The sequence below is a fragment of the Rhinoderma darwinii genome, chromosome 5 (assembly GCF_050947455.1).
Source record: "Rhinoderma darwinii isolate aRhiDar2 chromosome 5, aRhiDar2.hap1, whole genome shotgun sequence".
In the NCBI taxonomy this organism is placed as follows: domain Eukaryota; kingdom Metazoa; phylum Chordata; class Amphibia; order Anura; family Rhinodermatidae; genus Rhinoderma; species Rhinoderma darwinii.
This window is the reverse complement of record NC_134691.1, coordinates 187,034,525-187,322,882: the sequence shown is the minus strand read 5'-3', so window position 1 is coordinate 187,322,882 and position 288,358 is coordinate 187,034,525. Positions and strand designations below refer to the sequence as shown.

General features: G+C 41.1%; 3 protein-coding genes and 1 long non-coding RNA gene across 5 annotated transcripts in view; 2 read left to right on the top strand and 2 right to left on the bottom strand.

The window, feature by feature from the left end:
- LOC142651748 (dynein axonemal heavy chain 5-like) overlaps nucleotides 1-46,234 on the top strand; it is a 298,958-nt gene extending 252,724 nt beyond the window's left edge. Inside the window, exons 67-77 of the mRNA XM_075826792.1 lie at nucleotides 1-130; nucleotides 998-1,269; nucleotides 2,774-2,938; nucleotides 4,900-5,167; nucleotides 8,076-8,197; nucleotides 9,945-10,292; nucleotides 10,605-10,793; nucleotides 19,550-19,682; nucleotides 37,505-37,713; nucleotides 38,730-38,951; nucleotides 45,603-46,234. The exon at nucleotides 1-130 is cut by the window's left edge and continues 249 nt beyond it. Of these exons, the coding sequence (XP_075682907.1) occupies nucleotides 1-130; nucleotides 998-1,269; nucleotides 2,774-2,938; nucleotides 4,900-5,167; nucleotides 8,076-8,197; nucleotides 9,945-10,292; nucleotides 10,605-10,793; nucleotides 19,550-19,682; nucleotides 37,505-37,713; nucleotides 38,730-38,951; nucleotides 45,603-45,821 (2,277 nt within the window). The 3' untranslated portion in view covers nucleotides 45,822-46,234. The remainder of the gene's footprint in view (nucleotides 131-997; nucleotides 1,270-2,773; nucleotides 2,939-4,899; nucleotides 5,168-8,075; nucleotides 8,198-9,944; nucleotides 10,293-10,604; nucleotides 10,794-19,549; nucleotides 19,683-37,504; nucleotides 37,714-38,729; nucleotides 38,952-45,602) is intronic.
- Nucleotides 46,235-59,286: 13,052 nt separating this feature from the next.
- CAVIN4 (caveolae associated protein 4) lies at nucleotides 59,287-67,955 on the bottom strand. Its single transcript, XM_075826791.1, has 2 exons — nucleotides 67,042-67,955; nucleotides 59,287-60,086 (listed from the first exon to the last, which is right to left on the bottom strand). The coding sequence occupies exons 1-2, from the start codon at nucleotides 67,612-67,614 to the stop codon at nucleotides 59,433-59,435; spliced, it is 1,227 nt and encodes a 408-aa protein (XP_075682906.1). The 5' UTR covers nucleotides 67,615-67,955; the 3' UTR covers nucleotides 59,287-59,432.
- Nucleotides 67,956-68,035: 80 nt separating this feature from the next.
- On the bottom strand, nucleotides 68,036-285,220 carry TMEFF1 (transmembrane protein with EGF like and two follistatin like domains 1). The gene is made up of 10 exons (XM_075826790.1): nucleotides 284,598-285,220; nucleotides 185,898-186,010; nucleotides 173,122-173,251; nucleotides 144,084-144,110; nucleotides 130,054-130,150; nucleotides 81,309-81,457; nucleotides 79,554-79,619; nucleotides 77,711-77,834; nucleotides 71,133-71,291; nucleotides 68,036-69,301 (listed from the first exon to the last, which is right to left on the bottom strand). Exons 1-10 carry the CDS (start codon nucleotides 284,749-284,751, stop codon nucleotides 69,217-69,219), a joined length of 1,104 nt encoding a protein of 367 aa, XP_075682905.1. The 5' UTR covers nucleotides 284,752-285,220; the 3' UTR covers nucleotides 68,036-69,216.
- On the top strand, nucleotides 178,518-196,830 carry LOC142651747 (uncharacterized). Of its 2 annotated transcripts, none has more exons than XR_012847707.1 (3): nucleotides 178,518-178,606; nucleotides 192,324-192,522; nucleotides 196,685-196,830. It is a non-coding gene; the product is annotated as an uncharacterized LOC142651747 (long non-coding RNA). The 2 variants fall into 2 exon arrangements; XR_012847708.1 differs by lacking the exon at nucleotides 178,518-178,606 and adding an exon at nucleotides 180,829-180,894.
- Nucleotides 285,221-288,358: the final 3,138 nt, after the last annotated feature.

The window sequence follows — 288,358 nt, the reverse complement described above, 5'->3', positions numbered from 1 at the left end:
GAGGTGTTTAAGTACACTGCTCGAGGCCTGTATGAAGACCACAAGTTTCTATTCACTTTGCTTATGGCATTAAAAATAGACCTGCAAGCTAAGAAAATCTCTCATAATGAATTTCAGACTTTCATTAAAGGTACAATATGAATAAGATTTTTTTGTCACTGCTTGCTGCCGGAATTTATTGTTTTTTAGGCAATAGTTAATCCCAAAGCAGTTAAATAAAAGTCTAACATTGCTACTAAATAACATTTTATATCAATATTTAACTGATTTAACTTCTAACTATCCACTGATTTAACAATTTTTTGCCATGTCTAGTAATATGGTCTTGACTTAAGTTACCCATACACATTAGATAATTTTCAGCTGAATCCGCCGATGTCTAATGTGTATGCGGATGTCCCGACTACAGATTGACTGCTGCCAAGAAAGACAAGATCTGCCAGCCAAAGAACTTTGGTCAGCAGTAATGTTATGTCTATAGCAGCTCAGGTCACCTGTTAACTATCTGTTCACTCTTCTGCCGTGTTGCTGACAGACTCTGATAACCGGTGGGAGGTATCACTCCTTTAGTGCACTTTTATTATTAAATGATACCATAGATATAATGTAAGCAGGATGTGATGTAATCATTTTCCCCTTTAGGCCTAGTCCACACAGAGTTTTTGGGTGCTGTTTTTGACGCGCCGGAAACTGCACCAAAAAAACGTCCAAAATCGCCTCCCATTGATTTCAATGAGAGGCGGAGGTGAGCAGAAAAAACACTTGTTGGAAAAAGATAATAAGCTTCATACTGAAGTTACATAGGCCTCTTTCTACTACTGCAACCTACAAATACAACATTAATCATAAGTGTAATTTAAACTTGGAAGCATCTGGTCTCAATAGCTCACACAAATAAGCCATGTAGGATAATCTTAGTGTGATGGTAAATAATGTTTTCTAGATTGTTATATGCACAATAACTTCAAAATAAGAAACTGATATTCTCTCCTAACAGGTGGTGCAACATTAGATCTAAATTCGGTGGAGCCAAAGCCCAAAAAATGGATACTTGATATGACCTGGCTCAATCTAGTACAGTTATCCAATCTACCACCTTTCAATAACCTCCTTGGACAGGTGGCAAGAAATGAGAAAGCATGGAAGATCTGGTTTGACGAGGAAGCACCTGAAGAGTCAACGTTACCTGATGGATATGATAGTCTATTGGATACGTTTAGAAAACTACTTCTTATTCGAAGCTGGTGTCCTGATCGCACCATTGCACAGGTACAATTGAATCTTTAAGGATTTTACAGAGTACTTGGCCAGGTTTTGATATTCATCATTTTAAGATGTTTTATTCAGAGCCAACGTTCTCATAAGCAATAAACATTTACAACTAACTAGTCATGTTGTGGCAAAGCAATATTTGAAGAGTTGATACAAAGAATTTCTATTATGGAACCATAAATGTATTATCATTGTAAAATGATTTAGTCTGTTTTATACAGTTGTATCTTCAAATGATAGTGTTCTCATTGTACAGTAAACTTGTTCAGCACCTACTTAGATAAACAACAGATGGTTTTATTTATTTGCTTAATTTTCAGTATTTGGTTTTGTTGAAGTCTTAAGTTATCTTCTAAATACAGAGTTTGCCTACCAAATTTGACAGGCAAGTGGATTGTCAAACTCCAGCCTTGCTTCCTTTTGCTGTCTTTCAAAATAATATACTGCAGGGTCCATGGCAGTCCTACAGGCAATGCTGGATCTAGCTAAAGGGAAGCTAGCGATCTACACAAAACTTTAACACATTTTTATAACATTAAAGTAGCACTCCAGGAAAAAACATATGTAATTTGTTTATTCTCAGCTTAGTAGTATCTATACATTTTGTACCTTTTCATTATGGGCAGCTGTGTCATGAGATCTCAATCTGACCACGAGTTCAGATCTTGCTCTCCTGTATAGTCAGTTTCCCCGGTGTGGAAGATTTCCTGTGAACTACAGGATTACATCATCCCCTATCAAATCCCTCCTGGCATCTCTAAATTGCCTCCCCTTACCACCCAGCTCCACTCTCTTTGTTCCTCTATATGCCTCCCCCAATGCAAATAGTTAGCTGAAGAGATCATGTGTGCCCTATCTATGGGACCAGAAGTGCAGTGATATAATAGTTGTGTCCCTATCATGATTAGTTGAAGAGTTATTAAACTCCCTGATTCACACTGCCTTAAGGAACGCACATAATATTAATGCATGTGTTTCTCATGGACACCCCCGACAAATAACACATTATTACTTTCTTATCATCCTTGGTTTCTGCATCCTTCTTCTTTCTTCCTGTCAGCTTTTACAAGCAGGAGACAAGGGAGAGTAGTGTGAAGCAGCATCTCATAGGAATACACTGGAGGCCCTCCAGTTTGAGTTAGGGGAGCTTTGTTACTGGAGGAAAACAAATTGTTAATGAAGGACTCAGAGCAGGGCAAGTACAGAGAAGTGCAGTGTGAGAAGTTTCCGCTACCTCTGCCTCTGAAGAGCCAGAGGCATAATGAAAAATGTAGACTGCAGGGCTGCAAATGAGACTGCGTTAGGGAAGCCATACCAAAGGTGGAAAAAGGAGCCAATATGGTTGATGATCCATATATGGCTAATAAAATAAAACCGCTATATTCGAACACCACATTACTGACAAAAATAATGCTCGAGTGCTTCTTTAACTTTTCCTTATCAAAGTTAAAAATAACTTCCAAACTATATTCTAATCAGCATGTGTATGATTATTTTGTAGGCTAGACATTACATAGCTGAATCTCTTGGTGTAAAATATGCTGAAGGTTTTATTCTTGATATGGAGTCCATGTTGGCTGAAAGTGATTGCAGAACCCCTCTGATCTGCTTCCTGTCCATGGGCTCAGATCCCACAGAAAACATTGAGCGCCTGGCTAAATCCAAGGTATTGTATAATATTGACACAAGATCCATTTGTATACATCTAAAGCCTACATTGTATACTGACCAACAATAAAGAAATAAAGAGATACTTTTGCAGTATATATATATATGCTATGTTTGGCACACTTGATAATCAAACTACTTTTAATATTAGACAAGGATAACCCAAGTAAATACAAAATTATGTTTTTAAAGGATAATTTCCTTTATTGAAGGAGAAATGCTGTTCAGCCCTACCTGGCCCTATGTGAAAAAGTATATGCCTGCTTAGCTACTAAATCAAAAAGTTAACCAACTTCAATTGACAATTGGGTTCAATTTCACTAGCCGCACCCAGGCATTATTACTGCCAGAACTGTTGAATCTAAACATCACCTAAATAGAACCTGTGTAGAAATGTGAAGCTGGCTAGAAGGTCTCAAAAAGAAGATGCCACGCACTAAAGAGATTCAAATATACATGCCAAACAAAGTCATTGAAATCTACCCATCCGGAAAGAGTTGCAAAACCGTTGCTAAGGCTCTGGGATACATTTACTTGGAAAATCTGTGAACCTTCCCAGGACTGGCCAGCCTACCAAAATTCTAACAGTCAAACGTGGTGGTGGTGGTAGTGTGATGGTCTGGACCTGCTTTGCTACTCCAGGACCTAGACGACTTCTCATAATTAATGGAACCATGAATTCTGTTCTCGATCAGAAAATCCTGAAGATGAATGTCCGCCCATCAGTTTGTGACCTAAAGCTCAAGTGCAATTGCGTTATGCATCAGGACAATGATCCAAAGCACACAAGCAAGTCCACCTCTAAATGGCCAAAAAAATAAATAAAATTAAGACTTTGTAGTGGCCGAGTCAAAGTCCAGATTTGAATCCCATTGAGATGCTGTGGCAAGACCTTAAATGGACACTTCATGCTCAAAGCCCCTTCAATGAAGCCAAAATAAAACAATTTTGCAAAGAAGATTGAGCCAAAGTTCTTCCACAGCAATGTGAAAGACTCATTGGAACTTATTGCTAACATTTGATTGCAGCTGTAACGGCCAAGGGTGGCACAACCAGTTATTAGGTTTAGGGGGTTATTACTTTTTCACATTGGTGATATAGGTTTTGAATAAATGGAATGATCATTTAAAAGCTGCATTTTTTGTTTACTTGTGTTGTCTTTATCTTATATTAAAATTAGTTGGATGATTTAAATAGGACAAATTAGCAAAAATAGTAAAATCAGGTGAGGGGCAAATATTTTTTCACAGCAATGTGTGTGTGTGTGTGTGTGTGTATATATATATATATATATATATGTACATATATATATATATATATATATATATATATGCTCCAAATACGAATGAACACAGCACTCCAAAATGCTATAAATTAGGCCATGTGCACGTTACCTAGAGGATGAATCACTTCCCCAGCTAGAAGTATATAGAAAGGTTGAGAAAGGTTCTGTTTTGAACCGAAACCTCGCTGCTCACTTGAGGTGAATAAATCCACCCTTTTTTCATCAATCTTGAAGTCCTGGTGCCGTTACTTGATCCTATGGTTTATATATATATATATATATATATATATATATATATATATATTCCACATATTTTCTCCATACTAACATAGTACTTTTGGTACTATTCTTCTGCTCTGAGTTATGAATTTACTCTCTAGACATAAAAATAACTGCTTTCTTTGAAGTAACTATATCCCACATTTTTTGACTTTCCAGTTAGAAAGACATATTTTAAGTGTCAAATCAGAAGTTGATGGGTTTACCAAATTATTCTATTACCCTGAGAAAAGCTAATTAGCAACCCATATTGATAACTTATTTGGTACTACTTACCAGACCTACATTCATTTGGTGATCAGGCTGGTGAGGACCAATGTCTAATTTCTTGAGCCGTTTTCCATAGTCTAGGACGAGTGAAATAATTTGTTGAATATTCTTTTCTTGGTTCACAGAATGCTCCTTGTCGTGCCATTTCAATGGGCCAGGGGCAAGAAGTTCATGCAAGACGTCTTCTAAGTCAATCCATGCAAGATGGTGGGTGGTTACTCCTTCAGAACTGTCATTTAGGACTGGACTTCTTGGATGAGTTACTGGATACAATTACTGTCACAGAAAACGTGCATGAAGGTTTCAGGACATGGATTACCACAGAAGTCCACCCCAAGTTCCCTATAAATTTGCTACAGTCCTCTATAAAATTTACCAATGAACCACCTCAAGGTATATTTCTTATCTTTGTCTAAAACTATGTTCTAAAACAATGGAATGCTTGCATTCAGACTACTGGGTATTTCGAGCTAATAATAGGATCAGAACCTAAAAAGCCTTTCCTAAATTATTTGGGGAAGGTTTTTCCGATTACACAAGATGGGATCTGATCCCATTGTCTTGAAATATCCAACTCCTCCTGAGAGCCGTATTATGGAGGTGTGAATGCGGTCTAATTGCAGAGTTCCATATATCTTGTGTTGTAATTCTTGGTATAAAGTTGGTCCGTACTTTTAAGATTTGTCTAAATTGTAGTTCTTCAGCATTTCATCATCCAAGTTCAATCTCTTCTGTTTTTCATTGATCTTACTAGGAATCTCATATATAAAGAATGTCAAACTGTTAAATTACTTGACATCCTGTGTAAAAATAGTAGCAACTTCATTACAAAGTGCCACATTCTATATTTCTGTAAAAAGACAATAATCTTGTAACTAGCCAATTTTTTGTTTTCTGAGAAGTGTTCCATAAGTTTACAGGCTATATAAGAATTATTTCTGACTGCTGAGCACCAGGTATTTCTTTTCTCTAAATATGTTTCCATTAAGGGTTACATGTGATTGTTGTTAAATGGACATTGTATAATAGTAACTCAAAAGAAAATATTGGAATTTTCTTGATGCTTACCTATTAGAGTTATTAAAGAGATCAACTGACATGACTGTTGTATTAAATAATTCCATTCTTTGTAACAATTCTGTAGCATACTAGGCGTTGTGCCGTTCCTCTGTTTTACCTACTGGAAATGTAAACTAACAACTGGGTGTTAACATTCCCCATGTCAATGGGGCATGTCCTTATAAATTCTGACATTCTCCAATCAGTGCTGACAGTATCAGACAGTGGCGGATTAAGTAGACCATAGGCCCTGGGCTGTTACCCAAACTTGGGCCCCCCTTCCACACCGCCGCCCTGCCGCGCCGTAACTATTTTTAACGCTACTTTTTTGGGCAAGCATTAACAAATGGGTGTTACGATTCCCCTTGTCACAGGGCTGTGTCACTACATACTGACAGTATCACACTGTGCTCGGACACATCCTTCTGACAAGGGGAATTGTCTATCAGTCCTGGACTGCAGAAAGACTTTTTGCGAAATACAAGGATTTCCTATAATAAACATGTCAGGAGAGGTGACAGAATCTCTATAAATCTAGTGACTCACAGGTGACGATGTCTCAGATTCTAGTAGTTTTTTCCTCTTTTCTTCTCCATTCGGTCCGGATCTCATGACGACTTCTCCCAGCAATGACCCATTTCTGCAGAATTTGCCACTCAGATGTCTTCGGTTCCTCACTTTTCCAACATTTCCACACCTATAAACGAAAATAAAGTTATCATGGTGCCACATACTGTGCCCCTAAATATAATAGCACCAAACACTGCGTGCCAGAATATAATAATATCATACATTGTTAAACACCACAAACACACAGCCCCCTGTACATAGTGCCACACACAGCCCCTGTAGATATTACACACCCCCATAGATAGCGCCACACACAGCCCCCTGTAGATATCACACATCCCCCTATAGCTAGCACCACACACATCCCCCCCCGTAGAGCGCGTTACACACAGCCCCTATAGATAGCGCCATACGGCCCCCCTGTAGAGAGCGCCACACAGCCCTCCCCCTCTTGTAAATAGTGCCACAGAGCCCCCTGTAAAGAGTGCCACACACATACCGCTGTTGATAGCGCTACACAGCCCCCCTTGTATATAGTGCTACACAGCCCTCCCCCTTTGTACATAGTGTCACACAGCACTCCCCCTTTGTATATAGAGCCACACAGCACTCCCCGCTTGCATAGAAGTCCACATCGCACTCCCCCCTTGTATATAGTGCACACAGCGCTCCCCCCTTTGTATATAGGGTCACACGGCACTCCCCCCTTGTATATAGGCCCATACAGCGCTACCGTCCCCCTTGTATATAGGCCCACACAGCGCTCCTCCTTGTATATAGGCCCATACAGCGCTACCCCCCTTGTATATAGGGCCACCCAGCACCCCCCCTTGTATATAGTGTAACGGAGAACTCCCCCCCTTGTATATAGTGTCACGGAGCACTCCCCCCCCTCCTTGAATATATACACAGCACTACCCCCCACCTAAAAAAATATATATATATTTGACTTACCTTGCCCCGTTCCCGCAGCGGACGCTCCAGCTGGACGCATGTGAATCCTCCGGACTAGACTCATGCGCAGACAGGCGTGATACAGTACCTGATCACGCCGGCCGGCGCAGGGAGTCTTCCCAGCGCCTTATAGGCTGGAGGCCTGCAGCCTATAATATTCATTTGATCTGAGTCCTGAGGTGCTAGCGACGCCACCGGGCATGTGGGGGCCCGTGCAGTCATGTGCGGTTTGGACGGCTGCCCGAACTGCCCTAATGATGATCCGCCACTGGTATCAGACTATGTAGGAACTCGCCCAATTGACAAAGGGAATGGTAACAACATTTTCTGGAAGAATAACAGAGGAATGGCATGAAGCAGTGTCCTATAAAAAGATGCTCTGGAACTGTTGCTTTTTGGGGAATACAAGTATTTACTAAAACAGATATGTCAGGAAAGTTAACAGGTCCTGTTTGACCCCCTCAGGTCGCAGCTCATTGGGCCTAGCACTGTAATGCCTCTAGAACAGATCTACTAAGACTGCATGATATCCAATACATCTCTAGAATTTTTCAGAATTAGGATGCCTTGTATTGTCCAATACATCCACGCCTGTTGGAGATTAAGGTGTATTTTCCTTGAAACCCACAAATTGTACTTAGTATTCTTCAGATTCACAAAGCCGTGGCATTTGATGGGAATGCAGCCGAAGATTTATTGTTTTTTTTTATGTCAATAGGTGTGAAAGCCGGATTGAAGAGGACATATTCTGGGATTTCTCAGGAACTACTGGATGTAACCAATGTGCCACAATGGAAACCACTGCTCTATGCAGTTGCTTTCCTCCATACAACAGTGCAGGTAACAGCAGCATAATGTGCTTAACAATATTAAGGCATTCCATTTTCCAGTCTTAAACTATTCATTCTTGGGTCTATTGCTTCCTCCCTATAGCTTAGTAGTTGACACACAGCGCGCTTATGATTTTTTAAATTTTCTGTGCCGTGGCCCCAGCACTTCCTGGTTACGTGCCGGGCTCCATAGACGTCACAGACACATGACAAACTCAGTGTACCATGTGACCGTGATGTCACGTGAGGGGCATTCCAGCCAGCATGGAAGAGCAGGTGCGGAAGATCCTGGAAGACTCCAGGTGAGCGGCAGAGGGAGCCTGTAATGTACTGCATTGGGCTGTCTGTGTTTGCGGTGGAGAGAGGAGAGGGGGGCCATTAAATTACGGCCCCCCCTCCTCTCTCCACCGCAAACTGCACAATACAATACATTACAAACTGTGGGTCGTGACCTCCTGGGGAGTCATGTGATGACCTCCGGGGGGTCGCGAGTCACTCACCGAGGTCCCGGTTCCATTCAATGCTGGAACAAGGAGCTGACGCCTCCTTGCTCCAGCATTCACTGTGCCCTGAGCCATGAGCAGCTCGACGCAGGCAGACGCGACGTAGTGACGTCATAGCGCTAGTCTAAGCCGAGTCACTCATAGCACAGACCCGGCGTGGGAACGGGGATAGGTAAGTCATTTTATTATTTTTCTATTATGCACATATGGGGGCATTATACTGTATGGGGGGGCCGATATTGCGGGGTTGGGGCATTATATTGTATGGGGGGGGCTGATATGGAAGTTGCATTATACTGTATGGGGGCTGATATAGTGGTTAAATGATACTGTATGGGGGGCTGATATGGTGGGGGCATTATACTGTATGCGGTGCTGATATGGTGGGGTGGCATTATACTACATGGGGGGCCGATATTGCGGGGCATTATACTGTATGGGGAGCTCACATGGCGGTTGCATTATACTGTATTGGGGGCTGATATGGCGGTTGCATTATACTGTATGGGGGGTTGATATGGTGGGAGGCATTATAATGCATGGGGGGCCTATATTGCGGGGTTGGGGCATTATACTCTATGGGGAGCAGATATGGGGGGCATTATGCTGTGTGGGGCAGCTATGGGGAGAATTATACTTTATGGGGGCATTATACTGTAGGGGGCATTATACTGTGTGGGGGCAGCTATGGGGGACATTATACTGTATGGGGGCATTATACTGTCAGGGCAGCAATGGGGGGCATTATACTGTATGGGGAGCATTATACTGTATGGGGCAGCTATGGGGAGCATTACACTGTGTGGGGCAGCTTTGGGAGCATTATACTATGTGGGGGCAGCTATGGGAGCATTGTACTGTGGGGGGCAGCTATGGGGGGCATTATACTGTGGTGACATCCATGGGGGCTGTTGGGCAAGGCGGCTGGGCATAGGCGCACACAGGTGTCTGGTGGTGTTGGGGAGGGGTAGGGGGGCCCAAGCTGAGTTCTTGCACCAGGGCCCATGAGCCTTTAGCTACACCACTGATCCCACTATTCTGTCTATGTACATTTTGTTTATGAGCCAGGAGGTAAAAAAAATTATTGAAATGTTAAGTTGTACTGTATATATTTTATTAAATAAAATTCAGATATTGGAATAGGTATTTAAATGATTACAATTAAGTGTTTTTGTAGAAAAGGAATGATTCTTTATATAACATGTGTATTTAGCGCTCACATTTCATATCCTTTGTTTTTTTTTTCTTCTGTAGGAGAGAAGAAAGTTTGGACCTCTAGGATGGAACATCCCCTATGAATTTAATCAAGCAGACTTTGCTGCCAGCGTGCAGTTTGTCCAGAATCATCTGGATGACGTAGGCACTAAACGTCCAGTGAACTGGAGCTGTCTGCGCTACATGCTGGGAGAAGTGCAGTACGGTGGCCGTGTCACCGATGATCTAGATAAGACATTGCTCAACACGTTTGCTCGAGTCTGGTTTGGAGAGTACATGTTTTCTGACAAATTTTGTTTCTATAAAGGCTATGGCATCCCTAAGGGTAAAACAGTTGATGAGTATCTCCACCATATAGAACAGCTGCCAATGGTGGACACACCACAGGTAATAACCTCATATTTCTATATAATACATCATGAAGATTTGCCACAGGCCACAATTTATGTTTCTTTAATCATTCTAACCTGGAAATACGTCTGAAATGACATTATCAAATCAGATAAAAAATCATATAAATTACATTCAGACGCATTGTCTACCTAAGAGGGGCATTTACTTCAGTTTAAAGCCCACGTTTTATCACTTTAGGTATCTACTGTACCGTTCTTCTGCACGCAGTTTTGTTTGTAGCCTTTTTTTGTTGTGTTTGCTTTAGCATTAGGCCCATAATGAATATTTAATATGTTTTTGTTAAAGGTGTTTGGATTGCATCCCAATGCAGACATAACCTACCAGACAAACATGGCAAATGAGACTCTAAGCACAATAGTCAATATTCAGCCGAAGGACAGTGGGGGAGGAGCGGGAGAGACCAGAGAGACTATTGTCCAACGTCTTGCAGATGAGATGTTGGAGAAATTGCCAGAGGACTACATTCCACATGAGGTACCAGCTTGTTCATCTCATTGGGCTTCCATGGGTGGACACATATTCTGTATATCATTCAGTCCTCATGAGTGAATCTCATCCAGCTATGCTTAGCTTTGGGTTTAACAATTCACACTAAATAAGGCGCAGCACTGTATAATACCAGCTGTGTATGATTGTCCACGTGTCCGAGATGATTGAATTACCACTAGCTGCTGACATCAATCTACTTATTGATCTTTTATGTTAGTAGCATTACAACATATTGCTTAGGTACTGTAAGCCTAGACGACTTGACGTTGCTGCATCTTACAGTACAGCCAAGCCTGGAATTGAAGCAAAAGCCTTGAGACATCCAATCATATGGAACTATTGATTTGGATTAATAGAAAGAACTTCAGAAATGATTGTTTGTGTATATTTTTCATATTGATCACTTCACAGGTCCCCAATGTAATACACAAATAAAAAAAATCCTACCCAACATTACTAAACGGTTCATTTTCAAGATTTTAGCTGAATGTGACTTCAAAAGATATGAGAGTAAATTATTGTAGATTAGTGGAGGCACAGTATATTCTAAAGTATATTCTAAAGGTTGAGGTACAGTATATTATACAATTCTAGGGAATTTATAGTCGTTATGTCACCCGCCCCTAACCTACAAAAGTAGCACAGTGGTCAGTAATGTCACTGCCATTACGTGATATACGCGCGCTATTGCGCACTTGTCTACTGTTTTTGTCAACATAGCTCCCAGCTTTCACAGATGGGACAGAGATGGTAAATAGATATGCCAACATAACAGTTCCAGCCACAGACTTTACCTACAAGAGCCAGTCACAGTGTTCCCATAACAGTTCCCATAACGGTTTTAGCCACAGCGTTTCATAACTGTTCCGTCCACAGTGTTCCCATAATGGTTCCTGCCACAGTGTCCCCATAATGGTTCCAGCAACAGTGTCCCAATAATGGTTCCAGCCACAGTGTCTCCATAACAGTTTCATCCACAGTGTCCCCGTAACGGTTTCATCCACAGTGTCCTCATAACGGTTTCATCCACAGTGTCCCTGTAACAGTTCCAGCCACAATGTCCACATTACAGTTTTAGCCACAGTATTCTCATAACAGTTCAGGCAAAGTGTCCTCATACCAGTTCCAGCTACAGTGTCCCCATAACTGTTGCAGCCACAGTGTCCCCATAAGTTCCATAGTTGCCAACAGTCCCGAATTTGCCAGGACTAACTCGAATTTACAGAAACAATACTGGCAAATTACTGTCCCGGCAACTTGAACTGGCGACTGCCGTATTCAATTGTATTGTATTGACGCAGATACAATTTATTACTATGGCAGGGAAGGGAGCCTGCTCCCTGCTCTACCATTCACTAGACTACAGGCCACATTAGGCCTGCTGCCTACAAAACACTGGGACAGGATCCCTGCGCATTCCGGCGCGATGATGTAACTGGATAGCGCCGGCCTACGCAAGGATCCTATCTCGGCTCCTCATAGACTGCAAGACTGAGGAGACTGTGAAGCGCCGTTCTTTTTGGGAACGGGGCTAGGTGAGTACAAGTTTTTTTTACTTGTTTTGGGGGCACCCGGGCACAATCTACAGGGGGCTGTGTGACATTCTGTATAAAGGGGGGAGTGTGGCACTATCTATAAAGGGGGAAGTGTGTGGCATTATGTATAAAGGGGGGTGTGTGGCACTATCTACAATGGGGGTATGTGGAACTATCTTCATGAGGGGTGTTGCACTATCTACAGGGGGGTTATGTGGCTATAGCTACTGCGGGCACTGTGGCATTATCTACAGGAAGCAGTGTGTGGCACTATCGACTGGGGGCAGTATGGGGCACCATCTACAAGGGGCACTGAGTGTGGCACTATCTATGCTAGTTTTTATCTACCAGTAGTGGTCAGCACATATCACCTAGCCCTAGTGATGAAGTGAGACATCACCTGCCTTTATACAACCAGATAACCAGAGAGTTATACTGGCCACCATATTAGTTGTCAGCCAAACGAGTGCAGAATTTTTTGTTTGTTTATTTGTATGCAGAAATTCTGTGAAGAAAGCCACGCTCCATTAGCCACACCCACCAAATAAACCATGCCCCATAAGACAAACCCATCAGATAAGCCACACCCTAAGTGTCCCTGGAAAAAATGTGGTAACTATGCTGTTCCTCTTGCTCGACCGTATTAAGAAGGACATTGAATGGAGCAGGGGTCGAGCATGACACCACTCCATTCAAGATCCTCCTCACTGTGGGGGGTGCAGTGAGGAGGAACGGGGGATTCGTGACCCCCCTGCTCGCGATCTGTGGGGGTACCAGCAGTGGGGCCTTAGCGAACAGACAATAATCACCTATCGAGTGGATAGGGGATTACATTTTTATTCTGAGAATACTCCCTTACGAGGAATAGTGCGTTTTCTAATTCTAAAATATAGTCTGTTTTTATTATTTCTTTCTCAATGACGGTGTACCTTTACTTTATAGGAAAAGTAGGCAATATCTGTGAATGATTGTGACAGGATAAGCTGTTCGGCTAATTATTGCTGGCAATTAGAGTATTCTGTTTATTTTGCTTTTAAGACGCCAAGCTAAATATTATCTTTATATTCTTATATAGCAAACGCGTTATTCATGCATGCGAGGAGAGACAAATTGTCTGTCTTTATCTCCTTTGGGCCGCATTTCAGCACATTTTAACAGTACGAATGTATTAGAGTGAAGAAAAAGTCTGTTGTCTGTCATATTTAAATGCAGAGGAGAATTAGGTGCTGAAAATGTAGATGAGCAAATTGTATGAAGGTGGGTTGAAAAGAATATATTAAAATCAAGTTTCATTATGAATCCTGGAAAAACCTGTTCATCATTGACGGGAATATTTAGGCTCTTATAAAGCAACACTTAGAGTGGGAATTTCATTACATATTGGCAGAGCTATAAACACAACATATTGGACTTCATCCAGTTGCACATAAACTGCCTTGAATTAACATGTAAGAATTTAAAATATAGCTTTTTAAGCACACTTACTTTTCGATATTGATAGATAACTTATAAGGACCAGCGTAGTCGTTCCCCAGTCATATTAATCGACCCTTAAGACAGATTTAGTAATACTCCTCTGATGAAAGAGGCTAAATGGATTGGATTTGATCACTTTGCATTTACGATAAATTCTCACTGGTGACGGTTGTACAGATGTAGCAAATCTGTATTTCTAATTTATTCTAAAATGTTATTACTTTGCATTATTAATATATCCTGATATAGTAGCTCTCTGCAATAAGAAAGGGCATATCAATGTGAATGGAACTACAATGCAAAAGTGATATGACAGAGAGCTAATTGACAAACTCTACTCTGCTACATCTACTAGTGGCACTGAAAATTAGTGTAAAAAGATACCCAATTTTCATAAAAATTGTGTTTTCTCATCTTTACTTTATTATTTCCCATAAGACCTATATTTATCGTATACCTAGTCTGTCATGGTATATGACAAAGTTAGGTTTTCAAAAAGCTTGGACAACTATTTGGTTGAGCACCATTTACTTTTATGACATAACACAGGGATCAGGCATAAGAAAGGAAGGGGTACAGAGGTTGCTATTGTATGAGCTACCCTATGTCTTTGAGGTCTATGGGCCTTGTGATATAAATTAAATTGCAGTGGTAATAATAATGTGCCAACATATTCCACAGGATTTTGGTAAAGTATCAAAAAAGTGAAATGACATGTAATCAAAATACATGAACAATGAGACAAAAGGAGAAAGGTTCCTGTCCATTAGACCTTACAATCGAAATGAGATAGTGCTAATTTTGTTCTGCATGAGTTAGTCACTGAGCCAGTATCTAAACCAACACGGAGTGAAAGTGCAGAGTGAGTAGGTAGCAAGCGGAGGAGATCGCAGAGTAGAGTGGAGATAACTGCGAACAGCTCAGGTTGTGTATGGGCCGTAGACTGAGGTTGGAGTCCAAATAAAGTTATATGACATAGACCTCGTTGAAAAATGTTTTCAAGGCCTGCTTAAAACTGTGTTTGTTAGGAGAAAGCCTAAGGGTATGTCCACATGTAGCGTAATCCCTGTGGATTTTCCACAACGGATTTCATTGCGGAAAAGCTGCAGCATAATACAGTAGCAGTAAAAAATAGACAGAAAAAAACATTCATAAATCCATAAATTGCTGCTTTTCTGTTGCGAGTTTTCCCTATTGAATTCAATGGGAGGTAAAACCCGCAACAAATAGCAGATGTTGCGATTTTTGGGGTGGAACTCACAACTAAGAAAAAAAAAGATTATTCTTACCCACATGTCTGAGCTTCTGCCTCTAGCCCGACCTCCAGGGATGACATTTCATCCCATGTGACTGCTGTAGCCAATCACAGTCTGTAGCGGTCACATGGGAGGAAACGTCATCCCAGGAGGATGGGCTAAAGGATATCAGAGGGACGGGTCGGCATGACTACGGGTAAGTATAGACTTTTTTTTTACTTGCTGTTTTCCACAGCGGACATTCCGGCCGAAAAGCTGCACCACAATTTGGTGTGTTTTTTTTGTCCGGAATTCTGTGTAAGGACCAGGGCGGATACGCTGTTTAATTTTACACAGCATATCCTCCCTGTGTGAACATAGCCTAAAGCTCCAAGGCAGTGAGTTCCACAGAATGGGTTCAGCACTGGAGATGTCCTGCAGGCAGGAGTGATTGGATAATAAGGGAATAGGGTAGCCGTATGTCATTGGTTTCACAAAGCTCACACGTCGGTGGATGAGAATATGAGAGTGGAAATGTGTAATGTGCAATAATAACATGCTAATAGCATAATGATACAATTGCCATCGATTCTTTTTTTATAGTGTTTATAGATTCTGTCCAGTATGATGTCATCATATGTCACTGGCAGTTACATAGATTTTGTCTTAGAGCATAAGAGCCGCTAATCCTAACATATTAGGATTTATTGCCTACTAGCAGAGTAACCCATGTTTGCACGGGTCTCAATAAAGTAAACCTTTTACTACAAAATACATACATTTTCATTCTAAAAGGTTGGCGCTGATGCATTTTGTCAGCCTAGAAGGCTTGGGTTTGCTGGAGAGTCTCGCTGAGACCGTATCTTGTCAGCCCGGCTTAGGCCTGTTGAGAGGTTTCAGCACCTCGGGCAGCAGCCATGCGCTTTGCTGCAGGAGTCTTTCGTCCAAGTGCAGAGTTTCATTTTGGAGACATGACTGGCCTGAAAGGGGTTTATTTTATGAGAATGCTAAAATCCAGTATAGGTGCAGTGTAGTATAGGTACTTTTCACGGCGAGTAAAGAACGATGGCCGGATTGTCATGGAAACCCGGTGTAAAACAAAAATGCCTGGTTGTTATGGGAACCTGGTGTTAAACTTTGTGTATGTCAGTGAGGCTAAGAATGAATAACATGCGAGTGTCTATTGGCTAATACGGGTCATCTGATGTGATATGGTGGAGGACCCTTAATGTGGAAGCCAGTGGAAGCCAGTGGCGCCATATTTGCTTTTGTATTACAATTTTTTGTAAATACGTTGAGAACGGTAAGCCCTAGAGTTCTGAAACCCGGTCTAAAACCTTCAAAAGCGCCTGATTTACTTATGTGCCAAATAGGGTTGCATGATGGATAGAAATATAGATGCTATTTCGATGCCGTGCCCCCTGAAATGGTTCAATACCGTTAATTCTTGTTTTTCGAAACTAAGCTATCTGGCCACACATCTTATTATTGTAATCAGTAGCGTTGCTAGCGGGGGCCCAATGAGATGGTGGGGCCCAGGACCAGTCCCTTACTAGTGGCATGTCCCAGTTTCAACTGTATCTGCGTCCTCACGACGCAGACACAGTTGAATACAATGCTGGAGCAGGGAACTGATGACTCATTGCTCCAGCATTCACTTTGTACTGCCAGTTCTAGCTGTGAGTGGCTCGACGTAGATGTAGTGATGTCATCGCGCCTGTCTGCGCAGAACCACACACTACACAGAGCGGAGAAGCAGAGGAATCTCCTCCGCTCGTTGTAGGACCGGGGATAGGTAAATAGAATTGTATTATTTTTTATTAGGCAATATGGGGCATTATACTGTGTGGTGTCAGCAAAGGGGGCATTATACTAGGTATGGGGCAGCTATTGGGGCATTATACTGTATGAGGGCAGCTATTGGGGTATTATACTGTATGATGGCAGATATGGGGGCATTATACTGTATAAAGGGCAGCTATGGGGGCATTATATTGTATGGGGCAGCTATGGGGGCATTATACTGGGTATGGAGCAGCTATAGGGGCATTATAATAGATATGGGGTATCTATGGTGGCATTATACTGTATTGGGGAATCTATGGGGGAATTTTACTGTGTGGGAGCAGCTATGGGGGGCATTATACTGTATGGGAGCAGTTATGGGGCATTATACTGTGTCGAAAGCACTATAGGGGCATTATACTGTATGGGAGCAGCTATGGGGGCATTATACTGTATGTAGGCAGCTATAAGGCGCTCTACTGTATGGGAGCAGCTATGGAGAATTATACTGTGTGGGCAGCTATAGGGGCATTATACTGTATGGGGCAGCTATGGGGGTATTCTACTGGTTATAGGGGGCCGCTGTGGGGCATTGTACTGCGTGGGAAGAACTATAGGGACATTATACTGTGTGGGAGGCACTATGGGGGCATTATAATGTGAGGGGATAGCTATTTGGGCATTACACTGTGTGGGGGCACTAATGGGTCATTATACTGTGTGGAAGGCAGTTATGGGGGATTATTCTGTGTGGGGTGGCACTATGGTGGCATTATACTGTGTGGGGCAGCTATGAGGGCATTATATAGCGTGGTGGCCACTAAGGGGTCATTATACTATGTGGTGGGCACAAAGGGGTTATTATACTGTGTGGGGGCAGCTATAGGAGCATTATCATGGGTAAGGGCAGCTATAAGGGCACTATATTATGTGGGGGCCACTAAGGGGTCAGTATACTCTGTGCGGGGCCCACACAGTACATTGTATGTTGATGTGTCGTCCGTCCCCCCGTGTTAAACCCCCTAGCTACACCTCTGTTTGTAACACATAAATGTAGTCAGAGCGGGGCTTGCGGCTGTGTAATATAGCCATTGCCCTGCTCCTGACAAGTGTGCGTGAGCGGTCAGCATGATGTGATGCGGCCGGCGCTGCAGTAATGAGTGCTGCCACTGAAAATAGTACATATAGGGTGCACCGCAAAACACCCCCATGTTCTGTCTTCAGTTCCGGCGCCGCCGCTCATTAGTGCAGCAGCGGCCGCATCACCTCATGCTGACCGCGTGCCCACTTGTTGTCAGGAGCGGAGCAATGACTGTATTACACAGCCGCAGTCCCGCTCTAACGGCGGAGATCAGAGAAACCTCTGATCTCCGCTGCTATTCTCTTGAATGCTGCGATCAATGCTGAGCTTAGCATTCAAGGGGAATATGAGAAGGGGGATGCCCCTTGGATCGCGTCACAGGGAATCGATTGAGGGACATACCATATATAGGCAGACAGCCCAGGGTCCATTGAAGGGTCTATTTCCTGTTGTTAGGGCATCAGTACTATCAGTACACAGGCTAATGTGCCTTAGCATATAGATATATGCCAGTACATTAAAGTTTAAAAATAAGTAAAAAAAATAAAGTAATATTAAATTTAAAAAAAATAAGAAAAAAATCCACACACATTTTTGCCATTAAACATGATTCCAAAAATCATTGCGATCGTAATAACCTGCACAACAAATTTTTAGCGTAATTTATGATATGTACACTGTAAAAAATAAATTTAAAAATTCTTTCACTTATTAATTTGAGGCACGAAGTGGTATGAATGAGGTACCTCCATGTGCCTTACATTGATAGTAATTAACTCCAACATGTTGTCCATTATGACTGTAGGAAACGTGATGGGGTTAATTACTATTAATGTGAGGCACATGGAGGTTCAAAATTCATCACACCACATGCCTCACATCAGGGAATGGAACAACATTTTTTTATAATTATTGTTGGCAAAGTATCGTTTTGGTATCGAGAATTGCAATACTACACAAAGTATTGGTATTGAAGTCCAAATTCTGGTATCGTGGCAACCCTAGTGTCACAAATTTGGTGCAGATTGGTCCAGTCGTTTGGCTGTGCATACACAACAGAAATTCATATATATATATATATATATATGTAAAGATTATTAATTTAGGAGCAACATATTATATAGCACTGTACACAAGTTCCACTAATTCTCATCAGTCCCTGTGCTTATTGGAGCTTACAATCTAATGTTGACCCTCAGGCATATGCTCACGTGTACAGTACATGCGAAGTCCTAACTATAACTTAATAAATGTTAATTTTTCAGACATATTTGATAATTAGCACAGGTTACTTGATGATCATTTTACTCTTAGGCTGGATTCATATTGTGCGTTTTTAGCATGCGTTTTTTTGTTTTGGTAGATAAACTCTTATGTCTCTCAATGGGAGTTCCTCAACCATAGCAAATAAAAACGCAACAAAAATGCATAATATGAATCCAGCCTCAAGTTGTTGCTCTTGCTCCAGATGTCCTAAAAGTAGGATTGTATGAAAATATATGGTTACCTAGGCCATCACTCCACTGTTTCTATTGTATATTGCCTCCTTGAAACATTTTGCATGTAGAAAAGTTTGCACATTTTTATTTTTTTTAAGAGAAATTCTCCTCCAATATCTTTGTGTTGTAGGTTAAAGCTCGACTTCAGAAGATGGGCTCTATTCAACCAATGAATATATTCTTGCGGCAAGAGATTGATCGTATGCAGCGTGTGATTGCGAGAGTTAGGAGCACGCTTACTGACCTTAAACTGGCAATTGATGGTAAGATTTCCATTTACACAATTGGTCTGATTTGCTTTTTGTCTCAAAAATCTTTTTGAAAGGGTCATTTATACGAAGATAATTTATGCGTTACTGGGATTATGATCTTGGCAGTAAATTATGGGGTTAGTATACATGGAAATGCTTAGCTTCCAGCCGGGCAAGGTATGCCAAGCATTAAAATCCGCAACCATGACCGGTTGGCCCTCATGATAATATGTATACAGTTATAATTAGGCTTAGAAAAAGCTGTAATTATTTTTTTCTGCATATGTGTTCCAACCACAACATCTATATGCCATTGTCTATGTAACATTTACCCCGCTTGGATGTAAGGGACGAAATAATGGTCTGACAGACAACAGACCTGGTTCTTGTATGAAAATAACTGATGTCCTTTTAGAAGTTACCTCTATTAGTTCAGTGCTTCTTGGGAATTCTGCACAGCTTCCTTGCAGTGCGACAGCAGAGTAGAGTTTATTAGTCGGTAGGAGAAAGGTTATTTGTGACAGTACCAAACCCCTTCTTACTCTGGTCTTCACTATCTGTGTAATGGCTTCACAGAACCACATAGCAAGTAATAAGTCAGATAGATGAACATGGTCCTCCATATGGTTAGATGATGACTGCACAGATCTGCAATTGACCTATTGCAGCCGATTGGCTTTCATGTAAACGGTTGGACAATTCACCCGCTTATACAGTTGAGTGGCAGAATGAGACTTTGACCCATGAATTCTCTGTTCAGGTATACTTAGTAGATCTGCAGCAAATTTTCAGTAAAAACTCCTTAATGAAAAAAAATCTACTTTTTGTAGAGGTCAAAAACTGTTACAAATGTTATCCATTAAAGATTCAAAATAATCTCCATTCTTTCCGGTATCTCTTGAATTGCTCGTTTTGCAAATGTCACCGGGCTATGAAATATCATTCTTCCGGGTAACCTTTTCAGTAATATGCTCTGTAAGCAACAAAACCTGAACTTAAGCTTTTACTACTTTTGACAGAAAAGGTTTGTACACTCTCTCTGCATCCATGGCCATAAATAAATTCTAGGTTGGAGAAATCACACTAAATGTTACTATACTTTCCTCTAAGATTATTTATTTCAAGTAACTCTTTGCAGTCTTACTAATATTATGTTTGTTTTCAGACAGACATAAAAGAGATGATTTATATCTAACTCCTCGAAGGTGGGAAACTGTAGCACAGAACCCAATAAACCTGTATAGCCCAACCCAATAAACCTGTATAGCCCTACCTGATAATATAAAGATACCACGTTATTGTAAGGTTGTGCCATATTGTTAAAAGTGATGTTCAGCCAATTCATAGTTACATCATTTTCTGGAAAGATAGGTGACAACCAATATGGCTGCCATCACAGGTCTCACAGGGTTGTCCCCTAGCTTGCCTGAGTGATAAGTTATTGTATGCCTTGTTACGTAGTGATAAATCACTTGACATGTATGATTGCATAATCAGGCATATTGCCATCCAGTAGTCTAAATAAAAAGGGTGACAATCCTATAGGAGATGTAAAGGCGGATGTCCTGCTTACAAAAACAGCAAAAGTAAAACATTAAGGCTACATTCAGACAACAGTAAAAAACGTCCGTGTGACGGCCGTTCTTTGAATGGCCGTCACACGGCCATTTTCAGAACAATGATGTTCTATAGGTGTATTCACACGGCCGTTTTTTTAACGGCCTGTGAATATTGGCCGTCAAAAAATAGGACATGTCAAGGCGGCCTCCATAAAAGTCAATGGATCCGTTTTAAACGCTGTCAATACATGTAGCAACCGTTAAAAACGGATCTGTGACATGGGGATTCCAGAGGCAAGGGAAATATTGGTTCCCTTGCTGGCTATAGGCGGCGCGACGATACTTACTCACCGATGCAGAGCCGTCTACTTCACATGTGGTCTCTAGTCTCACAGGTTCTGCGAAGGGGACGAGATTAAGTCATCGCGCCGCCTTCGCAGAACCCATGAGACTAGAAACCACACGGGAAGTAGACGGCGCTTCATCAGTTAGTATGTAGGGCATTCAGGCGGAATAAATGTTGGGTATTGTTGCACTCACTACAAAGGTAGTGTGGCGCTAGTACAGGGGGCATTGTTGTCAACTGTAGTGAATTATTCGGGACTGTCCTGAATTTACAGAGACAGTCCCGGAATATTACTACAGGGAGGGGGGGGGGGGTGTGGTGCTTTCTCCGGAGAGGTGTGTGTGGCATCATCTACAGGGGGGCTGTGTGCCATCATATACAGGGGGTCTGTGTGCCATCATATACAGGGGGTCTGTGTGACATCATCTACAGGGAGTCTGTGTGCCATCATATACAGGGGGGCTGTGAAACAATCATGACAATGACCTTCCTTTGGGTGTTTTCAGGGGGTTGGGACAAGAAAAGCCTGACAAATGAAATTCATCATTTTTTTTAAAACCATTAAAAATGGACAGGCGGACTGGAAATGGATGAAAATTTGGAGACACACTGATGCAAAACGGCCATGAAAAACTGACAGTTGATCAGTTTTTAATGGCCATTTTTTTCACTGTCGTGTGAACATAGCCTTATTCTACATGGTACATGGCCCATAATATATAGGCCTTTTATCTGTGGTGAGTCTGTTATTCCTTTTCATGTACAAATGTTTTACAGAAAACAGTTGTATGCAGTCTATATATTTTTTTCTATGTTTTTTTCCTCAGTACAGGTATAGGCAAGAGACAGGTAAAATTTTTATCATTCCACTGTTATTATCTTATAAAGTGTTATATTAATGTGACATTCTGTTAGCTTTGTAAAAATGGGGGAAGGGATGCTGTCAAAGATCAACAACAGTGTCCATGTCTTTATGATGTTACACATTATTTCAAGATGAAACTGCAGTTTGGAGTCACTATAAATGAATAGCAATACCCAAATGTGATGTGATTATTGGGATATCTTCTTCACAAGTGGGAGTGATCTTACAATAAACTATGGAGCTGTGGAATAGAAGCATCATTCACTGCGCACTGTGTATTTTCAGTGCTCTGCAGATATATTGGGGGATCGATTTAATTAAATTGGTGCAAATGACTCCAAATTTATCAAGGTGCACAATATTTTAGTCTCTGTTCACACCACGTTAATGCATTCTGTAGAAAGATTATAAAAACAGGACACCTAGCCGGTTTTAGCCTTTTGCCATTGACTTCTATTATATAAAAAAAAACAGGATTGATCTGGATCCTGTTCATAAACAGGACAGAAAAGAGGAGACTGCATCATTTTTGCATCCACTTGCATCCTGTTTTAATGGTAAATTTGCTCAACAAGAAAAATAAAAAATAGGACCATAAAACAGAATGCAAAAAGTGATGTGAACCTAGCTTTATACATTTGGTGTTACTCACAGAATACCAGACACGTTTCCCCTAAATAGCCATCCCCTAAATACCTTGTTTTGTACTGATGAGGCGCAAGAAGAATTTATTTTCCTTTTTGCAAAGCCTGTGGTTTGGCTGATAGGAGCTAATTTGCATAATTCCTTGCCATGGGGCATTGCTTATAGACACATTTCCATACACCCGCTTGGTTTCTTCAATGAGAGCCAGTACCCCTCTGAGATGCATCTTATTTAAAGTCCGTTGTACTGGCTGTAGAACAAGACTATAGATTTATAGATATGTCACATGTCACTTTTGCAACTATGTACAGCATAATTCAGCCACATTTCACTTAATAAATTGCCCTAGTCTGTCTTGATCTGTAGACATGCTTTAAAGGGGTTGTCCAACCTTCGAAATTGCTGAATATAATTAATTGTAATTATATTCACCTTTTAACCACTTACCAACATTTGACGTTACTGTACGTTATAGTTTGTAGAGGGGAGTATGGAGAGGGCTAACGGACTGAGCCCACTCCAAATATTGTGGGTGTCCGCTGTGTAAAATAGTGGACACCCATCTCTAACGGCTGGGATCGGAGATAACTCCGATCCGGACATTTAACCACCTTTTAACCGCCGTTTAACCGAGATCGCGGGGAGCCCATAATTGGCACAGCAGTCCGGGGGCCTAATGAAGGCTTTGAGGCCTGCCATCTTTGTGCTTTTGTTAAACCCTGCCAGAGGCGGGGTTTAATAGGAGCAGATAAAGATTGCAATATAGTGTATTTTACAAGCGATTGCTCGTTCAAGTCCCCAAGAGGGATTCAAAAAGATTTAAAACTAGTTCAAGTTTTTACAAATTTACAATAAAAAAATTAAAACTTTAAAAAAAACCTCCTTTTCCCCTTTTTCCCCTAAAGTAATGTCAAAATAAAAAATAAACATAATTGGTATCGCTGTATCCGTAAGAGTCTCAACTATTCTGATATAGCATTATTTAACCCATAGGGTGAGCGGCGTAAAAAATTTTTAAGAAAAAACACCAGAATTGCTGTTTTTGTCACCATAGTTCTTATAAAAATGAAATAAAAAGTTATCAAAAAGTCATATGTACCCCAAAATGTTACCAATAAAAACTACAGCTTACTACTAGGCATCAAAGGGAAAAAAAATTATGGCTCTCAGAATACGGTGACAAGAAACAAACCGTTTTTTCTTTGCAAAAGTAGTAAAACATAAAAAAAAAACTATATAAATTTGGAATCTCTGTAATTTTATTGATCCGCCGAATAAAGTTAACATGTCATTTTTACTGCATGGTGAACACAGTAATAACAAAACCCAAAAACAATGGAGGAATCAATGTTTTTTCTCTATTCCACAATTAAACTATTACGTTTTTTCAATTTCTCAGTACATTATATGGTACACTAAATGGGTCTGTTAAAAACTACAACTCGCTGTGCCCGAAGCCGAGGCGGACGTGGCTCCGGAGCAAGAATTTAAGTATAAGAATACGGTCTCCTGGGGCCTTGTATTTAAGCCTGTGGTTTGGCTGATAGGATCTAATTTGCTTAATTCCTTGCCATGAGACATTGCCTATAGACACGTTTCCATACACCCGCTTGTGATACTGTCTGCTGGGCCCAGTATCCAAGCCTATCATGTGTGATACTGTCCACTGGGCCCTGAATCTAAGCCTATCATGAGTGATACTGTCGCATAGGCACTGTATCTGAGCCTATGTTGAGTGATACTGTCTGCTGGGCTCTGTATCTAAGCCCATGATGTGAAATACATCTGCTGGACTGCTATATCTAATCCTATCATGTGTGATTCTGTCTGCTGAGTCGCTGTATCTAATCCTATCCAGTGGCAGAGCTATAGGGGGTCTTAGTTTTATAGTTCTGCTGCCTCCAATATATATAAATTTTTGGGGGGAACAAAACATGTTTTGGGGTTTGTGCCTCTGCTGTTTTAAGACTTTAGTAACCGCCTGGCTGCTAGTGCTGAAAGCTGTGGGTCGTCGGCCATAGGGAGAAGTTGAAGGGGGCCTAAACAGAACTTTTACGCCGGGGATCTTGAGCATATAGTTATGCCCCTGGCCTTGTTCTAATATATTCTGATAGTGGCCCCTAGCTAGAGCTTCCCTATACCTTGGTGCAGAATACAGTGCGTTACTTATTATTATGTGTGCTGCTAGCTAGAGCTGGGGCATAGACTACAGTATAAATTGAGGCATTAAGTTTATGTTTCCTAAATGGATTTGTGCTAGGAAAGACACCAACATAATCTGTCTAGTAATGAAATGTAGAAATGATGCTCAGATTGATGTTCTTTAGTGTAAGAAATCTAATTGTGGCAATTTTAATGGAAGTAAATGATAGCAATAACAGTTTGACAAATGTGTGTGCTTTGGTGATCGGTGTATTGTGGATGAACCTGTCAAACTCAGTACCATCAATAAATCCTTTGTTCTAATATAGAGAAACGAATCGCTGTGTTGAATATAATTGATTGTTTGCTAACTTACATACTTGTCTTCTGGCCATAGAAGAAGCCTGCATTCTATAGACTCCTCTAATGTTCTGAATGTAATGGGATTTTAGACTGGAACATACTGTACATTCCTTATTTTTAATTGATGATAATAAATGGCATTGTAATTGATATCAATCTGATAAGTGCAAATTGTATTGTGATACAGGCCAAAGTGCGTGCGTGCGTGTGCGTGCGTGCGTGTGCGTGCGTGCGTGTGCGTGCACGTGTGTGTGTGTGTGTGTGTGTGTGTGTGTGCGCGCGTGTGTGTGTCCTTTCCTGTCATCGGCATAAGAATGACTCGCCTCCCAATATCAGACTTCAATTATTCTTATACAGAAAACATTTACATCCTCTCAAACAATGGCCACATGTCAACTCTATGTACAATAGGCACAATTTAAATATGACAAGTACTATCATATACACTTTGTCCTTATGTTTAAATACCTATAGTTCCTGCCATAGATTGACAATAATGCTTTACTTAACAGGGTGCATCTTTATTCCAAGAAGACCCAAGTATTTTGCCTCAATAGACATAGTTTATTCAGGGAGTGGCTGGCTTATTGCAGTTTTCATATTTACATGTGAGGTTCCTACACTATAGGAATTCAGAATATGCTACTGGGGAAAAATCAATACCTCAGGATTTATCATCTGACTCTTGGATGAACTCTGGACTGTAGCCTGTAAGTTGGGTCCAGGCTGTTGTAAATGTGAATTTTTTATATCTATTGGACGGGATCCACAAGTAACCCAGTCTTCACAAAGTACTTAAAGTGCAGACAGACATCATTGTAGTTTATTCAGGTATATCCATATAACAGCCCAATGTATAAGGACATGAAACATACATTGAGTACTGTATGTACACCATCAACTTAAACTGCTATGTGAACATGTATCACGTTTGGTACGTGGTCCCACTGGGCCGTATCGCCTTAACGGTATTTCAGCTGGCCAACAGGACACAGTTCAAAGTCTATAGTTCGTATAGGTGTACCTGTGGCAGCTTCAGACAGTAGCGAGGCAGGCTCGGAAGGGACTTTGGCAGCAGGCGGACACCAGGCGTGGTGTAACAGAACAGGCGTGGTACACAGCACAGCACGACTTCAACTCAATACGGCACTTGACCAGGATAGCACAGGATACAGGTAGCAGGAATGGGAAACACTGGGAACTGGAAGACACTAGGAGACCATTTGCAGAGACAAACTAGAGTAACGACATCAAAACTCAGGCAAGGCAGGAAGGGGCTGGGCCCCTCTTATAGTCCAGGGTACTCATGGGCTAATTTTGGGGATTAAAGCAAAAAGCATGGCGCCACATAGTGCAAATAAACAGATGGATAAAAGTATATCGGACATATACAATAGTGCTCTCACCTGGGAGCGATCAAAACCAGGATTAAAGGAGTAATTTCCAATGTGTGCTGCTAATAGACAAGATTGATCCGGAGTGTATTAAAAAATAACTTTTACTTAAATTTCTTAAAACATAAGCGTTTGCGATATGAGCGCATATATTCAAATCATATGTCACAGTCGTGTACAATTATTCTGTTTTTATCAGTATGCATATACAGCGATATTGGAGACAGCAAAAATAGTCCACCTTTTATGGTTTCCTAATACTTGTGGTTCAAATAATTCGTAAGTTTCAGAGGTTTTCTCATAAGCACTCAGATGCTTTGTTAATCATGTAGGATATACAGAAGATATGTGAGAATTATTTCGGGCAGTTGCCCTCCTACCCCTTTATTTATGGGATGATGGCGTTCCTTTCAGGCGTCTTCTGTGAAATCCTAGATTTAGTTGGACCTCTGAAATAAGGTAATTCTTCTCCCAATTTCTCTCCCAACGCGTTTCCTCTGACCCATTGATTCATCAGGGGAGATAGGTCATGAATGCTGCTTCGTCCTGTTCCTTGGGGAGCTGTCACAGCAGGCGTCAGGACCAGACGCCGATACTCTGCCTCCGAACTGAGAGGCCATTCTCTTGCCACTGCAAGCATGTCTTGCTGACAGCAAACTACATTTTTTTCAAGACAGCTATATCTAAATTTTCATGCAGCTCCCCAAGGAACAGGACGAAGCAGCATTCATGACCTATCTCCCCTGATGAATCAATGGGTCAGAGGAAACGCGTTGGGAGAGAAATTGGGAGAAGAATTACCTTATTTCAGAGGTCCAACTAAATCTAGGATTTCACAGAAGACGCCTGAAAGGAACGCCATCATCCCATAAATAAAGGGGTAGGAGGGCAACTGCCCGAAATAATTCTCACATATCTTCTGTATATCCTACATGATTAACAAAGCATCTGAGTGCTTATGAGAAAACCTCTGAAACTTACGAATTATTTGAACCACAAGTATTAGGAAACCATAAAAGGTGGACTATTTTTGCTGTCTCCAATATCGCTGTACATGCATACTGATAAAAACAGAATAATTGTACACGACTGTGACATATGATTTGAATATATGCGCTCATATCGCAAACGCTTATGTTTTAAGAAATTTAAGTAAAAGTTATTTTTTAATACACTCCGGATCAATCTTGTCTATTTGTTATAATTTACGGAGAATACTTGACAAACCAACATTGTCTAGGTGGTAGACGATACACAAGACCACGAATATATAATGTGTGCTGCTGCCAAGACCTAAGGGCGGTGAGCCATCTGGTCACCGCAAGGATAGTGGAGTGGGAGGGAATGAAAAACAGATCTTGTTTCGGCGCTGCTACACGTCAAAGCAAATAAGACAGTGGAATAGATAGTCACGTAACAAAGGAATGATTTATTAATAAAAGTGGCTACGCGTTTCAGTGCAGAATTAGCATCTTGGCCTTCTTGCATGCCGCACACGTCACCTGCGTAGACACCAGATACAAAATAAATTCAAACCCCTGACCAAACCCTTAAACTAATTCAGACACCCAGCCAGATTCCTAAATTGATTCAGACCCCTAAATTAATTTACACACCCAATCAAATCCCCATATTAATTCAGACCCCCGACCAGACCCCTAAATTAATTTAGACCCCCAACTAGAGACCTAAATTAATTCAGATCCCTGACCAGACCCCTAAATTAATTCAGACCCCTATGTACTTATTGTTCCCGGGGCCTTTTTCCTCTACTTCCATCTCTGGGTTCCTCCTCTCTTCTTCGGGTACTTTTTTTGCCTGTTCCCTTCTCCTAACTAACGCTGGCCTCCTAACTGACTCTGGGTAGCATCACAATGTTATGTTCTACGGGCCGCATTATATAGACCTGATGGCGGCCCTGTTTACAGCCCTGCAGGAAAAAAAAAAGAGAATGTCATATTGCTCGAGAATCCACAAATGTAATATGTGAAGTCAATATGTGAAGTCATTTTTTCCCTCCAGATATGTCAATGTCTGTTTATTCCCAAATATATAGTGTGCGTCCAACTTGATTATTCATGAGGCTACATTCTCGGTCTCCCGGTCTACTGTCTAAAATGAAAATACCTATATGATAGAATTAAAATGCCTTTGGCCTTTCCACCACTGTCAGTCAGTGTGAGGGCCTTCCCATTCTCATTGAGACAAGCAGCGCCTACACTGTAGAATGGCCATGCTCTTGCGCCATGAAATGGAGGGAAATGTGGTTATATAGGGATTTCCTGGTAGTACACTATATAGATATTTTTCTGTTACAATGTCTACACAATATATATATATATATATATATACCATGTAATACACACAGTGGAGGAGATATATCAAAACTGGTGCTAAGGAAAAGTGGAGTAGTTGCCCATGGCAACCAATCAGATTCCACCTCTCATTTTTCAGAGGACTTTAAAAAAAATGAAAGCAGCAACCGGATCGGTTGTCATGGACATCTACTCCACTTTTCCTTTGCACCAAGTTTCATATTTCTTCCCCCTTGTTTTTTTTGTTGTTGCTATTACTGGAAGTCTGCTTCATAACACAAACACATTTCATAAGCATTTGTGATAAAGAATAAATATACCACTATAACCTTAAAACCTAGTGTATAAAATGTATTATCTTGTTACAATGGCGCCTGTCGAGGGGTGGGATATATTAGGCAGCAAGTGAACAGTCAGTTCTTGAAGTTGATGTGTTGGAAGCAAGAAAAATGGGCAAGCGTATGGATCTGATGACTAAGTCAGAGAATCTCTAAAACGGCAGGTCCTTACCGGTGTTTCTGGCATGCAGGGGTTAGTACCTACCAAAAGTGGTCCAAGGAAAGAAAACACTGATTGGCGTCCAAGGCTAATTGATGCACTTAGGAAGCTAAGGCTAGGCCAACTGGTCCAATCCCACAGAAGAGCTGGAGTAGCACAAATTGCTGAAAAAGTTAATGCTTGGTTTGATGAATCTTGCTCTCTTTTATGTCATGTTAATATCCTGGTGCATGTGTGTCGCTTATCTTTATAACAGAGATGGCACCACAATGTAAAATGGGAAGAAGGCAAGCTGGCGGAGGCAGTGTGATCCTCTGGGCAATGTTCTTTTTGGGAACCTTGGCTTCTGGCATTCATGTGGATGTTACTTTGACATGTACCACCTACTTTACCTAAACATTGTTGCACACGAAGTAAACCCCTTAATGCAATGGTATTACCTAATGACAGTGGTCTCTTTCAGCAATTGTTCAGGTATTATATGAGGAACGTGCCAAAGAGTTCAAGGTTTTAGAAAATAACCGGCTCTCTAGGCACCCATACATTGTATAGGACAATGTTTATTATCATAAATATCAAATATAGATGGTTTGAAATGTAAATGATATATACCATTATTGATATCTTTATAGGATATAGCTTACTTTCTAAATTATCTAAAAAATATAAGACACATCAAAATACATCACTATGTTGGTTGTACTAATACTTACGGATATAACGTTAAAATCAAAAGTGAATAATATTAAAAGTAAGAAATTAAAATATGCTAAAAATAAGGTAGTATTGTGTAGAAGTTTGTGAAAACTGGAAAATACTGTGTAGAAACGGGAAAATAAAATACAATAATATCAATGGCTAGAAATAAATACAATAATGATTCTTCATTTAAAAGTTCCTTGCAGACATCATTCAAACATTGTATATCACAAATCCATCCACTATATCAGATATTTCCTTGTAATTTATGGATAAAAAAAAAAATAAGACAACTGCGGGGCCCCTTGTGGTGTCCTAAGAACAATTTATTTTTGCCACTAGTAGATGTTGTTTTATCAAATATTATCTTGCTTCATAAAGTGCTGTATTACATGCAGTATTGTATTGCTTAGTACGGAGATAATATGGGATCATCAGCTGTTCTGTATATGTATACTGACTGACACTTGCAATTTATCTTTTGCATAGCAGATTGAATGTATCATGCGTATGCTGTTACCATCAAATGCGTTTGTTCACTACTCTAGCCTAAACCACATTGCTCATGGTAAGTAGTCTCTCGGTCAGTTGCCTGTAGCGATATCTCTGAAGTCCCATATTCTGTGGTGTGCTGTGGTAGGCTATAGGTGCCATTGGCCGCAGTTGAGCTAAAAAAAAAAAATCTTCAGTTTGTTTACACTCTTTGCGTATACGTCGAGCCAAGCTTTTCTTGACTGGAACTTGTAGTACAAACAATGACGGCACTTAATGGGCTTGTTGTAGAGACTTGGAACTTATTTTGAAGACTGTGCAAACAGTATGCTCTTGCCGTAGCCCCCCAGTTGTAGGGATCGGGGGCAATTGGATGATAGTTTCTCCATTATAATTAGATGGTAACTTCTCTGTTGCAATGTAATTGAAGCAGATACTGTAGTAGTATATACCTCCTAGTGGCAACCATTGGCTAGACACGTTTCGGAGCATTCTTTGCTCCTTAATTATAAAAACATTAAGGTTTAATCTTTGCTACTGAAGAATGAGCTAAGAATGCTCCGAAACGCATGTATCCAACGGTTGCCACTAGGAGGTATATACAACTACAGTATCTGCTTCAATTACATTACAACAGGGAAGTTACCATCTAATTGGAACATAATCAGTACAGCTAACATTGTGATATAAGGGATATAAGTTATTAGTACAGTGAACATTGTGATGTATTATGATGTGTCTTATCCTTGTTATATAATTTAGAACGTAAGCTTTATGCCATAAAAATATCAATAAGGGTATATATAATTAACAATTCATTCATCTTTATTTGATATTTATAATAATAAACATTGCCCTGTATATTATATGGTAAGCTAGAAAGCCGGTTATTTTTTTTATAACTCAGTATTTTGCAGATTTTTTGGTGTGCATATCATATCAAACCAGTGCACTCGGTTTACTATTGCATCATACAGTAGAGAAGCCACTTTTAGCCATTTATTTTTTTGCTACAAAGTGTTCATGGTTTTGACTTGGCCTCCAAATTCCCCAGTTCTCAATCCGATTGAGCATTTGTGGGATGCGCTGTCACGATCTGTGGGTTTGTGGACCCACTGGGCCGTACCGCCGTAGAGGGATAGCAGCTGGCCAAACAGGGTACCACGACAAAGCCTATAGTCCGAGCACAAGGGTACCTGGGGTAATTCAGACAGTAGTAAGGCCTATGCTCAGATGGGACCTTGGCAGCAGACACCAGGCGTGGTGTAACATAGCAGGCGTGGTCGCAAGCAGCTCACGACTCCAACTCTTCAAGGACACGAAATGAGGTATAGCACAGGATACAGGTAGCAGGTCACAGGAACACTGGGAACAGGAAAACACTAAGGGACCATTTGCAAGACTAACATCGGTAAACACAACAATGCTCAGGCAATGAGTTTAAGGGCAGAGCCATTTTTATAGTCCAAGGGAATAATGAGTTAATTACTGATTTCTGACGTGTGTGTACTAGCCCTTTAAGGCCGGGCGCGAGCGTGCGCACGCACTCTACGGGAGCCAGTATAGTGATGCGGAAGTGAGTGCCGGTGACTCTCGGGAGGGAGATGCCACCCAGCACTCACTGTTCCATGGCCACAACTGTCGCGGGGGTAAGTTAGAACGTGGCTGTGGATGTTACACGCTGGAAATACAAACCATCCAACCTCTCAATTTGCAGAACTTGAAGGATCTGCTGCTATTGTCTTGGTGCAGATTCCACAGGACATCTTCAGAGGTCTTGTGGAGTCCATGCATTGACGGTTTAGAGCTGTTTTGCAGAAGAGCGGTACCTACACAATATTAGGCAGGTGGTTTTAATGTTATGGTTGATCGGTGTATATCTATCATCATGATTTTTAAGTCCACTCTTTTGTGTTTAGACAGACTAAAGATATTATTTTCCAGCACACACTTAGTTTATATATTTAGGTACAGTAATAATTGGCGTTTAAAGCTTTGTTGAAATGAAATACATCCTGATCCTCTGAGCATAATTTCATCCTCAGGACAGCTGATTTGTAGCCACTTGACAGATGCAAGAGTCAAAGGTGTTCTTATGTCAGTGCACACTGCCACTTCATTCACAGTAAAGCAGTATCATCCTATACATGAAATTGAGCCCCTGTCACTGTTTTACTGACAGGACCGGTTATGCTGGTTCATCTGTCAATGTTCTGCCTTATTCCTTGTCAGATTGCCTGTTATGGAATCACCAGTTGAGCAATTCCCAGGATGGAAGTTTATGGAATTGCTAGGTGGGCGATTCCCCAAAGGCTGCTGGAGACTGTCAGGAATGAGCGTGCAAATAAATCCGCTCTGTCGATCAACTCTGATCAACAGAATCTAAGGCTACTCTATGGTTTTCCCCAGAGTCCACTGCAAGTCAGGTTTGACTTTGCATCATATTTTAACAGAGTCCAGTGTTAGATAAGAGAGCAATGCAGGCAATACCAGAGTAGATAACAAGACAGCCCGTAAACAGAAAGTCCAAATCACAAAGCTAGAGGATATCAGGAATTGTAGAGGTCAAAACCAGCCGGGAGCAGAATGTCAAAATCAGTAACCAAAGGGTAAATCCAGAGTCAAACCAAGGTACAGGGTATAGTCACTAGCTTGATCAATCACATGGAAACAAGGAGAATCACAAGCAAAGAAGACAGAGCTTACCCAGACTTAAATACTCCACCCTTCAATCTGAGAGGAAGAAAGAGAAGTGAGATAGGTTCTGCAGCTAAAACCAGAGCCGTCCAGTAGCTAGACTAGTAGTCATGGCAATCTTAAAGGGATAGACGTTTCCTATTCCTAACATTGCCTGCCCCTCCCCCACACCTAATCAAATAAACAAAATTGCTTGATGGATACAAACATCTTCACAAAATAACTGTGACATCAATTTACAGCCCAGCTTTTATGTTAAAACCTGGATGAAATAACCTTACAAACACTGTCACCTCCCACAATGCACCCCTGTAGAATATCCTGAATATACTGTATGATGTTTCTTCCCTGCCTCTCTCAAAGACATATACATTAGTTCAGCATTATCATATATTGAGAATTGCATGGGGATAATTATTTCAATTCTCTGGTTTATTTTGTATGGACATGAAACTTTTCGATACTTTTTTAATTATATAAATTGTCAGGAAATGGAAAGTTCTTCAAGTTGGCAAGAAAATGCTAAGGCTCAGAATAAAAGCTGCTGGCCCCTGAATGAAGGATGGCCGATGGCTGATGGATCTGACACTCTCGAACATGGAAATAAAAGCGCTCTCTTGGAGAGGATCTGTTCATTCCTCTGCCTCCTACGCTGAAAGCTTAGAAGGATTAGTTGAAGCTGGGTAGGGAAATTGTGACTAGAGGACAGCTGGAGCATATGGTAATCTGTTGATTTTCTTAGTAATCTAAAAGCTGCCAGTATACCAGGCAACTAGCCTGCTAGTAGGCAGATGGCAACTTTCTCTAGCAAATCTTACAAAGATTACAGCAAAGAAAAGTCTACCTAGAGACTGCAGGAAAACTAAGTGATAGCGCAAGTGTGTGACACATCTAGGGTTCATATTAACCCAAAATGCACCAGAATTCTGTCTCACATTGGTGTACATGCTGTGCGCCAAATTTATTATGTGCTTTAGACACCTTTTTACCCCAGGGGACACACAATGTTTAGCCAAAGCCAATATCTGCAGGAACTGGTCAATGTCATCCCTCTTCACATATGTAGTGAGATCTTCTGTAGGCTCCTATTTTATACAGAGACACATCATTGTCCGTGTTGGTTAATGTTCCCACCATGTATATGCCATTGAGACATTTCCCGGTTATCTCAACCATGTTGGTTCTGCAGCATCTCACATACTTTTATTTTTGCCTGTCTTAGTGTGGAGATTTCTTGTCCGCTCTTTCTTTAGATTTTTTCAATTGCATTGAGCTGTTCCATTCCAGAGCCCTGAGTCAGGCTGCAGGCATTGACAGATAGCAGTAGTGACAGAATCCTCAGTTGCTCCAAACGTGGCTCAGCAGCTAACAGATGTACCTTTATGCAGAAAGCTCTAATTCTATGGACGCTCATGAAGGTCACACTATAAAGGAGGCTTTAAAATAAATCTGCATTACTGTTATTGAGTCACATTCACTCTTATCCTTTCACACAGTTATTTTTGCCCGCTGTTACCATGTTGTGGAAAATACACTAATATCTGTGGTCAGGACTTTCTCTTACTATACACTTTTATTCCCCAAATGACATGTAGAAATGAGCTGTTTATCATTGCCATTGAATGCTGTTGGTGGGATTTATCATTGCTGATTCACAGATTTCCCATTATTCTTCAGCAGGCCTCAGCTCAAGCCTGTGACCCAAGAGGCACCCTGGAGTGTGTATAGAAAATAGCTCCCTCTGCTGGTTAATGTCACCATTAATGCAATATCACTTTTATCTGTATAGGAAAATATACTAATGCTCATAGTCCGGGCCGGCTCCAGGTTTATGTAGGCCCTTTGTCGACACAGACTTAGAGGGCTCTTTGTGGGGGAACTCACGACAGCAGTAACACGGCAGAAATTGTCAGTTTATGCCCCCATATAGAAGTTAGGCCCCCAGTTTGTGCCCCCATATAGAAGTTAGGCCCTGTTTATGCTCCTAAAAAGAAGTTAAGCCCCAAGTGTGTGCCCCCATATAAAAGTTAGGCTTCTTTTATGTCCCCATATAGAAGTTAGACCCCCAGTTTGTTCCCCCATATATATAGTGCCCTATGTAGAAAATGCCACCGTGCGCTCTATAGATAGTGCCACACAGATCCCCTGTAGATAGTGCCACACATGCCTCCTGTAGATAGTGCCACACGCACCCACTGTAGATAGTGTCACACACGCCCCCTGTAGACAGTGGCACACACACGCCCCCTGTAGATGGTGCCACACATGCCCCCAAATAGATAGTGACACACACACTTCTTGTTGATAGTGCCACATACCCTCCTGTAGATAGTGACACACACACACACACACACACACCCCTATAATAGTGCCACATCCCCTCTCCCTATAGATAGTGCCATTGGGGCTCTCTCTAGGAGTGGAATCCCCAGCCAGAGTGTCGCCGACGTTCTGGCCAGTGATTCCCGTCCCAGAGGAGCCTCTGACATCACTGTACGGGGACATTAGGGAATCCCTCTAGGAGCGGAATCTCCGACAAGAGCATTGGCAACGCTCTGGGGGAACCTCGCTCCTATACAGGGGCTCCCTTTAGGAGTGAAATCCCCGGCAAGAGCGTCGGCAACGCTCCAGCCATGCATTAATCTCCTGGAGGAGCCCCTGACGTCACTGTCCATATATGGACAGGGGCTCCACTAGACAGGGACTCCCTCTAGGAGCGGAACCCCCGGCAAGAGCGTCAGCAGTGACGTGTGGAGCTCCCTCTGGGAGTGGGATCCCCGGCAATGCTCATGCTGGGGGATCCCCTGATAAATGGAAACCCTTCAGAATTAGGCTAGGGCTGCACGGCGACTTTAGCCGTGACAGTATGCGCTTCCAAAGATCGCTGTCTGGCGCTGCATACAGTGCAGTAATGTAAGTAAATGTGGTCACTTTGCTACCTGCAAGTTGCCACGAAACCACAGTCGCAAGAAGTCCAGTGGGTTTGGAAACCTTGCAACTGTGCAGTAACTTGCGGATCGCAAAATTACCACATTGACTTTCATTAGGCAGGGTGACACAGCAATCTTTGGACCCGCCACCTGTGTCGTGGCAAAAGTCACCGTGTAGCCATAGCCTTATAGGAACCTTGCTGTAGTGTGCATAGGCTGCCTTAAAAATCCCCACAGAACATAACCCCTTCCCATTCTGGAAGTGCCATTAGGTCTGGTATACTGGAATGAACAAGTTGTGTTTTATGTGCTAGAACACTGTTATTTTCAGGTGGCTAAGAGTCTCTCTGCTGCTTAATTTAAGCAATCCTTAACTATAATTCACAGTGGTCACGCTAGGCTATTTGTCATTGGACGTCAGCCCAAATAGTCATATCTTCTCTATTTATTTTTATCAAAGTATTTCTTCTCGTAAGACACATCTCAACACCCAAAGATGATATGTGATCTTTAAAGATGTTGAAAGTCACTTATGGACTTGTCCTAAATATCTTTTCCCATAACAGAAATAGGTTGTGTTTATTTTGTTTGAAAATATGTATCTGAATAGTATACAGTATGGTCTAATTTTTTCTGTACATTTACCCTTCTTTAGAATGGTGGCCATGGTTTATTTAGTTATTTGGGTTTGGAATTGGTCATTTTGGCACTCATATGGAATTCAACAGAAAAAAAACCTCCTGTTTGGATCTGTATGAAATCAGACACAAAGCCGTAATACGGCAATGTGCATGGACCAAAATTCTATAATAATTAGTCATGCTGCTTTTTCTTTTTTTTTTGACAGAATGTAAATAAAAATTACATTTTTATATTTTTTTTCCTTCAGGAACTATAATTATGTCAGAAGATTTGCGAGATGCTTTAGACAACATGTATGATGCCAGGATTCCTAAACTCTGGTACAAAATTTCCTGGGATTCTGCCACCTTAGGTTTTTGGTTTACAGAACTGTTGGAAAGAAATCAGCAGTTTCGAAGCTGGTTATTCGATGGCCGCCCAAATCAATTCTGGATGACAGGATTTTTTAATCCACAGGTAAAAGCCTTCAAAAGCAACTGTTTCCCGATAACAATTGTGTTACTTAAAGAGAACCTTTCACCTGCCCATACATGTGCAGCTGAGTGCAGCATGTAATAGGCAAGGCTGTACAAACGCTGGGGCACTTTAAATTTTTTCCTATCTTCCTGTGTTATTTAGATATCGGGGCCATTATATTTGGTGCCAGATATTTAAATAACCCCCAGCCCTGCCCATTACATGCTGCACTCAGCTGCACATGTATGGGCAGGTGAAAGGTTCTCTTTAAAGGAGTTTTCTGGATTTATGTAAATTAAGCTTATTAATTGTAATGAAAAGTCCTGCAACTTTGTAATATAGCATATTTCATGTCCAAATGACATGTGCGTAGCTGATTACAAAAGAGAGCTTTGATACACTTAATGAGCCTAGTGACCTCATCGCTTATACATGATCAGAACTGCTGTCCATTGACAGCAAGCAGAGATCATGAAATAGTGAGTGAGTATACAGTGATTAAGCTTTATTTCCATAAAACCAGAAGCTGGATTTTTCTGTGACTTGCCACATGCATTTTAGTATTTTGTCAGTTGTTTTTAGCAGTCACCTTAGCAACAGACTACAAACTATCAGTTGTCAGCAAGTACTGTAATATAAAGAAATATACAGTTTGTAGTTTTATATGTCATACAATTTGTATATATTTTCTCCCCATAATGTAACAATGTAAGATTTGTATTAGTCTTGTAATGACAAAAATCTTTAGCATTCCAAGGCGGCAAAATTCTCTTCGGTTTACTTATATAGATGTGTTGGACAGGTGCAATGTCATAAAATGTGGGCAGCAATAGAGGCAAGATAGACAATAAAAAGGAATACACTAATACTCTATACTCTGGTCTCTAACCACATAGAGCAATACTTTGACGAATCATATTTCCAAATTACAGTATTTAGTATGTTATGATTGCAAAAAGATCTGAACCTTATATATAATGATTTCTCTTATCTCATCAAAACCATTTTTCCAATAGGGTTTTCTGACTGCTATGAGACAAGAAACAACTCGAATGAATTTGTCAAAAGGCTGGGCTTTAGACAGTGTAATTTTGCATAATGATGTCACCAAACTGATGAAAGAAGATGTCAATGCTCCTCCTGCAGCTGACATTGGAGGCGTCTACATTTATGGCCTGTTTCTTGATGGTGCTGGCTGGGACCGCAGAAACACAAAGCTTGTGGAAGCTCAACCAAAGGTACAGTACATGAAGAAAATGGTGGTGCAATATATTCCAGTAATAGTGATAAGAACCAACCAAAAAAGCAGGGTAGCTGATACAATTATAATCAACGCTCTATATCAGTGGTCTCCAACCTGTGACTTGCTTTCCAGTGTTTTTCAAAACTACTACTCCCAGCATTCCCTGACATCCTTTGACTGTCAGGGCTTGCTGGGTATTGGAGCTTTGCGGCAGCTTGAGTTTCACAGGTTGAAGAACACAACCACTACCCTAAATAATAAGATGGATATGTTCATTATAATATAACGTTATACAAGGATACAAGCATCTATCAGTACTAAGATTTGCTGATGGTAGAAGGTAAAGAAATAATACAGAAATTGTAATTGTACGGGACTGGTAAAAATAAATTTCTTTACGGATCACGAATGTATCTTCAGCCAGCCATTGATCTATGGGAAGTAAACTATTGTACGGTCACTGTATAATGTGCCTGGACTAGCGTCCGTCACACACAGTCACTAATGTCCTCTTAGACTTATTTGTCATTTCCATATTGATTTTCTTTCAGACATTGATACTGAATCCTGCTGTTAATAACATTTTCACAAGTTATGTTTCTAACATGAGCATTAAAGCCAGTTCAGTACCTGCGAAATGTAGTTTTTGCTTCTGATGTTTTAAGAATCAATGGAGGGTGTATTAGTAAAATGTCATAGTGTACAGATTTTGGGATAAAAGCCAGCACAGATCTGCTCGCAACAAGTGTTAATGTTAGAATTGGCTGTAACTTCTGTGCTGTGATTGATATTTTAAGTCTGTCCTTATACAAAGAATTAGGTATTGGTGAGGTGCCCGGTACAGCATACGATATGCCCAGAAATGAAGGCACAATGGCCATTGCTCTATCAAACAGCATGAACCTGTTTTCCTGTCTCTTGTGAAAGGTGGGCCTATGCACCAACAGAGCAAAGGTCATCTATGGATGACCATTCGCTGGATCAATCTCTTCTATCATCTGATGTTTAGTCGCATAGTGGGCCTTTTCATTGACCTCTATGCCTGATTCTTTTGGAAGTGCACTGAAACATCTACATGAAATACTAATTTTTGGAGTGCATCCGATGGACGAAGTATAGATTTATTGTTGGGTATTTTACATTTTACATATTGTTATTATCTACGGAGAAGTAGAATAACTTTCCAATACATTCTTTTACTTCTCTTGTGCTTAGTCATCTTCTTGAGTCACATATGATCTTATAGCCATTCAATATTCAATAAAATCGATAGAATTCTATTGGTTTCTCCTTAGAATCAGTAAACACTCTTATGACCGCTACTCCATTGCTTCAAAATATATTAGGGGGAATATTTGGAGTCTTATAACCCTTCATTAATAAAATATTCAGGGCAGAACGATGGAGATCAGGTATACTATGTCGGTCCAGTCCCAGGGGGTGCAAGGCTTTTGCCAGCACAGGAACACAGCGGTAGCAATTGCACGCTATGCCATGTCAAGGCACTACTGGTGATGATTATTAGTAGTATTTACTCGCTGAGCCCAGCAAAGCGCCCTGTATAGGTGTATTGCAGCGGATTCAAAGATTTTACAAATAGTGCGAAGTGAATTAATATAGTTTACTTACGTGACAAAGACTAATAAGATATACAATGAAACAAATAAGCAATACACTTAGCTTTTCGCGGTTTACCAATTTTTTATAGTTGTCCGTAGTTTCACTTTAGTAATCTATGCGTGTATTTTGGACTGTAGGATGTTAAACTCATGGTGTTACTCCTGTATATACAGCTTTTGTTACATTTCTGTAACCAAAAAATAAGATTTGTGTGACGGCTCTGACTTCACTTGACAGTGCTGTCAATGGAGTAGCACGCTGTTTTCTGAGCATAGTGTATTCGGTACAATTTGGGACATGTAACTCTTATCACTAAAGCTGGCAATGAAAAGCATTTTTTCTTTTTAGCATTATGAGCTACCAGTCTTACTGATTAAACTCTGTCATTTTAGTTTTTTTTTCATTTGCAGCTGTCACAGTCAGTATGATATGACATGTTCAAACAGGAGTTGGAGTGAGATTTCATTTAGTGCTAATCTTCTTTTAACAGGCCTAGTGCTCTGACACCTATAGGTTCTGAGAATTACACAGGCGACTTGCAGCTCTTTGTTTTCAAGTACATATTGTTCTGAGGGAAGACACGCTACAATCTTAAAAAATATTATACTTTATTTTACTTTTAATATCCTGCCCTTGACTTGATTCAATTTCAAAATATATAGAAAAGAAAAAATAGTGCAGCATATTACTTTAATTTACACCTTCATATACTCATCAACATTGAAATCGGAACACCAAGAAGACAAGCCGTAGGGTTATGCAAATCGAGACGTAACCGGTGTCACTAAGACCTGGAAATAATAAAATTTTCGAGCACTTACCTCCAATCTGTGGCATGTAGAAGGGGCATAAAAGCCAGATTGAAAACAATGTTTTTTAGCCATATAAAACCTCAAAATTCAGATCAAATGTTGTGGGATAATTGTGCGATGCCTCCTGTTCGTCAACGTGCCAGTTATTGCCGCTTGTCGCAAACTGAAAGGGGCAGAATCCTTGAACTCAGAGACCTTGGTTTATCACCCTGGCAGATCACTATGCGCCTAGGCTGAGATGTCAGCACTGTTCAATGTTGCATGTCCAGGAGGTTGGGAGAACAACAACGAACCGGAATAACAACAAGAGGTACGCGGAGCCAAACCTCCGCTCATCCTCTTCAGTGATGAGCCCTGCTTTTGTCTCGGACACTATTATAGCCGGAGATTGGTCTGGAGACCATGTAGGCAACGCAATAAAAGAGGCCTTCACAATTATGGTGTGGGGTGGCATAATGTACGGTAGTCTACTCTTCTCTTCATTTCAGGTACACTTACAGCTTGGCATTATAGTGATTTGGTCGTGGAACCAGTGGTACGGCCATTTCTCCAAAGTGTCCCAGAAGCCGATTTTCATAAGCATGTTGCTCATGCTTCTGTGAGCAGCCTGTGTGGCCTAAACGTGCTACCATGGCCTGCAGCATCTCCAGACTTGTCTCCCATCGAGAGCATCTGGGACGTCATTGGTTGGCAATTGCAAAGAGAGCTGCCAGAAGCCAATCTTGATGCTCTGCGTGCCCAAGTGCATTCAGCGTGGCATAACATTCCTCAGACAACCATTAATAACCTCATTGATAGCATTCCAAGGTGTGTAACTGAGTTTATTTCTGCGCGTGGCGGTCCTACTCAATACTGAATAAATCAAGATGTTTGCAATATTTTGTTTCCATTTTTTTTATCATTTCCGTATCTTTAACATGTCTACCGATCCTCTGATTTCCACAATTCCAAAACTTTTCCTTTTTGGTGTAGCAATTTCAATGTTGAGGAGTGTATGACATCATCTTCTGGCGGCCAGTTGTGCGATTGTGGGCACGGACGGCCGCGCTCCACATTTTCGAGCGTCAATAGAACCGGGTGCGTCCGTAATTGTGGACCGTATTACAGTCCGCAATTAGGGAGATTTTTTACGGTCATGTGCATCGGGTCTTAGGGATAGATTGTGTGTAAGAGGCACACCCTTTATAGATATAATTTTTATAATGTTTTAACAGAAAAGGAAAACTCACACAATGATTAGTTTAACAATGACCATGACTTGTCATGACGATATTCGAGTAAACTGCAATCTTCACATAAATACTAAGCAGGTGGTAGGTCTTTGAGACAAAAGTTCTGTGTCAGGGATTTTAGATTTTAAGGGCCCTGAGTAAAACCAGTGTTCTAGTTTATATTAGCGTTACCTTTCTAAAAGTCTTCTATGTTAGACCGTGTTTTGTAAAGCAGGCCATGCTTCCTAATCTGTTTACTCCGGAAACTGATTCATCCAAAGTGATAGAGCTGATGAATCCATCGATTTATGTTCTTATTCACATTTCTCATTACTGCTGCTAGAACGCAGTCCCGCAGTCCTTTAAGGAGCACTGTCCACTTTCCAGAGATACAAAGATATCTTAAGCTGTAGAGGCGTTGTGATAAATAAAGTAAATTATGTTGTAATTACAGCTGTCCCGCGATACACAAACAGCCAGAGTACTTGAAAATTCAGCAGCTTGTGCCATAAAGTTCTGGTTCTTCTTAAATATTTAGCATTGCAGGTCGTATAATTAGCAGCATGGTGGCTCATATGTATTACCATAAATAACATATAAAGTACAGCATAAGCAACACACCAGCCGGTTAACCTAAAATTCCAGTCTCCCTACCTATTAGGCCGAATTCAGACGACCGTAGTAGAACAACGGTCGTCACACGGATGCATGTATTTTTAATGGGGCCGTTCACAACGTACTGTGTGGAGGGTCAGTTGAAAAATAGAACATGTACTATTTTCTTCCATTTTCACGGCTTCCTCGATAGCCTCAAGTCTATGGGGATCCAAGAAAACGGGACCCCCATGGGTGCAACTCGGACATGTAAATCTGGCCTTATACACATCAATGGACTATTTCATTTGATGTGTGTGTGTGTCTGTGTATATATTTATATATATATATTTTTTATACATTACAGATAGAATACCAGCTGCCTGCTTCTTCCCTAAATAGTTCTTGCATAATTTGGAGGTGTGCTTTGGGTCATTGTCCTGTTGTAGGATGAAATTGGCTCCAATCAAGCGCTGTCCACAGGGTATGGCATGGCGTTGCAAAATGGAGTGATAGCCTTCCTTATTCAAAATCCTTTTTACCTTGTACACATCTCCCACTTTACCAGCACCAAAGCAACCCCAGACAATCACATTACCTCCACCATGCTTGACAGATGGCGTCAGGCACTCTTCCAGCATCTTTTCAGTTGTTCTGCGTCTCACAAATGTTCTTCTGTGTGATCCCAACACCTCAAACTTCGATTCGTCTGTCCATAACACTTTTTTCCAATCTTCCTCTGTCCAACGTCTGTGTGCTTTTGCCCACATTAATCTATTCCTTTTATTAGCCAGTCTCAGATATGGCTTTTTCTTTGCCACTCTGCCCTGAAGGCCAGCATCCCGGAGTCGCCTCTTCACTGTAGACGTTGACACTGGCGTTTTGCTGGTACTATTTAATGAAGCTGCCAGTTGAGGACCTGTGAGGCGTCTATTTCTAAAACTAGAGACTCTAATGTACTTGTCTTGTTGCTCAGTTGTGCAGCGGGGCCTCCCACTTCTCTTTCTACTCTGGTTAGAGCCTGTTTGTGCTGTCCTCTGAAGGGAGTAGTACACACCGTTATAGGAAATCTTCAGTTTCTTGGCAATTTCTCGCATGGAATAGCCTTCATTTCTAAGAACAAGAATAGACTCTCGAGTTTCACATGAAAGCTCTCTTTTTCTAGCCATTTTGAGAGTTTAATCGAACCCACAAATGTAATGCTCCAGATTCTCAACTAGCTCAAAGGAAGGTCAGTTTTATAGCTCCTCTAAACAGCAAAACTGTTTACAGCGGTGCTAACATAATTGCACAAGGGTTTTCAAGTGTTTTCTAATCATCCATTAGCCTTCTAACACAGTTAGCAAACACAATGTACCATTAGAACACTGGAGTGATGGTTGCTGGAAATGGGCCTCTATACACCTATGTAGATATTGCATTAAAAACCAGACGTTTGCAGCTAGAATAGTCATTTAGCACATTAACAATGTATAGAGTGTATTTCTGATTAATGTTATCTTCATTGAAAAAAACTGTGCTTTTCTTTAAAAAATAAGGAAATTTCTAAGTGACCCTAAACTTTTGAACGGTAGTGTGTGTGTGTGTGTGTGTGTGTGTGTGTGTGTGTATATATATATATATATATATATATATATATATATATATATATATATATATAAATACCTAAGTGCATTTTAACATTCAATATGCATATAAATGAAATTGCCTGCTGCTGAATGATCTGGCCTGAGCTGTTGATGACTACCATAGCTCCCTCGATTTACATTTTAAATAGGTTGTCCAGGATTACGAAAACATGGAAGCTTTCTTTTGAATACAGCACCACACCTGTCCACAGGTTGTGTTTGGTATTGCAGCCCCATTCACTTCAATAGAGCTAAACTGATATATCAGACACAACCCATGGATAGGTATTGCACTGTTTTTGGAAGAAACAGACATGTTTCTTTAGTCATGGACAACCCCTTTAACTTCTTTTCATATTACTTAACCCAACTGCTGCGGATTCTCTTTTAGAAGAGTGTGCACTTCCATGTCCTATACTTTTTGTATGACCTCAGAATTCTTATTGTTTGAATAGGGTACATGGGTGTCATGTATTGAAACAAATGCAGAAAAAACATAATATACAATTTATAATTCTTTTTAAATAATTAGAAATCTATATCTTAATGGAGTACATTTTTGCGTAGTACATAAGGAATGGAACTAGTAAGATTTCATGTGTAAATGTTGCCAATGCTATTCAGTATGTAATAAAATGAACACATAGAGTAAATAAATGCAGTAAATGAACACATAGAGTAAATAAATGCAGTAAATGAACACATAGAGTGAAAACAATAATATTGCTTGATCTAAGCAGAATATGCAGAGGGATTTACAATGCTTTTCTCTTATTTACAGGTCCTGTTTACCAATCTGCCTGTAGTTCATGTCTATGCAGTGAGCACCACAGGTCCAACAGACCCCAAGAAGCAGCTGAGTAGCCTGTACTCATGCCCAGTGTACAAGAAGCCACGGAGGACTGACCTCACATATGTTTTCTCTCTGTTCTTGAGAACAGTGTTTGTGCCTGACCATTGGACAATGAGAGGAGTTGCTCTTCTTTGTGACAATAAATAAGCATAAATTCCCCCAAAAACTGGAATTATAAGTCAAATAGCAACACTGTTATAATTAGAATGAATAATACTGTACAATTCGACAGGCGGATCCCATTCAATATTGCTCAGATCGGATCTGATCTGCAGTCATATAACTATGACATGGTTTATGTCACCGCACTATAGCACATCTCACTATATTATCATCATCACTGTCGCCTGTCTAGCTTCATATTATAGGGAAGAACAGAGTGCTAACCTTACACCAAATTAACCAGATTTATTCTGCATGTATCCACTTGGTATTTTCTGCAGTTCTTAATAAGTGCCTTCTAAAACTTTGTTGAAAACCTTGTGGAATGGATTTTATCATTGTTTATAGCATGTTTTTGACATTAGATTAACATTGTTAATTCTTTTCACAAAATGTTATCCGTAATTATACACTTGTGTTCAATTCAATGTAAACATTTTATGTGATATTCAATAAATATTGATTACATAGAACAAAGTTTCTCAGATCTTTTTTTATATAGTGGGCACACACACAATGAAAGACCTAGTGTATTGGTCTTGTAGTATGTGGAGATACAATGAAACAGTATAATGGGAAATCATTAGAAATACTATTTGGGAGGATGCAATGAGCATTGCCGGTAGATCTAGTTAGAAGGACTGTAATTACATTTATTTTCGTAAACCTAAAACTATATTATCGAGATTCTCCCTGCAGAACTATTATTGATTATTGTGCAAAGTACAGATAATGCCACAAGGTAATACAATAATCTTTATATAGCGCCAACGTATTCCGCAGCACTTTACAGTTCAGAGGAAACATGTACAAACAAAATTAGACGTTACATAGTGATAAACGACTTAATTCAAACAAAAGCAACGAGGACCCTGCTCGCAAGAGTTTGCAATGTACTGACCATAGAGTGTCTACTATCGCACAATTTTTTTCGTTTTGACAAAGTCTTCTACTTAGAAATAAAGGGAGCCCTGATGGGGTCAAGATTTTCGCCATCTTTGGGAAATTTATGTATGAGGCTGTGGGAGGAGATATTTATTTTCTCATTTAAAGGGAACCTTTTACCTCCCCATACATGTGCAGCATTTAATGGGCAGGGCCGCACAAACCCTGGGGCACTTTAAAAAACTATTCTACCCTCCTTCGTTATTTAGATATCGGCGCCGTTATATTTGGCGCCCGATATTTAAATAACCCCCTGAACTGTCAATGGGACGTGTCATGGCAAGAGGGAGGGTAACATGGCTGTGACACTGTCCAATCAGCTACAGACAGCTCCACAGCAAGTGCTGGAGAGAGGAGAGCGTGTGCGCGCACGCTCCCACACTTCAGCTCTCGGCAGACAAGGACAAGACTGATCTCCCGCGAGAGATCACACAGTCTTGTACTTGTCTGCCAAACTGGCAAGGGGGCGTGTTTATGGCAAGTGGGCGTGTCACTGCTGCAGACAGTGCAAGAGCTGGAGAGAGGAGAGCACGCTGGTGCTCTCGGCTCCAGCTCTTGCACAGTCCTAGCAGTGACACGCCCCCTTGCCATTACACGCCCCCTTGCCAGTTCGGCAGACAAGTACATGACTCTGTGATCTCTGGCGAGAGATGAGTCTTGTCTTTGTCTTGTCTTTGTCTGCCTTCCCTATGTCACCTATCGGCGGCCCACAAATGTGATTGCGGGTTGCCAATGCACCTTGGGGACTAACAAAGGCCCCCAGGCCTGCCATGGCTTTATGTCTATTAGTCTGTGCCAGAGGCATGTCCTTATAGGTCAGTTTTACACAATAATGCAATAATGCTTTGGTATACCAAGTTTACTAAAGCATTATATGAGCAATCAAAAGATCGCATAGTGAAGTCCCCTTGTGAGACTGCAAATTTATTAAGTAATGTAAAATAAAAAACTGATCAGTAAAAAAAATCTTTCCATAAAAAGTGATTTTATTTCATAAAAATGTAAAAAATACACATATGGTATCGCTGCGATTGTAATGACCCCGAACAACACAGCTAACATGTTATTCAAACCACAAGGTGAACAGCTTTAAAAAAAAAATGCAAAAAAACAATGGCGGAATAGATATTCTTTCCATTACCTCCCCCAAAAAAATAATAATAAAAGTTAATAAGTCCCATGTGCCTCAAAAGGGTAGCAATGAAAACTACATCTTGTCTTACAAAAAACAAGCCCTCATATGGCTACATCAATGGAAAAATTCAAAAGTTATGGCTCTCTGAATGCAACCATGCAAAAACTAAATATTTTAGGTCAAAATAAAGAGATGCTATTCTCGAGTATCTCAATGCAAATAAATTGTTAACGCAGCATTAGCAGGGGTTTATGAGGGATCGGTCCTGTCAAACCAATCTGATTATCTTCTATGAGTAGGTAAGTACTAGACTGGACCTGGGTAAGGCTTTGGATGTGATGTATCTAGACTTTTCTAAGTCTTTTGATACTGTGCCGCATAAAAGGTTGGTATATAAAATGAAAATGTTGGGACTGGGGGAAAATATGTGTAATTGGTTAACAACTGGCTCAGTGATAGAAAACAGAGGGTGGTTGTTAATGGTACATCCTCAGAGTGGGTCACAGTCAGTGTTCCCTATAAGGTTCCACGATCCACCCGTTCACTAAACTTTAAAGCCCGCGCACTGTCATGGGCGGATGCAGTGGCGTCGCTAGCACTGGAGGGGGCTCCGGTGCTAGCGACAGCCACATTCACTTGTATGTGCTGTCATGCCCATGGCCGCGGGCCGTCAGGCTCACTCACCTCCTGACGCCCGCAGCCATGGATCTGCAAGTGCTGGCCCCAGTCTCCTCCTCAGGAGACGCCAACGCTCACTTACGCTCACCTCGGCCGGGTCCCATGGGGTGCTATTTTTAATTAGCCCATAGCACCCTGGACTATAAGAAGGGCTCAGCCCCTTCCTCCCACGCCTGAGCGTTGTTGTCATACCCTAAGTTTGTCTATACAAATAGTCTCCTAGTGTTTCCTAGTTCTCGGTATTCCCTGTTCCTGTATCCCGTGCTATCCTGGTCAAGTGTCGTGCTGAGCTGAAGTCGTGCTGTGCTGTATACCACGCCTGTCCTGCTACACCATGCCAGATGTCTACCTGCTGCCTAGTACCAGCCGACCCTGCCTTGCTACTATCCGAGCTGCCACAGGTACCCTATACGAACTATAGACTGTAACCTGCGCCCTGTTGGCCAGCTGCCATCCCGCCAAGACGGTACGGCCCAGTGGGTCCACGAACCCAACGTGACATGTGCATCCTCAGGACGCACATACAAATGAATACTATAGGCTGCAGGTCACGTTAGGCCTGTAGCCTATAAGGCACTGTGAGTCGCGCAGGCTGGCATGATGAGGTCACATCATCATGCCGGTCTGCGCATGCGTCCCGCCGGAGAGGCAGTGTAGCACTCCGTCTGTCGCGGGTACAGGGCAAGGTAAGTACAATCTTATTTTTATTTTTTTAGGAGCTGTGTGGCAGTATATACAGGGGAAGGGAGGCTGTGTAGCACTATATACAAGGGGAGGAGGGAGGCTGTGTAGCGCTATATACAAGGGTAGGAGGGGGGCTGTGTAACTATATACAAGGGGAGATGGGGGCTGTGTAGCACTATATACAAGGGGAGGAGGGGGGCTGTGTAGTGCTATATACAAGGGAAGAGGGGGCTGTGTAGCGCTATATACAGGGGGAGGAGGGGGCTGTGTAGCGCTATATACAAGGCGAGAGGGGGGCTGTGTAGCGCTATATACAAGGGGAGGAGGGGGCTGTGTAGCACTATATACAAGGGGAGATGGGGGCTGTGTAGCGCTATATATAAGGAGATGGGGGGCTGTATAGCACTATATACAGGGGGTGAGTGGCTGTGTAGCGCTATATACAGGGGGAGGAGGGGGCTGTGTAGCGCTATATACAAGGCGAGAGGGGGGCTGTGTAGCGCTATATACAAGGGGAGGAGGGGGCTGTGTAGCACTATATACAAGGGGAGATGGGGGCTGTGTAGCGCTATATATAAGGAGATGGGGGGCTGTATAGCACTATATACAGGGGGTGAGTGGCTGTGTAGCGCTATATACAGGGGGAGGAGGGGGCTGTGTAGTGCTATATACAAGGGGAGGAGGGGGGCTGTGTAGCACTGTATACAAGGGGAGAGGGGGGTTGTGTAGCGCTATATACAAGGGGAGGAGGGGGGCTTAGTAGTGCTATATACAGGGGAAATTGCTGTGTAGCGCTATATACAAGGGGAGGGGGGGGGGCTGTGTAGCACTATATACAGGGGAAATGTCTGTGTAGCACTATATACAAGGGGAGGGGGGCTGTGTAGCACTATATACACAAGGGGAAGAGGGGGGCTGTGTAGCACTATATACAAGGGGAGGGGGGCTGTGTAGCACTATATACAAGGGGAGGGGCTGTGCAGCACTATATACAAGGGGAGAGGGGGGCTGTGTAGCACTATATAGAAGGGGAGAGGGAGCTGTGTAGCACTATATACAAGGGGAGGGGGCTGTGTAGCGCTATATACAAGGGGAGAGGGGGCTGTGTAGCACTATATACAGGGTGGAATTGCTCTGTAGCACTATATACAGGGGTCTCTGTGGCAGTATCTACAGGGGGAGTCTGTGTGGAACTATCTACAGGGGGGTCTGTGTGGCACTATTTACAGGGGGGTCTGTGTGGCACTATCTACAGGGGGTCTGTGTGGCACTATCTACAGGGGGTCTGTGTGGTACTATCTACAGGGCGGTCTGTGTGCCACCATCTACAGGCGGGTCTGTGTGGCACTTTCTACAGGGGGATGTGTGTGACGCTATTTACAGGGGGCTGTGTGTCGCTATCTACAGGGGGGATGCAGCTGTCTACAGAGGGATGTGTGTGGCGCGATCTACAGGGACTATGTGGCGCTCTCTACAGGGGGTCAGTGGCACTATCTACAGGGTGTGTGCGTGCGTCGCTATCCACAGGCGATTTGTGTGGCGCTATCTATAGGGGCAGCGGTGTAATGAAGGATTCTTTCATTGATGCCTATAATTGGTGTTTCTAACTGTCTATTTTACTGCTGTACTTGTAATACTATAGTATTTAAAAAAGTAATTTAAAACTAATTAAAAATAGGTTTTCTTATTTGGTCGCTATATTAGCGTTTACTGGGCATATTACGTTTGGTAATCAGATCGCCCACCATTGATTCAGACTTGCCCTGCTCTCTAACTGCCCCACTCGGGAGCTGCCAAGACTTAGAGGGAGCATTGGTCACAGTTACCAGTGGGGCTCTACAGGGGTCAGTATTGGGCCCTCTTCTTTTTAATATGTTTATTAATGACCTTCTAGAGGGTTTACAGAGTATAATTTCAGTATTTGCAGATGATACTGATCTCTGTAAAATATTTAACACAGAGGAGGAGAATGTAATACTACAGAGGGATTTGGGGAAGCTGAAGGTTTGGACAGAGAAATGGCAAATTAAGTTTAATGTGGATAAATGTAAGGTTATGCACTTGGGCCGAAGAAACACATTTTACAATTATGCATTAAATGATAAAACACTGGGTAAAGCTACTACTGAAAAATATTTGGGGATATTGGTGGACAGTACATTTACCTTTAGCAACCAGTGCCAGGCAGCTGCTGCCAAGATAAAAATCATGGGATGCATCAAAAGAGGCATAGATGCTCATGACAAGAACATAGTTTTACCTCTGTACAAATCTCTAGTCAGATCACACATGGAATATTGTGTACAATTTTGGGCACCTATGTATAATAAGGGCATGGCTGAACTAGAACAGGTGAAAAGAAGGGCGACCAAGGTAATTAAGGGAATGGCCGGATTGCAGTACCAAGAAAGGTTATCAAACTTGGTTCTAAACAGTTTAGAAAAAAGACGGCCTAGTGGTGATCTAATTACAATGTACAAATATATATTTGGACAGTACAGAGATCTTTCTAATAATCTTTTTACACCTAGGCCTGTAACAAGGACAAGGGGGCATTCTCTACGTCTAGAGGAAAAAAGTTTTCCCCACCATCACAGACTTTGGATTCCTTACTGTGAGAACAGTGAGACTATGGAACTCTCTGCCACATGATGTTGTGATGGTTGATTCTTTGAACACGTTCAAGAACGGCCTTGATGCCTAACTTGAAAAATATCATATTACAAGTTATCATTACTAGATTCTGGAGATAGGACGTTGATCCAGGGATTTATTCTGGTTGCCATGTTTGGAGTCGGGGAGGAATTTTTCCCCTAATGAGGCAATTGGCATCAACCTGGATTAACACGTTAGAAATATAGGTTGGACTTGATGGACCTGTGTCTTTTTTCAACCTTATCAACTATGTAACTGTAAGGGTATGTTCACACGCTTATCAAAAAACGGCTGAAAATATGGAGCTGTTTTCAAGAGAAAACAGCTCCTGATTTTCAGAAGTTTTTTTTAGCAACTCGCGCTTTACAGCCGTTTTTGGAGCTGTTTTTCTATAGAGTCAATGAAAAACGGCTCCAAAGACGTCCCAAGAAGTGACATGCACTTCTTTTTCGCGAGCGTCTTTTTACATGCCGTTTTTTTAAAACGAGGCGTAACACAACGCCCCGTCGGAACAGAATGCCGTAATTCCCATTGAAATCAATACGCAGACGTTTGTAGGTGTTCTGCTTCTGATTTTCATCCGTTTTTCGGGACGTTTACGGCCTGAAAAACATCCGAAAATAGCCTGTGTGAACATACCCTAAAAGTGTCTTTATTGTGCAAAAGTAGTAAAACACAAAAAACCTATACATATGTGGTATCGCTGTAATGATATCGACCCATAAAATAAAGGTAACATATTATTTACAATGCATGGTAAATGGCGTAAATTTTAAACGCAAAGAACAACGGCAGAATTGCTGTTTTTTTTCGATTACACCCTTCAAAATAGTTACAAATTAATTAAAAAATAATATTTGTACCCCAAAATGGTGCCACTAAAAAATACAGCTCATTCCGCAAAAAACAAGTCCTCATACAGCTATGTCGACGATAAAAAAAAAAAATGTATAGCTCTATGAATGCAACTATGGGAGGCCTAAAATAGGCTGGTCACTAAGGGGGGGTTGGTGATAAAGGAAGAACTTATACTTCTCCTTCCTCCTGGATCAACTTCTGGCTATGGCTCAAAAATCGGCATCAAAATCTGCGACAAATATGCAATGTGTGATTTCAGCCTTAGGAGAAATTCTCAAACGGGTGCCGTTGTTTTGTCGAAAGAGGAAGGACTCTGGGTAACATTCTGTCCTCACTCCTCAAGTGTATACCAAAGTAGATACAATGCTAAAATGTGGCTGTCTCAGAAGGCATTTTTAAAATGTGATTGCAGCATCCTCCACATGTGTCACTTTGATAAAAAAAAAAACATAATCTCTTAAATCAAGTAATAATAAGATGTATAAATTCAACACATTTATAAATAAATTGCGACCCGCACCATGTTGTATATGCAATGGAAGGCGAGATATGTAGCTTGATTTATATAGGTTGCACAAAAAAGGGGACATATCGGAGCATGTCTAAGATATAAATAAAAAAGCAAGCAATGTATCTGGAGAAGTGAAACACTTTTTGGAAACCCATAATGGGAATCTCTCCAGGATGTGTTTCTATGGTAAAGAATAGGTGAAAAAAAACCAAAGGGGAGGGGATTGAAGTAGACAACTCCAGAACAGAGAAGTATTTTGGATCCCTCACGTGAAAAATAGGTTTCCAAAGGGCTTAAATGAGAAAAGTGATCTCGTTGTATTAAAATATGCAAGAGTGTAAGCTGTATCTCAAAAAGTAAAATGTTTTCATAAAAAGTTGCTTAAAACGCCATGATACATTATTTAAAAAAATAAAAATAAAAAAAAAAGTCTTCAAAGGTTTACATAGCCGTTTAAGTATGGACTGTAGTTATAGGCCAGCACTAATAATTCCCTCAATATAAGCAGTGTGAAGTTTGTCTACGCTGTCCCTACCCTACTTTTGGTAGATAGGTGTGAGTGAATATTTAGGCTGGGTTGACACGACCTATTTTCAGACGTAAACGAGGCATAGTATGATTCGTTTTACGTCTGAAAATACGGCTCCAATACGTCGGCAAACATCTGCCCATTCATTTGAATGGGTTTGCCGACGTACTGTGCCGACGACCTGTCAAACGACGACACGTAAATTGACTGCCTCGGCAAAGAAGTGCAGGACACTTCTTTCAGACGTAATTTGAGCCGTTCTTCATTGAAGTCAATGAAGAGCAGCTCAAGATTACGGGCGTCAAAGACGCCTCGCATAATGCGAGGAGGAGCTTTTACGTCTGAAACGACGCAGCTGTTTTCTCCTGAAAACAGTCTGTCTTTTCAGACGTAAAAGCCAGTTCTTGTGTGCACATACCCTAAGGGTTTTCTACCTGAAAATACCGGCGAGGCTCAGGATATATTTACACATGAGAATTTTGGGAGATTTATTTTATGTAATTTTGTGTAAATTAAGACCAAAACCCCACCTGAAAACCGGCAAATGTAAATATACCCCAACATGAATTAAATGTGGGGGTGGTTTTGGCGCTGTGACTTCCCAGTGTAACTTGTCACTTAGGTCCAGGAGCCTCAGACAGACAATGGCTCAGTCAGTATCCTTCTCCAACTTCCCCTCTTGACGTTTAAGTCTACGGAGGCAGGCAGAGTGACCATGCCCGGCTGGTAAATGTGAATGTATGGCTCTCTGCTGCCTTGCCTGCTGCAATCTCCCACCTGACCTAGTCCTGAAGCTGCTAACGTTCCTAGGGCTGGGAGAGAAGTATCCAATCAAAATAAGATAGTAATCTGACCGCAAGCATTTACTATCCAAAAATACCAGCTCTTGCGATTGACATTTAAAATGTTTTACTTTTACTGGAGTCCCAGTGTAAATACCGGCTAAGCCTATTGGAAATGCTGCTCATATAATATTGTGGCTTGCCTGCATCCTGTTGGGATCTGGTGCGTTATCTGTATGTAATTAGAATACTAAGGGTGTACTTACACGAGTAATTTTTGTTGTGTTTTTGACAAGTTGTTTTTTTTCATTTTCATAATTAAAGCAAAACGTTGCAATTTTTGTAAGACCTGCTGCAAGTTGGATGCAATAACGAAAATCCCAGCAAAAGCGGCGATAAGATACAACTCACGTAAATGTATCCTAAGCAGCCGGCCTCCTTCCAACACCATGAATGGTAGGTGTGAGAGTGGATGTTCATTAGTATTTTGCACCTGAGCAATCTCCCTCTGTAGCATTGTGGTCTGTCTGCATCCTGCTGGGAACTGGTGTTTTAACTGCCCTTGTATTAGTACAGTTAGCATGGCTTTTTTTTGTGATATAAAGTCAATTTGATCCCATTTTCTGTGATGTTAGACTCTTTTGTAGCCATTGTTTTCCATTTATCTCTCTTTTCTATCCTGGTAATATATATGTAGAATTTAATGACTGTCATCAGGACACTTTGTTCCGTTGGACTAATTATTACCACGATGATAAAAGAAATCATTCATGGGATTGTACATTCAACAAGTGTATGTCTCATTGAATGAAATGCGTTAATTTATGATATAGAGGCAACATTGAAATAATTCATTTCAAAAGACGTGAATTTATTAATAGTGTATGTTACAAATTATCAGATTCTGTCATATAATATTATTGTTTAGCAATTCAAATAAAGTCGTTTTCATTCGCATGCTGTAAAATTACAAATTGTTTATGGTCTTATCAAAATAATCACATTACAGGTTGAAATGCAGACATATCTCTTCTTCATGTCCAAATCCAAAGTATCTATAAATCAATGATGGTATGAAGGGTTTACTCTACTCAAATTTAGGGTTAGGATTCCCCTAATGTCAAGAATACAATACAGATGTAGCAGTGCTATGTTGGTCATTTCAGTAGAGCTGATATTGTAATTTCTAAAAGACAATTTGTGAATTGGCAAAAAGTCAGTCGCTCTCGCCCTTTTTCTAAGAAGCAGGTGGTGCTTAGTGAAGGTGGGATGGGGCCACCAGTGGCCTAATGAATTTACTATAATTTACACCAGAAACTGGCGTAATTATAGCAGAATTGTACGCTAGATCCTGGCTAGCGTAGATTTCACACAGTGGTGCACCAACAACCGAGGATGCGCCAAATGTATTAAAAGGCATGCCCCTGTTAATAAACTTGTCGCCTCTTACTCCAGCTTGTTTTCTATTAAGACTGGCATATAAAACACCAGTCTTAATAAATCCCCCCCATTGCTTTAAAAATAAACAATATGTGTCTTATTGAAGTATTCCAGCACATAAACAAATGGGAGCATACAACTCTCTCCCAGGTCATAGACTATATAAGTATTTGATGTTTGCTTGATATTGTAATTTGGCACATTGTGATACGATGATGCATTATCTGTAGTTTTCCATAACAGAACTACAAACAACCACATTAAGGGGGAGCTCAAACTGAGTTCTTTGACAAGTTTTTGGACGCGGAGACCGCGTCGGAAAACGTGCCAAAAAAACGGCCAAAATGCCTCCCATTGATTTCAATGGGAGGCGGAGGCATTTTTTTTCTGCGTGCGGGTAAAAGAAGGGACATGCCCTATCTTCGGGCGTTTACGCCTCTGACCTCATATTGGCATATTTCGCTGCGTTTTTTGCCCACAGTGCTCAATGGCCGTGGGCAAAAAACACAGCAAAAATCGGAAACTGAATTTTGAGGCAGATTTTCCACCTGCAAAAACTCTGTGTGAACCCAGCTTAAGAGAGTTATCACTTTGCGACTGATGCACAATAGAACCATTTGAATGACAAATTCAGCTCTGCTGCATCTGAATGTCTTATGTTATATCTTTTGTACGCTTATAAAATGTAAAACTAATACTTGGCGCCTGAGAAAAATTATACACTCTGGGGGTTGCAGGAAAAAAAATTAAACCTTTATCTGACCATTATTTAGATTAGTGGTAAATAAATATAATGGGGCAGATTTACTACTGTGTTTGGGTCTAGAATGTGTAAAAAAAAATGTGCCAACTTTGGTTCAAATTGGCACAATTTTGATGTTTGCACCTCATTAGACTCCTTTTAAAAGTGTCTCAAAAAGGGTGCGTGGCTTAGCTGGAAAGGGGAGTGGCCTAAATGCCCCATAATTGCACAAAAGTCTGTTGCAAAATAAGCCAAATTAAAGATTGTATAAGGAAGAGACAAATGTCTTAACATGTCTAGCAAGATTCACCAACATGATCATGTAGCGTGCACCACTTTGATCAATTTGGCGCATTTTGTGCCTTCCTTGTCTAAGTTTACACTGTCTAACTATAAGACAGCATTAGTAAATGTGGGCCAATAAGGGAGATTTATCAAACTGGTGCAAGGCAAAAGACAAACAATTCCCTATAGAAACCAGTCAGATCACTGCTTTTATTTTGCATAGGGCCCCTGAATAATTAGGCTAGATATCTGATTGGTTGCTATGGTTAATTGCTCCAATTTTCGCATGCACTCGTTTTGGTAAATCTTCTAAATCGAGTATTGCAAACATAACATAATATTCATATTGACAGTAATAACAAAACTATTCAGTGTACAGTCATATAAGCGAGATTGAATATACCAATGATCCGATACCATTCTATATAACATAGCTGCCAAGGTCATCCTTATAAGTAGATATTTATTGATATGTAGATAATGTATATACAGAGGCCAATATATGCTAAAAGCACAGCTGTAGACACAACAACCTTTTCTATCAGCAGCTAACGTATTTGCGGCCTCCATTCCTGTCCAAGCAATATATTGTTATTACATAGGCATCACATTCAATTACAGTCGTTTGGCATGCAAGGCCATTATCTGACCCTAGAAAACTCTACATGCTGGAAACACATGAACCCATATCCTAAAAAAGCCCATTCCACACACTTCTCCGTCATCAAACACTCCTTACGCTTTACTTTATGGCATATTTTTTATTCTGTTCCTACCAGTATACAAGTAGTATTTGACCTTGAAGGATTTCAAGAATTTATTTTATGATTTGACCTGCCCCTGCATTTCACTATCTACTTTATAATGACAACTTTGATAATAATATGACGTTAAATTATTACTATTCTAGTAACAAATACATGTACTTTGTTGTGAAACAGAAACAGGGAAAACAGGGAAAAAAGGATGCGGGGCGGGATGAGGTCAAACATTTTCCCCATTCGTATATATGAACTTAAAGGGGTTTATGAGACTATAAAAACAAAGCTAATTTCTTCCGAAAACAGCACCTTTCCCGTCCATGGGTGTCAGGCATTGCAGCTCAGGCATATTCACTTGAATAAGGTTGAGTTCACACGTCGCAGATTTTCATTGCGGATTTTAGCCTTTGTAATGCAGGACAGGTCCTCAAGAGTGAGAGATGTTCTTTGTAGCCAATGTTCTATTCCCTATTAGGGTATCAGACTTCACAAATAGGGAATATGAAAATGGGTTTTTGAAACTGGACAACCCCTTTAAGACTGTTCACATTTGCATTTTTAGCTTTCTGTCAGAGGTTCCGGTATTTTTGATCATAAGAGTAGTGTAGTCCTATTCTTGCCGTCCAAAATACTGGAACCCCCTGACAGAACCCATAATAAGTCAATGGGATTTATTACGATTCATAGGGATCTCAAAACAGATCTGTCATACTGGTCATGGCTGAATTACGAAGTGAAGCCATGAAACTAGTGTGAACAGAACCTAATACTATGACAGTAAAACACTGCGAATGATGCTTCATTTTCATTTAATATGACTTATAACCAAATGTCTATTTATCCCAAAAAGTCTAAGAAAGTTACAATTGACAAACTGAATCCACTCTTCATCATTCTGATCCACCAGATAACTTACTTCAGATAGCAGTCCCACATCTATTATATGTATTTTCTATTAACATTTGTTTTGTGGTTTTTTTTTTAAAAGGAATATATTGAGCTCACTTTATTTTATTATTACGCAACCACACATCTGTATGTATATAATTCACACATATAATAAAATAACATTTCATTCTTAAAAAAATCCCGGTATCCAAAACATTAACATGCTATGAAAAGAGGAAATGGTTCCTTTCTGATATCCTATACCCACCACACATATAGCACCATAGCCAATATCATTTCATATCTTCATTCCTATTATTATCTAGCTAATAATAACTAATAACGAACTAATAACTAATCACATTCAGACTTTTTCTGCTGTAATGTCATATTTAATTTCCTTACATAAATTGTAGATGGAATTATAGAATTATATTATTTACTAGATATTCATTTCTAATTTAAATTAATTTAGTGCCCTCAAATTGGCTAAATTGTTTAAGCCTTGCTAAAAACATCATTAGTTAAAAATATCACAATATTCAAATTTATCCGTGTATATATAATGTATAGTATAAAGGGGAGCAATATTTGGGCAGGATTAACATTTATAAAGCACCACTGTCCTTTAAGTGCGTGAGGGCACACACCTAGTGGGACATGTTACAAATGTAACGTGAACTCTTCCTACTAAGTTCTCAGTCTATGACAGCTTGATGTCTACAAGTGGGGTCTCTTCCGCATCTAATTTTGTTTCCAGTTTCAGCAAAGGTTTTTCTGAGACAGGGCTAGGCTTCTCCTCTTCTTGGTCTGGCAAAAGTTCAACCTTATCTTCATTTTTTTTCTTCTTCTTCTTTACAGTTACGACTTCAGTATAGGTGACTTCTGAGATGGGCTCAACCAATGGACCCTCTGAGACAGAGTCATCATCTTCGTTCTCACCTTCTTGGCCTTCGGCTGTGGTGCGATGTTTTTCCTTCTTCTTTATTTTAAATGTTTCTTTATTAGGTGCTGCTTTTACTATGGACTGCTTGAATCTCTCTCCAGACTGTTTAAGTCTCTCACTAGACTGCCTTATTCTCTCTCTTCTTTCAGGAGTAACTATTCGTGTGCGCATCCTGTTTACTTTCTTTCCAAAATTTTGTTTTGTTTTCTGCATATTTTCCTTAGAAAATGCTTTTTTGATATTATCAATGCGCTGCTTGCCAGACTTTTTTAGTCGTGAGGTCCTGGTTTCTTGAACTTCATATTCCTCATCAGAAGAGAGGTCATTTGGTGGGTACATTTTATCTCTTAAGAGCCCGTCCAATGCGGATTCTTTAGCAACACTCACTTTTGTTGGGCACTCCATATCTTCCTGCAATAAAATAAGAATGTAAATGTTTAGTCAATTCCATAAGTTAATTGAACATAACAAAATAAACCATAGGAAGCATATTTTTTTTGTGTCATTTACGATCTTTGGTTGCTGCCTTTTTCTCTACCTTTTACAAAGCAATTTAACTTCACAGTGTGTGTGATTTATCCAAGATTTCCAAAATCCTTTTTTTTTTTGTAGTGCTAAATTTTATCTTAAAAAGCTCAGCTTTAAATATACTGCACAAAGCACTTTGGTGGAACTACAATTTAAACGTATGTAATTTCACACCTTAGAAGTGTTCTATAACTCCAATATATCAATTATGATTCTAAAAGGATGCAACATCCACCGAAGGCGGCACACCATATTAAATAAAATGGGTGATCCCACCTAACTCGTTTTGAAAATACATGATACAAAATGTATTTACATATCTGATAGAATGTTTTAAGCTGCACTAGGATATATACATGTGGCCCAAAAAATTATCCAATAGATACTAAGGAGACCAAAAATCCCACAGAATAGAAGCAAATATATAGAGGATGTAATTGTAATCTTGTATTAAGATAACCTGATAGTGTAAGAGTAGTGCAAAAAGGGGATAAAGTTAGAAATACACATTAAAATAAACTCAAGGGGTTTTCCGACGAGAGGCATTTATATTATATCAGTTTGAGACCGCCATACAGTATTTCAGGAGTACAGGGTTCCCATTAGCCCTTTTGTGCAGTAGTAGCCGGGGAGGTGAAGCAGGAGAGCTGGCCACGGGTCTCTTCAATATAGTCTACGAAAGTTATGGAAGCAGCCCAGGGCTGGCAGCTCTGCTGTGTCTCCTCCTAGCAGTCTGTTGCCACCAAGCCGGTCTCCCATTCTCCCTGACCCCACCCCTATCAAAAATGTATGTTTTATCCTATGGATATGCCATAAATGTCTATTGTTGGAATACCCCTTTAGCCACAACCAGAAGTGTCTAATGGTGGCTTATTCCCCTCTCCCCATTGATGAAGTCAGGAGAGGACAAGCATTCAATGGACAGTTATGTAGGTTTTAGGGCTGCCTTAAGTTTATTGTAGTTGTAATCAGGGGTGGACACAGGCAGTAGAGGGCCCTGTGCAAGAACTGTGCATGCACCCATTGCTCTTCAGTCCTTATCATTCCCTCGTGGTCCCTCTAGGAGTGGAGCAACATTATTGAAAAATAGTTCCTGCAAAGTTTGAAAAAAAGTTTACAAATTATAAGGAATAGAATAATGGAGAAGTGTCTGGAAATTGCTATATAATGGCAAAAAAAGGGAAGAATAAGGCAATCATTTTGATTAATAGTACCATCCTGATATAATAACACCCACCAGAGCAAAGTGACCTGACGGTTATTATCTCACCAACTTTAAGGTGGGCAAATAATATACAGTCCGCAAGAATAGATGCATGGCTCTGAATTAAGATGTATCAGCAGATATGGCATATTACAAGGCTTTGTGATTGAAAGAACTTTGTAAAGGAAGATTGTCATTTTCACATTGCTTGATTGTTAATATATTTTTGTTTGATTTTTATTGCAGCATGGTGCAGTGGATTGATGGTAACTTGAGCTGGGAGGCAAATGGAAGACAGTGTACAGTGGGACTAAGTATTAGATTAGTCAATAAAGTCCATCTGTCATCTGAAATATGTCCTCAATGAGTTTTAGCAATGGGTGCTAATTATGCCCATGAAACATCCTACCAATCACATATTAGCCTGTATTCAGACGAGTTGAATCCGTACTGTGTCAGACTGCATTCCATGTGTCCGTTTTTAATGTCAGTGTAGCATCAGTGATCATTAGTTTGTCACGTCTGTCAAAAAAAAAACTGACAGCTTTTTTTTCAGCGTCTCCTTGTAAACCATCAGTGAAAATCGGGCCACACTCGGATGGCGTTAGTGTGCTGATTTTTTCCCGGACTTATTAACTTGATTGGGCGAGTAGGGCATGCTGCCATTTTCTCTGCACTAACCAATGGTCCGTGTGGAAAAACGGAAATGTGAATGAGCCAATTGACTTTAACGGGTTAGTGTTAAGTCAGTGTCTACACTCCGCCAGCACATGGACATAAACAGTGCTACGCCCTTGCATCCTGCCTATCTCCCTGATCTTGGTGAGCCAGCAACTCTATCTGCTCATGGCGAGCCCTCTTGGCACAGCTGATAATGGTTCTTTGATCTCTAGTAATCTGGTAAATTTTGTTCAAGTGGAGTGCTGACATGCAAGTAAATATCGCACATTGCAATCTTGATCCCATTTTAGCTGTAAATAAAATGTATCTCTCCTGTAGCAATAAGTCAACATTTGTTTTCCAAAAACACACTGCTAGGTTAATTGGCTTTCTATAAAATTGGTTATGCAAGTACTAGGAAATATATAAAGATTTGTGCGTATTTTAACATCAGTTGTGTTTTTTGCAGAAATGCAATAAGGGGATTTTTTTTATTTTACAAATATTTAGCAATATTTAATATCTTGACCTTTTCGATATTGTGTAGCTGCCCATTAAAAGTGGTGATATTCTGTTTGGGGTATCCATGTGATATGCAGTAATATGTTCTTTTTTGTGCAGATACAATGTTAATGTCTGAAATAACAGAAACATAATCACCGACTCGATTGGTAAGGTTCGTCTTACATTGTCCGTCATGGGTCGTGTAAACGAGTGCCGATCAACGAGACAGCTTTTACAAGGAGCAATGCATGTGGACAAGCGATCGTCACTACCATCGCTTGTCCCCATACATTTCTATCATGTCGGCAGCATGTCTCCCTGTTTACATAGGGAGATGTGGTGCCGACAATGATAATATTTCTTGCAGCATAAACAATACAATCAGCTGATGAACGAGTATTTGCTCGTTCATCTGCTGATCGCTGCCCTGTTTACACAGAGCAATGATTGGGAACGAGAGTTCTGTGAACGATCATTTGCCCGGTAATTGGCCCGTGTAAAAGGCCTTTAGTTGAATCTGATGTATTATGAATACAATGGACTCACATAGGAGTCATTAGCAATTATACAGTGTATCAGATCATGTGCACAGATTTCCAGCCACTGCAGAAGTGAAGCAAAGTACCTGAATTTTTCTCTCTTCTAAATATCCATTCCCTTTCCATCGTATTGAGTAACTGAAATTGTGCTTCAATCAAAGTTTGCTCTTAGGATAAACATAAAACATAATGCAGCAGTACAGTGGCATCCAGCACTCATAGGCTATAAGGGTATCTGTTAAATGGAAACGTCATGAACTCTCATGACTTTTTTCATGACCTATCCCTAAAACAGATACCATTATAGCCTATGGTGACAGATGCCATATTTGGGCATCTATCACAGGCTCCATTTAACGTGTATGTTAGGAAGCTCCAGTGATGTAACGGTCCATATATGGACATTTATCACTGGAACTTCCTCATGCAGCAGAGGGAGTCTGGATGGCCTCCCTGCTCACACAGCACCTCTGGGATCAAGATGTACTGTGTTGCTAGTACCCTCAGTCACATATACCCACCCACATGGCGGCCCGACGGCAAGAACTTCAGACTAGCCAAAGTCATCGTCTGATTTCAAAACAGCCAGAGTGTCCGGTTGCTTTTGATCTCCACCTGGGGAAGTTACGTCACTGGAGCTTCCCTGGGGCAGCCCCAGCGATGTAACTGTTAATGTTATTTATTTTATGTCACACCAGAACTGACAAAATAGCTATCCCACTTTGGAAGGGCTGATCATGGAGGTCAAAGCAGTATTACTGCAACACGACTGTGGTTGGAGGCCTGTGACCGAAACAATGAATGAATGATACAATGCATTTGGGCTGTCTGACATGGAGGTGTTAACTCTGAGCGCTGGAAGGATTGCTGTCACAATAATCAATCTGGTGGACGGAGGCAAGGTCTTCTGGGGTCAAAGCATGTACATCAGCAATATAAAGTTCATAAAACCTAAAACTTACTGAAAATAAGCAATGTTGCAATCTATAGAGAAATGCTAATCTAATGTTTAATACATGGAACAGTTATTTTAATTGTAAGATATTTCTATTAGCTTCTACTCAGTTCCACTATATGACTTTGGTTTTAGAGTGGTTTGTCATGGGTACAGGAGAATGTACAGCTCTGGACCTCTAAAAATGTACAGTTATTACATATTAAACTAGGGCAGTATTTGCTTGGCTTAGGATACCATGGGTTCTCATCATTAGCTGATATATTTAGGTTAGTTCAGTAGAGTCTGGGGTAAAGTGGACATTTGTGATTGTTCGCCATTATAAAACCAATTTATGTAGTATGTTAAACTTGAAAAGTATCAATTGTTGGACAGCCAAGCGAATCCTATTTTTAATGTATGCTACCTAAATAATATAGACACATAGAACACACCCTGAACTTCTGTAATCTACCGGACAGGCCGGGATTTATGTCCAACCAAACTCTATTGTTCTATTATCAAGTATTCATAAGCCACAATGAAGCCTGGACTCCCACATTGAAGGGGATTTGTCACCAGACTATGCTGCCTTATATGGGGCAGCATAGTATAGGGACAGGTCCATTCTTCTATCAGTCAAAATGGCACAAATATTGTTTTGTTTCGCTAATAGGAGAAATCAAATAATAATAATTCACGAGGGGCGCCCTCTCTTCATAAATGGACTCATAACTATTATTTGCTAGCTCCTATTAGGCATATAGCACAGCATTTTTTGTGCTGTTTTGGCTAATAGGAGAGCGGACGTGTTCCCATATTATGCTGTCCTTATGTAAAGCAGCATAGCGTGATGACAGATCCACTTTAAATCCTACAATGTAAAAATTGTCATGTGTAGTATCTGATGAAGGGGCAAGTTCAGCCCTGTTTGTTACACTACAAGAAATCTAAGCGAAAACGAAACATTCTTTCTCCTGTACCTACTTTACTACTAGTATCCTTGTAGTACTTGCCCAAAGTCCTCAACCAGTGCTACATACTAGGTAGGACAGAGGAGAGATGCAGCCAAGGTTGAAGTCACACCTTTGCTAGTGCCACCATTCTATATGACCAACACTGGCAAGGTCAAAAGTAGATGGCTACATGCATGGGGCCTTATTGTTTGTGTAAGCTGGCACACTGATCACAATATAATTTCTATTTACTGTAAACCAAGTGCTAAAGTGTTTGCATCAAATTGTGTCCTGGTATTACTGCCACATTGTATATATTTTCTTTGTGGAGCAACTAGTATTTGGCATTAGTATTGCAAAAATGCGTTGCCTCAAAGTCGCATACATTTGTGCTGTCAGTGCAATTCGATACACAGTTGAATTCATGCCACATTGTTAAAGTTGTGCAATGTTGTACTTTCTCTGTAACCTCTTCTCTACCCTAAATGTTCCTATTCAAGCAGCAGGGCTACATCTGCATGGAGTTTGTATATTCTACCTGTGTATACGGGGTTTTCTCCTACACTCTAAAAACGCACAGATAAGGAATTTAGATTGTGAGCGTCCCCCCCCTTCCGAGGGACAGTAAGCAATGACAACTTCTGCACCATGTTGTGGAATATGTTGTTGCTTTATAGATTAAAAAAAAAGCCCATGAAATTATGTATGTCAGAAATGCTTTCCCATTGCTTCTAGAGAACAGCTCTGCACATACAGCATCGGATGGGGCATGCCACAAATTTTGGTACGGAATCCAACAGAAGAAAAAATGGTATGTTTCTGTATGAAATTAGAGGCATACGCAGGTACAGTAAGGCCCCTACCATTAATATGGGTACTCTATGCATGTGCAAGAGGCGGCATAAGCAAGGTTTTAGGAAGAAGAGAACTTTAATATGAGTATAAATCCATGTGACAATTCACACACAATGAATTCTGAGTCATATATAATAATAAAAAGCAAGACTTCGTTTTTTTTTTGTGGATAAAACAACACTAGGGAACTTTTGCTAACGCTTAACTTTTGAATGCTTCCTTCAGATTTTTACAGTCACTAGAACTCACACAATCTTTGTTTGTTCTATGTAAAAGAGCTCAATGTAGAAAATTGTAACAAGTCGTGGATAATTTCTAAGGTCCACATAATGTAGAGAAGAGACACACCTTCAAGTTAAATATAAGTTATATATAATCTATCACAGCCCAAAGAAGGCCATCTTCAGGACATTCTTAATTTGTGAAGTTACTATAAGCAGGTAGATCATATATTAAAATCTAAGCTAAGTCAGCCAGTTCTTACAAATTTATGTAAAAACATGTTCCGTTCAACACAAACACCAAACGACTTTACTAAAAATATATTTATTCTTTTGTTAGTACAGTGATTGCTACATCTGAATGAGAATTTCCTCTATGAGAAGTGGATTTGTACTGCACGGGCCCCTTCCAAATATGGTGAAGAATAACTGTGCAGTTTTCGTTGTCTGATCTATGTAAAGTCTCAATTGCCTCATGTTACCATTCATAGAGGCAACAAAAAAGGCAACCCGATCAGCACTGTATTCTACTCTGCCTGGTGACAAAAATGAACACACAGAATTCATGATCAGAACCTTTACCCCTACACAATGACCACAAAAACAGTCACAAGCCATTGGTGCCCAGTCATAGCAGGATGAGTGAATTCTGCAGTTATTACCTTTTTTGGGAAAGTTGCTTATAGTTCTAGATTTTATATATTTATATTTTTTACTGAGACCTAAAATATATTTTGTCATTTATGGTGAAAATGTTAAAAAAGATGCAAGACTGTAAAAAACATGTGTGGAAAATGCTCTAAAGTAAAAATATCAAGGTATGAAGTATTAATAATACACAGAAAAAGAATTAATAAACAATAAGGGAGAACCACTCTAAAATGAACACTTTTCTTTGGAAGACCAATTATAATACCCATGAAATATTAAACTTCAAACACTGGCAATTGATTTTGTTTCATTACCTGGAAAATGACAACTCTGAATTTGTTCTTCCTCAGCATCTCCTCTTGCTTGGATTCTACTTTTTGGACCTGATCACTCTGTTTATCTACCCGAGATCTTACATCTTTCACATTGGAGCTTACTTTACGGGTCTTTTCAAGTAATTTGTTAACTGTATAAGTGGTATTGCTGTGAGCCTGTGCAAGTTTTAGTAGCTCAATCTGAATTGTCTTCATGCCATTCTCCATTTCTCTGTGACGTTCCTCGATCCTTTTCTGGCTGGCTTGCACAGTCTCCACAATGGTGGCAACTTTGTCAAGAACTGTAACAATAGTTAAAGCAGATTCATGGTCTTCTTCATCTTCAGATACAACCGACAATCGGTTGAGGTTAATGCTATCAGGCGTCGATTCACGATGATCCATTTTCTCCACTTGGATGTTTGCTGGAGCTAAAGTCCACTGGTTACAGTTTAGGACTAAAGGAGCAATTCTGGCATCAGAGCAAAGGGACAGCTGCTTCAGTAGACCTTCAACATAAAATGGAAAGCTCCACCCCAGGAGGATGGGAAGAAGACATTTATAACTACTCATCGTTCAAGCACTGTGGTGAACATGCCTTATGAAATACCAAGCCACTAAAATTAGGAAGCATGCTCTGAGTAATAAATCTGTGAAAGAAAATACTGTGGGCTACTTAACTGAAATATCCAAACCATCTGTTGATGGTGAATGAACAAGATACTAGAACTGGTTAGCGTAGTGTACAAAAACACTATATTACTGCAACCTTTACACCAAGTATAGTTGTAATGTCACCCAGTAAACATATAAACACCTTAAGAATATCCAGGTCAGTGCCGAAACATATTCCTTGTTATAAAGCTGCCCAGTTATTTTAGGTAGTGCACAGACACTAAAAACATTTTGCATTCAGGGGGGAAACATTTTTTTTTTTTATTAAAGCAGCCTTTTATTTTGTAATGGTGTTCAAATAAACATATGTATGCTGATCAACAGTTTCAAATTTTATTTTACATGAATTTTAACATTTATCTAAATGTAACAAAAGTATTGTGCGGACCTTAATGTAAGAGCCAAGGATTTTTCTCCCAGTAGTATTAAATGCTATATTTGTATTAAAAAAGGAAGGAGTTCTTTTTCAAGGGTCCGTGGTGGCATGGGAGCAATGGAGATTGTTTGTGTGGTGCCTATTTTTTGGTGCCCAATTAACGTGTTTTATTTCAATGGTGTAGAAAATACAGATAGTCACAGACACAATCAACTAAAACATAAATCAAAGGTAATACAAAACATTTAGAGATAAGGACACCACAGAACAATGCACCTACTGCAATCCCTAGCCCCTGAAGACAGACCCCCACGGGTAATAAATGTCAGGATTAGAAACCATAGAACATATTTAACGTGTTACCACTACTCACAAAATACAATTCACATATCATGCGATAGCCAGTGTTAAAAAAAAAACAAAACATAACTAATTCTATAAAACATTGAAATATCTATTAAACACAGTGTCTTCTATGAAGCTTGGTAAAAAAAACAAAAAAACCTGTAAACATTGTAACCTTTAGCTCATGCCTGGTTTGTAGGGTATTTCTTACATTTTCATGTTTGTTCATTATCTACAACCACAGGAGGCCTGAGCCTGTGTTCCATAGGAGCAACCAATCGTGGGGATGTAGTGAACATTTCATCCGCCATTTTGTTTTAGACATTGGAGGTTCACGCTGAAGAATCACATATCAGTCTACGAAGTGTAGCCTGAAATAATTTTAATTATACTTATCAAACTTTGACCTGCCCTCAGATCTTTGCTCAATTTGTGGCTGGACCCCAATGCTGTCAAAATTGAGATGCTTTAAGAACAAAATATGAATAATTAACAACCATGCGAAAGCACACACAGAAAAATATTGAACTGTGTTTCCAGGAAAGGAATATAAAAAGAACAAGAAAAATAATGAAAGCTGGATCAGTCCATTGCTGCCAGAGCTGATGTTTTGCAAGTACAATAGACAACCAACAAAGCTAAACTATAAAATGTCCAAAAATAAGGCCTCTGAAATAAATATTTCCATTCTTTAAAAAAAGATATAATAAAAATGTACAGCACATGGTCAATGTAAGTATAAAAAATAAGCAAGAAAAATAATGAAAAAAACACTGAGGCTACACCATCCGGGATGAAGCATCTGAAGTGAAGTGACCAAGATTTTGCTTCTGTCGACGTCCTCTGTTGTTCTTCGGACATTTCCTGCAAGCAAAACCAGACCAGTATTTTAAATCATTTTATTGTATCAAATACTGTCTTCAGGAGTAGTATCTACAGCAACCACAAGGCAAGTGGCCTGTGCATCTGTCCTAGGTTCAAGGGCACAAAGGGTAGTTGGACTAAGGCCTCATGCACACAAACTTATTTTTTCCCTCCCGTAAATACTGGCCTAAATACGGGTCCTTGGTCACACGTATTCGACCCGTATTGCACCAGTATTTACGGACCTGTGCCCGTAAATAAGGGTCCGGTGTCACCAGTATTCCACCCGTATTTACGGGCACGTTTTCTCTGCAAAATTGCACTGCAGTAATCGGCAGCCCTTCTCTCTATCAGTGCAGGATAGAGAGAAGGGACAGCCCTTTCCGTAGTAAAAGTAAAAGAAATTCATACTTCACCCGGCCGTTGTCTTGGTGACGCGTCCCTCTTTCGACATCCAGCCCGACCTCCCTGGAAGACGCGGCAGGCCATGTGATCGCTGCAGCATGTGATTGCCAGCAGCAGTCACATGGGCTAAAACGTCATCCCAGGAGGCCGGACTGGAGGAAGAAGCAGGGAGTTCTGGGTAAGTATGAACGTCTTTTTTTTTTTACAGGTTGATCTATATTGTGATCGGTAGTTTCTGTCCAGGGTGCTGAAAGAGTTACTGCCGATCGTTTAACTCTTTCAGCACCCTGGACAGTGACTATTTACTGACGTCGCCTAGCAACGCCCCCTTAATTACGGGTGCACACACGTAGTCACCCGTAATTACGGGAGCACGATAGACTTCTATGGGCCTGCCCGTGCCATAATTACGGCCTGAAATAGGACATGTTCTATATTTTTCAACGGCACGGGCACCTTCCCGTAAGCATACGGGGAGGTACCCGTGGCCAATAGAAGTCCATGGGCCCATAAAAACGTGCCATAATTACGGGCGTTTTTACGTTCGTGTGCATGGGGCCTAAGGAATGAATTACCTTACTACACAGAGCTCTAGAGCTTCTCTACCAGTATACTGTTTACTTTATTCTGGACCAACCATAATTGCCGTTCGGGAGACACAAACAGAGGAGATGAGGGTATAAAGTTTGCAGGAGAGGTACTCCATCATCTAAGCATAAGTGAATTTTTTCACGGTTTTTATTACGGTTTGTCCAAAGATTTATTATATACAGGTTTGTTCGATATTTGTACAGGGTTAGAAAGCACGACTGCTTTCTTCTAGAAACAGCGCCACATCTGTGCATGGGTTGTGTCTGGTATTGCAGCTCAGTTTGATTGAATAAATGTGGCTGAGCTGTAATAGCACACACAACCTGTGAACAGGTGTGGCACTGTCTTTGGAATAAGGCAGCCATGACAGTACTGAATACTAATACTAAACTGTACAATGCTTTCATGTCCAAAATGTATCTTGGAGCTCCATTTCAAAAGGAAAATGTATTCCTAGCATTTTCCTTCAGATATACAATATGATAATCCTATGCTAATAATAATGACTATTGGAAATGTTATAGTGCTCCTACTCTAGAGAGTTGCCACCTCTTTCTTGGGAATGGGGATTGAGACCTTGTCCCAGCAGTCAGACCCTCAATGATGAGACCTTATGACAAGTAATAAAAGTGTTTGAGGAGAAAACTCTGATATTTCTATTTCATGTCTGGCATGTTTTATAGCTCAGTATATGAATTGTAAGCCTAGAAGTTTAATGAACAATCATAAACAGTGCTGAATACACAATCTATATAAAGGGTGTAGAAATCTTCATTTAGACTAAACACACAGTAATACAGAAAAAGTAGTTAAAAAAAAACCCTGAATTATGTACCTTGTTATGCACATGACAATCGCAACTATAATGGCGATCTGTACGGCTCCAATGATGGCTGCAATGAGGACATGAGTGAGCTTTTGTCTGCTTGGAACCACATAAAGTATGTTGAAATCTGTCTTGTCGCAGTATTGGCCTGTATATCCTGATTCACACCTGAGGAGAAACGAAGCATAATGATCATGACTTTAGTGAGTGAAACTATTTACCTAAGTTTTGTACACATTTTTCTATGGTCAAATGTCTTAAAGACATGCAAGAAGATAGGCTATACGGCCAAAAGTAGGACACCTGACCATCACACCTATATGAACGTGTTGGATATCCCATTCCAAAACCATAGGCGTTACCCATGGCCTTTTTATGTCCGTAACAGCGTTCACTTTCCAGGGAAGGCTCTCCACAAGATTTCCAAGTCTGTGGGAATTTGTGCCCATTCAGCATTAAAAGCATTTGTGAGTTCAGGTACTGATGTTGGACGAGAAGGTCTGGCCCGCTATCGGCTTTCCATTTCATCCCACAGGCGTTCGTTGGGGTTGAGCCACGAGTTTTTTCACACCAAATATGTCACTCCATGTCTTTAGAGACCTTGCTTGTGGACTGGGGCACAGTCATACTGGAACACGAAAGGGTCTTCCCCAAACTGCTGCCACAAAGATTGAAGTATGTATACAATTGTCCAAAATGCTTTTATATACTGTAACATTAACATTATCCCGCACTGTACAAAAAGTGCCTCGTCCAAACCCTAAAAAATAATCTAAGACCAATATTTATCCTATACCAAATTGTACAGTAGACAAATCCGGTAGGTAGCATTCTTTTAGAATCCGTCAAGCCCAGATTATTGTGAATGTTGATCTCAGACTAGCGTGCAGCTGCTTGACAATGAAAACCCATTTCATGAAACTCCTGATGCACAGGTCTTGTACTGATGTCACTTCCAGAGGCATTTTGGAACTCTGTAGTGAGTGATGCAACAGGGGAGAGGCGATATTTACTTTCCACGCTCCCCAGCATTTGATGGCCTCACCTTTAAGTTTGGTCTGCTGCTTCATAACTGAGTGGTTGATACTCTAAATATATAATCAAAGGCGTAGCTAGAGTTTTAGTACAGGGGGGGCAAACATATCTGAGTGGGCCCCAACCCAGTGCCCCCCCAACGCATGTAACACGCAGGATCGAGCTGTTACTGATTACATCTAAGGCTTGGTTCATATCTGCGTCGGGGTTCCAGGCATGGGTTCCGTCAGACCTTTCCGTCAGGGGAACCCATGAACGGAAACCAAACTAAAACCAAATAGAAACCATAACTTTCAGTTTGCATTACCATTGATTTCAAAGGTAATGCTTCCTTTGCTAATGGTTTCCGTTTGTCTCGGTTCCGTAAGGTTTCCAGTTTTTTGTTGGAATCAATAGCGTAGCTGAAATCAATGGTAATGCAAACGGAAAGCTATGGTTTCCTTTCATGGGTTCCCCTGATGGAAAGGTCTGACGGAACCCATGAACGGAACCCCGACGCAGATGTGAACGAAGCCTAAATTCATAACTTAGATGTGATCGATGGGATGATGGGTAGTCCAGCCATCATCCCTGTATTAACCCCCATGATCCCTGTATATACAAGCCATTATACCTGTATATAAACCCTAACTATATAACTTTATCCATCAGGGAGGGGTGCTTACTCATGCTATCCTCACACGCAGGCTTCTTCTGCTCCTGACGGGCAGCGTCAGAGGCATGCTCTAGCAGACGTGCCTAGCGTGCGGCACGTCCGCTAGATTGAATAAAACTGTACCGTGGCTGTGCCGGTCATGGTGGGGGCGTCAGAGCGGCGGGTCCCACTTTCACCTCCTTCAATCACTAATCATTGGTGTCCTTACTTCGATGTCCTTAATGTTCCCGGTGCGTAAATACCCAACACAAAAATAAGCCCGAATTATGATGAAAGCCTTACACCATTTATTGATGTAGTACATGCTTACATGTAGTACATGCTGTACTATCCATGGAAGTATATGTCCCAAGATCTCATGATGATAAAGGCCCATTATCAAGTACATGGTTCCTAAAGTAAACCCAAACTTTAGGGAATGTCCCAGCTAAATCCCATAATGTTCCACTGCATGTCAATTCATTCATACATGAAATCTGGTGGCAGACTTACTATAATTTACGCCAGAAACTGGAGGAAATCTACTCCAGTTCATGGCTGGCATAGATTTCACATTGTGGCGCCCGGACAGTCAAGATGCGCCAAATTTATTAAGAGGCGGGCATTTTATAATAAATTTGCTGCATCTTACTCCAGCAGTCTTCAGTGTAAAACTGGCATATGAAACGCCAGTCTTAGTACATATGTCCCTTTATGTTTCCACTGACAAAGACTGAACATTTAGAGACTGGGCGGACCTGCTCTACTGTATAGAAAAGTCCTCAACCAAGTAGACCTGGGTTCATGTGTCATTATAAGCCAAATCTAGACTGTGGGCACCTTTATAGCATCTTTGCGTTTCATCAGTGGTCGCTCATCTTGTATCTATCTAATCTCTCTCTCTCTCTCTCTCTCTCTCTATCTATCTATTTCAAGCAGAACGCTGAATTATTAAGCTCCTCTAAAGAAAAAAACAAAACATTATAATAGTAGTATATTTCATGTTAGAATTTGATGTATATTATTTAACCGAGGATGGAAGGATTCTTGGGTAAACCAATAGACCAAAAAGAAATACGAAAACCATGATTGAACCAAGCTCATATTTATTTCAAGTGTATGTTTATTGGAAACAGTATACACTGAATTATTGATGCCCACTGCCAGTGTTATTACTGTTTATTTATTTGGATATTTCATCTGTGTATTAAATGTAGCTTTTCTACATCTTAATCATAAACGCCCCAGTAGAAATAAAATGTAAGGCTTAGCAGGTCTGAGATATTTTGCCCAGCAGGCATCTCTTCTGCTAACGGCATTTGAATGCATCTATTTTAGAGACTTATATTGAAATGACAATATCATACAGTGCTAGTTTCCCCCCGATAAGATTAAGAGATTAAACAAGATGCAAAATGGAAATGTGTCAGCAGCTTTATTGCTAGAAAATATTTTACAATTTCCAACTTAAAGGGGAATGTATAAAGAGCTTTTAATAACTAAGCCTCTAATGTTCTAATATACAGTAAATTCAGTTTGAACATTTTTACTTTTACTCCAATCTCCACTTAGTGGCCAAAAACAGTGAGAAGGGACCACATTTTAAGTCAAAGGATTAGATTTTTAGAACATGTCATTGTAAGTCATTACAATATTGTCTAACTAAACACATTGCAGTATGTTTGTAGAAGAGAAGGGGGATGGATCCAGCACTATGGTGGTTAAAAAGAATCTTTTTCTAAGTTTTAATTATCTTCGTTAAAAATAGGATCGGTAGCATGATAATGATGATGTCCTGAAATGCTGAGAGAGTGGAGTGAAGGTAGATAGCCTACGCGTTTCGAACGCTGCCTGCATTCTTATTCATGGCTTGAGGTGTGACTAAACACATTGCAGTATATTAACTAATAAAGGTGTGCCGCCAAATAGTGCATCAGTATTCATTTTCTATGCAGCATGTGCTGATACGGAGCTGCAATAGGTTTCCTCGTACTATAACTATAATAGAATCTTTTCTGTCGTAACTTACCAAGGTTTTTTTAAAAATTTGTTGCACTATGTGTGCACTATAATACCTGAAAAATACTAAAACGCTGCAGCTCCTTCCTGGGAGTCAGAAAAGTGGTGCCTTATCCTAGCCATAGGCCATCACTTTCTGTGTGAGGAAAACCCAGGTTTTCATTCATTTCATGAAAGGGCTAAAGAAATTAGCAAATAAATTTTACATGAATTGAGTTTGGTTCTAATTTTCCAAAAGATTCGGCAAATACCAAAACTTTTGGGGTTCGTTGATGCATGCATCGCCTCAAAATGAAGGCTGTCGGCATTTTACAGATTAGATAAAGGATCGCATGACCTCAGGAGGACTTCCTCAGGCCATGTTCAAAGTGGCAGAATTTTTCCGCTGCAAATGTTGGTGCAGATTTGGGGCAATTACGCAACGAATCTACATCAACATTTGTATATTTGACAGGTAATTCAGACGTTGCAGATATCACAGCGGACTTGCCACAGATTTCAGTTTTTGCATTGCAAAGGCTGAAATCCGCAGTGAAATTCCACTTCTTCTCCGCAACATAATGAGCATGCTGCGGAGGGAAAATTCTGCACTGTAGCCTAGATTCCGCACAGTTATTTTCCGCAACGTTTGAACTAAGTTTCCTAAAAAATTTATACAGCAATTCAACAGCAATTGCGCCACGTCTGAATGTGCCCTCATAATTCGTGCAAGCAGTCTTCCCGAAATTGCACTGTAGTTATCCCACCCTTTACCCATATATGTTGCAGCCACTTTGACATTTCATGCTAGCTTGACATTAAAGAGATTGAAAGGGGTTCTATTAAACTTAGATACAGTACTAGAGGACATGAAAGAGTTAGACACGCGTTTTTAGGGTAATCGGGGCACTTTTTATTTGCAATGAATTTATTTGGACGAAATCTAATTGGATAGCCAATTTGACCAAATTGAACCCGAAATGAATTTTGTGAAATTCGCTTATCTCTAGAGGGTACTGTAACAGAAAAGAACTATAATATTAGGGTACGATATGAAATGATTAAATAAAGAATATTAGATTTTACTAGTGCACTCTGAGGCATATCACTACAACACTATTTCCTGAATTCTATCCCACTATTTTATCTTTCTATATATTTTCTTCATTCTTCCGTCACTACAGTAAATATGAATGCACGTCTTTTCTTTAGAAATTCTGGTTCCACGTCTGATGCAGCTTTTCCTTACAATGATGGACTATTCTGAGTGAATAAGATGTGAGTAGCGATTACTTCAAAAGTAGCTGCCATTGCATATTATACCCTTTAAAATCCATAGTTGCAGGTACAGATATCAAAACCTGACAACCATGAAACCTGAACTAGACATCCAAGCAAGGAGCGTGGTGGAAAAAGTACTGGTGCATGAAGAAGGCTGTCCTCAGAGTGCCCATATTACGCCAGTGCTGTGTGTAAATGAAGGACTTAAGTATAGACGAGATTGTTCAAAAGAAACATTGGAATCTGTCCTGTTTCCATAAAAAAAAACATTTACATCAAAATAGAAAGCAAAAGAAAGGGATTGAGTCCACCGGGATTGAAGATAGCTCTTCTCAAACAAAGAGAGAATGGTTTAATTTAGTTTTTTTAGACTGTCAAGGAAAAAATAAAAGCTGAAATCTGATTGGTTGCTATAGGCCAAAATGATACCTATGAATGAGGGCCATTATGACCACTGCTGCACAAAGGGGCTTTTTTTTTTTTTTTTAAATTGCTGCAGCAATGTGAATAAAGTGCTTGCTCAGGGATTGCCATGGTATCATCGACTAAAGGTCCTTTTAGTCCAGTGCAACGAGTGCCGATCAACGGGACAGCTGGTTGATCGGCGCTTGTTTGCACCTGTCACAAGGGGCTATGTATGGGAACAAGCACTCATTACTACGATCGCTCATCCCCATACATTATCATCATGTTGGCAGCGCGTCTCCCTGTTTACACGATACGATCAGCAATTGCTCGTTCATCTGCTGATCGCTGCCTTTTTTACACAGGGAAATTATCGGCAACGAGCATTCTATGAACGCTTGTTTGCCCGATAATTGGCCTTTAGTCTTCTTTGCATGCACATCTTGTCTTGGCCTCCACCATGTATTCTTCACGTGTTAGGATATCCTGTAGAGTTATCCTGATGATGCTACCATAATGGCAATCCAAGAGCAAGCAGCAATGTAAACAATATTTAGAATACTACAAAAGTTAATATATATTAGTAAGTGTCATTGGTTTCTATTTTAAAATGAAGCTACACTTTAATTTTTAAGTACCCCTTTAGATACATCCATATGCTGTGGTGTAAAGTTTGCAAAAAGTCATGGTGCTTATCTGAGCCACACAACTTCATATGTTTGCAATTTTAATTAATTGAAAAATGTTTACAGTACTGAATGGTGTAGAAGCCTATATTATTCTATACAGCTAAAAATTGTTTAGAAAATTATTCTGAAAGAAATATTTAGATGCTCATCTGTCAATTATGTGCCTTAATATACATTTTGCCCATAGAAGTCTATGGCCTGTGGACACATTTGTATACTCTTTTGTTAACTGAATCCTTCTGATGTAGCCAATAAACATGGCGTGAAAGGGGACCTACAAAGCTGCCACATATTGCCCTCTTTCCTTCTATGCCTGGCTTCTGCTGGCCCACTTGACTTAAGAAATCAGGATCAGAGGACTGTCAGAGATAGCAAACTTTTGTGGGTACCTCACCCCATGGTACATCTTATTGTATTGTATACATACACAAATATTCATATTATAGCAGAGGAAATTCTACAATAAAATTCCAATATTGTGAACACATGTAAGAATAAAATGTAATTCACTGTTCTAAATAAAAACTATTTTTACTCTAACTTACCGGCATGACGCTTTTTGTGTTGGATAGCTTAATTCGCACGTTCCGTGCACACAATATCCATTATAGTTTTCTGAACATGGCATATAATTTCCCATGTAGTCATCTTCCCTTTGATCACTGGAATCTACCAAAAAAATAATGTTAAAAATAGGGAAACGGCATAATAGCATGGTTATGTTGAACGCTGAGCGCTTGATGTAACACACACATCTCAATAACCTAAGTTTCATACTGAGCAAACGATTCCTGCTGAGGGGTATATCACTGAAATATGAATTTTTAAGGCATGTGAATATTACAATAGTCTCTATCTAGATGCTTTAAATGTGTTCACCTATGAACAACATTTTACTGTTATTTAACTGCATATAAAGCTTAGGAAGGCCGGTGTCAATGGGCTGTAATATGGCCAAAACATCCGGTACCCCGTGGTTCTACTGAACTAAAACTAGATCATTATAGAACCCAATCGTTATCTAAGTTTGAGTTAGTAGAACTCATAGGGTCTCGGTAGGTGGGCGTATTGTGGCCGTCCGAAATTACCTAACCATATAAATAAATAATTTACAATAGTAAAAACTGTATGAGGCTAAACGGTTACATAAATGAGCTCTTTTTGCATTCGAGGTACGATTTGGCGATAGTAGCAAAGTTGCTTGTAACTTTGTTCCTATATAAAACCATAGAAGTCACTCTGCAACTGCGATTATACCAGGCTTAGTGTCTATGGCTGCATTCACAATTCTGCTAGTTTCGGCTTCAAAGCCTGTTACCAGACACTCATCGAAGAGCTTAGCTGAGCTCCTATATAATGCAGTAGATTACTGCACCGTGTCTGGAGTTAATATGACACTTCCAGATATCAAGTATACAGCATAAGGAAAGTATAGACATGGAACCAGTAGATAGTGAACCAAGGTTTGCTGGGAGACTTCAGTTCTGAATCTGCAGAATTGTGATACTATTTCTTATTGTATTTGAATGGGTGGGATTCTGATAGGAATTGAAAACATTAGCTATTTCTTGTGTACAGGGAGTTTATTGTCATGTCTACAGGCAGCATAAAATACCCGCTCTGCCGAGGAGACAGCATTAGCAAAAATTGGAATATTAATTCTTATTCTTATTACAGCTGTCTGACCGTGCCCCTGCACCCAGAGAGATATATATGAATAACTGAGTGCTCCAAGAGAGCTAAAATGGTAAACCACAGACGATCCCTTCATTACAGAAGTAGATATAATTACAAAAATAGAAACGAGAAATGGAGAATAAAGGCGGGAAGAGAGTGGACAAGTGATTGACTACAAAGTTGCTACAAAATACTAAAATCACAATATACACAATATACACTACCCCACATCAGTTTTACATATCTGCCATATATTAATTAAACTAACATCTCCAGGTATCATTATCTTCATGTTTTGTCGGCCATTACCCCTCATGTTGGTGAGCTATGTCAGTAGGCGGTGGAATGCTATTAGTTTTCAGTTCATAGTATTTTATTCTGCACTTCAGTATTCCAGAACATGGCTTGTCCAAATATATATTTCAGAAGTAATTGCTACCGTGATAGCCGGAGACATGTCTGAGTATTGAACTCCAAACATCCTTTGTCCAATAAAATTAATGTGGATTATAAAATAGCAGAATTCTGCAAAAACAACTGGCTGTTATCAAAATGTGATCCTAACTTTTACATTAGGATCGTGCTGTACTGCAGGTGTCTCAAGCAGCCTTATGATGTTGTAGATGGAAGAAATGAAGGCAGATGAGAGAGAAAAGCATAGACAGTGTCAGCCATGGTGACTGCTCGAATACGAGACTGGAGGGGGCCTACCTTTCACCTCCGGGCGGTACTGTAAACCATCATCTTTCTTTCCAACTGGACTGGTGTCATCTGTGACTGAATTTAAAAAAAAGAAATAAAGAGTTAGAAACTGTAAGGAACCTATTGTATTAGAACCTCACTAAATTACCATGATACACACATAATACAATACTTTTATTTGCAAAACAAGAACCCATGTACATGGCCTTATTACAAATCCACGCTGTGAGAATCCATGATACATCGACCATAGCCTGCCGTAGACCATACCGTATCTCAGAAAAAACCTCCGTGTTCCTTGTTGAATTCAAACAGATTCATACAGATTTCAATGCATGTCATATTACAGAGGTATTCTTCACTAAAAGCATAGCTTGAAGTACCTACAGCTCTGAATTACTCAGTGTGCCACCGTACAGATTCAGTGGCCAAATTCTGTATTTCTAGTGTACAAATTCCGTGCTGTATCTACTTCTCAGGCTTTGGAAAATTATAATGCAAAACAAGTACACAGCACTTAGCCTAGGCTCTGTTCACATCATGTCAGAGCAATATCTCAGAGGTAAAGATCAGAGTAAGGTCCCGTGCACACATCGCATCATCATGCGGATGATTTACGGATGACTATAAATGACTACAGATCCGTATTTACGGACAGTATTTACGGATGGATGAAAAATACGGTCGTGTGCATAGGGCCTAATCCATGACATATGCCTCTGACAAAAGGCACCAATTTATGCCATTGTATAGACATACAATGGAATATGTCAAGCATTGGCCACAATGTTTTAAAAATGTATACTGTGTGATATACTATTTTGCAGTTGCCTACCGCACAGGAGAGCACAATCTGCTGCACTTTCCTATATAGCAGAAATAAAGTATGCCGACAGATACCAGCCCAAAGGAGGCCAAAAGGACACTCTTTTGGCCTCCATAGGTAAAAGCCTGGAAGCTTTCCAGGCGCATTTGCCGAATGTGTTCTCATAATGTGATGTGAATAGAGCCTAAGTTGTATTTTAGTGATTATTATAGAGGCTGTCTAGCGAATAAAAAATATTTTTTATCCAGCTCACAATGGTGTGCACAAATAAAAAAAGCCATACTCACCTCATAGATCCCTCACCGTTACTGTACTGACGCTTACGGTCTCCTGCCAGTCTCTGCTTTCTGGTGCAGCGATGATATCCCGACACAGGGACATGTGACCACTGCAGACGATCACTGGCTGCAGTGGTGACCGACTACAACCAGGATTGTATGGATTTTGTGTAGTATACACCATTGTGGGCTGGTTTAAAAATAATTTTTATTCCCTGTACAGCCCCTTTAATGTGAGGTTAATAAACTGTATGGCTCACTGATTAAACATGTAAAAATCTTTAGGATATGCCATAAATGTCTAAACGGTGAGGTACCATCGACTAAACCTATAGTGAACAGGAAATGGGGTGATTGTATAGGTGTGGTCACTCTCCATTATAGTGAACGGGAAATATAGAAACACAAGTCACTTACGGCATATCTAATCAATACTCTATAAAAGTATGTGATTGGTAAACACAATAGTCTGTGTGAAATAGGCAAGATGCAATAGGGGAGTCTAGGACTGTAGAAGCTTAGGGAACCATCTGCTATATTGTGACCACTGAAGATGTAACTGTGCTGTATATTGTTCATAGTCCTGTGTGCTCCAACAAAAGTAGAATGTTACGTTTTGGGGCTATTCACTTTTCCATAAAGCGGATTTTGATTTCCTACCTGTACAACTTCCCAAGTGTTTCACATCGATCTGCTCTTGCTTGATGCATGACGCCTCTCTCACCATACATGGATTAGAATAGGAGTTTCCATCAGAGGCACAGACTGGATTAAAATTATGTCCACTGCAATCTATGTTACACACACACCTGTTGGGGGAGAAACAAAATGAATGATTATGTAAAAGGAACCATTTCATTAATATTTTTATACCATTCATTTATTGCAAGAAAGCAATAACTGATCTGATTAAAGTCCATGTAAACCTTTGATGGGTGTTTTTTTCATAAACAGGTCACTCAGTGTGTTTGGTGTAACTTTTGAATTAGTCTTTATTAAAAATGTATTTTACTTTTTGAGATACAGCTGCTCTGTATACAGAGCAGCTGTATGTAGCACTAAATCCTGCTCCCGTCAGGTCCGCAGGACTGACGGATTCAGTGACAGTGGGTCCTGTGTGTCTCTGACAAGCAGGTTCCACCCATAATCTATCACATCTAAGTTCATAACTTAACTTAATGTTCTTAATTATAGCCTTGAGAGAAGTTTTTTCGGTTTAAACATATCTTAGATGTGATAGATTACAGGTGGATCCTACATGACCCACTGACACTGAACCCGTCAGGTCTGCGAGACTGACAGATTCAGGTCATAGTGAAAGATACAGCTGCTCTGCATAGATAATACAGAGCAGCTGTATCTATAAAGGCAAACACATTTTTAAATAATTATTATAAAGTTACACTAAACACACTGACTGACCTGTTTATAAAAAACATACCCCTCAAAGGTTTACATAGCCTTTAAGATTTGTTGTCTATTATAAATAAGTGTTCTACAATCAATTATCTCTATAGGATCCAGTGGCGAGCCTGCCAAAGAAACAGGAGTGGGGGAGGGGAATTAATTCAACATTCCTTTGCTAAAGGCAGAGAATCAGGTTAGGGAGACACTTAAATGTCATCCAAATTCTGCCTCTGACTCTGGATTGGTGACTATAAACAGCTTTATGGCTATTTTTTAAGAGAAAGGGCCTTGTGACAAGAACCACCACTAGTAAGTGGGCCCAATTTTGATATACAGATGTGTCCCCCCTTACCTTTGCTTGAATTTGGTTAAGGACTCCAATTTTTAATAAAACCATTTCAATATAATATTGTAATATGCTAACAAAACCCTTGACAGGCTGCAAGTAACATCACAACCCCAGGGTGGCCACACATAGACACATATAGGATAGACATCTCGTGACATTTTTTTTAAAAACTGGTCATCTCGCGCCACACATCTCAGGATATGTTGAGATAAGTGAAAAGGTAAGGAAGAACATCTGTAGCTGTGTATACCCCAGATGTGAACACATGCCTTTTCTTTGTTAAAGGGGTTACCCTGGACTTTGATATTGATGGATAGGCCAAAAATATCATATCGGTGGGAGTCCAACTCCCAAGCACCCCCACCAATCAGCTAAGCGATCAGCTGAGTGAAGGGGCACTCTGGTCAGTGCCACGTCCCCGTCATTGTTTACAAGGCACAGCGCTGTACATTTTATAGTGGCTTTGCTTGGTACTACAGCTCTCTGCAGCGCAGTCCCATTCAAGTAAATGAGACTGAGCTGCAAAATTAGACACAGCCACTACTGAATGTTAGGCGCTGTGCCTGGTAAACAATGAAGAGGCAGGATAGTATAGGCTATCAATATTCAATGTGAAAGTACAGGGAAAACAACATATTAAGAAACCCCTGAGAACACACAAGAAGGTTGAATATGAATTTTAAAGCCACGTACAAGGGCCTACCTCTGACATCACTATCACGAAATAGTATATGGGTATGTGCACACGATAACTGGCTTTTATGTCTGAAATGACAGACTGTTTTCAGGAGAAAACAGCTCCGTAATTTCAGACGTAAAAGCTCCTCCTCGCATTATGCGAGGCGTCATTGACGCCCGTAATCTTGAGCTGTTCTTCATTGAATTCAATGAAAAACGGCTCAAATTACGTTTCAAAGAAGTGCCCTGCACTTCTTTGACGAGGCAGTCATTTTACGCGTCGTCGCTTGACAGCTGTCAAACAACGACGCGTAAATGACAGGTCTTCGGCACAGTACATCGGCAAACCCATTCAAATGAATGGACAGATGTTTGCCGACGTATTGGAGCTGTATTTTCAGACGTAAAACGAGGCATAATACCCCTCGTTTACGTCTGAAAATACCCAGCCTAAGAGTTATAGGAATACATGGCTCCCTGAATCCATCCATTATACAGCTTCAACTATCCAACTTATATTGCAATCCAGCAGACCAAAATAAATGCAGCCTTAGCACTCAATGAGCCATAAAACCGATCCAATGACCATAGTAAATAAAGTCCCACCAATCAATACAAATTCACCTTCCGTAGTAAAAATAAAGAGAACATAAAAACGGTGTTGGCTGTAGTTATTTGCACGAGCACTGGGTTTCCTTTCACTGAACGCTGCCTGCAGAGTTTACTATTGAACAACCAATTGGAACAGTAGTCGTTGCTCCATCTTTGAAGAAGCATTAGATACATGGATAACATTACCAGTGAAAATAATATAAGGAGGGTACATCATACAGTAAGAAAAGTGCAGACGAATTACAACCCCCATTGTACTAATAAACATAATTCATACATAAGAGGAACATAAGCTTTTACATTTCGCAAAGTGTAAAAATCAGTTCACATTGATCATATATATTAAAATACTGCTTTGTGCTGAAAAGGCCCGAAATGCTCGAACGAATCTGTCCAAAAGGTGGTAATCTCTAGTTAGTAGAAAACAAAATTATTTTATTTTTTAATGTTTTAGTTATTAAAGTCTGTTGCCAAAAACAGTAAAATAAATGTAATATGGTAGGAGGCGTTGGACATTTCCAGTGATTTAGAAGTACAACTCCAATGAAAAGAGTCTATGTTGGTTTATTGCAACAAACTCATCTTAAATGCCCAGGAGGCAATCCAGCGGAGATACCACCACTGGGAAGCCAAAGTGAGTTCTCCGAAAATCCAATAGAGTCAACTAGAAAAAGGACATCAGTACACAACATACGGGGAAGGTGCCCAGGCTTAAAATCACATGTGAAATAGGCATCGGTGGAAGAAAGGCCCAACCTACGCAGAGCTGGCGTAAGTTCAGTTTAACCATTTTTACTATCACCAGTAAACTCTGCTCTCCTTGCAGTGACCCTTGCTGAGCTCTGTGAAGTCTATTTTCCCTTTTGTTAACAAAATTTTAAATGCATTAAAGAGCATATACAGGGTGGGCCATTTATATGGATACACCTAAATAAAATGGGAATGGTTGGTGATATTAACTTGCTGTTTGTGGCACATTAGTATATGGGAGGGGGGAAACTTTTCAAGCTGGGTGTTGACCATGGCGGCCATTTTGAAGTCGGCCATTTTGTATCCAACTTTAGTTTTTTCAATGGGAAGAGGGTCATGTGACACATCAAACTTATCGAGAATTTCACAAGAAAAACAATGGTGTGCTTATTTTTAACGTTACTTTATTCTTTCATGAGTTAATTACACGTTTCTGACCACTTATAAAATGTGTTCAAAGTGCTGCCCATTGTGTTGGATTGTCAATGCAACCCTCTTCTCCCACTCTTCACACACTGATAGCAACACCGAAGAAGAAATGCTAGCACAGGCTTCCAGTATCCGTAGTTTCAGTTGCTGCACATCTCGTATCTTCACAGCATAGACAATTGCCTTCAGATGACCCCAAAGATAAAAGTCTAAGGAAGCCTTGTGAAATTCTCGATAAGTTTGATGTGTCACATGACCCTCTTCCCATTGAAAAAACTAAAGTTGGATACAAAATGGCCGACTTCAAAATGGCCGCCATGGTCAACACCCAGCTTGAAAAGTTTCCCCCCTCCCATATACTAATGTGCCACAAACAGGAAGTTAATATCACCAACCATTCCCATTTTATTTAGGTGTATCCATATAAATGGCCCACCCTGTACACATGCTTGAAGTCTCAGCAGACCCGACAATGTAGAAAGTGTCTGTAATACAATATAGATGGGTCCGTGATTATTTTTGACTTTGGAGGAGCTTGTGCAGTTTATTCTGATTATAATTATCATTATTTTACAGTTCACAGTACATGCTGCTGATTTGGTCACTATAATATTCTGAGCTATAAACATATTACGTATACTCTTTATCATTAAAGGGGTTTTCCTATAATCAATATTCATCACTTATCCACAGGATAGGTGATAAATACAGTATCTGACCGGTGGGGGTCCGACCGCTAAGATCCCCACTGGTCTCGAGAACGAGCTTGCCTGGTCGTCCCTATGCACCCCATATAAATGGAGTGGTATTGTGCATGCTCCATTCATTTTCTCTGGGGCTGTCGGACGCTATCTCTGGCAGCCCCATAGAAATGAATGGAGCGGTGGCCAAGCACTTCCACTACATTCATACTGGGAGGACAGGGACGGCCAGGTTAGTCCTTTCTCAAGATCGGTGGGGGTCCCAGCGGTCAGACATCCATGGATCAGATATTTATCACCTATCCTGTGGACAGGTGATAAATAATGATTATGCGAAAACCCCTTTAAGTTTTGCTTTTCCAATTTGTCTATAATAATTTGGGTGATCCGTTATTTTGGCTCTATTATTGAGAAAAGGTGAAAAGGGAGGTTGGCAATTCTGCAACTGCATCAAATGGAGACAATCTATCTCTCTACCAAGAAGGTATCAAAATATGTACTCAGAAAGGTATTCATATGATGCCAAGGCATAAGAACACATGAACAATGGCAGCTATCAAGACCAATATACTAATTGGAATGCCAGGTAATATCTATGAAGGTTATGACACGCTAGTTTCCCATTATCTTAGGGATGACTGAAGGGACTGAACTAGGAACTTTACCATTCCACAGGTTTTCTTTTTATGTTATTAATAGCCGAACGCTATCTCCAGGGAGCCCAACAGAAAGTGAATGGAGTGGTGGCCAAGCATGTGCACTGATCAGACATTTATCACCTATCCTGTGGAAAAGTGATAAATAATCATATGAGGTTTGAAAACTAAATATTGTAACTTGAAACCACAGGAAACTAGTAATTGGTTCTAAAGCCCCCAAAATAAGAAAAAATAATGCTTAAAAGGGGTTATCCCACTAATTCAGTGAGGAGGAATTTGAATGGAGTAGAAGTCACTCATGTGCTCTGCCACTCCATTCAATGTCTATGTGGCTTATAGTAACAGCTGAACGCAGGCAGATATAAAGTATAATTAATCAATAGACAAGCAGCCATGTTATACAAGTATTATACGTACACCGAAGTAGTTATTTATCATTAGTCCAACATTATCCTATTAACTTAGCCCATGGATGTGTCCTCTATATTGCCCCAATACATGTATTTCATGTAACCCTGTTGCTCACTGAAGTCCCTTTTGTCACATGATGTGTGTGCGGGGGGGGGATGTGACTGACGCCATATTTAGTCATATTTATTTAGCCCATGAATGCATTATATAGGACCAGGGGCGGACATACCATTGGTGCAACCTGTGCAGCTGCACAGGGGCCCAGCAGGTAGGGGGGCCCACTGTCACCTTAAAGCCGTCTTCTTCTGTCTGTTAGATTGCATGTAACTTTCTAAGATGATAAATTTAATAGCTAACAATTACTGATGGATTGTTAGAGAGACATAAGGGGGTGATTTATGATGAAATAATGGAGAGCAAGGCCAATGGGCCCATATACTGTTAGTGCACAGGGGCCTGCAGCTGTCTGTGTCCGCCCCTGTATAAGGCTAATCTATAGGCAATACTATTCTACTGTGAAGAGACAGGGGCCGACTGTACTGTTATTAGAAAGGTATGTAATCAGAACTTATAATACATGTATTTTAGAAAACTGTATGATTTCTATAAATAAATACAAAAAAGTAAAATGAAGACATCCCATTTAATAAGTATTTTGCTGATAGTCATGTCTCAGAAGATTTCAGAGCTTTCTTTCAGTACATTATGTCAGACTGAGTTCCTTCAAGGTCTGAGCCCTCTTAGCAAACATAACACTGCAAAACCATTACTGTAGGAAAACATCAAGCTAACACAGGACGCCATTAGGGGAGCGCGCAGTAATCGCAGCCACTCTCAAAATCCATCTGGTTAAAAATAAATGGGGGCCGGGCAACTTGAGTATTTGTTCATTGACTTCCTCACTTCAATCCTTGCAAAGCAACAAAACTTTCAATTATTATTTTGACAGTATTTGTCATTATTAACGAGAGAATTACACTGATTAGTAAAACAACATTATACTACAGTAACTCTTTCAGACAGAATTCTCCAATAAGCTGACTGATTTTGGTAGATTTTACAAGATGTATATAGTGTTAACACTTAGGGTATGTTCACACGGCAGCGTCCGTTATGGCTGAAATTACGGTGCTGTTTTCAGGAGAAACGAGACGTTTCAGGAGAAAAGAGACGTTCGCCCCGATGTGCGTTTCGACTTGAAGCCTTCACCTGGGGATGGTCCTCAATAGCTAATGCGCCCCATTTAAACCCCCTTCCACCAATCATGCATCAGTTGGGTTATGAGCTCATAATGATTGTAATCTAAAAAATTAAATACTTTGTTGATCTAGCTTGGCAACATGCGCTCCGCGTGTATACTGCCATTGCTACCTGGTCCGGGTGTCCAGTGACATAAGATGCCGATAATGTGATTACATGCATCTTGCGTGTGCCCATCACATGGTAGATACCTGGCAAGGAGCTGGTTGTAAAGGACACAGGCGCATGAGCACTTCTACCAGGTGTAAACACATGAGCGGCCTATGATGCACTTTTTTCAATAGCTGAGACAGTCGCCTGACCTCAACCTGACTGAGAATGCCTTTTACTTACCAAAGACAAAGCGGTCTTAGCCATTGAAAGACCAGCAAAAAAGCAGCTACTGAATGCGGTAAGTAAAGAATTCAACTGGGCGGGCATTGAGGACACTATGGACCAATAGGATGCCTCAAACCCAGGTATGCGTCAGAAGTCCTGGGTTTGATACATCTTATTGGTCCACAGCCTCCACAATGTCCGCTCCATTAATTCTTTGCTTCTACTTCAAAAGCAGCAACATTTTCTTTGCGTACATGCTATTCCTCTGTGAAAATTGAGGAATAGCATGCACGCAAAGAAAATTGTGCTGCTATTGAAGTAGAAGCTAAGAATGAACGGAGCGGACATTGCGGAGGTTGTGGACCAATAGGATGCATCAAACCCGGGTATTCGTCAGAAGTCCCTGGTTTGAGGCATCCTGTAGGTCCACAGCCTCCTCAATGTCCGCTCCGTTCATTCTTTCTACTTCAATAGTGGCACCATTTTCATCAGTGCCTGCAAGCTGCCTACCCCGATAGTGTCTACAGTTATGATGGGGTACATATATTTAGGGATGATGGGGGTTACATTAAATATCTGAGGTGCGGTCACAGGATTCTGTGACCGCACCTCAGATAAAGCAGGTGGGCGGGATAAACTAAAGTGGAAGGGAGAACTAGTGGGGAGGGCCAATAGACACGGAGGGGGCGGAATAATTAGTAAAGAACAGCCCTGTGTCGTTACGTAGGTCAGTGAGGTATCGACACAGGACTGTGTGTATTCTAACTAGTGCACGAGCCTGTGACGAGAGAAGAAAATACACAGATGAAAAGCAGAACTTCCGGCCGGGCAGAGGTAGGGTGAGCAGGAAGAAAAGTGTTCAGATTTAATACAGAATGTATATTAGGAACTTTATTAAATATTTACATAGAATATTAGTTCAAAAATGTTGTGTCCCTGGAAAAACCCTAAAAGTCCATGCTAATCACATCTTCATTGTTTTATTTCTAATCTATCGTGGTGGTTTACGGAGGCTAAATTATGAAAATTGTGTCACACACACACACACACACACACACACACACACACACACACACACACACACACACACACACACACACACACACACACACACATATATAGACAGTTAGATAGATAAACAACATGTTCAGGTAGTACATCATAACAAGCATATATACATACAAAACATGGGGCTGTGCATAGAAATCAACTTCTTTTATGGGTTGTTGGTGAATGGGTACACATAAAACAAAAGTGTAGAGAACAGCATGGTGTCCAGCTTGGATAGAATTTATGAATGAACAATGAGATCCTCTTTCCTATTGAGCAATCAATCATTTAAAAAACCTGCTGTTTAGGCTATGTGAACACATTCTATATACACTCTGATGATTAGGAAAATCCTTGGGGGTCTAGAAGCAATTTGAAATTTATGATCAGATATTTCTGCAAAATGTTACATGTGAGCCCTTGAGGGGAAACAAGGTCTTCATCTAGGCTAAGGAAAATGACAGCAATGTTGTTAAAGCTTGTACAAAGGTTACATACTGTAGTACGGCTAGGGCTTCATTCACATCTGCGTCAGGGCTCCGTTCCGACGTTCCGTAGTCGACTATGGTATTCATCCCGTCAAAACGACGGAAACCTTTCACAACAGAGACAAACTGAAACCATTGGCACCGGATCCGTCACCATTGAAATCAATGGTAATGGAAACGGAAACCTGTGGTTTAGTTTGTGTCAGTCAGGGCTCCGTTCCGACGGAAAGCTCAGACGGAACTGAGCCCTAATGCAGATGTAAACATAGCCTAAGTGCATACGTCCAGGGTTTCATCAAATCTGATAACATTCCGCATACAAGTGAATTGGGTATTTTGTGATCCGGATAAAAAACGATGCAGATTTTTGTCTCGGTGGCCTAAAAAAATTATCTACGTGAATCATGAGCACGTTCATTGTTCTAGCAGATTCCACATTGGAAAAAACGCAGATTAGCCCTATGAGGGCAATAAGGCTAATCCTTGTGTTGAGCCACAATCATATTTGCGGCAGAAATCCGAGTATTAGCTTCGGATTTGCTTGGCGGATTCATTTGCCGTAGTCAAATCTTGAACATGTACAAAAACAGCCATACATTATCACATCAAGCGCAACGTTTTTCAGACCTAGCTTCTTGATGCTTGATAGGTAGAAGGCAAAACACAATACTCAGGGTAACTGTGGCCATATTTTGCAAATTTACTTCCCTCTTTTTAATATCAACTCTTGCTACAATTAGACATAAATACATTTGTATTCTTTTTATCAGGTTCTAATATTGTTTTTGCCATTGCTACCGGTAGATATCGGTGGGCACATCAAAGTTTGACTAGTCTGACTGTGAAAAATACTGATGGTGGAACATCTCTCCTCTAAGAATTGCATGCAAAGATGCTAAACATTTGTATCTTAAAACTGTGCATTCTAAACAGATTGCCAAAGAATATAAATGTTCAAAAACAATACAAAACAATAGTAAAATGTGCCACAATAACATTCACATAAAAAAACAGGACTGTTACATCTCTATTCTACCCTAAGGCCTGTCACAGTTTAGTTGCGCTGGCATTGGTGGCATTTTTTGTGGTGTGTTTTGCTAATTTTTTGGGTGGGAGCTAAAAACAAGTTTTTGTCCGTAGACTTCAACAAACGCCATGGGAAGATGACACAAAATCCCCAAAAACATGTTAAAAGACCTTTTTTTACATGCGTTTTAAAAAGCTAGAAAAAAAAATATTGTGTGATGGAGGCTTAAAGGGATTATCCCAACTGGGCAACGTCTTTTCAAAAGAAAGCTGCATTGATGATTAGCTGATAACTTGATGTGCTGCTGCCTAAAGGGGGTTTTACACTGGCGATTATCGGGCAGACAAGCATTCATAGAATGCTCGTTGCCGATAATTGCCCTGTGTAAACAGGGCAGCGATCAGCAGATGAATGAGCAAACGCTCGATCATCTACTGGTCGTATCGCTTTAAAAAAGTAAAATATTATCGTTGTTGGCAGCACATCTCCCTGTGTAAACAGGGAGTCACGCTGCCGACATGATAATAATGGATGGGGACGAGCGATTGGAGTAACTACCGCTCGTCCCCATCCATAGCTCCGTGTGACAGGAGCAAACGAGCCCCGATCAACGATGTCTCGTTGATTGGCGCTCGCTGAACCGACTGAACCTCGCTGAACCTCACCACACATTTCCGCTTACATGGTCCCCATTAGAACAAATAATACAATACATGGTCACATTAAACAGGACCCCCTAAAAGGGCATACGCCCAACGGCTGTCCAGTTGGGACATCACCTTTAAGGCAATTTTAATGTAACATATGTTTTATCACGTCACTTGCTTGCAGAATGCAGCACAGCTATTGAACAACAGGTTGTCTGTATTTTTATGTCACTTTTATGAACTAATATGTTGCACAGAGTTCTGCTTGAACGGGTTTATCTGAAAATCCATTATTAAATATGATATTAGGACATTTAAGTTAAAGGGAAGGTGCCACGAAAAAAAATTCTATATAAGTTTTTGCTTTTAGTATGTTATTAAAATAAATTTTATTTATTTGTGTTCTTGTGTTGTACTTTTTTCTTTTTTCTAACTTTTACTTCTCTATGGGGGCTGCCATTTTTTTTTTTCATCTCTGTATGTGTCGATTAACGACACATACAGAGATGGAATACGGCACATACATCCCCATAGTGAATGCGAACGGGAGCCGTTCCATTCGCTATAGCGTATGCTGTCTGTGTGGGAACAGCGCATGCGCCGCTCCAACACAGTCCAAAAGGAAGGTCTTCGGCCGAGCGATATCCGGCGCCATTTTCATGTGGACCGGAAGCCGCAGCCGGACAGTAAGATGACTACTTCCGGTCGCGGCTTCCGTTCATATGTTCAGAAGCAAGGACTAGGAGCGGAGGGAGTGGATGGAGCGGCGGCGGCAGGAGGAGGTAAGTTATGATTGTGCATGTTCGTGTTATACTGTGTGATTACCACTGTATAAAATCCTCCTACACTGTGCATTCGCTCAAAAAATGGCGCTACACAGTGTAGGAGGTTTGAACATTCAACCCCCTCCTTTTTCCTGGAACTAGCCAAGATAAAGGAGGGGGGATTGTTAGGGGACGCTAGAGCGAGTGTGTCTTCTCCAATTTTGCAGCATAAAGCAATGAGGTTGCTTTACCACATGCCAATGCTGCAATTTTGGGAATAGCACCCTCTAGTGACCAGCACATGGAAATGTTATAAATTAGAATCTAATTTATAATATTTCCTGACTTGTGAAAAAAAAGTAAAAAATGAGAACAATGTGTAATCATTTATATACTAACTGTTTAAAAAAAAATATATATATATATTTTTCTAGCGACACATTCCCTTTAATAGAGAGGGTTCCCCTATTCTAGGTCCTCATTTATTAGCCAGAGCAGCCACAAAGATCTCCCACCGTGAAGGATATGGCACGTCTGTGCATCACTTGAACAGCTCAATGATTTCAATAGAAAGTGTGTCACAGATCCGGCTCTCAAAAATGGAAACAATATCGCAGCATGACTGAAAGTAACGGAACCCATTAAGTCTATGAGTTCCGTCAGGTACAACGGAACCGGTGCTTTTGGTATTTTCGTTATTCTGCTCCTCTGACAGAGCAAAACAACAGAAACACAGACGCAGGTGTGAACAGGCACTAAGCCCTTATCCAATAGTACAGGGATAATAATTATTAAAATATTTAATCTGTTGCTTTTTTACTTTACATGTGAATATTCACTGAGGCAACAATGACCGGTCTTTCTTTTTTACAATTCCAAGCAAAATAGATGAAATGGTTAAATGTGGAGGCTGGGAACACAGGGATGGATTTGTTTGATTATTTACACAAAGAATCCGACAAAGCAGAGTGAGCCTTGGTTTGGCTGTCGTCAATAGCAATGTTTACATAATGTGCCGACAGCCGGCCCAGATCAAGCAGCGAATATTAATAAGACTGGCGGATGTGAACGAAGCTGAAGGTTGAGGGCCTGGCCATAGTCTCAAGACAACTTTCCTTAAAAAAATCTGACAGTCTGAATTATATATAACAATGAAAAGGCTAACAGGGTTACTTAGGAAAATTGAGAAAAAGCGTAATTTAACAGAAAAGCCAAATGTCTGGCCAATTGAGACAAGTTTGTTTTGATTTTAAAGGAAACCTTTCACAAGGGAGATAAATGGATGTGAATGTAATGAATTTATCAATGTGGGCGAAGGACACTAAGGAATATTAACAACTAAAATGCACAGTCAACGGTGGAAACAACAAAGCCCTGTTATTAACATTACTAAATAGTTATACAATAGTGTTTAAAGGGGTGTACCAGACAGTAAAAATTGATGGCCTATCTTCAGGATAGGCCATCAATAGCTGATGGTTTTGGGTCAGACTCCCGGGATCAGCTGTTTTGAAGGGGGTGCAGCACCCGTACGAGTGCTGCTTCCCCTTCATTTCTACTTGCTCACTGTGAATCGTTGACACGTATATAGCGGCAATTTACAGGTATTGCAGCCTTTTCTCCCATTGAAGTGAATAGGAGAAAAGGCTGCAATACCTGTAAGCAAGTTGAAATGAAGGGGAAGCACCGCTTTTACGAGAGCTGCACCCCCTGCTGATCGGCTGGTGTCGGACCCTGACCCATCAGCTATTGATGGCCTATCCTGAGACTGGAAAACCCCTTTAAAGCTTTACAAACTTGCTTGGTCTTCGAGCACAAAGGTATAAATTAGAAAAGGATCTTTATTATACACTGTTAAATACTGTTTTACAACAGGTAAAAAAGAATTACGGGTAACACAGAAAGCAGAATAAACACCTTGGCTCTGCACAGCAGCTCTTTTTCTCATTTAATATTACAATACAAAAAAGTCCACCACCTGGCCCCCTTCAAAAATCATGACATGAAAAAAATTGGATACTCCAGCACTGAGGACTGGCAGCCATCTTGCCCTCTGTGGTGCTGGGAGTGCAATTGCATCAATGCCAGTCCTTATTCTGTATGACAATCGATAGCTCTAGATTCACATGTGATCTGTGTTGTCCGTTCCTAACCAGCGGCTCAAAAAATGCAAGTGGAAGCAGTTATTTATTAGGAAATCGGAAGGACACCCCAATGCTTACTTACAGTGGTAAACTCCATTTTGCCCACCGTTCTCAGTGCACTATGGTAACATCTGAGCTAGGGACTCCCAAACTCACTTGCACATCATTAATAGCTCAGCCTATGATGAAGTCTTAGGCCCCATGCACACGGCCGTAATTTTGATCCGCAATTACGGACCGTAATTGCAGATAAAGTACGGACCCATTCATTCCACTGACAGCACCCGTGTGCAGGGTGCCTAAAACGTACAAATATACAATCTCCCCTAACACAAAACACTATTTCATGGTTATTGCACCATTATGTCCTCTCCAACCTGTAATATACTGCACAGAAGAACCCATCAGTAACAACCATACACAGTACACTGGCAAACCATAGCGACAACCTCCCCCACTGCCAGTCCATGCCACATTATTATTTTTTGCCTTATTGCACTTGGCTTCTCATCTTTCATGAGCTTTTGGAGAAACTCTAAATTAGATATTTTACACTACACTACTACAAAACATTGCCACTTTATATCATGCCAATGTTTGAACAACTCATATTTTTTGCCAGCTCTACTTCAGTTTATTTGTTTCAGCCATAATGATAAATGCACTAATATTGATAAACATATTTTCCACCCAATATTACCAATACGGAATCCTTTTTTCCTAAGTATTATGCAGTGCCGGCTGGGAGTTTCTACTTTAGGTCTTGTTTTTCTACACATTGTATAGATATTTTCATTGTATAGAATTTTAGCCCTTACACAGTACAGGGTATTTTGATCTCCACCCATCTTTTCACTCCACTATTACCTGGTGCAGAGCCTCACCTCCTCTATGGCTCCTATATGTTATAGCTGCGTGGTTCAATAGACAATGGCAGCGCTCGGCTTCAGTCTGACAATAGCCTGAGGGAAGGAAGATGCCTTTCCCATTATGGCAGAGGGGCCTTGATCATGTCCCTTGTTCTCCATTATAATGAAAACCTGCAAGTCATGAGCTTGTGCTGCCATGACAACTTTGTGGGTATGCTGTGACCAGTGCAATAGTTCGAAATAAGACTGCCTTCAGGAATTCACACTCAGAGACATAACAGATATTATGGAATTTCTCTTATAGAAATATAATTCATAATTCGTTGCTAGATTAATAATAACCCTCAATGCTATTCGTCATTAGAAAAGCATCTAGCCTGTTCTTTTAAATGCTGAGTATCTGCCATTTCTACCTCTTGGGGTAGGGCATCCCATAGTTTGACTACTGTAACTGTAAAGAACCCTTTCCCTTAGGGATGTCTGAAATGCCACAAATGGCACATGAATGTCCTTGGTCCTTTGTACAGTTCTTGGAATTAATAAATCATGTGCTTGTACTTTGTTTTCCAAGCTGAACAAGCCCAATTTTTCTAGCCTTTCACCATCATAAGACCTTTCACCTCATTTAATAATCTAGTTGCCCAGCTTTGAACCCTCTCCAGTTCTCCTATATCCTTTTTACAATGTTGAGCCCAAAATTGAATTCCATATTCAAGATGTGGCCTTACAAGGGATTTATAGAGGGGTAATATTATATTTGAGTCACATGTTTTTATCTTCTTTTTTTATACGCCCTAAAATCCTATGTGCTTTTGCAGCTGCTGCCTGACATTGAGTACGTCTGCTTAGCTAATTTGTAACCAGAATACCCAGGTCCTTCTGTTGTTCTGTTATGCCTGGTTTTATTCCATTTAATGTATATTATTGCATCCTGGGTGCATTACTTTACATTTATCGGCATTAATATTCATCTGCCATGTTTTTATCCATGCTGCCAGATTATCTAGGTCTTTCTGTTATATTTTACAATCAAACTGAATTTTTTTTGTATCCTACAAAGCTTTGTACAGTATCATCACAAAAAAACAGACACCTTCATTTAAATTCCATCCACAAGGTCATTAATAAAGAGATTAAAAAGCATTAGGCCTAACACAAATCTTTGTGGTACCCCAATGCTGACTTTAGCCCATTTCGAGTATTTGCCATTTACAGCGACTCTGTATTTTCTGTCCGCTAACCAATTATTTAGCCACGTACAAACATGGACCCCATTTCCTGCGTCTGTAGCTTTAGAACAAGACTGTTGTGTATTAAATGCTTTTTGCAAAATCCAGATATATATATTTACATAGTTGATAAAGTTAAAAAAATACAAAATTGCCTCATTAGGGGAAATATTCCTCCCCAACTCCAAACATGGCAATCAGAATAAATCCCTGGGTCAACATCCCATCTTCAGAATCTAGTACTCATAACTTGTAATATTATATTTTTCAAGTAAAAAGCTTCCAGGCTCTCCTTGAACTTAAAGGAACAGTGTCATCACAAATTATTTTTTTATATGTTAAAGATGTTAGTGCTTTATTAAAAACGTTTATATTCATTTGTGTGTTTGTGTTTTACTTTTTCTTATTTTTACACTTTTTCTTCCCTATGGGGGCTGCCATTTTTTGTTCCATTTCTGTGTGTGTCGATTAACGACACACACAGACATGGAATACGGCAGCCACAGTCCCATAGGGACGACGAACGGCTCCCGTCACTTCTGAATCTTTTTTGTGAGATTCCAGCAACGGATACGAAATCTTGCGAGATCTCGGAGCTAAACGAGATTTGGTTTCACTTGCCGGAATCTCACAAAAAAGAGTCAGAAGTGTCAGGATTCTGAGTACACATGACGTCCAGGCTGGATGGTCATGTGTATTCATTATCAGGACACTAGTAATGTTAGGGCTTGTGTATGTAGCTGCACATAGTGATATAACTATCGCTAGTGCAGTGTAAATGAATGGAGAGGAGTGCATGATGCCGATTGGTCAGCGTCATGCACTCCTCTGTACAACGCCCACTTGGTCGAAAGTAAAAGTACGCCCACTTGGGCATTAAGAAAGCTCATTAGCATAAGCTTAAATCGCTCAGACTTGTAGTTATAATATAAAAGATCGTTTTTTAAAATAAAAAGCATTACTGTCACCTACATTACAGCGCCCATCTCCTTATATAGGAGATAGTGCACTTATAATGTGGTGACAGAGCCTCTTTAACTGAATAACTGCAAGTTTGATAACTTTTCCTGGTACTACAATCTACCCATTACCTTAATTACATTGGTCCTTCTTTGCACCCGTTCTAGTTCAGCCATGCCCTTCTGATACATAGGTGCCCAAAATTGTACACAAAATACCATGTGTGATCTGACTAGAGATTTGTATAGAGGCAAAACTATGTTCTTGCAATGAGCATCTATGCCTCTTTTGATGCATCCCACAATTTTTTTTGGGCTTGCAGCTGCCTGGCACTGGTTACTAAAGGTAAATGTACTGTCCTCCAATATCCCCAAGTCTTTTCCAGCAGCAGATTTACCCAGTGTTTTACTATTTAATGCATAATTATAGAATTTCAGTCCTGGGCCTAAGTGCGTAACCTTACATTTATCTACATTAAACTTAAATTGCCATTTCTCTGCCCCCGCCTCCAGCTTCCTTAAAGGGGTTTTCTAGCCACTAAACATTGATGGCCTATCCTCAGGATAGGCTATCTATAGCTGATGGGTCAAGGTCCGACTTTCGGGACCCCCGCCGATCAGCTGTTTTGAAGGGGCAAAAGCGCTTGTACGAGTGCTGCTTCCCCTTCTTTTCTTCTTGCTCACTGTGAATCTTCGACACGCATTTAGCGGCAATTGCAGGTATTGTAGCCTTTTCTCCCATTGAAGTGAATGGGAGAAAAGGCTGCAATACCTGTGAATCGCAGCTAGATGCGTGTAGACGATTCAGAGTGAGCAGGAAGAAATTAAGTGGAAGCAGCGCTCGTACGAGCGCTGTTGCCGCCTCAAAGTAGCCGATCGGCGGGGGTCCCAAAATTCGGACCCTGACCCATCAATTTTTAGTGGATGGAAAACCCCTTTAAATCCCTCTGTAGTATTACATTATCATCCTCTGTGTTTACTTCACAGAGCTTAGTATCATCTGCAAATACTGAAATTATACTCTGTAAACTCTATTCAAGGTCATTAATAAACATATGAAAAAGAAGAAGGTCCAATACTGACCCCTGTGGTGCCCCACTGGTAACGATCACTTAATTTGAGGATGTATCATTAATACCCACCCTGTGTGTTTTATCACTAAGCCAGTTGTTAACAAAATCACACATATTTTCCCCCAGTCCCAGTATTCTCATTTTATATACCAACCTTTTATGTGGCACAGTATTAAACACTTTTGCAAAGTCTAGAGACACCACAACCACAGCCTTACCCGGGTCCAGTCTAGAACTTACGTCCCTCATAGAATATAATCAGATTGGTTTGACAGGACCTATCCCTCATAGCATCTCTTAGAAAACCTTCAATTATTTTACCCAAAATGGAGGTTAAATTTAGGTTAGACCTATAGTTTCCAGGCTCACTTTTTAACGCCGTTTTGAATATAGAACATCATTTGAATGACCAACATCCAGATTTGCACTTACCTACTCAGAGAATCTAAGCATGTTGGTTAAGTGTGACCAGTTTTTTGTAAATCAAAGTTGATTTTCCGTTATTAGACTATTCTCCGCTATATACTTTTTCAGTTGATTTCTTAGAATACCTTCAAATATTTTACGTTCCGTGCCCGACCATTCAGCGCCTTACAATGACGCTGATTGGGAGGGCAGAATTAGTTGCCCTGCCAATCAACGATGGTAGCGGCGCGATGACGTCATCGCACCGCTTCCACTGTTGAAGGGCGCTTATTGACGGGGCATGTCATTCTGCCCTGCCAGTTAGCGCCTTTCAACAACACAAGTGGCGCGATAGCGTCGCTCAGCCCCAGCAGACCTGCTCAGAAGAGAGTAGGCCTGCATTGACACAGGACGGCACGGGAACGGTATCGTGGTGAGTATGTACATTTTGTTGTTTTCACCTAAAAAGTGTGGGCGGCATTATCTACAGGAGGGGGGGCTATATGTGGGACACAATCTGCAGGGGAGGCTTTGTGTGGGACACAATCTACAGGGGGACTATATGTAGGGCGCTATATGTAGAGCACCATCTACAGGGGAGGCTTTATGTGGGACATAATCTATAGGGGGACTATATGTAGGACACTATATACAGGGTGCACTATATGTAGAGCACAATCTACAGATAGCTATATGTAGGGCACTATATACAGGGGGAGCTATATGTAGAGCGCTATCTTCAGGGGGCTATATGTAGAGTGTAGGTTAGACCTATAGTTTCCAGGCTCACTTTTTAACGCCGTTTTGAATATAGAACATCATTTGAATGACCAACATCCAGATTTGCACTTACCTACTCAGAGAAACTAAGCATTTTGGTTAAGTGTGACCAGTTTTTTGTAAATGAAAGTTGATTTTCCGTTATTAGACTATTCTCCGCTATATACTTTTTCAGTTGATTTCTTAGAATACCTTAAAATATTTTACATACCACAGATATCAAACTCACTGGACGATAGTTACATGGTTCCACCTTCTTACTCTTCTTAAAAATTGGCACAGGATCACTTCGGAAATACAGCATGACCGATTCGTGGCTGCCTTGGGAATCTATTGTCAAATCGTATACAGACTACAGACTATAGAGCAGTCTGTAGTCGTTTGATGGATAATAGGGAAGGTGGAGGATATTTCAAGCTAACAGGAACCAATCCATTAATAACATTATATTAAAGGATTCACATTTAACTATTAATAATTTCTGAGAAGTACACTAAAAGTGGTGATATGCTTTAATAACATCCAGCACTCAGCATGCACATTAAAACAAAATTATGGTTGAAAAGTCAATATTGTAGATGTAGGAATCCTAACTAGAAAAATTGTCTTGATTCAAATAAAGAAATAAAAATAAAATAATAATAATAAACCTACCGTTTTGTGTAGACAGCTTCTAATCAAACCTATGTGTCTCCATGGTTACCATACTATAAACAAACCCTGTGTATCGTCTGATGCTGTAGGCATGTATTATTTCACTCCAATCCACAGACATTAGGAGAGGGGGCAGATGGAAGAAAGTAATAGATGACTGCAGGGTTTGTAGTCTGTAACCAATGACACATGAGGTACATAGAGGTACTATCATATCTGGATTTAGGTCCTTTATATAAGGATTTGATGTTTATATTATTTTATTTTATTTTTTTATTATCAAAAACGAGATTGAATTCCAACAGGAAGAAAATCTTCTTTCTATTTTTTTTTATCCTGTTTCCTTCTTCCACCTGCTGGCATCCTGTTTATATATATATATATATATATATATATATATATATATATATATATATATATATATATATATATATATATATACATTTATAATAAAGAAATTCAAAAATAATACTGAAAAATAGCAAGAGAACATCTTTCCTTTGTGTGTCGTTTCTGAATACAATTTTCTCAAACTTCCATAATTGTTCCTCGTCTCTTAATGAACAATTGTTTGGCACCATTACGAGACGTCTTTGAATAAAACTCCCAATACACAAAGGCCTGGTCAAGTCTATACCAGAAGCAGCGCCAGTATGAAAGGCGTGTGCTGTCAGCTTCACACAAAAGCCAAAAAGCGCCTGTCAGTGGCACATGAAGTGAGCAATTAGGACTTCTCTACAAAGGAGGAGCATGTTAAATATTCACAAGAACACAAAAGAGGCGAGATACAGCAAGCTACAGAGATGAAGGCCTGTGCAGATCAACTGCTTTAAACAATTGGACAGACGCATCGGTGATCAGAAGGAAATAAGAGGGAATATGAATAATGAGTATTAATAAATTACCAGACATGTTTGACTGCATTGGCACAAATGCAATTATATCAGACTATGTCTCTTTAAATGGACAGCATAAAGCTGCTCAAGTCTAATAAAAAAAACTAACAGTTAAAGGGGTTGCACTTTTTTTTTAATAAATATTTTTTTTTGGAAACATGTACTCTATTTAAAGAGTATGTGCACTTTCATCTAACTTTTATATAGAGCCATATGAAAAGTTTTGATCATTGGGGTCCGGATGCTGAGGCCCCCAACGTTGCTGAGATGAAGATGTAGATGCGTTCAGCTGAGCGTCCTGCACCTTCAGCTGTGATCGGCGCTCCCTAGCAAGCTGAATAGACTCTTATAGAAGTTCTATGTAAGCCATCTTTAGCCTGACGATGAGAGCTGATCGCAGCCGAAGGAGCAAAGCGCTCAGCTCAGCACTTCTGCACCCGACCTCCACCGATCCAAACTTTTCATATGTCTCTATGACATGTTTGATGAAAGTGCAGTTCCTATTTAAACTCTGTGCACATATTTGTTTCCTGAAAGAACTGGGTACCCCTGCCACAAATGAGTCCAGGGTCAGGTCTGTATCCAATACTACTATGTATGTATACAGTTTTACCTGATGCATATAGCCATGGTCCCCAAGATTTAATCTCAGTAGTAGTGGCCTATAGAGTGATTGCTTTCACAAACTTGATTTCAAATAAATCATATAAGGCTTCGTTCACATCTGTGCCAGTGTCCTGTTCCGATGTTCAGTCCGAGCTTTCCGTCGGAATGGAGCCATGACGGACGCAAACGGAAATCAAAGGTTTCCATTTCCATCACCATTGATTTCAACGGTGACGGATCCGGTCCCCATGGCTTCCGTTTTTCTCAGTTGTGCAGGGGTTCCGTAGTTTTGACGGATACAATAGCGTAGTCGACTACACTATTGATTCCGTCAAAATGATGGAACCCTTGCACAACGGAAACAAACGCAAACAATGGGCACCGTATTCGTCACCATTGAAATCAATGGTGATGGAAACGGAAAACTATGGTTTCCGTTTGTGTCTGTCAGGGCTCCGTTCCGACGAAAAGCTCCAACGGAACGTCGGAACGGAGCCCTAGCGCAGATGTGAATGAAGCCTAATCCATTTCATTTCACTGTGTGCTTTGATTTAGTTTTTTCTCAGCCGCAGGAATTATAGGTAAAGGATGCAAATTAAAATTCATGAGGTACCCCCCTTATATTACATTGATGATGAGGACGTTATACGGTTTATAATGCCCAGCATGGGCCTCACACATACAAGCACATTATCTACTTGCATTCAGCTGTTACTTTATACTGATAAGACTCGAGAAGATGGAAACATCTGCCTTTGAGGAAGTGTTCTGGCAATGTGGTTTTATGCCATGCTGTGCTTTCTAAGCTGAAATCAGTTATTAGATATAAAATGCGTATCACTGTTTCATTTTATATGAAATAAGTAAAGTTATACTGGCAACCATTTCCCTCCATTATGGTTCTTTCGACAATTTTATGGTTAAGTAACTGTACTGGCATAGCTAGTATGGGGTTATACTTATGTCCAGGCCAAGTGATAGGGTACTTACAATATGTAATATACACTGAATGGCCACTTTATTACAGACACCTGCCCTTTCACCATTGGAGCTTCCCGGTATGGAAACTAGACACGTGGCCCCGGAGTGCAGCATTGAATCAAGTCAGCAAGTTTTCCGTGGATCAGTTTCAGTGTGAATCCACATTAGAATAGGAAAATTGAGTTTTCTGAGCGACTTTGAACGAGGCATGTCATCGGGGCTAGACTAGTTGGGGCCAGTATTTCAAAAACTGCCAACCTTTTGAGTATACAGAGAATGCTCTGATCGAAGAAAAAAAAAAAGAAGACGTCAAGAATCATTCTGACGAACAAGCGGCGCACAGTCAAGCAAATTTCAGCCAAATATAATGCTGGTGCTCCAACTAATGTGTAGTTATAATATATTCATAAACCTGCTCAGACTGTGTATTACTGTAGTAGCAGACCTGTAGTTATAATATATTCATAAACCTGCTCTGCCTGTGTATTACAGTAGTAGCAGACTTGTAGTTATAATATATTCATAAACCTGCTCAGGCTGTGTATTACAGTAGTAGCAGACCTGTAGTTATAATATATTCATAAACCTGCTCAGGCTGTGTATTACAGTAGTAGCAGACTTGTAGTTATAATATATTCATAAACCTGCTCAGGCTGTGTATTACATTAGTAGCAGACCTGTAGATATGATATATTCATAAACCTGCTCTGCCTGTGTAACCAGTGGCGGATTATCATATGGGCGGTTCGGGCGAACCGCACATCATTTAAGAAAAAACACATTGAGGCGCTAGCGCCGCTAATGTGGAGGAGGGGCGGGCTGAGAGGGAATAGGGCTGCACCGTCCACCCTGCTGCCTCTCTGAGGGGGCGGCGGCACAACTGAAACCAGCCGCCGCCAACCCCTCCTGCACTAATTGTACCTGCGTGTATCTGTATAAGCGCTGAATGGCCGGGTAAGTTCCGTGCCCGACCATTCAGCACCTTACAATGACACTGATTGGGAGGGCAGAATTAGTTGTCCCGCCAATCAGCGCCTTTCAACTTGTTGAAAGACGTTGATTGGCGGGGGAAGTCATTCTGCCCTGCCAATCCACGATGGTAGCTGCTCGATGACGTCATCGCACCGCTTCCATTGTTGAAGGGCGCTTATTGACGGGTCATGTTATTCTGCCCTGCCATTTAGTGCCTTTCAACAATGCAAGCGGCGCGATGGCGTCGCTCTGCCCTAGTAGCCCTGCTCAGAAGAGAGCAGGCCTGCATTGACACAGGACGGAGCGGGAACGGTATCACGATGAGTATGTACATTTTGTTGTTTTCAACTAAAAAGTGTGGGCGGCATTACCTACAGGAGGGGGGGCTATATGTGGGAAACAATCTGCAGGGGAGGCTTTATGTGGGACACAATCTACAGGGGGACTATATGTAGGGAGCTATATGTAGAGCACCATCTACAGTGGGACTATATGTAGGGCACTATATACAGGGGGATGTAATGGCGGGGTAGGGAGACAGAACGGTGAGCCCTAATCTACCCGCCACTCAGTCCCTGCCTACTTGCAACGGCCCGTCCTAAGCGACGGCGTACAACTGGGCGACGGTCCCTACGCTCACTAAGTGCACGACAGACAAACAGACAAGGGTACACAGAAGCTAAGGGAAATGGGGCTGTTGCCCACGGCAACCCCGTGAGCAACAAGGATAGTGAACGAGCCGAGTCAAACCAGGAGTGGACAAGGTACAAAACGCAGAGCAGGAGAATAGTGAACGAGCCAAGTCAAACCAGGAGTGGACGAGGTACAAAACGCAGAGCAGGAGAATAGTCAGTCAAGCCAGGGTCGATATGAAGCAGAAGACAAGTAGTAAGTAGCAGCAGCAGAGCCAGGAAACAGACTGAAACAATCTCAGGCAAAGGAGGAGCAGGAAGTGAAGGTATAAATAGACAGAGGGCGGGAGCTAGCTCCGTCTGGCCAGGCTGTGATAGGCTCTCCCACTCCTCAGCCTCCCAGGCTGATTGGTGGAAGAAGGGGTCACTTGACCTGACTTAGGAGCAGGTGCAGAGTGAGTAACCACGGGCATTGACACAGAAGCTGTGTCAGGCAGATCCTTTACAGTACCCCCCCTTTTATGAGGGGCCACTGGACCATTTCTAGGTGGACCTGGCTTATTGGGGAACCAAAGATGGAACCTCCTGAGCAATACTGCAGCGTGAACATCCCGGGCGGGTACCCAAGTCCTCTCCTCAGGCCCGTATCCTCTCCAATGGACCAGGTACTGGAGAGAGCCTTGGACCATCCTTCTGTCCACAATCTTGGCCACCTCGAATTCTACCCCTTCAGGGGTGAGAACAGGGACCAGAGGTTTCCTCGAGGGAGGGAGCCAAGGACGGGGAGCAGCGTTTCAGGAGGGAGGCATGAAACACGTTGTGTATTCGAAAAGACGGGAGTAACTTCAGTCGGAAGGAGACAGGGTTAAGGACTTCAATGACCTTGTACGGCCCTATATACCTGGGAGCAAATTTTTTGGACAGGACCTTAAGGCGCAAATTTCTTGAAGACAGCCACACCAGATCCCCGACCGCAAACAAGGAGTTAGCAGAACGTCTTCTATCTGCCTGGGTTTTTTGTATGCTCTGGGACACCTCTAGGTTCTTCTGAACCTGGGCCCAGACTGTGCACAGTTCCCGATGAACGACATCTACCCCAGGATTGTTGGAACCACCAGGGGAAACGGAGGAGAACCGTGGATTGAACCCAAAATTACAGAAAAAGGGGGAGACCCCTGACGAGTTACTGACCCGGTTATTAAGGGAAAATTCAGCGAGGGAAATGAAGGAGACCCAATCATATTGACAGTCAGAGATAAAACACCTTAAATATTGTTCTAGAGACTGATTAGTCCTCTCAGTTTGGCCATTAGTTTCAGGATGGAAGGCCGAGGAGAAGGACAGATCAATCTCCAACTTTTTACAGAAGGCTCTCCAAAACAATGAAACAAATTGTACCCCTCTGTCAGAAACAATATTGACAGGAACCCCATGGAGACACAGGATGTGTTTGATAAACAAGGTAGCTAACGTCTTAGCATTGGGTAGTTTCTTGAGGGACACAAAGTGGCACATCTTACTGAAGCGGTCCACTACCACCCATACCACCGACTTGCCTTGAGATGGAGGCAGATCGGTGATAAAATCCATGGAGATATGGGTCCAAGGTCTCTGGGGAATGGGCAAAGAACATAGTAAGCCCGCTGGTCGGGACCTGGGAGTCTTGGACCTAGCACAAATTTCACAAGCGGCGACGTAGGCCTTAACGTCTTTAACCCCTTAACGCTCCATGACCTACTATTAGGTCATGCTAACTGTAGCGTTCGCGCTCAGTGACCTAATAGTAGGTCATGGAGTAAACACGGCGCCGTTCGCGCGGGGCGCGTTCATGAGCTGTGATAGCTGCTGTTTCCGACAGCAGACTATCACTGCTCAATGTGCCGGGACCGATCGCGGAGCTACCCCGCCGATTAACCCCTCAGAAGCCGCGTTCAATAGCGATCGCGGCTTCTTAGGGGTTAATCCGCCATCGCCGGCCTGCTACACGATAGCGGCCGGCGATGGTGACTATGGCAACCGGACACCAAACAATTGCGTCCGGCTATGCCATAGACGGAAGCCTAGTGGGTCCTGACAACGTCAGGACCCACTATGCTTGCTGTCAGTGAGTAGCTGACAGCTCTAATACACTGCACTACGCATGTAGTGCAGTGTATTAGAATAGCGATCAGGGCCTCCTGCCCTCAAGTCCCCTAGTGGGACAAAGTAATAAAGTTAAAAAAAAGTTAAAAAAAGATGTGTAAAAATAAGAAAATAAAAGTTTTAAAAGTAATAAAAGTAAAAGTCCCACTTTTTCCCTTATCAGTCATTTATAATTAATTTAAATATATAAACAAACAAATAAACTATACATAATTGGTATCGCCGCGTCCGTAACGGCCTGAACTACAAAATTATTTTGTTATTTATCCCGCACGGTGAACGCCGTAAAAAAATATATTAATAAACCGTACCACAATCACAATTGTTTGGTCACTTCACCTCCCAAAAAATGGAATAAAAAGAGATCAAAAAGTCGCATGTACCTAAAAATGGTACTGATCGAAACTACAGTTCGTTACGCAAAAAATAAGTCCTCACACGGCTTTATTGATTGAAAAATAAAAACGTTCTGGCTCTTAGAATAAGGTAACACAAAAAGTGAATGATTGCTTACAAAACGTATTTTATTGTGCAAACGCCATAAGACATAAAAAAAAAACTATAAACATCTGGTATCGACGTGATCGTATCACCCCGCAGAATAAAGTGAATATGTCATTTATAGCGCACGGTGAACGCTGTAAAAAAAAAAGTATACAAAAACAATAGTAGAATTGCTGTTTATTAGTCACCACGCCACCTAAAAATGGAATAAAAACTGATCAAAAAGCCGCATGCACCCCAAGAAAACTACAATGGATTCCTCAAGGGGTCTAGTTTCAAAATTGGGGTAACTTTTGGGGGGTTTCCAATGTTTTGGCACCACAAGACCTCTTCAAACCGGACATGGTGCCTAATAAAAAAGAGGGCTCAAAATCCGCTAGGTGCTCCTTTGCTTCGGAGGCCGGTGCTTCAGTCCATTACCGCCCGAGGGCAACATGTGGGATATTTCTCTAAACTGCAGAATCTGGGCAATACGTATTAAGTTGCGTTTCTCTGATAAATCATTTTGTGTTATTAAAAAAATGGTATAAAAAGAGTAAATTTCACCTCTACTTTGCTCTAAATTTCTGTGAAACACCTAAAGGGTTCATAAACTTTCTAAATGCTGTTGTGAATACTTTGAGGGGTCTAGTTTCTAAAATGGGGTGTTTGATAGGGGTTTCTAATATATGAGCCCCTCAAAGCAACTTCAGAAATGAACTGGAACCTAAAAAAATAAATAAATGAGGCAATACTTCGCTTCTTACATTATACTGATAATGAGCCGTGCCCACCCCGAGATTACCCCAGTTTTGACCGTTTGTATAAACGGAGACCCCTATTAGACCGTTTCAGTGCCCGGTTTTCCCAAGCATACACCCCCGAGAAGTGTTTTTCTATTGATGAGTCCCTGGTACATTTTAAAGGGAGGGTTCAATTCCGCCAGTACCTGCCAGGTAAGAGGGCAAGGTATGGCGTGAAGATGTATAAGCTGTGCGAGAGTGCATCAGGGTATACCTACAGATTTAGGATATATGAAGGAAAGGCCACCCGCAAACCAGACTGCATCCTGGACTACAATAGGTACATGGGAGGGATGGATTTGTCAAATCAAGTCCTGAAGCCCTACAGCGCCATGCGGTGTGGTATAAGAAGCTGGCCGGGCACATCATACAGATGGCTTTGTACAATGCGTACGTGCTACGTCGATGTGCAGGCCAGAGGGGAACTTTCCTGGAATTTCAAGATCTAATCTTTAGGGACCAGGAAGGGGGGGCACCCAGTACTTCTGGAAGCGAGGCCACACGCATCGTACCAGGGCAACACTTTCCAGGAGAAGTTCCCCAAACCGGTGGAAAGGGAAAGAGTCAAAAGAGGTGCAGAGTCTGCTATAAGAGGGGGATAAGGAAGAACACAATATACCAATGTGACACGTGTCCCGAAAAACCAGGGCTCTGTATAAAAGATTGTTTTAAAATGTATCATACATCCCTTGATTTTTAATTTACCCTGATGCACTCCGCACAGCTTACCCCCCTCATCTTTCCCTTCTGAGCCCTGCCGTATGCCCAGGCAGCTGATAACAGCCACATGTAGGGTATTGCCGTACCCAGGAGAACACACATTACAATTTAAGGGGTGTATATCTCCGGTGGCGCATGCTGGGCACACTATATTGGACACTGAAATGGCATATATATATATAAAATTGCAAATCTCACACTGCACCATCTGCTGCGCATTATCTTTTACACAGTACCTGTGGGGTCAAAATGCTCACTACACCTCTAGATGAATGTCTTAAGGGGTGTAGTTTTTAAAATGGGGTCACTTCTCGGGGGTTTCAACTGTACTGGTACCTCAGGGGCTTCTGCATACATGACTTAGCACCAGAAAAGCTCCAGTAGGCCAAATGGTGGTCCTTTTCTTCTGAGCCCTCCCATGGGCCCAAACGGCAGTTTATCACCACAAATGGGGTATTGCCGCACTAAGGACAAATTGGGCAACAAAATGGGGTATGTTGTTCCCTGTGAAAATAAGAAATTTTGATCAAAAATTACATCTTATTGGAAAAAATATCATTTTTTTCATTTCACAGCCCAATTCAAATAGGTGCTCTGAAAAAACTGTGCGGTCAAAATGATAACAAAAACCATAAATGAATTCCTTGAGGGGTGTAGTTTCCAAAATGGGGTCACTTCTGGTGGGTTTCCATTGTTTTGATACCTCTGGGCCTCTGCAAATGCGACATGGCACCCGAAAACCAATCCAGCAAAATCTGGACTCCAACAAACACATAGCGCTCCTTTCCGTCTGAGCCCTCCCATGGGCCCAAACGGCAGTTTATCACCACAAATGGGGTATTGCCGCACTAAGGACAAATTGGGCAACAAAATGGGGTATGTTGTTCCCTGTGAAAATAAGAAATTTTGATCAAAAATGACATCTTATTGGAAAAAATATCATTTTTTTCATTTCACAGCCCAATTCAAATAGGTGCTGTGAAAAAACTGTGCGGTCAAAATGATAACAAAAACCATAAATGAATTCCTTGAGGGGTGTAATTTCCAAAATGGGGTCACTTCTGGTGGGTTTCCATTGTTTTGATACCTCAACACCTCTTCAAACCTGGCATGCTGCCTAAGGCCTCATTTACACGAACGTAATATACGCGCGTGCGACGCGCGTGGTTTGCACGCATGTCGTACGCACCTATATTAGTCAATGGGGCAGTTTAGACGATGCGTGAATTGCGCTCAGCGCGTGTGCGCAGAAAAAAACTCACGACATGTTCTATAATCGTGCGTTTTTCGCGCACTCACGCACCCATTGAAGTCAATGGGTGCGTGAAAACCACGCATGCCGCACGGAAGCACTTCCGTGCGAACTGCGTGATTCGCGCAAGAGCTGTCAAACTCCTGAATGTAAACAGAAAAGCACCACGTGCTTTTCTGTTTACAAACATCCAAACGGAGTGTCAAATTCGAGATGAGCGCACCGAACTTCACCGGGTTCGGCCAAACTCGTTTTGACCGAAACCGGTAAAAAATGTTCGGGTACGCGACGCCAGGAGACAGTCACTGTCCACGGTGCTGAAAGCGTTAAACTGGTTCAGCACCATGGACAGTGACTTCCGCTCCGAAAATCCATGAACCTGTAAAAAAAAAAAAAGACGTTCTGACTTACCGATAACTCCGGTCCGACCTCCCGGGATGACAGTTTAGTCCAAGTGACAGCTGCAGCCAATCACAGGCCAAGCACAGGCTGCAGCCAATCACAGGCTGCAGCGGTCTCATGGACTGCGGCGTCATCCTGGGAGGTGGGGCCGGATGACAAGAGAGGGACGCGTCACCAAGGCAACGGCCGGGAGCCCGGACTGGGGGAAGCAGGAAGTTCTTGGTAAGTATGAAAGTCTTTTTTTATTCACAGGTTGGTGTATATTGTGTTCGGCATTCACTGTCGAGGGTGCTGAAAGAGTTACTGCCGATCAGTTAGCTCTTTCAGCACCTTGGACAGTGACGGGCGTCGACTAGCCTCATCTCTATGATGGCGGCTGCGTGAAAATCACACAGCCGCGCATCATACACGGATGACACACGGAGCTGCCAAGTGCCTTTTGCGCGCGCAAAACGCACACGCTCGTGTAAATGAGGCCTAAAATATATTCTAATAAAAAAGAGGCCTCAAAATGCACTAGGTGCTTCTTTGCTTCTAGGGCTTGTGTTTTAGTCCACGAGCGCACTAGAGGCACATGTGGGACATTTCTAAAAACTGCAGAATCTGGACAATACATATTTAGTAGTATTTCTCTGGTAAAACCTTCTCTGTTACTAAAAAAAAATTGAATAAAATTGAAATTCAGCAGAAAAAATGAAATTTGCAAATTTCATTTCCACTTTGCTTTAATTCCTGTGAAATGCCTGAAGGGTTAAAAAACTTTCTATATGCTGTTTTGAATACTTTGAGGGGTCTAGTTTTTAAAATGGGGTGTTTTATGGGGGTTTCTAATACATAGGCCCCTCAAATCCACTTCAGAACTGAACTGGCACCTTCAAAAAAAGGCTTTTGAAATTTTCTTAAGAATTTGAGAAATTGCTGTTTATGTTCTAAGCCTTGTAACGTCCAAGAAAAATAAAATAATGTTCAAAAAACGATGCCAATCTAAAGTAGACATATGGGAAATGTGAACTAGTAACTATTTTGGGTGGTATAACCGTCTGTTTTTCAAGCAGATACATTTAAATTCTGAAAAATGCTATTTTTTGTAAATTTTGTCTAAATTTTGCAATTTTTCACAAATAAAGACTGAATATATCGACCAAATTTTACCACAAACATGAAGCCCAAAGTGTCACGAGAAAACAATCTCAGAATCGCTTGGATAGGTTTAAGCATTCCGACGTTATTACCACATAAAGTGAAATATGTCAGATTTGAAAAATGGGCTCTGAGCCTTAAGGCCCAAACTAGGCTGCGTCCTTAAGGGGTTAAGCAACCCAGTAGGCCTTAACGTCTTTAAGCAACCCAGGCCACCAATAGTCTCTGGCAATGAGGTGCTTGGTACCCAGGATGCCTGGATGGCCAGATAGTCCAGAGTCATGATTTTCCCTGAGTACCCTTAGCCGGAATTGCAGGGGAACAAACAGCTTGTTCTCAGGAAGGTTCCCGGGAGCTGAACCTTGATCAGTCGCAATTTCGGAGACTAAGTCAGAATCAACAGAGGAAATCATTATACCTGGGGGCAAAACACAAGCAGGATCTTCCTCCGAAGGAGGGCTGGCCATGAAGCTACGCGACAGTGCATCAGCCTTAATATTTTTAGACCCAGCCCTATAGGTAACTAAAAAGTTGAATCTAGTAAAAAATAACGCCCATCGAGCTTGTTTCGGGTTTAGCCTCTGGGCAGATTCTAGGAAAACCAGATTCTTGTGGTCGGTAAGGACCGTTACCTGGTGCCTAGCCACCTCCAGAAAGTGGTGCCACTCTTCAAATACCCATTTAATGGCTAAGAGTTCGCGATTGCCAATGTCGTAGTTACTCTCAGTGGGAGAGAACTTCGTGGAGAAGTAGGCACAGGGACGGAGATGGGTGAGGGTCCTGGTACTCTGGGACAAGACAGCACCCACTCCCACCTCGGAGGCGTCAACCTCCATGATAAATGGCTCCATTTGGTTAGGCTGAATCAGCACTGGGGCCGAGATAAAGCACTTCTTAAGGATCTCAAAAGCCTGGACCGCCTCTGGAGGCCAATGGAGGAGATCAGCACCTTTGCGAGTGAGATCCATAAGAGGCTTAGCGATGACCGAGAATTTAGCAATAAATCTCCTGTAATAATTAGCAAACCCCAGGAAGCACTGTAACGCCTTCAGGGAGGCAGGTTGGACCCATTCCGCCACAGCCTGAACCTTGGCAGGGTCCATGCGGAATTCATGAGGAGTGAGGATTTGACCCAAAAATGGTATCTCCTGCACCACAAACACACATTTTTCGATTTTAGCAAACAGTTTGTTTTCCCGAAGGGCCTGGAGCACCTTGCTGACATGCTCAATGTGGGAGGACCAGTCCTTGGAAAACACTAGGATGTCATCAAGGTACACTACAAGAAATACCCCCAGGTAGTCTCTTAAAATCTCATTTATGAAATTCTGGAAGACCGCGGGAGCATTACACAACCCAAAGGGCATGACGAGGTATTCGAAATGACCTTCGGGCGTGTTAAACGCAGTCTTCCACTCATCCCCCTCTTTGATGCGGATAAGGTTATAAGCCCCCCGTAGATCAAACTTAGAGAACCATTGGGCCCCCTGAACCTGATTGAAGAGTTCAGGAATCAAAGGAAGGGGATACTGTTTCCTTACAGTGACCTTATTCAAGTTTCGGTAATCAATGCACGGCCTAAGACCACCATCCTTCTTCCCTACGAAGAAGAAGCCAGCACCTACCGGCGAAGTAGAGGGGCGAATGTAACCCTTGGCCAGGCATTCCTGGATATACTCTCTCATGGCTTCACGTTCGGGACAAGAGAGATTAAATATCCTACCCTTAGGGAGCTTAGCTCCTGGTACCAAATCGATTGCGCAATCGTATTCTCTATGAGGAGGTAACGCTTCAGAGGCCTTTTTAGAAAAAACATCAGCGAAGTCCTGAATAAACTCAGGTAGAGTGTTCACCTCCTCAGGGAGAGAAATAAAATTAACAGAAAAACATGACGTCATGCATTCATTACCCCATTTGGTAAAATCCCCAGTATTCCAGTTAAACGTGGGATTATGCAACTGCAACCAGGGAAGGCCTAAAACCAAATCGGACGATAATCCCTGCATAACCAGTACAGAGCACTGCTCCAAATGCATGGAGCCAACAAGGAGTTAAAAAACAGGGGTATGCTGCGTAAAATAACCATTAGCAAGAGGAGTGGATTCGATACCCACTACCGGAACAGGTTTAGGCAAATCAATCAATGGCATATCTAGAGACATAGCAAATTCCACAGACATAATGTTAGCAGAAGACCCTGAATCCACGAAGGCACTGCCGGTAGCAGACCTACCACCAAAAGAGACCTGAAAGGGAAACAAGATCTTATTAGGTTTCATATGTACGGGAAATACTTGTGCGCCCAAGTGACCTCCCCGATGATCACTTAGGCGCGGAAGTTCTTCCGGCTGCTTATTCTTATGCCTAGGACAGTTGTTCACTTGATGCTTGTCCTCCCCACAGTAGAAGCAGAGACCATTCTTCCTGCGGAAGTCTCTACGTTGTTGGGGAGACACGGAGGCCCCGAGTTGCATTGGTTCATCCGAGTTTTCCGTGGAAGAACGAAGCAACAGAACTTCAGGAGCCATCATGGGGGAGCCAGAGGAGAAGGCACAAAAACTTTCAAGTCGTCGTTCCCTGAGACGTCGGTCAAGTCGTACCGCTAAAGCCATAACCTGATCTACAGAGTCAGAAGAGGGATAGCTAACTAACAGGTCCTTCAGGGCGTTCGACAGACCCAATCTAAACTGGCACCTCAAGGCAGGGTCATTCCACCGAGAAGCTACACACCACTTCCTAAAGTCCGAACAGTACTCCTCAACGGGTCTCTTACCCTGACGTAAGGTCACCAGCTGACTCTCGGCAAAGGCAGTCTTGTCACTCTCGTCATATATGAGCCCGAGAGCAGAAAAAAAAAGGTCAACAGAGGAAAGTTCAGGGGCGTCGGGAGCCAAGGAGAAGGCCCATTCTTGGGGCCCGTCCTGGAGCCGGGACATAATTATACCCACTCACGGGGCTTTAGATGGAAATAGAGCCTACAACTCTCCCGAAAGGAGAAAAAAGTCTTCCGGTCCCCTGAGAACCGGTCAGGCAACTTGAGGTGGGGTTCAAGAGGTGAGGTGGGGGGCGCTACCAGGGTAGCCTCTTGCTGGTTGCCGCTCTGAGCCAGGGCTTGGACCTGTAGGGAGAGGCCCTGCATTTGCTGAGCCAGGGTCTCAAGGGGGTCCATAGTTGTGACAGGGACCAGGGTAGAAAAGGTATATGGGCCTGTGATTATGTAATGGCGGGGTAGGGAGACAGAACAGTGAGCCCTAATCTACCCGCCACTCAGTCCCTGCCTACTTGCAACGGCCCGTCCTAAGCAACGGCGTACAACTGGGCGACGGTCCCTACGCTCACTAAGTGCACGACAGACAAACAGACAAGGGTACACAGAAGCTAAGCGAAATGGGGCTATTGCCCACGGCAACCCCGTGAGCAACAAGGATAGTGAACGAGCCGAGTCAAACCAGGAGTGGACGAGGTACAAAACGCAGAGCAGGAGAATAGTGAACGAGCCAAGTCAAACCAGGAGTGGACGAGGTACAAAACGCAGAGCAGGAGAATAGTCAGTCAAGCCAGGGTCGATATGAAGCAGAAGACAAGTAGTAAGTAGCAGCAGCAGAGCCAGGAAACAGACTGAAACAATCACAGGCAAAGGAGGAGCAGGAAGTGAAGGTATAAATAGACAGAGGGCGGGAGCTAGCTCCGTCTGGCCAGGCTGTGATAGGCTCTCCCACTCCTCAGCCTCCCAGGCTGATTGGTGGAAGAAGGGGTCACTCGACCAGACTTAGGAGCAGGTGCAGAGTGAGTAACCACGGGCGTCGACACAGAAGCTGTGTCAGGCAGATCCTTTACAGGGGAGCTATATGTAGCGCTATCTTCCAGGGGCTATATGTGGGGCACTATCTACAGGGGGCTCTATGAGGGCACCATCTATGGGAGCACTATCTACAGGGGGCTCTATGGGGGTACTATCTACAGGGGGCTTTATGGGGGCACTATCTACTGGGGGCACTATGTGTGTGTGTGGGACACAGTGTATGGTGCTATTATAATCAGGGACACAGTGTATGGCGTTATTATAATTAGAAGTGCAGTGTATGGTACTATTATATATAGGGACGTATTGTGCGGCACCATGATAACTTTATCTTTGTTTATAGATGCAGAAATATTTGAAAAGTGAGAAGCCCATGACATCTGAGCGGAAAACTGCAGAAATGGGTCATGGCTGGGAGAAGTCATAGAGGTCTGGACCGGATGGAGAAGAAAAGAGAAAAAGAACTAGAATCTGAAATTAAGTCACCGGTAAGTCACTTAATGTAAATGTTTATTCTGCCTCTAATCAGTACTGTAGTCAGTGTATGATCTTCAGCGAGATGATGGGTGGTATGATATTTTTTTGGTGGAAACAGCAACTCCCATCATATCCTTACCATTGTTCGGGCAATGCTGGGAGCTGTAGTTTTATCCATACAAACCTATATAGCAGGGGTTGCACTAAATTGAGCTGTATTTGTGCTGGTGCTGTATATATGTACTGAGCTTGGTTCTGGGGCTGTATTTATGTACTGAGCTTGGTTCTGGGGCTGTATTTATGTACTGAGCTCGGTTCTGGTGTTGTATATATGTAGTGAGCTTTGTTCTAGTACTGTGTATATGTACTGAGGTTGGTTTTGGTGATGTATATATGTACTGAGCTTGGTTCTGGTGTTGTATTTATGTGCTGAGCTTGGTTCTGGTACACTGTTTCCGTAAGTCCCATAGAACTGAATGGTAGTTACGTAAACAGCATAGCTCGCATGCTACGCTGCTTCCGTAACTGCCATTTACTATTATGAGTTACGGAAACTCCATGGTCAGGAAGTGGCCGAGAGGCAGCGATAGAATAAAGAGGTAGAACTGCACCTATCTGACAGGATCCACAGGATATGTCATAAATTTCCCTCACGGGAAAACCCCTTTAAAGTGTAACTAAACTTCTAAAAAACTTCTGACATGTCATAGTGAAATGTCAGAAGTTTTGATCGGTGGGGGTCCGAGCATTGAGACCCATATGGATCGCTAAAACAAAGTGGCAGAAGCGCTCAGGTGACCGCTGTGCCGCTTAGTTTCTGATCTGCTTTTCTCGGAAAGCCGAGCAAGCGGTGTACGGACGTACACCACTTTGAGGAATGCCGATCAGAAACGAAGCGGCGCAGCATTCAATCGTGCGCTTCCACCGCTTCACTTTAGCGATCGGTGGGGGTCTCAGTGCTCGAACCCCCCACCGATTAAAAGTTCTGACATATCACTATGACATGTTAAAAGTTTAGTTACACTTTAAAGAGAGGTGTTATATATATTTTTTTATTATTATTAATATTATTATTATTTTTTCTATAATAAAACAGTGTATCAGTGTGATTGGTGCAACTTTCTAAATACTTTTTATTAAAAATGATTTTTACTTCTTAAGATACAGCTGCTTTATATCTTGAATACAGAGCAGCTGTATCTAGTGCTAAAACCTGTATCCTTCAGGTCAGTGGCACTGACGGGTACAGTGTCAGCGGGTTGGGGGGGTTGAATTGCGTGTGAAGGGGAAGGAGGGGGCCCAAGTTGTGTCAACAGCCCAGGGCCCATGGTACACTCAATCCGCCACTGTGTGTAAGTGACACAATAGTTCTAGTCGTTTTTCAAAAATAAAGCTATACACGAAGATGAAAATCACAGAGATTTTGTCCTCATCTTTTAAATGAAGAATCCTTTGCTTTATAGTAAACCAATCTAAATTACTTTATTCTCCAAATAAAATGCATTCAGTATTTTGTTTCTGTGTGCCAAGAAATCCTGTATTCTAATTTTCTGTTCCAAACATTTAATTCCACATACCAGTTAGCATACGCTGGTACATTCATTTTCCCTGCTGGTATCCTCTTTATGACAACCATCTGTTCAAGTTTTAGCCTCTTTCTATAGTGCAATCCAGCAGAAATTAAAAACCAACAAGAGTTATTTCTGTAGGGACAATATAATGTCAGAGAGAAGATTGAAAATACATATAATTCTAAAAAAAAACCTCCATGCCGTATACACATACGCTTAGATACTTTATGCATCCATACTGCATCTGTAGGCAGTAAGTACAATGCAGTGAAATTCTCTTTCAGGGATACAGGGGATTTATGCCTATTTCCATCCATGACTGGCAGCAAGTCTTGTACATTTTAAATAGAAAGATACTAGCAACATGGCCTAAATATAACAGAAGTTATTTAGTCAAGAGGTTCATAAATGGTGCAGCCATTGCTTAATGACACTAGACTATATTTGTGGCCTTTATTATGTGACTGTTCAAAATACGCGAAATGGGCACATTTATTGCAGGGGCAATCCTGATAAAAGCTAAGAGATACCTGGAACATACTCACAAACTCTAGGCTAGGCCTTAACAATATAAAATTGTTCTATGGATATTGATATATATTTGACAACGGTGGCATTGCTAGCATCGGGCATGCGGGGCAGAAGCCCAAGATTTTTGTCCTGGTGACCCAGATGACTGCCACATACAAATGTATTATACAGCTCCCTGCCCCACGATTTACTAGGCTACTGGCGATGTTAGGCCTGCTGCCTATAAAACGCTAGAACAGAATCCCTGAGCAGGCTGCTGCTGTGTAGCTCTGTTTGTCGTGTGAACAGGACTAGGTGAGTACAAGTTTGTTTTATTTGTTTGTGGGGGGGGGGCAATATTAATGGAGGCCCTATCTACAGGGGGTGTGGCACTATCTACAGGGGGCATTGTGGCACTATCTACAAGGGGGATGTGTGGCACTATCTACAGGTGGCACTATCTAAAAGGTAGTTTTGTTGCACTGTCTACAGGGGGCAGAGTGGTACTAACTATAAGGGGAGGGAGTGTGTGGCACTCACTACAGGGTGTGTGGTACAATCAACAGGGGGCGTGAAACTATCTACAGGGGGGGCCCTATATACAGGGGGCTGTGTGGCCCTATAAACAGGGGGCTCAGAGTGGCCCTATCTACAGGGGCTTTGTGTGGCACTATCTACAGGGAGTGTGGCACTATCTACAGGGGACACTGTGTGGCATTATCTACAGGGTACATTGTGTGGCACTATCTAAAGGGGACACTATGTGGAATTATCTACAGGAAGGGTGTGGCACTATCTACAGGTGACACTGTGTGGCACTATCTACAGGGGTGTGTGTGTGTGTGTGTGTGTGTGTGTGTGTGTGTGTGTCTGTCACTATCTACAGAGGGCACTGTGTGTGGCACTATCTACAGGGGGCACTTTGCTTGGGGCCCCAAAAATGACATATCTGCCCATGAGGGTAAGTACAAGGACATTGACTGCTGTATCTAAGACTATGATGTGTGATACTGATGGCTAGGGCCCTGTATCCATGCCTATCATGTGTAAAACTGACTTCCGAACTATGTAGCTAAGCCTATCGTGTGATACTGTCTGCTGAGCTTTCGCCCCTAATATTAACATGTGTGTTACTGCATATATAAAATGTTTTAAGACATATGTCTTGCGGCTTGTGCCCCATATCTTGTAAGATCCTAACAATGCCCCTGTTTCGCAACAGCTACTAACAAGCAACATCCTTTTTGGATGACAACTTTGAAAATGTGCCATAAGCTGCTGCAAAACCATCTCACAAATATGGAGCAAGTTCTCTAAGACAGTTTTCAGGACACTTTTACTCCAGATTTAAAGCGAAGACACAACAATACATCTGCCTTACAGTATGTAGAATCACATGCCAAGTTAGGAGCGTATCTAAGGGGGCTACCGGGACACTTCGTCAGCATCATACACTTCCATTCACAACGCCCAGCTAGTAAAACAAGTAAAAACGCCCAGATGTTACACACACAATACACGCCCAGTTGGACATAACTTTAAACACGCCCAGTTGTACATAAGAAAGGCTCATTTGCATAAATATAAAAATGGTCATAACTTGGCCAAAAATGCTAGTTTTTGAAAAAAAACAAAACTTTACTGTTATCTACATTGCAGCGCAGATCTGCTGCAATAGGAGATAGGGGTTAGAAAATCTGGTGACAGAGCCTTAGTGACCAGCCCATTTTAGGCCTTAATGACCAAGCTATTTTATTCGTTTTTCTATAGTCGCATTCAAAGAGCTATAACTTTTTTATTTATTCGTCTACATAGCTGTATGAGGACTTGTTTTTTGTGGGATTAGTTGTGCTTTTTAATAGCACAATTTTTGGGTACATATAATTTTTATATTAACTTTTATTAACCTTTTTGGGGGGGATTATAAAAAAAACTGAAATTCCGCCATTGTTCTATGCGTTTTTAAATTGACGCCGTTCACTATGCGACGTAAATAACATGTTACCTTTATTCTATGGGTCGGTACGATTACGGCGATACCACATATGTGGAGTTTTTTTTTATGTTTTACGACTTTTGCACAATAAAAACACTTTTGAACTAAAATTATTTGTTTTTGCATCGTCGCTTTCCAAGAGCCGTAATTTTTTTATTTTTCCATCAATGTAGCGATTTTTTGGGCTTGTTTTCTGCGGGACAAGACGTAGTTTTGAATGGTACTGTTTTGGGGTGCATGGGACTTATTGATTCATTTTTATTATGACTTTTTTGGGGGGCAATGGAAAAAAATTGCAATTTCGCCATAGTTTTTTGCGTTTTTTTTTTACGGTGTTCACTTTGCGGTTTAAATTACATATTAACTTTATTAATGGAGTCATTACGGTCGCGGCGATACCACATATGTGTACTTTTTTTTTTTTTTACACTTTTACTAAATAAAACCACTTTTTATGGAAAAAAATGGTTTTATTTATTTTTTTACTGTACTTTTTATTAATAATCTTTATTTCACTTTGATGACTTATTTTATTAGTCCCACTAGGGGACTTTACTGTGCGATATTCCGATCGCTGCTATAATGCTCTGGTATACTTCGTATACCAGAGCATTATTGCCTGTCAGTGTAAATCTGACAGGCAATCTGTTAGGACGTGCCTCCGGTGCGTCCTAACAGGCATATGTCCAGGGCAGACCTGGGGGCTTTTATCAGTCCCCCGGCTGCCATGACACCCCATCGGAGACCCGCGATTGCATTCGCGGGCCGCCGATGGGTGACAGAGGGAGCGCACTCCCTCTGTAAACAAAGTTAAATGCCGCGGTCGCTATTGACGGCGGCATTTAACGGGTTAAACGGCCGCGATCGAAGTAAACTTCGATTGCGGGCGTTGGAGCAGGAGCTCAGCTGTCATCAGACAGCAGAGCCCCGGCTCCTGCCTGCATGGGAGACCCGTGCAGGACTTAGACTAGGCTGACGTGAAAAGGCGTCAGCCTAGCCTAAAGCCCATTAGTGAATCACGTAAAAAGGCGTATTAGTGGTCACTAAGGGGTTAAGAAGGACGTTCCACATTATTAAGCAGGCCACAGGTTTCAAGCAATATGGGAAAGAAAAAGTATCTCTCTGCTGCCGAAAAGCGTGAAATAGTTCAATACCTTGGTCAAGGTATGAAAACATTGGATATTTCAAGAAAACGTAAGCGTGATCATCGTACTGTGAAAAGATTTGTGGCTGATTCAGAGCACAGACGGGTTCGTTTAGATAAAGGCATAATGAGGATGTTTTCTGCCAGACATATTAATAGGATTAGGAGAGCAGCTTCTAAAATGCCATTGCAAAGAAGCAAACAGGTATTTGAAGCCGCTGGTGCCTCTGGAGTCCCGCGAACCTCAAGGAGTAGGATCCTCCAGGGGTTTGCAAATGTGCATAAAGCTATTATTCGGCCACCCCTAAACAATGCTCACAAGCAGAAACGGTTGCAGTGGGCTCAGAAATACATGAAGACTAATTTTCAAACCGTGTTGTTTACTGATGAGTGCCGTGCAACCCTGCATGGTCCAGATGGATGGAGTAGTGGATGGTTGGTGAATGGCCACCATGTCCCAACAAGGCTGCAACGTCAGCAAGGAGCTGGCGGAGTCATGTTTTGGTCTGGAATCATGGGGAGAGAGCTGGTAGGCCACTTTAGGGTCCCTGACGGTGTGAAAATGACCTCTGCAAAGGACGTAGAGTTTATGATTGACCACTTTCTTCCGTGGTACAAAAAGAAGAACCGTGCCTTCCGTAGCAAAATTATCTTCATGCATGACAATGCACCATCTCATGCTGCAAAGAATACCTCTGTGTCATTGGCTGCTATGGGCATAAAAGGAGAGAAACTCATGATGTGGCCCCCATATTCCCCTGACCTCAACCCTATTGAGAACCTTTGGAGCATACTCAAGCAAAATATCTATGAGGGTGGGAGGCAGTTCACATCAAAACAGAAGCTCTGGGAGGTTATTCTGACATCCTGCAAAGATATTCAAGCAGAAACTGACCAAATACTCACAAATTCAATGGATGCAAGAATTGTGAAGGTGATATCAAAGAAGGGGTCCTATGTTAACATGTAACTTGGTCTGTTAAGTTTTTTTTGATTGAAAGAGCTTTTGATTTCTGTAAATATGACCTCCTGATGCTGCAAATTCAACAAATTACCATTTTAGTTCTCTTTACAACCATTAAAATATTTTGATCTCTATTGTGCATAATAATTTGAAACAGAGCATTTTGAGTTTTTTACTCCTAAAAAAAAAATCTGTTATCATTAGGAGATTTGTTCAATAAAATTAGCATTATACTCCAATTATTGATGGCTTGAAGATTATACTGACTGTCATTTGCATCGACTATTTAGGAAATTCAGTGAAAAATAACATGTGCATAATAACTTGGAACGCGGTGTGTATATATATATTTATATATATATATATATTGTGAAAGACCATGTGGACAGGTTGTGGATGGGGTCTATATTTCCCCAAGATTTCTGTCTTCTACTATCTGAAAACAACCAGGGAATAAATTCAGCAGAGAATGTGGTTCTCCCTCTGCAATAGGTTTTGTCTAAAACCTGGAAAAGGGCCTGGTTGTTGGAGTGGGGAGAGATGGGTGGGTCCCCACTCCATCCACACAGTCCTGGTCTTGGGCTGTCTAGCTATTAATCAGGGGTCAGGTGTGATAGCCCTTTAAAAAGGCTGCAGTTCAGTCACACTCTCTCTCAGCCTGGGGAGAGGAGCTTGTGAGAGCAAACCGACTGCATTCATAGCAGGTTGTATGGTCTGCATGGTTTATGGTGCCAGGCCTTAGGCCTGCACTGTGTTAGTTAGGATACCTGACTGTATAGTTAGTGCCGGACAGGCATAGAGTTTTCTTTTATTTGTTTTCTTTTTATTTCATGTACAACCTGTAAATAAAACTAGCTGAGGCCAGTAGTACCACATCTTTGCTGTGCGGACTGAAATTTACTGGCGTGTTTGATACCGAGTGCCCGTCTACCCCAGGAGACGACTGTCCCGCTACCTAATTCCCTTACTATATATATATATATATATATACACACACACAAGGCCGGCTCCATGTTTATGTGGGCCCTTGGGCTACACAGACTTAGTAGGCCCCATTGCGGGGGAACTCACGGCGGCAGTAAAATGGCAGAAAACGTCACTTTGTGCCCCTATATAGAGGTTAGGCCCCCAGTTTGTACCCACATAAATTTAGTGACCTCTGTAGATAGTGCCACAAAGCTCTCCTCCCTGGTAGTGCAACACAGCCCCCCAGGTAGTGCCACACAGCCCCCGAGGTGCCACACAGTCCCCCTTCCCAGGTGGTGCCACGCAGCCCCCACCTACCAGGTAGTGCCACACAGCCCCCAACTCCCAGGTAGTGCCACACAGCCCCCACCTCCCAGGTAATGCCACACAGCCCCCACCTCCCCAGGTAGAGACACACAACCCCCCCTCCCAGGTAGTGCCACACAGCCCCCACCTCCCAGGTTGTGCCACAGAGCTCCCTCCTCCCAGGTTGTGCCACACAGCTACCCTCCATGGTAGTGCTGCACAGCTACCCTCCATGGTAGTGCCGCACAGCTACCCTCCCTGGTAGTACCACACAGCCTCCCTCCCTGTAGGTAGCGCTTTTGGGGTTCCCTCTAGGAGTGTAATCCCCAGCCAGAGCATTGCCGATGCTCTGGCTGGGGATTCCGCTTCAGGAGAAACCCCTGACGTCACTGTCCATATATAGACAGTGTTGTCAGGATCAACCCCAGAGCCATAGTCTCGGGCAGAGCACTACTAGCACTCTGTCTGGGACTCCTGCTCAGCTCCTGACATCACTGTCCATATATAGATAGTGATGTCCGGAGCAGAGCTGAAGTCCTGGACAGAACGCTAGAAAAGGCTCTGCTCCGGCTCTGGGGAACCCCTGACATCACTGTCCATATACGGATAGTGATGTCAGGGGCAACCCCAGAGCCAAAGTCCCGGGCAGAGCGCTACTAGCACTCTGACTGGGACACTGCTCTGCTCCTGACAACACTGTCAATATATGGACAGTGATGTCAGGGGCTTCCCCAAAGACGGAGTCCCGGAGAAGAGCCGCTAGCGCTCTGCCTGGGACTACTTCTCTCCCTCTAACATCACTGTCCATATATGTACAGTGATGTCAGGGTCTTCCCCAGAGACAGGGTCCAGGAGCAGAGCAGCTTGTAGCGCTCTGCCTGGGATTCTTTCTCTCCCTCTGATATCACTGTCCATGTATGGACAGTGATGTCAGGGGCTTCCCCATAGACAGAGTCCCGGAGTAGAGCCACTAGCGCTCTGCCTGGGACTCCTACTCTCCTCCTGACATCACTGTCCATATATGGACAGTGATGCCGTGACGACGGCAGTGATAGAACCCGGCGGTCGAGTTGGCTCCCCCCAATGGTAGTGGGCCCTGGCACTTGCCCGGGTTTGCCAGGTGCTGACGCCAGCCCTGTGTATATATATATAATATATATATATATACATCATATTTGAGTATGTTTATAGAGTCTGATATATAGGTGTCATTCACATAGCTGTATTAAAGGCGTTGTCACTAAGCTGCTGAAACCTCAGTGATCCGCTGTAATGTTGTATTACACAATGTAATACATGGTCGCACTGGTTCCGCCAGAGAAAGAGTTGATTTTTGCAGTGACTGTCCACTCTAGCTGATAGGAAGGGTGTCAAAGAATGGACCACTCAGAAAATTTGAGGACTCCTGCATTCCTTTGATGAGATCCACTCCTTTTAAACACAAAGTATATAAACTATTCATACAAAGGATTGCGGAATTCAGTGTACACTTTCTTTTAGTGAGCCTACAATAATATATTTGTGCATAGCATTAGCATTTTCCTAGTATAGTGTTGTTATTGTAGACGCTCTCATATAGCAGCCTACAGATCACTGATGGAATCAAAAGGCAGCGGCAGGGAATTTAAAACTCCTTACAGCCTTGTATGTTATTAATGGAAAGATCCCACTGCTGACAGGAGCTATTCGGATAATTATAGTACATTATATATTTGCGTCGCTTCACCTACACTACAAGTGATAAAAAGATAGAGAATTCTGCATATGTAACCAAAATGTGTCAGCAAGTGTCAAATTGATGGTGAATTTATACATGATTCTAGTTCTATATCATACCTCAGGACTGGAGGCCAAGACACATGCAGATAAAAATGGCTGACCTAAGCACACAAGGTTATATTAGGTCACAGGGTTATGTTTGGCTGAAGGGTCTAGTTTCAGAGTGTGTGACTCCTGGAGTTTTTCCAGTCTGACATCTTAGCAACTGATTACTATGTATTTTGATTGTGTGTGAAGATAGGAATCTCATGCGGGATAAGGAGCAGCTACAGCAAATTGTCCCCTACACTCCATGCTGGAAGGTGAGGTAAATGAATGCAGATGGCATTTAACTCCATTTTCTGACAATTATAAGCTTTTTAGGCTCCTGTATATGGAGGATTGTTTCTCGCTACATAGCTGGATATTACTATGACATAATAAGTGATTTGTGAGTGCAGTGAATAACTCGGTTACAAATCTCATTTTTCATACACAATGTAGACACAATTCGATTATATTCACGGCAGTGGGAGGAAGGTTTGACAGTCCCATGTATCTTCAGGCAGTATGAAGCCACCAAGTGAACTGAAAGTGTTCGTTATTACCAACATTATTACCGTCTACCCTGTTATCACATAACTGTAGAATGAAAAATAAGATGTTATTGCTATTGCTACAAAGCAGTCAGTGCAAGTTCCTGCCAATCCTCAAGAGATAAAGTCAAGATATTGGGAAGAGAGAGCCATCCCACCACATCTCCCTCATAAAACCCCAACAAATGCCCCCAACCTGGTCCAGAAGAACCTGGTACCTTCACGTTCTTTATATGACCCTCAGTCCTCTTTTCTTCTTCATGTTACAGTTCCTGTGTGTAACAAGACCAGGACTTGAGACTATGATGTCTGGGATGTCACCAACACAATTATTTACTAAACTTTATGCAGATTCTTCCAGCAACTTTATGCTGAGCAGTATTTACTGAGGTTGGGGAGGTCAACCCCCACAGTAGTCCCACTAAGAGTGATTGGTTACATGTACGGTTGTTGGGGTGAAGGACACGTCTCTGTTGATCACGTTGGGAGCTACCCACTAGCAGACAGAATCCCCAAGGGTAAGAACTATACCCTTGGCTGGCTGTGTACCCAGAAAAGCACAGCGATTCCTACATATGGCTCAAAAAGGTGACTGGAATAGAACATGGCTCCACAAATTAAGTCAAAAGCAGACATGAAAGTTGGCTTGAATGTTTGGCTAAGATGGGAGGACAAGTGCTTGAACTAATAAATGGAGAAGCAAAAACAGACCTGGTAATATGCACAGAGCTAGAGTTTTTTGGTAGGTTAATAAAACTGAATTAGGCTCTGAGGAACTGAAAAAATAATAAAGTTAGCTTAATATCCTATCATCTTTTGGAACAAAAACCTAGGAGAAATAATTTTCTCCTTCAAACTTTGCTTTCGTCAAAGAATGCTCCATTTGCAGCAATTACAGCATTGCAGACCTTTGGCATTCTAGCTGTTCATTTGCTGAGGTAATCGGGAGAAATTTCACCCCATGCTTCCAGGAGCCCCTCCCACAAGTGGGATTGGCTTGATGGGCACTTCTTGCGTACCATACGGTCAAGCTGCTCCCACAACAGCTCTATGGGGTTGAGATTTGGTTACTGCGCTGGCCACTCCATTACAGATAGAATACCAGCTGCCTGCTTCTTCCCTAAATAGTTCTTGCATAATTTGGAGGTGTGCTTTGGGTCATTGTCCTGTTGTAGCATGAAATTGGCTCCAATCAAGCGCTGTCCACAGGGTATGGCATGGCGTTGCAAAATGGAGTGATAGCCTTCCTTATTCAAAATCCCTTTTACCTTGTACAAATCTCCCACTTTACCAGCACCAAAGCAACCCCAGACCATCACATTACCTCCACAATGCTTGACAGATGGCATCAGGCACTCTTCCAGCATCTTTTCAGTTGTTCTGCCTCTCACAAATGTTCTTCTGTGTGATCCAAACACCTCAAACTTCGATTCGTCTGTCCATAACACTTTTTTCCAATCTTCCTCTGTCCAATGTCTGTGTGCTTTTGCCCATATTAATCTTTTCCTTTTATTAGCCAGTCTCAGATATGGCTTTTTCTTTGCCACTCTGCCCTGAAGGCCAGCATCCCGGAGTCGCCTCTTCACTGTAGACGTTGACACTGGCATTTTGCGGGTAATATTTAATGAAGCTGCCAGTTGAGGACCTGTGAGGCGTCTATTTCTCAAACTAGAGACTCTAATGTACTTGTCTTGTTGCTCAGTTGTGCAGCGGGGCCTCCCACTTCTCTTTCTACTCTGGTTAGAGCCTGTTTGAGCTGTCCTCTGAATGGTGTAGTACACACCGGTGTAGGAAATCTTCAGTTTCTTGGCAATTTCTCGCATGGAATAGCCTTCATTTCTAAGAACAAGAATAGACTGTCGAGTTTCACATGAAAGCTCTCTTTTTCTAGCCATTTTGAGAGTTTAATCAAACCCACCAATGTAATGCTCCAGATTCTCAACTAGCTCAAAGGGAGGTCAGTTTTATAGCTCCTCTAAACAGCAAAACTGTTTACAGTGGTGCTAACATAATTGCACAAGGGTTTTCAAGTGTTTTCTAATCATCCATTAGCCTACTAACACAGTTAGCAAACATAATGTACCATTAGAACACTGGAGTGATGGTTGCTGGAAATGGGCCTCTATACACCTATGTAGATATTGCATTAAAAACCAGACGTTTGCAGCTAGAATAGTCATTTAGCACATTAACAATGTATAGAGTGTATTTCTCATTAATTTAATGCTATCTTCATTGAAAAAAAACTGTGCTTTTCTTGCAAAAATAAGGAAATTTCTAAGTGACCCTAAACATTTGAACGGTAGAGTATCTATATATATATACATATACACACAAAAGGAAAGCAGCACGGCTAAAGTGGATGGGTGCAAGCAAATCCTCCTAGAACAAGTTTGTGAACAAAAGAGTGGTGTATCGATCCAGGGTCGTTCCTCTGAAGCTTGCACCAACAGTGAGGTCTTTCCTGCTACTGTGCTGCTCCATTTGCGTAAAAAAAAGAAGATCTTGCAGTACTCCAATAGGCAATAAAAAAGCATAGTTTATTCAGTCCACATCAAGCAAACATACAACGTTTCTATCCTGCAATAGGATCTTTCTCAAGCATCAGCAAAGCTCCTATTGCAGGACAGAAACGTTGCATGTTTGCTTGATGTGGACTGAATAAACTACGCTTTTTTATTGCCTATCGGAGTGCTGCAAGATCTTCTTTTTTGTAATAACTGTATTTAGTCCGAGGATCGGGACTACTTGCTGGGCACCCAGTTCTATACATTTTTCCCTGTGGGGTGAGTGCTGCTGCTTTTCTCCGTTGTTGTGTATATATATATATATATATATATATATATATATATATATATATATATATATACCACACACAGAGATCAGCCGGATCCATTATTATAGTCTTGGCAGCTGGGTTGGTTTGTGTTGCTTATTAATAATTTCAATGTGGCTATTTTTTATTAATACAGGGCCAATAGTGTATTTCTCACCGCCTAAAATAAAATGATGACCTATATATATTACATGAAGCAAGGCATGGCCATGTGGACTCGGGGCACTAAATACTTTGCAGAACATGAATGAATAATTTAGTAAAGTTTATTTTTTAACACGTCCTTTAGTAAAACACATGACTGAGAGGAATTTGCTGCATGGCGGCACTCTCCACACCGCATCGCTCCACATCCCTTTTGTCGTCCTTGCATGTACTTGCTGACACACTTTCCTCATTACACATATTTAGGACAGATTATGGTTTTCAACCCTGCAATTTACACATCAACTAATAAAACTGGTCTGTTAAATACTTTAGACCAAACCGAGAAAATATTGTGTGAGAAATGACATTTGATAGTCGGTTTCTAACACTCTCTACAGCATTTAATCTACAGTCTTTCTAGAGAATAAAAGCTTTTACTGCGGATCAGATAGAGGCTCATCTAACAACAGCGAAGCCATTACATCCATCACAACCCAGACACAAAAGGGATGTATTCATGTAATGGACACTGGTGGGTCCGTGGGTCACACTGACCATAATTATAGAGTTTTCAGAGTGTTTTCTTCACTGTTATTTGGTGTCTACAAACAGACTGTGAAAAAGAATAAAAGGCATTGCCACTTTCCAGAAACGCATTTCCTAATCCTGTCTTTACCAAAATGATCTCTTATGTTTGTATCATTGCGGATTATTGGGAAAAAAAAAACCCACACTACAATTAGAGAGATCTTTAGCACATTAGAGCTACTGTCAGGGCTGAATAACTATATTCAGCCCTGACATCCTTTACTCCATCGGATCCCGGCACCAGTCATGGCGACCATTGTCGCCATGACTTCAAATCGCTTTCCTGAACTGGCAATATGGGGAAAGCGCTAGCCTGAGACACTCCCTACACGTTGCCCATGCCTATAATGGACGGCAGCACAGTGTAAATTCCTTCTGGGAGCCAGAAGAAAAGCTGCGGGGCAACTGAGGAGAGGTATTTCTTTCTTTATCTTTATACCCCCATCCGAAATATTACAAAACTTTCTAACAAGATTTGTGTTTCGCACCATTTTCATGATCTCAGCTTGATGTTAGTGAATGGAAACATTCTTGTTTACATTTAGAGGCTGAAAACTGTACTAATCTAGTATTTCTGAAACAGTTGCATGCCTTTGTGAATGTATCCTAACTCGCTTCTCTTGCAGCGAGCCCTGTGCGTGTGTCAGCAGGACACGATCAGGAGAGGTTTGTAGCCTTGGGATGCAAACAAGGCTGTTCACATTCACTGAAAGCAAGCAGAGATTTGGAGAATGGTGAATAATTAAAACCTAAAATATTATTGCATGATGAATAACTTTAATTTATCCAAAACCAGAAAAAAAACCACACATATCTCAATTTCACAATTACAACAAATAGGATTCATAGCATAAACGTCCTCCGGCCTCATCAATAGCTTACAGTATATCACCATGTTGCTTCTAAAAAATACTGCTCTTCTGAATACAAATCCACCTATCTAACTACCTTTACCTTTTATTGAATTTTGCTGAATCTGGCCAGTCTGACAGCTATGTGAGTGTAAATCTGCAGCAAATCTAATATTGTGAAGGAAAGATGACTGTGCTTACCCTATGTCTTCTGCGTCTTCATCACACTCAGCACCATATTTGCAAGCACCACATTTAGGATGTTTTCTATGAACTTCAGTCCCAGATCCTTCATATTCTGCAAAAGAAACAAGAACACAGATGAAGTCATTTACTTTGCTTTTCATGATTTGCTGACATGACTCATGGCAAATAAAGGATAGCCCTAGGTTCCAATTGTCCGCCTTACTGGTAGTACTCCAATGAACCTCGGTAGTGAGTACCAATGATGATATTAACACCTGACCTTTACACGGACCAATGATCGGGTAAAGGAGCGTTCATCTCATTTGTAATAAATATTATCGTTGTGGGCAGCACATCTACCTGTGAAAACAGGGAGATGTGCTGCCGACATAATGGAAATACATGGGGATGAACAAAATGTAAAGTGATATGAAAATATGGGTAGGTCAAATTGTTCTAGAGACCTTCCTTTCAACTGTAGAACAGTATGTGTGGCAAGTTACAAGCCAGCAGGTGTAAACTAGGAGTATCCAGTACAAAGACTTCATGCTCCTACCCATAGCAAACACGCTAACATCTCAGAAAACTGACCCGAGTGAAAAGAAAGAGTACTAGTTTAACCTTCTCCCAGAATATGACCCTATCTAGTTTCAAATTGTATCTACGCAGTAAGAATTGAGAATATAATGCTTCCCAGAACCACAATTTCATTTTTTTTTTTTTTACAAAGCCTGCAGTGTTACTAACTACTGAGTAAACCTAAACCTAAAAAAGAAAGGAAAAGCATTACACGTCCCGTGAAGAGAGTTATGGGATACAGAAAGTCCATCACATACTAACAATCTAAAAAGAAATGTTAAGCTATACCTGTGCAGAACAAAATTATTAAATAAATAAATAAATAAATAAATAAATAAATATAAATATATATATATATATATCTAATATATATTTTGGAAAGTTTGTTTGAAGCCCGATTTTTCATTAGTATAAAAGCAGTCCATTTGACCGCTGCAGCCTGTGATTGGCTGCAGCGGTCACATGAGATGAAACCCGGGAGGCCGGACTGGAGGAAGAAGCAGGAGTTCTCGGTAAGTTGACTTTTAATACTTTTAACTCCAGAGGTAGTCACTGTCCCGGGTGCTGGAAGAGTTACTGCCGATCAGTTAACTCTTTCAGCACCCTGGACAGTGACTATCCCCTGACGTCACCTAGCAACGCTCCCGTAATTACGGGTGCACACACGTAGCCACCCCTAATTACGAGAGCCCCATAGACTTAGGCCTCATGCACACTTTCATCACCGTTTTCACGGCCGTTTTTCACGAATCCGTGTGTCCGTGATTGGAACCGTGTGCTTCCCGTGTGTACTCATTGTACACTTCTGTGTTTCAGTTTCCAAGAGGAAACTGAAACCCGTTGACACTATGTACATGATATTGTGAGCGCCGCACATGGTATTCCCTGTCCAGCGGTACTCACTGTCCAGGGTGCTGAAAGAGTTACTGCAGCCCCTTAACTCTTTCAGCACCCTGGACAGAGGCTACCGCTGGATAGGGAATATCATGTGTGGCGCTCACAATATAGATTAATGGTTCATTATAAAAAACCTGCAACAAAAAAAATTACTACTTACCCAGAACTCCCTGCTTGCGTGCTTCTTCCTCAAGTCCGGCCTCCTGAGACGACGTTTCAGACCATGTGACTGCTGCAGCCAATCACAGGCTGCAGCGGTCAAATGGACTGCCGCGTCATCCAGGGAGGTCCGACTAGCTGTCAGAAGAGGGACGCGTCACCAAGACAATGGCCGGGGTACGTATGAACTTATTTTTCTTACTATCGCTGCGTTCCAGCACTGATCAGCAGCCTCTTCTCTATATCAGTGCTGACAGAGAGAAGGGGCTGCCGATTAGTGCAGTGCAGTATCTGTCTGTATGTGTACCTCTGCCCGCCCGGCTGTTTCTAGGCAACGGCTCCGTCACACACGGACTGCACACGGATGCCTTCCGTGTGCCTTCAGTTTTTTTGACGGCCCCATTGACTTGCATGGGCCTCACGGTCACAGAATCTCGGACCAAAGTAGGACATGCTCTACTTTTGTCAGAACGGAGCAACGGGACCGTCAAAAAAACTGAAGTGTGCATGGCCTCATTGAAATGAATGGGTCAGGGTGCTAGCCGTCTGAAAAACAGCACCCTGAAGAAAAAGACTGAAGTGGGCATGAAGCCTTATATTGGCCTGCCCGTGCCGTAATTACGGCCTGAAATAGGACATGTTCTATAATTTTCAACGGCCTGGGCACCTTCCCGTAAACAAACGGGAAGGTACCCGTGGCCAATAGAAGTCTATGGGCCCGTAATTGTGGCCCGTGATTACGGGCGTTTTTACGTTCGTGTGAATGAGGCCTAAATCTGTAATGAATATATTGCTTCATTTCATTTCTGTTATGCTTCCAATAACATTATTTACACTCTCTAGCAATTAAATTCATATCGAGAGGTAGCAATTAAATTCATACTGAGAGGTATTTAAATAGTGAGCTTTTACTCTATCTATACCGTAAGTCAACCTCCCGAGCAATGCTGGGTATAAAAACTAGTGTATATATATGTATATCTATCTCTACCAAGTCTTTGTCATTTTATCAGCTTCTGCAGTGCTATTTTAGAGTTTAGAATGTCACTCAAGAGCCCATTCCTTTTCGAGGTTCACAATGTTGTGACCAACGCAGTTACTTAAATTATTATCTCTAAAACCGGCCAATTACTGTAAAAAATGCCATATGTCTCCGAACAAGGACTGTAATTTTTGTGGTGACACTTGACTGCCGTTCTTCCAACACTGATAATTTAGTAACTGTTCTGGCTTCATAAAGTGTAGTAGCTCCATCAGTCATTTGTTTGGGAAGAACCTGAAAAAAAAACTCCACCAAAATACAAGTAGTCATACCGCACCCTCAGGACCTCTTGGAATCTTTCCTAAACTATATTCATTTGTGCAGTTACTTGACTGTCTGAAGTGGCACCATATATTTTGTGATGTACTAACTATACTTTATACATATATGAAGGTGGCTTCTTATGATAACAACATGATTCTTTTTGCAAAAGAGTAAAAAAAAATGAAGAAAAGCAGCAATGGTTATCCAAGGCCCGATTGTATTATACTACAGCAGCTATAAAATGTATGTTCACACCACCAATGGGCCAGATGTATAAAAGTGTCTTCTTTTTTGAGTGTGTTACATTGTTATACTTTTTTTTCTTTTTTAATGTAGAAGATTTGATGGTCTAAACAAAGCCTTAATGTGCCATGGTATGTATTCTGCAGGATGTCAGTAGTACGCAGCAAGGATGCACTACCATGCCAGCATGATGGTATCTCAAAACTGTGGAATATAGATCTTTTCTCTTACACTCTGTTTGTTTAATACCAAAAATATATGATAGGGTTGAAATCTTGTGAATGTGCGGACCAATTATGTAATAAAGTTGTCAAGTTCCTAGAAGTATGTCATGGTGATATGACCCTAGAGACATCATTATAGTCAGTAAGGTTGACACACACGACCCAAGTCCATCCAGTTCAACCTGCTATATCAATCAGTATTCCGGATCCGACCTGATGCTCTGTCTTCCCCTATCCACGTGTGTCCGAATAAATTGCGGTCATACAGGAATCCACCTTGTCAGCATAGGTATTTAGATAACCCACCGTCTTTTAATGGTATGGCATACCACCAATTTGAGATGCTCGCACCATAAGGACCGGTCTCTGATTGTATTATAAGTTGTTCAATGTAAAAAAATTACAATATATAACTGATCTACTTTCTATACCTCTATGAATTTAATGTGTATCACTCAGATTCTTATTATGCTATGGAGATAATAGACTTCATATTTAATAGAATGATCCAGCAGGTATTTTGCTAGCGTGTCAGTATATGTTAAGTGGGTAGATAATTACATTCGAGCATCCCATATTAATATAGTGCAATACTTTTCTGGTGGATAAACCAATTATATCTTTTAATAAGACATCATTCTTCCTGTCTCTGGTATAGTGTTCACCCCAAAAGGTGGGATAGAACCATAGTTTTTAGCATGCTGACCCTAACAAATGAAGTCTAAAAAATGGATCTAGTACAACACAATCTATCACAAAAAAATGAGAGCCGTAAATCACATCACACATTACAACAATATACGGCATTTAGCACTAAGATACTTTGAAAAAGCTGTGTTGAGAAGTCAGACAAGTGCTTTCTGTAATTTATACGCATGAGGCGGTGGATACAATTGGTCAAGCAGATTGCTGTGGATTTGTGCCAATGATCGATACATTCTGATTTCTATCAGGATTTATGATAGTCTTTGCCAGTCATCATTTATCTAATCCCACACGTTTACATGTAATGTTTACTTTCTGCCTTAGCAATTGAACCTCGCCAAGAAGACGATGAAGCAGCAAATTGAGTTCTGACAAAATCCTCTAGAAATCAAATGCTTCCTAAACAGTCATCTCAGCCAGTGTTTATCTGTTGTGCTATCATTATACAAACTGTACTGGAAAGCACATCGCCAGCCGTGTACGCGCATGCTGCAAAACTAATTAACATCTGCTGCGGAATGCGGATCTGTAAGTCCTACTTACTGCTGCTGTCATGACTGTGCTGCATATGTTTGTATACAATGCAGAAGCAACGGGTCAAGTCCACCTCTACAGTCAGATACTATGCAGGTGTCAAACAGCACTAACACAGGCCTACAGTCAGATACTATGCAGGTGTCAAACAGCACTAAACTGGGAATTGTAATCAGCCCTGGCTCACAAATGTTGTCCACATATTTACGTAATCGGTGCATACACTTACTACTATGTACATGTAATATATAAACACGTTTACAACTTGCACATATATGCACACAAACTACTGTACATATAAGCATACTTACTACATACATGCACACATACACAAGTACTGTACATTCACGAAATACACTTTTACATAGGGCTCCATATATGGACAGTGATGTCAGGAGCTTCCCCAGGGCCGGAGTTCCTGGGTAGAGCATTGTATGTGCTTTGGCTGAGGAAGCTTCTGACGTCACTGTCCATATATGTACAGTGATGTCAGGAGCTTCCCCAGGGCCAGAGTCCCCGGGTAGAGCATTGGAAGCGCTTTGCCGGCGGACTTTGGCTCTGGTGGAAGCTCCTGATGGTACTGTCCATATATGTACATTGAAGTCTGGACCTTCCCCATGGCTGGACTCCCCGGGCAGAGCATCAGTTGGGCTGGTATATGTCAGTATACTTTTTCTTTTTGAAGGATTAAATAGCATATAGTGTAGTAGACTGTGCTATTCCATCTTTTCTGTTTTGTTTTTTTAACATGGCAGCCTATGAGTGAGGGATCCCACTCTATGGCATCCGTCATAGGTATACATTAAACGTTTATGTCAAGAAACTCCATATATGGGTATAGAAACTCCATATATGGGTATAGATAGATGTCAGGAGCTTCCCAATGCCAGAGTCCCTGGGTAGAGAATCGTAAGCGCTTTGGTTGGGGAAGCTAATGACGTCATTCTCTATATATGGCCAGTGATGTCAGGAGCTTCATCAGAGCCAGAGTCCCCGGTAGAGCATTGGAAGCGCTCTGCCAGTGGACATTGACCCTGGAGAAGCTTCTGACGTTACTATGCATATATGGACAGTGATGTCAGGCTTTTCCCCAGGACCGGAATCCCCGGGTAGAGCATCGGAAATGATCTGCTGGCAGACTTTGGCACCCGAGGAAGCTCCTGATGTCACTGTCCATATATGGACAGTAATGTTAGTAGCTTTTTTAGGGCTGTACTTCCCAGGCAGAGCATCAGGAAGCGCTCTGCACAAAGAAACTCCTGACATCACTGCCCATATATGGACAGTAACGTCAGGAACTTCCCTAGGGGCGGAGTACCCTGGTAGAGCATGAAATATTGCTCTGCCAGGGGAGGCTGCTTGGGTGACCTATCCCACTGCGTTGCAGCCTCCTGTTGAAGATATATGTCAGAGTCCTCCTGACGTATATACCTCCAACGGCAGGCAATAACGTGATGTGAAGGGGGCCTTAGCTGGTTAAGAAAATGCTGAATATAAAGATGGTACTGCTGCGATTCCTAAATTAAGTATTTTCTCTATTTAGAATATAGGTAACCAACTTATAAAAATACTATAGAGACATGTCAGGCAGGGTCAATATGCTGAGATCCCCACAAATCACTAGCCCAAAGAGGAGCAAATTATATCTTATATCTTAGCCTATGGGGGTTCTCAATGCCTGGACTCCACTGATTCCACATGGTATAATATTGTACAGAGCAGAAATTTTAATGCAAGCGATAGGTATTTAATTTGACGTTTCGCCCCAACCAAGGCCTTTCTCACAATCGCTGCAAGGAAAGCAAAAAATACAAGATCACATATAACATTTTGTATAGGACAAAGGAAATCAAAAATAAAAATAAAAATTAGACATAAATACATTCAACAATTCAAATAAGAAAGATCAATCCTGATAAAAAATGACGATATAAATGGTATCCTGCGTAAGCGGCAAGACATATTTCATATACTTGGCCGTTTATGATCCAGTGCTTGTAGTTCCATAATATAATAGGGATAATCCCCCTAAACTTAGGTATGCAGGTATACACAGGGGGTATGACATAAAAACACAGGGATATGCAAATTACAATATAGAACATAGACACAATTTAAGGCATCAGGGCCTGATCTGATTGGAGAGGTATTGATAAAGTACCTCTCTGGACCATACCATAAAATACCGGCGTGGAGAAAAAGTGGTGGATAGAGATATGCATAAGAGGACAATAGAGGATAGAAAAGTAAATTGGGACCGTAGGTATCTAGGTAGTATCGCTGCTGGTGCCGTACCTGCATGTAGTTTCCCAGAGGTATAGTGTTACGACGGCGTCTACCAGACGCTCCAAGGTGTGGAAGTGTTCACGGCAGCGTCCATTTTTATGGCGCTCGCTCCTACAACCGCTCCTATAACTATTTCACCTCTACCATTAATACGGTTTATACCGTCGAATGCCGTCTATATAATTAACTATGCCATAAATACAATGTAGTAAGCCTAAAGACCTTAAATGGGCGTCATATCAATGAGGACAGCTTGCGTTCCACTGGGCGATGATACCCCTTAGACTGCGCATGCGCCAACATTGTTTTGCGTGCCACGTACCGGATATCCGGTTGTAGGAGCGGGCGCCATAAAAATGGACGCTGCCGTGAACACTTCCACACCTTGGAGCGTCTGGTAGACGCCGTCGTAACACTATACCTCTGGGAAACTACATGCAGGTACGGCACCAGCAGCGATACTACCTAGATACCTACGGTCCCAATTTACTTTTCTATCCTCTATTGTGCTCTTATGCATATCACTATCCGCCACTTTTTCTCCACGCCGGTATTTTATGGTATGGTCCAGAGAGGTACTTTATCAATACCTCTCCAACCAGATCAGGCCCTGATGCCTTAAATTGTGTCTATGTTCTATATTGTAATTTGCATATCCCTGTGTTTTTATGTCATACCCCCTGTGTCTACCTGCATACCTAAGTTTAGGGGGATTATCCCTATTATATTATGGAACTACAAGCACTGGATCATAAACGGCCAAGTATATGAAATATGTCTTGTCGCTTACGCAGGATACCATTTATATTGTCATTTTTTATCAGGATTGATCTTTCTTATTTGAATTGTTGAATGTATTTATGTCTAATTTTTATTTGTATTTTTTTTTTGGATTTCCTTTGTCCTATACAAAATGTTATATGTGATCTTGTATTTTTTGCTTTCCTTGCAGCGATTGTGAGAAAGGCCTTGGTTGGGCCGAAACTTCAAATTAAATACCTATCGCTTGCATTAAAATTTCTGCTCTGTACAATATTATACCATGTGGAATGAATGAAAATAAATAATTCTTCCTTGGAATCAATACAATCATATGTCTTTGGTGTGCTTTTGGGTTATTCTATATATCTATTAGTGGGGTACAACCCGAACCTGAACAGCACCAACAAATAAAGAGGAGTGCATCCTTACTATTTTTTGTTTTAATTGGACTCCACTGATGACATCTTTTCTATAACAGGTCCGAAGTAGTAACTTCGAAGTGTGCCATTAGCCATGTGTGACAGGACCTCTGAAATAGATAACTATGTGTACGCACGCTTTACACTATGCTCTTTACACATATATTGCTTTGAAATATTACTACACAATTTTTTCTTTACTACTTAATCCCGGACGATACTTCTATCCTTATTTTTCTAGTTAGGAGACTGAAAAACCATAAGCAAGGGTTAATTTTGAAATTGAGGTTGAAGTTTCTAAACTTATCAATTGTTTATAGGTGTGAAAATAACTCCCCTGAACTGAAGGCATCAATGGCTCTAGCAACTTGAGAGATCTTACAGATAGTAGGAGTCATGGCAAGGGAGATTCCTTGGGAGATTTATATCCTTTATCTCTACTTCATGCCTATTTGTTTTTGTAGGCCCTTATGGAAGCTGACAGAATTCACAGATTGTCAGTCTAGGGCCGGTTGATGGGTTCCATCAGACCTTTCGATCTGAGGAACCCATCAATGGTAATGCAAACAGAAGCTATGGTTTCCGCTTGCCTTTCCGTTGATGGTTTCCTCCGATGGAAAGGTCTGAAGGAACCCATCAATGGAAACCGAACACTGATGTGAGCACACTGTAAAACATACATTTTGGCTTTTTTCTTCTACTACTGAACATACCACGGGCTGAACAGAATCTAGACCCCCCCCCCATTGTTTTGGGCAATAAACAAACAAACATATAGTATTATTATTATTACATACGACCACATTTTTTTTTTTAAAAGCTACTTAAAGAGGTACTCTCAACTGAAACATTTATGGCACATCCATGGAATATTTCATAAATTTTTAAAGCATCCATGCGGAGAATAATGGAGCGATATCCGCAGATCTTTCTGTTTATTCCTATAGAAGTTACAGAAACAGCTGAGCAAGCGGACTCACAGGTGTCACATACAGCATTTTCTGTGGCTTTTGCTTTTGGGGGAGGGGGGGGGAAGCTACAAGGCTGTGGCCAGATGTTAGATGTTAAAATGTTAAAGTCTATAGTAAGATATGAAAATATCTACATACACTGTATTTTGCTTTGTGCCATTTTAGTGGTATCTTTTTGGGTCAATGGTTTAGTTTTCTAAACACAGCATGCTGATGGTATGGCGCTTGTGTACAGCCGTGCATGTTGACATGTAGGGCGTGCATTGTGAGCACTTGGACAAGGTCTATGTTCAGAATTAACATTGACCTTATGGCCATGTACCAAATGAATGGATAGGACAGTACTTACAAGGTGTACTCCAAGGTGTTGAGAATAGAAAGTGCAACATGATTTTCTTTTTTTCTATTATTGTCAATTTTGAAATCAAATATTAATTTTATTTCTAGACAATTAAGGTGTCAGTTCTCTTTTATTACACTTTCCTTGTAACCTTTTTACAGTAATTATAAATGGAGAAGTGGCTTTTGGTGATGTGGACAGTTGCCCTTACAAGATGAGCTGCCCATGAGAGGATAGGAGGACAATTGATTCATGGTGTGTGATTTATTGTGGACTTTAAAACATGAGGATCAAACACTCATGGTGTATATTAACTTTGACACTGTACTAAATCTGCTTGTCATGGGACACCGCGGGGAGCATTTTTCAAACTTAAAGGCATCTGCTTTTTTTAAAGCTCTGTTCCAGGCTCCTCTGTTTCATGGTATTATTAGAGAAGCTAAATGTCAAGTTTTTCGTACTTACCAGCACAGATTATGCTGAAGGGGAAACCGCCAATCAGGGATATTTCGAGTAGTTCAAGCTGTGCTGTCGGGACTATGTTTGTACAGCAGATTCAGAGAATGTTTATACAATATCACTAATTGCGGAGAAACTAATTTTGCTGGTTAATAATTTGGTAGACTAAACAAACATAAGAACACTGTAACTTTAGAGAACTTTTTTATTCATATATTTTATTAAATTTCATTGGGTTGAATACTGAGTATATAACTTTAATTCTGTCACTTTTACCATTACATGTTTTAATACCTTAGCTCTTCCAAAAAAACTTGTAATATATAAACCAGATATCAGACTTTTTATAATATATCAAAGTTTTTCTGATGTTCTTAGTTCTTTCTTTAACCAAAAATATCTGTTCCTACTTAAAAACCATCAACAAGGAGGCTAACTGCTTTTTACAGATCTTATTATGGGTTTACATGAATTATGAATATAGTTTGTGTGATTATTTAGGACTGCCTGGTACCATGTGCTTATTTATACATTAACCGACAAATATGAATTCGCATATGAATAACTCATATTTGCACTGGATATTGATGTGTCATAGTAGGACTGCAGGTGACCGATCAAACTACAGCTTATACATAGCAGACACTAACACACACACACAAACTGTAAGGCTGAATTCCCACGTAGCGTAAACGCTGCGGAATTTCCGCAACAGAATTCTGTGCGGAAATTCTGCAGCATTTACAGTAGCAGCAAAGTGGATGATATTTAGAAAATCTCATGCCCTTGCTTTGGAAAAAACACGCAGTGTAAGGGCCCATGCACACGACCGTAAAAAAACCTCAGTTTTTGCGGACCGCAATTGCGGTCCACAAAAACTGAGCCATTCACTTTCATTGAACACTGACACCTTTCCGTAGCACTACGGAAGCGTGTCCGTGCCGTGAAAATGTTCCAGGAATTATGGAACATGTCCGTTCTTTTGCATTTTGCGGGCCGTGCTCCCATACTTTGTATGGGAGCACGGCCCGAAAATGCGGCTGTCAGTCGGCGGCCGGCCGTGCCCGCAATCGCGGGCCGTGATTGCGGTCACGGTCGTGTGCATGGGGCTTAATGTTAAATTGACCTGCGGTGCAGAATTTAATTCCTCAGCATGTCAATTTTTGCTGCGTTTTTGTTGATTTTCAGTTGCAGGTTTTTCCCATTGACTTCAATGGGGATGCAAAACCCGCAACGGTAAGCCCAGTGTTTTGACTTTTGCAGCATATTCGAAGCAATTACACCACAAAAAACGCAACTGCGGAAAATAAAAAAAATCTTAGTCACCCAGAACTCCCTCCTCCTTCCTGCAGCCGGCCTCCTATATATTTATGCTGTTATAAAACAATATGTAAAATGTAATTACACATATTTAAGAGCAGAAAACAGGACTGCTAAAGGATTGTTCAGCAAATTTCGAGCATTTTGCACAACTATGCAGTAGACTGCGAATGTAAGACATACATTGCTCCATACAGACAAGTATGGGACGAGAAATGTACATTTTTTTTACTTGCATTTCCATGTTTTATTTTATGCAGTTTTTACTTATTTTTTTAGTTTGTCTTTATATTGTGCAGGGTAGATAAAATCTCTGTTTGCTACCCAGAAATAGTCAACAAGCGGATGTTGACAGAATTTTTATTTGTTACTAGTAAAAACCGCTCTTATTTACGTAGGTTGTTGTTATGGCGACGCGCCCCTCCATCGCTGTTTGGTCCAGCCTCTCTGGATGACGCTGCAGCCCATGTGACCGCTGCAGCCTTTGATAGGCTGCAGCGGTGGTCACATAGGATGAAAAATCATCCCAGGAGGCCGACCGTCTGGGATGACGTTACATCCCATGTGACCACCGCTGCAGCCAATCACAGGCTGCAGCGGTCACATGGGCTGCAGCGTCATCCAGGGAGGCTGGACCAAACAGCGATGGAGGGACGCGTCGCCATAACAACAACCTACGTAAATAAGAGCGGTTTTTACCGCTGCTTTCCGCAGCGGAAATTCCGTCCGAGAAAACACACCACAACGTGGTGCGGTTTTCGGACGGAACGTACTGCTGGTTCCAGGTCGGATACGCTGTGTGGTTTTTACGCAGCGTATCCGTCCTGTGGGAACCCGCCCTAACTAGTAACAATTAACAATTCTGTCAACATCCGCTTGTTGACTATTTCTGGGTAGCAAACAGAGATTTTATCTACCCTGTACAATATAAAGACAAACTAAAAAAATAAGTAAACACTTCATAAAATAAAACATGGAAATGCAAGCAAAAAAATTTACATTTCTCGTCCCATACTTGTCTGTATGGAGCAATGTATGTCTTACATTCGTAGTCCACTGCATAGTTGTGCAAAATGCTTGAAATTTGCTGAACAATCCTTTAGCAGTCCTGTTTTCTGCTCTTAAATATGTGTAATTACATTTTACATATTGTTTTATAACAGCATAAATATATATATGGCTCATAAATATAGGATTACCAGCAGTTTATGTTAAGTTGTAAGAAATTACATCAGCCTATAATGTAGTGTATTACATAAACCACAGGAATAAAGTGTTGATACTAAACCAAGATTAGATATATTATATTTAAAAAATATACACGTATATGTCAACTAGTACTAGAAGCCGGTATTATTCTGAACTTTATTTTACAAATATAAGAGCTGGAATCTAGTATGGTAATACTAGTATCTGTGAGGATCAAAGAGTGGGCACAGAATACCCAAGAATGCATGTGTGTGTGTTTATATCTCCGTGTAACTGCCTGGGCATAGCATGTACCTCTGGGCAATGAACATATGTTACTGTAATACCAAAAGCTACAGGGAATATATTGTATATAACTTGGCAGGGAACATGTCACTGGGCACTGTACATGATAATGGCCACTTTAAACACCACAGTACCACTCATTTCAAACCTTGCTTTGGCCTGACTTATCTGTCCTTGCCTTCTAGAACGGTAACACAATGGGGGAAAGTTAACAACGTAAAGTCGCAAAAAAAACTAAACTTTTGGGTCACTTCCCCTGCTTTCGCCACTTTTCAACAATAGTAGGTGAAGCTTAGCAGAATGGGCATGGTCACCATTGCCTGACGCATTTACTATAATTCGATTTCATTCGTGTCGCACGGACAGCCCAAGATGTGACACATTTATTAGGAGGCATGTGCCTCTTAATAAGTTTGTTACATCTTACTTTAGATTGCTTTTTATTAAGGCTGGCGTAGTCTTAATACATCTCCCCCATAGTGATATTTTTTTACTTCTTTTACTTACATATTTTATCATAAACTGGTGCAGGTAACAGCAGATGTTTGTGGATCCCACAAAGAAACAACAGAGGACACAGCTGCACCCTTTTGTGGACTGTGCGATATCTTAGCTACAGTTTAGTGTCCGGTAGTTAGTTATATTTCTGGCCTAATGTGATAATTGCAGTTATACCTGCCATAATATTGCGGCTGGGTTCACACCTGCGTTGGTGTGTTCCATTGTTTTGCTCCGTCAGAGCAGCAGAACAAGGGAATAACGGAACCAACGGTTCTGTTGTACAACAGATACCGCCGGTTGCCAACGGAACCCATTGACTTTAATGGGTTCCGTTGGCTTTCCATCGGAGTGCCCGGGATTTTACCAGATGCAATAGCGCAGCATGAATCACTGTTGTCTCCGGTAATCTCTGGCAAACCCTAACGGAGCCTCCAATGCAGATATAAACATAGTCAAGCTGTATTCGTATACTTCATCCTGATTTATCTATTGTGTGCCACTGTTGTACAGGAAAGGGGCTTTCTGAGTCACCTATGGTGGAAGAATTCGCTCTCCCACATCTCTAGTTTACAGCAGTTTGTCTAGGAGAAGAAGCAGGTTGAGATGTAACAGATTGTTAAATAGCTTCAAAAGGAAATCTTCATTTAGATTGATTTTATCTGAATGTCCCTTATTTAGGTTCCTATAAAATTAATAAAATGATATATTCCCTGTGCGACTTATTGTATAGTCACTGATAACACAAGAACTAACACTAGTCCCATTTCCTGAGTTAGATTGTGTACAATATACCTGCTCTTCTAACTTTAAGATACAGACCATTTGGAATTGAAAAACATAACTTACCACCTTCTCCAGATCCAGATGCTGCATCTAAGGAGCAAAAGAGAAAAAAATCAAACATTAATTAAACCGATTTTTTTCCCCCCGTTTGTTATTTCTGGATTGATGTGTAAATCTACGTTTTATTGCCATGTTACTCCAGCTGTTAGATATTCTGTCTTTTCACAGTCATAAAATACATCTGGTGTTATACGGGCATAGACAAACCTAGCGCAATGCAAACTAGAAAACAGCATATGAAAATTCTTTGCATACTTATAAAGCAACGGCAAGTCATGAATATGCAAAACACAGCGTTATGTCCCCACCTGTACCTGTTCTGTATAAATAACTATACAAGCTAAAGGCTCCTGAATACAAGCTCTCCATGATGCTCAGTAGCATTTGTTAAATTGCCACCTTTTACTCCAGCACTCCCAAAAGTAAGTCTGGCGAGGGAAAGGATTATTCCTGAAGCAAATTTACAAATGACTTGACAATTTAAATGGGAGCTTTACCCTTTTATCTTCTGAAATGTCCATATGTGATGTCCATGTCCGAAAATAACAACGCCAGATGCCAATGAACACAGGTAAATTTAGGTAGACATTTTCTGAAAAAATCCAAGAAGCTCAATAATGCACCAAATGTGTATATAGAGTGGATAAAAAAAGTCTACACACCCCTGTTAAAATGCCAGTTTTTTTCATGTTACAAAATCAGTACAAGATGAATAATTTCATAACTTTTTGTACAATTCCATTGAAAAACAAACTGAAATCATTTAGAGGGTAAAAATACAATTAAAAAACAAAAATAATGTGGTTGCATCAATGTGAACACCCTCTTATAATTGGGGATGTGGTTGTGTTCAGAATTATGGCATGGCCAGACGTGGCGGAATTGCTCTGGAATTCCGCTGCGGCCAGTCCGCTGCGGAAATCCGCAGCGGACATTTTCTCCATTGGTTTCCACAACTTTTTAGTTAGGTTCATGCACACGTGGCAGAAAACTCCGCTGCGGACCATAGGCTGGGGTGCGGAATTTGCTGTCCGCAGCATACACTGGCTGTTGCGGACGTGTAGCGGACTTGTTGCAGACTTATTGCGGAATTTCTCCATTAACTTCAATGGAGATTCGAAATTCCGCAATGAAATCTGCAGATGTTATGTGTGTTGCGTTGCGTATTGGTTTTACGAACAGGATATTTCTTCATTCTGGCTGGACCTATGTGTTTCGAGGTCTATAGCGAGACTTAGATAAAATGTTTTAAAAGACAGCCGGAAGTACTCTTCATCTGAATACGCAACGACTAATCCGCAGCAATTTACTGCACATTTTAGGCAAAGCCGCAACAGAATCTGCAACGCAGATTATGTGCGGCATTGATGCAGACAGTGTCTGCAGAAATACGCCACGTCTGGCCATGCCCTTAGCCAATCACATTTAAACTCATGTGAAATAGTAGTCAGTGCACAGCTGGCATTATTTAAAGTGATTCTAAGTAACCTCATATAAAGTTCAGCTGTTCTATTGGGATTTTCCTGACATTTTCTTTGTTGTATGTGACAGCAAAAGCTATTGTAATGACGGGGGTAGGGAAACGGACAAGTGAGCCCTAATATACCCGCCACTCTGTCCCTGCCTACTTGCAACGACCCGCCCTAGGCGACGGGGTACAACTGGGCGGCGGTCCCTAAGCTCAGTAAGTGCAAGAGACAAAACAGACAAGGGAACACAAAGCAAAGGGAAATGGGGCAGTTGCCCACGGCAACACCGTGAGCAACAAGAGTGGTGAACGAGCCGAGTCAAACCGGGAGTGCACGAGGTACCAAACGCAGAGCAGGAGAGTAGTCAGAAAGCCAGGGTCAGTATGGAGCAGGATCAAATAGTCAGAAGCTGTAGCTGGGCCAGGAAACCACACGAGAAGAATCACAAGCAAAGGAGGAACAGGAAAGGCAGGTATAAATAGACAGAGGGCGAGAGCTAGCTCCGTCTGGCCAGGCTGCGATAGGCTCTCCCACTCCTAAGCCTGCCATGCTGAGTGGTGGAAGCTGGAGCCAGTCTCAGAGACATAGACTCAGGTGCAGACTGATTACCTATGGGCGTATACACAGAAGTTGTGCCTGGCAGATCCTTTACAGCTATGGTCCATAAATAGCTCACAACACATCAAAGGGATCTGATTGTTGAAAGGCATCAGTCAGGAGAAGGGTACCAAAGAACTCCAAGGCAATAGATATACCATGGAACACAGTGAAGACAGTCATCAAGAAGTGGATTACATTTGGCACAACAGTGACATTATTAAGAACTGGACGTCCCTCAAAACTTGATGAAAAGACAAGACGAAAATTGGTCCGGGAGGCTACCAAGAGGCCTACAGCAACATTAAAGGAGATGCAGGACTTTCTGGCAGGTACTGGTTGTGTAGTGCATTTGACAACAATCTCCAGTTTTCTTCATATGTCTGGGCTGTTGGGTGGCGTGGCAAGACGGAAGCCTTTTCTAACAAGGAAAAACATCCAAGCCCGGCTATATTTTGCAAAGACCTACATCAAGTCTGCCAAAAGCATGTGGGAAACGTGTTATGGTCTGATGAGACCAATGTTGAACTTCTTGGCCATAATTCCAAAAGGTATGTTTTTTTTTTTTGTTTTTTTTTTTGGTATTCTAAACTCGTTTTATTAAGAACTGTTACAGTAACAAGTATAAAAACAGTCACACATTGCTAATTACAATATATGGCATATTAGATCAAGGATATGTACAAATAGCAAGTCAAGTAATGAGTACATATAAAGCATTACAAACAGATGATTTCCCATTAATAATGGCGCTTAGACTGGTTTGCTAGGACGTATGTATGACAGTTCAACAAAAAGACAAAAACCAAAAACAGATATACAGGAAAACAAAACAACCTAGGACCCATGTTACCCATGAGCAACTGATAGATCTGGTACAGCCAGTCCATTGAGATACATAATAAAAATTTGTGGGTCACCTATATTCCTATCTCACATTATCTGGTGAACCAGCGGCGGGGTTGACTGTCAGAGGGGAGTTATTCCAAATATCCCAGACCTGACCTTAGAAAATTTAGTACTACAACCACGATTTAGAAATACAACTTTCTCAAAAGGTATTACAGAATTTACCAATTCCTTCCAATAACCAATGGATGGAGGTCGATCATTCATCCAATGTTGTGCTTCGTTTTCCGTGCTAGAAATAGAGTTTCTCTCAAGAAAGTACTAGTGTGGTGATTCCATGTCTCCCCATCCAGTATACCAAACAAACATATCTTAGGACATGAAGGAATGCCTACATGTAATAAGGATGATAACAGGGATAGTATATCGTTCCAGAAGTCCCTAATGACAGTGCATGACCATATCATATGCCAAAAATCTGCCTCCGGAACATGGCATCTCAGACATTCTGAAGAAGGCAAACGTCCCATTTTGTATATCCTAACCGGGGTCAGGTATGCCTGGTGGTATTATATATAACTGGATCATTTTATTGTTTGCGGATGGGGAAACCTGAAGATGAGACTCCAAAATATCATCCCACTCATCTGTCTGGATGGTAGGAATACATCGTTTCCATCTACTCTCTATAGCAAGTGGAGTGGAATTCACCGTGACGGATAACAAATGGGTATAGAGAGCGGATATCAGGCCTCGTGGACCTTGGGAGTTAAGAATCCCTATCAGTGGAAAGGAAGAGATTGTTAAGTTATTTCTCAAGTGATGGAATTGGGTTTGTAGAATATGTTGGGTCTGTAGATACCTATGAAAATGGGTGCGTGGTATGTCATACTTATCCAAAAGGTATGTTTGTCGCAAATCCAACACTATACATCCCCAAAAGAACACCATACATACCCACAGTGAAGCATGATGGAGGCAGCATTATGCTTTGGGGCTGTTTTTCTGCAGCTGGAACTGGGGCTTTAGTCAAGGTGGAGGGAATTATGAACAGCTCCAAATATCAGTCAATATTGGCCCAAAACCTGCAGGCCTCTGCTAAAAAGCTGAAGATGAATTTCACCTTTCAGAACGACACAAAGCATACCTCTAAATCAACAAAAGAATGGCTTCACCAGAAGAAGATCAAAGTTTTAGAATGGCCCAGCCAGAGCCCAGACCTGAATCCCATTGAAAATCTGAGGGCTCTTGCAATTTGACAGATTTGGAGCACTTTTGCAAGGAAGAGTAGGCAACAATTGCCAAGTCAAGATGTGCCATGCTGACAGATTCTACCCAAAAAGACTGAATGCTGTCATAAAGTCAAAGGGTAATTCAACAAAATATTTGTTTAAGGGTGTGCATATTTATGCAACATTATTTTTGTTTTTTATTTTTCCACCGCAAAAGATTTCAGTTTGTTTTTTAATGGAACTTTAATTTTCAAAAGGGCTTCTGAAAAATAAGAACTTAAACCTGATTGGTTGCTATGGGCAACTACTCCATTTTTCCTTTGCACCAGTTTGGATAAATCTCTCCAATAGTTATATGTGCATTATGTGGCATCATACTTCAATAAAAGGATCTCACAACATGAATGAAAAACTTTTTACTGAGCTTTTATTTTTTCTGATGGACAGAACTTTGTAGAATAACTGTTATAGAAATGATGATGACATGACAGCTGTGATGACAATATCATTATACTAATCTTTACGTATTGTGATCCTATATACAGTATTTTTGTAAGTAGACTGCTTGTGTATACCCTATATCCATTCTTTATAGTACAAGTATTTTTCTAATTTACTATGTGTAGTAAAATGCAGCTGATCTCAGACTGCTGAGTGGAGGAAGGCATTGTCTTAGGGCTTGTCTACACGTAACAGATTTGCTGCAGAAAATTTCTGCAGCATTTACGCGTCAACTAGCAGACAATCCACTGCCGAAATGTCATGCATTTTTTCCTGCGAAAATAGTGTGGATATTTGCTGTGTTTTTTTTATGCGTTTTTCCAACGGCTGTGTGATGATATTTTTTGCTCCTGTGATGTCATTTCCACCCCCTGTAAGAAATGCTGCAGCAATTCCACAGCAAATTAAGCAGTACATTGTAGTTTGCTGCAGAATTGTTGTTCCTCATTAATTTCCGCAGCAATAATTGACATGATGCGGAAATAAAATTACGTACCACAGGTGAATTTTTGGACAGAATTTTTCCGTAGCCTGTGGATGACATTTGTTAGATTACACCCACTTTGCTGCCACTGTATTCCGCTGCAATACGCAGCAATTCCGTTACGTGTGGATAAGCCCTTGTGAAATCTTTCTATAAACTGCCTGTAATAAATTTTATATGGACATGACCTGTTTGCTAAGTGTTTATTTGTTGTCTGAAACCCCTGACGTGAGAAACACTACAGACATTTCTCTATACGTGCGCATCTTGCATTGTTCTTTATTGAAGTATGTTTTTCTTGTGATACTTTCCATCATAAAAATGTATTTTGGTGGATTGTTATGAATTGACCTATTCTCATGTGTAAAAGGAATCCTGGTTTTCACTGCTAAAATAATAGCAAGAAGCTCAATTCAATTTCATCCAGCCATTTCTAAAAGAACAATACAGCGATTACAACTGCGAGAACAAATGGGGCATTGTACGTTCTGCGCACAAAGCTGTCCGCTCCGTTTATAGGTTGAACAGCGCAGTATAAACAAAGTGCTAGATATCCTCATACTCCGTGCTTCTTTATCTAAAACAAGATGCTAGAAAATAGACATAAGTGTCCGCAATTTCTTTCTTAACAGCATTACATTTTTCATTATATATGAAATAATGACTCATGATGACTTAGAGGTACTTAAAGAATCTCTGTCACCACATTATAAGTGCCCTATCTCCTACATAATGTGATCGCTGCTGTAATGTACATCACAACAATGGTATTTATTTAGAAAAACGATCAATTTTGACTGAGTTATGACCTATTTTAGATTTATGCTAATGACTTTCTTAATAAACAACTGGGCGTGTTTTTACTTTTTGACCAAGTGGGCGTTGTGGAGAGAAGTGTATGACGCTGACCAATCAGTGACCAATCAGCGTCATACACTACTCTCCATTCATATACTCAGCACATAGTGATCTTGCGTTGTTCACTATGTGCTGTCACTTACTCACACATTAACGTTACTGAAGTGCCTTGAGAGTGAATAGACATCGCTTCCAACCAGGACGCGATGTCTATTCACAATCCCTACACTTCGGTAACGTTTGTGTGGGACTTACAGCACAGCACATCACATCGAGATCACGCTGTGCTGTCATTTACAGCGTGATCTCGCATGGAGCTGTGTTATTTGTGATTCCCTAATATAATTTCAGTAGCAGATCTGAAGCTTGGGAAGCTATAGACAACCAAACGAGTGGTACGTTTAAAGTTAATGTAACCTGAGGCGAAGAGGGATATTGGGACAGTGACATCTGAATTTTTAAGTTGTGACTGGAATGAAAAAACATTTTGAGCAAAATGGATGCCCTGTGGCAAGGGGGGAGTGGGGTGATGCTCTCTTTGCTGTTATTTTTGAATCCCTTTGTCATGCACCTCCCACTCAGGCCCTGCGTTAGTCATAACACAGTCTATACATTTTGAGCAAAGCTACCGATATGCCTCCAATAGATGTTGGCGCAACATTTCTCATCTCTGCTTTCCCAATAAACCCTGCAATCTCAGCTTGCATATTTGCTTTAGGGAAATGGGGATAAAGGGAATGCTACACACCTCTGACACTGCTTATCTCACTTATGAAACAAATCAGACAAAATCCAATCTGTCTTATTTTCTAACAATGAGGGACAGGAGGGGAAGAAAGGGAAGGTGTTGAAACTTTTGTCCAAAATTGGATCAAAAACAAAATAGGAATTGAAAATCTGTCTCCTTTGTTTGGCATAGAGAAAGCTCATAGAGTACCAGCAAGAGTGCCTATCCCTGGTTCTAGACCTAGAGCTATAATAGCCAAGGTTCTAAATTCCCGGGATAGAGATAATATATTGAGAAAGTCAAGGGAGTTACAAAATCTATCCCATAACAATTCAAAAATAGCAATCTATCCTGACTACTCATATGACACTCAATTAAAGAGACAAGCTTTTGGTCCAGTCAAGAAAAAACTCAGAGAGGCAGGGATTAAATATTCTTTAATGTATCCAGCAAAATTGAGAACAGAATATCAGGGTAAGGTTAATTTTCATTCGTCACAGGAAGAGACATTTAAGTGGTTAGCAAGTTTGAAATCATTATGAATTAATTAATGGTGTATTAGGGGAACATGCGTTGGTTGAGAGACTTGTTAAAAATATGACAAGTCAACGGAAGGGAAGGGGAGGGGGGTGGGGCAAGACCGGTCTGGTATTGGTATACATTAAGAATTTTTTACGAATATGTTTTATAAAATTTCTAATATTTGTCACTTTTCATTCTGTTAAAACGCACGGATGAACACTAAAATTGTGGTATGGAATATTAGGGGAATGGGGGAAAAATTGGTAGAAGCTAATATAGCTTTGATATTGAAACCAGGTAAATGCCCGGAAAGGATGGAATCTTACAGACCTATTTCCCTGTTGAACACGGATGCTAAACTTTTCGCCAAAGTGTTAGCGGGAAGGTTGGCTAAAGTAATCTCTACTGTAGTACATAGTGATCAGCAGGGATTTATTTCTGGTAGAACGGTCAACCAGTGTGTTCGTCGGGTATTTGGGAATATTCAAGTTACACCAGGAGAGGCCCCCCGCTCCATTCTGTCTCTCGATGCAGTCAAAGCATTTGACAGAGTGGAGTGGGGCTATTTATGGGCAGTCATGAGAAAGCAAGGTTTTGGAGAATTTTTTTATAGGAATGGTTAAATTATTATATAATGGTCCTAGAGCAAACATTAACATAAATGGTGAGAACTCAGAATTTTTCAATTTAAGTAGGGGTACAAGACAGGGTTGTCCTCTTTCTCCCCTACTCTTTGCATTGGCAATGGAACCTCTCGCCTGTTTGATCAGAGAGGATGGAAATATTGTGGGTTTTGGAGCTAGGGGGGAAGAGGATAAAATTATCTTATATGCTGACGACCTTTTATTTTTTTTGACGAACCCGGAAGAAAAATTGGATTATGTTATATCTACTATTCAAAGATTTGGATTCTATTCTGGTCTAAAGATCAATTGGGAAAAATCCATATTAATGCCACTAGATAAAAGCGATTTAGTACTACAAACAAAACTTAGAATCATATATCCAGGAGAAAGTTTTAGATATTTGGGTATAGAAATTTCAGATAATATAAAAGAATTTTTGGATTATAATTTGCTCCCCCTTATAAACGAAATGGAAAAAAAAATAAGAATATGGAACAAATTGCCAATATCAAAAGCCGATAAAATTGTCTTGATTAAAACAGTTCTAATCCCCAAACTTTTATGTGTTTTTGGGGTTACCCCGGTGTGGATACAAGATAAATATTTTAAGAAAATCATAACTATCTTTAATAACCTGATTTGGGGAAGGAAGAGAGTTCGGATTAAGCTAGACTACTTATGTCCTTCAAGAGAACAAGGAGGACTAGCATTTCCAGATATTCGAGTATATTACTTAGCAGCACAATTACAATACATACAAGAATGGGATAAGGCCGAGTTCTTACAATGGTTGATCACTAACATTAAAGGCCGTTTTTCAGATATTTATGAGGTGTTAGAATCTGGTCAATTAAAATCTGGAGTTATGGAAAACGTGTTGACAGCACAACTCCTGCATGAATGCTGGAATAGTTTAAGAAATATGACTGGTCGAAATGGTTTTTTATCCTTTTCCCCGTTATGGCACAATCTTAATATAGAAGAATGTAAGGCTATCCCAGAGTTACCACTGTTAAAACTTAAAGGGATTAGATATGTACTAGATATAATGGAAGAAGGAAAAATCAAAACATGGGAAAAATTATCAGTTGATTTTGACTTGATGGAGAAGGAAAGATTCTCCTATATCCAATTAAAGCACGCATTTGATAAATTTAAAGATGGCAACCCTCTCAATAAAGACCATATGGATGACTTTTACAAAAAAACTGAGAAAATACAAATGTGAAAAAAACCTCTCTCCAGGTTGTATAAATCCCTGATGGAAATAAAGTCAAGGAAAATAAAATTTAATTGTGTTATAAAATGGGAGAAGGAATTGAATAACGATTGTGTTCTTGATTGGAACATAATATTTAAAAATATTTCTAAAGTATCGATAAGCATGAACCATCAGCTTATTCAGTTCAATTTGATACATAGGCTTTACTATACGCCAGTCCTTTTGAGTAAGTTCTCGATTAATAAAGCTTCTAACTGCCCCAGATGTGGTGCAGCGGAAGCAAACTATTTGCACATGTTATGGAATTGTATTAAGATTGCTGATTACTGGGATAGAATTTTTAAAAACATTTTGGAAAAAATTGACCCAGATATAGTGTTTCAACCTCAACTGGTATTGCTGGGTGATGATTCCAAATTAAAAATTTCTAAGGAAAAAAAATGTGGATTAATAAAACTATTATTTATTGCAAAATTACTAATAGTTAGAAAGTGGATATCTAGCTCCCCACCGGAGTTTAATGCTTGGGTAAATAATGTAAAAATTATAATGAAATATGAGAAAATCTATAATCAAGGCAAACACCGTAAAACCTATTGGGGGGAGTGGTAAGAATTTTTGTTCTCTTTGTTTTTTCTTTTACCAAGATCGGTCTTGAGAGGGTGGGGGGTGGGAGTAGGGGAAAAATGTAAAAATGTGCATAATTGTATTTTCTTTATTCCTTACTTGTATGGAATTTTATATTGTATTGAATAAAAAAAAACAAAACAATGAGGGACAGGTCGGAATGATGGTTTGTGATGTTGGGATCCACTAAAAACAATGTAAGGCCACTTTCACATGGCAGTATTTGTGCCAGTATTCTGCATCAGTATTTGGAAGCCAAAACCAGGAATAGAATCACCACAGAGAAAAAGTATAATGGAAAGATTTACACCTCTTCCATGTTTTGGACCCACTCCTGTTTTTCCATAACATAATAATAGGATATACTCAGACCTCGTAAAGGCGACAATAGCTTACATTACAATTTCTCTTGTGTTATTAAAGCGATCCGGCCCTTTGCCAGGTAGGCATGTTTTTTTTTTAGTTAATGTTACATACTGATAGTTAACGCTGCCTCTGAATTAAAGGAATCATGTTGGTTTGTGGCATTAACTTTAATATATTCATAAAGAATGTCAGCAGATCTTACTACAGATGCATTGTGAATTTCAAATAACATGTTACTATACCCAAAAACTTAGATAAAAAAAAGGTTAATTGCATATTTATCTGTTTTCTGAAGCCTGAAATTTAAATTGCAAGGAACAACCTGCTAGATAATTAATTTCTAGCATTTAATGATCAGATAGTTCTCTAGTAAATTAGATTTCCAGTCACCAGTAAGGCTTAATACAGTCTGACTGTGTGAAACAATGTTCAATAAGTAAAAATGTTACTAATGTAATGTAGATTTGGAAACAGTTATTTTTTTTAAACATTTTTAAACTAAGTTAAAGGGATTTCTTTTTTTTAACAGAAATGGGTCAGTTTCCCACACCCCACACCCGTCCTGCAAAGCTGAGATATACGCGCACGGTGTGGGAAGCCTTAAGGCTAAATTAACACTTGCGTTGAATAATACGTTACTTTTAATTGCATCCGTTCACGTCCGTTATGTTAGTCATCCGTTTTGGTACAAAGATGAAAGTGCAGACTACAGCACTTTTTCGCCGTTTACAAAAACGGATGTCTAACGGATGGGTTATGTTTATCATTGGTGTCAATGTAAGACGGATATAAACTGATTGTAATCCATTTTTATCCGTTATTTTGATTTCAATGGGATTTTTAACGTATCCGTTTTATAATTATCTCTGATCTAAAAATGGGTCAGAGTAGCGGGTTATACAATGCAAGTGTGAACTTAGCCTGAGAGGCTACACATCATCTGTATAAATATTTACAATGCATTCGGAAAGTCTTCAATTTTTTCACATTTTGTTATGTTGAGGCCTTCAATTCAAGTTTTTCCCCATCATTCTGCATTCAATACCCCATAATGACAAATTGAAAACTGAATGTTAGTAATCTTTGCTAATTTATTTAAAAGGAAAAACTAAAATATTGCATTGACGTAAGTATTTAGACCTTTACTCAGTACTTAGTTGAAGCACTTTTGGCAGTGATAATAGCCTCCAGTCTTCTTGGGTATGATGCCACAAGGTTTGCACACCTGGATTTGGGGATTTTCTGCCATTCTTCTCTGCAGATCCACTCACGCTCTGTCTGGTTGGATGGGGACTGTCGGTGGACAGCCATTTTCAGGTCTTTTTAGAGATGTTCAATTGGGTTCAAGTCAGGGCTCTGGCTGGGCCACTCAAGGACATTCACAGAGTTGTCCCTAAGCCACTCCTGTGTTGTCTTGGCTGTGTGCTTAGGGTCTTTGTCTTGTTGGAAGGTAAACCTTCAGCCCAGTCTGAGGTCCAGAACACTCTGGATCAGGTCCTCATTACAAATATCTTTGTACTTTGCTCTATTCATCTTTCCCTCAACCCTGACCAGTCTCCCTGTCCCAGCCTCTGAAAAACACCCCCACAGCATGATGCTGCCACCACCTTGCTTCACTGGGCAGCAGATGAGCAGTGCCCGGTTTCCTCCAGACATGACGCTTAGAATTGAGGCCAAAAAGTTCAATCTTGGTTTAATCAGACCACAGAATATTGTTTCTCACCGTCTGAGAATCCTTTAGGTGCTTTTTTGCAAACTACAGTCTTTTACTAAGGAGAGGCTTCTTTCTGCCCACTCTGCCATAAAGCCCAGCTTGGTGGAATGCTGCAGTGATGGTGGACCTTCTGGAAGTTTCTCCCATAAACCAGAAAGAGAAGAATAGTCACAATCAAGTATTTGCAAAATGACAAACAATCTTTATTTCAGTCAAAAATACACAGAAAAAACCCATTACAACTATACACAGTAAAAAGAATGAACCCTCATAAAGAGATGGAATCCGAACATGAAAGCAGCCTGGTCCCCCAGATGTTTAAAATGGTCACAAGATTTCTTTCTCCCCGCCCGCCGGGCGGGGCTGCACCGTTTGGGGCACACACGAGAGGAGGGGATTTTAACCATGGGTTCATACGATAGGACGCTATCGTGGGTGGGTGGGGTGTATCGGCGGCTGTCATTAGTGACTGCCGCCGAACAACTTACCGCCTGATGGGAAACAGCTGCTGCTTCATTTGAAACCACTTGAGAGGAGAGTATATTTAGGGCTACGTGGGGCATTTGGACATCAACCCCTGACGAAGCACCAGCGAAATGCACGTCGGGTCTGGCAGCGGTCTCCCCTCCCGGTCCTGATCTCCTGCTCATTTTCCACTACGTAGGTGTAGGTATACTGCTCACTATTTTGCCTATGACTGCACTTTGCATGTATTTTATTAGGTATCTATCTGTGCAAATGTACTATGCTTAGCACCTGCCTAAAAATATTGATTTATGCTCTTTGTGGGATCTTGTGACCATTTTAAACATCTGGGGGACCAGGCTGCTTTCATGTTCGGATTCCATCTCTTTATGAGGGTTCATTCTTTTTACTGTGTATAGTTGTAATGTGTTTTTTCTGTGTATTTTTGACTGAAATAAAGATTGTTTGTAATTTTGCAAATACTTGGTCGTGACTATTCTTCTCTTTCTGGCTTATTATATCAGTTACTGTGACCATTGGCACAATTTGGGGTATTGCTCGGTTTGCTAAGTTTTTCTCATATGCACACAGGATCTTTGGAGCGCAGCCTGAGTGACTATTGGGTTCTTGGTCACCTCTCTTACCAAGGCCCTTCTCCCACAATTATTTAGTTTGGTGGGGCGGCAAGCTCTAGGAAGAGTCCGGGTTGTACCAAACTTCTTCCATTTAAAAATTATGGAGACCACTGTGCTCTTGGGAACTTTCAGTGCAGCAATTTTTTTGTACCCTTCTTCAGATCTTTGCCTCCACACAATCCTGTCTTAGAGCTCTACATACAGATCTTTCCTCCTCCTTGCTTGGTTTTTGCTCTGATATGCATTGTCAGCTGTGAAACCTTATATAGACAGGGGTGTGTCTTTCCAATTCATGTCCAATCAAATGAATCTACTACAGGTGGACTCCAATCAAGGTTTAGAAACACTTCAAAGATGATCTAGGGAAATGGGAGACCCCAGAGCTAAATTTCAAGTGTCATAGCAAAGGGTCTGAATACTTATGTCCATGCGAAATTTGAGTTTTTAACTTTGAATACATTTGCAAAAATACCTAAAATTCTGTCATCACTTTGTTATTATCTGGTATTGAGTGCAGAATGATGGAAAAAAACGTGACATTTTTTTATTTGAACACAAAGCCTCAACATAACAAAATGTTAAAAAGGTGAAAGGGTCTGAAGACATTCCGAATGCACTGTATCTACACAAATAACAGAGTGGTTCCTGACATTGCTCAGTGACCAAAAGCATGGGTTTTTTCATCCTCCGTTTGCCAAAAATGTTTCTTTTCTAGGAAAGGTATAAGTCCACCCTGGCCAAACAATCACTGCTGCATCGTTCCGAGTTGGCAGATGTGGTTGTTAAACCCACACTGCCCTCAGTTAGCATTTTGCAGTTCTGCAGGGGAATGCTGATGCAAGATACCATAACGCTCTCCAAAGATAAGTAGAATGGGTTGACGGCAAAACCGGAGTGCAGCAATGATGTCACTGCTTTGTAGTTATGGCCAACAGCAACAGAGCACTGAATGAGGGAAATGTGATTCTGATAACAGCTGCTGAGACCCCTGAACCATGCAGCAGAAGTTATTTCCCCTGGGAGTACTTGGACTTTTCTGGAATAAAATCTCTATGAAATAAGCAATCTAGGGCATATGAATGGAAAACCTGTATAGTCCTATAGTGTATTTTCCTTATATAGGTAACAGGGTTGAGGCATGACCCTAGCACACCTGCAGACATTTTGGAGTTCAAGCTAAAATAATGAATTTTACGTACTTAAATGATGGTTATGTGTTCCATTATTAAATATGTGAGATATATGATATTGATACTGTAAAATTGTGGATTGAAAATGAAAGATGTATATATTATATTTTAAGACTAAAGGGTTCCCTAATAAACAATTACACTAAACTCAAGTTTGTATTCGAGTTTGCCTTTAATATTTTACTGCGTTACATTACACACATTACACAAATATATCAAATACACTTATTATACACACAATTATACTTCACAGCAACGAAGATTAAATTAATCACTGTCAGAAGAATTCAAAAGAACATTTCCATCTCTTTACAATGTATAAATGTGAATGAGGAGATTGCCCTGTCAAATTGATAAGGAAACAATGTCATTTGGCAATTAGCACAGTCAAATACATTGCTAAAAAAAAGTTTGTCTAGAAATGAAATAGATTGTGCTCAAAATGGATTTTATTTGTTTTTTCATAATTTGAAAACAAAATCACGTAAGGGGTTATCCGGGCATGGGGCGGTTTTTCATAGGCTTCGTTCACATCTGCGTTGGGGTCCCGTTCTGACGTTCCATCGGAGGTTTCCGTCAGAATGGGACCCCGAACAGACACAAACTGACACGAACAAAAACCAATGGTTTCCGTTTCCATCACCATTGATTTCAATGGTGACGAATCGGGTGCCCATGATTTCCCTTTGTGTCATTTCTGCACCGGAGCCGTCGTTTTGCCGGAAGCAATAGCATACTACGGGGTAAGTATGGTTGTTTTTTTTTAACCCAGTGCTGCATTATGCAGCGGAAAATTCTTTTGAAAAACCGCACTACATTGTGGACGGAAGGTGCTGTGGGTTCAAGATTGGATACGCTGCACAGTTTTTACGTAGCGTATCCGACTCGTGGGAACCCGGCCTAAAAAGTTATTCCCATCTCAAACATTTATGGCAAATCCACAGGTAATGCCATAAATGTCTAATAAATGCTGGTCCCAGCTCTGTTGAGTCCTACCAGGCAGGACGGTGGTCATGTGACCCCCTTTCTCGATATAGCACCACTCCTCCCCAATAAGTAATCACAAATCATGTAGAATGCCAAGTCTCCATCTACAGCTTCTAACCAGCATGTTTTGTAAAATGAAACATCTTTATCCACCTGTTAATTACGCAGCCAATTGTCATCTTTACTCCCAGGAGTCATGAGTTGTAATCTGGCACAAATGTGCCGATATAAGCTAATATTTATTATATATGTATCTATACCATTATAGGTCTCCAATTACACACAAATTGTCCAGTATTGTCCCCTGATGAACCAACTAGGGGGAAACGCGTTGGGACAGTTATGAAGTATCAGTGTTGTGGTCATTTCATGCAATATTTGGTGCTTAGAAATTACAACACTTATTGTATGTGATAGAGTTTTTGTATACCTGAAGTTTGACCATAGGGTGCGTATGGTACCTCGCCATCTAGATGTAATTTTCTGGTGATTATTGTGGATTTTTTATTGATTCAACCCTGGTTGTGTCAGGGGTATTTGTGTATCACAATAATTACCTAGAGTATTTTATTCTGATGAATAAAGGTTATGTTTTATGAAGAGTTCCCACTCTGTGATACAACGTGTTTCTTTGAGGAACCCACATATTGATTTCAGTGCTAATATAACCTGTGGATATGCCATAAATGTCTGAGATGGAAATAACCAAACTTTAGCAAAATGTTCCAGTATTGCCCATAACAGCCAACTAGCTTTCTTTTGATCCAGAGCAAAATGTATATTTAAAGAGATCTAATTAATTACTGTGGGTGAAATTGACACTTTTTGGTTTGAAGATTTTTTTTAGTAATAGGGCCCTTAAGTTTTTCATTTAACAGCAACAGAAATTTAGATAAGAGAGATGGGAGAAGGCAGGGAAGAGGGGTTATCACATGACCATAGCGAGCTCTACATTGGCTATAAAATGACTGATTATAGTTGCGTTGTACTGTCCATGGTTACACAAGGAAGCTCTAACAGGAAAATGCTATACAGCAGGTCTAGGCAACCTTGGATATACAGAAATCTACTAAAATAATATGGATGGTTGTGAATATCTTCCACAATAAAAATAATCTTTTTTTCAAGAAACTCACCCATCTATAGCTCAAACTGTACTAATAAAATGTAGAGACACTTTTTTTTCCGTTCATTACTCCATTCCCCCATTATAGCCGATATTAAATTTCACTTCCTGTGTGAAAATAAATGCATAAAGTAGCATTAGGACACTCCCAGATGCCTCTTGCCGAAAGGGCTTTTCCTTAAACCACCCAGTTACTGTCCAATAAGTGAAGACGCTGTCACAGTATCTTCTCCAAGCAAGATATCGAGATCTGCCTGGGCAAAGAAGGTCTGACACTGTGCATGCTGAAGGGTAGGGACGTAGCTGGGGGGGGGGCAGATGGGACATGTGCCCCGGGCGCAACTAGGTGGTATGGAAGGGGGGGCACCGCAGAGCAGCTGTTCGCTGCTGATAGGCGCCCTGTATGTCGGACACCTGCAGCAGCTTTAGGAAGAGCCAGGAAATCACGCAGTAGCGTTCTGACTGGGGTCTGTGACGGCCAGGGAGTGGACCAGTCCAGTTACCTGACCTCACGTCAGTGACATGAGGTCAGATGACTGGACTGGTCCACTCCTGTGCTGCACCCTTCCAGCATGTAGGGGGCGCCACTGGACACACACGGAGTAAATAAGAGCTGAGGAGCAGAGGAGGAAGCTCCGCCCACAGCACGTCCTGACCTGTGATCCTGTCAGCAAGGATACATAGTGAATGTCTTTGTGTATACAGTGTGTGTCTCTGCATGTATACAGTGTGTGTCTCTGTGTGTATACAGTATGTGTCTCTGTGTTTGTATGTGTATATGTTACAGTGTGTGTGTGTGTGTGTATATGTCTCTGCATGTGTTTATATAGTTTACATCTACTACATTATCTGTACTCATAGAGTTATCACTGTGTGTTATCTGTGGTGTTACATAGGACTGCAGGTAATATCTATTACATTATATTTACTCCGTTATTACTGTGTGTTATCAGCGGTGTTACATAGGATTGCAGGTAACATCTACTACATTATCTGTACTCAGAGAGTTATCACTGTGTTATCTGTGGTGTTACATAGGACTGCAGGCAATATCTATTCCATTATATTTACTCAGTTATTACTGTGTGTTATCAGCGGTGTTACATAAAAACTGCAGGTAACATTTACTACATTATCTGTACTCAGAGAGTTATCACTGTGTTATCTGTGGTGTTACATAGGACTGCAGGCATTATCTATTACATTATATGTACTCAGTTATCACTGTGTTATCAGCGGTGTTACATAGGACTGCAGGTAACATCTACTACATTATCTGTACTCAGAGAGTTATCACTGTGTTATCTGTGGTGTAACATAGGACTGCAGGCAATATCTACTACATTATATGTACTCCGTTATTACTATGTGTTATGTGTGGTGTTACATAGGGCTGCACATGAAATCTACTACATTATCTGTACTGGGTATATATGGGTCTGTTTGTGAATGTGTCTTTTTGCTTGTATATATGTGCCTTTTATGTATTTGTATATGTTCCTGTCTGTGTATTTATCTGCCGGTGTGTGTGTGTATATGTGCCTGTACGTCTATATATTTACCTGTACGTATATATTCCAGATGTGCGTATGTATATTTGCCTGTATATCTAAATATCTGTCTTTATGTATTTACAGTATATATGTTCCAGTATGTGTGTGTCTATATATGTGGTTCATTTTTGGTTTGTGTAGGGGGCGGCAATAGAGAGTCCCGCACAGGGCGCCATCCAACCTAAGGCCGGCCCTGGCTGTCACCGACCCTAGTCAGAAGGAACTCCGCCGCTGCCTGCGCCGCATGACCTCCTCTGCTCCTCCGGTAAGTCACGCCAGGCAGAACGGAGAGTGGTAGTGGTAGGCTACAAGGGGGGAGTGTGCCGCTATTTACAAGGGGTGGAGTGTGCCGCTATCTACAAGGGGCGAAGCGGGCTGTGTGTGGCGCTATCTACAAGGGGGGATGTGTGTGGCGCTATCTACAAGAGAGGGGCTGTGTGTGGCACTATCTACAAGGGGGGATGTGTGTGGCACTATCTAAAAGAGAGGGGCTGTGTGTGGCACTATCTACAAGGGGGCTGTGTGTGGCGCTATCTACAAGGGGGATGTGTGTGGCACTATCTACAAGTGGGGCTGTGTGTGCCGCTATCTACAAGAGAGGGGCTGTGTGTGGCACTATCTACAAGTGGGGATGTTTGTGGCACTATCTACAAGAGAGGGGCTGTGTGTGGTGCTATCTACAAGGGGGCTGTGTGTGGCGCTATCTACAAGGGGGTATGTGTGTGGCGCTATCTACAAGGGGGATGTGTGTGGCACTATTTACAAGGGGGGATGTGTGTGGCACTATACAAGGGGGCTGTGTATGGTGCTATCTACAAGAGAGGGGCTGTGTGTGGCGCTATCTACAAGGGGGCTGTGTATGGTGCTATCTACAAGAGAGGGGCTGTGTGTGGCGCTATCTACAAGGGGGCTGTGTGTGGCGCTATCTACAAGAGGGCTGTGTGTGGCGCTATCTACAAGGGGGGATATGTGTGGAACTATCTATGAGAGGGGCTGTGTGTGCCACTATCTACAAGGGTGGCTGTGTGGCGCTATCTACAAGGGGGGCTGTGTGGCGCTATCTACAACAGGGGGGCTGTGTGGCGGTTACTACGAGGGGGGGCTGTGTGTGGCCTCTTTAATTTATTTTCTTTGAATTTATTTTTATGTTAACTCCCTTATATAACTATATCACTTGTAAAATGTAGAAATGCTTTTATGCTCAAGTTACATTAAAAAAAAAGTTGTGGAAAAAAATGACACCTCATTGATTGGTAGAGAAAGCAAACATGGCAAGGGGGAAGGAGATGTCAGGAAATAAGTTGGGGGGGGGGGGGGTCGCCAATCTGAATCATTGCCCTGGGTGCAGGAGAACCTAGCTACGCCTCTGCTGAAGGGACAGTGTCAGCTTGATGTAGGGAGATGCCCCTTTAGTAAGGGGTGCCTGGGTTTGCCCTTTTGCCGCTTACTGCATTAAAGGCTATGTACACCTTTGAAGGCTTTTTTTTTTGTTTTTTTGTTTTTTAGTAATAAATAGATCAATCAGTGTGTTTAGTGTAACTTCTTAATTAGTTTTTGTTAAAAAATTCGTTTTACTTTTTTTGGATACAGCTGTTCTGTATTCTCTATGAAGAGCAGCTGTATCTAGCACTAAATCCTGCTACCATCAGGTCCGCGGAACTGACGGGTACAGTGACAGCGGGTCCTGCGTGTTTCTGACACGCAGTATCCACCTGTAATCTATCACATCTAAGTTCATAACTTAGATGTGATCAATTACAGGTGGATCCTGCGTATCAGAGACATGCAGGACCTGCTGTCACTGAACCATCAGGTCCGCGGCACTTACAGATTCAGTGAATAGCGAATGACACAGCTGCTGTGTATAGAGAATACATAACAGCTGTATCTCAAAAAGTAAAACAAATGTTTAATAAAAACTAATTAGGAAGTTACACTAAACACACTGAGTGATCCATTTATTAAAATAATAATAATAATAATAATAATAACAATGCCTCTCGAAGGTGTGCATAGCCTATTATTTGCAAGAAGGGTGCCAATTTTAATGGCAGGTATAAAGGCAACCACAACAGAGAAATGCAGGGGGAAAAGCTTTAGTGGCACCTATGCAAAAACAGTTATGGGTTCAATAAGAGCCATGAGAGGACCTGACAGGTCGTCTGCTGGCACCTAATACTAGATGTCAAAGGGCAGATGTTTGTGACATCTGCTCATCAGCTCCATGGAAAAGTGAGAAAGCAGAAGACAAGGAACAGATCAGGTTTAAGCTTTCTTTAAGAAAAGCAAAAAGTGAGCAAACATTGTGTACTGCCAGCTCTGACATGACAAAAAATAGTTCCCCTCTCAAGTGAGCAATGTGTACATTTAACCAGAAATTGATAATTAAACAGAACGTAATAAAACCCAAGACGCAGAATATTTTGTCGCTAATCACCAAAGCATTATTTATCAAGAAATAAATGAATAATAATAAAAAAGTCATCTAAAAGAAGTCATGACTCCTTGAATATAGAGCTGCATAGTATTTTTTAGAGCTGTCCTTGTAAAAGAGTTTTCTTTTGTCTACCTTCCTGTAGAAGCTAATCTGTAAATAAGTGAATCATGTGGAGAATAACAATGCACAGAAATCAAAGGGCAAACTCAGACTGAGCAGTGTGCAGAATTGGGAAAGAGATTGCTATAAATCCATTCAGTGGAGCACATGCGACCTCGCTGAGGTTTCTCACTCTCTTATCTCAGCTATTGTTTGGTGAGTCACATCAGTGAAATCTCCTTCACACTTAATACAATTTGCAGCTTAGGTTCTCATTAATTTGCAGCTATGTCTCAGACTTTCCGTGTATCTACTTCCACTTGCCCTATAAAGATTACCTTTTTTATAAATCTTTCCTAACACTTTCAAATATATTTTTTATTTCGCCTTTCCATTAAAAGAAGCTTCACAAATAGTAACAATCCATAATATATGGAAAATACAGCTGCCATTTGTCAACTTTGTAAAGCTCTCACATCTGCCTTACATTTTAGAGTGTGTTCGCATAACAATTTACAGTTTAAGAATGAATCTACATAAAATGTTTATTAACTTGGTTTAATAAACTGGATTACTTATTTTGCATGGGTCCTGAAATATAACCTGTATTATAATCCAGAAATGCATTTACAGTTCTGCAAGCTTCAGAGCTAATATAAACCAGTATTCCTTGCTGGTTTTGCTGGATCACCAAAAAAACGAACCAAGGCTGGGAAATGCCATCAAACAATAGAAGAATCACCACTTAGGCTTCGTTCACATCTGCATTGGGACTCCGTTGTTTCCGTTTGTCACCGTTGTTTAAGTGTTCTGCAGGTTTGACAGAATGAATAGCGCAGTCGACTACGGTATTGATTCCGTCAAAACGACAGAACCCTTAAACAACGGTGACCGATGCAAACGGAAACCTTTGGTTTCAGTTTGGATTCCGTGACGGAAAGGTCCAACGGAACCCATGAACGGAGTACCGACGCAGATGTGAATGAAGCCTTACCTGTTAAATCCCCTGCTGCTTCAGTGCCGGTCCTTTCCGCTAGTCTCTGCTTACTGTGATGCAGGGATGACATCACAACGAAACACATGACCTCTGCAGCCACCGCTGAGGCTCAGTAGACAGAGAATGGCGGGGAGCACCGGAGTGGCATCGCTGGAGCGGAAGGGGATTTAATATGCAAGTTATGCATCTTTTATTATTTGATGGCATTTCCCCTCCTTGGTCCATTTTTGGTGATCCAGGACAACCCCCTTAAGTGTTGCATTTACACAAGGTAGTGTAAAGTAATCTGATTTAACAAAAACTAAATGTCCCACTGCATTTTAGTGCTCTGCTAAACTTTTAGGGATGTGTCAACAAGCTAGTGGACTGTTTTCAGTGGCAACCAGCAAAATTGTGAATGCAGCTCTGAACTATCCTACAAGCTGTAATTCTGGACCAGTGGAAGATAAGAAAGGGAATGTATTAATGTACAAAGTTACACTAGTAAATTATATCTATATATAAACTGTAAAACGGTGTTCAAAGCAACAATGCATGAGGTTTTGTATTCGTACTGTAAACAATATAAATACTAGAGATGGCGATTAAATAATGTTGATGAAAATTATTGAAAGTGTTTTTCTAATATCTTTTACTAGGAATTGATGCTTTGTTTCTTTCCATATAGGCACCCATCTTCCAGCCACCTATGACTGTTACTGTAAATATATTTTTGCCCTCCCAGAAAGGAGAAAATACTTCTTGGCCTTACAATTCCCGCATTTCCGGGATTGGAAGAATTTAGGCGCCAATAAATTTTTACTGGTGGAATTAGGGTATAATTGGACTAGCGTGTCTGAACTTTTAGAGGCTGGGCTTCTGTTGTCTATAAAAATTAGGAATAGGGACTTTTTATGAAAATCAACAGAAAGTCTGGAATGCTATTAAGGCCATGGAAAAGATAAAACATTTTATGGAAACTACCCCACTATGGGACAATAAGAATATTAGTGAGTTTGACAGACTTCCAGACTCTTTATTTTGGAAAAATACGATATCACTAGGATATCACATCTATTAGATAATGCTCAATTAAAGAGTTTCACAGAATTACAGAGACTATATAAGGTCCCTGTTCAAGGGTTCTCTAGGTATCTTCAAATTAAACACGCCTTTTTGGCTATAAATTATAACTCAAGGTTTACACTTACACCGTTTTTGTCTTTAGAATTTTTAAAAACTAAGAAAGGACTCTTGTCCTCACTATATAAATTATTTTACTCTTTGAATAAAGGAAAAAATAATAAAAAAAATCAAAAGAAAAATGGTATAAGGATAAATGGTATAAGGATCTTGAGACTGCGATTGTGCAGTATGGGGTTGTTATTACCATTCTAGAGATCTGTGGGGGTCCCAGTGGTGGGGTCCGCAGTGATCATGCGTTTATCATCTATCTTGTGGATAGGTGATAAATGTTAATTGTGGGAAAAGCCCTTTAACTTTGCGTATTGTGAACTTAGATTAATTCTGGTACAGTTTTTAGGAACTAAGCTTGGTTCTGATACATTATTTATGTACTGAGGTTAGTTCTGGTACCATATTTATTTCCTGAGCTTCATTCTAGTGCTGTATTTATCTACTGAGCTTGGTTCTGGTGTTGTGAATAGGTACTGAGCTTGGTTCTGTTGTATTTATGTACTGAGTTTGGTTCTAGTGCTGTATTTATGTACTGAGCTTTGTTCTGGTGTTGTAAATATGTACTGAACTTGGTTCTGGTGCTGTATGTATGTACTGAGCTTCGTTCTGTTGTTGTATTTATGTACTGAGCTTGGTTCTACTGCTGTATTTATGTTCTGAGCTTGTTTCTGGTACTGTATTTATGTAATGAGCTTAGTTCTAGTGCTGTATTTATGTACTGAGCTTTGTTCTGGACCTGTATTTATGTACTGAGCTTTGTTCTGGTGCTGTATTTATGTACTGAGCTTGGTTCTAGTGCTGTATTTATGTGCTGAGCTTGGTTTTGGTAACATATTTATGTACTGAGCTTTGTTCTGGTGCTATATTTATTTGCTGGGCTTTGTTGTGGTGCTGTATTTATGTACTGAGCTTTGTTCTGGATCTGTGTTTATGTACTGACCCTTGTTCTGTTGCTGCATATATATACTGGGCTTTGTTCTGGTGCTGTATTTACGTACTGAGCTTTGTTCTGGTTCTGTATTTATGTACTGAGTTTTTACATGGGCCAATGATTGGGCAAACGAGTGTTCATATGAACGCTTGTTCCCGATCATTGCCCTGTGTAAACAGGGCAACGTTCAGCCAATGAATGAGCAAACGCTTATTCATCGGCTGATTGCATCGTTTATGCTGCAAGAAATATTATCGTTGTCGACAGCACATTTCCCTGTTTAAACAGGGAGATGTGCTGCCGACATGATGGAAATGTATGGGGACAAACTATACATATTGGCCAGTGTAAAAGGACAACTACTGTATCAGCGGAATGCAGGCTGCTGTTTATGGAACTAAAATGCTCCTACAGTTATACCTAATTTACACAGAGTTTTTTTACAGGCAGATTTTGAATTGCTAACTTTTTTTACGCTTTTTTTCGCCCACGGCAGTGAATCAAGTGCAAAAATTCACAGGCAAAACCCGCTGCAAAAAAACCACTCAAAATGAGCACCGCACGTTTTTTCTGCCTTCCATTGATTTCAATTGGAGGTCAGAGGCGGAAACCTCTCAAAGAAAGAGCATGCCGCTTTTTTTTCCGCAAATGTTCAAAAGCCGCCCAGGAAAAAAAGCGCCTCTGCCTCCCAATAAAATCAATGGAGTAGGGGGTGATTTTGGAAGTTTCTTTGGCACGATTTCGATGTGTTTTCCGCATCAAAATCAGCGCCAGAAAGCTCAGTATGAACTGTCCCTTAAGGATTTCAGGAATAATACGAAATAGAAATATACGAAATATTACGAAATAATAAAAATATTACGAAATTGATTTTATAGAAATTCTAAACATGCTTCTATTAGTAGATTTGATCTGTTCAGTAAAGGTCATTTTACACTGGGCAAGTATCGGGCAGACAAGCATTCATAGAACGCTCGTTGCTGATAATTGCCCTTTGTAAACAGGGCAGCGATCATCAGATGAACAAGTAAACTCTCGTTCATCTGCTGATCATATCATTTTAAAAAACTGAAATATAATTGATGTCGGCAGCACACTTCCCTTCCGACATGACAATAATGTATGGGGATGAGCGATCAGAGTAACGACCGATCGTCCCCATCCATAGCTCCTTGTGACAGGAGCAAACGAGCGCTGATCAACGAGCTGTTTCGTTGATCGGCGCTCGTTGCACCAGGCAAAGTTGGCTGTTGTAATAGGAACCTTAATGGAGGTGTCTAATACTATAGAGACGGCAACTGCAGAAATGATAAATCTGAGTCTGGCTACACAGACAATTTGGCATTGTGTTAGATAGATGTTACTGAAATTAAGCATGTCTGATAATAAAATATACCTACAATATCCTAATATTTAAAGGAGCGCGGTCTCATGCACCACCCCTTAGACCCTGCACTAGGCACAACACAAAGAATTTTTATTTTTTTAGAAGTCTTCTTTTAATAAAAAGTAGAACAATTTTACCGGTGAAATATGTAAAGTTTATGAAGGTATGAATTTACCACTGCAGTCTAGGAGATTGTCCACTTAGCAGGTTCTGGAAGAAATAGTGTAATGCCTGTACATTGAAAAGCTGTGGTGAAGCAGTGGCTGCCCGGGCAGCAGCTGCAGCCTCTCCTATCCATCTTTTAACAACATGTTGGTGGGGTATAAATAGTAGTGGCAAGTAGTCAAATTCCAGCTGTCATGTTTGGTCACTACGGGCAACACCACTGTTTTTTTTCTGCACTAGCTTTTTTACATGACCTTCTCTGAGATTTGCGATTATGCCTTGTTCACCAGTCTGGAGAAAGTTTTGTGTTCTGTGTACAACTCAGAAAACAAATCCAGAATATTACATCTAGGGGTTACTGTACTAATAAGGAGGGCTGGACAACTATCAATGTTACTTATTTTATAGCATTAGTCAACTACGGTTATTATTTCTATTCTTCTTTGTAAATAAGGTAAACAAGCTATGATAAATGTATTAAAATACGTCCGCCATCAGTGTGTTTAAATAAGCCTATTGTCACATAATGTCGCAATGGAAAAAAAAACTGCATTACTAAAAGTGTTTTTCTAATATTCTTCACTAGGAATTGATGCTTTGTTTCTTTCCATATTAGCACCCATCTTCTGGCCCCTATGATTGTTACTGTAAGTAGATTTTTGCCCTCCCAGATTGGAGAAAGTACTTCTTGGCCTCACAATTCCAGCATTTCCGGGATTGGAAGAATTTAGGCGCCAATAAATTTTTGCTGGTAACATTAGGGGATATTTGGACTAGCGTGTCTGAACTTTTGAAGGCTGGGGTTCTGTTGTCTATTAAATTAGGACTAGGGCCTATTTATGAAAATCGGCAGAGAGACTGGAATGCTGTTAAGGTGATGGAAAAGATAAAAACTTTTATGGAAACTACCCCGCTATGGGCAGTAAGAATATTAGTGAGTTTGACAGACTTCCAGACTCTTTACTTTGGAAAAATACCATATCACTAGGATATCACATCTATTAGATAATGCACAATTAAAGAGTTTCACGGAATTACAGAGACTATATAAGGTCCCTGTTCACGGGTTCTCTAGGTATCTTCAAATTAAACACGCCTTTTCGGCTATAAATTATAAGTCAAGGTTTAGATTTACACCATTTTTGTGTAACGCTGTGTACGGGGATTCCACTTCAGGAGTTGCCCCTGATGTCACTGTCCATATATGGACAGAGACACCAAACGCTCCGTCCAGGAGCGGAATCCCCGGCCACACAGGGATTCTGCTCCTTCAGGGAGCTACAGTGGTGCTAGTAGATAGCAGAGCAGGAAGATACCTCCCTGCTCTGCTATAGTGGCGTAACTACCGTCACTACCTACTAGTGGCCCCATCAGCCATGAGGGGCCCGTCCCGACGGGCAGCACGGGCGCCCTCATGCCTGGTGTCGCCGCTAGCAGCCACTATGGATGCTACATCGGTAGCGACGCCACTGAGTGAAGAAGCGCCCGGGCAGAAAGGCGGCTGCTGAGTCAATGGGCCCAGGCGCTTCTAAAACAAGCAGGGGAAGGGAGCCGGCGCAGGGCCCCCTTCCAACTGCTGGAGTGATGTGCCCTGTGCAATGGCACAGGTCGCACACCCCTAAGGTCGGCCCTCACTGGGAATCAGTTTATAAACACATTGGGAAAATATAATTAAATCACTCACATAGTTTTGCTTGCTTTATGGTGAATCATAGACTTTATTATACTCCGAAGCTTCTATAGGTGATGGGGCTAAGTAACAAATTGACAAAGATACTTAATACATCAAACATACTTAATTGACTTGTTATGGCGCTACCCCAAACTCCATAGTTATTGGAATGGGGTTGCAGAAACTATTGCTAAGATGATCCAAAAGGAAGTACCATTGGACCTCGTTCTATTTCTTTTTGGAATAGCTGATTTAATAAAAGATTGTGGCTGTAGAGAACTAATTAGGAAGATTTTGTTCCTGGTTATTATTCAAGAGTGGACTTCAAAGAATTCGCCATGTGACTCTGAATGGCACCATAGAGTGAATAGGGTCATGCTATTTGAAAGAACTTATTACTTAACACTAAGTAATGCAGAAGGAGATAAACTCTTCTATGGGCATTGGGACAGCTGGATTGCTATATTAGAACAGAAAAAGCTTTTAGATCTGGTTTAAGGAGAAGATTTTGGTATAAAGGCAAAGAATGTTATGTTGTTTTTTTTGTCTCTCTCCACCCTCCCCCTTGGGGATATTTAGGGTTTTGTGGGCTTATTGGGACGGTTGTTTTTCTTCTATAAAAGTCTCTGCAGTGGTTAGCAATATCAACAAGGGTTAGAAACTGGCAGTGGTACGAGGGTGATGAAGCTCTTACCAGGTGACCGATAATTATAAACTGGGCTAAGTCAATGAATACGTTTATGGCGGATGGCCGGGCTATATTATTTTCCTAGGCATTAGCTGTGCGTAAGGTGGGGCTTAGTGTCCGGCGAGAATTAAGTAAGTGGCTAGACTACAGGTGCCGATACGGTCGGCTTGATATGTATAGGTTTCGTGAACTGAGTAATTCTGCCGTATTAACTGGTGGGACCAGATAGTTTATATATGCTGTACCGGCTGGAAGGGCTCTTATTGTTGCTGTATGTTAGCTTGTCTGTTTAGATGGAGACTTTTGTCGCTTTTTTGTGTTTTTCCTTTTATGATGAAGCATTTTAAATGAAGGAATTCAATTTAAAAAATAATAATAAAGAGTCATTGTTTAAAAAAAAAAAAAAGATATATCTTTGACTGCCACTTTGGGGTCAAATCTATATATATATCTATGTACAGCTCATATTAGGTCAATAGGACCCATATACAGTTGTGTATACATGTTAACCCCTAAGGGCAGTAGTGGGTTCCCTTGTTGTGTGAAGTCTTTGTGGATTGTGGGTTTAAAAATGTAATAAAGCCATCAACATTACAGTAGTATGTACGGCAGGAAGACCATAGAGAGCACAGTTGCTGCTGCTGCATTCTTAAATCTACACTAAGAAATCTCCACAAAAGTATCCTTTAGAAAAGGTGGGTCAACTATTACAGAGATATCTTTCACAGACATTTGAAACTATCTCAGTTGCCCCCAGTGGGATACGCATTAAAAGGACATGATAACAATTTGTCCCATGACAACAATTTGGATATTGAAGGTGGCAAGGTGATCAGCTGTTCGCCGCCAGTTTGGCCTTGGAAACCAATCATCTATGATCTCCGGTGGGCCATGGATTTTCCCTGCAGTGACTGCTGCAGGTCAAATGTGGTATCACATCTAACCATTCAAATAAATGGGCATCCATGTAATAAATGTCTGTCCTGAAGGCGCCAGAGCAAGAGCCGCTGTTTGCAGCAGCTCTCTGTTGGGGCTAATAGAGTGGTTCTAAAGTGGGTAAGCTACCACTATGATGTTCATATTCCCTTAATAGGGTATACAGAAATGAGTGGTCTTCATGTGATAACTCTTTTAATATTCCATTTTATGATTTATCTCTGTGTCCTATATTGTAGTCACTAAAGCTTATTTTTACAGTGCCTAGAGGGGGTCATCATCCAGCTTTTCGCAGAACCGTAGTAGAATACCATATTGTAGAATTAGTAGTCTGACAGTCCTGGCATTCTATTCACAAACTAGGAATACTCAGCTGAATGCTGCTTTGGCTATTAGGTCCCTCTCAAATAGGAAAACGCTTCAATACATGAAATTGTTAATCAAATTTAGACGATGGAACAAAAAATAGATGTTATTATCATCAGCATTACCATAAGCAACGGTGCATCTATGGTTGGAATAGCTAGTTAAATGCACAATTAGCTTTATAGTCTTATATAAATGGAGAATGCTAGTATACTGTGGTCATACACATCTATTATATTCCTGCACTGACCACTGAGGGATAAAATCAGAAGGTGAATTGCTTTTTAGACTCTGAAAGCACTGTGTAAATCACACATATGATGCCAGCAGACGTACCAGTGGAAAAGTCTTTGATTAAGAGTCACATTTCTTTAGGGTTTATTTATACCTAACCTAAGTTTAAAGACAAGTCTATGACAATGATACACTGATCTTACCGGAATAGCAGGGCTCTTTTGATACTACAGTTAAATCTTTCTGTTGCTTGCAGGCGGATCTCCTCAGGAAGCATTCATTTTGATAAGTGTCTCCATTTGATCCACACACTGGCACATAGTTAGTGTGGCACTGCAAAATAAAGTGGCGTTTATTAAACTGGCAATAGTAAATTAACATCTATAATATGGTATCTTGCTGCATAGAGAACAATGGTTCGTACATTTCCTGAGACTATTTACAGCTATTACCTTTTGCTGGAAGCTTAGGAGTCCTTTTTTTGCAGTGGGTAAGGCACATATAAGTAAAAAAAAAATGTAGGAAATTTTAATATTCACATTTTTATCCTCCTCACTTATTAAGATTTCTGAACGACAGACAAGATTCTTAAGATATCATAAAAATATTATCCACCTACAAATATCTAATAATAGTGGATAGGTGTCATTATAAAGCTTGTTTCAGACGAGCGTCATATAAAACTATTTTATTAGGGGGAAAAAAACTGACAATTTTCCATCTGATTTGAATCAGTATTGTCTGATTGCGTTTTGTTTGTCAGTTATTTATGTCCGTATAACATAATTTTATCATTTCATCAGTTTTTCACGTCCGTTCCTACTTTTTTGGCAGCATCTCCTAGCAACCCATCTGTGAAAAATGGACTGCACTCGGATAGCGTCCAATTTTTTCATTGATCCGTTGACTTGAATGGGCGAGTCTAGCGCGAGAATTGGACCAAGTTAGTGCATGCTGCAAGTTACTCTGCACAGAATAACATTCCATGCGGAAAATCAGACATGTGAATTGGCCCATTGACTTAAATGTGTCAGTGTTCAGTCTGTGTGCTGTTCATTCTACATTTGTACAGCACACAAACGTGAAAAACATATAAATCATGCTATACGGACATAAAAAAATTATAAACAGAACACAATCAGACACAATGCTGATTTAAATCGGATGGACAATCATCCGCACAGCACATGAAAGTGAACAGTGCCTGTCTGAATAGGGCCTAACACTGCCAAGCCTCCTCCATTCAGTACCAATTGGCCTTGGGCTGCAGATCTGAGATGCAAGGGGACTTGCTGCCTGACAACAATATGTAAAGGCCATAGTTGTTAGGCAGTCTATCCCTAGCAACCAGTCTGCCTTACATGATTCTGCTGCTGTTGGTGGCAGAGTGGGAAATGCAAATTGGCAGTAACTCCTCCTGTTTTCCCTGGGGTGACCTGTTTTTAAGCCCTTCCTGAACATGCACAATTTACGTGTTTTGAACCTCTTGGTTTGCTTACAGGGACATTCCCATATTGCTATGATCAGTGGGGGTCAGGCCTTTGGGACCCCATTAATCCCAACATTGAAGGGGCCACAGTGCTGATTAAGCCTACGTCTCCCCATTGTGCAGGGAACTGCATCTAATATACGTAATGGGGAGTTGTTGGGTGGGAATCTGTCTATAGAGATTGTATTGTATGGGTACATGTTTATATGTGGTGTATGTATATATGGTGTGTGTATATATGGTGTTTGCATATATATATATATATATATATATATATATATATGATGTTTATTTCTTTTGTCAGCACTGTATAGTGATATTATGCGTTTTATGGTAATATTATTTATGTAATGTAGGGTGGTATGATTTATAGATTGTATGGCAGTATTATCCAGAGAGTTGTGGTCAATGATTCCTACTCTGAATGGTCCCCGGTTATATAAGTGGTGTACCCCAGGGTTCAGTGCTGGGACCACTATTATTCAACTTATTTATTAATGATATAGAGGATGGGATTAATAGCACTATTTCTATTTTTGCAGATGACACCAAGCTATGTAATATAGTTCAGTCTATGGAAGATGTTCATGAATTGCAAGCGGATTTAAACAAACTAAGTGTTTGGGCGTCCACTTGGCAGATGAAGTTTAATGGGGATAAATGTAAAGTTATGCACCTGGGTACGAACAACCTGCATGCATCATATGTCCTAGGGGGAGCTACACTGGGGGAGTCACTTGTTGAGAAGGATCTGGGTGTACTTGTAAATCATAAAATAAATAACAGCATGCAATGTCAATCAGCCGCTTCAAAGGCCAGCAAGTTATTGTCGTGTATTAAAAGAGGCATGGACTGGCGGGACAGGGATGTAATATTACCACTTTACAAAGCATTAGTGAGGCCTCATCTAGAATATGCAGTTCAGTTCTGGGCTCCAGTTCATAGAAATGATGCCCTGGAGTTAGAAAAAAATACAAAGAAGAGGAACGAGGCTAATAAGGGGCATGGAGAATCTAAGTTATGAGGAAAGATTAAAAGCATTAAACCTATTTAGCCTTGAAAAGAGACGACTAAGGGGGGACATGATTAACTTATATAAATATATGAACAGCACATACAAAAAATATGGTGAAATCCTGTTCCATGTAAACCCCCCTCAAAAAACAAGGGGGCACACTCTCCGTCTGGAAAAAGAAAGGTTCAACCTGTAGAGACGACAAGCATTCTTTACTGTGAGAACGGTGAATTTATGGAATAGCCTACCGCAGGAGCTGGTCACAGCATGGACAGTAGATGGCTTTAAAAAATAATTTTTTTACTTCCCCTTTCCCATCCCTTGGTTGAACTTGATGGATATGTGCCTTTTTTCAACCGTACAAACTATTGTAGCAGTGCAGCTACTGGACAGTGCAGAAACTCTGGTTTTAAGCAACCAGGGAGCATGTACAGCAGAGAGGGTTTTTTCTGCTATTGCTTGGGTGTAAAGCCTGGAATAGGGCCTGGTTTGCTGGAGTGTGAAGAAGGGCGGGCTTCCACTCTATACAGACAGTCCATGTCTTGGGCTGTCTGATGAGCCTAGTTAGGCTTCACCTGAGACGGCTCTTTAATTCAGGTGTGTGCTGTTCACACAGGGCTCTCAGTCTGGGGAAGACAGGCATGCTAGCCTGTGTGAGTCACCACCGTGTGAGGTAAAGCTGTGAAGGTTTTGAGGTGCTGGGCACAAGGCTCAGTGTCACATAGTGAGGGACACTGAATGTGTTAGTTAGAGGCTGGACGGCCTAGGGTTTATTTTGTATGTTTATTGTTGTACCACTGATTGCTGTTGTGAAGACAATAAAGCTAGCTGCGGCTGGTTTAAACCTTTTACTCAAGGAGTTGGAGTGAACTTTCTATGTGTGCCAACCATCTCACCTGGGAGATGGCGATCCCATGAGCTAAGTGGTCCCCAGGTTTTCACACTATGTAACTATGTTATGTATAGTGGTATTATGTATGCTCTGTATGGCAGTATTATGGCTCTGTATACATTATTTGGCAATTGTGTGTCACTGTTATTTCAGCACTGTACAGTAGCATAATTTGTCAATCCCCATCTCAGCTGGTGTTATTATTAAACTTTTGCAATTTTTTTTTCTTTTTTTTTTTAAATTGCAAACTATAGTTAAAACACTTAGTGCAAGAGATGGCCAACCTACCCTAGATACTGGAACCTGCACCTTCTCCAATTGCCACTCCATAGATTACAGTTTATATTCCCTCCCACGCAATACATATATTAGGATTGGCTATATTCTCTTACACTTCAATCCTCTCTTGCTTACGTACTGTAACATCCTATGGTTGGGTCATAACTTGATCTTTGCATGCTAGAAATTACTCATCCTCAAACATTCTCTTGCCCCATCAGTCCTTCAGTATTATATTTATGTAAATCACACATTTATTTGGAAAATATATGCTTCAAGTATATCTCTGCAAATTCTTTTCATCTCTATATATCTAGATGCATGTTACCTTGAGCTCTGTAAAAACCCCCAAAACAATGACTAATCACATGCTTAAAAACACTGCCCAACCCGAAGGTTCACATTACAGCTGAAATGTTTGACATTTTCCACTCCTGCTACTCTTTATCATTCCAAACCCATAACCAACTAGTCTTCTATTAAGCACAACCAGAAGCCTAGCTAAGGGTTTAGCACAAGGGGGTTAAACACATCTGAGTGGGCCCCTCACAATATAATGACCCCCTTAGTGTCCCCCACACAAAATAATGCCCCTACAGCGGCACCCACACAGTATAATGCTCCTTAAGCTGCCCCCACACATAATAATGCTCCCATAGATGCCCCCACACAGTATAATGACCCTTTAGTGCCCTCCACACAGTATAATGCCCCATAGCTGACCCCATACAGTATAATAACCCCTTAGTGCCCCCCACACAGTATAATGCACCATAGCTACCCACACACAGTATAATGCCCATATAGTGCCTCCCCACACAATCTAATGCCCTTAAAGTGCTCCCCCACATAGAATAATGCCCCCATAGCTGCCCCACACACAGTATAATGATTCCTTAGTGCCCCCACACAGTATAATGCCCGGCAACAGTATAATGGCTCTTTAGCTGCCCCCATACAATATATTGCCCCACAGCTGTCTCCATACAGTATAATGCTCCCTTAGCTGCCCAGACACAGTATAATTCCCCTATAGCTGCCCCCATACAGTATAATGCTCCCTTAGCTGCCCTCAACAGTATAATGCTCCCTAAGCTGCCCCCATAGAGTATATTGCCCCTTAGCTGTGAGTACGCAGATACAGTTGAAACCGGGACAAGCAACCACCCTCCTGCCACCCCTACCCCGATATCTACGCCTCTGAGCAGAACGCCTACTCCAGCTCTGCAACTCACCAACTCAAACTTCTTTCAAGTCTCTTTCTTTGTCAGGCCGGGGATAAGCGTAAATCTGCAGACTAACTAGCAGTGGTTGAACTCTTTGCCTAGTAACAAAGCCCAGGGCCTGACTGTTTAACAAAGAAATTCTACAACACCTTTGTAGTGGCAGAGACAGGCAATTTAAGAATATCAATACTCTAACTTCAAAATAAACATGTTCAAATCAGAGGCACTCATTGTATCGTTACCTCAACACACGAAAAAAAAATGTTATGGCCCCTTATTGGCATCAAGTAACAGATTCCCAACGATAAATCCCATACAACTTAAATTTTGCCCTGTTCAAATCCAAGCTGGACAGATGGCTCCGTACACGCACTTACCCATAGTGGGTAATGTGTGGGCAGAAACACAATGGGACAGAGCGGCTGTCAAAGTGATCAATTAGTCTTTATGTCAGCCTCATTTTACAGGTGGCACACCAATAATTTGAAAATAGAGATCGCAGCACACGTTGAGAAAGACCCACACTTGGTTCGAAACGTCGCTGTCTGTTATGGTAAAATAAAAGATTGAGTGTGTAAGCTATACAATGTCAAACTCCAAATTTTGGGGCAATGTTCCTGACTGATATGGTGTTAGAGTGATAATATCATACCTACTGCAGCATGAGATGACCTTGCCCTACCTTCATATAGGAACGGACAAATATGAATGTATAAGAGTGGATAAGAAATTATTGAGATAAAACACATGAAGTAAGAAAATAACAATGACAAAAGCAGATACAAAAGTGAGTCATGGTAGTTTAATTCCTATTATTTTTTAATAAAGAAATATTAAAGGGGTAATCCGGGAATTTTTTATTTTTTTTAGTAGGGACTGCAAATTAAAGAAACAAACGAAAAAAGCAATACTTACCTATCCTTGCCTGCGCTGATGCTCTGGTGGCATTCCCAGTGGTTGTTTTACATGCATGTAGCACGTGACCGCTGCAGTCAATCAGAGGGCTCAGCGCTTACATGGTACGTGCATGTAAACAATCACCGGAAGTGCCGCCGGAGCCTCAGTGCTGGATCCCCAAGGGCAAGGATAGGTAAGTATTGCTTTTCGGGTTTCTTTTATTTGCAGCCCCTACTAAATTTTTTTTTTCGTGTAATAGAGCCTTAAGTTTGAAGTGTTGCGTTCATTTGAATGTCATTTGCATATGAATTAACACCTCTCTTTGTACAGCACACTGGAAGTTGAAAGTGCTATTAAAATAAGTTATGATCATGATAATAATGGCAGATGCATTTCTTAGAGTGATCCCCTGACCATGTAGTGTACTCCATGGTATGACACAATAGTGTAGAGAAACAGCTGAAGTAGGCCTTAAAAGGGGTCGGCTGAAAGAGATTGAGTTCTCCAGTATAAATATAGGATAAATGTCGGCAATATATCTAGCCAACCGTAAATTTATTCCAGTCTGGTGATGTACATGGACATAAACTGAGACACTCACTGGTTTATTTACTGCAGTACAAATAGCGTGATTCTAAGACATTGCAGGTGACCATAAAACAAATTCCTGTCTGCAGAACAGCTATTTTTGCAGATAAACGGAAAATAAGGAGTGCTTCCTTTTGATGACAAGGGTAATTCTATCACAGACCAAAAAAATTGTAAAAATATCAAAGCACTGAAAAAAATTCGGGGGTGTTAGTTGAGATAGAGAAACCCGTAGTATGAATGCTGAAATGTCTTGTGGTTTTCAGGGAATTCAGCGGTTCTTCAACTGCAGAATGCCCTAAATCGAGTTTTGTTTGGTGGTCTCGCCTCTGATTTTCCCTTTGGTCTATTAACCCCTTTGAAACCGAGACAATCTTCACAAAGAGCGTATATGTAAGCCGTCTTCACCCTGACAATGAGTGCTGATCACAGTAGAAAGTGCATAGCTTTCAGTTGAACGCACCTTCGTTTCAGCAACGGCGGGGGTCTCAGAACCCTGACTTCCACTGATCCGAAATGTTGATATGTCTCTATGACATATCAAAAGTTTGATGAAAGTGAAGATACACTTTAATGCCATTTACTGTTCAAATTAATTGATAGTAAATATTGTATGGGTTTTATGAATATACAGATACCAATTAGGCCTCATGCACACTTCCATCCCCGTTTTCACGGCCGTTTTTCACGGATCCGTTATGGTATCCGTGTGGTTTCGGTCTGCACTCCGTGTCCGTTCCATGTTTCCGTTTGATCATGCACCATGCTAACGAGTCTCTCAACATACATCTTCAGGAATGAATGTGTACTGTAGTCTGTGAACTTTGGCACGCCCTGCCGTTGCTAGGGCAACGGATCCATCAAAAACGTTTTCTTCATGGACCCATTGACTTCCATGGGCCCCGCGGTCACGGAATCACTGACAAGAGTAGGACATGCTCTACTTTTGATGGAACGGAACAACGGATCAGTGAAAATAACACGTGTGCATGGGCCCATTGAAATGAATGGGTCAGGGTGCTATCAGTGAAAAAAACGGATAGCACCCTGAAGGAAAAAACTGAAGTGGGCATGAGGCCTTATGTATATGTTTTTTACTGTTTAACATACATCATTCAATATAAACTATTTTGTAATGTTATTTCTTACCACATTACCACATTTTTCCAGCACACGGCATAAAATCTAAAGTTAAAAACAAACTTTGAGCTGTAAGTAGCTCTTAATCATAGCATCATAAAGTTATTTTTTATACAGTAAATTTTATATATTTATTTATTTGTCCCATTAGGAGACTTTTTAATTTTTATTTTTTTTAAACTACAGTTTTGAGTCTATCTGTAAGTACATTATTGCATTTTATATGCACAGGTTTATGTTATGGCATAATTTAGTTATGCCCTTACAGGAATTATTTCTGGACAGCCATGAGGGCCTTTGTTAAGCCCCAGGCTTCCAATATAAGGAAGTCAGTCCTGGGATTGACGGTGAGTGATAAAGGCATCACCCTCTATTTGTCAGCAGGGCATTCAGCATGATCGTGGTGCAGAAGGGCGATCAGCGTGATTGAAGTGCAGAAAGGGTTAAACGGTTAGTATCAGAATTTTCTCCTATTGTGGCAAGGCTAGCAGCCGACCTCCAGCAGGTGATCCAACGGGCATAGAGTTGAGCCCCACATGATCACGTACATGTATGTGATTTTGAAGGAAGGGCTTGAAAAACATTTTCTTAGAACTGTTTGTAGTGTCAAAAAGCTCAAGTTTTTATATTCTTGCACCACTACCACACTGGTGCGTGTGAAGGTACCCTACAACAGATGAGGATGCCTTCGAGACACTGAAAAGAGTTTTAATATCTTTCTTAGTAGTGGCAATAAGGGTATGTTCATACACAGTGTTTTCAGACGTAATTCGGGCGTTTTACACCTCGAATTACGCCTGAAAAAACGCCCCTAATACGCCTACAAACATCTACGGTGTTCTGTTCCCACAAGCTGTCATAATACGGCGCGTAAAAAGACACCCGCGAAAAAGAAGTGCATCTCACTTCTTGGGACGTTTTTGGAGGCGTTTTTCATTGACTCCATTGAAAAACAGCTCCAATAAAGGCCGTAAAATACACCGCAAAAAACGCGAGTTGCTACAAAAACGTCTGAAAGTCAGGAGCTGTTTTCGCCTGAAAACAGTTCTGTATTTTCAGACGTTTTTGGTCACTGCGTGTGAACATACCCTAAGTGTGTGGTATTTTTCCCATTTAGATTAGGGACATGATTACTACGAGATTTTCTGTCTTTGATAAGCTGTTATGTTTTTTTCTCTTGCCAGAAAGGCAGTAAATAAATATAATTATTATAATTATGCACCTGCAGAATATTCTTCTAGACATCTGGATGGGTTAAAAGATTTTGAAGCTGGAGAAAAAAAAAATCTTTTTGAAATGTATTAACCACAATTGACACAGAATAATTCATTTCTTATGAAAATGCTAAAAGACCAGAATGCTACATAATAATTAAAAAGCAGGTGCAGAAAATTCCCTAACACTTATTTCACATCACAGATCATCCACAGAAAAATGAAAAATGCCTTAAAGTGCTCACATGAATACATTTTTGAAGTTATTTTTACCGGTTTATAAGTGCGTTGTACAGAACTTTCTAAGGTATTCGTTTAAAGTGATGCACCAAGTTGGAGCCACTTTACTATGTTAGGGTATGTTCACACGTAGTCAACAAAAACGTCTGAAAATCCAGAGCTGTTTTCAAGGGAAAACAGACCCTGCTTTTCAGAAGTTTTTTGACCAACTCGCATTTTTCGCGGCGTTTTTCGCGCCGTTTTCGCAGCGTTTTTTACGTCCGTTTTTGGAGCTGTTTTCATTGGAGTCTATGAGAAAACAGCTCCAAAAACGTCCAAAGAAGTGTCCTGCACTTCTTTTGACGAGGCTGTATTTTTACGCGTCGTCGTTTGACAGCTGTCAAACGACGACGCGTAAATAACAGGTCGTCTGCACAGTAAGTCGGCAAACCCATTCAAATGAATGGGCAGATGTTTGCCGACGTATTGGAGCCGTATTTTCAGACGTAAAACGAGGCATAATACGCCTCGTATACGTCTGAAATTTGGCCGTGTGAACATACCCTTAGGGAATTGTTTTTCTGACTTATTGGAATTGCTCCTTGACTAATATGATAGTATTCTGCAAGGATGTTGAGAGTCACAGTGAGGGTATGTTCACACGCAAACTCAAAAACGTCTGAAGATGCGGAGCTGTTTTGAAGGGTAAACAGCTCCAGATTTTCAGACGTTTTTGCAGCAACTCGTGTTTTTCGCTGCGTATTTTACGGCCGTTTTTGGAGCTGTTTTTCAATGGAGTCAATGAAAAACGTCTCCAAAAACGTCCCAAGAAAAGACCTGCACTTCTTTTGACGCGGCGTCTTTTTACGTGCAGTATTTTGAAAACGACGCGTAAAATTACGTCTCGTGGGAACAGAACACCGTAAATCCCATTGCAAGCAATGGGCAGATTTTGGAGGCGTAATGGTGCCGTGTTCTCAGGCGTAATTCGAGGCGTAAACGGCTCGAATTATGTCTGAAACCACTGTGTGTGAACATACCCTCAGGGTATTTGCACACGCTGAATAAAAAATGTCTGAAAATTCGGAGCTGTTTTCAGAGAAAACAGCCTCTGATTTTCAGGCGTTTTTGAAGCTGAAAATGAAGCTTCTTTTAATTTGGAGCTTCTTTTGAGGCTTCTTTTGAGGCGTTTTTCATAGTGTTCAATAGAAAATCAGCTCCAAAAACTTAAGAAGTGACTTCTTTTTACGGAGTGTCTGTTAACGCTCCATTTTTTAAAACAGCGGCGTAAAAAGACGCCCCGTATGAACTAAATGCTGTTTTTCCCATTGATTTCAATGGGCATATGTTTGAAGGCATTCAGCTTCCGTTTTTTCAGGCGTTTTTCGAGGCGTAAACTCCCCAAAATATGCCTAAAACCACTGCGTGTGAACATACCCTTAGGGTATGTTCACACGCAAACTCAAAAACTTCTGAAAATACGGCGATGTTTTCAAGGGAAAACAGCTCCTGATTTTCAGACGTTTTATAAGCCACTCGCAATTTTCATGGCGTTTTTCACGGCCGTTTTTGGAGCTTTTTTTAATAGAGTCAATGAAAAATAGCTAAAAAAACGTCCCAAGAAGTGTCCTGCACTTCTTGTTCGCGGCGGTTTTTTTACGCAGTCGTTTTTCAAAACGGCAGCGTAAAAAAACGGTCCATCGGAACAGAACGCCGTTTTTCCCATTGAAATCAATGGGCAGATGTTTGGAGGCGTGCTGCTTCCGATTTTTCTGCCGTTTTCTGGCGTTTACGGCCCGAAAAACGGCAGAACATAAGCCGTGTGAACATACCCTTACTGAGATGTCTGTAGGTATAAGAAAGGATAGGGCTCTGCTGCGACTTATCTCATGGCATATGTATTCTAAAATTGCATGAGGCATAACTTGAAGCTCCTGTGCCACTATGCAGTATTTTTACTGGTGTCATTTGGTGCCTTATTATGTAGCAGTGGTTGTATTTTGCACCAATGAAATTGGAGAGTGTAGTTGTTGAGAATGGCGCCTAACTTTGACTTAGGCTAGATTCACACGAGCGTTGCAAATCTCGGACATAAAAAGCTAATGTTTTACTCGTCCGAGGTGCACCCGTGCTGTACACTGCAGGACGCGTAATCACGCATCCCCCATAGACTAGAGTCTATGGAGGGATGCGTGAAGCGCAAAAAAATAGGACATGTCCTATTTTTTCAGGGACACTTCACACGCTCCGTGGAAACAACGGTCGTGTGAACGGCCCCATTGACTTACATAGGTCCGTGTGACGGCCGTTGTTTTAAGGACCGTCACATGGAAGTATTCAACGCTCATGTGAATACGGCCCAACTTATATAAAGTCACACGTCTCTTAATATATCTGGTGCATTTAGAATTGTCTGACTGTTTGAATTTCTTTTTGCACCTGCTATGAGTAGCTGTACATTTGCGCCACCAATTTGTGCCTTATTTAGCCTTTGCCGTTGGTAAATGAGTGTAAACGTACAATTACAGATCGACCACACCCACTTTTCTGGCGTGTATTTTTTTTAATGCAACTTTATGCGACTTTTAACCTGTGCAACTTCCACCAAAATCAGGCGTGAACTTGCTGAATGTGGGCCAATGAGCCGGAAAAATGCTGTAAGTGACGTGCACCACGTTTATGAAAGACGGATGTTATTTTTAATCTCCGAAGACATGTAAAACAGATTTGAAAAAAAGATGCATGATGGCATCTAAAACTGGCATACACATACAAAAGTCACAGGGTGGCATAAGGAAGTTTGTCTAGTATGCTATGATCTGCGCCAAATGTATTACGAAGCAGGTGCCATGTTGATATGTTTGGTGTATTCTGCAAAATATCATTCCTATAACACTGTTGATAAACATTCCCCGCTGTGTAGAATGTTCTAGGTTTGGTGTTTTTGTGCGTTTGTAAAATGAAATATAAAAAAACTGCAAACTGTTAATGTGCGGTTTTAAAAAACAAAAGTAGTAATATATAAAATAAAATAGTAATAATGCGGCGATACCAAATAAGTCTGAGTGGGGATACTATGGGGGCATTATTACTGACCGGGGCACTAGGAGGCATTACTACTAAGTGAGGGCACTAGGGGAAATTATTGATGAGTGGAAGGCACTAGCAGCCATTATTACTCAGTAGGGGGACTTGGGGGCATTATTACTGAGTGGGGACACTGAAGGGCATTATTACTGAGTGAGGTGCACTAAAAACATTACTGAATGAGGGCACTAGGAAGCATTATTACTTAGTGGGGGTACTAGAGGACATAATTACTGAGTGGGGGTACTATGGGGAATTATTACTGAGTCAGGGTACAAGAGGGCATTATTACTGATTGGGGGTACTATGGGGCATTATTACTGAGTGGAGGTCACTAGGAGGCATTATTACTCAGTGGGGGGCGCTAGTAGGCATTATTACAAAGTGAGGGCACTAGGAAGCATCATTACTGAAAGTTGGTGCGTAGGGGGCATTATTACGGAGTCAAAGGCACCAGGGTGCATTATTATTTAGTGGAGGGCACTAGGAAACATGAAGGCATTATTACTGAGTGGGGTTTCTAGGGGGCATTATAACAGAGGGGGCACTTAGCGGAATTATTATTGAGTGGGGGTATTAGGAGGCATTAATACTGAGTGGGGGGCACTAGGAGGCATTATTACTAAGTGGGGCAGAATGAAGCTCTTTAGCATTGTTGCACCTTTGCAGAGAACTTCAACCCAGATTTTAAAATGGAAAAGGGGGGTTAAAGGAGTTAAGGTTCATATGGGGAGGGGGCGCCAAACTGAATCTTTGCCCTGTGTGAAGGAAAGCCTAGCTACGCCTCTGTGTTAACCTAACCTAGCCTCATATATCCATGTAATTATAAAGTGGGCCTTAGGTACCCCAGTCTGATACTGCCTGCTAGCCAGTCCTTGAATAAGGCCTAAAGGTGTTCCTGTTCCCTGTAGAAAGTACTATGCTTGTCTTTACCTGAAACTGGCAAGCACATTTCACTACATCCCCATCTTCTTTGCACACTCCTCCATATTTACAGGTTGTTTCATCACATACTCGTCGTACTTCCGACTCCCTCATGTTCAGCTCTGTAATATATAAAAAAAAACCCTTTAAAAGTTAATACTATTATGTTATGACTGCTGAGACTACTATAATCCAATATTACTTGTTAGGCTGGATTCACACGGGACGGAAATGCTGTCGATTTTTTTGACGTTGGATGAGATCCGCAACATTTCTGGCCCATGTGAATCCAGCCATATTTGTATGAATAATCTAAAATATTGGATGAATAAAGCCCATGTGAACATTTTTTCCATAACACTTGAATAGAAAAATTTAAATTATGATTCAGTTAGTTTATACACATTTTTGGTTCAGTATGATCACTTTAAAGGGGTTCTGGGCAATTTTATTTCGATGGCCTATCTTTAGGATAGGTCATCAATATCAGATCGGTAGGGATCTGACTCCTGGCGCCCCCTCCCCCCGCTGATCAGCTGACTGAAGGGGCCACTGGAACAAACGCTGTGCCCTTTTTAATGTTTACCAGGCAGAGCGCTGTACACATCCATATAAACTGTGCTTGGGATTGCAGCTCAGTCCTATTCACTGGAACTGCGATCCCAGGCACAGCTGCTACGGATGTGTACGGAGATTTCTGGTAAGCTATGAATAGGCCATGGCGTTCGTCGCCCCGGCCCTTCAGTCAGCTGGTCAGTGGGGAAGACAGGAGTTTGATACTTACCAATCTAATATTGATGACCTATCCTAAGGAAATTCCCTGTCAGCAATCACTGAATTTCAAAAATGGTGAAAAATTGGAATTAAAACTGAACGTATATTAGAAAGTTACATAACTTTTCATCATACAATACCCGTGTATATAGCGATCTCCGAGTACTCAGCACTTTCCATGCTCACACGTGCAGTGATTTTTAATGCTGATATTATAGCGCGTTATTTATTCCTGCTTGGCAAGCAGCACGCATTTTGTTTTAGAAGTTAATACTAGAAGGCTAGAGTAACTTTACCTGCACTTATCTGGTCTGACATACAATGTTAAGAACAACATCATTGGCGGAGACATGCAAAGACCGTGTAAGGGTAAGGCCCAACGGAGCGACATTGACGCAGCCGCTATACGGTCGACAACCCCGTTCGGCACAGTTGTCAAACTGCTCGTTAATGGCAGTGCTTAGTGGCAGGCAAAACGGCTGTTTACCTGCAAAATCATGCAGCCATTAATGAATACACACTTTAACACCATTACCGAGCAATTTGAGACCGCGCCAAACGAGGTGCTTGCGTGGCTGTCGGCCGCCTCAATGACGCTCTATGGCACCTAAATGAGAACAGGTAAGAAAAAAAATATAAAATAATAGGATATTGTTCTGCCCGAGCAAAGCTTGCAAACTGCCAACAGCAAAGCGGCATCTGACACAAAACAGCTAAAAAAGGGCCAAGGTTATTCAGTACGGGCAGTGTCATCTCTAGTCCCAGACTGTGCTATAAAGAATACCCTGGTGTGCTGTAAAAATAAGGTGGGAATGGATCCACTGAGGACTGTCCACAGCAAGTAAACACAAAAGAATACAAATTAAATATAAAAATATTGAATTTAAACGGTTTATGTTGTATATCTGCTGGGTACTATAAAAAAAAATAAGTTAGAATATACAAAGTAGTTAGAATTTAAATGGTAATTCAGTATCTACTTAGGTAATAGGGCAGTGATGCCGATGTAACACTCTATTAAACTTTATTCAATAGTAGGTATACCATATCCTAGAAGACCCAATGATTTCTACTAGAGTTCTACTAGAAACCCCAATATAAACAAACCCTTTAAGGTACCACAAATGTTACTACTTTTAGGGTATGTTCACACAGGGCGGATACGATGTGGATTTGCCATTCAGATTTGCAGGCGGAAATTACGCAGCGTGTTCCAGTAGCAGCAAAGTGGATGACATTTCAAGAAATCTCATCCACACACTGCAGAAAAATATCCGCACAAGAATTGATCCAAACATGTCAATTCTTCCGTGGATTATCAGGGTAAATTCACACATAGCATAAATACTGCAGATTTTCCGCAACGTATTCTGTTGCAGAAAATCCACAGCATAATACAGTAGCAGCAAAGTGGATGAGATTTGAACAAATCTCATCCACACGCTGTGTAAATGAAGAAAATTTCAATTGTATTTGCGTAATTATTTTTGTTGCGTGTTTTTCCCATCGGATTCAATGGAGAGGTAGCAGATGCTGTGATTTTTGCGTCGGAAAAGCTCAGATTCCACCGCAAAAATCGCAACAAAAAATAATTTTATACTTATCCAGAATTCTGTTTCTTCATCAAGGCCGGCCTCCTCGGGTGACGTTTCAGCCCATGTGACTGCTGCAACCAATCATAGGCTGCAACAGTCACACCGAATGAAACATCATCCCAGGAGGCCGATCTGCAGGATGTCAAAGGGTAAGTATGGGCGTTTTATTTTTTTTGCAGTTATTTTCTGGAGAGGACAATACCGGGCCGAAAAAATGTACAACAATTTTGTGCGGTTATTCTTCCGGAATTCCCTGCAGCCACCAGGGAGCATATATTTACGCAGCGTATCCGCTGTGTGTTGACATAGCCTCACAGCGGATTTCACTCCTTACATTTAGAAGGGTGAAATCCACAATGAAATCCGAAACAAATTCCCCTGCGAAATCCGCAGCAGTTTTTATTTCTTTCCATTTGGACACTCCCTTAAAAGAAAAAAAAGTTAAATAAAACACTCTATTCCAATTGGAAGGAAGAATTACACATTTCAGCTGAGACACGTTTTTATAGTTATCTTTTTGTTTCACTGCATTCCCAGTTGTCAGAACTTTAATTGAACGGAAGAAAAACCTCTAACTTAAATTACTTAAATCAGTCCAGGTTAAATGAATCCAGAGAAAAATAGGAAAAGAGGAGCAGGATGAGGCATTTCATATGAAAGAGGTCAAGTTTGAAGTATTTATCCCCTGTCAGCACCGGCTTCCAGTCCTCAAATAAGCAAAAAGCTGGGATTATTTTGTCTGCACAAGACATGGTGCTATTAAACAGCAAGTAGTACTCCCATGACAGCTGCCCTGTCTCTGTCAGGAGCCCGAATGCTTTGTATACCATACATATGCAGAACATTCCTGACAACCCATTTTAGCTTCTGTCTGCATAACTTAAAGGGTTATTCCCATATTAGAAAGTCATTGAATATCGATAGGGTATGCCATCACTTTTTGATCGGTGGGGGTCATCTATCTATCTATCTATCTATCTATCTATCTATCTATCTATCTATCTATCTATCTATCTATCTATCTATCTATCTATCTATCTATCTATCTATCTATCTATCTATCTATCTATCTATCTATCTATCTATCTATCTATCTATCTATCTATCTATCTATCTATCTATCTATCTATCTATCTATCTATCTATCTATCTATCTATCTATCTATCTATCTATCTATCTATCTATCTATCTATCTATCTATCTATCTATCTATCTATCTATCTATCTATCTATCTATCTATCTATCTATCTATCTATCTATCTATCTATCTATCTATCTATCTATCTATCTATCTATCTATCTATCTATCTATCTATCTATCTATCTATCTATCTATCTATCTATCTATCTATCTATCTATCTATCTATCTATCTATCTATCTATCTATCTATCTATCTATCTATCTATCTATCTATCTATCTATCTATCTATCTATCTATCTATCTATCTATCTATCTATCTATCTATCTATCTATCTATCTATCTATCTATCTATCTATCTATCTATCTATCTATCTATCTATCTATCTATCTATCTATCTATCTATCTATCTATCTATCTATCTATCTATCTATCTATCTATCTATCTATCTATCTATCTATCTATCTATCTATCTATCTATCTATCTATCTATCTATCTATCTATCTATCTATCTATCTATCTATCTATCTATCTATCTATCTATCTATCTATCTATCTATCTATCTATCTATCTATCTATCTATCTATCTATCTATCTATCTATCTATCTATCTATCTATCTATCTATCTATCTATCTATCTATCTATCTATCTATCTATCTATCTATCTATCTATCTATCTATCTATCTATCTATCTATCTATCTATCTATCTATCTATCTATCTATCTATCTATCTATCTATCTATCTATCTATCTATCTATCTATCTATCTATCTATCTATCTATCTATCTATCTATCTATCTATCTATCTATCTATCTATCTATCTATCTATCTATCTATCTATCTATCTATCTATCTATCTATCTATCTATCTATCTATCTATCTATCTATCTATCTATCTATCTATCTATCTATCTATCTATCTATCTATCTATCTATCTATCTATCTATCTATCTATCTATCTATCTATCTATCTATCTATCTATCTATCTATCTATCTATCTATCTATCTATCTATCTATCTATCTATCTATCTATCTATCTATCTATCTATCTATCTATCTATCTATCTATCTATCTATCTATCTATCTATCTATCTATCTATCTATCTATCTATCTATCTATCTATCTATCTATCTATCTATCTATCTATCTATCTATCTATCTATCTATCTATCTATCTATCTATCTATCTATCTATCTATCTATCTATCTATCTATCTATCTATCTATCTATCTATCTATCTATCTATCTATCTATCTATCTATCTATCTATCTATCTATCTATCTATCTATCTATCTATCTATCTATCTATCTATCTATCTATCTATCTATCTATCTATCTATCTATCTATCTATCTATCTATCTATCTATCTATCTATCTATCTATCTATCTATCTATCTATCTATCTATCTATCTATCTATCTATCTATCTATCTATCTATCTATCTATCTATCTATCTATCTATCTATCTATCTATCTATCTATCTATCTATCTATCTATCTATCTATCTATCTATCTATCTATCTATCTATCTATCTATCTATCTATCTATCTATCTATCTATCTATCTATCTATCTATCTATCTATCTATCTATCTATCTATGAGAGAGATAGATATGAGAGAGATAGATATGAGAGAGATAGATATGAGAGAGATAGATATGAGAGAGATAGATAGAATACATCTGCCTCGTAATGTCTTCTGGAACACAGTGTAAATGTGTTATATCTGGGAGCCTAAGATACATATCTCTCAGTGAATTAGCAGCAATGATACCAGCTGTGCCCATTGATTGCTTTGATGTGTTTCTAATTATTGAAAAATGGAAGGAAAATTACACTGGATAAATTAAACACGTCACTGCCGCTATGTGTTTAGAATTAGTATTTGCCATCAAACATCACATACTATTACATTCAACATGCAATATTTTAATCACGTATGTTTCCTAACAGTAACACATATTGCTATATAATTATTCCTAGGTTCATAAATTGCATTGGTTTCAAGGACATAGGGAGTGCTGAGGCTGAAGTTGCACCCGGGTCCTGGTCCCTGAGGAGCCTAAAGGCCCCTCTGCCAAATTAGAAGATACTAGTATTATAAATGTTAGGAGCAGGGCTGTTGCAACCATTTAGTTCAGTTCCCAACCTAATTATAATGGGGTAACCTTGAAAAAATGTTTGCTCCTAGGGAACCACTACCCCAGTCCTACCTCACAGAAGCTCTGTGTTATAAAAGATTGTACTTATAAAACATCCCATAATTCTTATCAATTCCAATGCCCGAGCACTATGTCCCGTCTTAGAAGTGTTGACTGTTTTGCCAAGCATCTTCGAGCAGGTTGAAATCAGTTTGCGTCCCAACTATAAAAGTGACGGGTATTGCTGCTGTCTTCAGGAGAAGTCCCTGCCCAGGCTCCGAGGAACCCCAGATAACCCTGTTTGGGAAACACTTCTCTAGTCCTATAAGTATGGGCACAGCATTATTATTAGGAGGATTACAATAATGACAGTTCACATGCTGAAGTATACTTCCCAAAATGACTGCTTGTCCATCTGCACGCCATTACTGAGGCCAAAATATTGTACAGCTGTCACTATAAACCAACTCTTCAATGACAGGACGTAGAGTACATGGCCACCAGAGAAATTGCTCTGCATTGTGCCTTTCCCTCCTGTGAATAATTGACAATGGACATGGTGTGTATGTTACCAATAATGTCATGAGCTTGGTTCTGCACTGCAGCGTACAATATAAGCACAAACGTGTACAAACAAATTTAAAGTAGTTGCCAAGGCTTAGAAAAAAGGGTCCCGTTTTTTTCTTCGAAAAAGCTAAATTTTTGTCCATGTAAATAAACTAAAACTTATGTCTTGTATGGCGCTATCTGTTATTCTAGGAAGTTACTTCCACAACAACAAGAATAGTTACAAGAAAAGTATTTTTATTGGTCTCACAACGAATTACGCGTTTCGAGGAGGAATACATCATCAGGTCAAAAGAGACAAGAATAACAGGATACTCCAAAGTTGCTCCATATACATAAAATGATTACATTTATAAACAACAGACAGAAACTCATTGGTATTAGCACCAAGGTGAGCTATAATAAAATGTTATATTGATAAAAATGTTATTCACAGGTTATAATTGATCATCGATCACCCCTTTAAATTCAGCTGATATCAGCCTCATGCGGATAAATGGTTTGATATGTCTAGGGTGAAGAACTACCCCGTTAGGTGTGAAGATTTTAACTATCGATACAATGTTGTAGACAATAAACAGCTTGTACGGCTGAAGTGTTCGCGTTGTCATGGAGATGCAGAGTAGACAGGGGCCAATCAGCACTGAGCCCAGTCACGTGGTTAAGAATAACCAATAGGATTGTTTGCATTGGTGGTTACCAAAGCTATTTGTCCAGCTGATACAATTTAAATGGCAAGTAAACATAGTGAACTCTGCCAATGAGAAGTGACTTGTACAGTTGCTAATAGGGGAAAATAGCCTAAAAATGTGTGCATCTATTGCATGTTTATATTAAGATGTAACAAGTTATATTCCCTAGTGTGGGAAAGGGGCATTTGGTGAAAAAAAAAAGAGGTGGGAATTCTGAATTTAACAAAATTACTTTTGCCCCCCTTAGCGCAGTACACAGTAATAGTGCTCCCACAAAGTAATAGTGCCCTTTATGCCGCACACACTCTCATAGTGCCCCCTTTGTTTTAGGGATGCCCCCACAGTCGAGTAACATTATTATGACCACCTTCTACTTTTGACGTCAGCAGCGCGTAGCCCATAAAGGAAGGGATGTGTCGTGGGCTGGCTTGGTGGGTATATAAGGTGTGTGATAGGCTGTCTGAACACATATCACTCGTCTGATATCACTCATATCAGAGTTGCAAAAAGGGATGATTATTGGCTTTCAGGCCAAGGGTGGCCGTATTTTTCAAACAGTGCAGTTTGTGAACTGTTTGCGTGCAGCTGTGGTTATTGTGTATCGTGAGTGGACAAATGGCACTATTGGGAATAACCAATGTGGAAACTGCAGAGAACCACGTGCCAATGATGTTAGAGGTAAACGTTGGCTACGAAGATGCGCGGGGGCCAAATGACATGCCACAGTGGAGCAGCTCGCCGTGAAAATCAACCACGGGGCTACCAGACGTGTGTCTAAAACAACAGTTCAGCGAACCCTACTGCGTATGGGGCTCCGAAGCAGATGGATGGTCACTGCTCCTATGCGAACAAAAGTGCATCAGAAAAAAAGGCTTCAATTTGCATGGCAGTAGCGGAATTGGACTACCGATAATTAGCAAAGCATTGCCTTCTCAGATGAGTCGCGTGTCAGGCGAGAAACATCAGAGAGCAAACACCTTGCAACCATTGCTGGAAGAACACAAGCTGGTAGCAGCAGTCTTTTGGTCTGGGGAATTTTTTCATGGCATTCTCTGCGCCCACTCATCCATGTGGAAGGCACTCTGAACCGATATGGGTATGAATCCATTGTTGCAGATCACATTCACCCATACCTATTGTTCGTCTTTCCTGGGGCAGATAGAATCTTCCAGCAAGACAATGTGACATCTCGCATGGCTAGAAATGTCCTACATGGTTAGAAGAGCATGACCAAGACTTACAAGTTCTTCCCTGGCCCCCTAATTTGGCAGACTTGAACCAGATTGAGCATCTGTGGAACCACCTCGAACGTCTTGTTCACTCTATAGATCCTCCCCTACGCGCCCTCCAGCAAATGTGGGATGCACTGCAGTCAGCATGGCTCCAGATACCTGAAACAACCTACCAGCACCTTATTAAGTTACTCCCAGCCCGTCTACCTGCTGTTCGTGCTGCACATAGCGGGTTACTCTGGATATTAGCTGGTGGTCATAATAATGTGACTCGACTGTGTATATTCCCCATACGTGCCCCACATACAGTAAGAATGCTCCTTAGTGCCCCCACATAGTAAGGGTGTCCTCTTAGTACACCCACATAGTAAGGGTGTCCCCTTAGTGCCCCCACATAGAAATGATGCCCGTTAGTGCCCTTTGATAGTAATAATGCCACCTTAGTACCCCTCATACAGTAAGGATGCCCCTTTAGTGTCCCCTCACAGTAATTATACTCGCCTAGTGCCCTCATAGAGCACGGATGACCCCTTATTGTCCTCACATAGGAATGATGCCCCCTTAGTGCCACTTATACAGTAATGATGCACTCACTGTGCCCCCTTCACTGTAGTGATGCACCATTAGTGCCCCTCACACAGTAGTTATGCTCCCTTAGTGCTCCCAACATAATAGTGATGCCCCATTAGTGCCTTCCTATGAAGAAATATGTCCCTTAAAGTAAGGATCACCTAGCCCTGTTCCCACATTAAACGGTGCAGCTTACTCTTCAGGTCTCTTCCGGCCTGTACAGTTGTCAGCTAAGTGTAGGCAGGCGCATTGATGTTCCTGCGCTGATATCAGGGGTCAGAGAGTGAATTATTGTCACTATTGTATTCAATTGCATTTGCAGCACAGTAGCACCCACTGGCTGAGAATTACATTAAATTTATTGGGCGGAGACATTTGCACGTATTAACATTTGTAGTATTATTATACAGTACTATAGGTACTAAGATACCTAATCTGAAGATAGGTGTATCAATACAGTTATTATACTCCCTCATTGAGACCTTCCGGGATGAGTGTACGTAATTTAAAGATCCAATACATCTCAGGTTTTTTTAAAGTTCATAGCGGTTGGCCAATTTAGTTTAAACCTGCTCAATAGGAGTGACAATAAAATTGGAAAAAATTGCCTTTGTGTTGAATTGCCCTTGTCTCGTGAATGTATGTAGGGGATAGACATTAGACACTTTGGATCTGTGTTTGTTGAACAGTTTTCTCAAAGTTTGAAGGGTGCGGCCTATATATTGTAGGCCACAATTGCGCTCAATTATGTAGGTTATATAAACCACAATTAAGAAAAGACTTGATGTTGACCTAAAGCCCATCTTCTAACCAAGCTTGTCATCTTGGATACAAAACGACAAGACACCATTTTTATTTTATTTTTATGGCAAACAAGACATAATTTTATTTTATTTGTCCGTGGCACGTGCAGAAGCCTGGATTGAAGAAGTTATTTGGCTACCAGTCATTCTCTCCACGCTACATGTTATAAACTGATATTTTTGTTTTAATGGGTGAACACATTTCTTTATGGTTTCTACCAGTCATTCCAATTTGTAGTGAAATATTACATGAGGGAATGTCCCCTTGTTTCTTATATTTCCTGATGTCTGTCCATGGGCTGTTTCTGGTATGGCAGATAATCCACAATTCAATTGAATGGGACTGAACTGCAATAACAGACCAAGCCAATGTATAGGTGTAGCGCTGTTTCTGACAAAAGCATGGCCCGGCTATTTGATATGTCCAAAGTTTTCCACACTGATCTTGTATTTCTTGTACTGGTTCTGAGCCACAGTCTGTATTCTAGTTTAGCTACATCCACAATACTACCAGCTACAAAGATTAAATCTCCCCGTATTCCTTGCTGGCTTAAAATCTGCATAGAACTTTGGTAATTTGCATTCTGGTAAATTCAGCAGGTGCTGCATATTAATCTGATATATGAAAAACTGTTACACTGCTTTACTAAAGCTCTCTGTTAGCAACCAGCAGAAGTACGTTAGAAAGAAAGTTGTGGGTCCGGCCGCTGAAAACATCAATGACCATCTGGCAAAACCGGCGACCATTTAAACGAATGGGTGACCATGTAATATAAGGTTATGCGCAATGCTTCAGAGCAGGAGTAGCTCTTTGCAGCGACTCTGCTCTGGCTAATAGCGGGTGATGGTTTAGTAGGGAACCCCCTCTATGATGTCCATATTAGGCCCATCAGAACAACCCCATTAGGTTTATCTTCATAAAACCAAAAAAATCCTTTTAACAGTTATTCCTGCAACTGCTCTTAGATATACAGTAGAATTCTGAAATGTTTTCCTAATTTATTAAGCAATCTGGAGAAGGATATGATGGAGCTAACAACTGTTTGGACCCATTTTGATTGTGTTCTTGCATTTTTAGCTATTATATTGTGCTTACGCACTCTGTTGTATGCTCTGTGAACTATTGCATTGCATCTACTGTAGAATCGCATGAAATTTTTTTTAAAGCATGTTTTTCATCATTAAAGTCTAAAATTTGCTCTAAGGCAAAAAAAAGTCAGGACCTCAGTTAATTTTAGCCTTCTGCTCTTAAACAGCCTTTTATGTCTTGACCCAGAACAGATGAAATCATAGAAAAGGACGTGGTAAGTTTACAATTCAAGCATGCAGAATTAAACAATACCGGGCTAAATGAAAGACGCTGGGGGCTTTAAAGGTCTGGGCTTTTGTTGAAAGATGAGATGCTGAGGGATGCAAGTAAAAACATTTAATGAAAGAATGGGGTGTGCGCTTAGTTCTTGTCAGAAGAAAGAGGTACAGAGGTTACAGAAAGGATGAGCAACCATTAGCAGAATTAAATGTGTGACTCTCAAGGACCTAGACAACTTTTCAGCACTCTTGATGCTCGCACAGCAGATTCTAGAAGATGTTTAACTACTGTAGACCATTAGTGGCAGCCAGCTGTACTTAAAGGGATAATTCCAACGTAAACATTTATGGCATATCCATGGGATAAGCTATAAAGTCTGCTAGATGCAAGTCCCAGCTCCAATAACGGGAGATACCTACCTCGCGAGCTCGGCTGTTTCTGTAACTCCCATAGAAGTGAAGCGAGGAAGATGCACACATACACAGCCACTTCGTCTTCGACTAGAGTCGGCAGGCGTTAGCTATTTCACCAGGGGTATACTTGAAAAGAGGAAACTGACCAGTTCAACCAAACTCTATTGGATTTGTGACATGATATGCTGGGGGTGGAGATCTTTGGTCTGTGTGTTTCTGCTTTGCTTCCATATTTGTATGTTGAAGTCTGTGCTCCTTACAAAATGTGAACAAGAGTTAACAGTGCATTTCCTACTATTTCTCTTTTAAATGTTTTATGGGTGGGGGAGGGCGGGTAAAATGGGGTGGTGATAATTGTCACTGTTTTGTAAACTTTAATAACAATACCTATTAATTTTAAAAAAGACACAGGTTCAAAGTTGCTTATATGAATAATTCAATGAAATGAAAATTTAATTTTATATGCATTTTAGGCTAAATTCACACTTGTGTTGTATAATCCGTTATACACTGTGATTCATTTTTAGATCAGAATAAAGATAAAAACTGATCTGTCCCATGGAAATCAAAATAACGGATGCAAATGGATTACAATCCGTTTATATGCATTTTACAGTGACACTAATGATAAAAAAATAACCCATCGGTTAGACATTTGTTTTTTTGAACGGAGAAAAAGCCCTGTACTCTGCACTTTTATCTCCGTAAAAAAAACAGATGACTAACATAATCTACGCGAACAGACGCTAGCGGATGCAATTAAAAATCCCATTGATTTCACTGGGATTTTTAATGGATCAGTTTTTATCTTTATTTGAGCTAAAATGGATCATGCTATGCTCACACCTGCATCGGTGTGTTCCATTGTTCTGCTCCTTCAGAGGAGCAGAACAGGGGAATAACAGAAGAAACGTTCCAATGGAACCCTTTGACTTTAATGGGATCTGTCTGTTTTCCATGATTTTACTGGAAACAATAGCTGCTGCGTCCCTAACAGAGCCTCCAACACAGAAGTGAATAGGGTTTTAGAATAATGGATTATACAATGCAAGTGTGAACTTAGCCTTATACAGAAAGGCTTATTCTTTAACTTCTTTAGTAAATATTATGTGTGTGTGTGTGTGTGTGTGTGTGTGTGTGTGTGTGTGTGTGTGTGTGTGTGTGTGTGTGTGTGTGATCCCAGTAGGCACTGACAATGCAGGGATGTGACTATCAAAGTAACATGAACAAGGCTGTTAGGCTAGGAAATGGTAGAGGGGATGGAGGAAAAAGAGCAGAGTGGTGTTTGGATACTTTTAGGTAACTTCTGTGACTGGGTGACAAAAGACAGTTCTCCATAGCCTCCAAAATGGCTGACTATGATGCTGACTTACAATCCCCATTTACAGGAGGTAGAGTATCTCTAGCTCACACTAATGTGCAGGATTAGAGTGGAAGAAAATTTATGAGAGCAAGCGTATGAGAATAAATTTTTCCATGAGAATACCATTTATTTTAATTTTTTGGGGGGGAGACATTTTCATAAAAGGGAAGCTCTATTAAAATAGTTTAATGTAATTATTCTACCTTTACTTTTTTAGATTGGATTTCTCAGATTTTAGGCTCAGTTCAGACTAGCATTAGGAAGGTCTATATCCACTCAATTTTTTTCATTCTTACCATATACTAGCATTTCTGCTCAGAAACGTTCGCATTTCCAGTGGAAACTAAAAAGTGTAAGGACGGAGTTCCCTGAACTGAGTCTTACCTATTTTCTTTAACTTTTGTGCTTGCTAGCTAGTCACATTGCAGCTGTCCTATAAGCAAATGCATGGCTTGCCTATATCCCAGATCATATTTTACAAGCATTACATTGATAACTTATTTTTGATCTGGCAAGGTTGACAACATGCCTTTATCTCAATAAGTTTAGTTACAGGTGGAGTCAGCATTATGCCAAAGTGATATGTGAGGCAACCTCAGATAACTTATTCTAAAACCATTAACTAAGGTGCATTCAGAAGAGAAAACATGACGGCGCACAATAAAATTAATATAGTTTTGGGTAATAATGTCTTGTAAGACAAATGTTCATTGTTCTGCTATAAGAAGTGGAGGCAAAGTCTTTACTACTGTAAAAATTGTCCCTCCTTACTAAGAAACTATTCATGCTTGGTACCTAAATTCACCCATCCCCATGGGTGACAAAGAAGGCAAAGCCAAAAAAACTGGGAACTAGTTAGACCTCACCAGGCGCCTGTTTTATTTATTTTTAGTAGTCAAAAAATATACATTTCCATAGTCATAAAAAAAAATAATAATCCCAAAAAGTTACGCGTTAGCAGCAATTTCTTTGGCATGTTGGCCGTTTAGCTCCTGGGATTTTTTCCACCCTTTATTTCATATTTATGCCAAATGATAAGGGTAGGAACACACTAGGTGGATATCCGCTGGGAATTCCGCCCAATAGTGGTGCAGTTTTTCGGGTGGCATGTCCGCTGCGGATATCCTGCAGGGAAAAGTAGTTTAGACTGGCCGTAGTAATGGGGACGCGTTCCTCTTTTCTGAGCGTAGCCCAGCCTCCAGGGATAACGCTGTAGTCCATGTGACCGCTGCACAGTCACATAGGATGAAACATGAGGCCGGGCTGCGTTCAGAATAGGGAATGTTGTCGCTAGGACTACGACAGGGGGGGTAAGTATGACGTTTTTATTAATTTCAAATAAAATGGTTATTTTTTTCTCACTTGCGATTTTTGCGATGGAATCAGAAGATTTCCGCCGCATAAGTTGCAACACACAGTTGTTTGATGCAGGTTTAACCGGCTGATTTTTTCTGCAGTGTGTGAATGAGATTTGTTCAAATTTCATCCACACTGCTGCTACTGTATTACATTGCAGATTTTCCGCAATTAAATTCAATGCAGAAAATCCGCAGTGTTTACACATAGTGTGTTCCTACACTATACTTAAAAAATTGTGTGAAATAAAGGGGACATTTTATCGAAGGCTTTACGCATCTTTTATGGTGTGGAAAAGTCACAAATTATGGAGCAAGCCATAATTGCACTATAATTGGCTACTTTCACACATTTCCACACTTTCAAAAGTGGTGAGAAAAGTATGTGGGGTTTATTGGATGGGCAGTATATCCCATGGACAGAAAGATTTAGCATAAATTATGCCAGAAATTGGCTTAAATTAAGGCGCAAATCTTGTAGCAGGCATAGATTTCTATTTCTGGTGCATGGACAGCCGATGATGTGCCATATTTGCATTGCATTGCAGCGCACTTTAGTTTAAGAATGGCGCATTAAATGCCAGTCTTAGTAAATTCCCCCCCAGTGTGCCTGCATACAAATAATCGATAGGTGCAACTGTCCTTAAAATCCAATCAGTCTATAACTGAGAAAAAATGAGCAGAGAAGGGATAGTGGTGCTGCTGACAGAAGGGACGGCAGGAGGCTAAAGGAACATAACAATGGGGTGCCAGCAGGGTATGAGCACGAAGGGATTACAAGTAACAGATATAGCAGAACCAGTGCATGGTGAAATAATGGTTAGATAAATAGTGCAGGGTTGCCTCAATTTAATCACTCCTAATAAATTTCTATGAATAGATGCACACAGACTAAACATGGAGACTACAAGGGAAGGCAATGATGCCAGCTCTGTGCTCACTGAACGAAAGGTGCAAAATGAGAATGTAATGACGCTAATTTCTTTTCACGTTTCAACAGTCTGCATTTCTATGAAAAGGTTTAAAAATAATTTCAGTTTTGCTTGTTTATGATGATTCTGTGATTGCCAGATTAGACCAGCTGGCACATGAAGGGCACAATCACAGTAGTTCTTCAATGTGCTGTAACCAACTGATTGCGTTTGCTGGTAAGCTACATGTGCCAGGAGAATTGATCTGAAATGAACTAGACGTTTACAACATACATGCACAAGGTATAGTCTGGGTGGCATATCATTCTTTTCTCTGCTGCCCATGAAGGAAGAACGGTCTTATTTGTTGAAATTAAAGGAGCATTCTGACCATAAAAATCCATTTGATAAACCATAATTATTTGATTAATGGGGGGGTTACGTGCTAGGACCTCTACGAGAACTAGAACGGAGGTTCCTGTGTCTCTCGTACATATTGGAGCTGAGAGGGGGACTGGAGAGGTGGACGAGCATTTGTGTACTCTTTATTTTAGTCTGTGCAAGATATGAAAACAGCCGAGTGTGGACCCTTGTTCCAGTGGCCGTACCCTCACAGAGCTACATTTTTGTTATATTCTATGGATATGCCATAAACGTTAGACTTGTAACCTTTTAAAAGAATAAAGTAATTATGCTCATTCAAGTTTTCTGCAGACCCTTCAAGTAGTACAATCTTACAATGAGGACCCAAAAAAAGGTTGTGCACTGCTGGTTTACCAATATTATGATCAATGTGAGTGACTCTACAGAGCTCAAAAAGTCACTGGTTGCAGTGAGGCTTCGATCACATTTGCGTTTAAGTCTCTATTAGATGCCATTGTCACAGTTCCGGTGAAAAATGCCAGACAAAATAATGCAGCGTAAAAAAAGGGACGCCATGGCGGAAAACCCCACGGAACCCATTAAGATCAATTTGTTCTGTTCACGGATTCAGTGCTTCTGGTATTTTGGTTGTTCTGCACCTCTGACTGAGCAGAGCAACAGAAACATTGAGTGCAGATGTGTACGGAACCTTAGTAAGGTTTGATCATGTTATTTAGAAAAACTAGCTACGCGTTTCGGCACAGAACTAGTGTTTTATTCAGGCTAGAAAAAAACAGGCATTTTATCAAAAATAAAGAGCAAACAGTATTGCTGCTATTTACACACATCAATAACCACAATGGTGATCATCTGATGAGTGCTGTGGAAAGAAAGAAACAACCACGACCACAACTGGAAGAGAACAAAAGGGAATGATGTAACTAATATCCTGCATTCTTTATCTACACACACGTCCTGTATTGAATAATATCGGACACATCCTAAATAGTTTAACTGGAACAGATAATATGCAAAGAAATTTTCAGAAGCCCCAGAACTGTTAATAGGTCATACAATAACTATCGGACCTTGGACCTCCCTTAATTTGGGCACAGCCAGGCTTAGGGATAATATTGTTTTATGTTCTCTGGATTCCAGCTCACATTACATAAATACGACTCCAATGCCTGCTAAGCGTATAGGTTAATAGAGCAATATAAATCTCAATTGTTTCCAAAAGATGGGAGTACTTAGATAGATCAATGCATTCCGTGAGGCATAATGCAGTAAAGTGGCATATTTATTAGAGCATGAGACATAAGCAATGCATACACAAGTAATGTTTGGGGAGAAGTTTCCCTCTTTGTCAAGCGTACATCTGATTAAAAACAGCATAAAACGAATCCTAATATGATGCCACCATTAACCCGTTCAGGACCAAGGTCATTTTGGCCTTCAGGACGATTCAGGAGGATTTTTTCAAATCTGCCATTTGTCACTTTATGTGGTAATAACTTTGGAATGGTTTTTCCTATCCAAGCGATTCGGAGATTGTTTTCTTGTGACATATTGTACTTTATGTTAGTGGAAAAATTTGATCGATAAATTCATTGCTTATTTGTGAAAAACACGAAAATGTAGAGCAAATTTGAAAAAATTATGTTTTTGCTCATTTTAAATGTATCTACTTGGAAAACAGATAGTAATACCACACAAAATAGTCACTAATTAACATTTCCTATATGTCTACTTTATGTTTGCATCACTTTTTGAACGTCCTTTTATTTTTCTAGGACAAGGCTTAGAACTTTAGCAGCAATTTCTCACATTTTAAAGACAATTTCAAAAGGCTATATTTTCAGGGACGAGTTCAGTTCTGAAGTGGCTTTGAGGGGCCCATATATTAGAAACCCCAAAAAACACCTCATTTTCAAAACTACACCCCTCTAAGTATTCAAAACAGTATTCAGAAAGTGTTTTAACCCTTTAGGCGTTTCACAGGAATTGAAGCAAAGTTGAAGTGAAATGTACAAATTTCATTTTTTTTTGCCAAAATTCATTTGTAATAAAAAATTTTTTCTGTAACACAGAAGGTTTTACCCAAGAAATGCATCTCAATATATATTGCCCAGATTCTGCAGTTTTTCTAAATATCCCACATGTGGCCCTAGTGTGGTAATGGGCAATTGAAAAATACACAGGGAGGCAGCACTTTCAAAAAACAGACAGCTTTAATCACCAATGCATTGTTTCAGTACAGCAGCACCTTTCTCAAGCATGTGGTCCTAGTGTGGTAATGGACTGAAACATCGGCCTCAGAAACAAAGGTGCACCTAGTGGATTTAAGGGCCTCCTTTTTTTTATAATACACCGTGTTCCAAATTATTATGCACATTGGATTTAAAGAGGCTCTGTCACCAGATTTTGCAACCCCTATCTGCTATTGCAGCAGATAGGCGCTGCAATGTAGATTACAGTAACGTTTTTATTTTAAAAAAACGAGCATTTTTGGCCAAGTTATGACCATTTTTGTAGTTATGCAAATGAGGCTTGCAAAAGTCCAAGTGGGTGTGTTTAAAAGTAAAAGTCCAAGTGGGTGTGTATTATGTGCGTACATCGGGGCGTTTTTAATACTTTCACTAGCTGGGCGCTCTGATGAGAAGTAACATCCTCTTCTCTTCAGAACGCCCAGCTTGTGACAGTGCAGATCTGTGACGTCACTCACAGGTCCTGCATCGTGACGGCCACATCGGCACCAGAGGCTACAGTTGATTCTGCAGCAGCATCAGCGTTTGCAGGTAAGTCGATCTTACCTGCAAACGCTGATGCTGCTGCAGAATCAACTGTAGCCTCTGCTGCCGATGTGGCCGTCACGATGCAGGACCTGTGAGTGACGTCACAGATCTGCACTGTCACAAGCTGGGCGTTCTGAAGAGAAGAGGATGTTACTTCTCTTCACAGCGCCCAGCTAGTAAAAGTATTAAAAACGCCCCGATGTACGCACATAATACACGCCCACTTGGACTTTTACTTTTAAACACACCCACTTGGACTTTTGCAAGCCTCATTTGCATAATTACAAAAATGGTCATAACTTGGCCAAAAATGCTCGTTTTTTAAAAATAAAAACGTTACTGTAATCTACATTGCAGCGCCTATCTGCTGCAATAGCAGATAGGGGTTGCAAAATCTGGTGACAGAGCCTCTTTAAGTGTCATAAACATTTAATTATTAGTTTTTCAATTAAACTCATGGATGGTATTGTGTCTTAGGGCTCTTTGGATCATTGTAATCAATCTCAGACACCTGTGATAATTAGTTTGCCAGGTGTGCCCAATCAAAGAAAAACTACTTAAGAAGGACGTTCCACATTATTAAGCAGGCAACAGGTTTCAAGCAATATGGGACAGAAAAAGGATCTCTCTGCTGCTGAAAAGCGTGAAATAGTGCAATACCTTGGACAAGGTATGAAAACATTGGATATTTCAAGAAAACTTAAGCGTGATCATCGTACTGTGAAAAGATTTGTGGCTGATTCAGAGCACAGACGGGTTTATTCAGATAAAGGCATAATGAGGAAGGTTTCTGCCAGACAAATTAATAGGATTAGGAGAGCAGCTGCTAAAATGCCATTGCAAAGCAGCAAACAGGTATTTCAAACCGCTGGTGACTCTGGAGTCCCGCGAACATCAAGGTGTAGGATCCTCCAAAGGTTTGCAAGTGTGCATAAAGCTATTATTCGGCCACCCCTAAACAATGCTCACAAGCAGAAACAGTTGCAGTGGGCTCAGAAATACATAAAGACTAATTTTCAAACCGTGTTGTTTACTGATGAGTGCCGTGCAACCCTGTATGATCCAGATGGATGGAGTAGTGGATGGTTGGTGAATGGCCACCATGTCCCAACAAGGCTGCGACGTCAGCAAGGAGGTGGCGGAGTCATGTTTTGGGCTGGAATCATGGGGAGGGAGCTGGTAGGCCCCCTTAGGGTCCCTGAAGGTGTGAAAATGACCTCTGCAAAGTACATAGAGTTTATGACTGACCACTTTCTTCCATGGTACAAAAAGAAGAACCGTGCCTTCCGTAGCAAAATTATATTCATGCATGACAATGCACCATCTCATGCTGCAAAGAATACCTCTGTGTCATTGGCTGCTATGGGCATAAAAGGAGAGAAGCTCATGGTGTGGCCCCCATGTTCCCCTGACCTCAACCGTATTGAGAACCTTTGGAGCATCCTCAAGCAAAATGTGGGAGGCAGTTCACATCAAAACAGAAGCTCTGGGAGGCTATTCTGACATCCTGCAAAGATATTCAAGTAGAACCTGTCCAAATACTCACAAATTCAATGGATGCAAGAATTGTGAAGGTGATATCAAAGAAGGGGTCCTATGTTAACATGTAACTTGGCCTGTTAAGTTTTTTTTTATTGAAAGAGCTTTTGATTTCTGTAAATATGACCTCCTGATGCTGCAAATTCAACAAATTACCACTTTAGTTCTCTTTACAACCTTTAAAATGTTTTGATCTCTGTAGTGCATAATAATTTGAAACAGTGCATTTTGAGTTTTTTACGTCTAAAAAAAAATCTGTTATCATTAGGAGATTTGTTCAATAAAATTTGCATTATACTCCAACGGTTGATGGCTTGAAGATTATACTGACTGTCATTTGCATCGACTATTTAGGAAAATCAGGGAAAAATAACATTTGCATAATAATTTGGAATGCGGTGTATATTTAGGCACCATGTCAGGTTTGAAGAGGTCTTGTGGTGCCAAAACAGTGGAAACCCCCCAAAAGTGACCCCATTTTTGAAACTACACCCTCAGGGAATTTATCTAGGAGTATAGTTGGCATTTTGACTCCACAGTTTTTTTGCTAAATATATTTGAATTAGTCTGTGAAAATGAAAATCTCCTTTTTTTCTGGAAACACTTAGAATTTTGACATTTTTGCAAGGAATAAAGGAGAAAAGGCAAACCAACATTTGTAAAGCAATTTTTCCTGATTACAGAAATACCCCATATGTGGTAATAAACTGCTGTTTGGACCCACGGCAGTGCTCAGAAGGGAAGCAGTGCCATTTGGATTTTGGAGCGCAGATTTTACTGGAATGGTTTTCAGTGCCATGTCGCATTTGCAATGCACTGGAGGGACCTAAACAGTGGAAACCCCCAAAAGTGACCCCATTTTGGAAACTACACCCCTCAAGGAATTTTTCTAGTGGTATAGTTAGCATTTTTACCCCACAGGTTTTTTGCTGAATTTATTGGAATTAGTCTGTGAAGATGAAAATCTACTTTATTTCTGAAAAAACATAGAATTTTCAATTTCTCCTGAATACAGCAATACCCCATATGTGGTAATAAACTGCTGTTTGGACCCACGGCAGGGCTCAGAAGGGAAGGAGCGCCATTTGGCTTTTGCAGCGCAGATTTTGCTGAATTGGTTTCTGGGGGTCATGTCGCATTTGCAGAGCCCCTGAAATTCGACAGGTGTGGTCCCATTTTAGAGACTATACAGCTCAAATAATTAAATTAGAGGTGTAGTGAGCATTTTGATCCCTCAGGTGTTTTATAGATTTTATTAGAATTGGGCCGTGAAAATGAAAACATTTTTTTTTTTCCAATAACATGTAGATTTAGCGCATAATTTTTAATTTCCACAAGGAATACAGGAGAAAAGACACCCCAAAATGTGTTACAAAATTTCTCCTGAGTAAGGAAATACCTCATATGTGGTTGTAAACTAAGCTATTAGGACACACGGCAAGGGTCTAAAGGGAAAAAGAGCAATTTAGTTTTTGGATTGGAGATTTTATAAAATTGTTTTTTGGCTCCATGTTGCATTGCGCTGAGGTACCAGTACAATGAAAACTCCCAAGAAGTGACCCCATTTAGGAAACTACACCCCTCCAGGAATTTATCTAGAAGTGTAGTGAGCATTTTGACCAGAAAGGTTTTGCAGAAATTAGTACACTGTAGATGTTGCAGCCATTTTCCACAGATATGCTATTTCAGTGCCCAATGTGTTATGCTCAGATTTTGCCACTTTAGGGTCTGTTAACATCAGCGTTGGCTTTCCGTTCCGGGATTCCATCTGAAGTTTCCGTCGGGTGAACCCCGCAATGGAAAGTCAAACTGAAACCACAGATTCCGTTTCAGTCACCATTGATATCAATGGTGACGGAAACATTGCTAATGGTTTCCGTTTGTCACTGTTCCGGCAAGTTTCCGTTTTTCCGACGGAATCAATAGCGCAATCGACAGTACTAATAAGCCAAGAGGGCTCATTATGGTTTTATCACAAGAATGTTGCCATGGATGAAGCCATGTGATCCCTCTCGAACGATCAGCTGAGAGGGACTAAGAACTCTAGTATGCACTCTCCTCTGGCCTTCCACTATCAACATCACTGATCCTCTTTTAGTTTTAGTGGTTCTTTAATAAAGTTGAAAGCTTTTCTATGCTGCAGATGACTAGGTGCATGGATGTCACTTGACTTACCCCTTGCCACCACAGGCATTTTTGTTTTTTTCAAGCCATATAAGGGCTTGTTTTTTGCAGGACGAGTTGTAGTTTTTACTGCCACCATTTATTGTACCTTATAATGTACTGAACAACAGAAAACGAAATTCTTTGTGGAGTGGAATAGAAAAAAAAAACGGTAATTCCTCCATTGTTTTGGGGATTTGGTTTTTAACGGCGTTCACCGCACAACATGTTAACTTTACTCTGAGGGTCAATGTAATTATGTTGATACTAAATGTTTATATGATTTTTCATGATTTACTACATTTACAAAAAAAATTGTTAAAACATTTTTAACTTTTAATTGTTTTCATTTTTACGACGATGGAGCGTTATGAGCGCTTTCTTTTTGCAGGGCGAGCTGTAGTTCGGCAGACAATACAGGACTGATCTCTCACAAGAGCTGAAGAGATGAGAGCTCTCCACAGCTCTTACACTGTCTGTAGAAGTGACACGCCCCCTTGCCAGTTTGGGTGAAAAGACTGATCTTCAAAGCTGAAGAGAGAGAGTGTGCACTTTCTCTGCTCGCCCTTGCTGTGGCACTGCCCATATCTGATTGGACAGTGTCACAGCCATAGTAACACGCCCCCTTGCCAGTACACGCCCCGTTGACTGTTCAGGGGGTTATATAAATATCGGGCCCCAAATATAACGGCACCGATATCTAAATAACGGAGGGAGGTAAAAAAAATATGTAAAGTGCCCCAGGGTTTGTGCAGCCCTGCCCATTACATGATGCACATGTATGGGGAGGTGAAATGTTCTCTTTAACTATTTTTTGTATAATTTTATCTCCCTAGGGGACTTGAATAGGGGATCTTCAGATCGCTGGTATAATAAATTGCAATACTTATGTATTTAACCTTATTCTCATTCTAACCAGCTCATATTAAGCTCTGCCTTAATAGGAGCACAAAGATGACAGACTTAGGAGCCTTCAGAAGGCCTTCCATGCTGCCATGACAACCATCCACGATCACGTCAATAGCGCCGTCGACTATGGTATTGATTCCATCAAAACAACGGAACCCTTACACAACGTTGACATTTGCATCGGATCCGTCACCATTGAAATCAATGGTGATGCACACGGAAACATATGGTTTCGGTTTGTTTCAGTTTGGATTCTGTTCATGGGTTCTCCTGATGGAAAGGTCAGACAGAACCCATGAATGGATCCCCGACGCAGATTTAAACGAAGCCGAAGTGGTTAAATAGCCATTATCAGAGTTATTTCCGATCCCGGCCGTTAGTGCGAGTGGTCAGCATAAGGAGCAGGCTTAGCACAAACTTCTCATCTACTGACTGTGAGATACATTCACGTCAAATGATGGTATGATGTTAAAGAGGCTCTGTCACCAGATTATAATGTCGATAACAGCAGTGGTTTTTATTTTGAAAAACGATCATTTTTTAGCAAGTTATGAGCTAGTTTAGATTTATGCTAATGAGTTTCTCAATGGACAACTGGGCGTGTTTTTACTTTTTACCAACTGGGCGTTGTACAGAGGTGTATGAGGCTGACCAATCAGTGACCAGTGTCATACACTTCTCATTGTTCCAGCTCAGCATGATCCACAGCACAGTGTGATTGTGCAGTGAAAGAAGTAAACACGCCCAGTTGCTAAAAACACAATACACGCCCAATTGGAAATAAGAGAAAACACGCCCAGTTGTCCATTAGAAAGGCTCATTTGCATAAATATAAAATTGCTCATAACTTAGCCAAAAATGGTCGTTTTTAAAAAAAACAAAAAACTTTACTGTTATCTACATTGCAGTGCCGATCACATGCACTAGGAGATAGGGATTTGATAATCTGGTGACAGAGCCTCTTTAAGCTTACATTGGAAAAACATGATTTTTATTATGTTGGAATAGAATTGGCATATTTGAAAAAAGATGTTCCCAGGATTGACTGACCCATTAGAGGATCCTCCGGTGAGTCCGGGTTTAGATCAGGATCAATATTCAGGAGGCTCAACAATTATCTGCAGCAGATAGTGGAAAAGTGGTATTTGCTGCTGTGGATTATCACTTTTCAGTAACCTATTAGGCCCTGTTCACATCTGCGTTGGAGGCTCCTTCATGAGCCTCTGTTGCAGATTTCACCGAAAATACCGGAAACAATAGCGTAGCTTGCTGCGCTGTTGATTCCAGTAACACCGCAGACACCCCGTCGGGTGCCTGGGTTCCGTCAGGCGCCGGTTGTTTCCATTGTTCAACGGAATCTGTGCTTTCTGCATTTTTGTTGTTCTGCTCCTCTCACGAACGCAGATATGAAGAGGAAGACTGGAAAGTGGGCACTTAGAGTAATTTGTTCTTGATGCCAAAGTTCTGACACATGTTTACAGAGGATTTCAAGGCCATTTTCCTTTCACAAATGGTTTTGAACTTTGACTAATCCCTAAAGTGGCAATTAAATCTCATTTTAAGAGGGATCTATGTATTTAAATGTTGCTTTGTGTCCTCTATGCATTTCTCCACCCCACAGTTATCCAATATGAGTTATTAAGATAGACAGATTGATAACGGCTGAGCAAATCGTCCAGACACAAATTTTCAGAAAGGCAGAGTTTATGCTTTGTATATTACGTCCATAATAATATTATTTGCATGGAGTCAGAACAGTAATTTCCAACTTGGTAAGTGGTATAGTGGTTGTTTCTTCATCCAATATCCAACAAAGAATGGAAGATATTTACTTTGGCATTTACCATAAAAAAAAGAACTGTTTAAAGGATAAAGTAAGTTTACTTAATAGCATGTCTCACGTACCACTATTGCGGAACGCACATGAAAAGAGCAGCTTGCTGACATCTTCATGACTCAACCAGAGAATTAATTTATTTGCCACATTATTCTCTCTGAGCAGCGGATTTCTGAAACAAAATCTCAGGTACGGTGTCCGCTGAGGACGGTATTAATTATCAGTGAGTGTACACAAACTCCTGTCCCAAAAACATCTGCCAAAAAGAGCATTCTGTGTACTTTTATAGACTGCTTAGATAATGGTAGCAGAATACTAATTCCACATGTGCTATATATGTACTTCCATATATGAAGGTCAGGCCCACTTTCCATTTAGTTTGCAGTTTCCCTTTTAATGAGCTGCTATTCTGTAATACCGTATTTACAGAGACATGTAAAGCATCATAAAAGCTCAAACCACAGGACAAGGGGTAAGCAAAGTAGGTAGCACAAAAGGGGATGGGCAAAGTTAAAGGCTATGCACACCTTTTGTACAGTTTTTTTTCAATTGCATAGTATGTTTTTTTGCAAAATAAAAACATTTCTAATTGGTCTTCATTAAAAATTGTCTACCGTTTGTCTTCTGTACCTGCAGGTTTTTTTCAGTACAGTTTTCAGTTCTCTCGCTGATCTGTCAGTCAGCTCCCTGACGGCAAACCAGAAGCTTATCCTATGTAGACTCAAGTAGGAGCATTTACTGCGACATTTGCGCATGTACAAGGTCCTACTCACTGTTGTGTGCTGTGTCCTATTGTTGGCCTTTTCACCGCCAGACAGCTCCCATAGAAGTCAATGGATCAGTTTTTACGATAAGAAATGATCCTAGCCGAGTACACCCCGTACAGAGCGCTACTTGAAGTGCTGATCCCGGGGAAGCCCTTGACATTACTGTCCATATATGGACAATCAAGTCAGGGCTTTCAACAATGGAATCCATGGTCAGAGCATCGCAAGATCTCTGGCCGGGGACTCCTGTCTTGTAGATAGCACCACCCTGTCTGTAGGTAGCAACGCCCCCATCCCCTGTAGATAGCGCCACTCTAGCTGCCTGTAGGAGCGGAATCCGCTCATGGAGAAGCCCCTGGCGTCACTATTCATATATGGACAGTGACGTCAGGGGCTCCTTCTATGAGCAGAATCCCGGTCCGGAGGTATTCTGCTCCTACAGTGAACCTATCTACAGGGGAGGTGGGTGGTGCTATCTACAAGGGGGTGCTATCTACAGGGGTTGCTATCTACAGGGGGGTGGTGCTTTATGGGGGGTATGGCACTATCTGCGTGGTCACTGTGGCATTATATGGGGTGTGTGGCACTATCTACAGGGGACACTGTGGCGCTATCTACATGGGCACTATGTAGTCTCTGGCACTTTGTATGTGGGCACTGTGGCACAATCTGCAGTGGGCACTGTGGCACTATGTGGGTACTGTGGTATTATGCGGGCCCTGGCCAAATGTAGCCATTATATACAGTGGGCACCGTGGCATTATCTACAGGGATACTGTGGCGCAATCTACATGGGCACTGTGGCACTATGTAGGCTCTGGCACTTTGTATGTGGCCACTATGTCACTTTATATGTGAGCACTGTGGCACTATCTGCAGTGGGCACTGTGGCACTATGTGGGCCCTGGCAAAATGTGGGCATTATCTACAGTGGGCACTGTGGCACTATCTACAGGGACATTGCGGCACTATCTTTATGGACACAGTAGTATTTTCAGGGGGTTGGGACAAAAAAACCCTGACAAATGAAATCCATCCTTTTGTTTAACGGCCATGAAAAACAAATGGCAAACGGCCATTAAAAACGGACAGACAGACTCGAAATTGATGAAAATTTGGAGACACACTGATGCAAAATGGCCATGAATAACTGGCAGTTGATCAGTTTTTATTGGCCATTTTTTTTCACTCTCGTGTGAATGTAGTCTTAAAGGCTATGTACACCTGTCTATCAGTGTGTTTTGTGCAATTTTCTAAATACTTTTTATTAAAAAATATTTTTCCTTTTTCAGATACAGCTGCTTTGTATCCTGGATATAGAATATCTGTATCTAGCGCTGCAACCTGTATCCGTCAGGTCAGCGGCACTGACGGGTTCAGTGTCAGCGGGTCTTGTGTGTCTCTGACATGCAGGATCGAGCAGTTACCGATCACATCTAAGTTCATAACTGTCAGAGACACGTAGGACCCGCTAATCCTGAACCTGACAGTCCCACGGACATGACAGATTCAGGTCATAGCGAATGATACAGCTGCTCTGTATACAGTATACAAAGCAGCTGTATCTCAAAAAGTAAAAATAATTTTTAATAAAAAGTATTTAGACACTGATAGACATTTTTTATTAAAAAATAAAGAAAAAAACTATTTCAAAGCCTTTAACCATTTTCTTCTGTAAGCTCTTCTAAAATCTGATCCTGCTTGGATTCAATGAAAGAGAAAACACACAGACACATCTGAATCAAGTACGAACTGGAATGTAATGTTCCGATTAGCCGTAGGTTGTTCTACTGTTCTTGCACTTATATCCACTTTACCTATCTACAAATATAATATAGGAATGTGTGTACTGGCTGCAGTGAAATCTTAGTAGTAGATACAATGTACAGAGCTGGTGAGGTGCAAACTTTTCTATCCGTGGGGGCAGGCGGCAGAATGGCTGCACTGGAGCGCTGTATTAGCGCTCCATATACCCATTTCTCCCTTATCCATTACACTATAAACAGCTCACAGAACATAATCTTAACAATACAGATTTTGTCCTAGAGAAATGCGGAGGAAAATTGTAGAGTTTTGTTGAAGATTGGATTTGAAATACAATATGATTTTGATCCTTAAATCCGTATCTTAAAAGATAAGTTGTACTTTTCATAGTAGTCAAATGATTAATGGATTATGGACCTTACTTTGCAGCAGAGACATAGCAAAACTATAAAACTGCTTCTGAAATACACATAGTTCTAGATTTACCACGTAGTTAGAAACATTTCCTACATCCATTATTCTATAAGGCAGATATTTCCGAGACGCTTTGATAAATTTGCTTTACAATGCTGTATTTTGATTTGTAGAGGCTTTCTTCATTGTAGAGAGCTCTGTAAATCAAAGACTTAAGGTGTAAAACGTCATTGCCCTTTATAAATAATGCATTGCACTCAAGAGACACAAGTGCTAGAGGAGCTCACAGTTCAGTTACTACCGTATAGATTAGATCCACAAAAAGGCAGTTCCCGCAAGAAAATAGATTGCAACAAATGCATCAGATGTCAGCAAATCTTTACATAGAGGAGAGAGTGCCAAGCTATTAAGATTACCAAGGTAAACACCCAATGCCCAATGATTTTTATTCAATCTCTATTAACTTGTAGCAATACTATTGTGTCGGCAATGTTTCGAGTAGCCAACGCACCAAATACTCATTTACTACAACAGTATAAATTCATCTAAAATAGCACCAAAAGGCAGTAACTGGATGTAACATAGGATACATACAGTGAAGGAAATAAGTATTTGATCCCTTTCTGATTTTGTAAGTTTGCCCACTGTCAAAGACATGAACAGTCTAGAATTTTTAGGCTAGGTTAATTTTACCAGTGAGAGATAGATTATATATAAAAAAAAATCAAAAAAAAAATCACATTGTCAAAATTAAATATATTAATTTGCATTGTGCACAGAGAAATAAGTATTTGATCCCTTTGGCAAACAAGACTTAATACTTGGTGGCAAAACCCTTGTTGGCAAGCACAGCAGTCAGACGTTTTTTGGAGTTGATGATGAGGTTTGCACACATGTTAGATGGAATTTTGTCCCACTCCTCTTTGCAGATCATCTGTAAATCATTACGATTTCGAGGCTGTCGCTTGGCAACTCGGATCTTCAGCTCCCTCCATAAGTTTTCGATGGGATTAAGGTCTGGAAACTGGCTAGGCCACTCCATGACCTTAATGTGCTTCTTTTTGAGCCACTCCTTTGTTGCCTTGGCTGTATGTTTCGGGTCATTGTCGTGCTGGAAGACCCAGCCACGAGCCATTTTTAATGTCCTGGTGGATGGAACGAGGTTGTCACTCAGGATTTGACGGTACATGGCTCCATCCATTCTCCCATTGATGCGGTGAAGTAGTCCTGTGCCCTTAGCAGAGATACACCCCCAAAACATAATTTTTCCACCTCCATGCTTGACAGTGGGGATGGTGTTCTTTGGGTCATAGGCAGCATTTCTCTTCCTCCAAACACGGCGAGTTGAGTTAATGCCAAAGAGCTCAATTTTAGTCTCATCTGACCACAGCACCTTCTCCCAATCACTCTCAGAATCATCCAGATGTTCATTTGCAAACTTCAGACGGGCCTGTACATGTACCTTCTTGAGCAGGGGGACCTTGCGGGCACTGCAGGATTTTAATCCATTACGGCGTAATGTGTTACCAATGGTTTTCTTGGTGACTGTGGTCCCAGCTGCCTTGAGATCATTAACAAGTTCCCCCCGTGTAGTTTTCGGCTGAGCTCTCACCTTCCTCAGGATCAAGGATACCCCACGAGGTGAGATTTTGCATGGAGCCCCAGATCGATGTCGATTGACAGTCATTTTGTATGTCTTCCATTTTCTTACTATTGCACCAACAGTTGTCTCCTTCTCACCCAGCGTCTTACTTATGGTTTTGTAGCCCATTCCAGCCTTGTGCAGGTCTATGATCTTGTCCCTGACATCCTTAGAAAGCTCTTTGGTCTTGCCCATGTTGTAGAGGTTAGAGTCAGACTGATTAATTGAGTCTGTGGACAGGAGTCTTTTATACAGGCGACCATTTAAGACAGCTGTCTTTAATGCAGGCACCAAGTTGATTTGGAGTGTGTAACTGGTCTGGAGGAAGCTGAACTCTTAATGGTTGGTAGGGGATCAAAAACTTATTTCTCTGTGCACAATGCAAATAAATATATATAATTTTGACTATTTGATTTTCTTTTTTATATATATATATATATATATATATATATATATAATCTATCTCTCACTGGTAAAATTAACCTAGCCTAAAAATTCTAGACTGTTCATGACTTTGACAGTGGGCAAACTTACAATATCAGCAAGGGATCAAATACTTATTTCCTTCACTGTATTGTACTTTATTTACTAAGATTTCAACCTAAATTCATAAACTCACTAGTAAATATAAGTTCTTGAGTTGTCCTCTTGTGTCAACCTGGATATACTTTTCAGTTGTTAGTTGTACCAACTTTTTTCTCGTTTTCTACAGGTGAGAACAGAAAATAACTGCTATTAAAAGTCTTTTAGGGACCATACAATGATACATTACCTGCCGCCATTGCACTAAAATACTTGGCAGATTAGACGTTCAGGAATCTGGGAGATGGAACTGTAATGGTAGCTATTTTATGTATCTTAACAGGAATATGCAGGTGACATGTTATTTTAGATGTAGAAAATGACATACTGTGGTGGCCTGTAACCACACATCAACGCAGACAAGAAATGTGTGGTCTCCAAAGATATGTAGTTTAACCCCTTAATGACAGGCCTATTTTGGCCATATTTGACTGAGTATTTTTGTTTTATGTTGTATTCCAAGAGTCCTAACTTTTTTATAGATTTTTGCTTACCTACAATATATTGATTAACTTTTATTAACTTTTTTTTTTTTTAAAACAGCTGTTCGAGCATCGCTGTATGGCGTAAATAATATGGTACCTTTATTTTGTGGTTGAAACGATTATGATGATACCAAATATGTATAGTTTTTTTAGGTTTTACTACTTCTCACAATAAAAACACTTTTAAACTAAAATAATTTGTTTTTGCATTGTCGCGTTCCAAGAGCCATAATGTAATGACAGGGATAGGGAAACAGACAAGTGAGCCCTAATCTACCCGCCACTCAGTCCCTGCCTACTTGCAACGACCCGCCCTAGGCAACGGGGTACAACTGGGCGACAGTCCCTACACTCAGTAAGTGCACGACAGACAACCAGACAAGGAAACACAAAACAAAGGGAAATGGGGCAGTTGCCCACGGCAACACCGTGAGCAACAAGAGTGGTGAACGAGCCGAGTCAAACCAGGAGTGTACGAGGTACCAAACGCAGAGCAGGAGCGTAGTCAGTAAAGCCAGGGTCAAACCAGGAGTGTACGAGGTACCAAACGCAGAGCAGAAGAGTAGTCAGTAAGCCAGGGTCATATGAAGCAGGGTCAAATAGTACAGAAGCTGCAGCAGGGCCAGGAAACCAGCAGAGAAGAATCACAAGCAAAGTAGGAACAGGAAAGGCAGGCATAAATAGACAGAGCGCGGGAGCTAGCTCCGACTGGCCAGGCTGTGATAGGTTCTCCCACTCCTAAGCCTGCCACCCTGAGTGGTGGAAGATGGAGTCAATCTCACAGACATAGAAGCAGGTGCAGACTGATTATCTATGGGCGTTAACCCCGAAGCTGTGCCTGGCAGATCCTTTACAGTACCCCCCCTTTTATGAGGGGCCACCGGACCCTTTCTAAGTGGACCTGGTTTACTGGGGAAACGAAGGTGAAACCTCCTGACCAATATCCCAGCGTGAACATCCAGAGCGGGTACCCAAGTCCTCTCCTCAGGCCCGTATCCTCTCCAATGGACCAGGTACTGGAGGGAGCCTTGGACCATCCTGCTGTCCACAATCTTGGCCACCTCGAATTCTGCCCCCTCAGGGGTGAGAACAGGGACCGGAGGTTTCCTCGAGGGAGCCAAGGACGGGGAGCAGCGTTTAAGGAGGGATGCATGGAACACGTCGTGTACTCGAAAAGAAGGGGGCAACTCCAGTCGGAAGGAGACAGGATTGAGGACTTCAATGACCTTGTACGGCCCTATAAACCGGGGAGCAAACTTCTTGGACGGGACCTTAAGGGGCAAATTTTTAGATGATAGCCACACCAGATCCCCGACCATAAACAAGGGGTTAGCAGAACGTTTTCTATCTGCCTGAGTTTTTTGTATGCTCTGGGACGCCTCTAGGTTCTTCTGAACCTGAGCCCAGACTGTGCACAGTTCTCGATGAACGACCTCTACCTCGGGATTGTTGGAACTACCAGGTGAAACGGAAGAGAACCGTGGATTAAACCCAAAATTACAGAAAAAGGGGGAGACCCCTGACAAGTTAATGACCCGGTTATTAAGGGAAAATTCGGCGAGGGGAATGAATGAGACCCAATCATATTGACAGTCAGAGATAAAACACTTAAATATTGTTCTAGAGACTGATTAGTCCTCTCAGTTTGGCCATTAGTTTCAGGATGGAAGGCAGAGGAGAAGGACAGATCAATCTCCAACTTTTTACAGAAGGCTCTCCAAAACAATGAAACAAATTGTACCCCTCTATTAGAAACAATATTGACAGGGACCCCATGGAGACGCAGGATGTGTTTGACAAACAAGGTAGCTAACGTCTTAGCATTGGGTAGTTTTTTGAGGGGCACAAAGTGGCACATCTTACTGAAGCGGTCTACTACAACCCACACCACCGACTTGCCTTGAGATGGAGGCAAATCAGTGATAAAATCCATGGAGATATGGGTCCAAGGTCTCTGGGGAATGGGCAAAGAACATAGTAAGCCCGCTGGTCGGGACCTGGGAGTCTTGGACCTAGCACAAACTTCACAAGCGGCGACGTAGGCCTTAACGTCTTTAGGCAACCCAGGCCACCAATAGTTTCTGGCAATGAGGTGCTTGGTACCCAGGATGCCTGGATGGCCAGATAGTGCAGAGTCATGATTTTCCCTAAGTACCCTTAGCCGGAATTGCAGGGGAACAAACAGCTTGTTCTCAGGAAGGCTCCCGGGAGCTGAGCCTTGATCAGCCGCAATTTCAGAGACTAAATCAGAATCAATAGCGGAAATGATTATACCTGGAGGCAAAATACAAGCAGGATCTTCCTCCGAAGGAGGGCTGGCCATGAAGCTACGCGTCAGTGCATCAGCCTTAATATTTTTAGACCCAGCCCTATAGGTAACCAAAAAATTGAATCTGGTAAAAAATAACGCCCATCGAGCTTGTCTCGGGTTTAGCCTCCGGGCCGATTCTAGGAAAACCAGATTCTTGTAGTCGGTAAGGACCGTTACCTGGTGCCTAGCCCCCTCCAGGAAGTGGCGCCACTCTTCAAATGCCCATTTAATGGCTAAGAGTTCGCGGTTGCCAATATCATAGTTACTCTCAGTGGGCGAAAACTTCCTGGAGAAGTAGGCACAGGGACGGAGATGGGTGAGGGACTTTGGTACCCTGGGACAAGACAGCCCCCACTCCCACCTCGGATGCGTCAACCTCCACGATAAATGGCTCCATTTGGTTGGGTTGAACCAGCACCGGGGCCGAGATAAAGCACTTCTTAAGGGCCTCAAAAGCCTGGACAGCCTCAGGAGGCCAGTGGAGGAGATCAGCACCCTTGCGAGTGAGGTCCGTAAGAGGCTTAGCGATGACCAAGAAGTTAGCAATAAATCTCCTGTAATAATTAGCGAACCCCAAGAAGCACTGTAACGCCTTCAGGGAGGCAGGTTGGACCCATTCCGCCACAGCCTGGACCTTGGCGGGGTCCATGCGGAATTCATGAGGAGTGAGGATTTGACCCAAAAATGGTATCTCCTGCACCCCAAACACACATTTTTCGGTCTTCGCAAACAGTTTGTTTTCCCGATGGACCTGGAGCACCTTCCTGACATGCTCAATGTGGGAGGACCAGTCCTTGGAAAACACAAGCATGTCATCAAGGTACACTACAAGAAATACCCCCAGGTAAAGAGGCTTGTGATTATGTAATGACAGGGAAACAGACAAGTGAGCCCTAATCTACCAGCCACTCAGTCCCTGCCTACTTGCAACGACCCGCCCTAGGCGACGGGGTACAACTGGGCGACGGTCCCTACACTCAGTAAGTGCACGACAGACAACCAGACAAGGAAACACAGAACAAAGGGAAACGGGGCAGTTGCCCACGGCAACACCGTGAGCAACAAGAGTGGTGAACGAGCCGAGGCAAACCAGGAGTGTACGAGGTACCAAACGCAGAGCAGGAGCGTAGTCAGTAAAGCCAGGGTCAAACCAGGAGTGTACGAGGTACCAAACGCAGAGCAGAAGAGTAGTCAGTAAGCCAGGGTCATATGAAGCAGGGTCAAATAGTACAGAAGCTGCAGCAGGGCCAGGAAACCAGCAGAGAAGAATCACAAGCAAAGGAGGAACAGGAAAGGCAGGTATAAATAGACAGAGGGCGGGAGCTAGCTCCGTCTGGCCAGGCTGTGATAGGTTCTCCCACTCCTAAGCCTGCCACCCTGAGTGGTGCAAGATGGAGTCAATCTCACAGACATAGAAGTAGGTGCAGACTGATTATCTATGGGCGTTAACCCCGAAGCTGTGCCTGGCAGATCCTTTACACATAACTTAATTTTTGCAAGCCGAGATGTCGTTTTCATTGGAACCATTTTGGGGTACATGGGATTTATTGATTAACTTTTATTATTACATATTTTTTGGGATGGGACGTTGCTTTTTGCATTTTTTTTTTGTATGCTGTTTACCATGCGGTTTAAATAAAATGTTAGCTTTCTTTATGATTACGGCAAAACCAAATATGTGTGTATAATAAAGAGGATATAAGGATGTGTTTTTTGCCTTTGTTGGCAATTTATCGGACGCCGGCAATCAAGTTTGCGGGCCGCTGATGGGTGACAGAGGTAGCTCCCTCCCTGTGTCAAACAACTTAAATGCCTCAGTTGCTACTGACCACAGCATTTAAGGGGTTAACTCCGATCCCGGCCATTGAAGTGGGATACCGTCTGTCTGTTCCTGCGCGATCGAGTACATACACGGCAGAATGCAAATGTGCCTCCATACAGCACTGCGGAATATGTTGGCGCTATAAAAGTAACAGAAATAAATAAAAGTAACACATTCTATATATTATTTTTTTTAGAATATTTAGTATCTTCTAAATGTTTCATTTCATATTAACGCCTTCGCGCACCCGAATGTGCCATTACGTCCTGGGGCAGGGGTGATGTTTGGAGCGTGCTCACGCGCTGAGCGCGCTCCATATGCAGCAGGTGTCAAGTGTGTTTTACAGCTGACACCTGGGACTAACAGCTGCCATGGCAACTCATCAGATGCTGGCAATCAAGTTTGGGGGCTGCTGATGGGTGACAGAGGTAGCTCCCTCCCTGTGCCAAACAACTTAAATGCCCTAGTTGCTACTGACCACAGCTGTGGCAGGGCTTAACAGAAGCCTGTAAAAATGACAATATACTGCAGCACATTAGGATTGCAATGTATTGTACCAGCGATCACTGGTTTAAGTACCCTAGGGGGGCTAATAAACTGTGTCAAAAAAATAGTGAAATTAAGTTTTTAGTAGTGAAAAAAAATAAAAAATATTAAAAGTTCAGAAAAAACTCTTTTCACATTTTTCCTCTAAAGTAATGTACGCCGTAAATAATAAAGAATTTAATTTGCCAAAATCACTGTTTTTTGGTCAGCTTAGTTCTAAAAAAAATTTAATAAGTGATCAAAAAATTGTATGTACCAAAAAGGTATGGTACCGATAAAGACGACAACTCGTTCGACAAGTAGTAAAATCTAAAAAAACTATATAAATTGTGTATCACCGTAATCGCATTGAGCCACAGAATAAAGTTATGTTGTCTTTTCTACCGCACGGTGAAAGCGATAAAAACGAAACCCAAAAAAACTTTTTAAGAATCACAGCCAGTGATTTCAGCCAGCAAATACTTTTTTCTTTCAGTTTCCCAGTACACTATATGGTACTTTAAATGGTGTCAATAGAAACTACAACTCCTCCTGCAAAAAATAAGCCCTCACGCGACTCTATTGACGGAAAAATTAAAAAGGTATGGCTCTTGGAAAGCGGGGGAGTGAAAAAGGAAAATGAGAAATCGAAAAATGGCTCAGTCCTGAAGGGGTTAATAAGGTATAATAACATATGCATGGTTGGAAATAAATGATACATTTTCAATATTTCTTATCTGCTATTATACCCTTTAGATCAAATACCTTTTGAAACAAAATGGAAAAAAAATCATTCATATTCCCTCTCTCTCTCATAAAATAAATGATATGGCTTTAAAATAGTGTTAACTGCCAGTGATATCGTTTTCACCTTGGTACCAAGTTCTAGTAGTGCTATGACAGCCCTGCTGCCACTACTGCACAATAGTTTCTGGATCTGCACACAGCTGGAGCGCCACATACAGGGGGCTCAAGAGCCAGATATTCAGATATTGCTCCCGAGCCACTGGTTGGAAAACACTGATCTATATCATAAAAACACCCGAAAGGTCAATAAGAGAAATATATCAAATTTAGCAGGAAATACACAGATTAAGGTGTGATATTATCCGTTCCCCCTATATACACACTGAAAGTGATACAACAGTATATACAACATGGATACCTCCCAACCGTCCCGGATCCGGCGGGACAGTCCCGGTTTCAAACCGCTGTCCCTCCGTCCCGGGCGGTCTGCAAAATATCCCACTGAACGCTGCATCAAAACAGCTGATCGCTGCTGACTGCAGCAGTGATCAGAAGAAGCAAGGAGTCTTGCGGCGGTGTGCTCACTGGGATCGATGCCGGCCCGAGAGTGGACCAGTCCTGTTACCTGACCTGTTATCTGACCTCACCGATCAGGTGACTGTACTGGTCCACTCCCGGGCCGGCATCGACACCAGTGAGAACGCCGCTGCAAGACTCCTGCCTTCTTCTGGCGTCAAAGCAGAGCGGAGAGCGGCAGCAGTAGGCTACCTCTACCGCTCTCCGCTCTGGCGGCAATGTGGCACCTACAGGGGGAATGTGTGTGGAGCTATCTAGAGGGGGGCTGGGTGTGGAGCTATCTACAGGGGGGCTGTAGCTGGCGCTATCTACAGGGGGGCTGTGTGGCGCTAAGTACAGGGGGGATGTATCTGGCGCTATGTACAGGGGGCTGTGTGTGGCGCTATCTACAGGGAACTGTGCGTGGAGCTATCTACAGGGGACTTTGTGTGGAGCTACCTACAGGGGGCTGTATCTGGCACTATGTACAGGGGGGCTGTGTGTGGCGCTATGTACAGGGGGGCTGTATCTGGCGCTATGTACTGGGGGGCTGTGTATGGCGCTATCTACAGGGGGATGTGTCTGGCGCTATCTACAGGGGTTCTGTGTCTGGAACTATCTACAGGGGGCTGTGTCTGGCGCTATCTACAGGGGGGGCTGTGTGTGGCGCTATCTACAGGGGGGCTGTGTCTGGCTCTATGTACAGGGGGGCTGTGTGTGCAGCTATCTACAGGGGGGCTGTGTGTGGAGCTATCTACAGGGGGGCTGTATCTGGCGCTATGTACAGGGTGGCTGTATCTGGCGCTATGTACAGGGGGGCTGTGTATGGCGCTATCTACAGGGGGATGTGTCTGGCGCTATCTACAGGGGTTCTGTGTCTGGAACTATCTACAGGGGGCTGTGTCTGGCGCTATCTACAGGGGGGGCTGTGTGTGGCGCTATCTACAGGGGGGCTGTGTCTGGAGCTATCTAAAGGGGGCTGTATTTGGCACTATGTACAGGGGGCTGTGTGTGGAGCTATCTACAGGGGGGCTGTGTGTCTGGAGCTATCTACAGGGGGCTGTGTGTGGTGCTATCTACAGGGGGGCTGTGTGTCTGGAGCTATCTACAGGGGGCTGTGTGTGGAGCTATCCACAGGGGGGCTGTATCTGGTGCTATGTACAGGGGGGCTGTTTGTGGCGCTATCTACAGGGTGCTGTGTCTGGAGCTATCTACAGGGGGGCTGTGTGTGGTGCTATGTACAGGGGGGCTGTATCTGGCGCTATGTACAGGGGGGCTGTGTGTGGCGCTATCTACAGGGGGCTGTATCTGGCGCTATGTACAGGGGGCTGTGTCTGGAGCTATCTACAGGGGGGCTGTATCTGGAGCTATCTACAGGGGGCCTGTGTGTGGCGCTATCTACAGGGGGCTCTATCTGGAGCTATCTACAGGGGGGCTGTGTGTGGCGCTATGTACAGGGGGGCTGTATCTGGAGCTATCTACAGGGGGGCTCTGGTGGATGATTTTTCCATTGACCGGGAGTTACACAACTGGAAAAAAAAATCCCCATCATGTGACTCTGCTACCTGTCAATTGAAAAGTCATCAACCACAGGGGCTCCCTCTTGACTTTCATTGTTCTCAGCCTTTTGGTTTGTCCTGCAGCTGCTGCCGTGATGAGCAAATGTTATACCCAAGATAGGAAAAGTAACACAAAGACTATATAACCGGATCCATAATATCTGTGATATCCAGACAGTCCAGAGATCCGCAGTGAGAATTTGCGCGTGTTATTTGCAGAAGGATCTGGACGTGATTTGATGTGTTTATGCGGGATATTGAGCGTGGTTAGGGGCGTGGCTTAAAATGTCCCTCTTTTCCGAATTCAAAAGTTGGGAGGTATGACAACATGATAGAAGTCTAGTATGAAGACTAGCAGTAATGCTATATCTGTCAGTTCTCCTTCCATCTGTCATTCCATCACTGCCCTCCAAGACAGAATTTATTGTTTCAGGCCTCATTTGCTTCCAGTAAGTATATATTAATTACTATGCCAAGTGTTGTTGAATATGCTACCATGACTGGAACTACTAAAATCATCCAGAAAAAAAGCAGTATGCCTTTCCCAGAATAAATGATGACTTTTGTGGCAATTAGGTCTTCTCTGCAGCGGTGTTACTGGTGACCCCATACACAGCAGTTTCATTCTGAATGAGTGTCGTACAAACAGCTATTCCTCTCCTTGAAGTGCTTTTTGACGGGTCTTCTGCACTTTCTTAACAATGTCATCTTGCTTTTACAGTTTCTACTTGCTGGAGACTTTGTTCTGTTCAGATACTCATTTGAGACATGTTGAAGAGCTTAAATAGCACTTATAATCGGTCCCTAAAAGTCTGGAGTTTGCCAACATATGGTGTCTTCTGTGCCGGCAATAAGGTGCAGATGAAAACTAGAACCGACTATGATGAATGACATTGTAAGTGAATTGCCATTCAGATGTATGGTGATCTATTCTAGTTATGCATAATACAACAACTTGCATGGGAACATTAGTGGATAGTGGTATCAATCATTGCTGTTCTGTCATAGTCTTATATATAAGGGTATATAAACAATGTATTGTGTAGTCTTACAAAAGGACAAAGACTCAATCCTAATTCTTCAGTTCTCTCACATAACTATGATCTAAATTTGTTAATGTCATGCATTAATATAAAATAGTGAGGTTAAAACACAGATTATCACTGTCTTTAAATACAAAGGTTAAGCATAGTAAAGGTGATTTTTAATCTTAACATATAGCCATGAACCACGGGGTAATGCAGATTTAGTGCTGAGGTAACTAAACCCTATGTAATATAGTTAAAAACCCCCTTTAATGATTGATACTTCCTTTAGATGCTAAATTTTCTGCCCACAGCTGATTGCTTGTGATGTAATCACACCTTACTAAATTAGAACTATATTCTATGCATTGGGCCTAGCTCACAATGCGTTTTTGCCCTACGTTTAGCGTGTACATCAAAAAGCTACCGACGTGCGTGCTAAGCGTGTCCATAAGGCTCCATTAGCCCGACTGAGCCTTTTGTTCTCCTTCTGGCTGATATACGTCAGTTTTTTGAAGGATGGAGTAGCGTAGTAGAATACACTATTCCATCTTGAGGGATCCCGAAAAAAAAAGTATACCAGGCAGTATACTTTTTTACATGGGTGTCTATGGATGATGGCTGACACTGTAGGGCATCTGTCACAGGTAAACGTTAAACTTATATATCAGGAAGATCCCGACATGACTGTCCATATTTGGACAGTGATGTCAAGAGCGTCCCAATGCTGGAATTCCCTGGCATAGCATCGGAAGTGATGTGCCTACGGACTTTAGCCCTAGGAAAGCTCCTGACTTCACTGCCCATATAAGGACCGTAATGTCAAGAGCATCGCCCGGGCCGGAGACCCCGGCCAGAGAACTTCCAACGTTCTTCCCGGGGACTCCAGCATTGCAACGCTCCTGACATCACTGTTCATGTATGAACAGTGACATCAGTAGCTTTCCCGGGCACAGCGCTTCAGGTAGCTCTCTGCCCAGGGGGTTCGGGCGATGTATCCCACTGTATGCCTATACAGTGGGGTACCTTTCAGCCTTCGGTTGAACATATATGTCGGGAGTCCTTCTGACATACCTCTGATGGAAGGCAAAAATGCGATGTGAACTAGGCCTAACATGTGCACAGAAGTAACAGCATAGATCAATTTGTCTCAGATATAAACACTTTAATCACATACCCATAATAAAGGGAATCTCCAGTAAAAACTGGAGTTTGCCATTGTTTTTTTTCAAATTCTTTTATTTTCCGTTTTCATAAGAACATTGTGTTAAGGTGTAAAGCAAAGCTGCACCAACATCGGCTCGCAGGCCAACAACTGGGAATACATAGGCACCATAATCACAGAGAAAAATATCACAAAATGCTGAAAACATTGAGACTATAGAAGCTCTGCTATGCACCCTGAACCCGCAGCCATGCATATATACTGAGTTTGCCATTGTAATTATTCACATGGGAAGCCATCAAATTCCCTAATAAATAATTATTTCACCCTGCTGTGAATACATTCCGGCTGTTGGTTAGAAATGCAGGCCGCAGTGCTGTTAGTGCTGGCGGCATAAATTAATACACGCTGCCAGCGTGGTCCATCCATCAGTTTGAAAGAATGAATATTGAATTCCTCCAACATGCTGAAAAGCGAGAGAATGTCTACTGTGCTGACATCTAGTGGGCACTATAAAACTGTAAAACTTTAGAGTGGATTTGTTTTTTGAATCACAATATGAAAAGACCTTCAAAGTGTATTATGTTTTCACGAAAAATCTGTGAAAAAAATGGCTAGTATAGTGAAATAGTTTATTACAAACCATATAGTGAAATATTTTCATAAATTCACCCGGAAAATTGTAATACTAGAGATCATAGAAGCTATTTTAATCAATTTTTAAAATCATTGATCTATCACGTCTCTGAGAATATAATCCATATACTGCATATCATGACTAAGAAACAGCACTTTATTGATCACACATAACTGGACATAAATGGGAGTTATATTATAGCATTATTGGATATAATCGCTCATATGCTTCTTGATTTTTAAAGAAAAAACCAGTGTGTCCGGAGTAAAAAGCAACCTTAAAACTGGAGGAACTGGGAATATTTGTTACTTGATCACCAAGGAAAGCAGAAGAACAAATAATCCAAAGCGAAATTATGTATCTATTTAATTTGTGAATGCTTAGGCTACATTTAAAACAAAACAAAACATTAAACTCACCGAGATCTTTACAGAATGTTGCAGGTAATAACCAGCTGAGAGGTGGCCTGTGCCTGTCATCTGAGAGTAATGAAGATTGCTGTCTTGGAGTGTTTTCTCTGAAATAGTCAGCAAGCAATTAAGATGTGTTCATTGGTGCTTTCAATAATGGCAGCGCGTTCAGCACCTTATTTATAATCTGCCGCTATTTATATGTTAGTAATTAGATGTTACCAAATCCTTCAAGAGGTACAAGGCCAACGTGACTAATGAAACTGTGAATATACAGCGGACACTTCAAGTTGTATAATTGGAAAAGGGATATTGTGTTCAAAGACGATGGATATATGGTCTCCGATACTTAATGGGTCGGTAGGGTGTGGTGTGGTAGGGAAGAGGGGGAGGAATGGGAAATTCTGCACTAGTTATTCTTATCTGGGAATAGGTAGAAATATGGAAAAAAAATAAAAAAGACTTTCAAAATACTAAAAGCAACATTAGATAGCAAGGGAATCCTTGTTATGAAAAAAATGTTTTATGAGTTATACGTCCTTGGGTGGCTGTCTCAGCTGTTATGTATTAAAATCATTAACAAGATTATTAGAAAGAGTCGTGCAAAGGTTTCCATTCTAACTCCTAGGTGTTCTTTTTATAGCTAATGGGGAAATAAAGGAATCTTTACACAGAAAGCAAATGACTTCTCAAAAAAATAATAGGGGACAAATGCCAGGGCATATATGGGGTTAAAGTAGAGTTATATTGTTAGTCTGACACACATCTCTGAAAGTCCGAGTCCCAGCAGAGATCTCTACGGGAGTTTCTATTTTCACTCTCTTTCCCGTTTTAAAAAATAGAATGAATAGGAGATTATATGAGAAGGTTCTTGTATAAAAACCCTAATGGGAGTAGTGTCAAGACTAGAAATATATAAAAAGTAACTTTTACTGAAAACATACAAACATTCCATTATATTTATCTTTACAGTTCATATTAACTATTGCCTTTTGCATCTGTTCAATACCCTGAAATAGCAGATGTAATTGCACCCATTAAATGCCAATTCTTCTGGATGTGCTGATCAGGACACTAGAATAAGTGAGCCCCAACTTCTTAGTAGAGGGCCTTCCCGCTTCTTAGAAGTAAGGACTGGAAGAGAAGGGGAAGGAGGAGGGAAGTATGACATCTTCAGCCCTATTAAAATGTGAGGGGACTAACAGACCTTAGAGTCATATAGTTTATAAGCTATTGGGGGCCTCCAGATTGGCACTTTTAAAGGGAAGGTGTCATGAATTTATTTTATTTTTTTATCATATTGATTTTAATATAATATTTTCAAAAAATTTATTTAATTGTGTTCTCATGTTTTACTTTTTAATGTTTTCTGACTTTTACTTCTCTATGGGGGGTGCCATTTTTTTTCATCTCTGTATGTGTCGATTAACGATGGAATACGGCACATACAACCCTATAGAGAATGCGAACGGGAGCCGTTCCATTCTCAGTTGCGTGCGCCGTCTATGTGGGAACGATGCATGCACCGCTCCCACACAGACCAAAACTAAGCTCGTTCGTAGAGCGAAATTCGGCGCCATTTTCATGTGGACCGAAAGCCGCTGCCGCATAGTAAGATGACAACTTCCGGCCGCGGCTTCCGGCCATATGTTCAAGGAAGCGAAGGTGCAAGGAAGAGGAGCGTAGACCAGCGGAGGCAGGAGCAGGTAATTTATGTTCGTGAGTATTATGTTCGTGTATGTTCGTGTGATACTGTCTGCTGAGCCCTGTATCTAATCCACCTAGCACTGTGCAGTCGCTCAGAAAATGGCGGCACACAGTCTAGGAGATTTGAAGACATTCAAACCCTTCCTTCTCCTGGCACTAGCCAGAAGAATTGAGGGGGGATTGTGTGAGGACACTAGAGGAGAGTGTGTCCACCCCAAATTTGCAGCATACATCAATGAGGTTGCTTTACCACAATGACCATGCTGCAATTTTGGGAACTGCTCCCTCTAGTGGCCAGCACATGGAAGTGTTATAAATTAGAATCTAATTTATATTTCCTGACTTGTGAAAAAATTAAAAAAATTAAAACAATGTGTAATCACTTAAATACTAATTGTTTAACTGAAAAAAAAATGTGGAATTTGGTATGTCTCTAGCTATGCCTTTGATTGATTTGCCTAAACCTGTCCCGGTAGTGGGCATCGACTCCACTCCTCTTGCTAATGGTTATTTTACACAGTATACCCCTGTTTTTGAACTCCTTGTTGGCTCCATGCATTTGGAGCAGTGCTCTGTACTGTTGATGCAGAGATTATCGTCCGATTTGGTTTTAGGCCTTCCCTGGTTGCAGTTGCATAATCCCACGTTTGACTGGAATACCGGGGAGCTTACCAAATGGGGTAATGAATGCTTGACGTCATGTTTTTCTGTTAATTCTATTTCTCCCCCTGAGGAGCTGAACACGCTACCTGAGTTTGTTCAGGACTTCGCTGATGTTTTCTCTAAAGAGGCCTCCGAAGTGTTACCTCCTCATAGAGAATACGATTGCGCTATCGAATTGGTACCAGGAGCTAAGCTCCCTAAGGGTAGGATATTTAATCTTTCTTGTCCCGAACGTGAAGCCATGAGAGAGTATATTCAGGAATGCCTGGCCAAGGGTTACATTCTCCCCTCTACTTCTCCGGTAGGTGCTGGCTTCTTCTTCGTAGGGAAGAAGGATGGTGGTCTTAGGCCATGCATTGACTACCGTAACTTGAATAAGGTCACTGTAAGGAACCAGTATCCCCTTCCTTTGATTCCTGATCTCTTTAATCAGGTTCAGGGGGCCCAATGGTTCTCTAAGTTTGATCTACGGGGGGCGTATAACCTTATCCGCATCAAAGAGGGGGATGAGTGGAAGACTGCGTTTAACACGCCCGAAGGTCATTTCGAATACCTCGTCATGCCCTTTGGGTTGTGTAATGCTCCCGCGGTCTTCCAGAATTTCAGAAATGAGATTTTAAGAGATTACCTGGGGGTATTTCTTGTAGTGTACCTTGATGACATACTGGTGTTTTCCAAGGACTTGTCCTCCCACATTGAGCATGTCAGGAAGGTGCTCCAGGTCCTTCGGGAAAACAAACTATTTGCGAAAACCGAAAAATGTGTGTTTGAGGTCCAGGAGATACCATTTTTGGGTAAAATCCTCACTCCTCATGAATTCCGCATGGACCCTGCCAAGGTCCAGGCTGTGGCGGAATGGGTCCAACCTGCCTCCCTGAAGGCGTTACAGTGTTTCTTGGGGTTCGCTAATTATTACAGGAGATTTATTGCTAACTTCTCGGTCATCGCTAAGCCTCTTACGGACCTCACTCGCAAAGGTGCTGATCTCCTCCACTGGCCTCCTGACGCTGTCCAGGCTTTTGAGGTCCTTAAGAAGTGCTTTATCTCGGCCCCGGTGCTGGTTCAACCCAACCAAATGGAGCCATTTATCGTGGAGGTTGACGCATCCGAGGTGGGAGTGGGGGCTGTCTTGTCCCAGGGTACCAAAGTCCCTCACCCATCTCCGTCCCTGTGCCTACTTCTCCAGGAAGTTTTCGCCCACTGAGAGTAACTATGATATTGGCAACAGCGAACTCTTAGCCATTAAATGGGCATTTGAAGAGTGGCGCCACTTCCTGGAGGGGGCTAGGCAGCAGGTAACAGTCCTTACCGACCACAAGAATCTGGTTTTCCTAGAATCTGCCCGGAGGCTAAACCCGAGACAAGCTCGATGGGCGCTATTTTTTACCAGATTCAACTTTTTGGTTACCTATAGGGCTGGGTCTAAAAATATTAAGGCTGATGCACTGTCGCGTAGCTTCATGGCCAGCCCTCCTTCGGAGGAAGATCCTGCTTGTATTTTGCCTCCAGGTATAATCATTTCCTCTATTGATTCTGATTTAGTCTCCGAAATTGCGGCTGATCAAGGTTCAGCCCCCGGGAACCTTCCTGAGAACAAGCTGTTTGTTCCCCTGCAATTCCGGCTAAGGGTACTTAGGGAAAATCATGACTCCGCACTATCTGGTCATCCAGGCATCCTGGGTACCAAGCACCTCATTGCCAGAAAATATTGGTGGCCTGGGTTGCCTAAAGACGTTAAGGCCTACGTCGCCGCTTGTGAGGTTTGTGCTAGGTCCAAGACTCCCAGGTCCCGACCAGCGGGCTTACTACGTTCTTTGCCCATTCCCCAGAGACCTTGGACCCATATCTTCATGGATTTTATCACCGATTTGCCTCCATCTCAAGGCAAGTCGGTGGTGTGGGTTGTAGTAGACCGCTTCAGTAAGATGTGCCACTTTGTGCCCCTCAAAAAACTACCCAATGCTAAGACGTTAGCTACCTTGTTTGTCAAACACATCCTGCGTCTCCATGGGGTCCTTGTCAATATTGTTTCTGACAGAGGGGTACAATTTGTTTCTTTGTTTTGGAGAGCCTTCTGTAAAAAGTTGGAGATTGATCTGTCCTTCTCCTCTGCCTTCCATCCTGAAACTAATGGCCAAACTGAGAGGACTAATCAGTCTCTAGAACAATATTTAAGGTGTTTTATCTCTGACTGTCAATATGATTGGGTCTCATTCATTCCCCTCGCCGAATTTTCCCTTAATAACCGGGTCAGTAACTCGTCAGGGGTCTCCCCCTTTTTCTGTAATTTTGGGTTTAATCCTCCGTTTCACCTGGTAGTTCCAACAATCCCGAGGTAGAGGTCGTTCATCGGGAACTGTGCACAGTTTGGGCCCAGGTTCAGAAGAACCTAGAGGCGTCCCAGAGCATAAAAAAACTCAGGCTGATAGAAGACGTTCTGCTAACCCCTTGTTTATGGTCGGGGATCTGGTGTGGTTATCGTCTAGGAACTTGCGCCTTAAGGTCCCGTCCAAGAAGTTTGCTCCCCGGTTTATAGGGCCGTACAAGGTCATTGAAGTCCTCAATCCTGTCTCCTTCCGACTGGAGTTGCCCCCATCTTTTCGAATACACGACGTGTTTCATGCCTCCCTCCTTAAACGCTGCTCCCCGTCCTTGGCTCCCTCGAGGAAACCTCCTGTTCCCGTTCTCACCCCTGAGGGGGTGGAATTCGAGGTGGCCAAGATTGTGGACAGCAAGATGGTCCAAGGCTCCCTCCAGTACCTGGTCCATTGGAGAGGATACGGGCCTGAGGAGAGGACTTGGGTACCCGCCCGGGATGTTCACGCTGGGGTATTGGTCAGTAAGTTCCACCTTCGTTTCCCCAATAAACCAGGTCCACTTAGAAAGGGTCCGGTGGCCCCTCATAAAAGGGGGGGTACTGTAAAGGATCTGCCAGGCACAACTTCTGTGTATACGCCCATAGGTAATCAGTCTGCACCTGAATCTACGTCTCTGAGACTGACTCCATCTTCCACCACTCAGGATGGCAGGCTTAGGAGTGGGAGAGCCTATCGCAGCCTGGCCAGATGGAGCTAGCTCCCGCCCTCTGTCTATTTATACCTGCCTTTCCTGTTCCTCCTTTGCTTGTGATTCTTCTCGTGTGGTTTCCTGGCCCTGCTACAGCTCCTAACTATTTGACCCTGCTCCATACTGACCCTGGCTTACTGACTACTCTCCTGCTCTACGTTTGGTACCTCGTACACTCCTGGTTTGACTCGGATCTTTCACCTCTCTTGTTGCTCACGGTGTTGCCGTGGGCAACTGCCCCATTTCCCTTAGCTTTGTGTACCCTTGTCTGTTTGTCTCGTGCACTTACTGAGCGTAGGGACCGTCGCCCAGTTGTACCCCGTCACCTAGGGCGGGTCGTTGCAAGTAGGCAGGGACAGAGTGGCGGGTAGATTAGGGCTCACTGGTCTGTTTCCCTACCCCCATCAATACACCCATGAAAAAGTTTAATAATCTTTATTGAATATATACAGATTAAAAACATACAGTTGATAATACAGTTAAATACCATGGGGAGCATGGCCAACATACAATGTTACCAGGACGGTACTATTACAAAAGCATAACACGTGACTAACAGAAGCAATAAGCCTACAGGTGTATGGATAACATGGTGGCTAGCTTCCCCTGCAATATCAAGAAGGATAAACAGATGATATGCCCAATACAAAAAAAATAGCATGTGCAAAAGAGCCATTGAAAAAGGACTTACCCTGATGGGGGAATGAAGAAAGAGGCCGCGCTCCCATGCCCCAACGTGGGTTTCGCTGCAGCTTCGTCAGATATGTTCTGTAATAGGCCCGTTCCGGTAAGATTGTTTGTTGGCCATGCTCCCCATGGTACTTAAAGGTGATCCAACAACTGTATGTTTTTAATCTGTATGTACTCAATAAAGATTATTACAATTTTTTTTATAGGATATTGAGCTCTGTTTCGTTTTAGTAGGGTCTCTTTGTTATTTAGAGCATTTTTAAATGATGATTAGTATATTTATATTAAACTACTGATTGGTTGACTAAGGTAATGAGGTTTGTCCCGGCTATGTTCCCAAACAATGAGTTAAAAAATTAACATGTGCACTGTCATACAGGAATACTCAGAAGACTACATTGAATTATTCATAAAAATAAATGCAATATTTAAAAAAAAAATGTAAATAAGGTGAATTCATTTCTGTAAAGGATCTGCCAGACACAACTTCTGTGTCGACACCCATAGGTAATCAGTCTGCACCGGCTTCTATGTCTGTGAGACTGACTCCATCATCTTCCACCACCCAGGATGGCAGGCTTAGGTGTGGGAGAGCCTATCACAGCCTGGCCAGACGGAGCTGGCTCCCGCCCTCTGTCTATTTATACCTGCCTTTCCTGTTCCTCCTTTGCTTGTGATTCTTCTCTGTTGGTTTCCTGGCCCTGCTGCAGCTTCTTGAACTACTGATCCTCTGCTTGTGATTGACCTTGGCTTTTCTGACCACTCTTCTGCTCTGCGTTTTTGTACCTCGCTCATCTCCTGGTTTGACTCTGCTCGTTCACCTCGCTTGTTGCTCACGGTGTTCCCGTGGGCAACTTCCCCATTTTCCTGCTTCTTTGTACCCTTGTCTGTTTGTCTGTTGTGCACCTATTGAGTGTAGGGACCGTCGCCCAGTTGTACCCCGTCGCCTAGGGCGGGTCGTTGCAAGTAGGCAGGGACTGAGTGGCGGGTAGATTAGGGCTCACTTGTCTGTTTCCCTACCCCGACATTACAATTTCTAAGGTAGTTTATTATTTAGGTCTAATGAAGATGTCAAGTTATTACAATGTCCATCCTTCCCATATAAAAATAAGCCACTATTTTGCATGAATTTCAGCTTCTTTTCCTATGAGTCAGTATATTTTTTTTCTTTGTGGGACAAACTGTAATAAAAAATAGCTATTTCTGATCCCGGAACCTTTTCCTTTTTTTTTTTGCATTAACTATTGAGCTCTGCTCATTGCTATAACATTAGCAGGCACCGGCAACATACTGCTATTTCAGGAGATCAATAGGTGAAACCAGTGATTGGTAATAGGCGGAAATTTATCCTTCTGGGACTTAACAAGGATTTCTGCTGAGTCTGTTACTGTTCGGCGAGTTCCTTAAGAAAATGATCTACAGAGTGTTGAGTGGATAAAATAAGAAGGTGTTTGTGCTGTAGTTTGATATGCATTGAAATTTCCATTAAGAATCTGTGTCTGTAGGTCTTAAAGTTGTATGTAACTAAATATGGGAACACAGCTATGAAATGTATAATGTTCTTTGTCTCATACATAATAAATGTGAAGTACGGCGTTGTTCTCTCTCCAGCTCATTCGGGGCAAGAGTTAAAGGACAGCTCCAGGCCGTTCAAATCATGAGCTAGACACAGAATTCCATTTATGTAAAAATAACAAAGTGAAAAACTAACAAATCCATTATATAATAAGTGAGTGACATCAAAGACAAGGGCTTTTAACACAATTTGGCTGCTGAGTAATGGCAACATCAAATTCCATTAAACAGGATGTGGACTTTGCCCCGACATAAAATGTATACATTGCTTGATGTGTGATATGTGATTGTGATGAAAGCTAGATAACGGCCTACTTTTAGGGCTATGTACACCTTTGCAAGGACTTTTTTTATTAATTAAATCAATGTGTTTTTAAGCAACTTTCAAATAGACTTTTTTTTTTTTTTTACATTTACTTTTTACGATGCAGCTTCTATGTAACCTGTATACATAGAAGCTGTATAGTTTTATCTCAGCTGATTCCGTCAGTTCAGTTGAACTGATGGCTCAGCTGGGAGCGGGTCCTCTATCTTATTAACTCGCAGGATTCAGCTAATAGTTATGAACTTAGATGTGATTGATATTAGGTGAATCCTGTGTGTCAGAGAGAGACAGGACCCACACATCTGAGCCATCAGTTCAGCTAAACTGACGGATATGTTTGAGAGAGAACGATACAGCTTCTATGTAAACAGGATAAATAGAAGCTGTATCATAAAAAGTTAAGACATTTTTAGAAAAAAGTAAATTTAAAAGTTGCTTAATACCGTAATAGCACGTCCTGGTGTGGGGGGTGAAGTATGCTGGCGTCAGCTGTGCATTACAGCTGACACTATGAACTAAGGGATAGGGACAGAGTTCACGCTGTTCCTCGCAGTTTAGATCCTTAGATGCCGGTCAATAGTGACTGCAGTATCTAAGCCATTAGAAAAAGGGGGCGGACCCTTCAAACCGCCCATCGTGACTGCCCGCGACCTAGGGGTACTAATAAAAACTATAAAAAACAGTTCAATAAAGTTTTCACTAGTTAAAAAAAAAAAAGTTAAAAAAAATCCTCTAATGTGATGCAAAAAATAAAAAACTCTGTAAAAGTCTGAACTATTACAAAATAACATAATTTAAATCGCACGGTGAAAAAAATGAAAACACCAGAATCGCTGTTTTCTGTTCGCCTTAGCTCTCAAATTTGTTTTATAAAAAGTGATGAAAAAGTTGGATGTTCCAAAAAAAATGGTACCAATAGAAAGCTACAGCTCATCTGGCAAAAAATAAGCCCTCACACCGCTCAATCGACGAAAAAAATCAAAATAAGTTATGGCTCTCAGAATGTAGTGAAACAAAATATATGTTTTTTAACAAATAGTTTTTTTCTTTGTAAAGGTAGTACAATATTAAAATAAACTATATAAATATGGTATCACTGTAATCGTACTGAGCCGCAGAATAAGCGAAGTTGCCATTTTTACTGCACGGTAAGAGCTGTAAAAACAAAATCCAAAAAACAATGGAGGAATTACAGTTTTTTCCAATTCCACCCCACAAATATATTTTTTTTCAGTCTCCAAGTACATTATATGGTACCTTACATAGTGCCAATAGATACTACAACTACAAAAAATAAACCCTCACACCACTCTATTGAGGGAAAAATAAAAAAGTTATGGCTCTTGGAAGGCCGCGAGTGAAAAAACGGAAATGAAAAACCAAAAATAGCTTTGTCCCGAAAGAGTTAAAAATGCATAACACACTGATTTATATATATATATATATATATATATATATATATATAATATATATATATATATATTTAAAAAAATCCTTCCTAAGGTGTACATATCTTCTAAAAAACTAATTTAGCAGGGCCCTGTAAATTTCTCTTACAGATGTAGCATTGCCTACTGATGAAGTTTAATTTTGAAAACTTTAGTAATTTTACTTTTTCTGTGTCCTTTAACAGTTCTATGCACTACAGCACACCCCTCGGTGGGATTTATAGCACTGTTCATCCTGAGCTCATTGGTGCATGAATACAACGCTATAAATACTGAGAAGATTGACAGTAGGCAAGAAGGAAAGGAGGTAATGAAGGGCCGATTCCGAGTGCACATGTTAATGCTGTTCAAGGTCTGTGGAAACTGCTGGGTGACTGTATTGTCAGCCATTAATGGTTCCCACTTTTGGAAATCCAATATTTATTAAACCATGAATCCAGTTATTTGGGGGGAATGCAAGGTGGAGCAAATAAAAGATCCACATAAGGTGATATAATGGTTATTCTTAAGCCTCATTCACACGACAGGGTCCGAGTGTCCGCCGATAAAAACTGCCGTTTTGGGCCGTTTTTCCTGGCCAGTTTGCATCCGTTTTGCATCCGTTCCGGGTTGCCGTTTTTAACGGCCGATTTTGACCTGTTTTGCATCCGTTTTTTTCCATGTCCGTTTTAAAATCTGATAAATTTCATTTAAATTTGTTGCCACACACAGCCCTCTGTAGATAATGCCACCCAGCCCCCTGTAGGTAATGCCACCCAGCCCCCTGCAGGTAATGCCACCCAGCCCCCAGCAGGTAATGCCACCCAGTTCCCTATATGTAATGCCACCCAGCCCTCTGCAGGTAATGCCACCCAGCCCCCGGCAGGTAATGCCACCCAGCCCCCTGCAGGTAATGCCACCCAGCCCTCTGCAGGTAATGCCACCCAGCCCTCTGCAGGTAATGCCACCCAGCCCTCTGCAGGTAATGCCACCAAGTCCCCTGTAGGTAATGCCACACAGCCCCCTGTAGGTTGCACCCATCCCCCCCTTCCAGGAGAAGTCACTGACTTCAATGTCCATATATGGACAGTGTAGTCACTGACTTCTCCTGGAGAGGAATTCCCTGCCACAGGTCGGGAATTCCGCTTCAGAAGTGAGTGACGTCACTGTGTCCATATATGGACAGTTTGGTCACACTTCTTCTGTAGCGGAATCCCCGGCCACAGGGTCGTTGATTCCGCTTCAGAAGTGAGTGACTTCGCTGTGTCCATATATGGACAGTGTAGTCACTCACTTCCCCTGTAGCGCAATCCCCGGCCATAGAGTCGGGGATTCCGCTTCAGAAGTGAGTTACGTCGCTGTGTCCATATATGGACAGTGTAGTCACTCACTTCTCCTGTAGTGGAATCCCCGGCCATAGAGTCGAGAATTCCGCTTCAGAAGTGAGTGACGTCACTGTAGCACACCCCTCGGTGGAATTTATAGCACTGTTCATCCTGAGCTCATTGGTGCATGAATACAACGCTATAAATACTGAGAAGATTGACAGTAGGCAAGAAGGAAAGGAGGTAATGAAGGGCCGATTCCGAGTGCACATGTTAATGCTGTTCAAGGTCTGTGGAAACTGCTGGGTGACTGTATTGTCAGCCATTAATGGTTCCCACCTTTGGAAATCCAATATTTATTAGACAATGAATCCAGTTATTTGGGGGGAATGCAAGGTGGAGCAAATAAAAGATCCACATAAGGTGATATAATGGTTATTCTTAAGCCTCATTCACACGACAGGGTCCGAGTGTCCGCCGATAAAAACGGCCGTTTTTCCTGGCCAGTTTGCATCTGTTTTGCATCCGTTCCGGGTTGCCGTTTTTAACGGCCGATTTTGACCTGTTTTGCATCCGTTTTTTTCCCTGTCCGTTTTAAAATCTGATAAATTTCATTTAAATTTGTTGCCACACACAGCCCTCTGTAGATAATGCCACAGCCCCGCTGGTAGGTAATGCCACCCAGCCCCCCTGGTAGGTAATGCCACACAGCCCTCTGTAGGTAATGCCACTCAGCCCCCTGCAGGTAATGCCACCCAGCCCCCAGCAGGTAATGCCACCCAGCCCCCAGCAGGTAATGCCACCCAGCCCCCTATATGTAATGCCACCCAGCCCTCTACAGGTAATGCCACCCAGCCCCCGGCAGGTAATGCCACCCAGCCCTCTGCAGGTAATGCCACCCAGCCCTCTGCAGGTAATGCCACCCAGCCCTCTGCAGGTAATGCCACCCAGCCCTCTGCAGGTACTGCCACCAAGTCCCCTGTAGGTAATGCCACACAGCCCCCTGTAGGTTGCACCCATCCCCCCCTTCCAGGAGAAGTCACTGACTTCAATGTCCATATATGGACAGTGTAGTCACTGACTTCTCCTGGAGAGGAATTCCCTGCCACAGGTCGGGAATTCCGCTTCAGAAGTGAGTGACGTCACTGTGTCCATATATGGACAGTTTGGTCACTCACTTCTTCTGTAGCGGAATCCCCGGCCACAGGGTCGTTGATTCCGCTTCAGAAGTGAGTGACGTCGCTGTGTCCATATATCGACAGTGTAGTCACTCACTTCTCCTGTAGTGGAATCCCCGGCCATAGAGTCGGGGATTCCGCTTCAGAAGTGAGTGACGTCGCTGTGTCCATATATGGACAGTGTAGTTACTCACTTCTCCTGTAGCGGAATCCCCGGCCATAGAGTCGGGGATTCCGCTTCAGAAGTGAGTGACGTCGCTGTGTCCATATACGGACAGTATAGTCACTCACTTCTCCTGTAGCGCAATCCCCAATCCCCGGCCGAGGATTGGGGATTCCGACTCCTACAGGGAGCAAAAAAAGACCCTCCTCCTCCTCACATGCACTCTGCACTGTGAGGAGGAGGAGGAGGAAGAGGAGGAGAGAGAGCGCGAGTGACGGAATACATGGTCATCACTCGGGACACTTCTATGGGAGTCGGGCGGCCGGGTAAACGGCCGAAAATAGGGCATGTCTCATTTTTTGATGGCCAAGTTTCCCGGGCCGTAAAAAAAATTGGTCGCGTGAATAGCCCCATTAGGGGTCTATTATTCCTACTGCAGCTGGGTGATGGCCGATTTATGAAGGCCGTCACCCGGCCGGGAAACCCTGTCGTGTGAATAAGGGCTAATAGTTCATGGTAAGGAATAAATTATTTATGGTGTGTCAAAGACTGCCTCCTTCATGTTCTATGCATACAATACTGTGAATAAAGGGAACAACAAATGACAAGCTTCCCAAAGCCCGCTTGAGTGCCGCAGGAAGAGGCACCGGGTCAGAAGACATGAATTAGAATATTGCAGAGAACAAGGTCTGCAGTACAGCATTTGGCAATCTCAGTCGGTCCCATAGACTTTGAATGGAGCTTCATTTAAACAGGAGAAATAGGACCCATTCTGGCAATCCAGTGGGTAGGTGAAAACTGGATATAACTCTTTACAATCAGAATACCCCTTTAAGGGCTCATGCACAACTTCTGAGCTGTAATTCAACAACCATAGTCTTCTTTGGGGCCCCAGTGTACCTCCGTATACCTTGATTTTATACTGCTGCATACAGAGTTTTTTTTCTGTTTGTTTCTGAATGAAAAAATACTGCCTCGCTCAATCAGACTCCATACCACAGACCTATTATTCTGGTGGAGAAATGCGAAAAATGGCGCTGTACAGGGCCCTATATGGAGGCAGATGGAGTTCCTATGGCAGTAGGGAGCCGCAATGACTCAATTTAAGTCTGTACAGTCTCCTGTATACGTCTTTCCCATGGGTATGAGGCCTGAGAGTCCTGGGGGCAGTGCCAGTAGTCCAGGCAAATCTCTAGAACTGACTTCCCTGTATACAAATATGTTTCTTAAAACCTGAAACCATTAATCTAAAGAGAAGCTTTAGGATTCCATAGTGGTAAAATGGGCCATGAAGAATTAATGTATACAAAAATCTATGCAGAAAGTGAAATGCTGAAGCATGAAAGCTTTTTCAATCTATTTATTGGATTTTTTAATAACAGATTTAGATAAACATTGTGCAGTTCATTACATATTCATGAATAGTCACAGCTAAAATGCCATGTATGTAGCAACACTGCATAAAAGGTGCGATGCATTCACACCTAGTTATCAGCCTAAAACAGGTTACATATTTTTTCATCTTCAAGTCTGATGTCAGAGTTCTCAGCTGTTATCAACCTCATTTACGCGTATCTGAGATTTTCTATCAGCCTTATATAAAAACGTTTGCCAAAAGCAAGGTCATCAGCCTGTCTGGAGTGCGCAGTCGCTCTTTATAGTGCTTGGTCGCCAAGGAAATGACCCTTTAACGGCGCTTTTGCAATAACCTAATTACATCAGCAGAGATTAGATCAAGTTGGGATATATTGGTAAAATGAATGTCAAACAGCGTGCCAGATATCTGCAAGGTATACATGCAGTATTATTATATAATCCCATACCCCGTGACTGCTATCCAGTCTAATTGCTGCAATAAGAAAAATTTTATCATTGTTTTTAGAACTAAAATTCGACATAATTCTCCCTGGGATGTCACTACTGTACAACAACGTTTCATATAAATACACATGTCACAATTCTGCAGAGGCCACCATCATATGCCACCAACTAGATGTCCTTGTCTAGAGGCAAATCTTCAAAAATGTTCTTCTGCAATGATACTCCAAATTGAGACTCACTCGCTGTAAATCGTGAACCTCCCAATTCAACCATGTCTATTAAAGGTCCAGTCCTGGTAACAAATTCCCTTTAAAGGATATCTCCACCCAAAATGAACCCATAGAAGATCTAGTTAAAGACGTTTTATTAGATTTTTGTATTACTGTTTGGGACCTTACATAATATATTGTTATTCAATTACATAAGGGCCTGTTCACACCTGTGTCTGTGTTTCCGTTGTACTGCTCCGTCAGCGGAGTAGTACAACAAAAATACCAAAAGCATTAGTTTCGTTGCATGACAGACACCATCGTCGCCCGACGGAACCGATTGACTTTAATGGGTTCCATCGGGTTTCTGTCATGGAGATTATAGCTTTACCAGAAACAATAGGGAGGCATGCTGCCCTATTGTTTCTGGTATTTCTGGCCGGATTTCTGCCGGAGGCCCCTCACATAGCCTCTAGTGTAGATGTGAACAGGCCCTAAGCCATAAAAGTGACAACCACTTATTTTGTAAAAACAAAAGCTCTTTGAAGAGAAATTCCTCCCACCACAGAAAAAAGGAATAGTAAATATAACTATCAAAGCCAGGGACGTAGCTATATGGGATGCAGTTGAAGCAGTCGAACTTGGGGCCTGGTGCCTTAGGGGCCCATAGACGATGGCAGGTGGGTTATAGATTTTGCACTGTGGCCGAGGAGCTTCCAGTTACACCTCAGATCATAGCATATTTATACAGAGACATATAGCTCCTACTACTGCCACTTAGTCCAGTAAACAGCGATTATATTTCCTAAAGGGGTTGTCACCCAGCCTTCCCAGGAACAGATATAATTGAGGCTCTGTTCTAAAAACAGATCCATCACATCCGTCAGTAGTCCTTTAAGAACCCATGACGGACATCTGTTTTGATCCTTTTGAAAAAAAAATTTTTTACAAGGCAGTATAACTGAGCAGACTACGCCCTGACGCCAGTGTGAACAGAGGCTAAGAAAAAGATGAATAGAATTTTTAGCAACTTAACAGAAGCAGACAACTCAAACAGGATTTTTTTTTATGCCTTTTAAGTGATCCTGGAGCTGTCAGGATAAATAGAATAGAATATAAGATAAGAGGGGTACGGCATAGAGAGTATAGTGCGACCAATCTACTATGAAGCTTTAATACTTCCAGCTCAAAGCAGTTTTCTGTAGTAATGTGCAGTTTGTCATCTATATAGCCTCAGCAGGACGGCTGCCTTAGTCACTAGGAAACACCTTCTCCCCTACTGATGACTGGCCGCTTCCACAAGCCCAAGGGATTTTAGCCAGCTGAGCAGCCATATTGATTTTTCTGGCAGGAGAGATATCCAACCGCCAGGTACATGTTAAAAGCCCAAAGCGGTACAGGCATTGTGTTAGCAAGAAAATGGTACATATTTATATAATATAATCTTAACAAGATAACTGAGCATCGAAACATTTTAAGTAATTATAGAATTAAATATTTGTATTTATATCAAGACAATTAACACAAGGCAGATATGTACTTTTATATTGTATATAGTGTAGTTTCCAGCATTTCTGACATTTAAACAATAAAAAAAATTTTTACAATTATTTCAATGATCTGTACTAACTGATATTAGGGAAAAAAATACAGTACAGAATGAACATTATAAAAATATACTATATTTAGTTTTATTATATCATATATAATTTTTTTTTAAATTTACATTTTTCTTTTAATGAAGCCCTTTCTATTGTTTAGGCTATAGTCACATCTGTGTCAGAGGCTTCATCCGGAGCCTTCGTTGCAGATTCTATCAAATCTGAAGGGAAAACGGATACCCCGGAGGAACCCCATTGTAAGGCCTCATGCACACTTCAGTTTTTTCCTTCAGTGTGCTATCCGTTTTTGTCACTGATAGCACCCTGAACCCATTCTATCCAATGGGCACATGCACACTTCCGTTATTTAGACTGATCCGTTGTTCCCTTCCGTCAAAAGTAGAGCATGTCCTACTTTTGTCAGTGATTCCGTGACCGTGGGGCCCATAGAAGTCAATGGGTCCGTCAAATAAACGGACGGCACACGGCAGGGCGTGCCAAAGTTCAGACTGGGACAGGTGACAAGTTCAAATAAAGTTCAATACCTTCCATTTTTTTGACGGAAACACGGAAGCAAAATAGAAGCACAACGTCCGTTTGAAACGGAAACACGGAACGGACACAGAGTACACACGGATACCATAACGAACACACGGATCCGTTAGAAACGGCCATGAAAACGGTGATGGAAGTGTGCATGAGGCCTAAGTCAATGAGGTCCGGCAGGTGCCGCTGGTATCCATTGTTCAACAGATCCGGCACTGCGTTATGGCTTCCATTATAATCGGAAGCCACAACGCAGATGTGAACAGAGCCTTAGGTAAATGTTATATTGAAATGTATCCATTTTATTTAGTAGTACCCTTTGCCGTATGTTAGCTCATTCTATACAAAGATTTATGTCTGCCAATAATATTTCACTTGGAATGAGCAATGTGCCTAATAAATGAGTTTGCTACACAATGCAAGTCACCATCGTATCACAACAGGAATGAGGGGGAGGGAAGCGATGAACTTCCATTGAGTCTTTTTCTTCTACCGGATTTGCTTGAGACCTTTTTTTCCGCCACTAAACTCAATATTTAATATTACATTCCCTCGTTGAAAAAAAGTAACTTGTTATTTTTTTTATTCGACTTTCGGTTACATGATAGTATGGCCAATAATAAGTATTCATGGAAATAATCTATGCATTTATATTAGCAAAATGATGGACAAATGGAGATCTTTTGCATAGATTGAAATATTTGTTGGACGAGCTTATACTCTGGGGATTGTTTGTATTTTCTAACAATAATTGACTGGGAATTTAGGTATATTTTTCTTTATGTGCTCAAAATTTCTATCTGCATGATGGTCTACCAAATTGCTATTCTTCTATTGGTCTATGTACTGTCAGGTGCCTCTGCCCCTTATTTGCCCTCTGCTCAGTGCTTATGTGGCCTTGAGTTATAGACCTGAGTATTGTAAAGCAAACTGGTTGCTAGGGACATAATGCCTAACAACCAAACATAAAAGGCTGCAGTTGTTAGACCCTTAGCAACCAGTCCATCACACATGCTGAAAGCTGAATTGGCACTGCGCTGACAGAAAAACAGCTTGGTAGAAGTCAAACCATAATACTCCCCATGTCAAACTGTGAAAATGATTAAAATTTTTCTAAAAATAAATTCAGGTGAAAAACCTTTTAAACCATGTCCCAGCACAATAATACCAATTGTATTATAGAAAGCTTATTATAAAAAAAACAAGGTGACCCTACAAACTAGAACCAATTGTATATGTATATATAAGATCCTACTAACATTGATGTCCTTACTTAAAACCTGCGCTAAACTAAATAAAGATGATAATAATAAAATGATTAAGTAAAGCTTAAGTCTATGAAAAGGCTGCCCAGCCGGTATCGTGCAAGATCAAGATTTGCAGGAGATTATGCAGGTTACTATACATCTGTTAGTCTGCTAAGAGATGCAAAATCATTTAATCCAATTGGCCTTGAGTACATAAATCTCTTAAACTGGTTTTACGCAGTAAATGATGTATCATTGAATATTATCAAGAAAAAACAACAAACAGATTGGATTTATATATTATATTAGTAAGGCAAGAAGCATCCACATGATAGACGCATCCAAGAGGCACCCAAGAAACATCCATATGACAGACATAATTGAAATAGGAGCATCTTTTTGGCTAGATCCATACTTTCAACAGTGTTGGCATAACACATATCGGTACTACTACTAAAGCTGCCCATACACATACGGCTTCGTTCACATCTGCGTTGGTGTCCCGCAGACACAAACTGACACCAACGCAAACCAGAGGTTTCCGTTTCCATCACCATTGATATCAATGGTGAAGGAGCCGGGGCATGTGGTTTCCGTTTGTCTCTTTTGTGCACCGGACCCGTCGTTTTTCCGGAAGAAGCAATAGCATAGTCGACTACGCTATTGCTTCCAGCAAAATGACGGGTCCGGTGCACAGCAGACACAAACGGAAACCATGGGCACCGGATCCGTCACCATTGAAATCAATGGTGATGGAAACGGAAACGGTGCCAGTTTGTGTCTGCTCAGGGTCCCGTTCTGACGGAAACCTCAGACGGAACGTCAGAACGGGACCCCAACGCAGATGTGAACGAAGCCGTGGGTCAAACCCTTGTTCCCCAACATTCCCATAAATGTGCACATTTGGCAGAGCTTACATGTTATTCCAGTAGGGGGAGGGAGATAAGCATCATCAGAACTGTTATATTCCAACCAGAATGCTCTTTATTTCCCAGTCAAGATATCCCAGGATAGATTTTCACACGATTGTGTTGAAATCAAAAGGACATGCTGAGAAATATGTAATGTGCATGGTCAGCTTACAAAGTGCTGAGTAATCTAGGGAATCCTTTCAATGAAATTAAATGCTACATTAACATTTTTATTGGAGGAGGACTGGTTGCTTGAACCCCCACCGATCCTGGAAAAGAGAGGTTCACCCGCATTGAAATGAAGGAAGTTATGGGAAAGAAGTGAAATCTGTGGTCTCCTTTAAAGAGGATCTGGCAGCTCTCCTTACATGTCTGTTTTAGCAAATATTCGTATTCCCCATTAAATAACAATTCTGGAGCATCTTTTCTTAGAACTCTTGTACCATTCCTTCCTATAAATTTATGAATAAATTGACCACAGTGTCTCTACACAGTCTGACACTGTCCAATTACTGCTCACGGTCTCAGAGTGTGTAGGGGTACGCCCCTTTGACAAGGGGAATTGTATCACCCATTTGTCAATTTTTTTTATAAATTTCTAGGGGGAATAACAGAGGAACAGCACAACACATGGTTTAAAGACAAGAATCTCTAGAATTATGATTTTATGGGGAATACAAGTATTCACTAGAACACACAACTCAGGAGAGCTAACAGATCCTCTTTAACTCCCATTTCTTTCAACCGAGAGTGACTGTTCATCCATAGCTGGTCATGCACTCGTTTGGCCGACATACTACTTCAGTATAAACATGCATGTCGTCTTTTCAATGAGGAGCGTGACACAAGCTGCTGCCAGATGCCTCTAGCAGTGACTTATTTACAGTGGGAACAATGGATCGGCCATGATGAAATCCAACATGCCCATTCTCATGAGGAGTAGGGAGACCCCATACACGTAAGATAGTTCGGCAGATTATATCTAATATGTATGGCCAGCTTTAGACTTTTTCTCCATCAAAAACACATAATAGGACTAACCCTAGGGATCATATCATATCCAAATCATATCATAAATTAAAGTCAAAACATAGAATAGTAAATGACTGAGGTCCCATAGAGAGTATCGGATTAATGAGCCATGTGTTTTCATCATGAGAAAGGTTTCCTACGAAATCACAGTTCCTGCAGACAACTGGAAACTTTCCCTAATACCCTTTGATTCCCCTTGAAAGTCAAACACTTCCCTTAAAATCAATTGTAGTCATTGTGGGCTTAGTGGCTTCTTAGCATGGGTGAGCTTGTAATGGCATAATCATTCATTAACCTTTACCTCACATACACATTGATACTTTAAGTAGCAGACAGATCTGATTTGTTCTACATACCACAAATCCAATGGAGGAAGGGGTGATGAATCTGCAGGTCATGTACGCGCTATCCAAGTTACCAAACGTCTCGCGAGATAGATTAATAGTACTTATTATTTTCTTATCTCAAAGAAAATCTGAAATGTATCTCATTCAACCCTCCCAATAAGAAAGTAAATTGGATACAAATAACTAATGTTATAGTTTGCCTTACATGCACAAGATTTAAAACATTTTTTTAGTGAGCAGCCTATAGGCCCTTTTACACTGACCAATTATGGGGCATCGTTCACGATAATTGCCCTGTGTAAACGGCAACGATCAGGAGATGAACGAGCAAACACTCGTTCATGTGCTGATTATCGTTGCCAGCAGCACATCTCCCTGTGTAAACACGGAGACGCGATGCCCACATAATATAAATGTATGGGGCTGAGTGATCAGAGTAACAAGCGCTCGTCCACATACCAGCTCCTTGTGAAAGGAGAAAACGAGCGCCGGTCAACAAGCAGTTGGCTCATTGCACCGGCCAAAAGTGGCGGTAAAAGTACCTTATTTTAGGTCTTAATGACCAAGAATTTTTATTGTTTTTTTGGGGGGATGAGCACATATAATTTATGGATTAACTTTATTACGTTTTTTTGGGATGGGAATGGAACAAAACAGCAATTCCGCCATTGTTTTTTGCATTTTGAAATTTACTCAGCTCACTGTGCGACGTAAATAATGTGTTGCCTAGATTGTATCAGTACAATATTTTTTTATGTTTTACTACTTTTGCACACTAAAAATACTTTTAAACCAAAATAATTTGTTTTTTAATCGCCGCATTTCCCAGAGCCATAACTTTTTTATTCTTCTGTCGATTTAGCCATATGTGGGCTTTTTTTTTTTTGCAGGACAAGATGTAGTTTTCATTGGTACCATTTTAGGATACATGAGACTTATAGGGTTTAAATAACGATGTAACTTTCCATCAAGTCAATAACATGTATGTATTTTTTTTTTTCCAGTCTTACAAATAACACTTCTTTTTATGGGGAAAAAAATTAATAAATATATTCAACAAAATATGTCTAAAATATATATAAAAATCCTCCGTCCAGCCGCTAAATTGACAACACTCTTATATGCAGCCATGGCCGGCCTGAGCGCTTTTGTTAGGCCCCTGGCTGCCATGGCAATCCATCGGCGGCATGCAATCCATCACTTGCCTTCCCTCTGTAAACCACTTAGGTGCAGGAGCCAGGCTGTCTTCAGTAAACCAAGCAACGGCTCCAGCTCACGTGGCACATAAACCCGTGTGACTTAAAGGCGTTATCTAATTTAGACAATACCACTTAATTGAGTGAGTCTCCTTGTAACAAGCTGATTAAGGAGTCTTTTTTTGGGGCCCACATGATCTGGTGTCACTTTGTGGCCCACTTTCCGCGAGTCCATTTGTCTAACTGCAGCCCAATGGTCCACATAAATCTGGAGCCAGCCCTGTAAAAGGGAACCACTGTGTAAAAGTGGATTCACACATCGGTTTTTCGGATGGCTTTGGCGTTTTTTTTTACATCATTTAGAGGCGTTTTTTTGTCCCATAGACCTCCTATAGGGTTTTCCTCTTTAAAAAACGCAAGTGTCAATGTGTGTTTTTTATGGCGTCATTGGTGCCATTTTTTTCTGAAAAAAGCAAGTGCTGCAAAGAGAAATCTTTGCATCACATGATCTTTAAATCATATAATTTGCCATGAAAATAAAAACTCCCCCTGCCAAAAATTGTGGGTAGTAAAACAAACTATTAACCAAAAAACACATCCAAAAACGCCATAAAAACCACATTTACCACTTGCCCAAAAAAGCCGCCACACAAAAAGTGTGTGTGAAGGAGGCCTAAATGTTTATTTCCTAACAGGGCATCTAGCATCGGGTTGTTTGTTTAGTTAATACCCCTACGTATATGTAGTAGCAAAGTGGCTTATGGGTACATATTAAAAATAGCTAGTACAGGGCTTGTTTGACTGTATAATATCAAACGCCTGCAATTATATTTATGTATTTTTACTTCCCGTTCTCCCATTTTATAAAAGAGCAATGAACATTGGTAAAAGGTAAAGCAAAACATTCAGTGCTTTTCCACTTGAAACCTCTTGTTATATATGTTCTACATCCACTGAGCCATTAACCAGGATGAAATTGCAATACTATCCTCACGATGTTAGTACAAGGATATTATTATTCCGTGGTAAATGGATGATAAAGATAATGCAATTTTGTTCTGTAATACCCCAGCTGGATGTATTCGAAAGAATTAAACACAAAACACCCTGACAGCTATTTATTTGGCTCCGTTATAATTGTGTTCCGTGTTATGACTGAAGGCGCATTATGTAAGTGTCAAAGAAGAAAAGGGTGGGGGGATATTCTTTGATGTTATAGATACCACCTAAGAACGAGTTAGTAGTGAATTATTACAGTGCTTCTACTGTAAATTACAGTGGCGGTAGAAGGATTATTACTGAGATATGCTTGGCCAAGTTTTATGGTACTCAAAAAGAATCAAGAGACGGAAACCCAGTCAAACTGCTTGAAAGGATCACATGCAATATTAAGGCTATGTTCAGACGTACGGTAGTTGAATTTTTCTGCTGCCGATTCTGCTGCAATTTACTGCAGATTTCAACCTGCACCTCAGAAGGTGAAATCTGCTGCAAAGTTCCACAACATATATGCAACACATAGGGTAAAAAGCTGTGCTAAATGTATCCGCTATGTGTGAATAGTACTCCTAAAACCCCATTCACTAGCATTATACTCTAATTTATTGCAGATTTTCGAGCGCAGAATCCACATTGAAAATCTGCAACAAGTCTGCCACTTGGCAGGTAGGGGTATGTGCACACGGACTATTTTAAGCTGTTTTTTAGTAAGAGTGTGAACATACCCTAAGGATTCACCCCCACAAAATATAGAGAATGTTTCCGGTACTAACATTTTCTATCCTCAAAGTAATGTTTAGCTGAAGCTTTTTTTTTTTTTTGTTACCTAAGCTCTTTACATATATATATTGCATGAAAAAGATAAAAGGTCTAATTGGGTTATATTTTTTTTCAAATGACTACAAAATGAAGCATTGATATATTTTTCATTGTGTATAAAATCATAAAGTTTTCTATTTTGTTTATAGTTTGTAGAACAACAGATCCACAAATTAGATTAAAAAAATCCATTCTTTTTTCAATGTGTTCTGTATATTTTTTTAATTTATTAAATGAATTGTCATTTTTTGCATTGATTAAAAAAAAAATTATGAACTTTGCCTTAACCAGTCAAAGGTAAAAACCCACCAGGTAAAATTAAGTCCATTAATGGAATAAATTAAAAAATATAACTTTTTGAATGCTGAAAATGTAATAGGGTTGGTACAAAATATATTTCATTCCTATGAACTACTTAATGAACTAATTTCATTAGTGTTCCATTAGTGCCAAGTTTAATGCTGATTTACTTAACATAATAAGTAGCAATGCCGCGTTGACAGGATACGTTAAAAATAAATGTAATTTGCATATCATTAACAGTAACATGTGTATATTAGTGGGTTTCATAGAATGTGACCAAAAGATTTTTAAATCTGCATGTTCTATGTCCACATTAGGGTATGTTCACACAGCTTATTTTCAGTTTTCAAAAACGGCACGTAAAAAAGAAGTGCATGTCACTTCTTGAGCTGTTTTTGCAGCCGTTTTTCATTGGGTCAATGGAGAAACAGCTCCAAAACCGGCCGTAAAAAAACGCATCAAAAAACACTTCATGCATAAAAAACGACTGTAAATCAGAGGCTGTTTTCCCTTGAAAACAGCACTGATTTTACAGCCGTTTTTTGTTAAGCGTGTGAACATACCCTGACATTGATACGGATGAACTAAGAATTGAAACAATTCAACTAGTGGAAGAGCTTTAAAACAAGACCAACCAATCACTGATCTATCACAAGACACAAGTACCAAATACAGTATTACCAAAATAAGTATTCCTATCAGGGCTGTGGAGTCGGTAACCCAAACTTCTGACTCCAGCTCCAACTCCTTCATAAATGGCTCATGTATAATAAACCCGGCTGTCTGCCCGCTGTTCAGGGCCGGCCTTAGGATAGATGGCGCCCTGTGCAATATTTTCTTTTGCCGCCCCACCCCATCATAAAAAAAATGCCCCATAAAAAAGTATAATTACCCCACACAGTATAATGCCCTTTTTAGTGCCACCAAACAGTATATTGCCCACACACAGTATAATGCCCCTTTAGTGCCCCACACACAGTATAATGCCCCCTTTAGTGCCCCCACACAGTATATTGCCCTCTTTAGTGCCCACTACACAGTAGAATGCCCCCTTCAATGCCCTCCTCCACAGTATAATGTTCCCTTTAGTGCTCATCCACAGTATAATGTCCCCCAAGTGCCCCCAGACAGTATAATGCCTTTTAGTGCTCACACACAGTACAATGTCTCCCAAGTGCCCCCACACAATATAATGTCCCCCAAGTGCCCCCACACTGTATAATGCCCCCTTTAGTGCCCACACACAGTATAATGTCCCCAAGTGCCCACACACAGTATAATGCTCCCTTTAGTGCTCACACAGTATAATCTCCCCCAAGTACCCACACAGTATAATGCCCCCTATAGTGCCCACCCACAGAATAATGTCCCCCAAGTGCCCCCACAAAGTATAATGCTCCCTTAGTGCCCCCACAAAGTATAATGCCCTCTTTAGTGCTCTAACACAGCAAGATGACTTTTAGTGACTCCCACATAGTATAATGCCCCCATGTGACCCCTAGTATAAATAATACTTAAGAAATAAAGGCAGGGGAGGGGAGCCAGCGCAGTGCCCCTTCCACCTGCTGGAGTGTTGCGACCTGTGCCATGGCATAGGTCACATACCCCAAAGTCCGGTCCCGGCTGTGTATAAATGTATGTGTAGTCGGTCATTTTGATGGAAAACGGAGAACAGTGTGCACTCAGATAACTTTATGTAGCTATATATATATGTATATATTCTGGAAATCAGGTGCAAGTCTGAATGGGAATAAAATAAACATTTAAAAAGTGTATCTGCTATATTAAGTACTTGCCTTAATACTGTTTTTCTGTTCTCTCTAGCAGTTCTGAGATGACTGCAGGCATGCCCATTCAGGGCCTACTTAACCATAGGGCAAACTGCAAGCTGCATCAAATCACCTGTTGGCGGCAGCATTTTTAACTATGTTTGCATCCTCTGAAGGCAGACACAGTTGTTAACTTGTTAGGGGGGTGTGGAGGCAGACACCCAAAGACGGAGGAGACCAGTATTGTTGTGTGTCCTTCCGTGTACGTGTACCGTTAGCCCTCCAACAGTTTTGTACAGAGACAAGCGGCTCACTGCAGCACCACTGAACACTCTGTAGCATTCCTGGCTTTCAGAAAAACAGATTTTCCCAGGCGGCCTGGCTAGGAGGGAGAAGCGCAGCATCGGCTCATTCTGAGCCCAGTACTCATTTAGTGTAGGAGGAAGGGGGGAAGTGGATATAGAAGAAGAAAGGAGGGTTGCAAGGCAAAGTGGGAGACTGCGTGATAAGTACAGGACGCTACAGCACAGCCCTTGTATTTACAGCCCTTAGTGCAGCCCAATCACTGGGAACAAAGACAATATAAACCCGTTGTAAAGGATCTGCCAGGCACAGATTCGGGGTTAACTCCCAGAATTAATCAGTCAGCACCTGAGAATACATCCCTGAGACTGACTCCTGCTTCCACCATTCAGGCTGGCAGGCTTAGGAGTGGGAGAGCCTATCGTAACCTGGCCAGACTCAGCTAGCTCCCGCCCTCGGTCTATTTAAGCCTGCACTTCCTGTCCCTCGGTGCTTGTGATTCTTTCCTTGTGGTTTCCTGGCCCAGCTACAGCTCCTGCTATTTTTGATCCTGCTCCATACAGACCCTGGCTTACCGACTACTCTTCTGCTTTTCGTTTTGTACCTCGCACACTCCTGGCTTGACTCGGCTCGTTCACCACTCTGGTTGCTCACGGTGTTTCCGTGGGCAACGGCCCCTTTTCCTTGCTTGTGTTCCTTTGTATGTTTGTCGTGCACTTACTGAGCGCAGGGACCGCCGCCCAGTTGTACCCCATCGCCTAGGGCGGGTCGTTGCAAGTAGGCAGGGACAGAGTGGCGGGTAGATTAGGGCTCACTTGTCCGTCTCCCTACCCCCTGCCATTACACCCGTAGCGTTCCAGTCTTTTCAGGAGGGGGGCCCACTCATTAAACTAAACTGGATCCACCAAAGTGTTAAAACGGCCCTGTGCCCAGTAGTAAACTACCTCCTCTGGTCTTCGAAGGAGGAACTGCACTACTGAGCATGTGCTGCATAGATTTATAAAAAAAATTTTTAGGTGCCTTGGAGCAGCATCATGAAGATACTTATTCTAAGGGAGAAGAGAGAACAACATAGATGTAAGAACTGATTTTCTATGGCCGCTAGAACATCCTAGTTATCACAGTTTTTTGATAAATAGGGGCCTAAGATTGATGGAACATAACATATATTTATATGATTACATTTCAAAACTTTCCTAAATTCCTATGAAAGTAAATATGCAACAAGCTATGCATTTAATAAATTAACCGATTCAGGACCGGGCTATTTTGAGACTTTTTTTCAAAGACAATGCAGGTTTCTTTTTTTTTAACATTTTTATACACTTTTTTTTTTGCTATTTTAGAATTTTGAAAATAATAGTAAAAACATAAGCTTTTTTACATTCCAGCTAATTTTTTTTGGTAATAATTGATTTTTACCCTAAAATAGACCTTTGTGATCGTCATTGTCTACCGTAAATTTTGATATATTACATGTCTATTTTAGGGTAATTGGGTCTGGGCTAGCGTTACGACAATGATTGGTGGGGCGGAACATTTTTTTAGGTGGGTATTTTATGTGTAATTATTTTTTCACCTTATTTATTTTTTTATTATTATGGTCTGTCCCTCAAAGGTCATAAAAGACCTTTGGGTGACTTTATTTTTCCATCTTTTACACTTTATCCTTCCACTGTAACTGTCAGGCTGGGTTCACACGACCTATTTTCAAACGTAAACGAGGCGTATTATGCCTCGTTTTACGTCTGAAAATAGGGCTACAATACGTCGGCAAACATCTGCCCATTCATTTGAATGGGTTTGCCGACGTACTGTGCCGACGACCTGTCATTTACGCGTCGTCGTTTGACAGCTGTCAAACGACGACGCGTAAATTGACTGCCTCGGCAAAGAAGTGCAGGACACTTCTTTGCAACGTAATTTGAGCCGTTCTTCATTGAAGTCAATTAAGAGCAGCTCAAGATTACGGGTGTCAAAGATGCCTCGCATAATGCGAGGAGGAGCTTTTACGTCTGAAACGACGCAGCTGTTTTCTCCTGAAAACAGTCTGTCTTTTCAGACGTAAAAGCCACTTCTCGTGTGAACATACCCTTAGGCTATGTTCACACGGCAAACTGTTTTTTAAGCAACTTGGGTTTTTGCTGCATTTTTTACAGCCGTTTTTGGAGCTGTTTTTCTATTGACCCAATGAAAAACGGCTCCAAACAGCTCAAGAAGTGACATGCACTTCTTTTTTACGGGGCGTTTTTTTACATTGAAATCAATGGGCAGATGTTTGGAGTCGTTTACGAGCCGAAAAACGGATGAAAATAGGCCGTGTGGACATACCCTTAGGGTATGTTCACACGCTTAACAAAAAACGGCTGTAAAATACGGAGCTGATTTCAAGGGAAAACAACCTCTGATTTTCAACCGTTTTTTAAGCATCAAGTGTTTTTTGATGCACTTTTTACGGACGATTTTGGAGCTGTTTTTCTATTGACCCAATGAAAACCGGCTCTAGAACTGAAATGCACTACTTTTTTATGTGCCGTTTTTAAAAATGCCCCGTAGGAACGGAACGCCGTTTTATCCATTGAAATCAATGGGCAGATGTTTGGAGGCATTCAGCCCCTGTATTTTTTGCCATTTTTTGGGGGCGTTTACAGCATGAAAGACGGCTGAAAATAGGCCGTGTGAATATACCCTTACAGGGGAAATCAGCCCGCTTATAGTGACTATAGTCACTAATAGGGCTGTGCTGGGTCTAGTAAGACCCAACCTCGGCCTTCCACTAACGGCAGCGGGCGATCATATGACCAGTCACATGATCACCTTGACCAATAGAGGCAGAAGCGATGCCTCATTGAGCACTGTGCACAAGTGATCATGGAAAAGAGAAGCAGCGAAAGCTGCTTCTATCTTCTCCTCGGGGTCCCCGGCAGTCACTGACTGCTGGAGACCCGTAATTTAGCTGCTCGATCGCTCGGGCAGCAAGCTAAAACCCACACCATAAATACGCTTTGGCATGGGTTTTAAGGTCCCCAACCGCCGGACATTTATTTACAGCCGGCGGTTGGGAGACGGTTAATACAATATTAATAATAATATTATTTCATCATTTTATTTTGAACCTGGAGTTGGAGTCAATACATTTCTAACTCCGATTCCACCAAAAACTCTGACTCCACAGCCCTGATTCCTACAGTAAATAATTGATAGACTTTGATAACAAAAGCTTATTGCATTGATTATTACTGATAGGAAAGAGAACAGCATTAAGAAGACATGGATGATGATGAAACAGGAAGATCTACTAGGGACAGAAGTAAACTTCAACAGCACTTTAATCAAACATGGTGACATATAGCAATCTAAACCACAGATTGTGCAGTATTCAAGTAGGAAATTTCCTGAACTAATTGTGTCTCCGAGGGGCATGGGGAAAAATGGCATCTTCAAATTCACATTACGATTGATATAATTATACATGGATGCCTTTTATAGGGAAATGACATATATTTATTTTGTATTTTATTAATTAGATTTAAGTATATATAGATGATAAATGTTGTGTTTGGTCTTTTTTTTATATGTTGTAGCTATATATTTTTTCTTTTTAAAAACTTCCATGGGATAGCCATATTGGAAACACACCCTTCCTTCCTGTACTTCTTGTGTAGGGTGTGTGTGCTTTACGGCAGATTAAATGAATACGAATCAAGTAACAGAGACATAGATTTTTATGGTCTCCAGGAAGTAATGCAGTACAGCCCCTCCTGCAGAGACCAGGGGAGATGCATACAGAGCCTTATCTGTGTGTATAGTGTTATGGTACTATTATACGGCCCAACATGGACCGCGTAAACGAGGGCCGATCAATGAGACAGCTCGATGATCGGCGCTTGTTTGATCTTATCACACGAAGAAATGATTGGATATGTATAGGGACGAGTGCTCGTTACTACGATCACTCGTCTCTACACAGATGATTTTTAATTCTGCATAAAAGAGCAGATCAGCCAATGAACAAGCATTTGCTCGTTCATAGGCTGATTGTAGCCCTGATTACACAGGGCAATGATCGTGAACGAGCATTCATATGAACGCTCGTTTGCCCAATCATTGGCGCTTGTAATAGGGCCTTAACTTTCCTACCCTATCCAGGCATCTAGTAATACAACAGAGCTGTCATTAAGGGGGTTTTCCAGCTTCTGACAACTGATGACCTATCCACCGGATAGGTTATCAGTACATGATCTGTGGGTGTCCGACACCCGGGCCCCGCACAGATCAGCTGGTCCGATGCCTCCGTGCACTGGATATACAAGCCGGAAGCAGATGGCTCCGGCCACGGAATAGCGGCCGAGCTGCAGTACTGAAGCTCTGCTCCTATTCAAGTGAGTAGGAACAGACCTGCAGTTCGGCAGCACGGCCGCTATTCTATGTATGGAGCCAACTGCTTCCGGGTTCCGTACATAGAATTATGTGCCACAACATCCGGTGCCCACAGGCCACCAGAGCGGCTCATCGGTGCGGGGTCCGGGTGTCGAACCAGCGCCGATTACATACTAATGACCTATCCACTGGATAGGTCATCAGTTGTCAGAAGGAGGACAACCCCTTTAACTTGCCCACCCACTAATGATAACTTTGGATAAATGAGATGATTTTCCACATCCTGTACCTACTGTATATATACAGCAAAGCTGACACATTAGCTACAGAGGACAGGACAATTTAGCATTTTGTAAGCACATGCACAGCTGGTTTGCGGGCTTACAGCGGGGGAATAAAAGTGAGTAGAAAGATAAACAGTGCAGATTCAGAATCAGTGTCTTTTTATGAATACTAATTATTCTAGTTTAGGGGAGTTTTTCAGAGGTGACAGAGTCTCTTTAACATGAATCCACAGCAGCCCAGGTGACATTTTCCAACGTCTCTGCTCCTGACATTGACCTTAATCAACCTGTTTTTGATGAATCATTGTATATATATATATATATAAAAGGCTTGTGGTGCATCAATTAATAAACTAAGACCAGATTTACTGGAGGAATAAACGCTTGTGAACAGACAAATATCAGCTGGATAATTTTTGTTTAAATTCAAATTTAGTACATTTTAGTCTTGCAAAGTACAATAAACGAAACCTCAATGAGATACTGAATGAAGATGTATTTGAAAATGAAGGCGCTTCATCTGTGAGTAAAAGATTCATAAATCTGCTCTCCTATGAGGCCTGATGATGATCAGGATGAGAACACTCTGCTGACTACACAGTGAATTGATGAGAGACACACCATTTAATAGGCTGACAGCACTGCGAGGGACACACCATTTAATAGGCTGACAGAACTGCGAGTAATACTCGAATACTCCAAAGCAATTCTCTCCTCTTTTCTTTTATATTTTTTTACCGTTGCCCTGTCTGGGGGTCTACTAATGGAGGAAAAACATCAACATTTTCTACCTGCTACACCACCTATGAACTACCAACTGTACCCAGCATTAACTGGGGCAAATATGTTCATGTATGTGTTTCTGGAAGCCTCTGCACCTCTTTTGGAGTGTTGGCACACAGTACATATAACAGACTTATATACTACATATATAATACAGGGAGAGCGCAGGTTACCGACAATACCTTGCATTCCATTAGAAACGTGTTATTAGGAGCTCTTATTAACTATTTATAAGCTTGTAAGCAAAGCAGAGAGCTCAGGAGAAGGGAAGGCAGTGCTCTGTTGCCTGGCTAAACTGCTTTCTAGTTCAGAAGGTGACCACTTCATATGGAGCCATAATGGCTGTCTATGGATGTTGACACCATTGAACTTTCCATCATTATAACCAGACAAAAGATAAAAACAAGTCCCTTTCAGCATCCGATGAATGAAAAAAATGTTGTATTCAAAAAAAGGATTCAAAGTATGATCAAAAAAATAATGTATTTGCACTTTCCATAATATTTCAAATTTGGACATTGCAAATGTCACCAGATAAACATGTAATAAATATCAATAAAAATATTGATCCCTTCTAAACTAAATATATTATATATCAAAATGTAACAAATAAATCCATATTATTAGCCTGCCAAGAAAGGCCATCAGATTATAAGGCCAGAAATATGTAAGGATGACTCATATATCACTAAGGGCTTATCCACACAAACGTTGTATACGTCCGCGTGACGCCCGTTAAAACAACGGCCGTCACATGGACTCATGTATTTCAATGGGGCCGTTTACATGACTGTTGTTTTAACGGACCGTGTGATGGGTCCGTTGAAGGATAGAACATGTCCTATTTTCTTCCGTTTTCACGGATCTATGAGGGATCCATGAAAACAGGGCCTGGACGAGTGCAACTCGGACATGAAAAACGTCAGTTTTTCCCGAGTTTGTACTCGGTCGTCTGAATTCCGCCTAAGTCTTGACAAGTCCTAAAATTGACTAAGGGCCTGTTCACATCACCGTTCATTTCCGTTCTGGGTTTCCGTCGGAGGTTTCCGTCGGGTGAACCCCGCAACAGAAAGTGACAGCACAGCTTCCGTTTCAGTCACCATTGATCTCAATGGTGACGGAAACATCGCTAATGGTTTCCGTTCGTCACCATTTCCGGTTTTCCGACGGAATCAATAGCGGATATTACTCAAACAGACAGTTTGAGTAATATCAATTTATCAAAGTATTGTACTTTGTTTTCATTTGTTTGCCGTACTTGTGTCAGCTTATGAAGGATAGATCAAACGCAGAAGACATTTGATGTTTATATGAAATTACTAACTACACGCAAGTTTAGAACGATACATAAAAAAGTTTGAGCTTGGATTAAAGTTATCCAAAAGTTTCCTTTTAAATATGATCTAATCATTAAGGGAACATAGATTGTACCAAGAAAAATTGTTCTTGGCACTGGAAAAGAAAGGACTGTAGAGGGAAGATTGTCACTTCCAGATGATGTCATCTTAAGTTGCATCTCTTAACTAACTGCTTCTAATGCAAGCTGCTCAAAAAGTATTTCTAGTCTGATAAATTATTCATTGATAAATGAATAATAAATGAGTGTTAATAAATTCAATATTAAAGCTAAATTACACACATATGAAGAATAATATCTCGGCTTTAGCTAATCAGTTTTTCTTTCCAGCTTAATGAACTCTCAAGCAGATTCTAGAATTGTCAAAATGAACGCTCATCAAGAATATTTTTATTTATTATATTTTTTAATTAGCACAGGACTTTAAACCCTACTTTGAAGTACTTTTTTTTTTAGCCTAAATACAGGAATTTTCGCTCACTGACTTCGAACAAGCTGACATGATTTAATCCTTGAAGCCCAATTCGCTTCAACAATGGATCAACAAGCAGGTGATAAATGTCCTGACTGGTCTCGGTTCATTTGTGCAGTATATCCTTAAAAATTCAGAATGCAGTGCACCATGAAAGATAATTGGGATCCGAATTTATATTCTTTGGGAGGTGAAGACAACATGCATATACATATTTAAATGCGCAGTGCCAATAATAATCCCTGAAGGAACAAGCTGTGTCAGGATGCAAGGCTATGAGGAGAATACTTATGAGTTACCGTTCTAGCACAGAACGTGAATTCCTAAGAGTTGTGTCATATCTGTGTATGGTTATATCGTATGAATGAAAACATACTGTATATGTGTTATCCTTAGTTACTTCCGTATATCTACCACTGACACATATTCTCATTTGATGATTTATGACTCTTTGGGCTCATGCACATGGCAGAGCCCCCTACACCAAGCCTGTACAGCATGAAATCTGTAGGCCTTCTTTAGTAGCCATACAGCGTACCGACTCTGTTGCAAACACATTAGAACATCTGACCCAATGCGTACGCAGATATTCTCGGCAATGTGTATGAGCAAAGCCAAACCGTAGTACATGAACTAAAGATGCCACATAATATAAAAAATGTTACTTTTCCAAGCATTAAGTTCTGGTACAATGCCTCATAATGTGCCGGTACATGCAACAAATTTATAAAATCTGTGAATTTGTTGCAGCTATAATTATAGAGACCCTTGTATGTGAAACGGTATAATTCATAAGTCATGACAATGTGATTGCATAGCCACAATCCCCCTATAGCAACTGTCAGTACTTAAGGAGACAATAACGCAATGTATAGGTAAATATGGTACATGATTTATATCTTTATTTCTTTAGTATATATAAAATAAAGAAAGTTATCACAATTAAAAGGGGTTGTCCACTTTGGACAATAGATTTTATGGCCTGAGTTTCCCTGTGGTGATCTGACTGCAAAATTTCACCAGTAGTGCACCCATCCTCCATCAGATGACCATGATATTGCGTTGCTAAGTTCCCACAAAAAATTTTTTTTGCCATGGCAAAAAAAAAGGCGCAGATTTACTAAGACTGGCGATTCATACACCAATCTTAGCTTTCTGCTCCATTGTAGTAAGATGCAACAGATTTATTAAAAGGCGCATGACTCCTAATATTATGTTCCATCTTTCCGCTGGCCATGTGTCGCAACAGCAGCGGCCGTGCACCACAATTTTGGCCCAACGATTGGCTGTTTGCCATTACTTAATCCCATCACACATCAATTTTTTTTTAAAAAAGCATGCTCACCTCACCGCTCCTCTTCTCTTCCCTCTGTGTCACTTTAAGCTCCATCAGCATGCGGAGGCTCATACAAGGTCCTGACGCAAAGTAGCGTCAGGGTCTTATATGCGACGCAGCATTCAACGTCATCAGTGCTGCATCACATACAACGTCCTAATGCTGTCCAGGGTCAGTACGTTGTATAAACTGCCGCATGCTGCAGGAGCCCAAGGGGACATGGAGGCGAGAAGAGGTGAGGTACGTATAATCTTTTTTTAATTATTATTTGACTGTCCAAAGGGTGGGGGGGGGTAGTTCGAATGGGGGGGGGCCCAGTCTCTACCTTGCTATGCCTCACAGAGTGACATCTTTGCCAGCTAGGATTGAAAACTGCTTACGTTTTTGCTAGAAACACACTTGACGTCTTTGATGCCGTTTTTTGAGTGGATACAAAAGGGAGGAGACAGATCAGTCTTTCCTTTATACTTTTCCTTTCCATGTGTTTGGCTCAAAAAACGACATCGAAAACTGCATGTGTGATTCCAGCCTTAAAGTTACTTTTTTTTTCAGCAATTCATTCTTAGTTTTACTTTCTAACTATTACATATACACATATACAAAAGTGCAGTCACCGTTTTTGTGTAATTCAATAAAGACATTGGTCATTGAAATTCAATATTAGACTACAAATTAAGAAAAAATGGCTGACCCTGGCAAATGAGTTATATAAAGGCAGAGGCAAACTCGAAGCGGATATAAAATTAAACTGAGGAAATATATAAACCATTATCTGTGGAGCAGTAGAACAAATAATTTAGAAACATCTTTATTCTTTTACTGAAAAAATCTGCTCAGTCAAAGCAATAAAAGCGACTTTGAACTATAAACTACTGTTGTATTTTGCGCCGCTTCTCATTTCTCTAAATGCACACAGCAATGTAAACAATACTCTGCTTGCTTTGGCTTTGTCCACCGACATATGCATTGTAATTTGGACTCGATAGATGTGCCTACAGTGATGTCATAGCATCACATGATTATATTGCTTTCCTGGTCTTACGACGGCCATAGACATGAAAAACAGCAAGATTCTCCCCGATTGTCAACCAATAATTGATTACGTTCTTTTATTCAACTGGACAATAACCAACAGACAAACTGTTCCATTTTTGATCTGCCCTGCTTTTTAGTTGGTAGCAATAACCAGAAGTTCAAGGTACAATGGTTTGATTTATGGCCAATCAGACATAAAACAAGTGTTTTTTTTCCTTTTTTTTATCCCTACTGCATCTGGCATTTAAAATTCAGTTGTCCGTCAAATCGGACCTGCCTCTGATGGGTGTTTTTAAGGCTCGAAGCACATGGCTGTATTTTGGTTCCATTCATGAATGTATATTTAGTGCCAAGAACAGAATTGGATCCAGTCCTCTGATATCAGGATAGCATTTCCTGGTTTCACAATCATGTCTTCTGTACTAGACCGTGTGAACAGAGCTTATATCTCAGCTTTAAAGTCAAGGAACCTGTATAGTTTGGGCATCTGGAGAAGTCCACGACAACGTCTTTTGATCCAGTTTGATTTAAATAGATTTAGGGAAAAACTATTTATCCTATACTAGATACACATACCGGCCCACGTTTGCTGATGCTATCTAAGGCCCCCTACACACGTCCGTGCCCGTAATCACGGCCAGTGATTACGGGCACCAGCGGCCGCGGACTGTCACCAGTGGTCCCATTATAAAGTATGGGAGCACGGTCCGTAAAATCAAAAAATAGGACATGTCATTTCTACGGCTTGGACACCTTCCCATAAATATACGGGAAGGTGTCCGTAATCAATATAAATGAATGGGTCCGTACTTTGATCCACAATTACGGTCTGTTATTGCGGATCAGAATTACGGGCATGTGCATGTGACCTAATAGTTAGACAGTGCAAACTTAGAACAGGCAGGCACAAAATGCGCCACATTTTTCACAGTGATGCATGCTGCATGATAATTTTGGCGAATCTTGCCTGACCTTTAAAGCCACACGCACACGATGCGTATAACATACAGATTTTTTCACATGAAAATTGACCTGCGGTGCGAATTTTAAAATCTGCAACATGTCAATTTATCTTGCGTTTCCCTCTCAGAAGTTTATATAAAATCCGCAACTGTTTCTGCATTAAAATGTAAATAAAACACAGAAAACCGCATAAAAAAACTCACAATATTAAGTGCTGATTTTACTTGCAAAATCACCTTTTATCAGCGATTTTGATGCAGATTTTCAACAAATTGTGCATAGTGTGCATGTAGCCTTAAGCACTTTTCTCTTCCTTATACCACTTTTGATTTGGCTTATTTTGGCACCTTTTTGTCGCACTTCGGCAGATTTTAAGTCATGGCCCTTTCTGAGAAGCCACGCCCTTTCCTATTTAATCACAGGCGCTTTTCGGAACACTTTTAAAACGTGTCTAGCAAGGTGAAAACCTTAAAAATGTGCCAAACTGTGCAAAAAAATTGTGCATTTTCCAACAATTTCTAAACTCAGTAGTAAATCTGCTCCACTGTGTCTAATTTGTGAATTTTAGTAAGCAGAGATATATACATGTCCCTAGTTTAATAAGCCGCTATTTGTGGTGCCTGCCAATTCCTAGCTCTGCCTTGTACCCAGCACCTCCTTTCATCGGCTCTCCCTTCTGTGTTTGTTTGACACCTGTCAGATTTTGTCCTGCATTTCCAGTTGCTGCTCTCTGCTGCCACCTACTGTTTTAGGCATGTGCATGTATTACAATTTGCTGACCAATAATTTTCTCTGTAGATACTGGCGCATGACACCACTCTGTACCTGATTAATAAAGTTCCTTTGGTTTCTGACCATTCTGCTATCTATGCCACCACCACTCTACTATCTGATTACGTCTGCTGTTCTAAGTCCACACCGGCCTCGCTACAGATCTCCTCCATTCCAAACATTTGAATTTGGTTATTTCTGCAACATGAGCATGGATTTCTGCAAGACCCTTTCAGATAAATGGGACAGTTGAAGAAAGTTTTTCAACAAATCTGCCACAGGTGAGTATCCCCTAAAACTTTGACTATAATCCTGCCGACCCTTTATGCGCTGCACTTCCAGTCTTCCAGCTATTGCTATTGGAAACTATCCCGGGAACTGCAAACTGAGGTTTCCTTCCATAACCATGGTTTGTAACACTTGGAAGGAGCCATGGGCAACAGAATAATAGACATCCACTGGTTACTGTACTTTTCTTGCTGGAGAACCGTACATAATAGAAAAAGGTTAACATTATATTATTAAGTTACTTCTGTTATTTCATGTTTATTTAATAAAAATGCATCTATATAATATAGACGGTATGTAATGAAAAATTTCATTATTGCTTTTATTACATGAATAGAAAACACTCCAGTAAATAAATGTCGTAGTATTACATGGAGAGGTATCATTTACAATAGTAAATAGTAACAACCTACGCAACCTTCAAAGTGTTCTTCATCAATATAAAACATAAAATATCACCGACCACAAACCAAGCCAAGGAATGTAAAGTAGCACTAATGTGCAATAAAACACCCGTCTAAATTTATTGTAAAAGGTTGTATGTGTTGCCAACTTGCAGCACAAAAAAAAAAAAGAAAGTAAGAAATGGACACACATAGAGGAGAAGGGGCATATAACTAAAATCTAAATCAGAGTGAGGATTCTGCCAAACTACTCCCCATATCTTCTGCACCCTGGAGAAAGTGACGGGGGGGGGGGGGGGGGCAAAATATTAAGATGAACTGTAGTCACATCTGAATTTTCAGGCAATAAGTGAATAATTAGGAATTGTATGCATAAGTGTATCTAACTTTTTAACTTGAAACGTTTCGGGTATGTTCACAGGGAATATTTTCAGACTTTTTTCGTTCCGTAAACTCCCCGAAAAACGGCTGAAAATGCGGGGGCTGAACGCCTCCAAACATCTGCCCATTGATCTCAATGGGAAAAAAGGCGTTCCGTTCTCACGGGGCATTTTTTACGCGGCTGTTTTTAAAAACGGCCACGTAAAAAAAGCCTCGTAAAAAGATGTGCATGTCACTTCTTAAGCCGTTTTTCATTGACTCAATAGAAAAACAGCTCCAAAAACGGCCGTAAAAAACACTAGTTGCTTAAAAAAACGGCTGAAAATCAGGAGCTGTTTTCCCTTGAAAACATCTCCGTATTTTCAGCTGTCTTTTGTTAAGCGTGTGAACATACCCTTAAAGAGAACCTTTCACCTGCCCATACATGTGCAGCTGAGTGCACCATGTAATAGGCAGTGCTGCACAAACCTTGTCTCACTTTTAAAAAAAATGCTATCCTTCTCCGCTATTTAGATATTGGTGCCGTTATATTTGGCGCCCTATATGTAAATAAACTGAATACCCCTGAACTGTCAATGGGGTATAAATGGCAGGGGGCGTGATACCTACCGCTCTGACACTGTCCAATCAGCCACGGACAGTGTAAGGGCACGTTCACACGTGGCGGAATTGTTGTGGAATTCCGCTGCGGACAGTCCGCACTGGAAATCCGCAGCAGACAGTCTGTCCATTGGTTTCCACACCTTTTTAGTTAACTTCGTGCAGACGGTGCGGAAAACTCTGCTGTGGACCATAGGCTGTGGTGCAGAATTTTCTGTCCGCAGCATACACTGGCTGTTGCGGACTTGTTGCGTACTTGCGGTGTAATTTCTCCATTGACTTCAATGGAGTTGCAAAATTCCGCAATGAAATCCGCAGATGTTATGTCTGTTGCGTTGCGGATTGCTTTCGCGAACAGGATATTTCATCATTCTGGCTGGACCTATGTGTTTCGAGGTCTATAGCTAGACTGGAATGGAATGTTTTAAAAGAGATCAGGATGTACTCTTCACCTGAATCCGCAACGACTAATCCGCAGCATTTTACTTCACATTTTAGGCAAAGGCGCAACGGAATCTGCAATGCAGATTATGTGCGGCATTGATGCGGACAGTGTCTGCAGAATTCCACCACGTCTGAACATGCCCTTAGAGAGGCTTGTGCTGTGTGATCTCTCTCGTGAGATCGCACAGTCTTGTCGTTCTGCAGAACGCGCGCGCACGCTCTCTGCAGAACGACAAAACTGTGTGATCTCGCGAGAGAGATCACACAGCACAAGCCCCTCTGATACTCCTCGTAGCTGATTGGACAGTGTCAGAGCGGTAAGTATCACGCCCCCATGCCATTTACAATAAAAGAAAAGCCCCATTGACAGTTCAGGGGGTTATTTACATATCGAGTGCCAAATATAATGGCACTGATATCTAAATAACGGGGGAGGATAGAAAAATATGTAAAGTGAGACAAGGTTTGTGCAGCGCTGCCTATTATATTGTGCCCTCAGATGAACATGTATGGGCAGGTGAAAGGTTCTCTTTAAGGCCATGTCCAGACGTGGCGAAATGTTGCTGCAGATTTTTTGCGAATTTGCAGCAACATTTTCATATTAGACAGGTAATTCAGACATTGCAGATATCACAGCGGACTTCATGCAGATTTTAGCCTTTGCAATGCAAAGGCTGAAATCCGTAATGAAAGTCTGCTGCTTCACCGCAAAGTTAGGGCATGCCCAGATGTGGCGGAGTTCTTCCGCCACTGTCCGCATCAATGCCGCACAGAATCTTCTTCTGGTGAAGCCATTCTTTTGTTGATTTAGAGGTATCGTCCTGAAACGTGAAATTCATCTTCAGCTTTTTAGCAGAGGCCTGCAGGTTTTGGGCCAATATTGACTGATATTTGGAGCTGTTCATAATTCCCTCCACCTTGACTAAAGCCCCAGTTCCAGCTGCAGAAAAACAGCCCTAAGGGCATGACCAGACGTGACGTATTTCTTCCTCCACTGTCCGCATCAATGCCGCACAGAATCTGCGTTGCAGATTCTGTGGCGGCTTTGCCTAAAATGGGCATTAAATTGATGCAGACTAGCCGTTGCGTATTGAGGGGAAGAGGGCTTCCCTTCTCTCTATCAGTGCAGGATAGAGAGAAGGGACAGCCCTTTCCCTAGTAAAAGTAAAAATAAATTCATACTTACCCGGCCATTGTCTTGGTGACGCGTCCCTCTTTCGCCATCCAGGCCGACCTCCCTGGATGACGCGGCAGTCCATGTGACCGCTGCAGCCTGTGATTGGCCTGTGATTGGCTGCAGTCGTCACTTAGACTGAAACGTCATCCTGGGAGGCCGGACTGGTGGAAGAAGAAGGGAGTTCTTGGTAAGTATGAACTTTTTTTACAGGTTGATGTATATTGTGATCGGAAGTCACTGTCCAGGGTGCTGAAACAGTTACTGCCGATCGCTTAACTCTTTCAGCACCCTGGACAGTGACTATTTACTGACGACGCCTAGCAATGCTCCCGTAATTACGGGTGCACACACGTAGTCACCCGTAATTACGGGTGCACACACGTAGTCACTCGTAATTACGGGAGCCCCATTGACTTCCTCAGTCTGGCTGTAGACCTAGAAATACATAGGTCCAGCCAGAATGAAGAAATGTCATGGCAGTAAAACCAATACGCCCCGCAGCACACATAACATCTGCGGACTTCATTGCGGAATTTTGACTCTCCATTGAAGTCAATGGAGAAATTCCGCAATGAGTCCGCAACAAGTCCGCTACACGTCCGCAACAACCAGTGTATGCTGCGGACACCAAATTCCGCACCGCAGCCTATGCTCCGCAGCGGAATTGTCCGCAACGTGTAAACGAACACAACTAAAAAGCTGTGGAAGGCAATGGAGAAACGTGTACGCTGCGGATTTCCGCTACGGACTGTCCGCTGCGGAATTCCAGAGCAATTCCGCCACGTCTGGGCATGCCCTTATAAGCATGCTGCGGAGGGAAAATTCTGCACAGCAGGATAAATTCCGCACAGTTATTTTCCGCAACGTTTGAACTAAGTTACCTAAAAATGTATAGAAAGAAATGTAAAAAACGGCTGCTGCAGAATTCCACTGCGGACTGTTGGCAGCGGAATTCAACAGCAATTCCGCCACGTCTGAATGTGCCCTAAGGGAATCTCTAATTCAGGGTAACTGTTATTTCAGAGAATAAAAGATACGTCTGAAGTTAGCAGTGGTGGGGATTGTAAGCGGGGACTCCAACTGATCACTAAAATAAAGAGGCTCCATTATAATTTTAGGGTGTGCTCACATGTGGCGTACCTGTATTGTATTTCCGCAGCTACAAAAATATATAATTTAAGCCTATGGGAAAAATATTCTGCAGCACAGACAGATTTCTCTAGTTCTTGCGTTGCAGAATATTTTTTCCCATAGGCATACATTGTAGTTTTCCACAGGGTATTTTTACGATGCGGAAATACAACTCAAGTATGCCACGTGTGAGCGCACCCTTTTTGAATTTATGGCGCAGTAGCTCGTTGAAGTGATCTGTGGGAGCCCAAGCTCATGGACCCCCACCAATTTTTTTATGTGATATGATCACAATCTGATGTCAATGGAATTGAATGCATCACTGTCTCAGTTTTTCCTGGAGTGTTCCTTTAAAAAATGTTTTGCTGTGATTATTTTATATCTATATATAAACTATACCGGAATAGTCGCCATTATTAACAATGCACTAAACAGCATATTAAGGTAATAAAGAATAAATAGTATATTTCAGACCTGCAGAGCAGCATTCATTATTTACATGTAAAAAAAAAAATATATGCTGAGTCGTCAAAAACGACAGAAAACATGTGATATTAAGTTATGCGGTGGCTCAATATTAGATGCTCACAGGAAAGGAATGATTCATATCTTATAAATGAAATGAGCTGAAAACCAAGGTTTAGTGTCTGAAGAAACCACCGGATGCAATCATTAGCATGCAGGCAATCGCTTTCTATAGGTCCCGTGAGACGGGAGATATACAATAGCATCTTTCCTTCTGGTCTGTTTGAGTGACATTGACAGCAATAATAACAGCAGAATCCTTGAAAGCTGTTGAGAAGGAGCTTGTTCGATAAGGAAGCTTTTGGCTTTGTAATTTCTACAGATAACTATTACATCAGTGAAATATTTAATTTACCGTATGTAGTGTATAGATGACAAAGTCAGTCCTAATGTGCCTGAGAGGATAAACCGCTGAATCATGAGAACAGTAATGGTCAATGTTGTAGAGGTTCATAGCGATTGTCTGGTTTCAAAAACCCAGATTCAAATCCCCAATTCTCCGTTAACAGATGGGGTCCCGTATTCAGGACCCTCCTTCATTAGCCAGAGTGGGGAGGGGGTAGCTACAAGGAGCTTCTTTAAATCAGGAGGACCTGACATGTCTGTGCGTTCCATGGACAGACCATTGATTTCTGTATAGCATTAAAGAACACATAGACACTGTACTGTATATCAGAGCTACATAAATAAATGTGCCATGACTACAAATACCACAGTAAACAATGATAGGATGGTAAAAGACGTGTGTAGGCATCAATACAGGTAAATTCATCTGATCGAAAGGAACGTTTAGAAATTATTAAGACCGTGGAAAATTGGGCCAAGAGAGAGAGTTGTGTAGATTAAAGGGAACCGGTCAGCAGTTTTGAGGTCTCAAAACTGCTGACAGACCGATAAAGGGGAGGTGGATGGCATTTCAAACATACCATCTTTCTGGGTCATGCAAGTTACATGACTGAAAAAATTATGTTTCATTCCCCGGCGCACCAATAGCAAGTACTTCTGAGGTGGGACTTGATGTGCAAGTGCTACTGTACTGAAGGCTGCAAGCCCCGCCCCCTGCTCTAAATGATGGCTCTAGTGGTCTCCATCACTTTTTGTGTCTTAATTTTACGCCGTTTACCGTGTGGTATAAATAACAAAATAACTTTATTCAGCGGGTTGTTATGATTGCGGCGATACCAAATTTATATAGGTTTTTTTTAATGTTTTTTATGTACACAGTAAAAACACTTTTTTTTTCAAAATTATTTGTTTTTGTGTCGCCATCTTTTATGAGCCATAACTTTTTTTTATTTTTACACCAATGTAGCTGTATGAGAGCTTTTTTTTTGCGGGACGACTTGTAGTTTATATAGGTACCATTTTGGAGTATGTGCAGCTTTTTGAAGGTGGGATGAACAGAAAACAGCAATTCTGGCAGTGTTTTTTTATTTATTTTTTACCGCATTCACCGTGCGGGTTAAATAATGTAAATGTTTTATAGTTGGGGTTGTTACGGACGCGGTGATACCAAACATGTGTAACTTTTTACTTTTCTTCATAATAATGTATTTTGTAAGGGGAAAAAGTGGATTTTTAATTTTTTTTTTTACTCAAGACATTTATTTATTTATTTATTTCAAACTTTATTTAACTTTCTTTTTTAGTCCCACTAGGGGATTTCACTCTGCGCTCTTTTGATCACTTTTATAATACACTGCAATACAGAAGTATTGCAGTGTATTATTGCCTGTCAGTGTAAAACTGACAGGCATCTGTTAGGCCATGCCTCTGGCGCGACCTTACAGGCGTTAAAGTAATTGTCACTTTAAGAGTTAATCTGGACATCTGGGTTTTGACATTACTTGAGGAAGGGGGGAGTTGGTTATAATTTCGCAAGAATTTGTTGGATTAGAACATCGATGTGGAGGGGTTGGTGGGAAAAGGAAGAAACATGTTTTGTTCTTAAAATTGTCAGAATTGACTAAATGTGAAAGATTAATTGTTGCCAAGTTATGTAATGTTACTGCATATAAGCCAAAGTACTCTCTTTTATATTATTTATTGTCTTATAATCTTGCATGGATACAGAATAAGTATAAAATAAACTATAGGGGCTGGGTCTAGCTCAGACCTCTACAGTTAACAGACTCACGTCTGTTCTGTTTTTGTCTCTGGTCGTATTGGTGTCGATCTACCTTTTGGGAACTGCGTTATCACAGGCAATCACTACAGGCTGCCATAGCAACCATCGGCTCCCCGTGATGCACGCTGGGTGCCAGTGGGGTGAGAGAGGGAGCCCCCTCCCTCTAAAACCACTCAGATGTGGCGCTCGCTATTGAGCATCGCATCTGAGGGTTTAAATATGATCGGAAACCACTGCTAGTGATCTCCGATCAATGCCCTGAAGCCCAGGCTGTTAGCAACAGCCTGGGCTTCAGCAAATCCCTGCACGATGCGGGAAAAGTTCAGACGTGAAAAGGCGGCACTTCAGAAGAACTACCCTGAACGGCGGCCGTAGAAAGACTATACGACGGTCGTTAAGGGGGGTTAACATCACAACTCTGTATTGTTTTTGGTTGTTCTGCTCACACAGGGTTGGAGTTGTCCACCAGAGAATCCTCCATGGTTTAGGAAGACAAACAATTCAGGTTAGTGAGGCTTTGTTCTCAGGGCATATGTTTCAAGAGGTGTTTTTGGAGCTGATTTTCAAAGCGTTTTTGATTCATATTTTTATAAGCGTTTTTAGCAGTGTCAATGGGAAATGTAAAGCTGGTAAAGCACTTTAAAAAGTGAAACTTCATTTATTTTTTACAAAGCTTATTTTTACGAGGTGTTTTTTAATTCCACAATATAAAAATACAGCTTGTATGAACTACACAGCATATTTCCCATTGAAATCAGCTGTTCGCAGGACTATTTCAAGTGTATTTTAGAGCGTAATACGAGCATTTTACGTCCCGAAATACACCTGAAAATATGCCTTGTGAGCATGGTCTAATTGTAGGTTATTCTGCATCATGATCCTTTATCCAATGCACATAGAAACAGGCGATTCCGGTGGGTAAAATTGCCCACGAATTCACATTGCCCACAATATTAATTTTCATGTTTTTTATTTTTTTTATATATAGTAAATGTAACTTCTGACATGACATTGCATTACAACATCACTAGGTGACCTTCTGGAGCACCAGTCTGATCTTAGCAGCGTACAGCAACCCAGCTTTGTCTACTTTTTCCACTTATCCGCTTACAGTGCGTCAGTTAGCACAGCTGGTTTTTGCTGCCCGATTTAACAGTGTACTAGACAGTGTCATGGGGTCTGAATATTATTCTTTATGTAGTAGACCTGTAACACACACTATTACTGTGGTTCACTAGACGTACACGTTGGGGAAGATTTACTAATACTCTCTGTTTAAGGCCTCATATTACTGTGGTTCACTAGACGTACACGTTGGGGAAGATTTACTAATACTCTCTGTTTAAGGCCTCATATTACTGTGGTTCACCAGACGTACACGTTGGGGAAGATTTACTAATACTCTCTGTTTAAGGCCTCATATTACTGTGGTTCACTAGACGTACACGTTGGGGAAGATTTACTAATACTCTCTGTTTAAGGCCTCATATTACTGTGGTTCACTAGACGTACACGTTGGGGAAGATTTACTAATACTCTCTGTTTAAGGCCTCATATTACTGTGGTTCACTAGACGTACACGTTGGGGAAGATTTACTAATACTCTCTGTTTAAGGCCTCATATTACTGTGGTTCACTAGACGTACACGTTGGGGAAGAGTTACTAATACTCTCTGTTTAAGGCCTCATATTACTGTGGTTCACTAGACGTACACGTTGGGGAAGATTTACTAATACTCTCTGTTTAAGGCCTCATGCACACGACCGTCGATTTCATCCATTCGTATATACTGTCCATAAATACGGATCCATAGTCATTTATTATCATCCGTAAATCATTCGCATTTACGGAACGGTGTCCGTAAGTATGGTCCGTAGTGCATCCGTATTTACGGATCCGCAAAAAGAAAACCACAAATGATATGCAGCATCTGGAAACCTGGCATCGCCTAGCAATGCTTCCGTAATTATGGATGGCTACGGGGGTAATTACAGAAGCGCCCATATACTTCTATGGGTAGTCCGTGCTGTAATTACACACAAGAATGGGACATGTTTTATATTTTACTGATCATTTTTACGAAACGGACACCCATCTCTAAAAATACGGAAAGGTGCTTGTAGCGCATAAGTACCATGCACACGACGGTGACCAAAATCACGGTCCATAATTACGGACACGGCCGGCCACGGACAGTCGTCCGCATTTACAGACGGTGCTCCCATTATAAAGTATGGGAGCACAGTCCGTAAAATAAAAAAATAGGACCTGCCCTATTTTTTACCGAAGGTGTATACGGCATGGACACCTTCCCGTAAATATACGGGAAGGTGTCCGTCGGCCATAGAAATGAATGGATCTGTAATTATGGACAGTCGTGAGCACAGCGCCATAATGAATGGGTCCGTAGTTACGGTCCATAATTATGGATGAAAAATATGGTGGTGTGCATGGGGCCTTAGACAGTATAAACTTGGAGGACAAGGCAGTCAAAAAATCAGACAAATTTATGAAAGTGGTGCATGCTGTATGATAAATTTGGTGCATCTTGCTAGACATATTAGACAATTTTCTCTTCCTTATACCACCTATTAGTTGGCTTAGTTTACTCCAGTTTTTAGTGCCCAAATTTTGTAATTTTTTTGGGCATGCTGCATGCTGTCACATATTAAGCTACGCCCCTGTTGCTTTTCCACGTCCCCTTTCCCACTAAGCCCTGCCACATTGTAAAGTGTGTCTGAAAAGAGGGCATTTGGGCCCTGCAGGCTCTAGAGCTTGGGTTTAACTGCTACCTTTGCACTCCCTGCACCCCTGGCAGAGGTGGCAATAAGTATAGGACTCCTCTAAAGAATATGTAATAGGCTTTTGCAAGAACAGACAATGAAACAGATATGACTACGACTATGTCTATGTAAACAAAAAATAATCAATATGGCTGCTGTTTTTATGTGCATAATTAAAAAAGAATTGACTTTCATATGCTATTATCTAGGTTCATCACATCTATGTTATTTGGGATAATTATGGTATAAAGCATATGCAAATTCATGTTACTGTATTTAATGACACGAAGACATAATGAGCGCAGTGTTCTCTGTGTGCAGAAATGGTAAACAGTGTCATTACTGTAGAACTTTTTGTTACAGATAAAAGTCATTGTAAATTATTGAAGACATAGGGTGAATCGGTTCTAGCTGGCTCTTTTCTCTCACCACCGAGGCTCACATCTAGGAAGAATTACCTATTGAAGCTACTATCTTTACAGGGTTATTGTAGAAATAAGAACAAATCAAGTGCTCATTTTGAAAAGTCAGAATGGTACCAAAAAGGATGAGACTTTGACGGACTAAAGTGGCAGGTAAATCCTAATAGCTACACAAATCACACGGTTGAAATCATAATGGAAGAAAAAAGCAGCAGAAGTGGTTGAAGGTAATGCCATTCTTATAAAGAAGACTGGAATTGATGACCTACATGGCATTAAAACACTGTACTGTCCTATTGAGGTACTTGTTATCAGAATCTACAACTCGCCCATTTAGTCTGACGGGATGGTGCCGTTCTGCTTCTAAGAAGTCTGCTCAGCTCTTTGTGATGTGAGCCAAATAGCTGAGAAGAGCTTTGATATTTCCGATGTCCGTTACGTGCTGCGTGTATTTATACTACTCGCTGCCGGTCCTAGTCCTAGTTTTCCAGTCATTTATTTTGGTTAATCATTTTTATAGGCTCATTGCTCAGTATGGTTATTATGTATACGGTATATACCGTTGGTGTTTATGTAAGGAATGCAGCCTCTCTAAATGATTCACTACCCATCGGCTGCATCAGTTACATGGCATGTAGTTCTATAAAACTTGACCTAGTGAGTTCATTGTATCCAGAATAATGTTATTATTTACTTATTTACTCCACCGCCATCTTGACCTCACCACATTACTAGTTTACTTATTACTATTAGATGTGCATAGACAAATATCAAAGACCAATGTCAATTAAATGAAGATATTATTTCACAAGCAACATTCCTTTATTGTAGAGATGATATGAGAGTTCATCCAAGCAATATAAGACCCTCCAAGCAATATAAGACCCTCTAAGCAATATAAGACCATACAACCTAGCTAACTGTTGGCTTTCCCTCAGATAACAATGCATGTGTACTACCATAAGGAAAATGGGGTTAGTGGCTTTCGCACACCTGATCACCCCAGATGTCAGGAAACAGTTGGGCGTCCATCAAACACGTGTATGGCCTGCTAAAGTTTGTTATCTCTGAAAATCAGCTGGACAGTAATGGAGGTTTATAGAAATACACAGGACTGAACATTCGATCTTCTCAAATGAAAAATATACAACAAAGCATCTTTTCAATGGAAAGTGCACATTTTATACAGAGAATACCATACTTAGATTATTTCTACTAACCGCTGATTCAATTGCCTCTGTATATGCACCCACAAAACCAGACGGATGCCCCTTGATTGAAACATCTCTTGTTTCTTCAAGGTAATTACATATTTTACTTGGATTGTTACCATTAATTCAAAAATTCTTGACTACTAGACATTTCCTGTGAAAGTCTACTATTGAACTACTTTCTACGGGTGCAGACTTTTTAACAATGGTGGAATAGATTTCCACTAGCTATAGATGCACAGGTCATAGTGCAGGTTGTATGAATTATCAGCTGTCAGTATACTTAGAACAAAAACAGGCTGCAAGTCCAAATGTCACTTTCTAGGTGCTCTCACCCCTTACATTTAAACAAATTATTTATAGAGGACCTGTCATCTCTCTTGACTTGTCTATTTTAGTACATTGTTGCATTGTTTATGAAATATCAATTCTGGAACATATTTTCTTAGAGCTCTATGTTGTGCCGTTCCTCTGTTATTCCTCCTAGAAATTTATGGAGAAAAAACCCACCTGGCTGCTACCATTTCACTTGCCAAGGGGGTGTGTCCCTACAATCTTACTCTGTCAGGACTGATTGGAAATTGTCAGTCTGTGTAGGGACACCCCCCAACTGGTAACACCCAGTTGTCAATTTATTCATAAATTTCAGCACTGCGTAGAGTTCATGAGGAATACAATTATTTACTAAAACAGACATGTCAAGAGAGGTGACAGATCTTCTTTAAAGTAAAAGTGCACTAGGCTATATTGACACGACTGGGTGTCGAATTGGCCGTGAAAATCTTCCGTTTTTCACGGCCGATTTGCACTCGTGTGTTTTCACGGATCCCTCATAGACTTGAGTCTATTGAGGGATCAGGGAAAACGGGCAAAAATAGGAAATGTCCTATTTTTCCCCGTGCCGTTCACATGTTCCGTTAAAAAACAGCCGTGTGAATAGCCCCACAGACATGCGTTAATTTTAATGCAGTCGTGTGACGGACGAAAAAAAACAAACGTCCATCACACGGCCTGAATAAGCCCTTATATTTATAATTCAAGTGTGGGATACCGAGGGACATTTTCCTACAGGAATCATGGTGTGAAAATGCTGGTGGTGTATCATCAATATGCGACATCAGCACTTCTGCAGATTGTGACACACAAAAAAGTCACTTACGTATTGGTACCCCTGATGCTAGACAACAGTCAGAACATATTAGTGCTCAATAAGTAAAATGAAAAAAACATTCTTTAGGGGGTCTTTTATTTTTTTCAAATTCTAATTGCCGGAGTATCCCTTTAAGATATACATGGTAGTATTGCTTTCCAGTAATTTTACACAGAGGATGCAGAATAAATCGAATTAAATAACCTTTGCACCCTAATATTTACTGTATAACCAAACCAGAAATGAGATGGCCCGTGAGATTAACAATTTAGTGCTAATAATTTCGCTGCATTATATTAGATTACAATGTATTTTTATACCTAAGCATTATCCAATATTGCTTTTATGTCTCCAAACACATTTTATATCATATGAGAGAGCCTTTTACAGAATCCATCCAGCTTGAATTAGAAATTGACATGAACAGGCACGCATGTGACAAATACTATATACAAAATAAGATGTATTATTAGACAGCGACCGCTGGCAGCAACATCAATCAGCAAGTGATCTCACCTAATGACCTAAAGTGGCGAGCGGGCCTGGTCTCCTGCCTAACAAAGGACCCGGTCTGCTTCAGCTTTCTTAGCTGGCTGATATAGAAAGATCTGACATAAAGCTTCACTGGAGCAGAGAATCAATAATTGCTCACAGCTCCGAGCAAGTTGTCCCTCAAAACAATCTTCTCAGGGAAAACACAGAAAATCTAAGCATCTGAGTAAATTTCCCTTTCAATTCGCCTAAGAAGTGATTAAAAAGCCATTTACTCAGACAAGTCTCTTACTTCCATGGGGGGTAACAGCATCATTTTCTTTCTGTCAGCTAAAACAAATACAGTGCAAGCTGACTGTACAGAAGCGGAAAAACATATAATAGCGGTAATATAAAAGTCTGCATGGCTGATGTGAAATACTGCAGAATATTACAGACAACGTCGATGTCGCATAGGCGACAGATAATTATTGGATGAATGAAGAAATTACAATATAAAATCAGACCGCTACTTATTATACATAAAAACACCACCGGCCGCCATTGTGTTCTGTTTTATTATTTCATTTTAATTCCAGTGCTATATCTGTCTTTACAAGCAATACAGTCTAATATTTCAAGCATTACAATAGGGTAGCATCACAGACAACCCCTTTTGATATGAAAAAAAAGCCTGAGACCCCTGAGACGTCTGCCAATCTAACACATGGACGGACCGGGTCCAAAAGAACAAAAACTGCTGCTTGTTAGTCAGCTCTGGCTCAAAGAGGGGGAGTCCCGAGTAGGTACCCCTATTTATAACACCCATGATGAGACAAAGCTTTTAATGCGATCCTCTCATATCTACCTCCTGCCTACCACTAATGGTCTGTCTTACCCAATTCTTTATACTACAGCTCTACCTATTCTTATTGGTTATTGTGTATAAGCACAAGCCCACCACACTCTTATCTGGGAAGTTGACTTATAGGGAGTTGTTCGGAGGGGTCCTCACAACTGTAGAGCTGCTAAAGGGGGTTTTACACTGGTTTACGTTCATAGAACGCTCGTTGACAATAATTGCCCTGTGGAAACGCTCGATCATCTGTTGGACGTATCGTTTTAAAAAAGTGAAATATTACCGTTGTCGGCAGCACATCTCCCTGTGTAAACAGAGAGACGCGCTACCGACATGATAATAATGTATGGGGACGAGTGATCGGAGTAACGAGCGCTCATCCCCATCCATAGCTCCGTGTGACAGGAACAAGCAAGCGTCGATCAAGAGCACCAGTGACCACAAGAGCACCAGTGACCACAAGAGCACTAGTGACCACAAGAAAAACACCAGTGACCACAAGAGCACCAGTGACCACAAGAGCACCAGTGACCACAAGAAAAACACCAGTGACCACAAGAGCACCAGTAACCACAAGAAAAACACCAGTGACCACAAGAGCACCAGTAACCACAAGAAAAACACCAGTGACCACAAGCTCTCCAGTGTATATTCCCCAGAATATAATTTTTCTGGACCCTTTTGAGAGTAACATGGGGAAGTCGGATATTAAGGTAAACCGAATCCACAACTTTTCAGGTTTTAAGGTGAGTTAGGACATTAAAGGGAACTGGCTCGGAATCATTGGGGTCCTAACAATCCGCAAACCGATCTGATAAATTTAATTTACATGCATATAACAGTGCAGTATGACTTGTATGTAGCCTAGGCATGAATATGGCCATACAAGACCAAAATATCAATAACATTTGGTACTGGGGCCTTTATAGAGTTATCTCTTACTGCCCAAAACTTCTTAGAGTATAGGATATACCTTCCCAAGTGCCCTAGATTGTGATACTATGCCGGCATTATATTTGATATTCGATATTAATACCAAAATAATCAAAACATTTTTGTATTCAGTCTCTCTACTCAATGTCTCACCTAAAACCTTATCTCAATACACAGACTTGCACCAGAACTTTTCTCTTTTGTTTTGCATAATTTTTACCCTGAATCTGCATGAATTTATCTGTAATCCTCTTGTCTCTAGATATGTAATAACTATGTGAATGTACAGAAGTTACTGCAGCGACGTTAGGTTCAATACAATGCTCATTTACTAGCCTTTCTGTCACAAAAACTCAATTTTAATTGAGATTTTCATTGGGTGAGTTTTTATTGGCATTACAAAATGACGGCTGTTTAGATATTTAATTTCATATGTTCATGACGAAGACTTACATGACCTCTGTACCCCACTTAAAAGATAACTACATTTATTTACTTTATATTATAGCTGTTCCGTACTGATGTCTCTGCTAACTTGTAATCTAAGGGAAGGAGAATTTCTTCTCCATTCACACACAGGGGTCTGGAAAAGGCACCAAACGCTACAATAATGACTATGATACAATTATCAATGAGGATTCAATGCAGTATTGCTGTCAGAGGGTAAATGCATAAAACTGAAGAAAAAAGATGATAAACCTAAAACTTACAAACAATTAATATAAATTGCGTACTTCTTAAACCAGCAATACTATTATATTGATCCATATAGGATCTTTGTTCCGCCTGCAATCGGTCAGATGACGTGCTGAGATGGCTATATGCGATTAAACCTAGCAATACAAAGTCTCTTTGGTGGATCAGTCACTTGGTAACTTACGCTCTACATAACAATCCAATTTGGCAGCTCTCGCCCTGCCCGGCAATCCAATCTGGCAACTGCCGCCCTGCCCGCCTATCCAACAGCGACACGCGCCGCGCTCGGCAAATCCACCCACTCTCTACTGACTTATGTCTCCCTCTCTTGATTCACTCCTTTCGTCTCTCTCCTGAGTCACTGAGCAATTGTCGATATAAAAAAACCATTATTTTTTAATAGACTAGGCTCTTCCTCTTTTTTAAAAGAGAGCGGTGGAAACCGTTTACCACTTTCCTGTGCATGGCGTAGAGACGTTATTAAATTCCCCCATAGTGCTCTATGGAGGAGAACCTATTCCCATAATACAAAGACAGTTGCATTACATAACGTAACATTAGGAGCTGGATTCACAGCATGTTACACACCGTGAAGCCAAATAAAGGTCACTTTACTTTATACCAGGGAGCAGCGTGAGGCGAGCAGCGTGCACACCGCCCAATATGCTGGAAAATACCACAGTCCACTGTAGAGACCTAACTCAGCTCCTCTAACATAGTCCTGCCAAGAAAATACACCGGCACATAACATTAGACTGAACATGGCCTAACATATACTGTATACAGGAGTGGGTTCGGGCACACCCTACGTATATACAGTGCTACACATAAAGTTTTAGGTTTACTGCGTTGCATTCTTCACACTTCATCATGCTCGGTATGAGATGACTGTCAACACTCTAAATGAAACCATGTAACTGCCATTTAACAAAAGCTGGTCAAATAAAACCTGCTTCAATTGAGACCTATTGGAAGGATATTATTTAGCTACAGAACAGGTGGCAAAACAGACTGTAAATGATATGTCTAGAGCGGTTCAAGCGCAAAGAACAATTCCACCACACATTGGGATCTTGGAAGTGTTTGTCACTTAAACTGCGCTTATTTAAGGAACAAAGGGAATGTTGTAGATTTCGTTGCCAACTGACAATAAAAACCTCCTGCATCCACACCTGAAACATGCTCAGTACATATCATTATTTAATAATGTATATAGAGAGTCACGTCGAAAAAGTAGCGCTGAGAAAACCTGGCACACGTAATTACACTCCTATTACACAGCCCAACGAGACAGCTCGTTGATCGGCGCTCATTTGATCCTTTCACAAGGAGCTTTGTATGGGGAGGAGCGGTCGTTACTTCGATCACTCGCCCCCATACATTTCATTGATGTCGGCAGTGCATCTCCCTGTTCACACAGGGAGATGTGCTGCCGACAAGGATAATATTTTAGGCTGCAGAAACTATACAATCATCCGATGAACGAGCGTTTGGCTGATCGTTACCCTCTTTACACAGGGCAATTATCGGGAAGGAGCGCTTTATGAATGCTCATTTGCCCGATAATTGGCCGGTGTAAAAGGGCCCCTTAGTCATAGTAACCAATCAGATCACTTCTCTAACGTGCACTCTTGAAGCAGGAAGCTGATTGGTTGTTATGGGCAATTCTTTCACTTTCTCTGCACTAGTTTTTATGAATTAAGACCATAGTCCACCATAAAATATCTCCTTGTGTGTTATCAACCTACAACAATTAGAAAACCGGACCTTTAATTATTTTTAGAATCTATATTGAATACAATTTGTCATTAAAATAAGGTATATCTGCACAATTTCCAGATTTTTAGGAGGAAAATAAATGGCACATTCTGTAGGTCAATGGATGTATGTGAATTTGGTGCCTTTTTTTGGCATATTTTCCGTTGCAAACCCTGTGATTCAAAGATTCCCCTTTGCAACACAATTTATAAACAAAACACCCCCTTGCCACATGTATATAAAAAAAACAGTGAAGGTCTATGAGAGAAAAACACCACTAACTGCCTGAAAAAACGCCAAACCAACCCCATGCTGCAATTTCAAGAAAAAACGCCACTGACAAAAAAAAAAAAGCGAGACAAAAGAAAAAAAAAAACACCAAATAAACATTTCCCTATTAACTTCCATCTAAAAACGCCACAAAAAAGAGTTTGATAGGTTCCCTTTAACAGATAAAAGATGAGCTTGAAACAATGTTTTACATAAAAATGGATGAAAAACTCATCTTATTTTCCTTTTATGTGAAGAGTAATATTCAATTCAGCAATTCCTTAGTCATAGCTGATACTGGCAAAGCTGGGTGACAACTAATATGGCCAACCTTACATTTCCCACAGGAGCAGTCACCTAGCTTCCTTCGACTTCTGAATGGAAAATCTATCGGATTATCTATATTATTCAGTGATACAACCCCTGCACACTCAATAACTAGGCAGATATGCCATTCACGAGTCGGAGAAAATTGGGTGACAACTCCAGAGAAACAACTGTAACTAAAATATAGCTGAACAGAAGATCAAAAGACTTAACAGAATCGGACAAATCGAGTACTTTATGGACTATTGTTTTATTTTAATGCCCTTTAAACGTACTTGGGGTTCCTGCTTAAACAAAGGTGAACCCGTTGTCGTTCAACCTTGTATTTATATCATCTTTCCTGAAGCATAATTTAATACAGTTATTTAAACTTTAAAGGCATCATTTGGAGATTGATTTTCTAACCCTGGACCATGAGGTCACTTCATGCTGGGACTACCTTCTACCCGAGCGAAGTGTCAATCTTTGAATTAAAGAGGCTTCTCTTTGCAGGTTTTCACAGTAGGAAATAGGATGAATGGATTCTGGTACAGTCATTCACATTTTAATAGTGACCTATATACCGTGTTAAAGCAAGCTGTTAATAAGTGGAACATGCTAACCTGCTAACCTTTCTCTGCGCAAAACGAATTGCATCACACGAGGAATAGGACACGACATAGAATTTACATAAGGAGTCAGCATGGGAAATAGTTTTAGTGTTTCCCTGGAAGTCACCAGTTACTATGAATCACTAAATTATCTTCTGTCAAGTTGTTTAGAATTCTTTTCAGCCGTTTCTTTATTATATCTGTTTCAGGCAAAGGTAAGCGATAACCAATATGGACATCATTACCTCTAAACCACCATCTCCTCACTAGACCACCATCCCACTACCAGTCCACCATCTCCTCACTAGACCACCATCTCACCACTAGACCAACATCTCACCATTAGACCAACATCTCACCACTAGACCAATATCTCACCACTAGCCCACCATCTCACCGTTAGTCTACCATCTCCTCACTAGACGAACAACTCACCACTAGGCCACCATCTCACCACTAGACCACCATCTCACCACTAGACCACCATCTCACCACTGGACCACCATCTCACCACTAGACGACCATCTCACCACTAGACCACCACCTCACCACCATCTCACCACTAGACCACCATCTCACCACTAGGCCACCATCTCACCACTAGGCCATTATCTCACCACTAGACCACCATCTCACCACTAGACCACCATCTCACCACCAGACCACCATCTCACCACCAGACCACCATCTCACCACTAGACCGCCACCTCACCACTAGACCACCACCTCACCACTAGACCACCATCTCACCACTAGGCCACCATCTCACAAAATAGGCTTTCCTTCATCCGGAGCAAAGATTCAGTTTGCTGCCCTAGCCCTATATCTAAATACCCTTGCCAAGAAAGAGTGGCTTGTGGCTTGTTAACTCCTCCTATGACACCCAGCACCCAGGGCCAGACCCCCCAGCTACACCATCTCTTACGAGGTTTGTCACCCAGCTTTATTTGACTGTAAGATCTCATATCTGTTTAGTTATACAGTGATTCATCTTCTCCAATATAGTTGCAACGGATGATTTTCTATTTATGACAAGCCAGTTCTAGGTGACCATACTGGTTGTCACCCAGTGTTCTATTAAATATATAAGATAGATAATAATAAATAAATAAAGCGGTGTAACTGAATTTTTAATTTGTGAGAAGATCATTTATGTTTACTCTTGCTTCTTTGTTGTCTCTTTTTGCCCTTTAAATATTTTCATGAATGAAGGTATAATATTTGGCTTTGCCTGCCATTACTCACAACCCGGACCTGGTCCACAATGCAGAGCAAGTGATAAACATTTCTCAGTGCAATATTTTATATGGCCAAGCTAAAAAGGTTTATTTTACAGCAACAAGCATCAGATCCACATAGCAATGAGAGTCGTTCGTAAGGCAAACAAACCCGTACTTTATTTATTTTATGCCTCCATTCAATTACAATGCTTCTATGTGCTTGCATTAATACATATTAGGATACGCCTTGTATCCAGGAGACTTTGATAAAGAAATCCACCATTATGAGTGATTAGCATACGTTGCAGTTATTATGCCATTGTTAAGCACCCCTTAGGGAATGAAAATAAATTAACCCAACACGAATAAATGAGCTTGACCAAAACTTCATATTAAGTCAAGTACACAGCAGAACAGACGTGCCAATGAATCCTAAACAGAGAGAAATGAACAGTTCTCCAATACAATGCTACCCTCTCAAGACTGGCATTAGGGCAGTGGTGTTGTGATGGGCACAAGACCCCACAGATATGATGACTGGACATGAGAAAAGCAGCTGCTGAGGCCTCATTCATTTATTTATTTGATGTGCCCAGAACAATCATCTTTCTGTCACTACCAGTCCTGAGGGTCATATCACGTGGCCAATTCTGGGCTCATTTGGCCACTTCCTACAGAAAGTGACAGAAAGAGCCCAGCAAAATACACGAGGGGTGCGGCATGCTCATTAATGACTTCTGCCATCCGACTGCCAGTGGCCGAGCTCTGATGGATCATCTGCCTACACACTGTAACAGCACATAGGCAACTGCACAGCCTATTGTTCACAGAGGCACGAATATGCTAAAACATTAATAATGCTGCGGGGTTATATGTGGCCCTGTGGTCTTTGTCTAACACAATGGGAAGCCCTATTACCACAAATACATATGCAAAAGCACCTATGTCCATAAATACCATAGATAGTGTAAAGACTGGGACCCTCACATTTACAGTCATGTGTTATCTCATATCTGCCATCCATCATACCTATATATATATATATATATATATATATATATATATATACACATAGTAATGTATACATACGCATATAATAAATATCATACACATACATGCATATGAAGAGTTTACTGGTATTTTACTACATGTATTAGATTCATTTTCTATATATATATATATATATATATATATATATATATATATATATATATATATATATATATATATATATATATTATTTATAAATATGCACTAATGTATATAATACACATCATAAACAAATTAACAGTTTACTGGTATTTTACAACATGTGTATATATGTGTGTGTACGGGCACAGTTCTTTAGAGAGATGCCTGACAGTGTCGGGTCCAGTAGTGGTAGTGGTTGGCACTCAGTAAAGTGTAATAAATGAGGACGAGCATGTTACCTGAACAGTTGATGCCCTTGCCTTTGCCGTTGTGGCACTCGCTGGGCAGCTGGTTGGATGCCTGGATGCCGGAGAAGGCTAGGAAGAAGACCAGCACAGAGGAGGTGGACCACAGTGCCAACCGCCTGGAGGCAGGGTGAGATGATCCTTCCATGACCAGGAAGAGCGGGATGCTGGTGCTACAAGCGGCTGGGGCGAGGAGGGTACCGGCTGGCTAGGACAGGCCAGGAGCATCAATGATGGCACAGAGCACAGGGCAGCAGCGGGCTCCTACTCTTCATTCCCTGCAGCCGCTGGGTGACTCCTGTAACGCCAGGTAAATGCAGAGAGCCAGTGATATCCAGTGTCTTCAGCCTTCATACAGGGCAGCGCATACGGCACACTACACCTCCCCCAGCACCTCACAGGAGGCTGTCACCCATCCTCAGTACCATGCCAGAGATAAAGGAGCAGCGTTACCTCCCAGTGCTGGCAGCTCTGCCCCTCCCTTCCCCCTGATAGCCCCTTCACTGCCTGCCCGCCCGGGTTATTGTTCCAAGCAGCAGAGTGATTGTCACCAGCCACTAGATGGGTGCAATACGTGTGGCTTCTCCTAACAACAAAGGGACTGAGTGGAGGAGGAGGAGGAGGGGAGGGGAAGATGAAGGGGAGCACGTGACTCCAGCCCCCTGCCTCTCCTTGTAGCCAGTAGTAACCCCCTCATGATGCTCATCATCTGGAGCTGACTACTGAGCAGAGCTGGGCTTCAATACTATATATAATATATACACATACATATATGGGATAGCTAGTAGTCACCTGACCACTGTGATAATAGAGACGTCTGTCCATCCCCTTGTCACTTATTAGAACTACTGGTCTGTCACCTAAACATCTGCTCTATTAACTGGACATTACAGATTTCCCACCAAACCACAGCCACCTATGATGATTCTTTATTGGAACATTGTCTCAGTTCATACAGTTATTGTTTTATTATAATAAATATTTTACAGGCTCAAAATAATTGCCAAGAGTCCAATAAAACACCTCTATTGTGCCTGCTGGGAATTCTCCTCAGATCACTGTTTAGGCCCAGTGCACATTACTGAATGAAAATGTTAGGTCATATTAGTAATAATAACTAGAGATGTGTCACATCTGCATTGTAAAGGACATTTTATTGTTCTGTCATAGAAGTAGAAAAACAGGACTCAAACTGTGACGGATCCGTCACATGACAGACACCAACTACACCGGATGGACCCCATTGACTTATGATGGGGTCTGCCCGGTTCCATCATGGTGTCCGGCATTTTGTTTTGATTCTGTCAAATTCGACGGTATCTGCAACAGTGGCTCCTGACAGATCCTTAACCCCTTAAGGACGCAGCCTAGTTTTGGCCTTAAGGCTCAGAGCCCATTTTTCAAATCTGACATATTTCACTTTATGTGGTAATAACGTCGGAATGCTTAAACCTACCCAAGCGATTCTGAGATTGTTTTCTCGTGACACATTGGGCTTCATGTTTGTAGTAAAATTTGGTCGATATATTCAGTGTTTATTGGTGAAAAATTGCAAAATTTAGAGAAAATTTTGAAAAAATTGAATTTTTCAGAATTTAAATGCATCTGCTTGTAAAACAGACGGTTATACCCCCCAAAATAGTTACTAGTTCACATTTCCCATATGTCTACTTTAGATTGGCATCGTTTTTTGAACATTCTTTTATTTTTCTTGGACGTTACAAGGCTTAGAACATAAACAGCAATTTCTCATATTTTTAAGAAAATTTCAAAAGCCTTTTTTTTAAGGTACCTCTTGAGTTCTGAAGTGGCTTTGTGGGGCCTATGTATTAGAAACCCCCATAAAACACCCCATTTTAAAAACTAGACCCCTCAAAGTATTCAAAACAGCAGTTAGAAAGTTTTTTAACCCTTCAGGCATTTCACAGGAATTAAAGCAAAGTGGAGGTGAAATTAGCAAATTTCATTTTTCTTGCTGAATTTCAATTTTATTCATTTTTTTTTCTGTAACACAGAAGGTTTTACCAGAGAAACACTACTAAATATGTATTGTCCAGATTCTGCAGTTTTTAGAAATGTCCCACATGTGGCCCTACTGCGCTCGTGGACTAAAACACAAGCCCTAGAAGCAAAGAAGCACCTAGTGCATTTTGAGTCCTCTTTTTTTATTAGAATATATTTTAGGCAGCATGCCAGGTTTGAAGAGGTGTTGAGGTGCCAAAACAGTAGGAATCCCCCAATAGTGACCCCATTTTGGAAACTACACCCCTCAAGGAATTCATTTAGGGTTGTTGTTACCATTTTGACCGCACAGTTTTTTCACAGCACGTATTTGAATTAGGCTCTGAAATGAAAAAAATGTCATTTTTTCAAATAAAATGTCATTTGTGACCAAAATTTCTTATTTTCACAGGGAACAAAATACCCCATTTTGTTGCCCAATTTGTCCTTAGTGTGGCAATACCCCATTTGTGGGAATAAACTGCCGTTTGGGCCCATGGGAGGGCTCAGAAGGAAAGGAGCGCTATATGTTTGTTGGAGTCCAGATTTTGTTGCATTGGTTTTCGGGTGCCATGTCGCATTTGCAGAGCCTCAGAGGTATCAAAGCAATGGAAACCCACCAAAAGTGACCCCATTTTGGAAACTACACCCCTCAAGGATTTCATTTATGGTTGTTGTTAGCATTTTGACCACACAGTTTTTTCACAGCACCTATTTCAATAGGGCTGTGACATAAAAAAAATGTCATTTTTTCCAAAAAGATGTAATTTTTTACCAAAATTTCTTATTTTCACAGGGAACAAAATACTCAATTTTGTTGCCCAATTTCTCCTGAGTGCATCAATACCCCATTTGTGGCAATAAACTGCCGTTTGGGCCCATGGGAGGCCTCAGAAGGGAAGGAGCGCTGTGTGTTCTTTGGAGTACAGATTTTGCTGGTTTGGTTTTCGGGTGCCATGTCGCATTTGCAGAGCCCCAGAGGTATCAAAGCAATGGAAACCCACCAGAAGTGACCCCATTTTGGAAACTACACCCCTCAAGGAATTCATTTATGGGTAATGTGACCATTTAGACTCCATAGTTTCTTCACAGAACTTATTTGAATTGGGCTGGGAATTAAAAAAATATATATTTTTTCCAATAATATGTCATTTTAGCTCAAAAATTCTTATTTTCACAAGAAATAAAATACTCCATTTTGTTGCCCAATTTGTCCTGAGTGCGGCAATACCCGATTTGTGGTGATAAACTGCCGTTTGGGCCCATGGGAGGGCTCAGAAGGAAAGGAGCGCTGTGTGTTCTTTGGAGTACAGATTTTGCTGGATTGGTTTTCGGGTGCCATGTCGTATTTGCAGAGCCCCAGAGGTATCAAAGCAATAGAAACCCACCACAAATGACCCCATTTTGGAAACTACACCCCTCAAGGAATTCATTTCTGGGTGTTGTGACCATTTTGACCCCATAGTTTTTTCACAGAACTTATTTGAATTGGGCTGGGAATGAAAACAAAATTATTTTTTTCAAATAATATGTAGTTTTGGCTGAAAATTTCTTATTTTCACAAGAAACAAAATACCCCATTCTGTTGCGCAATTTGTTCTGAGTGCCACAATACCCCATTTGTTGTGATAAACTGCTGTTTGGGCCCATGGGAGGGCTCAGAAGGAAAGGACCACCATTTGGCCTACTGGGGATTTTCTAGTGCGAAGTCATGTATGCAGAAGCCCCTGAGGTACCAGTACAGTTGAAACCCG

What these genes read in the sequence shown, in the direction of transcription:
- CAVIN4 (XM_075826791.1), bottom strand. Translation starts at nt 67,614, where the DNA reads ATGAGTAGTTATAAATGTCTTCTTCCCATCCTCCTGGGGTGGAGCTTT. An exon ending in TCAGAGTTGTCATTTTCCAG is followed by an intron (nt 60,087 to 67,041) that starts GTAATGAAACAA and finishes ATTTTATTGCAG; the next exon opens with GAAGATATGGAGTGCCCAAC.
- TMEFF1 (XM_075826790.1), bottom strand. Translation starts at nt 284,751, where the DNA reads ATGGAAGGATCATCTCACCCTGCCTCCAGGCGGTTGGCACTGTGGTCC. An exon ending in CAAGGGCATCAACTGTTCAG is followed by an intron (nt 186,011 to 284,597) that starts GTAACATGCTCG and finishes TATATATTACAG; the next exon opens with AGCTGAACATGAGGGAGTCG. An exon ending in ATCTGGATCTGGAGAAGGTG is followed by an intron (nt 130,151 to 144,083) that starts GTAAGTTATGTT and finishes TTTCTTTTGCAG; the next exon opens with AATATGAAGGATCTGGGACT.